Genomic DNA, 276,787 nt, shown 5'->3' with positions numbered 1-276,787 from the left:
CAGTGACTACCTGGGAAGGCATTAGGATGCACTCATAACTTCTGAAAGCCTGAGGATCCTGTAAGTACATTGTAAAACTTTAAGACCCAGTGAAAATATGTTTAAAAACCTGTTACCACTGAGTAGCTAAGGAATCCCATGAGCTCTACTGGAAACCTGTAAAAAGAAATTTAGGCCACAGTGAGAACCAGTCCAAGGCCTAAGGTGTCAATGAATCTTTGGATAAGTCACTAGATACAAATGAGAACCTGCAAATGATCTTTAGTCCAATTGAGAACCTATAGAAGTTATTGGGCTTCAGTTAGAACCTGAAGAACTCCTTAGACTCTGGTAAGAATCTGGATAAGGTTTTAAGACCCAGTAAGAACATGGGGGAGGTCTTGGACCCCCTTCACTAATTGGGAAGGTTTTAGGCCTAGTGAGGACATAACTAAAGACATAAGACACAAACAAACATCTGGGTAGGTCTTAAGATTGAATGATGTTAGAAGGCCTTATGCCCCAGTGACAATCATGAAAGACCTTAGATAGTTTTAGTGAGAACCTGGGGAAGACCTTAAGTCTCATTGTGTCAGTCTTTGATTAAGGTATTAGATCTCCATTAGACACTGGGGGAAGGCTTAAAAGCCCAAGTGAAAACCTATAGAAGTTTTTAGGTTCCAGAGGGAAACTTAGGAAACACTAAGGCTTCTATGAGACTTTGGAGAAGGCCTGAGAATAGACCTTTAGCCTGAGTGAGTACCAGTAGAATGTTTTAGACAACAGTGAGAGCACACATAAGGCCTACAAACCCAGGGAAGAACTGTCACAGGCATTATAGACCCAGTGAGAACTTGGGAAATTTTTCATTCTCCAGTGAGACCTTGGATAATGCCTCGGGCTTCACTGAGAACCTCAGCAAGGATTTAAGGCTCATTGAGAATATAGATAAGTCCTTAGTCCAAAATTTCAACATGGGAGGCCCTTAGGTCCAAGTGAGTATGTCTAGAAAGGTTTAGGCTCCAGTGAGACTGTGGGAAATTCCCAAGGCCGCACTGACTATGGAGTAATGCTTAGATCTCACTGAGAAAATTGAGAGGGCCTTAATCCCCAATGAGAGTGTGGCAAAAGTTTTAGGCCGGAGTGAGAACACAGACTCAGAGAAAAAAGTCCTCATATATCTTATAGAACCTATATGAACTTAGGAAGATTTAAACACCCTGAAACTCTGGGTAATGAATTAGGCTCCAGTGAGAACCCGGGCAAGAATTTAACACCAGGGAGAACGTGAGAAATGCATTAGACCCCAGTGACAGCTTTGGAATTCCTTAGGTCCCAATGAGTGATATAGAAAATTTTAGATCCCTCTAAGAATCTGGGAAGGTCTTAATCCCCCATGGCAACCTGGGGGGGGGGGGTCTTAATCCCCAGTTATTACCTTGGAAAGGCCTTAGGTCCCAGTAAGAATGTGCAGAATGCTTCAATCCACAATGAGAATTTGGGGAATGCCTTAGATTGTAGTTACAACCTGCAGGAGACCTAAACTCCAGGGACAACATGTAGGAGGTTTTGAACCACGGTGAGAACATGAGGGCTCTGTTTCACACACACTGTAAACATGCTCAAGGCATAACATAGCCTGTAAAAACTTGTGGACAAATTTAGGTAGCTTGAGACACTGAGTAATTCCTTAGACTTCAGTGAGAACCTAGTCAGGGTTTTAAGACCCCCTGAGAACATGGGGAATGTCTTAGACACCAGGGCCAACCTGGAAAGACCAGGCCCCAGAGATAGCTGGAACAATGCCTTGGGACACATTGGGGAAGACCTTAGATTGCAGTGAGTTCCTTTAAGCAAGAGTGGTAACTTGGAGAATATTTTAGGCTTTAGTAAGAAACTGGGGTCTCAAGCCTCAGTTAGACATTGGAGATGCGCTTAAACTCCAGTGAGAACCAATAGATTTGAGGCCACAGTGAGACCTTTGGACACAGTCATAAACTGATGAAGGCTTTATAGAACCTGTAAGAACATGGGAAATTTGTGAAGACCATAGACAACCTGGCTAATTCTTAGGCTCCACGGAGAACCTGGTCAATGCCTTAAAACCAGGTGAGAACATGGAGAATGTTGTAGACCACAGTGACAAAGTGAGAAAGCCTAAGGCCCCAGTAAAAACCGGAGGAAGGCATAGATACCAGGAAGAGTTTGGGAAGGCTTTAGGCCTCAATGAAAACTTGGGAAGTCCTTAAACCTCAGTAATTATATACTAGTAATTACCACATTTCCCAGCAAAAACCTTAGGGAGGTCTTAGGCTTCTGAGAGAACCTGTAGGTTTCAGGTTTCAGTGAAAACCTGGGGAAGGCATAAGGGCTCAATGAGATTTTCAAAATTACTTAGATCTGAGTCAGAATCTAGAGAAGTCCTTTAGGCCCACTGAGAACCTGTGAAAGGTTTTAGGATACAGTGAAAATATGCCAAAGGCTTCAGGTTCTGGGGAGAACCTATGGAAGGATTAATGCTTCCATGACACATTTTGGAGGCTTTAAATCACAATGAGAACCTGGAAAAGGCTCTAAGGCACAGTTAAAACAAGGTGAAGGCCTCATACATCAGTGACAACTGGGAAAGCCTTAGACCACAGTAAAAACCTACAAAAGGACTTCAACAAGTGTGAGACTCTAGAAAGGTCTTAGGTCCCAGTAACAACCTATAAAGGCCTCAGTACCCAGTAATAGCCTCACAAAGTCCTTAAGTCACAGCGAGAAGCAGGAACAGATTTAAGACCCAGTGAAAACATGGGAATTACCTTTTGGCTTATTTAGATCCTAAGAATGCCATAAACTTCACTGAGAATCTATAGGTTTTAGATCATTGTGAGAACTTAATGAAGGCCCCAGATCTCAATGAGAAATTCAGGGAAGGCCTTATTTCACAGTGAAGAACTGGAGAACTTAAGCCCCAATGAAAACCTGTGGAAGATATAGAACTGCAGTGAGATCCTAGGAAAGCCCTAAGGCCTTAATGAAACTGGAGAAGGGCTTCCATCCCAGTGAGATTTTAGACATTGTCTTTAGCCCCGGTGAGAAACTGTAAAAACTGATAGGCCACAATGAGTATAAGGAAAAAGCCTTCAGACAGAGTGAAACCTGTTGAAAGCCTTAAGACACTGAGAACTTCAGAAAAGTTTAGTCCTTGGTTAGATCAAGGATTATGCATTAGGCTCCAGTGAGAACCTGAGAAAGGCTTTAAGACCCAGTGAAAACATGTCAATAAAATTAGACACCCAGGAGAACATGAGAAGTTCTTAGGCCCCAGTGAGAACCTGTAGAAGGTTTTGACCCCAAAGAGAATCTGTAAAATGCTTTAGGCCTCAAAGAATCTTTAGGGAAGATCTTAGATCCCCTGAGAGCCTGGAGAAGGCCCTAAGTCCCACTGAGAAACCATCTACAGAGAAGGTTTTAGGCCACAGTGAGAACATGTGAAAGACCTTCAAAAGTAGTGAAAACATATTCAGAGCCTTAGATTAGAGAATATATGAAAACTTGGGGAAAATGGTAGGCTCTGGCCTTAGCCTACAGTGAGAACCTGGGCAAGACTTAAAGAAACAGTGAGGACAGTACAGCCTTAGACACACACACACACACACACACACACACACACACACACACACACACACACAAAACCCCATTTATAACCTGAGAAGCCCTAGGCCCTACTGAGAACCTGGAGAAAATTGTAGGTTCAAGTGAGTGCCTGAAGAAACAATTAAATGGCATTGAGAGTTTAGGGAAGGCTTTAGAACACAATGAGAACATAGGAAGGCCTTAAGCCCCAGTCAGAATGTACAAAATGTTTAATGCTCCAGAGAACCATAAGAAGGCTAAGGCTTCAATGAGAGTTTGGAGAAGCTTTAAATTCCAAGGAGGACCTGAAGAAGGCCCTAAGCTCCAATGAGAACTTGTAGACTGTTTTAGGCAATAGTGAGAACATGGAGAAAAGCCTTTAGACCCAGTGAAAACATGTTGAAGACCTTAGAGAACCTGTGAGAACTTAGGAACATCTTCTAGGCCCAGTAATATCCTGAGAATCCTTAGGCTGCAGTTAGAACTTGAATAAGGCCATAAAACCCAGTGAGAATTTGGTAAGGCCTTAGACCCCAGTTACAACCTGGGAAGTTTTTAGGTCCTATTGAGAACATATAGAATCTTTTAGGCAGCAGGGAGAACATGGGAGAGGCCATCAAATACACTGGAACCTCTAAAAGGTTTTAAAGAATCTTTGAGCACTTTGGAAAACTTTGAGGCCCCAGTGAAACCCTGGATAATGCCTTACATTCCAGTGAGAACCTTGAGAAGACTTTAAGACCACTGAGAATATAAGAAAGACTTTAGATCCCAGTAGCAACACAGGACGTTCATAGGCATCAGTATGTACATGTAAAAGGTTTTAGGCCCAAGTGAGAACCTGAAGAAGGACTTCAGACCCAGTGAAGAACTGTCAAAGGCCTTGGAAATCTTGTTGGAAACTGGAAAAATCTAGGCATCAGTTAAGCCATATGGAAAGAAAAGCCTAAGACTCCAGGGAAATCCTAGTCAAGTCTTTACTACCCAGTGAGAATATGGGGAAAGCCTTAGACCACAGTGACAATGTGGGCAAGAATTAAAAACCTTGGAAGGAGTTATGCCCTACTGATAATCAGCAGAAGTTTTTAGTCCCCAGAAAGCATCCAGAGAAGCTTTAAGAACCATAAAGAACATGGGAAAGAAATTAGGCTTCATTGAGTCCACGAGGTTTTAGGCCTCAATACTTAATGCTTAAAGCTCCAGTGAGAACATGTAGAAGATTTTAGGATATGGTGAGAAGCTGGGATGCTTAAGACCTAAGTGATACTTTGGAGAAGCCTTTGGATCCCAAGTATATCTTAGAGATGGCCACTAGGCCAAGTGAGAAAGTGCAGAATGTTGTAGGCCACAGTGAGAACATGGGAAAAGCCTTCAGACCCAGTGAAAGCCTTTCAAGGGCCTTTTGGTGCTGTGGGAACTTGGGAAAAGTTTTAGGCCCAAGAGATATTCTGGGTAATGTCTTAGGCTCCAGTGAGAATCTGGGCAAGGCTTTAAACAGACTGAGTACATGGGAAAGGCTTTAGAGCCCAGTAACAATGTAGAAAGTCCTTAGAACCCAGGGAGAACCTGTAGAAGGTTTCAGGACCAGTGAGAATGTGGAAAGGCCTTAGGGCTCAATGAGACTATGAAGAAAGCTTAGATTTCAGTGATTATCTGGAGAAAGCTTTAAGCCACATTGAGAACCTAATGAAGGCTTTTTTTGCTCTTGTGAGAACATGGTAATACCCTGTACCCCACTGAGAACCCTGGGATGATATTAGGTCACAGGCAGTTTGGGTAAAGGCCTCAGATCACAGTGAGTAATGGGAGAAGGCTTTAAGCCCCAATGAGATAACCTAGAGAAACTTTCAGGTTCTAGTGGATAAGGCCTTAAATTACACTGAGAACTTCAAAAAGCCCTTACACCCCTGTGAGATCCTATAGAAAGTTTAAAACCACATTGAAAATATGGAGAAGGCCTTCAGACCCAAACTTGTTGAAGAACTTCCAGAACCTGTGAGAACATGGGCCCAAGCAAAACCCTGATTGATTCTTTAGGTTCTAGTGAGAATCTTGGCAAGTGAGAACATGAAAAAGGCCTTGAACCTCAGTAAGAACCTGTGGAAGGTTTAGGGCCAAGTAAGAACATGGAGGAGACCTTAATACCCAGGTAAAAGGACTGTGTAGGTCCTTATAGGACATACAAGGACTTAGGAAAATCCATAGAGATCCTGGATAAGGTCTTAGAGTACAATGAGGACCTGGGCATGCTTTACACTTCAGTGAGAACTGAGAGAAGACCCTAAAACCCAGATAAAATCTATGAAGGCCTTAGGCCCCAGTGATAACCTGGGTTAAGGCCTTGGGTTCCAGTGATAGCCTGGAGAAGGCATTAGGTCCCAGTTATAACCTAGGAAGTCTTAATTAAGTCTCCAGTGAAATCCTGTAGTAGATTTTCTGTTCCAGTGAGAACATGTGGAGCCATAAGGCCTTCTTGAGACATTGGATAAGGCTTTTGATCAAAAACTGAAGAAGGCCTTAAGCTCTGGTGAGAGCATATAGGCAGTTTTAGGCCCTAGTGAGAATTTATAGAAGGCCTTGGCGGGGAAAATAGACTTCAGGGAAGTGCTCTAAGATCACAGTAAAAACCAAACAAGACCTTAAGTCCCAATGAGAATCAGTGGATAGTGTTAGGCTCCAGTGAGAACCTGTGGAAGGTCCAAGGCCTCAGTGAGACTTGGAGCAGTCCTTAGATCCAATGAGAACTTGGACGAGGTATTAGATCCCAATGAAAACGTTTAGAATGTTTTAGGTACAAGTGAGACCTAGGCATTACCTTAGGCCCCAGCAAGAAGTTGGGCAAAGCTATAAGTCCCATTGAGAACATGAGAAAGGACTTAGACCCCAGTGACAACCTGGGAAGCTTAGGCATAGTGAGAACCAATAGGTTTTAGGGCTCTGTGAGACAGAATCTGTGAGAGAGCCTTAACCTTCAGTGAGACTTTGAGGAAGGCATTAGAATGCAAAGAGAACATGAGAAAGGGCTTAAGTCCCAGTAAGAACCTGTAGAAAGTTTTGGCCACAGCGAGGGCATAGGGTAGGCCTTCAGACATAGTGTTGAAGGCCTTATGGAACCAGTGAGCACTTGAGAAATAATTTAGAGCCCAGAGAGACCCTTGGTAATAACTTATGCCTCTGTGAGAGCCTGGGAAAGGCCTTGAGACACACTGAGAATATGAGGAGTGACTTAGACCAAGTGACAACCTGGGAAGGCCTTGGGCCCCATTGAGAACCTGTGGCCTTTGAAACAACTGAGAATTTGGGAAAGCCTTAGACCCAGTGATAATCTGGGAAAGGTCTTAAAACCTAGTGAGAACCTGGGAAATATCTGAGACCCACTGAGAACATGCCTAAGGCCTTAGGCCCCACTGGGACCCTGAGGAATGCTTTAGGCTCCCTTGAGAATCTGGGCAAAGATTAAAGACCCAGTGAGAAAATGGGAAAGACCTTATATTACAGGCTATAACCTTGGAAAACCTTAAACCCCTGTAGACCCTGTAGGAGGTTTTAGGCATCAATACCTGAGTGAGAACTAAGGCCTCAATGATACTTTAGAGAAGACCTTAAATCCTGTGAGAACCTGGAGAAGGCCTTAAACACCAGTAGAACCTGTAGAATTTATGCCACAGTAGAAAATCATAGGGGAGATTTTCAGACCCAGTGATAACCTTTCAAAAGCTTTAAAGATCCCAGAAGACCTAATGAAAACCTTTAGTCCCCAGTGAGACAGTTGGCAATGCCTTCATCTCCAGTGAGAATGTTGGAAAACCAATAGTGAGGCTCATGTGACAACCTGTGAAGGCCATGGACCTCAGTGAGAACCCACAAAAGGCCTTTAGACACGAGAGAGACCCTGGGTAATACACTAGACTCCTGTGAAAATGTGAGCAAAGCCTTAGGCCCCAGTGAGAATCTGGGTAGGCCTTAGGTGCCAATGATAAGCTGTAGAAAGCTTTAAACACTGGCGAGAATCTTAGAAAGAACTTTGTTGAGGTTTGGTCTTTTGCTGTATATTTTAATGCTAAGTATAGGCCCCCAAGACTTGGTTGCTCCCGGGTTATTTTTGATTGCTAAATAAAAATGCTGAGAGCCAATAGCTGGGCAGGAGAGACATAGGCAGGGTTTATTTTTCCCAGGCTTGGGTTTGGAGAACCATAATGGGGTGAAGGAATAGGAGGAAAAAAGTTGCCAAGTGTAAGGAGTCAAGAACACGTGATCCTGAGGCCTGCCTAATTGGAGTTAAGAGCAACCCAGATGAAACATAGTAAGTTATATCTCGGGGTTATCAATAGGAAATAGATTTTAATACCATAGAGGGTAGATGTCTGCCCAGCTCTTGTGCTGATCAAGGCTTGTTGTAAGTATAAAGATTGTGCATGTCTTTTATTCTGGAACTAAATGGTTAATGGCAGGGTAGAAACCCCGGGTTGTAAAATTCTCTGCAAAAGACTTTAGCCCTCTTGCATTCCTGAAGAATGCTTTAGGCCTCAATGAGAGCCTTGGCAACAAAGCTTTAAGACTCAGTAAGAACACAGGGAAGGCCTTAGACCCTAGTGAGAGCCTGTGATTTGTTTAGGGTGAGAACCTAGGAAAGGCCGTAAGTCACAGTCAGAGCCCACAGAAGGTTTTATGATCCAGTGACAATGTAGGGCAGGTTTTAGGCCTCAGTGATACTTAGAGTAAGCTTTAGATCAAGCGAGAATCTAGAGAAGGCCGCAAACCCCAGTGACAATCTGTAGACTGTTTTAGGCCACAGGGAGAACTTGTGGAAAGGTCTTTAGACCCACTAAAAACCTGTCAAGGCCTTATAGGTCTTCTGAGAACTTAGAAAATATTTTGGATCCAATGAGACCCTGGGTAGTGCCTTAGGCTCCAATTAGAATCTAAGCAAGGCCTTAGGACATATTGAGAAAATGGAGAAGGTTTTAAAGCCCAGTGACAGCCTTGGAAGTCCTTAGGCCCTAGTGAGAATCTTGGAAGCCCATAGGCCCCAGTGAGAACATGTTGAAAGTTTTAGACCCCAGTGAGACCCTGTAGGAGGACTTAGAATTCAGTGACACTTTGGGGGAGTCCTTGGGTCCCACTGGGAACCTGGAGAAGCTTTTAAGTACCAGTGAGAACCTGGTTATAGAGTGAGAGCATTTAAGAGGCCTAGGGACCCAGTGAAAATGGTCAAAAGCCTGTGAAAATTTGGGAAAATTTTTAGACATCAGTGAGACCCTGGTTATATTTTAGGCCTATTGAGATCTTATGTAATGCCTTAGGCTTCAGTGAGAACCTGGGCAAGGCTTTAAGACCCAGTGAGAACATGGGGAAGACCTTATACCCCAGTGACAACCTGGGAAGACCTTAGGTCCCAGTGTGAACCTATAGAAGGTTTTAGGCCTCAGTAAGTACCAGAAAAAGACTGTATGCCTCATTTAGACCCGGATGAGTACTTAAAACCCAGTGAGAACCTGGGAAAGGCCTTAGATCCTAGTAATAACAAAAGTCCTTAAACCCTGGAGAAAGCTCTAGACCCCAGAAAGTACCAGGAGAAGGCCTTCATTTTCAGTGATATTATGGAGAAGAACTTAGGTCCAGAGAGAAGTCTTATGACTCAGTGAAGACCTGGTGAAAGTGTTAGGCCCCAGTGGGGATGTAGTATAGCCATTAGGCCATAGTGAAAACCTGGGGATAGCCCTAGACCACAGTAAGTACCAGCAGAAAGTCCTGGGTCCCAGTCAAAAACTGACAAGACCTTAGGACCCACTGAGAATATGTGAAAGACCATAAGTGCAATGATTCCTGGAATAAGATCTTAGTCTTCTGTGATACCTTGGATAACTCCTCAGTATCTATGAGATCCTGGAGAAATTTGCAGCCTCCATTGTATACTTGAAGGGTCGGAGGCCCCTGTTAGACACTAAGGAAGGCCTGGGTCCCAAGGAGACTCTAGAAAGACCTTGAGCCACAAAAAGACCCTGAGGAAAACCTTGACCTCAGTGAGACCCTGGTAAAGTACTTGCACCTTAGAGAGATTCTGGAGATGTCTTATAAACAAGACAAACCCTGTAAAAGGCTTTATGTTCCAGAAAGACCCCAGTAAATGCCTTAGGTTCCCAGAGAGACCATAGAAAGATCTTGATTCTAGTGAGACCCTGGGAGATTCTTATTCTTGACTGAAACCCTGGGAAGCTCCTAAGCTCAAATCAAACCTCAAGTAAGACCTTAGGTCTGAATAATATAGGGAAGGCATGAGGCAAGTTTAGACCCTGGAGACAGCTTTAAAACCCACTGTGACTCCAGGGAAGACCTGGGGTCCCAGTGACACTTTGAGGAAGACCTCAGGCCCTAGTTAGTCCCAGAAGAAAGCCACAAGGCCCAGTGATAAATAGGGAAGGCCTTTGCAAACTCAGTCATAAACCAATGAAAGCCTTACAACCCAGTGAGAACCTGGGGAAAGCCTTAATAAGACCCAGTGAGAATCTGGGAAGGCATTAAGACTCAGTGAGGTCATTACTCACTCTGAATAGGCTTCAGACCAGAGAACCTACAAAGGCCCTAGTGAAAACTTGAAAAGGCCTCAGGCCCTAGTACAAATCTGGAAAGGCCTTAGGCCCAGTAAGGACATGGGGAAGGCTTTAGACCCAATTAGAACTTGGTAAAAGCACTAAGCCCCAGTGAGAACCTAGGGAAAACCTGCTACCCCAGTAAATAACCAGGATAAGGCCTTAGGCCCCAGTCAGAACCTGAGAACATCTTGGATAGCCTGAGAGAATATGAGAAAAGCCTTAGATGGAATGATGCCTAGTGTAAGGCCCTAGCCCTCAGTGATAGTTTAGATAAGTCCAAGGTCTCGCAAAAATTCTCAGCCTTCATGACTCCTATAGGTCCTGGGAGAACTTAGGTAAGGCCTGTGCCCCAGTAAGACCCTGGGAAGACCTTTTGCCATAGAGACCTTAAAGAAACCTTTGGACTTAATGAGACCCTGCTAAGAACCCATTTAGACCTTGATGATAACTATTGGCCACAGTAAGACCCTGAGGAAAGCCCTTGGCTACAGTGAGGCTTTAAGAAAAGCCATTGGCTTCAATAAGTTCCTGGGGGAAATCTTAGGCCCCATGAAACCTTGCTAAGGCCTGGGTCCAGTGAGTTTCTGTGGAAGGTGTTAGGTTGAGACTGTGAAGATGTCCTTAGGCTCCCATTCAGTCATTGGAAAGAACTCAGGGCCTGGTAAGTCCATCTGTAGGTTTTAGGGCTATGTGAAATCCTTAAGAAAGTTTTAGGCCCTAAGAAGTACTTACATCTGGGTGTAACAAGATGTCTCTGCTTGTAATGGTGTAATGGTGTCTGCTACTAAGCCTGATGACTTAATGGGCCTGCCTCTAGGACTCATTTTGTGGAAAGAGGGATTCATGCCCTGTGGATTGTCATTTGACTTCCACATTTGGAAGGAAACAAACTAATCAGTTAATTAAAATATAGATATAAAAGAAGAAAAGCCGAGACTTCATACAAGTCTATGAGCTTTCCTTAGGCCATGGGGACCTTCGGCTATAACGTCTAGTGAGATGATAGTGGAGGCTTCTGGCCCAGGGATACTCTAGAGAAATCCTCCTTCCCAATGGGACACATGTATAGTGTTTGTGTATTGCTGCGATCCTGGGAAGTTCTCATGCCTCACTGAGGCCTTAGAACAGGTTGTGAAGCTACTAAAGAACCTGAGATGGGTGGAAGCATCCTAAGGACAGTGTAGAAGGACCTTAGGCCTCAGAAACTCTTAGCAAATCCTTGATCCCCACCATGACCTGGAGGAGAGCCCGAACCATTTTAAAACTTGAGCAAGGTCTTCAACCCCATGTGACCCTGAGGGAGACTGGCCTTTTCTGAGACCCAAGGGAAGTCCTTAACACCACTGAAATGTCAAGGCTTTAGGTGCTTAGGGCTCTGGGGAAGTCCATGAATCATGAGATACTAGTGAGAGCCATGAACCTTGCTGAGTGCCCAGAGAAGGTATGGACATCATTAAGAATCTGGGACCATGGGACAGAGAATAAGATCCTCTAAAAACCCAGAGAACACAGGGGACTGTGCTGAGACCCTTCTCAAAGCAGTACACCACACTGAGATCTCTGGTTCTCTGTTCCTTTGAGACTTTGGGAGATAGTGTGGACCCCACAGCAACCATGGGAGAGGTCTTAGGGTTAACTGAGCCCCTGGTGTGATGGCTTGAGTGTGAGACTTCCCCAATAGACTTGTATGTTTGAACACTTGGTCTCTAACATGTGGTGCTGTTCTGGGAGATTGTGAAACCTTTTATACATGGGGCCTAGCTGATTGATACATAAAGGGCCATAAGAGTGAGGGTTAGGGTTATAGGCCAGCCAGCCCTGTTTCCGGTCTGACTCTGATTCCTGGCCAGCATCTCTGCAAGCTTCTGCTTCCACAGACAGACCAACTTCAGCCACCATGACTTCTGTTCCATGATGGACCATGAGCTGAAATAAAACCTCTCCTTCCCAAAGTTGCTTCTTTGGGGAGATTCGTTCACAGGGATTTGAAAGGCACTAAGTAAGACAGAAAGAGTTAAGTCCTTTTAAGATCTTGGGAAATCAGTGAGGCCCATTGAGGTCCTATAGAGGGTCCTAAGATCCCTTGAGATCCACAGGAATGCCATGACTTTGGATGAGAGCCAGGGAGGCAGTGTGAACCCTGCTGAGTTCCCAAGCAGACTGGGTTTCACTAACATCTGGAGAAAACCTAAGTCCCTTTAGTACCCTGGGGAAACTGTAAGAGTTTGAAAGAGTGGTGATATGGCAGGACCATGATGAGACTCTGAGGAAGATTGTAAGCTCCAAAAGTGCCTAGAGAAGGTCTTAACCCCACTGAGAAACTGAAGCTGTCTCTGGGAGCCCTTGCCTTCAAGGGTACCCTAAAACCTCAAAGAGACTCTGGGAAAGGCATCTGTTCAGCTGAGACTCTAGGGAGAGCCCAGAGCCACAGTGAAACTCTCATGGGGGAGAGAAATGGGGAGGTGGCGTTGCTGCTGAGCCACGTGAAGCCTTAAGCCGCAGGGAGACCCTGAAAATAGACTGTAAGCAACCTTGGGGTGGGGTAAGCCTGTTGCAGCGTTAGTGTATCCATGAACTCCTTTAAGATACAAGCTATGTGTCATTCCTCATGGAGACGCCGGAGAGTCTTGAGCTTACATGATGGTCCTGCGGAGGCCTTAAAGTCCTGTGGGGATGCTCAGGGTTGTCCCTGTGTGTCACTGAGACCTCCGAAAGAATTTAAATATCACAGAAAAAAAAAACATAAAGAAGACCTTAAGCCTTTTTAAGTTCCCAAGGAGAGCCAGAAGTGGTGGTATATAGCTCAACTTGGGAGACTGAGGCAAAAAGACTGACTGAGTTTAAGACCAGCCTAGCTACACCACAAAGCTCCTTTCTCAAAAGAAAAAGCTCCCAAGGAGGTTGGATCCCCAGTGAGACCCTCAGCAAGGCCCTCTGGCCTCACTATGGTCCTGAGGACACCCCTCCACACTGCCCTGATCTTCTTACCCCATCCTGCCTGAGCTCTTCACCTGCTCTCCTCTTGCATTCAAATATCTTCTGCTACAGTAGGTCCACTGGAGTCTCCCAGGTACCCAGAGTGTGAATGTCTGCAGCACTTTCTGGGGGACAAGGAGCAGAGAGCAAGGGACCCACAATTCGGGTCTAGTGTCTGTAAAGCCTTGCGGAGGGTAGAGTTCTAGTTCACACAAGGCACCAAGTGTTTTTGCTGGTTGCCTAGGAAACAGGACAGTGCCAAATCAGGAACAGAAAGAGTCAAGGAACCCCCAACCACTCCAAGCGGAGGCTGAGAAAGGTTTTGTAGCTGGAATAGAGCATGCACTAACAGATGGAGACAGCTGGCTTTGAGCTCTGAAGCAAGTATTACATATGGAGACTTGCTGGCCTTCAGGTGCTTATCTTGTTATTGGATACTGCAGGAGGATGTACCACAGGGCTTCAGCTCAGCTGACCCCCAAGTGGGATATGGAAAGAGAGATAGAGGAGGAGGGACCATTAAGTGCCTTGCTGCCTGAATTCTGCTTTCCTTCTACCTCTGAGAGAGAGCTGGGGACTCGGCTGAGTTAAGAACCCAGCTATCAATTGGAACTGTGAAACAGTCCAAGGGACAAAGATACTAGGTCCCCAACTGCAACTTCCTGGGGAATGATGTGGAAAAATGCTCAGCCAAGGACAAAGAAAGCATCACCCACTCTGGAACAATGTCCCCTGCTGTGAACTGGTTCATCAGGCCATCAGGGCCCCTTGTTAAGACTCTAATTACCCTAGGACTAAGTAGAGGTGTTGACGTCCAATGAGCGCTTTCTGCAGACCTAGCACCAGGGAAGTGTTTGGAAACTGCAGCTTCAGCCCCTCTGGCCATCTGCTGACCTACCCCACCTGGAGCCCTTAATGGGTCAAACAGCAAAGTCCAGGGGGCAGAGAGGAGGTGCTTTGGTCTATAAAGGTAGTGGGGACCCAGTAACCACCAGCCCTAAGTGATCCGCTACAATCAAAAACCATCAGCAAGCAGGAAGGTACTCTTCTCAGTGGGCCTGGCTCCCCAGCTAAGACCTCAGGGACTTGAGGTAGGATATAGCCTCCTCTCTTACGTGAAACTTTTGCTATCCTCAACCCAGCCTATCTTCCAGGTTATTGTTTCAACATGGCCCTGTGGATGCGCTTCCTGCCCCTGCTGGCCCTGCTCTTCCTCTGGGAGTCCCACCCCACCCAGGCTTTTGTCAAGCAGCACCTTTGTGGTTCCCACCTGGTGGAGGCTCTCTACCTGGTGTGTGGGGAGCGTGGCTTCTTCTACACACCCATGTCCCGCCGTGAAGTGGAGGACCCACAAGGTGAGTTCTGCCACTGAATTCTGTCCCCAGTGCTAACTACCCTGGTTTTCTTCACACTTGGGACATTGTAAATTGTGTCCTAGGTGTGGAGGGTCTCGGGATAACCAGGGAGTGGGGACACGTTTCTGGGGGAAGCTAGACATATGTAAACATGGCAGCTGCCAGGAATGAGTAAGAATCCTGCCTTAAGGGGTCCTTGGTGGTAGTAACTTGGGACATGTGACTAGATCCCAGGATAGGTACCTATTTAGGGCCCTCATAGAGCACTGCACTGACTGAAGATGAGTAGGCTTTAGAGGCCCATGTGTCCATCCATGACCAGTGACTTGTCCCACAGGCATGCAACCCCTGCCACCTGCAGGGGTTAAGGGGCGAGAAAACCTGGGGTAGTAGGAGGTTGCTCAGCTACTCCTGACTGGATTTTCCTATGTGTCTTTGCTTCTGTGCTGCTGATGCCCTGGCCTGCTCTGACACAACCTCCCTGGCAGTGGCACAACTGGAGCTGGGTGGAGGCCCGGGAGCAGGTGACCTTCAGACCTTGGCACTGGAGGTGGCCCAGCAGAAGCGTGGCATTGTAGATCAGTGCTGCACCAGCATCTGCTCCCTCTACCAGCTGGAGAACTACTGCAACTAGACCCACCACTACCCAGCCTACCCCTCTGCAATGAATAAAACCTTTGAATGAGCACAAGTTGTGTGTGTATGTGCATGTGCATATGTGGGACCAGGAGACATGAGTGGGGCTGGTAGGGTAGCCACAGCTTAATCTATCTATCTGCCTAGCCACAATAGCCCCTAAAAGATCTACCCAAGACTTCTTTGGTTCCCTCTGCATCCCCAGTTTTCTCCTGGCTCCCTGGGCACCTCCCACAGGTACCTGTTAGACCAAACCTGGAACATAGACAGTTCCTTTCCCCAAGATAACCAATACCGTCAGGTAGCCCATAACCCCCACCCTGAGTTGTCCGGGAGGATCATGACCCCCACCCCTGATGCTTCTAGCTGGATAGAGAAGAGCTAGAGGTCTTTGGAAGGCATGGGTGATGGCAGCTAGGAGCTGATAATTTATTGCTCTATAGCCTTGGATCCTCAAGGGCCCCAGAGAACTTTTATAAGAAAGAGGACCAAAATATTCCAACAACAGTTCCCATCTAGCCTTCCTGAGTTCTTTTTCCATAGCTATTTTAGAAGGACTCCCTGAATGGGTAGAAAGAGAGGCTTGGGACCTTGAGCTGGAAGGCCATGGAAGGCATTTTCAAAGAGATTATCCCAGCTCTGGGAGGACAGAGAATAGCCCCAGCTGCTCTCAGACTATCCAAGTGACTCTTAGTGCTCAGAAGAAGACAGGCATCCCACATGGGTAGGATGACGTACTGAAGGGATCCCATAAGCCCTGGGCATGAGCCAGAACTCCACTTCTCAAAAATGACCAGTTGTGAGTTCTAAGCAAGGTGGCCATGAGGAAGACCTAGGGTTGGGGCCTCCTACCACTTCTCAGCCCCTCCTTCCAGCTAGATAGGTTCCTTGAACCTAACTGCTTGGTAGTCCCCTAGAAATATTCTCAGTTCTAAAGAAAAGCCACAAAACAGCTAGATCTTTGGGAAATCTCAACAGAGTGCCTCTCTTTCACACTCTGAGCCCAGTTGGGTGCCACCTGTCCGGCAGATGAGAGCTTAGGGGCCTAGGGTGATCCTGGTTGCCACAAGGGCTGGCCAACCTGCCTGCCACCCAAGCCAAACCCATCTGTTCCTCAAAGCTCCACCCAGAACCAGGGTGGCAAGTCTCTGAACTAGACATAGGCCTCCTTGCTGGTACTTGTTGGCTGGGAAGCCTCCTCCAGCAGTGCTAAGAACCCTTCCTGGTCACCCCCTCTCTGTGACAATACCACAGCCCCACCTAGAGAAATGTCACAAGGCCATAGCCAGCCATCCCCCTGAAAAAGGAAGGCCAGAAATGAACATAATGGATGAGTGGATGGATAGACACTGGACCCAAAAGAAGAAAGAAGGAGGAGCCTGGGGTCATTCTATGGAACTCCCCAGGGTCTTGGGTAGGGTAGCAGATAGGGTACCCTACTGTTCAAGTGCCACAAACTTTCTGGAGGGCATATGAGTCACGGGTAAAGGGAACAAAAATCTTTGGGTCCTTGGGCCTTGTGGGGCGAGTCAAGCTTTTCAGGAAATGTGGTGGACTAGTGCTATGGGGTTCTAGAAACAGAAATATGGTCCAGATATCCAGATTCCTATCTATGGCTTCACTCCTGCAGCCTTTGACTCCGACCTCAAGGGAGAGGCAGGTTGCCCCAGAACCAACCTGTGCAGGCTGAGGCACATGCCCCATGCCTTCCTGAGGCATTCTGAAACTCTAGTTTAGAGCTCTACTTCCTACTGGCCTTGAGGAGAGGAAGCAGAATACTAGAGATGGACATGTGCTGTCTCTCAATCCCTCCAAGAGTGGACAAGAAGAAGCCACTCAAACTGAACCAGTGCCCAGGGAGCAGAGGTCAAACCGGATTCAGTCTTTGATCAGCATCACCCTGGGTGCTAACCCCAGACATCCCAGCAGAGGACTTCAGATGTTCCTTTAAGCCCTAGGTCACCCCATGTAGGTCAGTCCTTGACCTGGCTCAGGCACTCCTGCTGACCTTGCTGAGGCCCTTCAGCGCAGCCCTGCAGCACAGGAGCTCCCCTTGTCCATGGGGTCTGCAGTGATAACCATGTTTACCCAGCTAGCTGTGTTGTTGCTTTGGTATTTGAGATTTAGCTGTGTCTTATGGGGACCTCATTGCCTCTGCCTACCATCTGGAAGGCCAGGGTATTACTAAGGATAGCCAATATACCTCTTGCCTGGATTGATGAAGCAGTTCAGCTCCATATATATGGGATGGAGAGACTCATACTAATACTACACATGGGGAGATTGAGGCCTGGAGCCAGGGAAGCCACTCTTCTGCTATGCTCAGTGCTATGCTACTCACAGTATAGATTACCCAACACCTAATATGGTCTTCCAATGTAGCTGCCTAGAGGTTGGCTCCCCTAGATTACATTGTCTCCGGGTCCAAATGAGCTGACACCTCAGCCTAGCCCCAGGGACCTTATTTGCTTTCTTACATTATCAATAAATATTTACTGTACTCATGTTCTCTCAGGCTGAACAGGCCCTGAGTGATATGAGAGGTAGGGTCAGGGATGCTGAGGTCCATTTTTTACCCTTTGAGATCCTTATACCCAGCAAGGTTCTGAACCAAGGAGTAGGAACCAGATAGCTCTTAAGTCAACCCACCCAGAAAAGTTGTCACTAGGCAGCCTCAAGCACTAGTTGGTGGCTTTCTAGCCTAGATGTGAATGATGGAGACCCCTGAGGAGCCTTCCCACAAACTCAGATTGGGTGTCCCTCCGTGCAGATAACTACTGTTTTGGAGTAGACATTTGAAATCTAGATACCATAGCCAGAAATGGTTAGTCATGGAAGCGTCCAGCAGAGGTCACCAAAACCTTGCTTTTGAAGTACTACAACAAGTCTGAAGGGCTGGCTTATCATAGTAGATCCTTCTAGAGGCTGCATAGTGTCTCCCTTTGCTCCTCTGCAGTCACAGGAACAAAGAAGCTTCCCAAGACGCTGACTGCTCTAAATTGTGGAGAGTATGAGGTTTGGGAAGGAAAGACTGGATGTGCACCTTTGGGGTTTAGGTTTCCTAGATTCCCATGGAGGAGGAACAAATAAATATCCAGGTGTCTGCACCATTCCTAGAATGTCTCAGGTTAGAGTCATCTTCTACCTGTCTAGAATTACAGCTGCCTAGAGGAGAGTGTAGGAGGTAATCCATGCAACACCTCACACGATGGCTAAGCAAACAGGCCAGGGGAGCAGACTGTCTATTTCCAGCTGGGACCTTTGTGGTTCCCAGAGCCCTAGTGGACACAGAGACTGGGAGCCAGAAGATCCAGTAATCCCTTCCTTTGCTTGGAGTGTTCTTAGGCACACAGGCTGGAAGACAAAACTCTAGTTTTCACATGAAGTAGGGGCTACAGGGACCCCAGGGTGCAGGATGCTTCACGCAGAGTCCATCTGGGACAAGGTCAGCTCTTTCCCATGTCTACCTTCCGCTCAGCGCTGAGAAGGGAAGGTCATTTTTGAAAAGAATGTTGGGGGTGGTGTGGCCAGGGGTAGTCGAGCTGAAGAACAGTCTGGATGCCGTGTCTCTTTTCTCTTCCCCCCTCCAACTATTGTTTCTGGCTGGGCCACAGAACAGCAAGGCGGATTCCTTCGAAAGTGAAGCTGTGGAGGTGGCCCTGTGTGGTCCAGCCGTGCTGTGCTGGCGCCAAGTTACCCAGTGGCTTTGAGCCAGCCCCCTTGGAGTCACTGGCTCACTGCCTGGCTCCCAGGTATCCTGTCTCCCACCACCACCTTGGTACAAACACCTCACCTATAACACCCTTCTGCTGCAGGTAGTCAGAATCCCGTGCCTGATCTGCAGACCCCTGCGTCAGACCCTTGAATCTGGGCCTAGGCTGGGCCTAGGATTGCCAGCATGCCTCTCTCTCCAAGAAGGGCCTAGGCCTGGGATCCTCAGACTGAAAGTTGTCATGGTGATGCATCACCCACTCAGTGCTTCATCCATATGCTCAAAGTGAGTAGATCCAGTTATCTGACCTCTGGGCTAAGGTCACCGACTCTGGTTGGCTGTGCCAGCCAAGTCCCAAAGGCCATGTATGGCTCTCACCTGTAGACTAATGATGGATTCTTTACCAATTTGCCAACAACAGACGTATGTCTTAAAGCTGCCCAACCTAGAGGTCCACAGACTCTCATGTTTCCATGAGGCCTCATCCCTTGCAGTCCTGCGAAGCCTTTAGAATCCTGCTGCTAGTGATGAGCCACATTCCACCAGGACCTCCCTCTGGCTTTCCCAGTCCATCTGTGTTTGTGGACAACAGAGCAGAGTCCCTCAGCCCTGCCAGCTTGCGGCTGTTCATGCTGAGGCCCTGGCACTCCCCCTCTGCTCTTCAAAGGCTACCCTGGCTTAGAACTGAGTCCTGCTCCAGCTGGGTCTCCTCTCTCCTGTCCAATCCCTAAGACCCATGGTGACCTCGACTATGGATGACCTGGAAGACTCCTCCTAATTTCTATAGGCCCAGATCCTGAGCATGGGTCAGCAACACCTGGTGACCCAGCAGCAGACAGAATGAGCTGATGACCAGAGGTAAAATGAGGCACCCACATCTGTGCCCTGGCAAATGCTACCTGAGGATGAAGAACAGTATCAGTTGGCAGGACTAGGGAACTAGTAAAAGGTGAAGTGCTCCAACCTGGACCCAAATATTGAAAAGGAGATGGGAAGGGCTGGCTGAGTGGGAGAAAAGCTGACAGAGAACTAGTAAAGGAAGGATCCCCATATCCCAGCTCTAGCTACACAGTCAGACCTTAAAAGTGAGGAAGAAATGAGTGGAGTAGCTTCCTGAAGCAGTGTCTGTATTCTATAGTTTGTAGCCTGAGGCAAGTCCATATGGCTTCCTCATATGGCCAGGCACTGCTATGAGCCTTGATTGGACTAATACTGAGTACTTCGGGGCTGGTGAGATAGCTCAGTGGGTAAGAACACCCGACTGTTCTTCTGAAGGTCCAGAGTTCAAATCCCAGCAACCACATGGTGGCTCACAACCATCTGTAACAAGATCTGATGCCCTCTTCTGGAGTGTGTGAAGACAGCTACAGTGTACTTACATATAATAAATAAATAAATCTTTAAAAAAAATAAATAAATAAATTGCCAAAAGCCAGGTCAAAAAAAAAAAAAATACTGAGTACTTCTCTAAGGCCTGGCATGTGAACTGGCCATGGCATAAGCAAGGGGTAGCTATAGCTACAAATTGTACAAATAGTGTGTATTGAGGGTATAAGAAGTACCCTCAGCCTCCTTCAGTCAGTGGACCTAAAGAATGAAAGCTAGTGGATCAAGTAGGTGGAGACTAATGTCTTGGATCTGAGAGTCTCTGGCTTTCATCTTCTGGAGATAGCCATTGCTCTCATGTGGGTATCATGGAGAAGAGGAAATGGGCACACTTCCTGTATATACTCCTAATATAGCCATGGGTATATGAAAGACACCATATCTTAAGGGACAGGATCCCCTAGAGATGGAGGATTGAGGCATCCACTCATCTTGAAGTGAATTGGGGAGAAACAATTTAGTCAAGAGTAAGCTCTTGGGAGAGACCAGCTGCACCATGTTGCAGACAAGGAATCCTCTGATCCTGAGGTTCACTGTGTATGTTGGGCCAAGAAGGTCTTTGCAGTTCTTTAAAGTCCTAGATCAGTACTCAAGGCATACCTAACCAGAGTTCCACCCCAAATCCCAGAGTCCCCTCTGGAGTAAAGTTTTGTTTGAACAGGTAGAAGTGCCTTTATGGACAGGTGCCTCACAACTATAGGTTCTGGACTGTTCCAAATTCATTTCTATGTGGTTCCAGAAATAATCTGTGGAGTCAGAAGGGAAAATGGAGGTCTGGGGTAGACTGATTGCCCAATGTAATGAGCAGAATAGGTATTTGAACCTAGGCAGTCATTGGCCCCTCCCTGTACACACTCTCTTCCAATGTGATGCCCAGTGGGTAGAAATATATAGAATGGACCTCTTATCTCCAAACAGGAGGTTTCCTGGGTTTTCAGATGTGGAGTTGTAGCTTTTGAGAAGGTTGACTCAGCCTTGCCAGTCAGCCAAGGGGAAGAAATCAGTGTGCATGGGTTAGGGACAAATGTGAGGTAGGATAAGAAGATTTGTTGTTGTTGTTGTTGTTGTTGTTGTTGTTGTTGTTGTTGTTGTTGTTGTTTTCCTGTGCTATGGATTGAGCACATGCTTGCAAGATTCTCTACCACTGAACTACGTCTCCAGCCCTAACACCTTCCTTCCTCTTCTTTCCATTCTCAAGGCTTGGTAAAGCACCTTATAGTTAGGATTGTTGGGAAAGAGGCATGTTCTGAAGAGTCAGTGCAATCTCTTAAATGACCACCAGATGTCAAGCTCGAGCCGGATTTGCAAATTCCCTTTTCAGGTGCAGAATGGTGGAGAAGCCAATGAGGATTAAGAACAGTGTTTAATCCACCCTTGTACATCCCACCGATATGCAAAGGAAAGAATGCCTGATAGGACAAGGGAGGGGGATCCTCAGTCCCAAGTACAAGGCTACAGAAATCACTTATACCATGATGCTATAGAAGGCCTTCTCTCTGTAGGGGAGAGAATTACAGCTTTGCCTCTTACCACTTCCCTTCCCTGAGTACCCCCAGATCCCTGCAGTGATAACTTTAGATTGTGGATTGTAATTAAAGATATATCTATCAGATTCAGCATGAGGTCACTTTAGCAGTCCAGGAAGAAAAACTGGGTGCTGTGGATTTCTAGAGGTACTTCAGCTTTGTTTTCCATAAATGAGAGTCCAGGCAGATCCCCTGAATTAGATGACTCTCCACCCAAGCCTCAAGAGAGTAGTTTCATTTTATTGTTTTTTCTGTGCTGTGTCTTCATAGTTACACCTCAATATTTGTTCTTTTCTTTAATGGTCCCTTCCTCCTGTGTCCCCTAGACTGTGTCCATGGAACATGAAATAAAATTTTGAAGGGCTATGCCCTTCAAACTCTAACTCACTGATACTTTGTGCCCCATTCTTGCCTCAGTGGCACTATGGTTTAGTTACTCCTCCATGGGCACTTGTTGCCTGCATTCTTCCCTTCCTTAAACAATCAGTGTTTAAAATAAAATACAATAAAATAAAATAAAATAAATAGCTCTGGGCCTATTATGAGGGGAATTCAAGGGAATAGAGCTTGGATACATTTAAGAAAAATAAAGTTTTTCTTCTCTGGCTGTGACCTCTAGGATATAGCCATTATTTCTTTATAGCCCCTTATCCTTCTACCAGCTCAGAGGAAGCGCCTCTCTTGGAGCTTTCATGGAATCTCTTCACAGGTTTGGAGAAATCCTTCACTTTCTTCATGTCAACCTCTGGCTTAGTAAATCACAGCCAAACATTCTCAGAGAGCCTTAGTGGTAGCAGTTTGCAATGTCAAGCATGTTGCTGTGGACAATAGAGGGCAGCACTTGTCACATACTTCTAGTCTCAGGGCCTAGAGTAGGTCTAGAATCTTCACAAGAAAAAGACTGCCTCACTCTGATAAGCATGAAATGCCCTCTGTTATAAATCTCATATATGATTTGGGGTCATCCACAAGCATAGTGAGAAATCCCACTTGCCCTTCTCCCATGGAATAGGATATCTGTATCATACCTCCATCAAGTATAGATTACCATAAAGTTTATCTTCCCCTACAGAAAGTCTCATTCTCCCTAAACATGCCTATCTCAACCACTAAGTAAGTGACTTCAGGTGGAACTTGGACAACAAATGGAGAGGGAATAATTAAGTCTTAGCTTGGGCTTATAAGCTGAGTAAAATAAAAAAGATTAGCTGGAATGCAAAAGTGCAAAGGGTAGAGACTAGTGGGTTTTTGTGGAGTGCTTTTTTTTTTCTTTCTTTCTTTCTTTCTTTCTTTCTTTTTTTTTTTTTTTTTTTTTTTTTTTTTTTTTTTTCTTGTCTTTACTCTCTGTTTTCCCTCAAAGCCAGGAACAAAGGTCTCAGAGTTTAAATGTGACTTCAGGCAATACTTGTTATCTGAGCCCCATCTCAGCAGCTGTCCTTTAAGAAGGACATTTGAGTCCGTTCCTTAAACAGCGTTTGAGTACGTGCCTTAAACAGCACTGCAACTCGGCTAAAAAGGGGTGAGAACCCACCCAAATAACATCCCCAAAAGGGTGAACAAGTGTCACTATACATGCCATCTGCACCAGTATGCTTAGTGTTTGGCACCACTCATAAAGGGCAGGGGGCCAGGTCAGATGACTGATGACAGAGAAGAATTCTAAATTGAGTGTCCATGAAACATGAGGCGACAAGATGGCGCTGTGCCACAAGGATACACCACACCCGGAAGACCTTAGAAAGTAATTTTAATATTTATTTTAAATCCGGACCCTAATTTGCATAAGCCACGCCCCTTTTTACCTGTGCCACGCCCACAGACATTCCAGGGTGTCAGGTGACTGCCAGGTGTCAATCCAGTGAAGCCCCACCCACTCTCCACCCCTGCACATAGTCCCTACCCCCTAGCTAACAGGAAGTGCTTCTAGCTTAATTCAAACCTGCATAGACGCCTTCCTGTCTGTCAGGCAGGGGCCAAAGCCCCACCCTCTAATGCCCCCATACCCTAGTGTGGGAAAGCGCCATAGCCAGCTGCCCCATAAGTCTTTGCAGTACTTTACTGGCATATCATTTCCCAAATTTGGAGGGGGCTGGAAGTGGGCGTGGAGGGGACGAGGTGAGGGATAAAAGCGTGGTGTCATTCGAGCAGGTGCCTTACTCAGTGGTGGAGAGCAGAAGCCACTTCTAGGGGCTCTGTTATCATGCACGCTCTAAAACTCCCTCTCACCGTCTCTTCAGACTCAGACTCAGCCCCTTCCAGCCCCGCCGCAACATCGTCGCCCCGGCTGGAGGGCCCGGGCACCACAACCAGAGCACCCCCTGCTTTGGAGGGGGCTGCTAATATTGACCCAGCCAGCGGATCATCGTCCGGGCAATTTCGGAAGAGAATCTTGGGCACCAGTGACTCCCCGGTCCTCTTTATCCACCGTCCGGGAACTTCAGGAACTACGAAGCGACTAGAGTACAGGTAACTAATTGATTTCCCCTTGTTCATGCCTTTTGTGTATGAGTGAAGGTGCAGTTTAAATATTCTGGTGTGGGTAGGTGGCTGGGGACTTGGGAGAGTTAGGGTCCTTCAGTTAGTCTCTGAAGAGGGGGAAGGTTGCCGCTAAACCGGACGGTCTTAAGAGTGACTTCAACTTCTGAGGGGACAAAAGGACAACTGGGACTGGGACTTAAAGGGCTGCACAAAGCTACAAGGAAAGTATGGTTTCGTTCTCTAATCTACCATGCAAAGGGGAGAGGCAGCGCTCTTTCTCTTCCCAGCAGGAGTACACAGCTGTTTTTGCAAATGTGAAATTTTTCTGTGTGAACATTTTCCCCCTGGTGTATGCTCCCCCCGCTCCTCCCCCCCACCCCCACCCCACTCCCGGCTAAACTGTGCAGAGGGGCCAGAGATTCTAGAGCAGTGTGGGGGTGTGTATTATTATTATACATATATATTATGTAGATGTATGTATATATATATATATATATATATAAAATTTTAAAAGCAAAGTTTCCCTGTTTTTATATCCTGTACCTCCTAACTACCACCAGGATACTGGAGGGTAGATAGATAGGATGATGTGCCTTGCTATTCCCTAGCAGGGTTTAAGTACAAAAACTGCTTTTCTCCTGGCTGTGTCTGTCTTTAACTCCCCCTCCCCCCCCCCCCTCCGTGTTCCCTGTGCACAGGCAGGAATTTGGAGCAGCAGCCACAGCACTCCCAGTTGCACATTCATTTGTGCACAAAGCTTTTTTTCCCTGCAACTGGGATCCCAGACTCCTTAATCCACCGGTATAATGTTTATGGGGAGAAGCCCTGCCACCCCTTCCAGAAGTTGCCTTCCTAAGGCAGATCCATGTGCCCTTTGTTTTTTGTTCCCATCCAAGGTAGAAGTGTGAGGAGAGGAATGGGAGACATTCACATTTTTAGCTGTGACCCCTCAAAGAAAGCCTTTTGTGTGCAGCAGCAGTTTTACACCACCACCACCCCCGCCCCCAGCCAGGCAGGAGCCAGATTGTCCTTCCCAAAGGAGGGTCTCCTGCCTCTCCCTGAACAGTTGTCAAACTTGGCAAAGTGACTTCTCACCAACTGCTTCCTCCCTTCTACTGAGAAGGGGGTGGGGAGAGTAGGCAGCTGAAGGGACAGGGTAGGGGGGAGTGCTCCAACCATGACAAGGTGACCCTTGGGCTTCCCCATCCAGCAGCAAGGTGGGGGGAGGGGGCCAGACTCAGCTGGAGAAGATTTGTTTTTGAGATAATCTCAAGGATTTTTGCTTCTCCTCCTCAGGGGACGAGTAATTAAAACAGAGCTCACTGTGCAAGAGGAGGAGGAGGAAGAGGAGAACGACTACGACGACTGCAGGCCCCTAACCCAGGGTTCTGAGTCTCCTAAGGCTAAACTTCTCGTCCAGCCAGAGCTGCAGAAGCCTAAGTCCAGGCCTGTGCCACCAAGGCCTGAGCCGAGGCCTGAGCCACCTAAGCCTGAGCCCAGGCCTGAGCCACCTAAGCCTGAGCCGAGGCCTGAGCCACCAAAGCCTGAGCCGAGGCCTGAGCCACCAAAGCCTGAGCCGAGGCCTGAGCCACCAAAGCCTGAGCCGAGGCCTGTGCCACCTAGGCCTGAGCCAAGGCCTGTACCACCTAGGCCTGAGCCGAGGCCTGTACCACCTAGGCCTGAGCCGAGGCCTCTGCCACCGAGGCCTGAGCTGAGACCTCTGCTACTGAGGTCTGAGCCGAGGCCCGTGCCACCAAGGCCTGAGCTGAGACCTCTGCTACTGAGGCCTGAGCCGAGGCCCGTGCCACCGAGGCCCGAGCTGAGGCCTCTGCCACCAAGGCCCGAGCTGAGGCCTCTGCCACCAAGGCCCGAGTCGAGGCCTCTGCCACCAAGGCCCGAGCCGAGGCCTCTGCCACCGAGGCCTGAGCTGAAGCCTGAGCCTGAGCCTGAGCCCGAGCTGAAGCCTGAGCCGGAACCTGAGAAGAAACAGGCTAGAGCATCCCGAGACTCCAGCCCCGTGCCCAAGTGCTGTGGCCTGTGGCCCAGGAGATCCCCACGCTCCCAGAACTGAATGAAACCTCAGAAACCTCCCACCAGCCCCAGTCTTTCCTCAGAGGTGAGTGTCCTTCAGGTATACAGCAGAACAGAGGTATCTCTAGCACAGGAGCATCAGAGCTCCTGCAAATGCAAGACTCAGCCAAGGAACCAGCCAAGGCTAGGAAGTCTAGTCAGTCACAGTATCTGGGATTCAGGTGCGCTCCAGGTGTCACTTCTTGGGAACAAGGGGTGTAAGCCAAGCAGACACGAGGCAGCAGTCTCTGTAATGCTTCCAGGAGTCCAGGGGCAAAGGTAGCAAATGCTGGGGAAGGGGGGAGGTCAGACAGCTCCAGAGGGAAAGGCAGGGTTCCAGATGAGGAAAGAATCTAAGGAAAGAAAAAAGAAAAACAAACTGTTAGCTAAAAAGAATCTGGAGGCCAAGGAAAGCTGTGTGTGAGGGTTCCTGTTCCCCCTTCCCCTGACTATGCATTTACAGCTGTGGTGCTCCTGCACCAGTGGCTTGACCTCTCTGTGTCTATCCCCATTTGTCAAAGTGTGTGACAGTCTCAGGCTTCCTGGCTGAACTGTGAACAGCAAATGACATAACAACCAAAGAGACATTCTGAGAGCTGTGAAGGGCCTTAGGAGAGTGTGTGTCCTAATTCTATTGTGTTCTGAAGGCCATGGGTTTCCTGTGTGTGAATGGGGTGGGAAGCAGCTAGAGAGGGCACGGGGCCAGAAGCACTGTGGACTCTGCCGAGGAAGCTCTGCTGTTTGGTGGCCCTGCAGTTCACTGGTCAGGTACTGGGTAGGGACCAGGGAGGTAGAGGCTGTGTCTGGTGGAATACTGGAGACTGGGGGGCAGCATGTAGGTCTGTGTCCTTGTGCCTAAGCCTCAAATGGCACAGGCTTCCCAGCAGGTGAATTCCACCCCTCTTCCAGGATATCATGCTCATGCCAGAAAGAAGCCAAGAATCTTCTTTCAAATGTTGGTTCAGACACTAAAACAATTACATAGTGGTATGGCTTCAGTCTATCCAGACCCAGGACACTGGCCTTCCCTGCTGACCCCTCTCCAGTGCCCCCACAGCAACCCTTACTTACTTTTGGTGTGGGTTGTGTTGATCAGTTTGGTGCAATCCTCATGTTGGTGGTTCAGGTAGTGACTTCTTCCCAGGCTTGCAGATTGGCATAGAGCATTGCTTGGGTCTTCCTGGTGTGGAGTCCCTATGTGGTGTCCAAGACCGCAGCCCAGTTGAGTGTGTCCTCTGTGGCAGGCATCCAGCACAGGCATGAGGAAGAGCATGCTGGGGACCCTCGGAGAGAAGTAGGGTGTGTAAAAGTCTTGGCTTATTCCTGAGCAGTTAGCCCGGAGACTACAACAAGCTAGGAAAAGTCACACGGGGGGATAAGGAAGCCCCACTGCCTGGAGGGAGAGAGGGGAGACAAGCAGAGGCCCTGGCTGAGGGTGCCAGCCAGGCTTAGTGGGTAAGTCTGAATCTTAAAGGATATTTAGTTTCTTCAGAATTTGAGCTTTTAAGCCCAGAAAGGAGACCTAGGCTGCCTCGGTGGTGGGGCAGAGCAGGGGAGGGCAAGGATTGGGATCAGCACAGGGCTAAAGTCTAGTGGGCCAGGCCCTATCTAGAAGAAACAATAGACCCCATGCATGCAAGGTAGGCCCCTTTCTACCTTGTAGGGGGGAGAGGGTAGGCAAAAATAAGGAAAAGGAGAGGGCCTTAGAGAAAGAATCTGTCGCTGATCCTAGCTGGGGGTAGGCTGTGTGCTTTTGAGCCCTAGGTTGACCCGGAACTGTACCAGGCTCTTCCCTGCCCCTTGAGCCACACTTTGACTAAATAAGGTCAGGTGAAGGCTCTGTGGGCAGCCACATAGAGGAAGAAGAACACATGCATACCCTGGCCCCCACCCTATCCCGCCTGCATGCCCTGGTGGCTCTTCAATGGACACCTTAAGGTGACCTCAGCGTTTTCCTACCTGGCAAAGTCCAGGAGTTCATCTCCGGGGTGTGAGTCAGCGGCTTCTCCAGAGACCTCTGGAGGGCAGAAAGCAGAGATTAGGCTCTGAAACAGGCCACAGGTTGTGATTGCTGCCCTCTCAGATGCCCCTTAGGAAAAGGAAGGCAGGACTCCAGAATCGGGACTCTGTTCCCAGAACCTTGCTCATCTCTGGCCTGTGCCCCTTCTTGGGGAAAGGTAGAGAACCCCTCTGCCGGCCCTTGCCATTTTTTTTTTCTCTAAAGGAGACCCTTAGCAGAGGGCTTGCAGCCTAATCTGGCCTCACAAGGACTAGAGGTGTTCTCAAACACCTTTTTAATGCTCCTTACTCCCAACAAATTTACAAGTCTCCCTGGAATGAGGAACATCACCATACCGGTCTTCCTAGCTGGAAGCTTCCTCAAATCTATAGGCACAAACTCGGAGAGGCCAGAAAAGCCAGGGATAGAGGCTGGTGGATGGGGGGAGGGGGGCAGCATGGGTGTGGGTGGGGGGAGACAGGCCAGATGTTCTTGGAATGGGACACGGGGGTGATTGATGCAGACTGGAATTTGAAAGGGGAACATTCCCCACGTGCTTCATGCTCCGGGTGGAAAATGGGTGGGGTGGGGGCTCTCTCAGTCCTGCCAAGATAATATGGAGATGCCTCGCCCTGTCTAGGTCCCCACACCTGTCCACTGACTTTAACTCCTGCCTCCCCAGAGCGTTAGGCTTTGAGAGTCCTCCCTGCATACCATCCTCTACGGGTGGTTATAGAGGCAAGCCATGCTTACAGTCATGGCCCCAGGGTTTTCCTCATTCTCCTGCTCTCCAGCTGCTCCCCTATCTAACACCCCACCCCCACCCCCCAGGTCCTGCTAGAATCATGGCCCTTCACCTCCAGCATTGCTCAACTTTGAGGGGGTGGCCTTGTTCCCAGCAACAGTACGGTGAGCCTGTGTATGGTGTGTGGGTTTAATATTTGCCTTTAAGGAGCTGGACTTTCCCCAGCTAGGATTGGGAGGCTAGTGGCAGAAATTTTCTGAGAAAACGAAATGAGGGTTCTAGCATCCGGCAACGGTCACCACTGTATCATTCTGCTATGCTCTTTCCCCCCACTTTCTCCTCTGCTCCCCCATTTTTTACCCACTTTCCACAGTGCCCAAACAAAACTATTTCCTACATTGTTCATCGTTAGGGAGCGGACACGGCCGGATAGGCGTGTGTTAGCACAGGGGCGGTCAAGGGTAGCCACTGGGGGTGCCCCGGGCCCCAAAACTGAGCTAGGGACGAGTCTGCCCCCGGCGGCTGCCTGGCCCCGACTTCGCCTAGGCTCGCGGCGTCTGAGCGCGTGGGGCGCAGGGGCGGCGGGGAGCCGAGCGGGGCGCCGGAACCTAAGGAGCCTCGGGGAGCAGCGCGCTGCTCCCCGACGTTCCGCCTCCCTCTCCGACGCCCGTCCCGCTCGGCCTCTGCTACCCAAACCCTCTCGTTGGCTAGAAGGCGAAAGAACGAAAAATGAAGCTGGCTCGGGCGCGCGCTCTGTGGCGTCCGTGCTCCCAATCTGCGTCGCCTGTGCCCCTTTCCCGCGTCTGGGTTCCCCCGTGAGGGCGCCCCTGCTCCGTGTGAGTTCCTTGGCACCGCGGATCCTGGCGCCCTGTCCTTCCCGGCCCGGGAGCTCACTTTCTCAAATTCAGCTCTAGTTCTCTGTGGTCCCCCTACAACCCGAGGAACTTACCGGCTTCTCTGAACCTCAGGACTTAGTTTGACTGAGATCCTTGAAATTTAAGCATTGCTTTGGGGGGTGGGGGTGGGGGCTCCAAAATCGGTCAGCATTTGTTCTGTTCACAGGGAAAAGGTTTTGTTGTTGTTGTTGTTTGGTTTTTATTTTGTTTTGTTTTGTTTTGTTTTTGATACTTGCTTTCCAAATATTTTAAAGGGTGGGAATTCTGCCTCTGCTGACTCCTCACAATTAGAATATTTTGGCTTGGGCCCCCAAGTTTGCTTCTGGCTCCTAACCATTTTAAATGCAAGCTCCTATATATAGATATAAAACCACCATTCTCAGTTCCCTAAAATTTAAAGTAAGCCTGGGTCCTTAGTCCTTTTGACAAAATTTCCTTACTTGGGAGAGCGGACATTTTGACAGCATTTAGGCACTGTCTCCAGGGGATGAGGTAGCGGGGTGTTTTCCCCATGTTCCTATCATTTTATATCTGCAGTAATGTTCCTGCTGACTCTCTTCCCCCGCCACCCGTCCTCTGGTTTTATTAACGTGGAACACTAGATTCTGTAGTCTATTGCCCTAACTCCAAATTTTACAAGTTGAATCCCACCCAGACAGCTTTAACAATTTTCCTGGCACCTTCAAAGTCCCAACCTTTTTTTCTATGTCCTCCCCTAAATGTAGACACCTCAAATAGCCCTCACTCTCATTTCTCGGATTCCAGAAAATGGAAAGAGTACATTCACCAATCACATCTAAAATTCACTTAACAAGACCCCCCCCCAAAAAATTCCACGAATACACACTGGTCACAAGGCTTTGGGGCTCCCTAGAGCTCCTGCAAGCATTCTGGCCATGGTTAGGGTTCTTTAAAATATAAAATATAAACTCTCTCACTAAAGCCCCCAAAGCAGGCTGAGCAATGATGTAAGGCATGAACTTCTATGTGGCAGAGGGCTTTCCATGCTATCCCAAGTCTTATATGACTGTTCCATGTCTTTCTGGGTCACAGATGGCACAAAATTAACTCTTGGCCAAGTCCTTTTTCTTTATATTAGAATGTTGAATGTCTCCAATCCTTGAACACTGATCATTTTTTTCTGCATCAAATCTGGGTCCCTTTAACTTAACAATTTGGAAAAAAAAATTTTTTTTAACTCAGACACCAATTGCAAAATCCAGTACCATCCTGTATCCTTTTCATCCCCCGTGTTGGCTCATGCCTGGTGTCCTCAAACATTAGGCAATATTTTCCAGGCCCCCCAAAACACACTTAGTGTTAGCCTTGGGTCACAAAAAGGTTCTGATTTCTCCCACTGCAATACCAGCTATACACCCACTCAGCCCCCCTACATTTCAAACACACCCCCCCCACACACACACACACACTATCTTGCACAATCTCTGCAGATTGCAAATTTGGGGGATTGGTTCTCAGGCCCCATAATTTAGGAACCCATAATCTCTATTCCTTGTAATGTAGAGACTGGCCCTGAAGGACCAGGAAACTTTAGATTCAGAAATTATCTTCCTGGGCCCCCCCAAATTCAGGTACTCCAAAACAAATTGAGATTTTTTTCTTCCAAAGAGTTCGGTTTTTATTAAACTTTAATGAACTTTGTTGAATTTATGACTTCTACTGGAGTCTCCCTATATTTGGATAATGTTTTATGGTCCCCAAAGCACACTGAAAAAAAAAGTCCCAGATCCCCCAATTCCTAGGTTTTAAAGGTCTGTGTCTTACAAATTTCCTAGCTACTAATTCTATTCCCTGCAATTTAGATTTCATCATCCATTGGGTAATTTTTATTGATCCACAAAACAGGGAGTATGTTTCTCCAAGAACAAACATTGTCCAAGAAAACATACAAACTCCCCCTTGTTCAACAAAAAGATCAATAGGAATCTGTTTAGGAAATTAAAATATTAAAAGACATTGATTTTTTCTGGCTTTCTCAAATGGACTTCTTGCATTTCTAATTCCACCACATTTAGACAGCATTTCCTCATTCTCTAGAGGACTTCTCTGAAGCCACAGAAATTAGAGGTGATTTTTCCCGGGTGTTGTAGGGCCCACTGGCTTCAGGGTGAACCCTAGTCTCCACTCCCACCCCTCAAAAGAACTGACCTGAATTCCCTAAAATCCATCTGTTGTTTTTCATCTCCCATTTTTAAGCAATTAAAATTAAGCTCCCCTAAATTTCATGTTGGGAATTTTCTTAAACCCAACAGCAACAACAAACCACCTAACTTCTACAAATTAGTCTAGGATTTTGTGGGTTCCCCAAGCTTTCTAACCAAGATATTGGGTTCCCCTCGTTAGGCCTGGATCAAGATGCCCCCCATTTTTGCATAGAATAATTTTCCTCATTCCCCAACTTGGATTCTAATTTTTCTGGAATCTCAAATTTAGTCATTCGCCACAGTTTTCCCATTTATGGAGTCGCCTTCGAGTCCCCCTACTTTGGGCCGCTCATTCCCAGGACCGCAAATCAGACAAGGGTCTGACTTGGGATCCCCGAAATTTGATCATTGTTTCCGCTGGCCACTTTCGGCAGCTTCCCGTCCTGCGCATAACAGTGGTATCGGCCTCGTCACTTCTCCTACGGTGTCCCAGCGGCAGCACAGATTTTGGAAAAGTGTGTGTGCCCCAAACACGCACTGGACACTGCGCGGCGGCCAGGACGTGGGCAGTGTTGCTCCCGTGTCCAGGAAAACGACTGGGCATTGCCCCCAGTTTCCCCCAAATTTGGGCATTGTCCCCGGGTCTTCCAACGGACTGGGCGTTGCCCCGGTTCACTGGGGACTGCCCTTGGGGTCTCGCTCACCTTCAGCAGCGTCCACTTCAGCAGCTCCCACTTCATCCGCTCTCCCGCCCTTCTCCTCCGATCCTCCTGCGCCAGCGGACCCGACCTTCGGCCTTGTGGTGAGCTCCCCGTGGCGCGCTCCCTCGTGCCCCAGCTCTTCCACTGCGGGGCACCGGCTACCTCGCAGTTTGTCCTCAGGGCTGCTGCGGAGTAGCGCGGGAGCGGGCTGCTGGCTTCTCCCTCGGCGGCAGCGCTCCTTTGGGCTGGGCGCTCCGAAACGCGCGCCACTTTGTGTGCACTCTGCAAACAACGCGGTGGTAGGGAAAGCGCCTGGGCGGCCAGGAAGCGGGAAGGGCAGAGCGCTCGGGCGGCTTGGAGCCTCCAACCCTACAGGTCGAGGGCTTGGGGAAGCGAGTGTAGAGCGCGGGCGCGGTGATTGATGGTCGGGCCGGGAGGTTAGCCCCGGGTGCACTGGTTTCCGCCAGTAGTGGCCCTTTAGAGGCCTAGAGGTGCGGAGGTCGGGAGAGGGAAACAAGGTGCACCGGTTTAGAAGTGATTTTGACTTGGTAAAAATCACAATGGCTTCTTATATCTGAAACCACCCGGGGAGAGTTTCTTAATAGCCCGGAATTATCGCATTGGCCCCTGGGGCCGAACCTGCAACTAAGCAAATTCAAAGTGCTGAGGACAGGGAACTGTTATCTGCTCATACTGGGTGGGGTCCCAAAGGCGCGCCGCTTAGAAGCACTTCAGTGAGCTCTGGTTTACAGGTCTGGTTTGAGCTACGTTTCCCGCCCTGCTTCTTTTTCTGCTGAAGGGCGCAGACATTGTGCGGGGGCTCCACGCGGGGCCCAGATTTGGCGTGGCCAAGCCAGCCTTCCCTTCATGGTGCACCTGGTGGCCCCCCAAAGGCTGCTAGGAGATCCCAGGCAAAGCAGAGGTTAGGGGCGCTTAGTAAGATCTATCTGGCTGCTATTCGAGGTGCCTCACAGCCCGCCCTGCCTGCTCAGGCAGGTGGAGGCTGCGCGCTCCCCCCCCCCCCCCCAGCCGATCCAGGGGACTGTCCCCTGCTTAGCAAGTAGGTCCCTGTGAGAACCCTCTACCCAGCTACCTGCGCCTTAACTCAGTCGGCCGGGATGCGCCTACCTTGTAACCCTCTAACTGAGCACAGGTCCTGCCACTACCACTGAGGCCTAGGGTGCCACGCACGTTGGTTCGCACCACGCGCCCATGTTGCACAAGCACAGGGCACCCCGGAAACATGACATGGGACCTCGATTTTTAGGGATAGACACCCAGGATTTAGTGGGCCTGTTGGGGCGCACAGCCCCCCCCCATCTTTGCCACCAGGCACTCCACTCCCCCCCCCCACCGGCAACCCCCGTGCCCAGGGCCCCCGACCCGCATTCCCCGCGTGGCTCGAGTTGCGGGGGCGGTCCCGGGGCGGGGCGAGGGCCCTGCGGACGCCCATTGGCGCGGGCGTAAGGCCAGCGGGGCCCGAGCGGGCGCCGAGCCGCGGGGTGGCGCGGCTATAAGAACCGGGCGTTGGCGCCCGGAGTTCGCCTGCTCTCCGGCGGAGCTGCGTGAGGCCAGGCCGGCCCCCGGCCCCCCCTTCCGGCCGCCCCCGCCTCCTGGCCCACGCCCGCCCGCGCTCGGCCCGCCAGCGCCTCCATCCGGGCTGGCGGCCCCGCGTCGACGCCGTCCGCCACCTCGCTGCTGCTAACTCCTGTGCAGGGCGCCGTCGGCGGGGCCGCGCTCCGTCGGGCCTGCGGATCTCCCCACCGCCTCCTCCTCTATCTACCTCAACACCCCATTCCTGCTTCGCCAGAGGAGGCGGTCCCCACCGCAGGCAGTCCGGCTTGCAGGTCGCCGGCGTTGTCATCCCCCGCGCTTCCCCTCCCAGCCCTCCCCGGTGCGCAGCCCGGCTGCTCCCCTCTTTTCGCTGCAGTCCCGAGCAGCTGAGGCGCCGCCACGCCTGTCCCCCCCACAAGAAGCCCGGGCTTACGACGGCTGAGGGCTCCGTCGACCCTAACCGAGCTGGGTGCCCGTGGCCGGGGTGACGCCTCCATTCCTCCCCCCTCAACACCGTCCTCGGTCCTTCGAAGTTGCATCCTCTCCTCTGCTTAGGGTGCGCCCCCCCTCGCGCACCCGCTTACCCGCCACCTTTCCTAAGCTCCCCTCCTGCCCCCTCCCCGTTCCTCCTCGCCTCAGACTCCCTCCCCCTCACGTCCGCCCTCTGCCTTCGCCTACCCAAGTGGATTAATTATACGCTTTCTGTTTCTCTCCGTGCTGTCCTCTCCCGCTGTGAGCCTACCCGCCTCTCGCTGTCCTCTCTCCCTCTCTCCCTCTCTGTGGTCCCCCCCTTTCACGTTCACTCTGTCTCTCTCACTATCTCTGCCCCCCAACTATCCTTGATACAACAGCTGACCTCATTTCCCGATACCTTTTCCCCCCCGAAAGTACAATATCTGGCCCGCCCCAGCCCTAAGATACCCTAAAGAAGCAGAAGAGACGCCCCCCTCCCCACCAAAAAAGCCATCTCCCCGTTCTGTCCCGTCGCACATTCGGCCTCTGCGACTCGGGCAGAGCGGCGCTGGCAGAGGAGTGCCCGGCAGAAGGGCCTTCGCCCGCTGTTCGGTTTGCATACCCGCAGCAGGGAGATGGGCGGCAGCGTCGCCGGCTTCCAGGTAAGGGCTCTCAGGGGCCCTGGGAGTGGGGGGTGCGCAGAGCCCGGCTTGGGCATGGCGGGACTGGTGCGGTGGGTGGGGGGCTGGGGGCTCGTTCCCTAAGCAAACTTTTGTTCCCCCTTGCGCCATGGAGTGGGGGAAGGGGCGGGGGTATGGGGGCTGTTGGGGAGGGGGTGTGTAAGTTGAACTCACAGGAGACTTCCTGGTGCTTTACTGTGTGTTGGGGAAGGGGGGGATGGATGAGCTGCATAAAATGTACGATTCGTGCTGTGCAGGCCCTGTACACCCCCCCCCAAGGGTGCTGAGTGATGAGGAGGGGGGCAGAGTCTCCGAAGCCCACCCTGGTATGTTGACTTTGTGCCAATGAGACAGGAAGGAAAAGTGGGTGGGCGGGGCCAAGAGCCCCCCAAAATTGGTAAAAGAGTCAAGCCAGACCCCACAGTTAGCTTTTCCCCCCACCCACACACCCCAACTCTGTCCCCAACATTCCCAACCTGGAATGTTGGGGGGAGAGGGGACGGTTTCGGGCTCAGAAGGGCAGAAATGTTACAGTTCAAAGAGAAATAACTGCCCCTGCCTTTTACTGGGTGTAACTTTCCATAGGAGGATGTGGGAAGGAGCCCCCTCCCTCCCCCCATTGGTCTGTGCAGAAAGGGCTGGGGGCGCACGATGAGGCCCCCCTCCCACTGGTGGTGCTTTGCTAAGGAATGGTCCAAGGCTAGCTCTTGGGGGTGCAGGAGAAAAGGGACTGGCTGGAAGGAGGGAGGGGGCGGGTGCAAAGGGGGCGGGGGGAGTGGTCAGCAGGGAGGGGGTGGGGGGTAGGGTGGAGCCGGGACTGGGAGGAGCCACTCAGACATAAAAAGCGGAGGCACTGACCAGTTCGCAAACTGGACATTAGCTTCTCCTGTGAGAACCTTCCAGCCTTTTCCTGTCTTCATCCTCTTCCAGCCCCAGCGGCCTCCTTACCCAACTTCAGGTAACCAGGGCTGTGGAGCCAGGACCCTGCTGCCATCCCCACTCCGGCTTGCCCAGTGGGGTGGTCAGGGCACCGGGTAGCCTGAGGCCTCTGCCCTTGCAGCCGGGCCTGCTACCTCTCCCAAGCCTTCGTTCTCCCTCAGCCTCTGTCCTATGCCCCCCACTAGATCCAGGCTTCCTTACCTGCCCAGTCCTCTACTTTTCCTTCCTCTCTGCCTCCCCACTCCAACAAATTCGGGCCTTCCCTGGGCCCTCACCTGTCCCTTGCCTCCTGGTCAATCTCCTGCTTGCTTCTCCTGGACACCTGGGCTGAACCAGCCAGTGTGGTCTTGGCTTTGGGAAGGGACTTCGAGGTCAGCTCCGTCTGCCTGCCCCCCGCCCCCAGAACTAACTGCTGTAGCTATAGCCTGCTGATCGCAAGTGGTTGGTGGCACAGAGGGTATTGGGAGGATCGGTCTGGGTCTTGATGAAGTGGGCAAAGATGACTTTTAGTTACCCAAGGGAGCTCGAACAAATTTGTTTCTTGATTATTCCGCACTGGTCTCTCACATGTTTCTTTGCAGCAAGAAATCCCCTGGGCCTATGGAGCAGAGATTGAGGCTGCGGCCTGGAGGGCTCTACTTAACTGAAGGGTCAAGGGTGGCTTACTGTGGGTCATCGTGGCCTCCCACCACTAAAAAAGCTAGCTAACCATTGTCCCCGCCTGTAGCCACATAGCCTGTGGAGGGGGTGTGTCCCTCCAAAATGGGGTGTTTAGCCTCCCAAGGACCCAAACTGCTGCCCTGGGTAAATTTAGCTCTTATCAGAAAGATGATTCTATGGGCCATAAAGGGACCCTCTAGGGTCCCTGACCATGGATGGCAAGCTCTGAGGTGCCCAGGAAAGTCTATACTTGGAGGACTGGGTGACCCTGGAGAGCAAGGCTCACAGGAGTGCTGGCTATCCCATTGCGCTAACCATTGGATTCTGACATGGGCCCTGCTCACCATGGCCTGGGAGGTGGGGTGGATGGGTGGGGCTGGCTCTGCTGCTTAGGGAGGGGTGGCCAGCTGGGGGGCGGGTAGGTTGGGAATGGTCCCTTTGGATGCACATGCTCCATGGTGGGTGGGGTGGAGCTATCTGCCATCTTGGCCAATGCTTGGAGGCCAGAGTAGGAGTGGCAGTAGTGATGTGCCCTTGGGCTGGCCCCACCCCCATGATGTCATAGCATGGAAACCAGGTCCAGTGTCCAGCACTGGCCCCTGCTGCTGTGGGTGTGGTTAAGCTGCAATTGCGCCCATGGATGGGTGGTCCTCAAGGGTTTCTTACAGTTCAAAGCCACCACGGGGTGCCTTCCTGGGGTCCATTGAATTTCTCCACACTCAAAGTAGTTTTTGACCTCAGCAATTCAAGTCCCCCTGTTTTCACAGGTTAAATAAATAGTGACATGGCTGTCTTTCAGATTCCAATTGCATTTTTAATTAAGAGATGATAGGTGTCTTTGGTGGGGCCTGGGTGGGGGTGAGCCATTCTCCTGGGATTAGGGGTGTGGCTTGGGGGCCTCTAGCTCAAAGCCTGCGTTTCTTTCTCCAGGTACCAATGGGGATCCCAGTGGGGAAGTCGATGTTGGTGCTTCTCATCTCTTTGGCCTTCGCCTTGTGCTGCATCGCTGCTTACGGCCCCGGAGAGACTCTGTGCGGAGGGGAGCTTGTTGACACGCTTCAGTTTGTCTGTTCGGACCGCGGCTTCTACTTCAGTATGTAACTCCAGAGAGGTGGGGGCGGGGGAAGCAAGCCTCCCTGGATGGGGTGACAATTAGTACACTGGTCTGGCCTTGCTCTTAAGCTACCCCTTCCCCCCCCCCCCCGGGCAAGGTCGTAATCTCAAAGTCACAAGTCTGATAGTTTTAAAAGTTTTTAAAGTTGATAAAAGCAAAACCAAATGTGGATGTCAAGTCTCAGCCAGGTTGAGAGTGCACGTGTAGTTTGGGGGTACAAGGGGAGAGCTGGACCTTGGCCATCCAACTTGAGGGGTTCCCAGGACTACAACATGGGGTGCTTGCCTGCTTTCAATGTTCATGCTTCTCTTGATTTCCCAGTTGGGGAAGGGGCTGGGCATGGGCTCACTGCTCACAGAAGGCAGTGATGGGGACACATGGGTGGGGCATGCCTGGGAGGGGCAGGGGCACCAGAATGGATGACTATCCTTGCTGGCATGGGCCACTCTATCTTCCTCGCCTGGTCCTGGACACGCAGCCTCTTCTTCTTCACTTCTGCCTACCTGCCTGTGAACTGCTCTGGAAACAACTACTGCTCATGGGTACTGCAGGACCAGTCCTTGGTCGAGAGCCACTCCTGCACGGAGGGGCTTCACAGATAGGAGGGCCCCAAGCCCAACCTCGGACCGTGGGGGAGAGGGGGAAGACGGGAGAAGAGAAGGGAGTGGTTTTTGGGTGCCTCACTCCTCCCCTCCCGTCTTGTTCTCTCCTGCCCTATCTTCCCTTCCTGTCACAGTTCAGCGATGGGGGTTGGGGGTGGGCCCCTCAGGACGGGCCCCAAGTACAGGGACCACACCTGTGTCCACCATGGCCCCCTCGAGGGGCTCACCCCCTCCTCCTCCCTGTTTTCCAAACCACTCCAGTGTGGCCTCTGGTCTCCATGGAGTCTGTGGGACAGTGAAGCTGTGCTGTGTTAGTTACCAGACAGGAGGCACCAGATGCCAGGGGCTGGTCCTGCAGCATGCACCTTTATTTTTCCTTTCTGGGCATCTTGGCCTGTCTGGCTCACACTTCTACCACATCCCTGCAGGGTGACCTAGTATCCGGCCAGGGTCTAGTGGAAGGGCAGGGGTAGTTCCTTCTTCAGCCTTCCCCTCCTGGGGGGCGGGGCTGGGGTGGCCACCCCAATGGGTGCTGACCCCAGTAGACACTAACTGAAGTTGTCTGTCCTGTGGAACTTCCAGGCAGGCCTTCAAGCCGTGCCAACCGTCGCAGCCGTGGCATCGTGGAAGAGTGCTGCTTCCGCAGCTGCGACCTGGCCCTCCTGGAGACATACTGTGCCACCCCCGCCAAGTCCGAGAGGGACGTGTCTACCTCTCAGGCCGTACTTCCGGTAGGTAGCGAGGTGGGGTTGAAGGAATTATGGGGTGAGACAAAGAGACCACTCACTTCTTGATTTGGGGTACCACGAAGCCCCCCTCACACATTTTACTGTCAGCCTCTGCTCATTAACATAGATATTTCAGGGAAGTTGCCCTGAGGTGGGGTGACTCTAGTGGGGCTGGGGATATGCGACACCTAGATGGGAGCTCAGGCTAACATGATACCCTGAAACCTGCTGACTAGCACCTCCTCTCCAGGACGACTTCCCCAGATACCCCGTGGGCAAGTTCTTCCAATATGACACCTGGAGACAGTCCGCGGGACGCCTGCGCAGAGGCCTGCCTGCCCTCCTGCGTGCCCGCCGGGGTCGCATGCTTGCCAAAGAGCTCAAAGAGTTCAGAGAGGCCAAACGTCATCGTCCCCTGATCGTGTTACCACCCAAAGACCCCGCCCACGGGGGAGCCTCTTCGGAGATGTCCAGCAACCATCAGTGAATCAAATTATGTGGTAATTCTGCAATGTAGTACCATCAATCTGTGACCTCCTCTTGAGCAGGGACAGTTCCATCACGTCCCACACTAAGATCTCTCTGCTCCACTCCCTCCCCAGGTTTCTCCTTACCCACCCCCATGCCCCGCCTCCCCACATCAGGCTGTTCCCCTTGCCCCACACCATCGGGCAAGGGGATCTCAGCAGTTCTAAAAAACCAAATTTGATTGGCTCTAAACAACCCAATTGACACCCCCCAAATTATATATTCACATTAAAAAAAACTTTAAAAACTACAGTCCCTTTAAAAACAAATTGGCTTTTAAGAAATTCCATAACTGATAATCTAAAAATTAAATAACTAAAGAAATTAATTGGCTAAAAACATACTAAAAATTAATTGGCTTAAAAACAATTGGCAAAATCAAATAATTCGGCGCCCCCCCCCCTTCATCTTCTTTCCATTTGGATCTTTAGTCAAATTGGCTAAGACTTGGATCCCAGAACCCAAGAAGAAAGGAAGGGGACCCAAAATTTTGCAGGTGGCATGTCATTGCTTCAGTGCCCTCTCCTTATCCCAAGCACCTTTAGTGTAAAGCTGGCTGAGAACAACAATAGCCGCCCAAACTCTTTCTTCACTGGTCATTCCATCACAAATGTCCCCCATGTCACCAAGGGGGCTGGGTGAAAGAACCCAAGGAGAAGAACAGAACATGAAAACTGGAAATAGAACTTAATTGGCACAAGCCCCCAGTCCCAAAATCTCACTTTTCCCTACCTACCCTAAAAAGCACATGATTATACTCACACCCACAGGCATTAACACACACATACACATAACACATATGCACACACACACACACACACACACACACACACACACAGAGGTATGCACACCCACATAATTGGATGAAAACATTGAAATGGCTGAACAACTTCGATTTGAACCACATTCCCCAAAACAAGGCCCATCCCAAATTTCCTGAGCAGTTTGCATGGTTTGAGCTCTCCTCCCAATCCATCTAGTTTCTGCTGCTGCTTATTGGCTCTATGTGTGACCAGGCTGCTAGTTCTGTCTTTCTCAGTGAGGGAGGTGTTCTAGCAAGGCTCAATTCCATCTAAGCACCTGTCCACATGGTGAGCCCGGTGCTCCCCAACCACCCCCGCCATGAGGACCAATGACTAGCCAGTGTAGAATAAGTTTGGCCAGATAAGGAGATGGCACTGCCAAGTGATACATGCTGCCCAAGTAACCTGACCCCTAGTTGTGCTCCTGGGAGGAAAGATCTGGGGGACAACCCCTACCCTGAGCACACCTATGGGCCATCTTTGTCAGTCTCCTGGGGAGCCCCCGCTTTTTAGGGGCTCCCCAGGAGACTCACACTGATGTGGGGAGTGTGGGAAGTCTGGCGGTTGGAGGGGTGGGTGGGGGGCAGTGGGGGCTGGGTGGGGGGAGCTATGGGTAGGAAGTGGTCCCAGAGAGGTTTTAGGTGGAAGAATCAGGAGGAGTCACAGGTCAACTTGCAGAATTACTGAAGAATTAGGACCCCAAATTTTATGCCAATTGATCTATTCCCCTCTTTTTATTTCTGGGGCCGGTTTTTTCCTTTTTTTTTTAATCCCTCCTTAGCTTTTTATGCGCTCATAATCAATTGTACCCATTCCCTACATAACGGGAGCAGTGATCAGGTAATGAATGCATCGAGCCATCAACACCAGCTAGAGCCATCAACACCGGCTACCACAATGTCCTGCTCTCCACAACCTTGATTTTTTTTTTTATCTCTCTCTATCGCTTGGCCTGAGTTGGGAGTGGAGTCTCTGTGGGGTGCTGGCCACGCACCCACAGAGAAATAAAAGGAATTGAGAAGGTCGCTACCTGGCCTGACTTCTGGGGACAGTGGCTGGTCCCCAGAAGTTCTGAGGAGTGGAGGGGGCGTGGGGCAGTGTCCCCTCAGGTGTTAGGAAGGTGCTCGGAGGCCACAAAAGATGGGGCTCCCAGCTGGCCACTGCCAGTTGGGGGGGAAGGGGATAGAGATGTGAGAGTAGACAGGTTACATCAGGCGGGAGCAAGTGGCTGCCTTCTGAGCATTTGGGGGAGAACCTCTCCCGTCCCTCAGTGTCATCTTGCCCACTCCTCAGCACCCCACCTTGCCCCCAGGAGGTCTGGAGCTCTACAGACCTCCTGGGGGCAAGGTGGGGTGAGGCCCGGAGTTGGGGAAGCTAGGAGGCTTAAAGCCTACAGAGCCAGGAGAACTGTATACACGGGGTCATCTGGGCCCTGGGGCCTGAGGGTCTGGCGAGCCGTAGCAGCCACTCCACGGTGCCTAGGACTGCGGCGGGGAACAGGGCGGCTGGAGGTTTACCTCACCCCCACTTCTGCTTCCAGTGCAGTCCCCCTGCCCAACAGTCCAACTAGCAATCTAGAGGCCTGAGGCTTCTGGGCCCAGGTGACAGGACTGGCACCACCCTGGGGGCGGTGTGTGTCAGCCAAGCATGGCACAGAGGGTCCCTCAGCAAGTGCCTAAAGAATGGGCCATTTGGAACATTGGACAGAAACTCAAAGAGTAAATTGTTATAATTGGAGACTATGAATTGGCCTGGTATCCAAAACATCTCGAGGCACCCTAAATTACCTGCCCATTTGGCTGGACACCCACCCAGTGTTAATATGCCTCGTGGGATGGGTGCTTTCAGGGGCATTTGCTGACCACCCTCTGTGTCCCCACATTTGCAGTTCTCCCCATCATAGGTCACCTTGATGCAGGCACCTCCCTGGCCTCCTATGCCTAGTGTGGCCCTCCATCTTGTCTCTTCCCTACTGTCTTCAGTGGGATCCCCTCTTGGGTCCCTCCCTTTGTCATCATGTGAAGACTTCCCACGCGTCGAACGCCATATGTCACCTGTGCCACTGTCCATGTCATCCAGCAGTGGCCCCAGGTGTTTGCCTCAACTCAGTCCCTCTAACATGCATTTTCTGGCAAAATCCAAAGCTTGGGTTTTGTTTTTAACCTGTTAACGCTCGCAAACCTAATAAAGCATTTAAAATACTATTTATTGAGTTCTTTGCTCTTTTATTTGGGGGAGGGGGCAAAGGGAGGGAGGGGAGGAGTAAAGGGTACCTGATGCGTGGGGGAGGGGGACATGGGGGGCAGCAGATGAAGAGGAAAAGCCTTTGAAGTATGAGAAGAAGTAGGGCTCAATAAGCCACTCTGAGGAACCCAGAGGGTAGAGGACATTTGCCCTAAGTCCTCAAAGATGGGGTGCTGTGGTGCTAAAGGGGTCCCATGATGTTTTCGGATGAGCCATGAATACCTACCCCAGGGAACATTGCCCTTAGCCTTGGGAGTTGGGGAGCAAGATGGGTGAGGACTTGTGGTTGGTGATGGACATGGGGACTCAGGGTGAAAACACCTAAGATGGTTTCCCTGCACATGCAGTCATCCCTACTGTTCCCTCTATAAAGGCTATGCTAGAGTCTGTCCCCAGTAGTTATTAGACCCACCTGCCCAATGGTAGTGGTCTTTGGCATCCCTGACACTGGGAGTAAAGTGAGGCCAACCCCTAGATGCTTGAAACCTGGCCTGGGTATCTTCTTTCTGCACCTTTACAAGTCCTTAGTCCCCCACTTTTCCTAGTGCAAGTGGGCACATGCCCTTCCCCTGTGGGAGGAGCCCAGGCTGGGGCAGCGCTGAGATCTTGTGCCTGGCACCCTGCTCCTTTTCCCCAGTTATTGCTACACACTAGCATTTCTTTTTACTGTGTTTGGCTAGTTTTTTGATAAAGAGTCTCACACTCTACCCCAGGCAAGCTTGGAACTGCACATGGATGGATGTCCATGCTGGCCTGGAACTCATGGCAGTCTCAATCCTGCCCCAGATACCTGGGTGCTGAAAATACAGGTGCAAGCCACTGGTTAGCATTAGCTTTTAGTTTTGTTTGCACTCTAGAGTCTCTGCTGGTCTGCTAAAGGGGGACTTCAGGACAGCCTACAAATCCAAGGGCTGCTTTTAAACTCAGGGTACACCCATCCATTGCCCTACCCACCCTATGTCCTACATCCACCCACCTATCCTTGCCCATTTACCCATTCGCCACCCATGCACCCACTCACCCTCTCATCTATCCCCCATCCACTAATGCACACATTCATCTACCTATCAATCTATCTACCTACCCATCCATAGCATCTATATGTCTGCTATATAACCATCCATCAAGCCACTTACCTATCTGCCAATTTGTCCTCAACCCACCTCCCATCTATCCACCAACTCCTCTACCTGTCCATTCAGCCACACATCCCATATCAACCTATTCATCCACCTAACCTCTCATCTACCTAGCCATATGTTTACCCACCTACCCATCATTCTACCCACCCATACTCTAATTCACTCACCAACCCATTCATCCACCTATTCACTCATTCATCTACCTACCAATCTACCAATTCATCTACACCCATTCATTTATTCATCCACCCACCCATCTATCCATCTACCCACCACTCAACCATCTATTCATCCACCCATCCACCATGACTTGTTCATTTATCTACCCACTGACTCATTAAGTCACCTATTTGTCCATCTGCCTACCTGCTCACCCATCCACCCACCCACCCACCATCTGTCTATCTATCCATTACCCACCCACTATCCATTCACCTATCACTTCCCCATTCACACATGTGGGTGGGCATCTATAATGTTCAGGATGCCTCATCAGGGGCTGGGTGAGTGTGATGGAAGTGCTGAATGGGCCTCACCAAGAAGATGACACACAGACTGTAGAAAGTATAGAGAAGAACATGTAAGGGGTGGGATACACATGCCTAGACCTAGAGCATTAGAGCATCATCACTTGGAATGGGGTAGGGTTTCAGCAGCAGGAGGGACAAATGTAAGTGATGATGTCAGAGCTGGAACAAGGTCAGGACACATGGGCCATCTAAAACCATTGCTATCCACTCAGCAAACACTTATAGACATCTCTTCACTGGGTTGAATGATGTCCTCCAGAAATACATATTTATCTCTGGACACTGGGACCTATGAATGTGACCTTATTTAAAGAAAAGAAGGGCCTTCAAAATTAAAGAAGGACTTTGCAATGACATTATTTTGAATTTAGGGTAGGCCTAACTCAAATGAAAGTTGTCCTCAAGAGACCTGAGAAGGTTACATATGGAATAAATTTATAGACAAAGACAGAAGCAGGGACTGGAGTTATGAAGTCACAAGCCAGAGGATGCCTGGTGGTCCTTGGAAGCTGGAAGAGTTAGGAAGGACCACAATCTGGAGTCTTGGAAAGGAGCATGGCCTTGGCACACCTTGATATTAGGCTCCCGGTCTTTAATGAAATGTGTTACGATTGTAGAAGCTCCCAGTTTGTGGTTGTTTAGGAAAGGGATTACACTAGAGTGCCCTCATTCTGTTATAGTACAGCACAGGTCTGGGTATGGAAGGTCCCACAGCAAGAGCTTCTAGTTAGTGGTCTAACCCTGCCAGGCCACATCTCCATTGCCCTACCTGTTCCACTTACCTTCCTGCAGCAGCTCCCAAGTGGTGGTACGTGAAACACCAGACACCATCCCACTTCTGCTTGGAACATGCTAGATGCTTCTTGATAAGCCAACCAACTCGTGGTGACCAGAAGCCACCCTGATATACCCAGCCAACCACTACTATCCCTAACAATTGTCCCAGTCACAAACGCCTGATATCTGGGGACCTTTGACCCCCTGCAAGGGCTGCACTGTCTGGACCACTTCCCGTGAGAGACCTGCTCCGAGCACCCTTCCTTCACAAAGTCTATCCTGAGTACCCTGTACACAATGGCATTTCACATGTATGGATTCCACAAAGCCTCTAGGAATAAAGAGAATAGGCTTCAATTGGCACCACTCATGCCCATTTGTTCTCCCAGGACATCCTAAAAACCTTTCCACCCCTTATCTCCATGCCCACAACCTATAAGACAGACTCTACCACACACACCCCCAGTCATATTCTTCATGAGAGCAGAGTGATGAGTCCAGATCTTGTCTTTCTCCACTTAGAATCTGTGGCTCACATGGACTGTTGGGTGAAACTCAGAGACTGGCTATGCTTTGGGTTCTTCAGCATATAACATTGGCCCATATCTCAGTTGTCACATACCAATTCTTTCATCTCTTAGGTTCCCTCACTCAGTGTCCCCACACCCAGTCCTGAAAGGTGGCTGTCCTCTCTCCCAGACCCTTTGGTATCTGGCATCACCCTGATTGCCTTGGCATGCCTTCTGCTATCCTGGGCAGTTCTTTACTGAACCCCCAAATGTCTGATCTTCTTTAGATAGCAGTTGGGGCCCTTTCCCTGTTCCCTAGAGATGCAGAGATATGCAAGACGTCTGCTTTCAGGTTCTCCCAGAATTTGCCTGGATTTCTCTGTAGCTTTCACTTGCAGAGCTGGCCACAGAAATGGTCCTTCTGGGCACCCCAGGACAACCTCTTGGGAGACCCAGGCTTATCCATGTCCATCTTCTTCAGGGGTGGGTACTAGTCTTCCCTGGCCTCTTACTCTTGGACTAAGTCCCTGGAGTAGGATCAGACTCATCTTTAAACACTTGTTTCCACCTGCCTTGGTGTACTGACACCCAGGGTCCTCAGGTCTCCCCAGTCCCTGAGGCCTGGCTCCCAGGAGCTCTTGCCTAGGCATAGACAGGTTGGGGTTAGAGGCAGTGCCATGCTGACAGTATCCTCCAAGCCTGGTCTCTCTACCTGCTCTGCTGAGCCCTGCCCCTGCCCAGCCCCCTTCTGGCTGCTGGGCCGAGGCCTGAGGCCTCATTAGCGCAGCCTGCAGCCTCTCCCGCTCCCAGCCCCAGCCAACCCAGGCCTCTGCCGGCCAGAAACCAAAGAGAAAATGCCTGTTTATGCCAGTTATGCCGAAAGCAAAACAGTTTGTGGTTTGTGACCCAAATTTTTTGCCTTTTTTTTTTCAGAACATAACAAAGCCCAAGACAACTCCCTCCCTGCCCCCACCCTCCCCCCAGGCAGACAGAACTGATCTGTTTACACTGGCTGCTATGCACCCCCACTGGCCTAGGCTCTGGCCTTGCCCTCATCCTGAGTACTGGGCGCCCCCAGAAAGGAGTTTGTAGGCCTGGTGAAGTGGCAAGGAAAGTGAAGGAGGCAGAGGAGGCTCTGTCTCCCCTGGGGCAATGGAAGGATACATCTGGAGTCTAGAGTACAGGGCTCAGTCAGACTGGATCCATCCTGGACAGAGGAAGAAGGTAGGGAAAGCATGGTGCAGTTGATCCCCAGGTCTGCCCTGAGGTGCCAAAGCTTACCTCCATTTCATGAGACTGGTGCCTAGGCCAATAGGCCCTCAGACCACCTGTCCACTAGCCTCCTTCCTGCATCTCCTCATCCCTCAAGGTCCATGGTGCCCTGAAGCCTACAGAACAGGAATGTCTTCTGTCACCATGTCCTCGGTCAGGGGGTCAACAGATGAACAGCCAGGTATTTTCTGGTGGCCATTGTGAAAGTATGAACTACCCCTGAGGAGCTGGCTGGGATTGGTTGCTTGAACTGTGGAAGTCCTGTGGTCAGGGCTCTGGCCATAAAGAAAGAAGGACAGGGTTCCCACTTGCTCTTGCTTTCTTGGGAGACAGGAAGCCTAGGCAAGCCTTTTCGTTGAACCGTATCACAGCCCCAAAGCAGACACTCTCTCACTCCTCCTAGGAAATTCTAGTCTACACTCGTTTTCATTCTCCTGTGTCTGTACCAGTCTGGGTCATAGAAGGGGCTCCTCTGAGTCAAGGGGGCCCTAAGATAAGTTCCAACAGAGGAGACAGAAGGATGGCATCTGGGCCTGAAAAAGACCTCCCTCTACCATGAGAAATTTTCTGCCCTTGCATCTGAAGAGGGTGGAGCAGGAGGACCTGTATATGGAAGTCTGGAAGAGTGTCTTTTTGAAAGGACAATCAGGAAGACAAAGGGCCCCAGGGTTGAGTCCTGGCTCTGAACCTTAGTTCAACCTGCCAAGGCTCTGGGTGGCAACAGGTAGTTTTTAGGGAGAGACCAAGGCACCCAGATAAAGTTTAGGAAAGATGGTGTACATAAAGGATGCATTGGAGCTGGGGAAGGTTTGTGGGGTAATGATAGTTGGAGCAGAAGGGGCAGGATTGGGTGGGGAGCAGGGGCGGTGCTCCAGTTGGGAGGAGCACAATATGAGGAGCACCAACACCATTGCACTAACTAGGGTGGGGTGTTCTTCCCACCCTTCCCAGCCTCATAAAGAGCAGGCCTGGGCTCATCTGCTGGTGGGGTTGAAGGGTAAGCAAAGAGTACTGCCTCCTGCCCTGTAGGCCATTGGGGGCTGCCCTTGGCCTGCCTGGCAGGCTCCTCTTGCTGGCCTAGAGGATTGCTTTTGGGAAAGTCTGAGCAGTACCTCTACTTCCCCCCCTCCCTTGCCTGCCATCCCTGGCCTCCCCTCGATCAGGACCAGATGTGCCTTGGAGCAGGAATTCTAGTTATTTTGTTAGCCAGCCGCTTGCTGGACTTTCTGATAAGGCAAATTGGTTCTCTACAGAGTTGGGCGTGGAAGAGTAGGAGAAGGAGGAGAGAGAACAATATGCCCACCCTCTCATCTTCCTGTGCCAGTGACGCCCCAGAGAGGTTCCTGGCCCAACTCCAGAAGCTTCTTTCTGACACATACTAGGGTGATAAAAGGTATGCTAGTGCCCAGGAGATGAAAGTGGGCTAAACTCGTGGAGCCTCCCTACAAAGCCTGGTAAGAGGCAAAGAAATGCAGAGCAGAGTCCCTGCAGTGGTGCTGTTGGTAGCTGATGCCATGGTTGAACTAGTCCTTTAATGGTTTTGCAACCCCAGATCTAACAAAGAACAGTCAGGCTCCCCGGTACATCTGGGATCTCATTGCTTCCCATTTGTGAGAACCACCTACCTTCCTCCTTTTCCTTTCCTTTCCTTTCCTTTCCTTTCCTTTCCTTTCCTTTCCTTTCCTTTCCTTTCCTTTCCTTTCCTTTCCTTTCCTTTTTTCCTTTCCTTTTTTCCTTTCCTTTTTCCTTTCCCTTTCTCCTTTCCTTTTTTCCTTTCCTCTTTTTCCTTTCCTTTTTTCCTTTCCTTTCCATTTTTTCCTTTCCTTTTCCCCTTCCTTTCCTTTTTCCCTTTCTTTTCCCCTTCCTTTTCCTTTCATTTTCCCTCCCCTCCCCTCCCCTCCCCTTTCCTTGTTAGTTAAAATTCCTATCAGAACTCAGAAGAGCACCCTAGAACCATGAGGATGGATAGAATTCCATTCTTGTCAGAATTTCATTCTGGTCCTCAAGATGATCATAGGAAACAGAACACAATACATCTTTATAAACCTGATGGACAGCCAGGCTGAGAAGATAGCCAGGCTCACACTTTACAAAGCCTTGTCCTGTCCTCTCCCAAGGTCCTCTTTGGACCTTTCCCAGGTTCAAAGAGGACCTATGGCCCTCCTGTTGGATCTGGAGGGCCACTCATTCTGGAATTGGGCCCTCAGATCTGCACTTTGGGTCCCTGCATTCCACAAAAGCATATTGTTTCTATTCTGTCAATGACATTATCTTGCTAGGGCAGTTTTGAATCTCAAATTGATCTTCCAGCCCTTGGCTTATATCTTCCAGAACTGATCTTTCAATGTCTAGACTGGTACATGCTGAAGAGCATGAACTCAATGTGGGTTGCATAAATGGGGTGGGGTGGGATATAGGGATGTATGAATGTATGGATGAATAGATACAAGAATGTGTGGGTGGTGAGTAAATAGAAGGATAGATGGGTGGACACAGGCATGATCATGCAGATAGATTGATGGATGAAAAGATGCAAGGATGGAGTGAATAGAGTTGGGTGAGTGGATATATGTATAGGTGAGTAGATGGATTAACTGATGGATAGGCTTATAAATAGATGAAAGGATAGATAAATGGATGGATGGATATATGCATCAATATATGGGTGACTGGCAGATGGATAGATGCATGAATGTGTGACTAGACTGATGGTTTGATGGGTGAGTGGGTGAATAGATAGACACATACATGATGTGTAAGTGGTTAGATGGATGGATAGAAGATAGGTTGAAGATGGATAGATATGCGAATTGTGAAAGGTTGGATGGATGGTAGATAAACTCATGAATGTGTGAATGTTTTGACAGGTTTAGAAAGGCAAATGGATAGATGTGTGAGTATATGAGCGTATGAAAGGATAGCTGGAGAGAAAAATGACTGGGAAGGTTCATGGGTGTGTCAGCTGTACACCCATAAGCATCTACCTGAGTTCTCATCTGAGATGGTCTTGGTGTAGAATGAATGACAAGAGTAAAGACACTGTAATTTATGGAAGTACCCGTTTCCATAGTGTGTGTGCTCATTCTGGTTGTACTATATCCTCCTTCTATAGTCTGTCCAAGAGTAGGAGTTGTGATATGTTTATTACTTATGTCTTATTATTTTTTATTTATTATAATACTGTATACTATATATTATATGATGTATGTCACATATAATATATAATGCATGATATATAATAGATCATATATCTTAGAATAATATAATATACAATAATATAACATACATAATCATTATATAACATATTAATCATAAATACAATATATAATATAATAATTTATTATTGTTTATACCTTGTTATTTGTTTATTATATCTTATATCTAATTATTAATTAAAACATAAGGTTAGTATCTAGCTTTTTCTGGAGGGCCTAGAAAAATCTAAAAATGTCAACAACTAGACTTCTACCTGAAAGTTATAAACTCTCTCAGAGAAAGTGTCATAGTTTTATGGGCAGGTTTCTAAACTCTAAAATTATCACTATGACTTATAAAGCACAGAAGATGTTTATCATAAAACCCTGACACCAAACCCAATCATGGTAGCACAAAAAAGGAAAACCCACAGTTTCAAGTCACATGTGAAGAAAGATACAAAAGTTACCCATCAAGGAATTAGCAAACTGAGTCTGGCAGTAGGTTGAGTTAAAGTAATAACATGATATGGCCAAGGATCATCAGCTTCCAGGAAGGCAAGGGTGACTCATTAGTGAAAAATCCACTTAATATCATCATGTAAATAGGCCAAGGGAAGACAAAATGTATAAAATAGAGATGTCCCAGAAATATATTTAATAAAATCCAAAATGTATTTCCAGTATTCCCAGTTAATAATACATGCATAAATGGCTAGGGCTCACCTCACTCTGGTGGTACACAACTTCAGTTCCAGCACTCAGGAAGCAGAGGCAGGAAGATCTCTGAGTTCTAGGCCAGCTTTGTCTACAGAGTGAGTTCCAGGCAAGCCAGGACCACACAGAGAAACCCTTTCTCAAAAAACATCAACAACAAGCAAACCCAAAAGAGGCTAGGGCTCAAAATAACTTCCCTGAATCTAAGAGAAGATCTTTGTTCCTGAGTCTCCTGGCAGCCCATCACCCACCACCCGTGTCTCTGTCACTCTTCTGTCACTGTGATAAAACACCATGATCAAAAGCAACTGACAGAAGAAAGTTTATTTTGGCTTATGGCTCCAGAGGGTACGAGTCCATCACAGAGTAGAGGCATGGCAGCAACCAGCAGACATGATGACCACAGAGGGAAAGCTGAGAGCTCACATCCTCAGCCATGAGCATGAAGCACAGACAGCAGACTGGAAGTAGTACCAGGCTTTTGTCTCAATTTTTCATCAGTAAGACTATCCCGCCTAAACCTCCTCAAACAGTGCCACCGGCTGTGGACTAAGTATTCAAATGCCTATGGGGCAAATGACTATGGAGGACAGTTCTCACTTGAACCATTACAACCTGACTTTGTCGTATTCCATTCACACCATCATCCATGTCTCCTTACTTTACATCACATCGTCACATGAGCTACCTGGTCTCCCATCTCACCCCCTACCATGCTCGTCAAGGTCACTCTCAAACGTCTTTTTTAAATGAATTTTAATAATTTATGTGTCTGAGTGTTGGCCTGCATGTATGTCTGCATAACACCCGCGTGCCTGGTGCCCAGGGAGGCCAGAATAGGGCATCAAATCCCCTGTAACTGGAGTTACAGACAGCTATGAGCTGTCATGGGGGTTATGGGAATCAAATCAGAGCCCTCTAAAAAAGCAGCAGTGTTCTTAAGCTCTGAGCCACCTATCCACCCAGATCCCCAAATTTCTCACAGCTAAATGTAATGGTTGTTTCTGTACCAGACTTAGCAGCTCAGTTGCACCATGGCTGCTAAAGTCCCATTTGATTCTGAAGTTAGCAGGGTTCTACATCCAGCATTAACTATCAAAGTCCTAACAGCAGCACTCTTGTAGAGAGAAACTATTAATCCTGAGCTGCAGAAAACAAACAAACAAACAAAGACCTGGGTTCTCCAGATGATGAGCCAAAACAGGTGGATTCTGAAAGAAGAGTTAAGGTGCAAAATGGTTGTTAAATTTGGAATAGCAAGTCAGCCGTGTTTCTAATTGGAGAACACTCCTACCGTGATAAAAATTCATTAAAGAGTGAGAAAAGAATCCTAAAAAGTGGTCAAATAAAATATACTAGTTACTTTTGATGTTGCTGTCACCAAATGCTTGACAAGAAGCAACTTGGGGAAGGGAAGCTTGTTTGGGCTTAGATTTAAGGGAGTGTAGTCAGTCACAGTGGGGCAACCATGGTAGCAAGAGCAGTTTACAGCGGCCTCCATGGAAGCTTTCTCACATCTGGATGGGTCAAGAATCAGAGAGATCAGAAGCGGTGCTGGGGGATGCCTGGATACTTGTTGTTGGATATGCATCACCCTATCTAGCAAGCACCTCTGAATTCAAGAACAGGCAGGAGGTACTGCCTGGGGCTTGGAAGACCTAGCAAAGAGGGGAGAAGGCTATCTAGGAGGAAAGGGCCCAGAGACCTGTGTTCTTCTACATTATAAGAAAGGCAAGGGACCACTGAGGAGCCTGTGGCCTAAGCAGGATGGAAGAAAGAGTGACCCTCGGGCCTTACACATGCCGAAGCTCTCCTTTTTGCAGCGTGTGACCTCCCACCATGGACCCTTCTGTATGCACCATTCAAATCAGACCTGAGTACAGGAGAGGCACCAGAGGGAGAGCGACTACAGTTCCATAGCTTCCATAACATGGAGTCAGGCCTTTTGGGTTTTATTCCAGGTAAGAGATGAATGGGAATACTGGCTGCTCTAGAGCAAGGTGCCTCTGGCACAGATAAAGAGGAAGGAAGGGGCAGATGGGTTGAGCATGGCCCAGGAGCAAGTGACCACTCCTACCCTTCCACCCTGTGGAAAACAGGAGCCAACCAGGAAGCCCAAGAGGGTGTAAGCGACTTACTCCTGATACATCTTGCTCATGGATGTTCCGCAGGAACTCCTCAGAGCCACTGTGGGGTTTGACATCTAAGTCATGTAATGTCCCGTGGCATACTTGAGAAGAATCATGAGGCAGGCCTGTCACAATGAAGCGCCATGTGTTTGCTTTTGCCATACTCTGCTTGTCATTAGCAGAGGGCTAGGTTTTGCTTATTAATAGGAGTTGAAAGAAGTCCAAGACAACTAGTGTCCATTGCTGCTGGATATGACCAATAGGCCTCATGACCAGCTATAAGTGTTCTGGGTAAACTGAAAATAATACTTCTAGCTTGGAAGAGGAGGACATGAAATTCTTTAGAGGAGATGGGATAAAGTGTCCAGGGGAATCTCTACAGCAGAAACATTCATCCCTTAATAGGAGAGAGCTGGAGAACACGTTAGATAGCAGAAAGTGGGCCAAGGGATTGCTAGGACCAATGTGGCGAGCAGGACAGGCCCGTGGTGGTGGGTGGTGGTGAGGCTGAGACACACTCCCACCAAGGCCCTCCCGCAAGGGCAGTGTGGCTGGAGGTGAAGCAAGGAAGCTAGCCTGGAGACCTCTGAGAATTGGCAATATAGGTCCACTTTGAGAAGTAAACTCCAGGCACTGGTGAGCTGACAGCTAGATGAGGAATGTCTTTGATGGACATGAGATCTCAATCCTAGAGGATGTCCTTTTAATATTCAATAGGTACAGCTTTATCTCAACAAAAGATCTTTTGGGGCTCCTACATAATTTCTAGGAATGTAAAGTTCTGAGGCCAGAATGTTTGAGAAATAAGGTCAAAGGGCATAGGTCTCACGAGTTACCAGATCTGTCTATCATTTGTTTAAAGGAGAGTGTTTTCTACATCTTGATGTGTTGTCTAGCTGCTATATGCCTCAGTTTCCCCTTGTGTCAAAAAGAGACTCCATGAGGGTGAGCCTCATACAGGATGAGCCATGTAAATAGCCAAATATTTGTCTTTTCCTCATGAAGGGAAGCTGGTGGCTTCAGAATCAAATATAGAGACAATTATTTAACAAGATAAGGACTCATTAGGCCTAGGCTAGAAGGATATCCCAGTGGTTAAGAGCACCAAGTGCTCTTACAGAGAACTTGAGTTTTGTGTCCAGAATGTATATGGCAGCTCACATACAACTCCAGTTCCAGGGGATCCAATGTCCTCTTCTGTGGGCACCAGGCATACATACATACAGGCAAAAATGCATGCATAAAAACAAATATTAAAAATATTAAAAATAAATATTAAAAATATTTAAAACCCTCATTGGGCCTAAAGAATTGTGCAGAAGGCTGGAGCTATGGTTCAATTGTAGTGGACTCACCCAGCATGCTGGAAGCCCTAGGTTCAATGCTTTCTACAGTATAAACAGTGTGGCAGTGTCCACCTGCTATCTCAATACTCATAGTATGGAGGTGGGAACATGAGAAGTTCAAGTTCAATGTCAAGGTCTGCTGGGTATCAAGTTCAAGATTAACATGGAAACAAGAAGAATCCAACTTCCCCTGTCATTAATAGCTTCCACTGGTATGGGACTCTGGTTTCAACTGGTCAGTCGGTTTCAATACACACTTTTAACTAAAGTACATGCTTACATGGGGTCACTTTCGGACTCATACATTTTCATAGATGATACAAATGTGTAATGTCACATGTACACCTTTACAGTGTCAAATGTACACCATCTTGAACATCCCCTGGGTTCCACCCATCCTCATCCCTGCCCTGGGTCCTGACAGCCACTGACTTTTTTTTGACGGTAGGGTATTACACATTCTATAGAATGTTTAATATAGTATATTCTATAGAATGTTGCAGCATGGTTGGAGTCTTTCCAGCCTGGATTCTTGTTCCCATGTGTCTTAGATCCATGATTAACAACTAACTTTTTTTTTTTTTTTTTAGCAAGAAGCAGCAGTCCTTGGTGTGGACCAACTCAGGTTGTTTACTCCTTACCACTGAGGGGCATCTAGGAAATTATGAACAAAGCTCCTATTAAAGTTTGGACACAGGTTCTGTGGTAGTGAGCCATCTCAAGATGATTTGAAAGGTCATTTTTCTTAACTCCTGGGAAGAAATTTTTTTGAGGTGGGGGACCATGCACATGTATGCATTTTGCCCACACAGACAGAGGCCAAGGGTCAATGTCTAGTGTCTTCTTCAGATTAACTTTTGAGGCAGAGTCTCTGGGATTGCATGGCAAGGGATGCTTATCCGTTTATGTAGGGACAGGCCCCAGGGCCCAGGCTCAGTGCATCCCTCTTTAGAGATGGGATCACCTCCTGGGACTGCATTCGACTTCCCTTCAAACCAGAGCTGGTTGAGACCTCTCTGCTAGTCTGGGTACCCATTTCTGCTCCTCCAAGTTTCCTTCAGAGCCTCTTTGCCTCCCTTGGCCCATCCCCAGGGTTCAACATCAGCACTGCTTCAGGACCAGGTTCACTGAGACAACCCTCTCCACCAGAGGCTAAGCGGAGTAGATAGACATTTTCCCCTGCTCTCAAATCAAGTCAATAGTGGGGCTAAGTATGGGCAAAAGGGGAAACTACTGGAGAGAAGCAGGCCCCAGAACCTAGGCTCAATACCATCCCCCACTCCTCTACTGTGAGGGCTTAAACTTTTATCTACTGGTCTTTCTGTGCACCCCTTCATGGCCCCATTAGAGAGCTACTGGTGGTAGTCCACTCAGACAGAACAACTGATCCCAAAGTGTGTGTGTGTGCGCGTACATGCTTTGGTCAGCTACTCTTCCCGGCCTCACCTGGCCAGTCAGGAAGCTCTGGGATCCCCAGGGTCCTGTCTGGACATGTGTGGAACATGTCCCTCAGCAGTCTGAGTGCTTGGCACAGCACCACCATCCAGTGGGTGTCCTGGAGACCCCAGCCATCCCCTCACATTTAGAGAAAAACAGCTGCTTCCTGTTTGTATCCAGATTTCAGTTGTTTTCCTGCTCTGAGGGTCTAAGCAACTGTGAGTTGGTTGTCCCGACTCTGCGTGGCCTGCTGCTCTGAGGAGAAACTTAATCACTTTGTTTTCTTGGTTTAGGTTTTGCTTTTTAATAAAAAAAAATGACCCTGCTCTGCTCCAGCCCTGAGGCCTGCAACGTTCCTTGCATAATAAGCGTCAATTTAAATGCTCTGCCCCAGCTGGCAAAGCTGGGCCATGGGCTCCCAGGGGAGGGTGGTGGGCCTCCGGGACTGGACTTGCCCAGACTAGAGCATTTGGGAGGCAAGGAACAGACCAGAAGGAGCTCCTCGTCTCTGTCCTTGGCAGCAGAGCCCTAGCATAGCCCTGACCTCTCCCAGCCATGGGTCAGTGCTGAGGAAAAGGACTCTCCAGTGTCCTGTCAGGTCTGGGCCCCACAGGGAAGAAGGTCAGGGAAAGATGGTAGATGACCTCCGGGGCCCCTGACTTCCAACTAACCCTGCAGGAGTCTCCTCCTACCATCTCCTTCTCCGTCTCTCTTTTCCTCTCTCTCACTCTCTCAGGGAAGATAGGGTAGAGATAGCCCATACTGTCTCTAATTCTCTTTTCTCAGAGGTATAGTAAGGGCTGGGTCCAATGGTACTGGCTCTCTGTACAGGGCTCCAAAGTATGCTCCAGGCTCTATTATGTACCCCACAAAGCACTCCAGTTTCCCTTTCCTTGAGGTTGATGTATCTGCCACGTTGTAGGGCCAAGAGCAAGGGACAGTAATGAGTACCCCTCCTGCATGGCAGCATTTGGGGGGCGGTCAGGGCTCAGAAGCTCGCTCTCAGGGTACACACATCCTGTTCTTAACACTGGTACTCAGGATCAAGGAGCAAGGGCTAGGGAGATGAGAGGCAGGAAGTGAAGGTAATGGTGGGGTGGGGAACTGGGCAGTAGAGAGATGTGTGGGGTGGTACACCCTAAGAAGGCAGGAGGGGCAGGAGGGACCCAGGCCCTGAGCAATGATGGGCTTGAGGAGGGGCTGGTGGATGGGAGGGAAAGTGAGAACTCTTGGAGAGGGGAAGGAAAGGGCTTGCAGGTTAGCAAGGGTTTTGGCATGAGAGGAGGATGACAGAAGCCATCTCCATCTGCTTCTCTCTTTCTAAGCTAAGTTGTGGGAGGGGCCTCTGATCATGGGAGTCACATTCCAAGATGGCACCAGGGAGCTTGACCTCTGGCTTTCTGCCCCTCTCTGCTATCCTGATGCTAGAACCAGGGACCCTGGCACTTTAAAAGGGAGATGGGGTCTCCAAACAACTGTGCAAAATAGATATGGTCCCTCCTGTCTATCTTGTTTCATTATGTGTCTGGGCTCACAGGACCTGTGCTGAGGTCTTCATGAAAGGAACAGGTCTCCCGCTCATAGCCTGACACCTTTGTGAGACATGGTTTCATTTCAGCAGAGCTTTTCTGGCTCAGGGTGGACCGCAAACTTCCCAGAGTGCAGATTTCTGAGAAGGAAACCTAGTTCAAGTATGGTGGCTCAAGCCCAGGCTCTCCCCATACCTCTATCTCTGATTGTTCCCCATAAGGCTCAGGCCTGCCTAGGAGGGAGCCTCCAGCCAGGTTTCTATAGCACCAGTGACTGGGACACTCCAGGCTCTGGAAAGTTGGTGGGCTAATCTGGGCACTAATCCTAGCAACGGAGTGGCCCTGCAGCTGTAAGAGAGACAGAGGGGACACCGACATGAGAGACTCCTGTCCATGGCTGGCTTCTCACTGGGTTAAATTGACCCCAGAAGCAAGACTTGCCTTTGACCTTTCCTGGGCCGCTTATGAGCTACTGAGGACCTCATGATGGCTCTCACCTAGAGGTTGCCAGGGATCAAAGAAGATTAGCAGGTGAGAGAGGCTGTGTGCAGTATGACTCCCTGTTGTGAGATGGCAGGAGCCTGGTGACCTTTGAGGCAGGCGCGGGGACCCTGGCACATTCACTAGGGGGTTCCAAACTAGGGCAGGGCAGCAGAAGAGGGTTTTTTCTGGGCTGCTGGGGCCATGAAGAAGGACAGAACTTGGACTCTTAGACCAAGGTGGTCTTTATGATCTGTATGTGTGTGTGTGTGTGTGTGTGTGTGTGTGTGTGTTTGTGTGTGTAGAATCCAAAACAGGGTGAGTCTTTAAACCTTCATCTCTCAGGCACCTTCTGGTCTTCCTGTGTGCATGCTTCTGTGGAATTCTCTTCATCTAACAATAGTCAAGGTGCTGGCTCTGCCTGATGGGGTTTAGGCTGTGGCACTGGCTTCAGCTTTGTCCACCTGACAACAGCAGGTTGAAGGGATGCAAGGCCAGTTCTGTGCAGCTTCCCATGTGCGTCTTCAGAATCCTACAGGCAGGAGGGCAACAGTGTAGAATGGCCAGGTTCTATTACTAAGGGCTGGAGCTGCTGGCTCTCTCTCAGCCTAGGGAGACTGAGAAAAGCAGTTCTATGGAAGAGCTTCCGTTCCCTGCTTGTGACATGATGGCACACAGTTTCAACTGTCTCATGCTATGGTGAGATAGTGAGAATCACTACCATGCCTGGCCATGGAGGAGGCATGAGGAAGGAATGCCACCGAGGTAGCAAGACATAAGCCACTGCCTTCAAACAGCCAGAGGCAAGCTGGGCAAAAGCAGGAAGGTCACAGAGCCTTCTTGGATTCCTTTACACTGGTTCTCTCGTGTTCTTCTCCAAGGAGGTCCCTGTCCCACCTTGCCCACATCATTCCTCCCCTGTGGTCTGTATATAAAGGTGTATCGAATGTCCTGGGAGCTCCTGGAGTCATCTCTGAGTTCCCAGAAGCCACCAAGAGACAGAATCTCTGGTTCTGGGAGTAACACAGTTTCCCTCCAAAGACCTAGCTATCTTGGTTTCCTCATTGTTGCCCCCAGGGGTGGCACACCTTGGGGCAGAAGCTGGAACCCAGCCCTGACTTGAGTTTCAACAGGAGGTCAAGAGCTGAGACACTGGCAGCCGGAAGGACTGGATCAAGAGCTTCTGTCTTCCTTTCCAGGACCAACTGGGTACAGTGACATGGGAGGCAGAGGACAGGTTGAGGAGGGGGACAAGGGAAGGGAAGGGAGGAGCTGAGGCAGGATGACTGTAAGGAAGAGGATGAGAGGCCTCCAGTTAGGAACTTGATGGAAAGGCAAACTAAGGAACCAGAGTTCCTTCTTGATGAGGGGGTGGGGAAGGCAGACCATCACCTTGCATTCGCCTTTCTACCCAGAAGGCAACCTGAAGCAGGTGGCCCCAGCAGTCCCAACCCCAGGGGAGGCATCTTCTCACCTGTGTCAGAGGCCTTGGTCCTTCCTGACTTCCTGCTCCCACCCCCAGCTCCCTGCACCCCATTCTTAGGGCCTCAGAACCTCAGCAGATGAGGAGGGAGCTTGGGTGGAGCAGGGTGGAGGTGCGGCAAGACCAAGCCAGGCCGATTGTTTAGAAAAGGAGGAACTGACTTCAGCTCCGGGAGCCGAGCCTCCCACCCCTCCCAGGCTTCCTGCACCCTGGCTGGCCAGAGTGGGCTTTGTCCACCTTATTTGGGGATTAAGAAGCCACACTACTATGTAGCCTGGGAGTCAAGGCATGAAACTACAGACCCAAAGTATGTGTAAAGAAGTATCTTTATAATCATTCTCTGTGCTCAGAGCTTAGCTAAAGAAAGTACTATTAGAGGAGCCATTTAACATTCTATCTAGATGTCCACAGCTCTCTGCATGTCCCCCACTCACCCATCCAACCTTTCTCTTCCACTCGCTTACATCTTCAATTGTATCTAAACACCTATACCCAACACCAGTCCATTCATCCATCTCACCTACATCCCTCATTATCTAATAATTTACACATCTACTCATTTACCCACCCATATATCCAGCCAGCCACCATTCATCTACTTCTATCTCTCCATCTACCCACTCATTCATATATCTACCCACCCACCTATTATCTGTTCATCTATATATCAACCCATCCATCCACCCATCTATCTATCCACCATCCATCCCTCTATCCATCCATTTATCCCTCTACACATCAGTCCATCCATCTGTCCACATCCATATGCTCACTACCTATCATATCCATTCACAAGTTCATGTTTGTCCATTCATCTGCCTATAATTTATCATCCATTTATCCCCCCAATACTCTATCCATCCATCTCCATATCAGTTATATGCCTTTGTAGTGGTTTTAATAGTGGTCCTCATTGGCTCGTGTCTTTGAATGCTTGATGTCTAGTTGATAGAGAATTGTCTAACTGAGTGAAGGGTTGTGAGGTATGGTTTTTGTTGGAGGAAGTATGTCAACTGGGAATGGACTTTGAGACTTCAAAAGCCCATGCCAGTCCCAGTTTCTACCCCCGCCTGCCAACACCTCATCTATGCCTCTCTCTGTCTCTGTCTCTCTCTCTCCCTTTGCTCACTTGCTCTCTCTGACTTGGGTCTGTGGATCAGATACAAGTCCTCGGCAACAGCTCCAACATCATGTCTGCTGCCACACTCCCCACCATGATGGACTCACCTTCTGAAACTGTAAGCAAGCCCCCAATTAAATGCTTTCTTTCATAAGCTGCCTTGATCATGGTGTCTCTTCACAGAATAGAGCAGTAACTAAGACAACCTCTCAAGACCACTTCGGTTTCTGTGGCATCTTGATTTAACATGGTAACTGGAAGTCCATTGCTAAGAACCTTTCTTCAGTAAATGCTTTTTGGTTGGTTTGGTTTGGTTTTCACCTTTTCAATGTTGTGTTGTCTCCTTTTGTGCTTCATGCTGATGACTTGTAGCTTTAAGCCTCTGCGAGTGATGCCTGGCACCATGTCCGGGATATGAGACTGTCTCATTATATAAATGGAGATGGTGTCACACAGGAGATCCTAAGCAGGCTGGAGTTCCCAAGGCTGCCAGCGTGGGCAAGGGTCACTCTGAGCTCTGTTAGACTGTCTTTATCCTCTGGTCTGGCCCTCTCTGTAAAGGGGGTACACAGATTTCATTGCTGTGAGGGTTGGTAGGAGGAAAGTCTGCTAGACACCTTCAGAACGTTGCCCGGAGGTGAAAGCCACTGCTCTCTCTGAGCCTTCTCTAAAGTCCCTTGGGGCTGAGACTAAACTTTCAGCCCCAAACAGAATCCCTGAAATGATTTAGTGAATTTGTCATGGGGAAGACTCAAGTGAGGAAAAATGGTGCATCCAGTTGCCTTGCTAAGATGTCTGGGCCTGAGGCTACTTCTCTGGTGCCATGCGTGGAAGGCCTCGTGACTTTTCAGTTTTAATACATAGTGCTTTCAAGCATGGAATCTTGGGTGTGGCTTGGGCTGATCTTTAGGACCCCAGCCCCTCTGCCTTTCAGGTCATCCTGATCCTCCCTCCCAACACTCTTGAGTCTTCAAGGCTGGCTCTCTCTATCTTTTCCTCCCTTCTAGTTTCCGTCTACCTAAATGGGGACAGCCTGTATGCTGAGGCAGTCTCTTTGTAGGCTCTTAAGTGGCTCCCCATTTTCTCGACAGTGACCAACGTGTATCCAGATGTAAAGGAACCTGTGAAATGATTCACTGACCTCTGTCCTAAGGCCATCTGTCCTCCAAATTGAGGCTAAGGGAGATTAGGAAACTAGAAGGGACAAGTAAGATGTGTGTCCACCAGGTCTTGAACTTGAAGAGGAATGCAGGGTTGTGAGGAGTGGAAAAGAGGCCTATGCTGGCCTGCGAGGACCAGGATGGGAGCAGAGGGCCCCAGTATATTGGACTCAGGGGGAACCTCTTTCTGTGCTGAACAGGTTTCCTGTCTGGCCCTGGGAAATGGACCTCACACACACACACCTACATACTCCCCACTACAAATGATGTCAGTGTCTGAAATAACAAGGCGCTGTCCTGGTATACCCCCCCCCATCCCCACCCTTGGCATAGTCTCACTGTAATCTGGGATGTCTGGGACAAAGAGGCCACCTCAGTTGGGGAAAAGCCACCATTGAGATGGACTTCTTGTTGGGTCACTGTGACAGATCTTCAGTTCCCACCTGGGGAGGACTGGGTACCACTCTGCCCTTGTTACCTTTGCTATATGTTAGATCCTAGCTGTCTTCTGTTGGAGGCACATGGGACCTGAAGCCCAGCTAGATAAGCAATGGATGTTCAATTAATATATGGATAAATAAGTGTGGTCTTAAGGTACTTGGCAAAAGGGATGAGTCAGGGCCATATCTGGGCCTGTTTGGGGACATTCTGCCCTGGGTAACCTTGTAGGTCTGCTTTTTCATGCCTGAGCACCACAGTGGACACACCGGGGCTAAAACACTACTGATTTGGATCTGTGGTGCTATTGGAAGGCCTGACCATAGGCCACCCCTCCCTGTAGCCCACTTGTGCTACCCAACGAAAGCATAGCTCCAACCACCTCCAGACAGACTGAGTGTGGCGTGGATCTCCTCTTCTCATCGAACTGTGGCAAATGGTGTTGCCAGCAAATGAATGGGCAGAACAGTATCCCGGGGGCACGCAGGCTCAGTTTCCTGGCACTAGCCAGTCTCTTTGGCATCCAAAAGCCACACCTCACTGAGATGCCCTGTGCCAGCTGGCAGGGCCTACCTGGGGATGTTTAATTGTGTTTTGCAATAAAAAGCCATGGGCAGAGAAGCTATTCCTAGAATGCTAGGGCTTAGATCGGACCACATGCGCCAGACTGGTGAGACCAGCGATTGCTGAGGACCCAAGTGACCCCGGGTGGGAGGGGCCAGAGCGAGAGTCTCGATCAGAAAGTGCTTACACAGATAGTGACAGAAGCCAAGTGGGGCTCTAGCAGATAGACTGCAGAAGATAGAGGGCTGGACCAGTTTGCAGGACACAGAGCTTACCAGGATAGGTAAAAACAGTGGGGTGGAGGCAGCTATATACCACCTCAGCTTCTCGGGGTCACTGGGGGAGGTGGAAAGGAACGCCTGAAGTTGGATGCCCATGCAATGAGAGATGACTGGGAAAGGTATTGAGCAGGCACTGGGAGCTGGGTGGAAGAGGCTATGGCATGGCTCTTGGCAGAAAATGGTAATGCTGGCTGTGAGGTGGGGACTGGCTAGAAGGGTTGGGGAGTATCCGCTGCAAATCAGAGCTTGATGTAGGCAGAATTAGTGATGTGGCTGAAGAGAATGCTGGTCAAAGTGAGATAGAGGCCTGGCTGGATTAGGAGATGACAAACAGTGGTCGCTCTATAGAGATAAGGACCCAAGTGTTCACCTGAGATTGTGTGGGAGATGGGACACAGGCTGGGCTATGTTTTCTAGGATAATGATTTTCTCACTTGGAAACGACTCTCCAAGGATCCCAATGTTTCACGGACTCTCTAGGCTTGCCTGGGCCTATTCTGGGCTCGTAAGCAGGCTGAGGCAGCCAACAGGGTCATGGCTTGGGGCCGGGAACTTGGCATATATTTGATATCCTGGGTGCTTTTTTAAATGTGCTGGCAGAGTGAGACATAGGAAGGGTGTATCAGGCAGGCGCTTATGTGTGCCTGGCTGTCGCTGGCAGCTTGGGACCTCAGCCTATACCTGCCCCAATGTGCTAGCTCTCTTGGTTCAGCTCTGCTTGCTGTTTGGCAGGCAGCTTGGTAGTCCTTATTCAAGGGTGAAGGCAGGGACTGAACACAGATGATGTAGCCCTATTAATGGCCCAGCCACACCTGCCTGTTGAGCAGAGTTAGTGCTGCTCTGTCCCAGCCATTTTTCCAGTTCCTTAACCAATTACCTCCAGCCCCAGCATCAACGAAAAGAAAAAAACAGCCCCACATTCCCAAAGCCAACACAGAATTGGCAGTACCTCTGCACCCTGGCCTGGTTACGTGGGAGTATACAAGAGGCAGGCAGGACAGGGCTCAGCAGACATGCAGGGCTGGCATGAACTGGTCCCATGGAAGAAGAGAGCCTAATTTCAAACACCAAGCTAGGCTGGAGCTTGATATAGAGACTGTCCATGAGGGACACAGGAGATCTCTTGCTGGGTCTCCCACCCAAAGCATAGTGACCCAGCTGATGGCATGGGGCCCTGCTAAGGGACTTCAGAGAATGTTGATAATCTGTCCTGTTCCAGGTATCCTGAGAGTATTGCTGGTAGCTCTGGTTCTGCACTGTTCCTGGTCTGGCGGGACATGGACCCCATAACTGCTTCCTCTTAGTCAAAATGTCTCTTACAACCAGTTCTCCTTTCCATTGCTTCTTGAAATGACTATGGCAGGCAGGTGGCCATAGGGAAAGCCAACTAGATGGTCTTTTACATCTACTATAACCACCAGGGACCTCCCTGCTCTCATATTGCTTTGAGAACAACTTAAAGCTATATCCCTCCTTAAAGCTATATATAGGTTCCATGCTCCCACTCCTACATATTGTTTGGGAACCATGTAGCTTCCTGGACCATGGAACAAAGTATTCAGGACAGCAATGCTCACAGAGCCTGGAGAAGCTGGGCAGGCTATGGGTATCCTAGGCATCCATTGCCTTATGAATGCATATAGGTCTTTGAGCCTAGAACAGAGTCCTGCAGGTCAGATACTGTGACAGTGGTATGCACCAAGTAGAGGCTCAAAAATTCCATGGATCCTGAAACAGAGACCTTGACTTTGTAAGAGAGTTAGAGGTGGCTTGGACATCAGGGCGGATGAGGCAAAAGGATGGTGGCTCGGTCTGAAAGTCCTGGGAGGCTGAAGTGATTGGCTGGAGGGTGAGGGATCAGGTCCCTTCCTCTGAAGTGCCCTGTGGTGCATAACTAAGCAGGGAACATGGTTTTGCTAGCCAGTGGAGAGTTAGCTTTACCTAGGTGGATGGAGCATGACACGGCAGGTTCTTGGCTTCCAGAACTTGGTGAGACAATTGTCCCTCACTCCCCTCTTTCATACAGGTGCCCATTTTAGAGCTGTTGTGGGCATGTGAAGTGTGAGTTCTATGGGCACTGGGTTCAGCCTGGTTCAGAATTGACCAGGACATCATACCAGGAGGTTGACCTCCAGATGCCCTGGTCTAATACAGCCCAGGTTTCTGAAAATCCCAATGACTAGGGATGCCAGGCTTCCCCCATCTCACCAGACAGCCTCATGTCCTCACAGAGCCAGTATAGGTCTCTGTCCTCCTGGTCCTGGTAATGCACAGTGCTGAGGACTGAGGGTGAGGTTTGCTGGGTTCAGTCACCTCAGTAGGGTAAGACCCAATCATAAAAGCCTTACGGGTGTCAATGGCAGTCCAGAACATTGTGGGTGGTAGCCTGTGCCACGGTGGGGAGGGTCAGGCCAGAGAGAAACCTATATGACTCATCTTGACCTACCTTCACTTGTGGTGGGGAGCCTCAGGTTAGCCTACATTTGCCTTGAGTGATGGCATGTGTTTATTCTCACTATTGGAACCTGTTCATGGTGAGTTAATTTTCTGGTATAGTAACCATTTGCAAGGCCAAGAGTTTATATGCCAGCAAAGTACCACAGACCCAAATCATCTTTTGTAAATGCCTGGGGGAAGTGAAATTCCACGGGCTCTGAGGGTCCACTTGTACCCTAAAGTCTCCCCTGCATGGGAACCAGCTCGGGGGGGGGTTCCCCTTGGGCTCCATGTTTGCCTCTTGGGTGGGCAGAGCATCTCTTCATGAGGCCAGGCTGTTGGCTTGTAGCTATGCCATCAGATTGATCTAGGTCTTGGGCCTGTGCAGCAGCCATATGCTGGGCTTTGGGGCAAAGCATCCTTGGCTCTTGAGGTAGGGAGCTCCATCTTGATTACTTAAAGTTCCCTGGCCGAGGAAGGCCATAACTCTAGGTGAACCCCTTAGGCATCAAAACTGGTCTCTGCCAGAATCAACTGGCCAGGCAGCTTCTGCAGAAAAGAGAAATTCTGGAAGGGTCCAGAAAGCTTCCAGAAAGGTGCCAAAGTTCCTTGGAGGTAGCCTAGAGAGTGAAACTTGGAGGCCTTTCTCAGTGTTATTTCTAATCTCCAATGACCATTCTAGGTCTTTCAGTCCCAACTGCCTCTGGGAAGTTGTACTCAGTGTTCTAAGAGTAGAGGCTTGATCAGGGCAGGATTTCAAAAACCAAATGCCCATTCATTTTCCCTGTAGTAGCCCCACAGTTCCCAGCTGCAAGGATCTCCTGGGGGGTGGTATACAGGATTGTATCTCCCACCACTTGGCTGTGCTGGCTGACACACAGAGCTTACCAATCCATCCCATTGGATTCACTAAAGGAATATGGGAGGTACAGGGAAAGGATGAAGAATCAGGCAAAGAGAGACCAAGTGACTGTTGGGATACCCATTTGTTAACCCAATAGCCTGTCTTCAACCCTCTACTTCTTCACTAGGATTAGGAACAGCTGGTATATGTATGTGTACACCCATATGTGTGTACACATGCATATGTTATACCTGTGCACACACACACCTGTATATAGAGCACATACAAGTGTTTGCTGATATGTATGGCATGCATATCTCTGCAGAAGTGCATGTGTGCCATGGTCACAGAAATGTTCTCTGCCCCTCACCCGGCTACATCTACATCGCCGTGTATCTTCTTACTTGCGTTTGACATTTTTGAAGCTGAGTTGGGGGGTCTGCGGTTGCAGGGGCAGGCTGGGTAGTGGGGGAGGGGCTGTTTATGCCAGACATCTACCCAGGCTACACATTCTTGTGGTCATCTCTTTAACTTGGTAAAAATTTGGGAAATTTCTAAATAAAACAAAGCAAACATTTTCAAAGGGATTTCAAAATCGATGCTGCTGCGTCTCCCAGGAATTGAATCACATGAGAAGGGGGGGGCGAAGGGAGCACGGCAGTACTTCCTGCCATCTAGTACCTTCCAGAGTGCTGAGCTGTAAGGCTCCTTCTTATCAGGAAAGCATCTGAACTTGACAAATGCTGGTTAATGGGCTCTGAGACTCATCGCTCTCCCCCTCTGTGACAGGCATCCAGGGTCAGGATCTGAAGGAGTTTCAAAGTCTTTGGGTTCTGAATACCAGGTAGGAGGAGATTCCCTACCCTCTCAGAGATTGCATGAAGCAGTTAAGTGGGAAAGAGGGGCCAGTAGGGAATTTGGTTACAGACTGGGATTCAGGCAGCTGAGAGGGAAGCCTCCAGGTAAGAGAGAAAGGAGAAAAAAAAAAAAAAAACAGTGGTGGGTGGGTGGGGCCAAGGGGCAGATGTGTGTTCAATGGCACAGGTCCAGGGTAAATTCAATACCTGGGGAAGTCTGGCCTAGACAACATGAGTGTCATGGTCTGGTCCTTTGTGGTCCAGGGGGCCAACGTGGCTTCATGGCCCTCTGTGGTACAGGGCGATGTGGAGCCATGGTCGGGGCCAGGGCCAGGGCCAGGGCCAGGGCCAGGGCCAGGGCCAGAGCCAGAGCCAGAGCCAGAGCGAGGGCATAGGAGTGCAGGCCCTGGGAAGATGTGCCTTCCGCAAGCCACTCTGGCTCAGTACCCTGTTTGCCAGCACACAATGTCATGTATGGTGGCTTCTAGCAACAAGTGATTGTTTAGTGAGGTGCTTCATAGGGTCTGAAAGATGGGGTGAGCCTTCCTGGTATGAGCAAACCAGGAATATATTACTTCTCATTGCTATAACCAAAGACCTGACAAAAGCAACTTAAAGGAGGAAGGATTTTTTTTCCTTCCACGGGCTAGGGGACATAGGGCATCTTGGTGGGAAGGCATGGCTGTAGGCAGCTCCATGACAGGGTGTGAACCTGAACTGCCTGTCTTCACTTCAGCAGACTAGGGAGCCGAGTGGGGAATGCTAGTGTTTAGCTTGTTCCTCTCCTTTCCTCTTCTTCCATCAGGGACTGCAGCCCATGGATGGTGCCATGAATACCCAAGCCTTTCCACCTCACCAGTTAATTGTCCCTGAAAATTCTTGCACAGACAGCTCATTAACGTCCTAGGTATCTCAATCCAATCAGGCTGATAGTCAAAATTAAAGAGCTACCAGAAAAGTGGGGACAGCTATGAGTGGAATCCTAGAGCTTTTGAGTTGCTCTCCATAGACCATGATCCCCCCATCTCCAAAGATGGCAGGAATACCCAAGTTGTGGCATCTCTGTAGCAATCTTACTGACAGCAGCCTCAGGGAATCCACTCCGGGAGCCACGAGCTATCAAATCCACTGCTCTTATTCTGTCTCTAGCCAGATCGTTAGTATACCTGGTTCACAGAGATGCACACAGGACACCAATGTATCTCTGTGTTTATACTCGGGGCACAGGGCACAGTTGGGAGGGCTCTCCACTACCAATGGTTGTGAGTCACAGAACTGAACCCAGGTCCTCTGCAAAAGCAACAACACTCTTAGTCACTGAGCCATCTCTCCAGTCCCTGGTGAATTGTTTATGGGAGCAGGGGTTGAAGTCATCATACCTCAGAGGCTGTCAGAAGGAGAACACAGGGCAAAGCCTTGGGGTCCCTGAGCTGTGCTTTTAGCAACTGACCTTCTGGTCAGTCCTGGTTGACCTACTATTACAAAATACCAGTTGCCCTACTATTATAAAATACAAGTCAGGAGAGGAGCCCTACTTCGAGTCTCAAGAAAAGAGCAGGTGGCAGAAGAACGGATTTAAAGTCTCCACAACCTCCTTGAAAGAAGAAAAGGAAAGCTTTAGGACCTGTGGTGTGAGCTCTTCGAGAATTCTCAGCTTGAGGTATGATGTGGGAGAAGGCCAGTGACTTCTTCTTTGAGTTTTCAAACTGTTCTGGTTGTAATTAAACACAAGGCATCCCACAGTCTCTCTGAAGTCCGGTGTGTCTGCTTTGGAATAAGACAAGAGTAGGATGGGAAGCCATGGAGATGTTACAGCTGGTGTAACATACACAAAGGTCCTCTCATTCCAGTATACATCTGCTCCAATTTGATATTCCTATGGAACCTTTGGGGATATTTGCCCCATTCAAAGGCCTTCCCTAGGTCTGAGAAGCTCAAGATCAGGTTATGGGGTAATGGCTCAGTGTCAGGGCATGTCTCCCATGGTGGCTTTGGTTGGGAACTCAGGTGGAAGGTGTTTGTAGAGAAAGTTTTGGTTTCCCAAGATCCTGAGATGACTAGGTGATGAAGGCATAGAGGTGGCTGTGGGGTTGAGAAGGGCAGGGAGAGGCATTCCTGCAATGCCATGGAGTACCTCCTGAACTTCCCAGGATGCCTTCAAAGGAGGAATGGTTATAGTAATGAACATCTGTATCAGTCCCACAGAGATCACAGCTATCCACAACATCCTGACTTCCTCCTCACAGCTCAGACAATTATCCTTGCCTGCATGCCCGTGCCCATCTGGGCTACTTTCTGGTTTGTGGGGGCCACTTATTTCTCTCCAGGTCCTCCACATTCTCCATGATGATGCCTAGAATACACAGGGGTATCTGGATCTCTTGGCTGAGTCCCAAGCTCTGTCTTTCCCATCACAGATCATTCCCAACATTCAGTAATGGTTAAACAGGATATTGCAGGATTGTCTGGCTCCAGAAGAACAAGGGGAGACCAAGAGAGATCTGTAGAAAGGACCAGGGATGAGCCAGCTACACAGAAAAAATCATGCTGGTCTCACCTGGTTTCCTGTCAGGCCCATCCCTCACCTCTGCCTCACAGTACCAACTCTGAAGATTTGACAAGTCTAGTAATTTAACAAACTGGGCCTTAGAGAGCACATGGCTAGGCTGGGAACTAAGGATTACCCTAGCTGGGAGTTGGAGGCTGCACAGAGGAGCTCACTGTTTAGCCAGGCTAGCTAATTGGAATGCTCCAAGTTCTAACATCCCTGTCTCAAAAATTAATTAATTAATTAATTAATTAGGCAAAGAACAATAATGGAAGACATCTGATGTTGACCTCTGACCTCCACATGCGTGTACACACATATGCATCTGCATGCACATATACATACATACATACATACCCATGAGCATATACTACACTCCCCAGCCCATTCCCTGCAAAAACCCAAAACACAAAGGAGAAGATGTGCACAAATGATCTCAGGTCGAAGGGTCCTCACTTTCCCCAGAGCCTCACATTCCCACTTGGCCACTGCCTCTGTGTGCCCACCTCCCCGCCCAAGTCAGCAAACAAAATTCACTGAAAAGTAAGCAGGCTTGCATCATTGGGAGTTATATATGGGGACCCAAGTCTATCTGAAGGCTTTCTCTTTGGAAGAGAAAATTAGGTGTCCTTGAAAGAGAACAAGGAATTCTAAGGCCCAATGAAGAGCCTCTTGGGCAGGAGTCAACCTACAAATGCCATCTAAACATATCTAGTGTTTGCTCGAGGTAACTTTATGGGGAGCAAGAGTGGGTAGGGTTGGCATCCCAAAATAGCATATGGGTCGACTTCATGACACCGGGTGTCTAACACAAGTAGAGGGTCAAGGACAGTCCTAGCTCCAGTTCCATCGGCAGTGGCTGCTCTGGTCCCCACCATTCCCTGAGTTCCTTCCTTCATAGCCTGCCTTGTTCCACCTATCCTAACCTTAGGGAACTTGCTACCTTTGCTTCTAGAACATTCCTGAGAACACTGGGTAGGCCCATGAAGCCACTGATGATAGACACACTCATGGGGACAAAATGTGACTTACCATCATCTGTCCATCTGAGGGGCTAAGGGTAGTGAGCCCTTCAGTTGTGCATGAATTGTGAAGACCAGAGAACTGGCTCCATACCACTTGCCTAATTCTGCCTGCTCCGGGGAATGCCAGGTCCCCAAGACCACGTCTGGGGTTGCTAGGTCTAGCGGCTGCCCCTGAGGTGCTGCAGAGGACTCTAAGCTCTAGAACAAGTATCTGGTGACTGACTTTGGTGGCCAGTTCTAAAGTTGGTAAGAGTAGTTTCTCCAGTTGGACCTGGTCCAGTAATAGGACTCAGTTCCTCAGCTGGGTGTGGCCTGCATCCCAGCCTTTAGCAGGAGAGTCCTTCCTATGGGCACCTGCACTACCTCACCAGTACAAACTCGTGGTGGATGGACAGCCTAGACATAAAGCAGAGACAGATGGGAGGTGCAGGTGCTGGGCCCCCAAGAGGCTGTCTAGCTACCCTACTTTCCTCTGTGGAGGCTGGCTGGCAGCCATTGTCAATGCAACTGCTCCCAAAACACACACACAAAAACACAAATGCACAAGGCACGTTCCAGAACCACTTTAGGACAATATTTGCTCTGAACCAGAACTCTGTGGCCACAGCTGGCTTCATCTCCTGCCACCATGCATGCGTGGGCGGTAGGACATTCTTAGAGGACTGTCTTCCTGCTCTGCACACATAGTCCTACTTCTGGCCCAGTGGCACAGACACCTCAGTGGACAGGACTCGGTACTCCAAACCTCTGGATGTGTGGCCCTGCAGGACCCTGGTTGGGACCCTAAGACCTGGGATCATTTGTTACTTAGATACAGACTAGCTTCCGATGGCCCTGACCTGGTTTCAGTGTTGCTGTCCCTGGGAGGTCTCACGTGAAAGAAGGCTGTTATGGTACAACAGTGTCCCTATGTGCTCCTAGTGTATCCATGTCACGCTGGGTGTCAGGAGGATGGAGTCTCACATCCAGTTCTGAGACTAAGCCAAATTCTTGAGCTCTCAAGGAGCCCCCACCCCTTCAGTTTCCCCATCTGTGAACAGAAACATTGTAATCACCTGCCACCTAGTATCACAAAGAGAAGAGACAGGTGAATGTGGTGGGCTATGGAAGTGTGTGTGTGTGTGTGTGTGTGTGTGTGTGTGTGTGTGTACTTGTTTTGTACCTGTGTTTGGCTAATGATGTGTCTGTGTGTATGTCAGAGTGTAGATATGACTGGATGTAAGTGTCTGTAACTCTGTGTGCCTGGGAGGTGTGTTTGTGTACTCTGGTGTGACTCCATCTTGTACTTATGTGTTTCAGTGAATGTTTTTGTGTTCGGGTGTGCTATATTAGTGTGTGAGCATATGAGTGTGGGTCAGTATGTATGAAGGGTTGTAGGGCACAGGCCTGCTCAACTTCAGGGACCCTCTTCTAAGTGGTCCCATGGGCCCTTCCCAGCCGTGTGGCTTGTGCCCTCTGAATGGGCTCCTATCCTGCTTCCAGCTCTGTGGTGCACCATGTCCCAGGCCTCCTCTCCTTAGCCCCCTGACCCCTTTCAGCCTCCCTCGGCAAGGCTATATTCTAATAGAGCCACCGTCTACAACCTCCTTGGTGTACTCCTCCCTCTTACCTGGGATATAATGGGGTGACTGGGTGTTGGCATGCCCTTATTACAGGTCTCAATATAAAAAGGATGCCAGTGGGAGCTCACAGGACAATCAGAAAGGAAAACTTGAACGACAAGATTGCTTCTCAGGTGAACTGTCATTTTAGAAAAGAACAGATTCATAGGGAATGAGGGACTCCGCACCTCAGATGCTAAAATTCATTATTTGGAGCCAAAGATCAATAAGCGGGAAGAGGCAAGAGAATTGGCTCCACAGCACGGATCAGCAGTGGGGGCAGCGGGGCCTGAAGCTTTGGCTCCATTATCACAAGTGGCATGTAACCAGCCTCATAGCCGCCTCCATCTCTCCTGAGGGCCAGACCCTTGGAAAGTGAGTGCTAAGCCAGAGATTTGTAACTTTCTACTTTCCGTTCTATTTTGCCCAAGAAAACTTTACATGACCTCCAGCATATAGGAATATAAGATGGAGTGTAAAGCAAGCAGGGACTCATCATCAATCATAAAGAAATTTATTTCAAAACAATTCCTTGATGTATGTATCATTTTACCATTCATTAACAATGAAAGAGATCTGTCCGCTAATGACATGGATATATTTATTCTTTAACATAAAGAATTATATGTTGGCTGAGCAATTGATACCACAGGCTGACATCTTCAATATTTTTCACAGTTGTCCAATATTTTGATCTTCTGGCTGTTAGTGTTGGGAATGCTGATTTGAATAAAGACATAGTACGGAGTATCAGGAGAAAGTTCAAATCCATTTCAGAAGTTGTTAGAAATTCTGTCCCAATCCTAAACTTGCCACTGCCTTTCTTGGCATGATGTACAGAGGATAAAGCAAGTATAAGAAAGTATAAGGATAGATATTGGTGAGAATGGAGGACAGAGAGGGGAATTTGATTAATTGGAGTGGAGAGGCATGGAGATTTGGTTATGTAGAACAAAGAATGGAGTGTAGAATGGGCAGGATAAAGGAGAGGTGATTGTGTATAGGACCTGATGTACAGAGAGTGAAATGTATACAGAAGTATGTGAGCAGAATATGCAGTCAGAGATTGGAGACGGGGCACAGAGAAAGTGATGGCTGGAAAGAATAGCGTACATACGATGGCCTATGGCACAGGAGACCAGCTACAGAGTGAAGAAAATAGACAGGAGATGTAAAAACTTGGTTAATAAAGGCTGAGCTACAGAGATGAGATTACCCAGAACAAAGTATGTCATTTGGAAAGAGGAGGATGGAGAGAAAACATGGCTAGTGGTGTATGATGCATAGACGTGTGTATGGTGATGTGTAAGTATAGCAACAGAGATGAAAAGTAGGAGGAGAACGTGACACATGAAGTGTTAGGGATAAAGTACAGAGTATGCAGAAGGGAGCTTGGGAACCACATGGATGGGATGCAGAGGTGATAACATGGTGTATGCAACAGGACACATGGAGAATAGTGTAAAGAGTGAACTGTGGTCTCTGGGAGAAGAGTACACACAGTGGAAAACAGAAGGGAGAAAGGATGAGTGGAGAATAAAATACAAAGGAACATCATGCCAATGAGGCATAGAGGTGGGTACAGAATAGGATAAAGAGTACACAAGGGGGTGAGTGACCTGGTGAATATAGTCTGTGGTATGAAGAACAGACTATGTAAAATGAGGTACTGCACATGGGACCAGCATGGAGAGAGGAGAGTGGATGGATATGGTACATTCTGTGAAATGAGCAACAGGTACAGAGAATAGAATGTTGGGAAAGAATTATGCAATGTATGACTAGTGTACTACTGTGTGGGAAGAGTAAGAGAATGCGGTGACCAGAGTGTGAGTTATTTAGAAAAGACTATGCACAGTGAGGTGTGGGGGGGGGGGATAGCAAATAGACAGGCAAAAACACTGACTAGAGCATGAGGCGATCAGTGTAGAGCACACAGTATCAAATGTAGAGTATGGAACAAACTGAGAGATCTAAGGGGGGATGCAGCAAGCGGAGTGTGGGGTGTGTATGATTATAGTGTACAGGACGAAGTACAGAGCATGAGAAAAGCAAGGGGAATGGGAAGCCGAGGGAAGAACACTGGGAATGGACTATGGGGTAAGGAAGATAAAATATGGAGACATAGCTATGGAATATGGCAACAGTGGAGTGTAAGGAAAGGGGATGTGGTGAATGGGGCGTGGTGTACAGAAGTCAGGTAGAAAAGCCATGTGAGCAAACTTGAGTGAGGAGAACGGACAAGAGAGAAGTTGGCCAGTGGCATGTGAGGGATGTCATGAGACTCCACAGAAAGAAGTGTGGAGGGTGGGCTGAGAAGAATAGAGGAGGTACCACGGTGGGCAGCCATGAGCTACAGAGAGTAAATAAGTAGAGAGAAGTTTGGGGGCACAATATGGAGTGAGGTGGATAGAGAATGGTGGTGAGAACCTGGTGAGTGGCATGAGAGGCGACAAGAACAAACTCTGTACAATGGAAGTACGATGAATCTATGTAGAATGAAGTGTGTAGCATAGAGACAGACATAGAGATAGACATAGCGTAAAGAGAATGTAAAATGGAGTGGGGAGTGCTCGGAGGTACATGATGTATGGAGGAGAGCAACAAAGTATAACACGAGGAAACTAAAGATGGGGGAGAGAACAGGGTAAAAGGAGAACTGTGTACACACTGTAGGTAAGCAAGGGACTAAAGCACGGTGTGAAGAGAACAAAAGCCTGGGGTCGTGACTGGTATATATAGAAAGAGAGGGAGGGAGAGAGAAAAAGAGAGAGAGAGAGAGAGACAGAGACAGAGACATAGAGATAGCTGTGCAGCATGAGACATGGAGAACAGAATGCAGAATAGACTTTGGAGGGAGGCGCACAGGCAATGGAAGGACAAACATGGTGAATGGAGTATGAGGTGTGGAGGGAACACTAGGTAAATGAGACGTCGATTGTGGGGAGCAGAATGTGGAGCCCTCAAATGGTGAAGTAGGGAGACCATGGTCAATGGAGCACAAGGCCTGTGGTAGAGTGAGTGAAGAATTAGGTGTGGGGAGAAAGGCGGAGCAAGAAGACTGGAGAGCCGTTTAATAACATAGTGAGTAGAGGATGCAGTATAGAGAACAGACTATGGAGAACAAAGCCTGACAGACATATGAGGCAGAGTGAGAAGAGAGGAGCGTGCAGAGCGTAGGGAAGAACTCGGGGAATGGCACATAGGGTATGAAAGATGCTGTGTAGAATGTAGCATATGGAATGAGAGCAGTGTGCTACATGAAGAATGCCAGGGGCCCGGGAAACACAGTGTGAGGTGCCATGAAGACACTATGCACAATGACATAGAATCAAGTGTGACACAGAATCAGAGAGTACTGACGAGGACATGAGAATGTAGGGAAGAAGATGGTAAATGGGATGCAGGGTGTGTAGCCTAGCCTAGAATGCAGTATGAAATCTGGGATAGAACAGATTATAGAATGAAGTGGATAGGAAATGAAGAGGGGATGTGGCAAATGGAGACTGAGGTATGGAGAACAGCGCTGGCCATACCACACAACCCCAGAGTGAGGAAAACAGAAGGGAGAACATGAAGAATTGGTGCTGTTGTGGTGTAATGTATGCTACATTGTTTAAATGGTCTTGCTCTTGGAGAAGCCGACTCTGTAAGTGGGGTTGCCCCCCATCCAAGAGTGTTTATGTCAAGTATCTTCCAAACATTGTCCTGCCTCCAGCAGCTCCCTTGCTCTGTAACAGTGAGAGCAGAACTCAGCAACAGCTAATGGCAATACAATCATTGTGCCTTTGAGAAAGGCTAGGAAGTAAACTATTCTGACAGAAGTTGTGATTATTTAATCCCATGACATTAAAAATGCCTGTGGTGGAAAGAGAAGCTGGAAGCTCATCTTTGGAGAGAACACTTTGCTCCAACAAAACTCTCGTCCAGAACTCCAGCATGCTTGCTTCAGCCTGGCTGCCTCTGGAAGTTCCTGCTGCATGTTGTGAGCGTGCCTATCTGGTGTTATTTGTCCTTTGACTTGAAAGCCTTGCCTTAGGGGATACTCTGCCGGGGCCCAGGATTCTCCTCTTTGGGAACCCCATCTGGCTGCCTCAGTGGGGTCCCCCTCCCAATTGGTTTCTGCTGGGTGTTTGTAAGTCCCCAATTTGATGATGTTGCTTTTGTTTGCTCTCTCAAGCTGACTACTCCGATTGTCTCTGCTAGACTTTGCAAGGGTCTGATTTGACATTTTACTATTTTTCTGATGCATCTCCCTCTCTCTTTTATTTGCCATCTATTTCCTTATTATTTGTTTGCTATCTACTTAATAAGCTCACTCATTAAAAACTGAAAATACAGTTGGGGTGGTGGCATACTCCTTTAATCCCAGCTCTCAAGAGGCAGAAGCAGGTAGATCTCTGAGTTCAATCTACAGAGCACCCAGGGCTACACAGAGAAACTCTATCTCAAAAATTTGAAAATATGTCCATTTTACCTATAACTTATAGAACATGTGACATAGACATAGAAAATGTAGAATGAAGTGTGGAGTACAAGGGCAATATATAGAGTAAACAGGATGGAGAACAAGGGGAAGGATATAATGAATTGAGCCTGAGGTTAGGAGACTGGAGTACTTTTTGTGAAAGACTGGAAACAGAATGTGAAATGAGGAGAATGCAGAATGGAGGGAAGAACACAATGGATGAATCATGAAGTCTAGAGAAGAGAATGCAGTTTAAGAAGTATGAAGTATTGAGTGGTGAGATATAAGGATGGATGGGAGAATATTATGGATGGAACATGAGGCTTAGAGCACTGATTGCTCTTCCAGAGGTCCTGAGTTCAATTTCCAGCATGGGAACAATGTGGGAACCTGACAGAATGGGAATGTGGGATGGAACATGCCAAATGGAGGATGTTGCAGAGACTAGGGTCCAGGAAATGAAGCATGAAGTTTGGGCATAGCACATTGGGTTGAGAAAACAGAGGATGTACGGGAGGATGCTATGACTGTACACAAGGTATGAAGGAGGGGTGGAAGAAGATGTAGTGTGGCATATGGAGTTATGATACAGAGAATGTTGAATTGTTTCAAGCAGAGAATGAATTAAGGAGAAAGAGACTGGAGAGAAGATGATAGCATACAGAAAGGAGTGTGGGAGATGAAGTGTGAGTTCTGGAGAATGAAGAGTGCAGCCTATGAAACATAGCTTCAGAAATAAAAAGTGACACGTGGAATGTGATCGTGAAAGATGGAGGATGTAACAGGAGTTCTATGCAGTATGAGGAATGTAAGAATATAGTAAAATACAGCAGATCTGGAGAGCGGAATGCAGAGGGTGTGGTGTTCAGAGAACGGAGTGCAGAATGGCGCGGTGTGCTCCTATGTGGAAAACAAACATCAGGCATGGAGAATGGCAAGACGTACATCAGGCGTGAAGAATGGCAAGGTGCACATCGGAGTGGAGAGGGCATCGTGTACACTGGGAGTGAAGATGTGCATAGTGAGCACTGGGTGTGGGAAATGGAACAGTGTAAGTGGGGTGAGGAGAACAGCATGATGTTCAGTAGGTGTGGAGGATGGCATTAGGAACATGGAATAGAGAGAATAATGGTGAAGCGTATGGAGTATGGTATATGGGGAATAGATGATGAGCATATTGGTAATTGGCAATGCAGAACAAAGTAAAAAGTATGAACATTGAGAACGGAATGTTTGTGTGGAGAGCACAACATGTAGAACAAATAGATTGTGATGAATATATTATGGTGTCCAGGGAATAGAAAAACTGTGTAGAACGGTGTGTGGAGTATAGAGCTGAGAGCAGACTGTGGAAGCAGAGAACGGAGCTTTGTGTGTAAAGAGAGACTCGAGGGTAGAAGGTAGAATATCTCATATTCCATATGGGGTGTAAAGAACACAATATGGTCCACAGCAAATGAAGCTAGAGCATGTGCAATGGTGAATGGAGAAACTAGGAAACATTACAGAATACTAAGTAAGAATTCCACAAAGTTTCCCTCTGGCCTTCACACATGTGCTATGATATGCATATCCAGGCACATAGGCACAGACTCACAATAAACAAAAATAAATACAACTTAAAAACACAAATAAATGGAGGTAGAAAATAGTGTATGGGTAACGAGGAAGGAAATGCAGAGTTTATAAAACATATACAAAACATGCAAACATGTAGTATAAAATACAGTATAGGAAATGGCATGAAGAGGAGAAGGGCTGGGAGATAGATTACAGAATGGAGAAGTGAGAGGAAGCAATGAGGTATACAATATGAAGGTGGGAAGGGAAATGTGATATGTAAGAAGAATACAGTATGGAGTACAGGGAATGTCTAATGATGTGTCGAAGCCTGCAAAAGCATGGAGGATAGAGAACGGACTGTAGAGCAGAGTGTCGAGTAGGAGGTGTTGGTACCGTGATGAAATAAAGAAGATGGGCCATGCATGGTGCATGGTGGATGGAAGTGAAGGAGGCATGGGGAAGGAAAAATGAGAAGTGGAGGTTGAAGAGATGAAAAAGAATATGGAGAGCTGATGTGAAGAGTGCAGGAGGAATGGTGGAGAAGATGGAGAGCAAACAATGGAGTATGGAGGATGCAGATGAATAAAAGATGGGATTTAGAGTGGAGAGAGAGGAGAGTAAAAGATGGAGGATGGAGAGCATGGGGTGGATAGTGAATGCTGCAAAGTGGAAAATGGAGTGTGAAGGGTTCAAATGGAAAATGTTGGATTCCAGGTGGAGGATACCATGTTGTGGTGTGGTTTGAATGAAAATGGCCCCCACTGACTCATAGGGAGTGGCAGTACTAGGAGGCATGGCCTTGGAGGACATGTGTCATTGGGGGTGGGCTTTGAGGTTTCAGAAGCTCAAGCCAGGCCCAGTGGCTTCCTCCTCTCTTTTCCTGCCGATCAGGGGGGCGGGGTGTGGAACTCCTAGAGCCTTCTCTAGCAATGACCCTAACCACATTACCTTAATTTCTGTGGGTTCTCATGAACTAGACTCCAGCTCTCCATTATGGGACGTGATCTGAGGACACACAGCATATAGGGGTCATTAGCTGTGAGGACAAGTGCTTACTGCATGGTGCCCTAGGGAACTCACCAATCCTTCCAGGCTCTGGTCAAGGCAGCTTGCTGGGTGTGTCCCTTGAGTTCATTCATGCTGTTCCTGTTGCAACTGATTGCCATAGCATGCCAGACATGATTCCTGTGGATGGTAAGCAAAGAAGGCTTCAATTTCCTTGATGTTTCTAGAAAGATAGCCATGTCACCTCTCATGAATGTCGAGTATCTCAGGAGGGCCCCGATGAGAGGGTTGTGAAAGTCTGGAGACACCAAGGAGACAGCAGATTTTGGGAGGCTGGAGATGGAGACAGGAAGCCCCCAGGTGTAACTGACAGGCTCTTTGCCTAGCACATCACTCTGAAGTCCTAGACTTAAAATGCAGGGGCAGGAAGTTTCAGGGTTGTGCTTCTGCACGGCAGGGCTCCTAGGGAGGCCTGAAGATAAGGTGCTACCTTGATGGTACCCCTTGGATACCCCAGTGGCCTAGTACCCCGTGCCTCACTTATTCCACAATGGCCTCAGGGACTTGAGTTGTGGGTTTAAGAGCCTTTGTCCCTGATGCAGCCACCTTCATGGTTCACCTCCCCCACCTGGGGTCTCCTCCTTCCCAGGCCTCTCCCTCATCCGTGCCTCCTCATTTCTAGCTCCAAGTGCCTCTGGGTGTTTCTACGAGCGAAATCCTGTCAGAGAGGACAAAGATTTGTCCATTTAATGAAGTTTAAGAAGTGTCTGAAGTGGTTCAGTTAGCAAATAGCTAACAGGACAGAACCAGCTCCTCCCCCAACTCACAGACCTTCCCCACACCTCCTAACACAGCCTACCAACACATGGCCAGCCTCAGTCCCAGCCTCAAGGAGTTAAACAGACAAAAAGACCCTTGGAGGACTTGTTCACACCCACCCTAGTGCACTGCCTGCTGGGACCAGGCAGTAGGCTGGGCGGGGGATTAAGTGATGGACATAGGCAGGTGGCTGCACTCCATGGTCCTACCCTCACACAGTTCCAGTGAGGGGCTACAAGCCCGCCCCCCCCCACACACACACACAACTGCCCTTGCTGGATTTAGCTAGTATAGAGGTTCCTGGGAACACTGGCTCCCAGGCAAAGATGAAGGCCCTTTCATATTGGGAAGCAAAGGCTAAAGAACAAACTGGATAAAGCCACATTTTGGCTACTTTCATCAGACATGAAGACCCTCTTTTTTTTTTTTTTTTTTTTTTTTTTTTTTTTTTTTTTTTTTTTGGTTTTTCGAGACAGGGTTTCTCTGTGTAGTCCTGGCTGTCCTGGAACTCACTCTGTAGACCAGGCTGGCCTCGAACTCAGAAATCCGCCTGCCTCTGCCTCCCAAGTGCTGGGATTAAAGGCGTGCGCCACCACACGCCTCTTCTTATCCACAGAGCCCATAGCTAGCAGGGAATCCCACCAAGCCTACTGGCCAGTCTATCCGTGGGACCTTTCTGTCCCCAGTATGCTCCATATGGGGCTTGGTCCCCTGGTCTTGGGCCTTTCCTTCTCCTCTAGTTCCCAGGGGCTCTGCCACACCCAAGTTCCACCAACCCTCCTCTAGACAGGAGGGATGAAAGAAAGAATTGGAAACAAAAGGAAAGATAGAGACCTGGGTTATGCTGGAGCCAGACCTGAGCCACTAATCTCAAAGAAGATCCAAGTGTGAGCCCAGAGGAACCCACGTATCTAGATGTACCCCTTTCCTGGTCTCTGCCTCTGCCCCTTGTCTCCCAGAGATGCTGTCTCAGTTCTAAGCTGTGCTGAGACTATAGGACCCTACCTCCTGCTCAGCTTGCCTGGAGCTAAGCACTCAAGGGGAAACTGAGGTTGGAGAGGGGAGGACAGATTTAGAAGAGGGTATGCTACTTTTCCCTGGAGACCTGACCTGAAAGCAATAAGAGAGCAGAATGTAGCATGTGGCCCAGCAGTGGCCACTAGGGTCCTTCAGCCTCAGTTTCTCCCTGGCACAATCACCTACAAAGGTATACTATTACACAAGACAAGCGTGGGCTTTCCCAGAGGAGCTGAACCTACCTGGTTCCTACCAAGTTCTCCACCGGGCCTCCCTGCTTCCATGCTTGCTCCTGACCTGACTGTGAAGACTTTCACGGCTCCTCAGGTTTGGACAAATGACCAACCTCAGTAACCCCACGAGGAGCTTTCTGCTGGCCACTCCACTTAGCCTTGTGGGCCGCTGAATTCACTGTCCACCCTGTATTCCTCATTCTTCGGGACTGTCCCCCACGAGTGCCTCCACTGAGATTCTAAGCTGGGAAAAAAAAGAAGAAATCGGCTGGCTGTCCTCCAATCAAGTGTGCTTACAGCATCCTGGGAGTCCTGGGAACTGCCACCTCAAGCCTAGAGTGCAGCCAGTGCTGAGAGGAAGAGGCATCCGCCTGGGGACACGTGGAAGGACATAGAAAGGTGAGGGACAAATTCAGCAAGGGTAGTGATCTGTCCTGGAAAGGACATGCTAGGGAGTTTGCTTTAGAACTTTCCTTGGAGGAACAAGGCCCAGGAGCAACGTCTAACTTCCCAAGTACTTCCTGTCTCCATCAACTCTCACTTAAAATTTTTCTATGACTCTCCAGTCTCTGTTCCTTTTTCTACCGGCCCACACCAGCGAGGAGCTCCCTAACAGACCCTGGACAATCTCCCTCAGCCTCTCTCAAGACCCCCACTCCCCAACAAAGCCAGTGCCCGGTTGACCTGGGAGTGGCACCCTCCCCTCATCCCCACCCCCCCACCCCACACACACACTGCTCCTGCCTAAAGCTGGGCCTCCCTTCCCCCACCATCCCCTGAAACAGCCCTCCCTGGAACCCTGCCAGCCTTCCTGTCCCCACCCCATTCGTCCCTCCCTCTGCTATCAGGTATCTTACCACCCAGCTCTCTGTCCAGGGCCCCTATCCAGGGCTTTGTCTCAGCGCTATCTCCTCCCAGCCTGTCTCAGGCCACGCCCCCTCCCAGGCTGTCCCTGAGCTACTGCTTCCCTTTGCTGTCCCACACCTAAGGTCATTAGAATTCCAGCTACCACTCCTCCCTCACAGCTCCTGATGGGAGCCCTCCAGCTCTGTAACAGCAAAGAAAGGCTGGGCCTGCCTGTCTGTAGGGTGGGAGTGGGGGTTGGTCCCTGCCTAGCCTAGGGCATACAGAAAAGTATCCTCTTCCACTGCCTGGCCCCTGAGAAGCAGGAAGGGGAAGGGGGGGGTGGGGGTGGTCGATGGGGGTGGAGAGGAGGTGGGAGAGAGCCCTGAGGAAGACAAGAGGAAGGGAAGGAGAAGGGGAGTGGGCAGAAAGACGTTAGAGGCCAGAGAACCGGCAGGGGTAGGATGCCTATCAGGAAGCTACCCAGGAGTGGGGTCTCCAGCAGAGCTGGGGGAACCCTGTTAGGCAGACTCCGCTCTGGAGGTTCTGGCCATAGGCAAACTGCACCTCCAAACTAAAATTTTATTGTCTCTTGCGCCCCCGTGAGGTCAGCGGTTAGCATAACAACCATTTGGCGACTGAGGTGGGGTTCCTGGGGGGGATGCAGGTGGAAAATGCCCCCAGCCCATGCTTGCTGCCTTCAGACTTGGGGTTCTTGCTTCTTCTCGGGTCCTCTAGGGGTCCTGAAGACGTCAGGCGTTCCCACATCATTCTGCTTCTCAGGGTCTCTTCAGAGGAGGTGTGGATTGCCACTCCTGTCTCCTTTTGTTCTGTCTTACATAGGACCCTCATCTTAGCTGGTCACACCCTTCAAGTCCTGGGCCCATTCGTCCCATGGAGCCCCAGTCTAGCCTCCCGGTGACCTTCCAGCTGCTTCAGAGTCCCTGGATTTTACCAATTCTACTCTCAGAAGTCGCATTTGTTAAAAGGTTTTGGGGTTACAGGGTGCTACACCAAGCATAGCTAAAGACACAGCCCCTACAGTTAAGGCCCTAGTAGAAGGCTGGGCTGGGCCTCTCAGGAAATGACATCCCCTCGGGCTGCTGCAGCCCCCAGCACAGCTATAAATCCACCTCTGACAATAAGCTGCTAAAAAATATAAAAGGAACCCCAACCTTCCTAACAGCCTGCTGGTTCAGAGTCTCCTCTCTTCTCCTGGACTTTAGGGTCTTTCACCCATTGAGGAAGACATAACCTCCAGATTCCAAGAGCTTGGGACATGGCTCTATACTTAGGTAGACACTGCAAGATGGCAGCTCATGTGATGAGACAGTGGAGGACACCTGTCTGGATGGACACTGGACACTCATGCTAGTGGTGTGCACATCACAGATCCTGTGATACCACAGAGCTCTCCAAACCAGGATTCCTGGTGGATGTGGAAGGGTCCCTGGAGGTATAGGAAGCACATATGTCCAGGTTGGGGATGTCCCTGTCCCCGTCTGGAGAGGAGGATTCCATCACTCTCCAAGGAGAAAGCTAACTGGTTCCCCCATCAGGATCAAAACATTCAATAGTGAAGACTATGGATTCAAGTGAGCAAGCCTGGGGTAGACTGAGAAGGGCTGGGATCACACTCTGGAGCCCTCACTATCCTAGATGTCCTCAATGAAGAGCTGGAGTCACATCTCCTTATCAGGAGAAGATCTCTGTCCTTCCATGTCCCTCGTGTCCCTTTTCTCTAGGCCAGAGTACTGATGGCTCCCATGAAAGGATGTCCGTATTCTCAGATCTGACGGGGCCAGAGCCAGGACAGAGGAAGAGGGCTGTACAGCCAGCCCAGCTGGGACAGCAAACAAACCTCTGGGGTCTCTCCTTTCCCTTGCCTGCCCACCACAGGGGTCTGGCTGGGGCCAGAGCTGGGGGAGACTTCCTCGATTTATCTCTGCAGCCGGTGGCCAGCCCTAAGCCTGGAATCCCGGGTCAAGCTAAGGTTTGCCTGCCCTGCTGTGAGCAGCTTGGAGCTGGTCAGAAGGCCCAGGCTGAGCAGGGGGCTGGGATTGAAAGAATTCTGGGAAAAATTGCTTGGGGCCTGTGTTTGGGGACCCAACAAAGGCAATGAAGGCAATGGTTACATCGTTTTTTTGTTTTGTTTTTTTTTTGTTTTGTTTTTTTTTTTGTAGTCAGGGTCTATTGAGCGAGGGCTGGTGCTGCTCAATGTTGACATGGCCTAGTCTGCAGTAAAGGTAAGCAGGTCAGGGGCGTGATTACTTTGGCTATAGTCCCATGTAGAGTTAGCAAGAAGGGACATGGTTGTGCCCACAGCAAAAGAGAAGCCAGAGGGCTTCCAGAACCTTCTAGATGGGCAAAAGGAAGGGACCTAGATACCTAATAGATTTTGTTCTACCCTCAGTTCTAGGCAAGACTATCTCAGAAACAAGACTTTAATCACATACTTCCCTAGGAAGAGACATACGTGCTAACGTGGAGGTCATGTAGCCACTGGGGCTCAGAAGTCATCCTTTCCCTACCACCCTAACTAAGAGACTAAGAGTCCCTCAACATTCCCCATCACTACTGATCTTTGGTGACCCTGGGTCCTTGCACAGGCTGCCATGGCTGAGCAACTGATTGGTCAGCTGAGCTCACCAAAGTCCTGTCACAAAGAGCGAGAGGAAACAAGGACTCACCAGTGAGGGCTATACATGAGTCCCTGACCCTAGACTCAACTTTTTCAAGGAGGTCATATCTGTGGATTTCAGAGGGTTCAGCAGTTCAAAGGCTCAGGGAGATAGCAAGCCCTAGAGCATCCCAGAGAGATGAACCCTGGGCCACCATCTGGATCAGCATCTAGACCACCATCTCTCGATGTGCTCGTGATGCCAAGTTCTTCCTGCCCTATTAGCCACTGCCCCCTAAAGACCCACTCCATACCACTTCCGTGGCCCCATGCATATCTCTAACCACATATCACTTTTCTTTCATGGCCCCTAGGCTTCTGCAGAATCAGAGGACCAGCCTCAGCAAGGAAAGGGGTGACAGACCCACCTGAGAAAACCTCTCTAGAACTAGATTCAGGATGCCTATCTCCAAGAAGGCAGACTTCCATGTGGCCCCAGATGCCAAAACTCTTCATGAGCTATGATGGCTCATGTCACATCCAACGTCATATAATCCAGCTGCAGTGCCTTCTGAGGCCAGTGGATTCCATCTGCCTGGGCCCCTCCTTGCCCTGGACTCCAATACAACTGCAAACACACAAGGTCTTGAGAACTAGTCTTCCTTGGAGGACATGTCTCACTTGGGTATGACATGTCCAAACGTATACTCATCTCAGGGAGTGAAGTGCATCTCCCTAGGTGGCACCTGCCTACCACGCCCGAAGCTCTGGCTCATCCCCCAGCACCCCCCGAAACAGGCAAAGAAAAACATGACCTTGATGGAGCCTGCTCCTGCCTGAGCATCAGATGCTCTCTAAGGGTCAACTCTGAGTCATTGGGCAGACATTCATCACAGGGAAACCCAATAGGAATCATCAGCACCCAGGGGTTAAGAAGTAACCAGGGCCAGGTGGTGGTGGTGCAGGCCTTTACTCCCAGCACTTGGGGGGCAGAGGCAGGCGGATTACTGAGTTTGAGGCCAGCCTGGTCTACAGAGTGAGTTCCAGGACAGCCAGGGCTACACAGAGAAACCCTGTCTCAAAAGACCAAAAAAAAAAAAAAAAAAAAAAAAAAGTAACCAGGATACAGGATATGTCTTTCCACCAGTCTGTCAAGTTCTGCAAATACCTGGCCTGAGTACCTCTCCACACAGCCACAGTCTTACCTGGATCCGGTGTCCTCAGGGCCACTTCTAACCTTACCTCTAGATCCAGCCACTCAGGATTTGTTTTCCTTCCAAGGATGCCAGTAATATAGGTCCAAGCTGTATAGCACTGACCCCTCCCTCACCGTGTAGTTGTCCTCTGCCTTCTGGACTTTGGGAGAGGGAATCCTGGAGGCCAAAAGCCAGTGCTGCCTCTCCAGTTCTAAGCTTGTATCTGGTCAGAAAGGGCCCTGGCCTGCCCTGGGTATCCCAAAGTCCCTCCATCATCTGCAGAATGATTTCCTTGGGGATCCTAGAGTGCTGAGTAGCTTAGTCACTCTCTGACCACTCCCACAATCAAGGAGCCTTCACCTCTCCCTATCAAAGACTTTCTCTGTCATAAGAAACCTGGCGGTGGATTTTAGGTGTTATCTTTAGGAGAAATGGAGAGTCCGGGTGGTGGTAGCAGGTCTCTCTCATCTACCCTGTGGAAGACCCTAACCCAGGTCCTGGGTAAAAGTCATGAGTGCCTAGACTGCTATCCCCTCTGGTGACCTTGAAGGCATGTGGCATCCCTCAGGCTGAGAGACTAAGTGGTCTCAGGCCCCAGAGTCTCAGGTACGACTTAGGTTAGAGTCCCAGGTAGGAAGCCAGAAGTCCTTAGGCCACACTACCCACCCCTCTGGTCACCCCTAGGGTTTCTGTGGCCAGAACAACATTTCCCACATTCCTGAGGAGCAGAGGCAATCAGGGTGGCCAGTGTCGGGACTCAAAGCAGCATGACCTCTCCTCTCCACCCACCTTGGCCCATTCCTCACTCCTGCAGGACTTCCCTTCACCTCTCTTCCCTTCACCTGCACTCTCAGGAGGCTCTCTCCACTCATTGGTCATGATAGACATTTGTGTCACCTCTCTAAGTATTCACAATGCCAGGTTCCTTGTGCTGTTATCAGCTTCCTCCTCCCAGAGACCCTGGTGACCCCTGGGATGTGGGTCTGCTCCACAGTACTCCTACAGGGCCCTGATCAGGAACTACCCTTCCTCCAAGGCCCCTGGAGAAGCTCCTATAGTATATAGGACCAAAGAGAAAAAGGATATTGGGCTCTGAGACCATACTGCACTGGCAAAACAGAAGTGACCCGATGCAAGGTAGGGACACCCAGAAGCAACACTTACTGTGGTTGCAGGTGGTGTTGGGACTTGACCCTGGGTATCCTGCTACGGAGACGCAAGGTCAAGACCAAAGCGGGGCTTTGGAGAGCGTGGGTCATGATTGCAGGGCAGAGGGACAGGATGGGCACTCCCAACAATATGCACAGCAGATGCAAGAACCAAGTTCTGTGGAGTGAGCTGATCCTGGGACCCTTCCTATGCGGAACTGGTGAGGCCATGGGGAGGAAGCTCATGAGGTCCCAAGGCAGGAAGTGCTATCCCAGTGTAGGGGCACAGCTGCCTTTTGCCCTGTTCCTGTGCACAGCTTATAGAACTGCAAGCTTCCTGCTGCCATCACTGGCCTCACGCTCGATGCCTTGTTCCTAAGGAAATGCTGCTGTTCTCCCTTCTTTATCATTGTGAATAGGTGACTATCTCCCAGCCTACAGCAGCTGACTCCTTTCTTATTCTAGGGGCCAGCATAGCCCCAGCAGGCCTTGGCCTAGGCCTCAGTATTTCTGCATCCTATCTCCAGTCACTCACTGTCAGAAGAGCTGGGTCTCCATTCTGCAAAAGCCCTTGGGTGGAGAGGCCAGAACTCCTATGAGTGGCCCTTAAAGATGGGTGTAGTTGGTAGCCTGGAGGGGAAGTCTGCCCTGCCTCTCAGTTCACCTTCCCACCCACCTACACACACACACACACACACACACACACACACACACACACACACAAGTCTTAAGTGGCCCTAGGCCAGGGGTACAGGATATATAAACTACAAAGGAGGTGTGAGCAAGGTTGCCTCTTGGTCTCCTGGGGCTCCTTGAAAGCCCAGGCCTGGCCCCTCCAGCCTGCTTAGGCCTCAGAGCACTGTCCTGCCCTCCCTGAGGTCATACGAAGACTGCCAGACAAGCTCCAGGGCTCCATGCCGACACCAGGCTGCTACTGGGGCAGCTCTGCTTTGCCCAACTCAGGCTTTCCACTGGCCCTACAGGCCAGCGAGGCTCTGGTGGGTAAACACGTGTGTGTGGGCATCATGGACATGTGGCGGTTCTGTCTCCTGCCCGCCCACCCGTCACTTTTTCCTCTTCCCTTAATACCAGCCAGGCTGCCCAAGCCCTGTGGCCCACCCAGACTGGGCGGGTCCTGCAAGTGAGGGAGAAAAAGAAGCCACTGCAGAGGAGGAGTTTGGGGTATCAGGGGCCAAGAGATGGAATTTGGGGTCCAGAAAAACACATTTCTGGAGGAGATGGCTTCTGAACCCCGTGCCAAGCTCAAGGCAACTCTGCATTCCCCAAACCCAACCTGTTCACACACCAGCGGCCTGGAAGAGGCCCCTGGCCCACTCTTCCTAGGTCTTGCCTTCCTGTGAAAAGACTTTGAGGGATTTCTTAGAAAGAGTAATTAGAGAGCCGCAGGCCCTGTGAGGTCCAAGAGGCTCCATGGCAGGCCCAACCCGCTTCCTCCCTGGCCCAGGAGTGCAAAGGGTCCCACGGAGCCAAAGACACAGGCGGCCAGCCTACCCAAACCACTGTGGCCGCCCAATACCAGGCCTCCTTCCTCTCCATTTTCCAAGGGTTCTGTGTGGAGTGCAAACCAAAGCCCATGGGAGAACCACAGGCAGGGAGAGCCTTGATGAAAAGGGGGCATCACAACTCACCCCGCCAGCCACCAGGAGTCCACCGTCCAAGTGTCCAGGTTTCCTTGTGCCCATGAAGCCCAGGGCTTTGACACGTAGTGCTGGTGGGGAGAGAAAGGCTATATGGACCCTCTACTGCAGCACTGAAAAGGAGGCCATAGGACCCCTAGAACTCTTTGTATTTCTGAGCCATGATGAGTTGCTTCCTCTAGTGGCAGAGACCCACATGATGTATCCCAGAGCCAGAAGGACTGAGAGGAATCCTGGAAGAGAGATGGTGGGAATATCTCACCTTCAACATGCTTAGGAAAAACATAATCTCTCCCCTGGCTTCCCCTGGGCATGGAGTGAAAAGCCACATAGAGCACTGAGCCACGAGGACCAGGGATTTGGTGAGCGCTAAGGGTTAAAGTTAGGAGTGGGGTTAGGCACCTTTGGTGGTTAGGACCCCTAACAGCCTACTAAAGATACCTCCTAGGTTCCGTGGCTTTAAGGACTCAAGAGATAGGACCAGAAAGAGATCTCTGTACAACACTGCCAATCAAGAAGAAGGAACCCACTGTTCCTCATTCTGCAGGCAGGACCCTTGTCCCCACATGGTTGGAGGAAGCAATATCCCTAGCAGATCTCTGCTTATTGGTTAACTAGCCTCAATATAGGATAATACTGTGTGCTTGGAGCTTAGATCCCCAAGTCTATAGGACCCCAGGCTCCCAGTCTGAAGCTCCCCCACCCCCACCCCAAGTGCTGGACTTCCTACCTTGGGCTGGCAGGACCCCCTGGAAGCCTCTTGTGCCCCCATGCCAGTTCTGCACATACAAACCCACTACTAGCAACACTCCCCAAATAATCACCCTATCGTACAAAGCTGCCCTGTTGCAAGGGCCCCCATTGGGCCTCAATAAGACTGAATTCCAAGACCTAAGACCCTGGCAGAGCTGCTCGACTCAGGGAAGCCATTTATCACTATTAGCTCTGGCTCACCCATCTGCTCTGCCACCCTGGCCAGGATCCCACAGCCCCACTATCAACCCACCCAGACTCCCCTTGGCCAGAGCTCCTTCACCATCATCTGCCATGATTTGTTGTCTGTCTGGACTTCCAAGACCATCTATCCCAACCCAAACTCTCTCTATCCACTGTGCTCTTCTCTCAGTTGCTCACAAAACTCCATGGCAAGGCAAAGGGAATGGCTTCTCCATGCACAGCAGTCAGAGCATGGGCCATTTTGTAGGGTTTGCAAGGCTCCAATGAGGTCTTACTAACTCGGTTTTGCGGACACAAATCTGGGGCAGACACCAGTCCAGTGTGCCTCGTTCTGGACACATGGCTGACACACTGGGCTGTTTCAGCAGCCGCCAGGACAGGCACTTTAGCCTGGGCTTCTTTGGCAGAGAACTCACTTCCTGGCATGGGCCAGTGGGCAGCAGGCATCTCTGGGTCCCTGGAGCCCACAGGAGCTCAGGCAACCATGTGGCTTTGCCTAAGACTACAGCCCCAGCTAGGGTGCTAGGCCCCTGGTCCCTCTTTTACCTGTTTCCACCTGTCTGGAACTCACCTGCACCAGGCAGGTCTTCAGCTGGGAGAAAGGATCTTCAACTTCTAGTATTTGCCCATGATTTTGCATTGTGAGCTTAGTGCAATGGTTTGGGACACCTTTACACACTACTGAGTCTGACATAAAATGGAAAGGGCAGGAAGGGATCATTAGGGACTGATGGAATCCCTGGATGGCTTTGGAAGGTGGGGGAAGTGGAAACTTGAATAAGGTCCCTCTCCCCTAGGAGATGGTAGGGGGTAGGAGCTCCCAAAAGCCCCAAGATGCCCCAGCCACTGGGCACATACTCCATGGGGAAATGGTCAACTCTGACTATTTGTGGACAGACCCTGTCCCTGCACAGGGCCTGGACTGGTGTCAGTGGTACCAAGGATTGAGTCTGGAGTTCAGACATGGTGGTCAAGGGTCTGGAGCCTGAATACCCAAGACCTCATACCACTTTTCTGGCTTTGTAGAGAGAAATGTAAGATGTATCCAAAGCTCCCTTCTAGACTGAGCACTGGATCCCAAGTTTGAGCCCCTCCTGAAAAATAGTCCATTTTATAGCCCCAGGAATCTTGTTCTTTCCAGAGCCTGGTGTCTGTGACATATCGTCCAGGCCCAGATATTCCCCCTAAGAATTTCTCTCTGTTTTCTGTCCTCAGCATCCTCCATCCAACTTCCCAGGCCCCTTAACTGCAGCTTAGGATTGACGAAGGACTATACTATCCCCAGGTCTAAGAATGAGGTAGCACAGAAACTGCAGAACCCCAAGACCTAGCGATCTTTAGCTTAATTAGACCAGCTGGCCCCCACAGCCACAACCACTTCAGGGGGAACATTAATTCAGGTAGACAATGGGTATAGCCAGTTGTGGGCTCCTGGATTCCCGTGCTGGAACAGCCTTGACTGAGTCAGCCTGTTGTGAAGGTGTTTGTGGTAGGGCCCAGATAACTAGTCTTGAGAGTTCCCAGGATTCCTTCTGCTTGGTATCTCAGTGCCCTGGGTTCTAATGATCTTGCCATCTCTGAGTGTCAGTGTCACCTGTTCCCCAGAAAAAGCACACTCCATCTGAACATCTCTAGTCATGGGAAATACTAGCCAGGGTGTCTCCTTGGGGGGACATAGCCTTCCCGTGAGACCAGGCATTTCTAGATGCTTGGGAGCAGATATAGTGGTACTAGTTGGTTTCACATGCTTCCACTTGCTCACCTTCATACTCATTCTTGCCCACCTCTCTTGGGTGAAGTGGGGAGAGCCTGGTTTATTACCTGCCCTTCTCATCCTGCTACTGTGGAAAAGAACCCATGAAGTAGGGCTGGCTTCTCTGGCTGTGCAGGCTTAGTGAAAGCAGAGACATCCAGTTGCAAAGGAAACAGTTTATTGTACCCCCCACCCCAGGAGTACCACAAAGCACTTGATGGCACAGTCTCTTAGTGCTTGTGACTGTAGATGCCCATCCTCACAGTCCTGGAGCAGCTTATCCCTAAAAACATTCTAAACCTGTGTCAGATCTGCCATTCACTAGTTGACAAGTCATAAGAAACTTCATTTGTCATTTGAGACCTGCTGAGCCTGGTCCCACCATGATGAAAGCCCCAAAGCCAGGTGGACCAGAGAATAACAATAGCTGCCAGAAGAACCTGAATACTAAGGGTTATCCATAGCTGGGGCCCTTTGCTTCCCAGGGGCAGAGAGGTATACGATGGTATGAAAATCAAGGGCAATCAAGCCCACCCTAGCAACTTGGAGGAGAGGTGGGCTTCCTGAAGGCTGTAACCAAACCTGGGGTGAGGGGCTCTGAAACTGCTGGAGTAGCTCAGGAGCAGAAAAGAATACCAGATAAGCCCGAGATGATCTCTGCTCCCTTCTTTGTCCTTTTTGGGGGTCTTGGAGTGCCTGGCTGGAACCTATTGGGTAGTGTCTATATTCTCTCCCTCTTTAGAATCAAACAGGAACATTCACACCAGGGCTGGGAATAGCTACTCTTCCATGGCCAGCATGACTGTGCTGATTGGTCTGCTCCCAGTGGCACATGTGACCCTGAAACAAACAGGCCCAAACAAGGACAACAGCCTCCCCAAGTGGAAGGGTGGGGGCCTGAGAGTTGAGAACAAGGTTGGCAGTGGTACCTGCCAACGGGTCCAGGCCAAGCAGCCATAGCAGCTGAGGCTGCCATTTTCCACCTGTCAGGACCAATGGAGATGGAAGAAGACAGCTGAGCAGGAAAGGGCAATGGGAGCATCCTTCTGTCCATGGAGGCGGGACTTAGGGTGGGGAAGAGGGCACAGAGAGTGAGAAAGGAGAGGTTGCCAAGCCCATGTTGACCAGAACCCATCTTGCCTGCCATCTCCCTCCATCCTGGAGCCCCCACACAGGTTCAGTGGTCTCCTTAGTAGTTAACTATTATGTCTCCAGAGAGGGTCCCCAAATTCTGGCTCTAGGTGTAATCATGGAACCCAGTGCCAGAGCTGACAGCTCCTTCCCTTCACAGTCCCATAAACGGATCTGGGGACAAGGGCAGCTGAGGGGGCCACCAGCAAAGAAAGAAGAGAGCTGATCTGAGAAACCTGAGAAGGCCAGCTGCTCTGCCATTTTTATTTCCTGTCAGCTCAGCAGCTCATGCCCTTTTTGGGGTCTCTCAGAGCCTGGCCATCCCAGCTGTCTCTCATGCCCACATTCCCTACCTCTTGAGGAAGAGTGCTGATCTCTCAAGCTGGAAATAGCTGTGCCTTGTGTCCTGAGGAGGCCCCTAAGGACATAGGGGCAGCAATCCCTCCCTAGAGGGGCAGCTGGGAGGGGTACCTCAGAAAGAGCCTAAGTAGTCACTCACACTGCCCCAACTAGCTCTGGCCTGCCTGCATCTGGCCTTCTCCCTTTGTCAGGGGGTCCTTGGTCCTGGACTTGTGGGGAGCAAAGCGGGTGGGCTAAAGGAGAGGGCCCAAGGCAGGAGCCTGGAGCAGCTGTTGGGACAGAAAGAACGTGCACTGCGGGCGGCCCAGCAGGGGCAGCGGCCCTGTGCCATGTTTTGCGCGTGATGTTTCTTTCCTGGAGGCCCTGGCCTCAAGCACCCTCACTTGCTGAAGTTTCTTTCTTTCAACTGCATCCCGCTGCCCGTGTTTGCTTTCCTTGGTCTGGGATGGGCAGCCGGGGAGCCGGCTCTGTGCGACTTGGCTTCTTCTGAAGACCGCTTCCTGGAACACTTGGCAGGGCTCGTCCTGGGAACCAAACCGTCCTCTCCCTCCTCCCAGCCTCATTCTCCACTCCCAGACAAGACACCCAGGACCCAGCTGAGGGTTCTGAACTGTGCAAGTAAAGTCGGGGTGGGACCGAGGTCTAGACTTAGCATTGTTCCAGTGCCCGGAGCCCCGACTTGGGGAGTCCAGGTAGAAATAAAATTGTACTCTGGCAAAATGTCCTCAGAGTCAAAACTGAGCTCCTCAACTCCATGCACTGTGCTCTCAGCTTCTCCGTGTGTTAAAGAAGAAGGCAGAGCAGCCCCACCCAGCCATAGCCAGTCCTGGGGCTCCTATGAACCAGATCCTCACTCTTCTCTAAGAACCCTACTCTCTGCCCTTTCTCTCAGGGCCTCAGCTTAGCTAAGGGCCTACCTAGCTCTGTATCCGTCCCTACTGTCCTGTCCTAATTTGGTTTTCTTAGTCCAAACCCATGTGTCAGACCAGAGCTCAATCTCCCTTTCTGGACTTTCCTCTGGCAGCATGTGGTGGATGGACATGGATCAAGGACCTGTGTGAGAGTCAGGGTTAACCTGGCCTTTGGCTAGTCCTTTAAACAAAGAGATAGTGACATCCATGGGTGGGTACAGTTTTTTTCTACTAGGAGCCTTCCTGAGGCCACATGCCAGCTAGGCTCTGGACCAGCATGAAGGGCCCTTACAACATCTTCCCAACATCCTGTGGGAGAGGCCAAAGCCCTATACAACACATCCTTCCTCTTTAGCATCCACTTGGGTTGGTGGAAGAGAACCAGAACCTTCTAGGAACATGAAAACTATGTGCTGGAGTCAGAAGTGAAGAGGGGCCATGGGGGGGTCTCCTTGGGGTTTCTCATAGGCTCCCCCATAGTGATATGGCCACTCACATCCATTTACTGGCAAAAAGTGGGCAAGGTATGTAGACAGACACCCACAATGACCTATTCCTAGTTCTTGGCAGTTGTCTATGTGGAAACTTTCTGTTCCCATGGTCTTTCTGAGTCTCCACTCGGTGGAGGAGCCTCCTTAAAGTGACAGGGTTTCCTATCTATAGCTCAGAGCAAGAGGCTCTCTGGGGTATGCAAGGCTGCTGCGTAGTATCTGCAAGCCAGGCAGGCCCATGTCCTCATCGCATGAAAATTGACAGGGTACTCCAAGGCCTGGACCCTAACCATTTATAGGTCAGTCTCAACAGGCACCCCTGCCACCTCAAGACAGGGAGGCTGAAGACTTGAACAAAGGGAGCTGCTGGCACCTCTGGGTGCTCATGGTGGTAGTGGGTCTGGCCATAGCTAAGACTTCCAACGCCTGCTTCAGGGCTGTTGATTGCAACTTGCTCAGTTATATATATGGGGAAGTCATTTTTCTGTGTGGAACAGACATGTAGACTCTAGGATCTCAATTCCGAGTAAAGTATCTTGTAGCACACTACACTCCTACTAGGTATGCCAGGGCATGCCTCTTCTATAGCGTCTCAGTCCCTCTCCAGAAGATTGCCAGCACTCTCCCCTGCCCCTGCCTCATTTGTCACCTCTGTAGGAGCCTTGGCACAGAAGGTGAAGTCCACATAGTCTTATGAACACCCCTTTCCATGAGAGTAGTTCTGGTATGCCTCTGTAACACCCAGCCCCAAGGAACCCTGTAAGACAAGGGGCAACACCCACATATGTGCCAGGAACCGCCTGCTCCATGGCTCTGGTGGTCCACACTGGCTCTGGGAGGGGGTCCCTGTCTGGAATGCACATGTGGAAAGATGGTGCCTGGAATTTTTTCCTTTGGAAAAAAAAAAAAAAGGAAAGAAAAAATGTTTTAAAAGGGGAAAGATTGATGTTCACTTTGCTTTCCCACACTTGGTTTGGAGCCAACGAGGTGGTTTGAGAAGAAATTCTCCTGTCCGCTATTAAATGTAACCGAACACGCTCTCCATGTACAAAATCACAGAGGGCCTCAGACACGAAGTTCAGGAATCTTCTTCTCCCCTCCCCCACCCCCTACACACACACACACACACACACACACACACACACACACACACACCCCGCTGCAGGCAAGACATGATGGCTATTCAGGGGCTGGGGGCAGCAGGACTGAAAGATGGTCAGAAATGAAGGTGGGATGGCCAGCCTGTAGCCAGGAGCTGCTCATAGCTGACCAGTCAGGTCAAGGCCCCAAAGCCGCCCAGGCTGGTGGGGTCAGCTAGCCTTGGCTGAGAGATCCTCGGGGCTCAAACTGCTTGATGAATTCCCCAGGACAAAGATGGGGGTGCTTGAGGCTGTCACAGAGTCCCTTTATGTCCCAGGCCAAGTGCCCCACGTTGTCTTGGCTGCAGGTGAGTTTCCCAGCCACTGATACCTGAGGGTAGCCTGCTACTGCACTCTGTCTCCAACAGAGGAGAGGACTGGGACCAGCCTTGCCCCCCAAATGGAGCACAGGTCTGTGTTGAGCCCAGATCAAACTCTGTGGATCTGTTTTCCCCTAGCTGGGAAGAGGAGCAGGTGGGAAGAGATAGCACAGGGTGGTGTCTGCTGAGTGCTAGCCTTGCCTCCAGGGCTGTCTGGCCCTGTTCCTCTTTCTCTTCTGAAAACACACCTGTGCACACAAGTGCACAAAGGCCACAGCCTTCCAAGCCTAGTCTTCAGAGATACTCAGCCTTGTTTCCAATAGAAATGAACAAATGTTTGGGGTTCACCACCTTCTTGAAACCCTTTCTCCTCATAGCTCTACACACTCTCTAGAGCTGCTCAGACAGACAGGGTAGGAGGGGTCTCTTCCTTGGTGCTCCCAGCTGGAATGAGGGTTGAGTGTCATGAACACAGGCTTTTGGGGACCCAGAGAATCAGTGAGGGGCATAGGACAAGACCAGAAACTGGTTCCTCTTTAAATACCTGCTGGAGTTGATACCTAAGGGTCCTATAACCTGTCAGCCTAGCTGAGCAAGGGCAATAATAATCACAAAACATCAAGGGTCTTGGTTTCCTAAAAAAGGCCTTCCATGTGGCATGGATGCTCCGTCAGGTTCTCCCCAACATTGATGGCTGTTAAAAGAAGGCAGGGCTGAGATGGGATTCTCCTGTTGCAACCTCACTACTCAAGCTTGCTCAGAGTAGGCACACAGCTTCTGAATGTCTGCAATATCATGCTGGCTCCAGGACAGCCAGAGGACGCAAGTCTGCTGCTACCCACGGGCTCAGCCAAGACTTCATTTGCCTTTAAAACACCAGAGGGTCCACCTGGTGGGTAGGTTTCCACCAACTGTACAGACTCCCCACTATACAGCTGGTCTTAACAGTGGCTATCCTATAGGGTAGTGGATCAAATGCACCCAGCATGGCAAAAAATAAAAATACTGCTAAAATAAAAGATGCCTGGAAAATATACATTCAGATCAAGAATGTGTGCTATTTAAAGCAAGGGTGTCTAACCTCTGTGCCGCATTGGTTGAAATAGAACTGCTTTGGGCTACAGATAGTACAAATGTGTGCCCAGTACAGACTCAGCCATTGTGAGATATAGCTCATACTGAAACCTTCTGGTTGATCTGTGATCCAAGTCTAGCTAGCATGTTGCACTTTATCCAGTGACCCTAGACCACAGGGTAGAATGAGTGCTCACTGGAGCAAGACAGGTCCTCTAACCATTCCTACAATGACACCTCTGCTCTGTCATCCAAGACCATAATTGCCCACAACCAAATTAGAGTTAAATTAGCCATACATCAGGGGCTCTGTAGCTGGGCTCCTGGCTGGCTAGTGATGGTCTGGAATGTTCCTGTCACTGGAGGCTTCTATCTTGGTTGCTTTAATAGAAGCATCCAGATGTCACCGTAGGTAGCCCTGGGTGGCCAGGAATTCCAATTATCATAAATCGGGCTTTTGGCCAGGATTTCCTCATGTATGCTCTGCTCTTAACCATGTACCGTATCTGGTCCCTTACCAATGAACTGACTCTCTCAGTTCTGTTATGCCTGGACTCTAGAGGAGCAGAGTGAAGTTCAAAGTCATTCTTGGCTATGTAGTGAAGTTCAAGGCCAGCCTGGGCTACATAGCACCCTGTCTTAAAAAACAAACAAACAAAAACAGGGAGTTCAAATTGAAGATGCTGATACAGTGGCTGAAGTTAGCAGAGACCCCTAGGCCTGCCAGTCACTGTCTAAAAGTGTCTCCTGTGATTTTTCCCTTAAACACGAAGGTTGGGGAGATAGGCCATCTTCCTGAGCAGTAGCTTGGAACTTTCACTAGGTCACTGTAAACAGACAACAGCAGAGTGTGCAGCCCTGGGATCCCAACTATTCCAACTCAAGGACTGGGGCTCTCAGTGTGCAGAAGGGGCCTACTGAGTACTAGGCCCAGCATGAGCCAAGGCCAGGCAGGCAGGGCTACCACAATAGCCCAGGTGTAAGATAATGAAAACCGGGTGTGGGGGCAGCAGGGAGGGGAGGAGGGGGCTTCAGCCAAGCTGGGAAGGCTGCCAGCATGGGTGTCAGGCCTGCCCCTTTTTCCCAGCATCCCAGCTCAGAGATTTCCCTTGCAGAGAGGGCCCTGCATCCCTTCTCTCTGGATACCTCTGTCCTACCAGGGCATGCAAACATTCATTAGCATGTATCTTTGTGCTAGGCACTGGGCAGATTAACAAAGGCCTGTAGTACTCCCAAAGCAGTCCGGACCCCACCCATCTAGAAGCCCATTCAGTGTCTGTGCCTGCTTGAAGGTTTGAAACCACTGGTGGGATGAATGGTGGACTTCAGCCCCAGCTCCCTCACTACCCCTTTGTCATCTGTCGAGGGACATAGATTTGACAACAGTTAGATCGGGAAAGAGCACCACATGGTACTTTCTTGGCCTTGGGAAAAGGAGGGTATGGGCTACCTGGAAGGAGCTTACTCAAGACAGGGGCCAAGGTGGAAGGACAAGGGAGAAGGAAGATGGACTTGCCCTCAAGGTGGTCCCACGGTGAACGTTCTGCACCTGGCTCACTCCATGGGTTCTGTGGTAGCACAAGCTTCCATGACAGTTCTTGCCTACCCTGAGTTTACCTAGGCTGCAGCAACATAAAAGGTGGCCGTGATGGAATCTTTACACCATGGTAACTAGTGGACAAACTTTCTTTTTCCCAAGAGCTCTTTGTTTTAGCATCTCCATTCTTTAGGATGGCTGGGGCCAGGTCCTTCTACAAAAGACGATCATTAGCAATGTTTCCCAAGAACTTGCTAAGAGGAAACTATTCTATCTAAACAAGGGCAGATCTGACACACTAGAGTCCTTTCACCCTGCCATGGATGCTTGGGGACACAGAATACTCCCTAAAAGTTCCTCATGAGGCTTACTGCCTCAGGCAGGTCCCTTCTACCTGTCTCTCTCACCGTGAAGGGCCGGCGCCTGCTGGCTTGGCTGGGTGGGATTAGCTCACATACATTCCATTCAGCATTCTCCAAACAGAAGAATCTTAATAGGAACTTAACCTTAAAAGGTGAGGGGGTCCTCCCTGGGCCACCTTCTGCAAGAAGTAGCTTGTTGGGGAGGAGGGAAAACAGGAGTTAATCCCCAGAGCCTTCCTGGGAGCTTGGCTGATGAGACTGTCACAGTTCATGATCCAGCCTGGGCCTCCCACCTCCCATGCTGTCCGTGGCCTGGGGGCTTGACTCCCATTGGCATGGCAGTGGGGGGTGGGGAGCACAGGACCTGTGTCACCTGTGCCTGAGGGGCTCCCTGAGAAAGGGGTATGAGCTAGAACTCCAGGCTTCCTTGAGGATAAGAGAGTCAGCTGGGAAACCGAGTCTCTGGGTTCAAGGGCTCAACAGAAAAGGGCACAGACCACAGTGCATCTCGCTTTCCCTCAGGTGGCCGGCCCCATTTCAAAGTCAGCTCTCCAGGGAAGAAGCATGTCCTTTGTGGTGAAGACCTGAAGGGTGACTTTACATATGGGGTTCTTTCTTGTCCAGCCCCCATTAGTCCTACAAAGAGAGGGGTGTCGTGGGGGTGCACCTGAGCCCAGCACTCTGCCCCTGGGTGGGCCAGATGCTATAGAGTCCAAAGCAGGTTCCCCTCCTCCTTGAGCATGCCTGGCCAAGGAGCGCTGCTGCAGATGTCATTATTACCAGGACCCATTTACAGGGTGCACTTTGTACACGCACGGGTTTTACAATCCCTTTTATTAGTCATAAAAAGGGACAGGAGGAGAAACGGCAGCATGTTGGAGCTGGAGCCCAGCTGCTGCCCTGGCTGGAGAAAAAGGCCCAAGGCTGTGTAGATAAGTCTTCAAAATCAGTCCCAGTCAGAACTTCTCCTGGAATCTAGGGCCAGGGCATGGATGGACTTCAAGTCAGGGAAGGGTCTCTTGGACCCTCATGAGTCATGGCTAGAGGGCAACCAGGAGTTCCAGAGAGCCCAACACTTGGGGCTTCGTAGAACAGAGAGAAGGGTAATATGGAGGGTGGGGATTCATGGGTCTACACTGCTGTCCTGAGGGCGTCCCTATGTCTGAGCTTTCTTTGAAGCACATAGGATGGTTGGGCTGCACAGACCTTCCATTTCTTGGATGTCAGCCTCATATGTCACTATGTCACCTCTCCTTTGCCTCTCCATGAACTTTAGGGTGTTCCATGACCTCTAGCTATACCCCAAATAATAAGAAGCCTTCAAGCTTATCTCTCCAATGCTACCTCTAGATTGCCAGAGCCCCAGGTATCTGACTCAAGGAATCAGAGCTATAGAGGGTACTTGCCCAAGTCCTGGGTTAAGACATAAGCATTCCAGTGACAGACTGAAAGCAAGACAAAATACTAGGAAGGACATCTAGGACAGCTACCACCTCAGGGCCTGTAACAGGGGACCTGTGTGTGTAGCCTTAACCTCTGCCTACCCTGTACTCAGTTACTCCATCCCTCAACTTTCTACATAGACTCCAACTTTCTTGCTGCCTAGAACCCTAGGTCTGATGTGCTCAAGATGCCTGGGAATACCTCCTAGAATGCAAGAAGGCATCTATCTAGGTAAAGCCTTGGGCTAGGGGTCCCACTCAGCTCATTTCTGAGCTCCATGATCAAGGTCATCCCTGGGAATTAGTATGGTTGGCAAGCAGGTGGTGCTGCCACCCCTAATCCCACTGCCCTTCCACTGGGGAAGAACTGTTCCGCATGCTGAAGAGCAAGTGGCTTTGCAAGGGCGAAGAGGCAACTCCTATCTGGTAAGGTCCCCCTCTAACTGGCTCCCTTTCTTTCTCAGCACAGAACTTTGGCCCTATCTAGGAGGGGAGATGGGAGAATTCGAATCCCACAAGGGTTGTGGGTAGAGCTGGTGGCCACATTCAAGGGATGATGCTGCAATCAAGGTCTTTAAGAATAGCCAATACCAGAGGCAAGAGGACTTCTCTGCCTCAGTATTATCTGGGGAGGCCGGCTGGTGCTACTGGGCTCATTGAAGACGTGGTGTGAAGTCCTCAAAGTGCTGCTGTTCTGGGCCAAGTATCTCCTATCCCTGGTAACAAGCCTGGAGCTAACCCAGGGTTCTGGGTAGACTCTCAGGGTTTTTACAGCCCCCTTTCCCAATTTGTCTCTTGAAGGCTGTAAGGCATAATCAGAAAGTGGGTTCTGGACCCACCCAGGTCCAAAGCCTAACCATTATGTTGCTAGCATGCCCAAGGCCAGTATTAAAGGCTTGGTGACTACTCAAGTCTCTGTTCAACTTTCTAGAATGGGGTTGCCCCTCCCACAATGGACGTTTTCCCCAGAGTAGGGGCTGCTTCTTCCCATGGCCACTGAGCAGAAGGGACCTCCCTCAGGGCAGGAGAAGAAAGACCTGAGTCTTTGGGGTCTGCCTAGAGGTGCCCTGCAGGCGGCTGCTCCCCTCCCAGGCCAGAGTTTCCTGGAGGCCCAGGCATAGCCTCCCCCACCACCATGGAAAGCTGACCCTAATCAATAGGACCACACACTAAATAAATCACTCAGAGGCTTCGTGCTTGTTCCTGCAGCGGCTGTAATAATAGTATTAACAACAATGTTCCTCAGAAACCTGGCAGAGGCTCCACTTGCGGGTAGAGATGAGGCGGGGGCAGGGAGCTAACTGGCGTCCAGGGTTGGGGCCCTGCCTCTAGCCTCTGCCCACCCACTGGCCCCTCAGCAGCCCAGAGCCACGGTCCAACCCTGATACTCTCTTTCTCTGTTCAGTCTGCAAAGCTCAGACTCAGGCCCACCCACATAGGACTGAAACCCAGTGTGATCTGGCCCCAGCCCAGGACATACCTTAGGACACATACAATCATGTTCAGGGTGGTTTCTGGTCGTTCCTGAATAGGACTACAGGAAAATGATGGAGAAAGAGACTGAGAGACCTCAGGAAGGACTGAAAAGGAAATGGTGAAAGCAGTAAAGAGAACACATTGAGTTGGGTACAGGTTCACCCCCTTATTACTCAAGGTCCTGGTCTTCCTTAGTTTCATCTCTAAACTACCTCCAAAGAGTCAGAAGGGATCTGGGGCTACTTAGCTTGGCAGAGAAGTAGTCTGGCCTCCAGGCCTAGCACCCCTCAACACGTACACACACTTTTATCTCCCTACAAGGGACTGGTTAGTTGGACATGGGGAGCAAGCTGTAGAAGGTATGGGGCCTCTGTTTCTCTGTCCCTTTGTAGGGTGCCTAGTGAGTGAATGATATCCCATAATGTCAGTGTTGCAAGAAGTGACTGCTAAATGAGCAGAGAGGTTTATCTGTTCCACTGAGTGCCTTGTCTGTAAAGAAGCATGCCCCAGCAATCAAGAGCAGACCTAACTCAGGGTCCAGGAGGTGCCCAAGCAGCAGCAGAGTCAGCAGGGGACCCAAGGCCAGGCCTACAGAGGCATCAGGTGATGATCTGCCTCATCCCAAACACCTACCACCCAGAGGTGGCTGGAGTCCCGGCTGGAGCATGGAGAGAGGTAAATGGGAGCCTCTCTAGGTGTCTGACAGAAGTGGAGGATGTTCACTGAGAGGTGCAAACCGCCGTGGGTCCAGAGAGCCTATCAGCTCTCTCTCAGTGGGGGAACCTTGTAGCCTCTGGTATGCAAGGCCCACAGATGACCCAGGATCAGGGAGGAAGCCCTGGCTCTGGAGAAGGACCTGAAGGGCACAAGGGAGCCTGGCACCCCATCTGCACTTTGCCTATCTCTCTAATGAGGACTGGTAGGAACACTTGGGAAGGGTCCTTAACTTCATGTGGGTTCCCGAGGGATTATTTAGGAGGGACCACTCTCCCAAGCCTGATCCTACCCCATGGTTTGGGGGAAAACCTCTGAGAATGTTGAGACATTAAAGACCATTGAGTTCAAAGATACCAGAGGGCAAAGGTCACGGGTTCCAGTTACTCCTGGTTTCACTTCAGCCCCTCATAAGAAGGCTAGTAAGAGGAAGGAACATAAGGGCTCTTCACTAGGCTTTTTCTTCCATGCCTTAAACAGGGTTGGGAGCAGAAGAGAGTCCTAGAGCAACTTGCACACAGCCAGAGCCAGCTGCTTTTTTTTTTCAAAAGCAATAGAAAACAAATACTCTACTTCTTACAAGTCCCCACATCCCCCCTAAAATAAACCCAAGGACTCAGCAGCATCCAGTATAGCAGAAAAGCCAGTATGTTCTTTGTAGCACCAAGAAGATGAGGAATTGGTGGGGCGGATTTTCTTTTGTTTTCTCCCCTAAGGCCCTTGAGCCTGAGCAGTATTTTTCCTGCTCCAGTCTTGCCCCCATGCCACCTTGGGCCTAGAGTAGCAACAAGATGGAAGAGTCCAGGAAGAGGAAGAAGGAGGGGAGGGGAGGGAGGCCACAGGAGGTGAAATTCAAACTGTTTGTTGGCCCAACTACCAACTTAAAACAATGAAGTCAGAGGAAGTCCCATAGGAAAGAGAAACAGGCAAGGGGCCAGGTGGTCAGGGGAGCAGCTCCAAGGGGCCAGGGTCAGCCTCAGAGACCCAACTCTCTGCACAGAGCTAAGTGAGGAGCTGGAGTCTTCTGGATAGGCCAAGTCAGTTCAACACTGGCTCTGAAGTGGGGCACCAAGTAGACCAGTGAAACAGCCCCTGGTTGTTACTCCAAAGAATCCAGGCATTGGCTGCGTTTGTCAAGGGCCTCGTGCCTGAGGATTTAGTAAAACTGTAACGGAAGCTTGATAGGTAATGTGGCAGTAACCCCTAAAGAGGCAATGGCTCCTCATGGCCTTCACATTGTTTGATGGCACTTGATTGCCAGGAATTCTCCAAAGGGACAGGGAAATGGAGGCCCCACACCTAGCACAGCTCCCTCACCACTCGAAGATGGTGTCTAAGGAGGTGCTAGGCCAGGAGGTCAGACCATTCTCCTGCCTAGAGACCCCACGTTTACTGTACCAGGAGACCCTGGTAACTTAGTTCACAGCAATCCATGCCAAGCCAGCGTCCATTTCCCAGGTATCCCCATGGCATTTCTAAATCTGAAGCCCCTTTTGCTCTATGTCAAGTGTGTGCCCCTGGATATTCATGTGGGAACTGAGACCACATGAAGGTACTTCTTCCAGGGTAGGCTCCAATTGGACTAGTACCCAGTTCTCAGTCAGCCAAAGGGAGCTGGGCACCTGAGCTGCTTTGCCTAGGGTCTCAGCCAGAGTCAGGCTTTGGGCTCTTCACCCAATTTGTCCCATCTTTTCTTCTCTAATATATCCGAGAATAGAGAAGTCCTTCCTGACCGTGTTCCACAGAGGCCTGAGGCCTGCCCAGAAACAAGCTCTAACCTGACCTGCTTTCCTCAGGTTCTAGGAGGTCTGGAGGAGAGCTGAGAGGTATGTGTGTATGGCCTACCTGTGTGGAGACCCCACTGTGTTTTCACTGACACTAAATTGTGACCTTGGGTCTTTTTACTCTGGCCATGGAGTTACAATGTGCAGACCCAGCTGGCTTCTCACAGGACTCCATATCCTAGTAACGGCACCAATCTTGTTCAACTATAGCCAAGGCAGAAACATTAGGAGAAGGCTGGGGCAGGATACCCACAGACACCTTGGAAGCAAGGAGCAGAGAAGGGCAGCAGATCTGTGTCACGGGGGTCACTTGCCACAGAGGAAGAAACCAGACTGGAGCCGAGTTAAGCTAGGCCATGAGAGGTGCAGGCAATGGAAGTGTCCTCCTCTCCAGGGCCCCAAGGGTGAGGCCCAGGGCAGGGGGGGGGGGGAGGGCCTGGTGGGAAGACAGGCAGTCAGTCATCTCAGCCAGGGGAAGGAGGGAGCTGAATGTGGGCTGAGTACTTGGACGCCACAGTGTGGGAAACAGCCTCGCCAGAGCAGGATGTGAGAGGGACCCAGGAGAGGGGTGGGAGGCCATCGAACTGGTTGCACGTGCAGAGACATGGCCCCTCTGCCCGGATCCTGCTGGTCTCCTGAGGGGGAACCAGACCCCTGACTCACAGTCACACCACCAGCCAGGTGGAGACCCGCCCAGGAAGGGACTGGAGCCACCAGCTGCCTCCAAGGTCTGAGGGGCTCCCAGGCATCATGGGCTCCCTTCCTCCCCTCCCAGTCCCCACATGAGGCTGAGGGAAGTGACTGAACGCATAAGTTCCTTCCAACTAGCTCATCAGCAGAGCCCAGATGGAAAAATCCGCCTCCATGGAGCCTTTGAAATTGGAAATGATTTCTTTGGAAATATGTAGCATAAGGGGTGAGATAAAGGACATGCCTGTGTGTTCCCTAAGACAGACACTGTCAGCCCCACGCATCAAGAAACCCCTTCCCAGGGCCCCTACCACCATTTTCCTTCATTCTCTTCTTGTCCCCAACTCCTGGTGACACGGGAGGGTCCAGGTCAGTTGGGATCAAGATGCAAGGTTCAAAGTAGGAATGGAGATTGTGAGCTTGCTTTCCTCCAGATCATCAAGGCCATGAAGATGGTGGCCTTCCAACTGAGTCCCCTGCCCCACCTCCAACCTTGCCCAAGCCTTGCCTGTTCACACCAACAAGGATTCCCCAGTTATTATTTAAAGACACCTCAGTGCTCACATGCCATAGATGACCCTTGCTTATGGTTTACACTTCCCTGTTTGTAGAGCAGCCCACCACCCCTCTGTCCTCTTGGGCTCCCTATTCCCCGATGAGACAGTGGGATTTAGCACCATGAACACATGTCTCTGTAGGCCATCACTAAAGAGTATTAAGTGTGTAAAGAAATCCCGGGCTCCTGCCATCTTGTGGCTCTGCACCTCTAGGACCCTTGGACAATATGCCCTTCCTTCTAGGGGCAGAGGAGAGAAAGGGGGAGATCCTTCTGGAAACCTTTATGAGCCAGATTAGAAGTGACTGTGTTGCCACTTGTGAGGCCAGGGAACATAACCACAGAGTGGGTGCTTCCTAGCCGTCTCTCCCCACCATGGCCTGGCCTTCCACTTCTAAGTCTTTTCTCTCTTCTATCCTAAGGTCTCTTCTGTTATGCTCACAATGATGGCCTCGTAGGCTTTGCAGATGGGGCTGACCTGCTCAGGATAGTATGTACCCTTGCCCTATAGCAGCAGGACTCTGTAGCTGGGCCACTGTGCTTCTGTTGAGAGGAGACAGTCTGGGCTTTCAACTAGATGATTCAAGTATAGCCCAGACCCATGTAAAGGAATGGGAAAGAAGGGCTCTACCTACAAAGGAGCGTGTGGGCATGGGTGCAGCTAGCCGAAGTAGACGCCAGTGTACAGTGGATGGTCACAGAAAATAAGGACCAAATGGGCCCCTAAACATGGACTTTGGGAAAAGAAACAAGGGAAATGTCCCACTTCCTGGTGAGTCCCCAAGCCCTGAGGAGAGTGTGGGAAAGTGGAAGAGCCAGGGAACAGCAAGGGCCCCAGGGTGACAGTGGACCTTCCTCTAGCTTTTCTAACAGCAGCCCCCAGTGCACAGCCTCAGCCTTCAGGAATGTCCTGTCGATGGCCAGAGCTGCCAAAGAGAATGGACAGGACCCAGGAGTGAGGCCCAGGCAGGTGGCCGGCAGCTCTGACACTTTCCTGGCCGCAGTCTGTGTCCCCTATGGACACTGCTGAGGTTTGGGGGGCTTAAGCATCTGGGTGTAGGGGAGAGTTTCCAGACCTTTTGGCCCATCTGCTCAGCTCTCACTTGGAGGGCTTGTGTTGTTGAGATGTCTGAAATATTTGTTTTCCAAAGGATTAACTTCCAGATGATTCCAGAAGGGCCAGGAACAATCCACAAGGCTGGAGGAAGGAGGCCCTTGTTCCCTTTTGAATGCAAACAGTATCCTCCACCTAGACAGACCAGGGTGACCTATTTTTCTTCCTCTAGGCACCATTTGATTACTCTACTGGGTCAATCACTGGTCCCTTCAGTAAATGCATCCTAAAGCTGTGGCTGGGGCATCCATGGTGGGGAGAGGCAGCCAGCAAGCACCTGCTCTGTGAGTGGTAACCTTGGTCAGCACCACTTTTTGCTAAGTAGTTAGTGAGGTGGTAGCCTTCAAGAGGTCACTGTCACAAGACTGGATTTGGCCTGGCCTCCCTTCACAGCCTGATCTGCCAGCTTCTCCCCTTATGCACCGGGGCCACTTCTCTTGTTATTGTCCGTACATAGATATAGGTCAGCACCCACTCTGCCCCTAGAAATCAAGTTGATGAGTTACTACCTGCCCTAAGAACCTTCTTCACCTTCCTGGGTTTCACCCACCTCACATGATAGCTCAAGGGATAGTGGTGGTCCTATGATGCAAGGGAACATGGATGGTGGCCTGGCCCACCTGGTAAGACCAGCCTGCAGGAGTGAGGGAGGACTCCTGAAAACACAGTTTGTCTTCGAGGTCAGGGTCTGTGTATGTTTGCTCAGTCCCCGAATAAGAACTCAGATCAAAGATGATGCTCATATGCCTTTTGCAGCCAGAGCAGAAACAGTGATGAGGCTGTTAGGGTGCACTGTAATAGATGCAGAAGGATGAGGAAGAAAACAGATGGGTTTGCCAAGGCAAGCTGGCACCTTTCATGAGGAAGCTGTAAAGCATCCATCTCAGTACTCATACCAGCTGCGGGTCAAGCCTGAGATGGTGGGCTAGCTAGAGCAGCAGAGGGCTAACACACACCTGGGCTGCAGCAGCAAGCAGAACTCTTGGGAAGGCTACAGGGCAGAGGCAGAAAGCAGCCAGGATTGCTGAAACAGTGGAGACACCATGTATAGATGGCCTCAAAGTGGTGACTGAAAAACCAGACTCAGCACTCGACAGTCCCTCAGACACGCTTGGCTCCCTCTTTTCTCTCTATGCCCATCTCCAGAATCCTCTTTTGGGACTAAGCTGTCATGCTTTGTGTCTACCTAGTATATTGTAGGAGACCCAGTATGCCTGCCAGGGCTCATCAATGGATACCCATGATGCCTGCAGACCAAAGCACAGTGCTCATGGGTCAAACCAGAAATAAGCAAGCCACGGTGTTCCATTGCAGACTGCTGCTCAGGTTCTGAGACCAAGTCAGAAAAAAGATGTGCAAGATGCAGGACAAGTCCCAGGCCATGTGGACATTACATGGGCATGTGGGAACCCAAGTGGACAGTCAAACTTATGTCTGTCCCTTGCCACTTTGGATTGCATCAAAATGTCCCCCCCAGTTCAGGCCTGTCCTCACCTGAACATTGGGTTGATGCAGATGACTCAATGATCCTTCCTCATCTACTCAGGATAAGGGTGCCCTGGAATTGATGGTGGTGTCTGCATCCATTAGAAGAGAACATTTAGACTCAGACATAAACACACAGGGGAAGCTTCTGTAAACAAGAAGCCCGGGTTTGGGGAATGTAGTCACAAGTTAAGGACCCCTAGGATCTCCTGAGCTTGGGAGAAGCAGGTAGGACCCCTCCTGGAGCCTTCTAAGAAACACTTGATCTTGGATTTATGGTCTTCAGAGCTGTGCTAGAATAAATTCCTGCTTTTGGAAGCAACCCCCAAATACCCACACATACTCCCAAACAACAGTAAGGGGTTGCCAAGGCAAGCTGGCACCTTTCAAGAGGAAGCTGCAAAGCATTCAGCTCAGTACTCATACCAGCTGAGGGTCAAGCCTGAGATGGTGGGCTAGCTAGAGCAACAAAGGGCTAACACCACAAACCTGGGCTGCAGCAGAAAGCATTTGGAACCCACCTCTGACACACAGTTTCTGTTGCTTTCTGTTTTAGTCAGTGTTCTATTGCTGTGGAGAGACATCATGATTGTGGCAACTCTTATTTTTTTTTAAAAAAAAAGCATTTATTTTGGGTTTGCTTACCGCTTTAGAGGTTTAGTCTGCTACATCCAGATCCATAGGCAGCAGGAAGAGAAAGCCATTGGGCCTGGTTTGGGCCCTTGAAACCTCCAAAGCCCAGTGGCACACTTCCTCTGAACAAGGCCATGCCTCCTTATTGTTTCAAATAGTGCCACTCCTGGTGACCAAGTAGTCAAATCTATGAACCTATGGGTGCCATCAAGCTACTACACTCTTCTTCCCTCCAGGTTAATCTTATTTAGGCTAGTTGACCAAGGGCTGTAAGAAACATTAAGAAGTGAGTGTTCAGAAAAGCAGAATCATAAATTAGACATGGTGGTGCACTTATCATCCAACACTCAGGGGATGAAGGCAGGAAGATCAGAGATTAAAGGTCATCTTTATTACATAGCTAGTCTGAGGTCAGCATGGGCTACAAGAAACCATCTTCCTACACAAAAATCAGTTTTCTTGTACCCCACAATTTCAAGGCCAAAGTCAAGGTGCCCATGCCTGTAGAGCTGATTTCTCCTTAGGTTGTATATGGTTTATAGATGGCATCTCCAATCTTCTTTGAATGACACATTATGTCCTGTCCCTATCCAAGTCATACCCTGGTATTCATGTCCCCATCCTTGGATAGGAATGTGTCTATATCTACATGCTGATGATACCATTGTGCCCATGTTTCACATAGGTGACACCTCTGTGCCCATGTCCTATCCAGGTGACACCTTTGTGGCATTATCCCCTCCATATGACACCTACGCCCATGTCCCATCTAGGAGGCAGCTATGTTTGTGTCCTATCTTGGTAACACCTTTATGCTTAGGTCCTATCCAGGTGTTATCTCTATTCTTGCATTCTATCCAGGAGACACCCCTGTGCCCTTATCCATTCAAGATGACAACTCTGTTTTGTTGTCCTGTGGAATCCATGTGCCTATGTTTCATTCAGGAAACACCTCTGTGTACGTCCATTGGGACTCCTATGCCCATGCCCCATACAAATGACACCTTTGTACCCATGTCCCGTCCAAAAGATTCCTCTGTGTCTGTGTTCCATCTATGTGTCTATATGTCCCATCTATGTGTCCTATCTATGTGTCCCATCTATGTGTCTAGAAGGTCTAGAAGGTATCTCTTCTGTATATAGAAAGATCTCTATACCCATGTCCTTCCTGGGTAATACCTCTGAGCCTGCATCTTATTGAAGTGATATTCTGTGTCCATGTCCTATATAAGTAACACTCTTATACCTATGTTCTCTCCAGATTACAGACACCACTGGGCCCATGTTATATCCAGGTGGCACATCAGTGCCCATGTCCTGTTCAGGTAATACTCCTGTGTCCATATCCCATCTGTGTGACACTCCTGTGTCCATGCCCCACCTGTGTGACACTCCTGTGTCCATATCCCCTATGTGTGACACTCCTGTGTCCATGTCCCATCTATGTGACACTTCTGGGTGCATATCCCATCTATGTGACACTCCCATGTCCATGTCCCAGCTATGTCACTCTTTTGTGGTGTTGTTTTGTTTTGTTTTTTGAGACAGGGTTTCTCTGTGTAGCCTTGGCTGTCCTGGAACTCACTTTATAGACCAGGCTGGCCTCGAACTCAGAAATCTGCCTGCCTCTGCCTCCCAAGTGCTGGGACCAGCTATGTCACTCTTATGTACCAACTTATCTAAGTCAATATCATATTGTCATGTTAGCATCATCTACAAGCTTTTGTCCAGATACTAGGTGGCACCACCATGCTCACAGTGGTATAAAAGACACATTGTGTGGTTAGTTCTATATGGGGATGGTGTCCAGAAGGGGACAACGGGAGCTGGTTCCCAACTGAGAGGGCCATAGTGTGAGTTTAGGACATAAGTCTTGGCCATGAACTCAGAAGAGACTGAGGCTCCCCTGGATGTTTCACTTCCACTCTCTCTATGCTCATTCTTTAGGAACGTTACTAAGAAGGAATCTGAGAAAGCAGAGCTCTTTCTCCACCACTTGTCTAAGTTCCACAGCCAACAACAGGGCTCAGACTAGGCTCTCACTGGATACTAGCCCCCATTAGAGTACCATGCTTCAGTTAGGTTCTGTTTGCCCACCAGCTGCTAGCCATCACCTAGTCCTCAATGTCACGTACTATTACAATGGCCAAAACAGACTAGACTTGACCCCAAGAGCCCCCCTCCCCGCCAAAGCTTACTGCCCTCATTGTACTTTCTGCCCTGGCAGTCCCCAGATTGACAAAGGCATGCCTAACTTGTTTCTGGAAGAAGAGATCTAGCTCTATCCCATCGAAATGCAAATGAACCACTAGGAGTTTAGCCTGACCAAGGAAGCTTTCCTGCTCACTGTCCATTCAATGCAGTCAAAAGTGCTGTGACTATACAGGAGGAACATAGCAGTGCTGTGACCATACAGGAGGAACATAGCAGAGGCTAAAGGGCCATGGTGCCATGTAAGTGTGTTCTGTGCAGCAACTGATGACCAGACAGTACTGAGTCTGCCTGGAGCCTGAGTTAAAACCGAGAAAATAGCCATTGCCTACAGTTCCCGAATCACCACAAGGAAAGAAAAAGGTTGGTGAGAAAATAGAGATTCTATTTTCATGTCCGGGGGATGAGCGTGCAGGGCACTTACACCCAGGACTCAAAGGAACATGCTACATTCACACGAGCATCCAGGAGGCATAAGAATTCTGCAAGGAGACCATGCCCTATTCTTGGACGTCTGCTGAATCAGTTGTGGGGTTTATACGCGGGAGTTGCCGCGTGGTGGCAGCAAAATCGATTGCGCCAAACCTAAAGAGCCCCCCCACCCCTGGTATTGGAATTCACAAATGGCAATGCTGTGGGTCACCCAAGTTCAGTACCTCAGGGGGGTCACAAATGCCACTAGGGGGGCAGGACACATGCATTTTCTAGGCTGGTACCTCGTGGACTCGGACTCCCAAATCAACAAGGTCGGCTTACTCTCTGCAAAGAATCCTTTGTGTGTAAAGACCAGGGTTGCCGCACGGCGGCAGTGAAGTCTCGTACATCGCAGTCCTAAAACGGATTGCAACTGATTGAGTTTTCTCCCCTATCACCATCTATGATCCCATAGTCATGGGCTTCATGAGGCCAGGGGTTCATGCTAGTCCTTGATAAAACGTTCTCAAGAGCTATCTCAGGTATCTGACTTATAGGGTTCTGGGGCCATCAGCGCTATTGTGTGAAAATTGAAGTATAGCTACTATGTGTGGTGATCATGGAATGTATTGCAGTACCATAATGCAGACCCCACTAAGCATGGTCCTCAAATTCTGCACATCTATGAGGACACCTGACCTCCCTACCCAAAGAATCACTTAAGGAACCGCCAACAAGAAAGTCTGGTGATTTGCGCTTTCGTATTCTAATTGGGGCGTTCAGATGCTAATGATCTCCGGCTCAGGGCTGCAAACAATTCTGAAACTGCATTCTCTCTCAATGGGGCTCAGCTGCCAGCTTGGCAGCTGAGGAATCCTACATCAAGCCTTGGGTGTCAGCCCAAAATCAATTGAAGAGGTGGTAGGACCCCTGGCTGGTTTGTGGCAGATAATCGTACTTATGGCAAAGTTGGGGTTCACCTGTTTTGCACTGTCCCGGAGAGCCTTGTTAAAAGCAGAAGGCAGGACACCTATGCCCTTCCGGAATGGTCTCCTTTGGTCTCAGACCCCATAAACCAGTGCATGTGGTTCGATGCCAGAAAGCACAAAAGCCGTTGTGAGTGGAAAGACCAAATTGCTGCGCTGGTGACTGTCATCTTAAACATTATGTTCCAGAGACAGCCAAAGTTAAGGTTTGCCCATGACAATGTCCAAGGGCCAAAGTTCGGGTTCGCCCACAGCAATGTCCGAAGCCGCTATGCCTCAGTGGTCGATATGGTTTATAAGAGGTTGGAACACTTGTGTTTCTGGAGGGGGTCCCTTTGGTCACTGAACCCCAAAACCAGCCAGTGTGGCTCACTATAGGAAGGCATAGAAGCTGTTATGTGCAACAAGGGAACGGATGCTACCGCGCGGTGGCAGCATACTCCTATATATCGTGGCCCAAATGCTGCCAACTTGGGGGGAGCGATTCATTCCCAGCAATATCCCAGGGTCACCCAAATAGGGATTCATAGGGGTGGTAAGATGTGTGCACCTCTGGAATGGTTCCCTTACACACTGAACCAGAGAACTTGACTCATTCCCTACACAGCCCGAGATCGTCAGTGGCTGGTAAGACCGAAGTTGCCGAGCAGCGACCAGTGCAGTCCCACATACTTTATCATAGAGGTGACCAAAATTGCGGTTCACCTATGGCAAACTCATGGGTCACTCAGGCATAGCATTCAATGATTCATAAGGGTCATGGGGTGGTACAACACACATTTCTTGGGTAGCTCCTTCAGTCTTGCGCCCTTCACGATCGATCGGTTCACTCTCCACGCTGTGCAGATTTGGCTATAGCTAAATGGACAGACGATGCCGCGTGGTGGCAGTACAATACTACATATTGCTCGGCAGACGCGGCATAGGTTGGGGTCCGCTGTGACAAAGCTTTGAGTACCCCAGGTTCAACAAAGGGATCAGGCATTTGTGCACTTACGGAATGGTCCCCTTCTGCCTTGGGACTCCTCAAGCTAGCCAGATCTGTTCAATCCAAACTCAATACAGAATCGGTTATAGGCGGGAGACATAGAAACTGCCGCGTGCGTGCGTCCACCGAAACCCCATAGCCATAAAAGCAGAGGCTGGGGTTCAACCATTGCAATGTCCCAGGTAACCTAGGAACTGTAGCAAGAAGTTGCAAAGCTGAGATTAGAGACTAGGAGAAGTCAGGGATCCGCTTAGTTTGAAGTGAAGCAGGAGGGTGGGTAGCAAGAGGGAGCATAGCGGGTGTGGCATGGTGGGGTTGTATAGCGTGGGTTATAGCGAGGGGGTATAATGGGGAGGTATAGTGGAAGTATAGTGGGAGGTATAGTAGGGGTATAGCGGGGGATATAGAGGGAGTTATAGTGGGGGTATAGCGGGGGCATAGCGGGGGCATAATGGGGGACATAGTGGGGGGCATGGCAGGAGGGGCATAGTGGGGGTATAATGGGGGTGTAGTGGGGCGGTATAGTGTGGGTATAGTGGGGGACATAGCGGGGGTATAGTGGGGGTATAGCAGGGAGGGTATAGTGGGGGTATAGCAGAGAGTATGGGGGCCATAGGGGAAGTATGGTGGGGGGTATGGCAAGGGGTATGGTGGGGAGGATGACAGGGGGGATATAGCAGGGGTGTAGTGGGGAGGATATAGTGGGAAGTATAGGGGAGTATAGCAAGGGTGATGTGGGGGGTGATGGGAGACAGAGACCAACTGCCACCACACCAGTGAATAGCTTACATGTGATGGCCAACCCTCGGCCTTTAGTCTGCTGATGCTGCCAGGGTTCTTGAGGCTCATTAGAAGATGGGGTCATTCTTTTCCATCTTATATACCGATCTCTGAAAAGGATCATTTGTTTAAGAGCGCAGAGATAGCCACAACCACCACAAGGTGACAGCACAGACACACATTACAGCGCCAAGATAATAGAGGCTGGGGTCTATTTATGACCAAATTGGAGGTGTCCGTCAGTATCATAACTTAGGGTCCACCCACAGCAATGACCAGGGCTTTTCACAGAGTAAAAATGAAGGATCACTAGGAGCCAGAAATGAGTACTCAGCTGACATGCAGCCACTAGGCTGAGGATCTGCCAAGGTGCTATTGCACCTCACATAGGTGAGAACCACTGCTGAGTGGTCATGACTGGTCAGCCCTTGAGTCCTCCTCCCATCTGGAGCTCCGGTCACTTCCATCTAGAGCTGCTCTACTCTCTGGTGCCCTGATTTGTGGATGCTGACTCTGTGGATTTCAGCTGCATAACTTTCAACAGAAGCTAAGAGCAATGGTATACGCACGCACGTGGCTGGAGGGACAGGGCATCTCTCCTGTCCCCATTCTATCACTGATAGTAGTACTTCAGTAGGATAGGGAGACCATACTGTGCCTCCGGTTGACTGGGGTGACCAAGACCAGACTGTAAGATAACTAATAAAACTCATCGCAAGAGAGTCCTGACAAACGTGACGACTCACCCAGAAAAGGGACGGTGAGGAGTGCCCAAATTAGCTACTACCTTGTTGAAACCACTGCGGCCAGATAAGGTCAGTCAAGCAGACTAGGACAAAGGCTGGGGGTTAGCCACTCGTAGGCTGTTCATACTCCGTGGGATAGTATGAGACCCATGCCCTCAAATTCCCATTGTGGTCATTATACAAACTGAGTAAAGGGCAGCTTCAGTGTGGCAGGGTGCCTGGGGCACCACCGTTCTATGAAGGGCTTCAGCAGGCTACGGGGCTATATGTTCTCGACATCAAGGGAGATATCTGGGGACAATGCCAGGCCCTGTCTAAGGGATTCCAAAGTGGGAGTTGTGGTGAGGCTGTCTTTGGAGAATTTCAGGACGGGTGCGGGTGTGGGGTGAGGCGAACGTGCGCTGGAACGATACAGGGTGGAGGTGGGCCCTGCGGGGGCCCCGGCGGGGCCATGTACTGATTGGTTGACAGAGTAGGGGCGGGAATTCTGGGCGGAGCCACTCCAGTTAGAAAAAGCCCGGGCTAGAGGGCCCGAAGCACCGGGTGTGGGAGGGGGGTGGGGGGTGGGGGTGGGGGGTATCGGGGAAACTGGGGAAGATGGGAGAGCTGGAGGAGAGTCGTGGGGTCCGAGGAGCACCTCGGCATCTGGAGTCTGGCAGGAATGTTGAAGGACTGAGGGGCTAGCTCAGGCAGAGCAAAGGCATCGCAAAGGCTGGAAAACATCGGAGTGAAGCTGAAGGGCCTGAGCTAGGGTTGGAGAGGAATGGGGAGCCAGACATTCATCCCGGTTACTTTTGGTTACAGGACGTGGCGGCTGGTCGGATAAAGGGGAGCTGCTGGGAAGGGTTCGACCCCAGACCTGGGCAGTGAAGGTATAGCTGGCAGCAGTGGGCAGGTGAGGACCGCCGTCTGCTGGGCAGGTGAGTCTCCTTCTTCTCTCTTGGCCTCGCTCCACTGACCTTCTAAACGAAGGTTTAGAGAGGGGGCCTGGTGAGAAGAAGCGGCTGGCCTCGCAGCAGAATGGCACATAGAAAGGCAGGATAGTTAGCAAAGGAGACATCGTCTCGGGGGGAGCCGAGACAGAAGGAGGCTGGGGGACCATTGGCGACCCCAGGTGGAAAGAGCTCTTAGAGAGAAGAAAGAAGAGGTGCAGGGTTGCCAGTAAAGACTGAGGCCGCTGCCTCCAGGGAGGTGATAGGAGTCCTTGGAGACAGTGGCAGAGACCATGGGATCCAGCAAGAACAGAAGCATTCTAGGCTGGGGTCAAACAGGGCAAGATGGGGTCACAAGACACAGATGGGTCCCCAGCCGCCACAACATCCCACCCACCGTAATTCACTTAGAAGAAGGTTCAAGAGTGGCTCTGGCAAAGTCCCAAGTTTGCCAGAGCCTCAATAACTGGAGAATGGAAAAGAAGGGCAGTGCAGGGTGTCACCAGAAGGGGAGTGGGGGCTGCAGGTATCGGACTCCAGAGGGATTTTACAGCAAGGAGGCTGCAGTGGGTCCAGCCTGCAGACACACCATTCCCATGAGGCACTGCGGCCCAGGGACTGGTGCGGAAAGGGCCCACAGTGGACTTGGTACACTGTATGCCCTAACCGCTCAGTCCCTGGGTCTGGCATGACAGACAGAACATTTCCAGGGGAGTCAAGGGCACAGGATGAAGCCAGACGAGGCGAGGCAGGCGGGGCAGAATGAATGAGTTTCTAGGGAGGGAGGTTGGGTGCAGGTAGAGCGAGTAGCTGGGGTGGTGAGCCAGGGAGGCACTGGCCTCCAGAGTCCGTGGCCAAGGAGGGCCTTGCGGGCGGCGACGGAGCAGTGATCGGTGTCTCGAAGAGCTCGGACTGGAGACTAGGGTAAGTGTCTGTCCCGCTCGTGGTCACCCAGTCTCCTCCCACGCAAGTTCAATTAACTCATGTCTTCATTTCTCCCTATAGCCAGGTCTCCAGCAGAGGTGGATGTGCCTGCCAGTCACTGAAGGCGAGGATGACAGGTGTGGTCAATGTGACAGAAAGACATGACATGGTCCGGTGTGATGGAGAGGACAGAAGGGCAGTCATCCAGCCTTCTTGGTGAGCATACTCCCTGCCACAGGGCTAGTCCGCTCAACCACCTAATTGTCCACCCACTCACTCAGGATTCTGTCCTTTGCAGAACACCATGGGCTGGCGCCTTGTCGTAGAAGCCGTCTGTTCTTTCACTTTTCCCAAAGAGCTAACACTTCTCTGCTGCTCTCTGGATCCTCCTCCCCCTACCTTGAACCCTCAAGATGAAAGGTGAGTTCTCTTCTGCCCCATGTGGGTGGGAGAGGGTGGGATGCCAAGGACAGGGGTCTCATTCTCTCCCACCCATAGAAATGGTGCTACCCAGCTCATGTCTGGGCCTTTGAATCCGGGGACTTCTTTAAGTCCGTCTCGTTCTGAATCAAGAAGATGCTGCAATCAGAACCACTACACTACCTGCCTCAGGAATCTGCTCCAAGGTGAGCTGGGGCACCCTTTGGAAGCTTGCCAAGCCCACTCCCCACCCCACCCCCCGCCCCACCTCATTTGTCTTTATTCTCTTTGCAGGTGAAGCTGAAAGAACAGATGGTGTCAACATTTTGAAAGAGCAGACTCATAGCACCCACCCACCCCTGAGAATCCATCTTCATGGCCAACTCTGCCTGACCCGGGAGACCACCACCCACATCATCCTGGAGCCAAGCCTCTACCCCGGGATGACTTCATCATCTCCCTCCTGTCTTTTTCTTCTTCCTCCTTTCCTGTAATTCTGTTTCTTTCCTTTTGTTCCTTCCTTGCTTGAGAGACTCAAAGCACCCGTGACTCTGTTTCCCCATTTACCCCCTTTTGAATTTGCACTAAGTCGATTGCACTGGTTTGGAGTCCCGGAGATAGCTTTGAGTCTCTCCGTATGAATGTATACAGCGAGTGTGTAAACCTCTTTGGCAATGCTGCCCCAGTACCCACCTGTCGTCCATCTCCGTCTGAGGGCAACTGGGTGTGGCCGTGTGCTTGAGGCCTCGCCTTCCCCTCGCCTAGTCTGGAAGCAGTTCCATCATAAAGTGTTCAACATGCCCTACTTCATCCTTTGCCCCTCCTCACCAGGGCCTCACCAGAGGTCCTGGGTCCATCAATAAATACAGTTACAGTCATTGGTCTCGTGGACTTCAATATAATGCGACTCATGGGGGGAGGTTGGGGGGGCAGGGGAAAGAAATGAGGGAAGGGGAATAAAAGGGATAGGGTACACCATCCATGATGAAGGGGATAATGAAATGGGGAGGGCCTCTAGGATGGAATGGGGAATAGGAGATGGCTTATGAAAAGGTGGGTGGCACTGGGATAGGAGGCTCATGGGATGGCACACAGCGAAAGGCCTCATGGGATGCCAAGAAGCTATGGTATGGAAGGGGCCTATGAATATGAAATGGTGCCTGAAGAACGGGCAAAGCAGTCGACATCACAATTAAAAAATGCCAGAGTGCCATACGGAGACAGAGGCAGGGCTGTGAGCAGGGTCCCTCAAGACAGAGAGGCTGGGGAGGTGAAGGACATCCTTAGCAATGAGAGATGGTGGGCCCAGCCAGAAACCTGGATTCTACACTGCTCCCAAGGTCCTGCCTGGATGACTCTGAGTCCTCACACTAATCCCAACTCCCGAGGCATAATGTAGACTGCACAGTAAATCTGACTCCTTGCAGTAAGGCTCGTAATGGGTAGGCAGCTACACATGAGGCTGCGTAGACCACAGCCACATAAAGAGGCCCATGGTGGCCTCTGGGCTTCCCTCTCCTGCTCCAAGCATGCTAAGCTCTGGACTGGAGCCCACGTCGATGCCTGCAGTGGTACCCTCCCCTTGCTGTCTGCTGTGGATAGGAGCTGAAGGGCCACAGCAGAGAGATAGGGACATGCACAAGTCTGAATATAACTCAGAACACAGGGCACGGTGAATATCCAGGGAGGACAGGGAGGTCAGCATGAATGACAGGTACATGAAGGACTGTCACTGAGGTCTTGCTTCCTAGGGTGGAAGCGTAGTACCCCATAGGTTTGCTATTAGTGTCCTCATAGAGACAGCAACTGGTTGAGCTGACCCCCACGTCTCTGAGCATCCTACCAGCCTCCTAGCTCCTAGACTCTTAGCTGTACAGATACTGGGAAGGGACTTGAAGAGCAGATTAAAAAAAAAAAAAAGAGGCTGGGGTCCTTGGCTCTCATCCCCAGCCCCAAGCCCCAGTGCTTATAGCAGTCAAGAAAATCTCCTCCAGCTGACAAAGACCAGACAGGACTGACTGTCAGGAACACCCACCCTCTCCACCCCATACCCTCTCTGGGCAGTGGGCCAGCTTCTCCCCACCCCCACCACATGCCTGGTCTCTCTTCTGGACCCTCCACAACCCTTTCTCTCGCCATCATTTTGCCCTCTAATTTTCTGGGAGGGAGACCTCTGTGGTCTTCCTGGACAGGGTGGTTAGGCACCCACTGGGCATGTGGGTGTTTCTCTGATCACCTCCATAGAGGTTTTCAAAAGCTTCCAGTCAGAACATGCCCATCTTCCTGACCCTACTAGAGGTTACTTGCCCCAGTGACAAAGCAGCTTGTCGTGGGGTGGGGGTGGGGTGTCTACAAACAGCCTTTATTCCAAACATCTGACCACCCAACCCTGCAAAAGCCAGGCTCAGAAGACAAAAGCTGCTGCCTTACAAGACACGTTGGCAGGGACAGCTAGTAGGCACTGGAGGTAGTCACAGGGGATGGATGTTGGAGATTGGGGTAAGGGTACCCAAAAAGGCCCTCTATCTAAGAGACACAGAAATAGAGTCACAGAGTGGAAAGGGGGTTCAGGGGTGACATGAGCTACCTCCTTTGGGCCCTGCTTTCCTGGTCCTAGCATGCTAAATGTGAGTTTTACACAGGCTTTGAGGTGTAGGGGGCTGGAGTCACACATTCTTACCCTGGGGTTCTACCCAGAAGACGCTAAGACAAATCTGGGGAGATGAGGGTGCCAGTGTGGAAAGGGAGAAATTGCTCCTTCCCGTCCTCTCCCACCGGCTCATGGTGGATGCCTCCTCAAGCCACTCCTGTGAATGTCACAGATAGTGAGGGTGTCACAGGACAAGGCCTACCTTGAGTTTATCCACACCTCCTTTATTTAAGGCAGAAAGTTCTGAGCTCTCCCAGAAAAACTGGATGGATGTGTGGGGCAGGACCTCAAGGTGCAGGCTGGTGGGGGCTAGATGCCCCCAAATCACCAAAGCTCTGCAAACAGGTGTGCCTGTGGGTCTTGGGCCTCAAGAGCCTCGCCCACGGGTAGGGGCTGGGAAAACAGAGGTGGCCCAGCCCCCCACCCTCCAGCCAGCACAGCCCCTCCATCAGCCCAGTTTGGAATGTGTTTACCTTTAGCCCAACCCGATTTCCTGCTTTTTAGAAAAGGGGCTTAGAGAGGGCTGCTAGACAGGCTCCAAGCCTGCCACCCAAAGGCACTTTCAACCTCCCCCCTCCTTGTGCGGAGAAGCTAACAGGGGCTTGAATTTCATCCCCAAACCCCAGCCAGGGTGGGTTGTGGGGAGGGTGGGGAGGGGCTGGCTGCTCCACGCTGCACAGCCTGGGAGATGTTTCAAATCTTCATGGGGCCCAGGGTCCCCAGCACAACCCCCACCCTGCAGGCACAGAACTACGGGGGTCCTCACACACCCAAACCCCTCCCCAGCTATGTTTCAGTGACAAGTTAAGGTTGGACAAAGACTGGAGTAGCCCATTAGAGAGCCCTTATCACACGTGGTGGTGTGGCCACAGTAATAACTCAGGGCTTGTCCCTGAGGACGCATATGCTGTGGGCGAGTATGTCTGTGTGTGTGAGGGCCACATGGCCTCACCTATATACCCTGGTCTATCTGTGGTAGGATCTGTGTGCTGACCAGTTGGCCAGTGGCTGGTGCTGAGGCTGAAGCTGAGGCTGAGGCAGGGGTCTGTCCTTTTTCAGGATTTTTCTGCGGGGGTGTATGTGGTCATGGCCTCCAGGAAAGTGTACCCTTGAGCTGACTGCGTTGGGCGTCTGTGGTTTCATGTCTCAGGTTGAACTGAGTAACCCAAGAGCACGTTTTAGGCAGGAATCGTGGACATGGGGGAGGGACAGCAGTCAAGATATTTGCTATCCCACTGAGTAGAGAACATTCCAATACTGTGCAGGGAAGGAGGCCTCTGAGGCCCCGGGGGCTGCAGGCTTGACTGTAGTACACCCTGCAGAATCTCAAACAACGTAGCATGAGACTGCAGAGGTTGGCCTCCCACTATCTACACTGCAAGAGGAGGGTCTCCTTTCCAAAGGAACTAGAAAGCTGGGAGTGTTGTCCTCTTCAGCTGTGCACACCAGCATCTGACCAGAACCAGAGACTGGGCTCAAAGACTGTCTGTCCCCTTCCAGCATGATCCCAGCCTCTCCACGGAATACTTATTGTTTGCATGGGTGCACAAGTGTGTGTATGTGCACATGTGTATGCATGCACATGCATGTGTGTGCATGTTTGTGCGTGTGTGCGTGTGTGTGCGCACACACACATGAGTGCATGAGTATGTGTCCCATGAGGAACTAGGGCCTTCTCTAAGAATGTGTGAATCTCCAGAAAGGGGAAGAGAAGGTTCTGGAAGGAGTTGTGGTCAGCTCTGGCCTTCCCTCATGCTGTTGTAGCCATGCTGGCTCAGCAGAGCTACCCACCCTCTTTCCTTTCCTTTCCATCCCTCACCTCTCCTCTCCTCTCTTTTCTCCTCCTCCCCCCTCTCCTGGTGACATTGTTGGCCCCTTTCCAGGGCTGAGGGGAGCCGGCGGGGGCCCTTCCTGGAAGCCCACCTGCAAAGGCTTGCTGGGAAGGGGCCTGCTCTCCCTCAGGCTCCCACCCGCCCGCAGCCGTTTCCTGGAAGCAGTCACTGGGTATTCTGTTCCTTGTCAACGCGAGCCTGCAAATAAAGCAGACACTGTGCTCCTTGTCCTCAGGGAGCCCAGCTCCATCACCCCACACCTGGCAAGACAGCAGGTGGGTAGCCGGGCCATGGGGAGCAGTGCGAGGCGAGGCGAGGCAGGGGCTGGACCCATAAACAAGCCCAGGCGCCAAGTACAGGAGGCTCTACCCCCACCCTCCGTGTGACACCTCTGAGATGAACCCATGCCAAACCCCAAAAACAGCTATAGGTGCAAAAGGGAAGTCCCCAAGGAAAAGACACCCTGCAGACCCCAGGGAAAGGCTGGGAACAGGTCCATGAAGAGGTCACCCCTGGGACCCTGGCTCTGCAGAAAATTTTTTACCTGAATGGGAAGGCCCAGGGATCTCACATGAGAGAGGCATCACGGTAAGGGAGAGAAAGGGATTGGTAAAACCCTTCACTTTGAGTTAGGGAAAGAGGCAGAGCTATCATAGAGTCGGGGTCTTGTGGGCACCCCATCTAGGAGAAGGGATTAAATGATGAAACCTGGACTCTAGTCTTTCTGAGGGGAGAAATGAAACAAAGGATGGTGAGCGGCCTAAGAGCAGGGGAACCTCCCTGGGCATGCTCAGAGCACTTGACGGAGTGTGGAGCTAGCTCTGAGGGTAGACCAGGACCGGGTGACAGATGAAAGAAGATTCCTGGAGGGACCATGGCATATAGTGCCACAGAGGACTAGAGAGTGACTAGTAGGCTTAGAGTGCCTGGTGTTAGACTCTAGAGTCCATGCATCTGAGGAAAAACAGACTTAAAACATCAATCCGAGCCTGACCTCTCAGGGTAGTGCTGTGAGGGACGGGGCCTGGGGGAACAGTGGGGCCCCATGAAAGGCTGGGAAAGACTGGTTTATTCAGGTGGCATTCAGGTTGTGCGCATGCGTGCCAGAGCCCATGGGACTAAGGGAGGTGTACACAAAGCCCTCAATAAGTTCCCCATTGGCTACTGGTGACTTCACTCCTGTGTCAACACCACCATGTCTGCAGCTTCCTGGCTGGCCAGGGTTTATGGAGCGGGACCGCGACCCCGCCTGGGCCCCCACCTCACTCGTTCCACACACTGGCCCACTGTTAGGGTCTTGGGGGTGGTGGCTGTATCATTACATCCTGGTGCCTCCTGCTCTTTCACCCACCTCAGAGGTCCTGGGACAGTTCTTTCCCTCCAGGCATCCCTGGCCAGAGGGTATGCAGGCCCTACCTCCCTCTCCCTCTGGAAAGGAGCTTGAGGCCCTGGGGTCACAGAGGCCTGCAGTCTGTGCATGTGGTTATGGAGCCAAAAGTACAGCACAGAACAGAGGCTGGGCGAGAACCCTAAAGGGACTCTGGGGTCTCTCTCACAGGGGCCAGCCATGTAGACTTGCCTTCTCTGACCCTAAGTTCTTGTAGAGGGGCCACTTGTCAGAAAAATCATCCCAAGAGCCATTGTGACAACCATCCCTGCCCACCTGGCCTTGTCATTCCCCTCAGAGTAGGGCATGCTCTTTGGGAAAGGGTTATGGTGCCTGGTGTCAGACTCTGGAGTCCATGTATGACCAGAACCCTGCTTATCCCTCCTACAGATTAATAGGCCCACCGAACCCCAGCTACAGAGAGGAGTTGAAGTTTTCGATTCCCAGTGTCCACTTGGATAATGGTGACGGGGGAGGGGGGGCTCTCCTCCTCTAGAGAGCTACAGTTCCCAAAGTGGTGGCTAACACCAGGAGTAGGTACGTTTTCTGCAGAGCCAGCAGCCCAGGACAGCTGATCAGGCTAGCTTCGCCTTTGTTAGCTATGCCACTCCCACTGCCACCACCATTGTGGGAGCTCCCCGTTGGGGTTCTGCTTTGCTGCTCCTTTCCCAGGAATCTTCTGGGACCAGAATGGGATGAGTCCACTTGGGCCAAGAATCCTGGCTTACCTGAAGCTAGGATACTTTCATAAGGAGGTAAATATAGACTGGGCTTCCCTGAAGCAGTGGGATCTTTAGGCCAGAACAGCCCTACTGGCTAAGGGGTAAGAGAGATGGGAAGGAGAAGATCCAGGTATCCTCTGTCCTGCCTCCTCCATAGTCCCATGTCCAGTGGACTTCATCACCAGTGAGCCAATACCCACGAGCCCTTAAAGGGTCACAGCACATCTGAGTGAGAGCAGAAAGGCAAAATGGAGGGGAGCAATGAGGCCCAAAGGCACAGAGGGAGACTGAGCTGACAAACTGGGAGGGAGAGCCCTCTGGGGCTAGTAGGAAGGAACCTACCAATGGTCACTAAATCCCAACTCCCATTGGCTGCCTTTCTGTTCCAACAGCCCTTCCCCAGGAGCGGGCCTTGGATACAACTGTCCTTTCACTCCCCCTCCCTTTCCCCGCCCTGTGGAGTGGTCTCTGTTTGTGAGAGCTGTTAACCTGGCTCTGCCCTGCATGAACCCCTCCCCTCACCAGAGTCAGCAGTGTCCCCTGCTAGAGGGTGAATGGCCTCCCTCTCCCTCGGGTCGTGGGGCAGAGTACATGTGTGCCAAGAGGGGGCCCCATGGGCCACGTGGCTGTTTGCAGTTCATGAGAAGCAGCTGAGATAAAAAGCTGTTTTCCCAGTGGGCAAGGGGCCAGAGGGGGCTGAGGGGGGCGTGGGAGTCAAGGCCAGGCTGTAGGGCTTTGTGCAACCCTGGCCTCCCCCTCCTACGTGTTTGTACCTGCAGGAGCGGGGGGTTGTGCAGCTACAGAGCAGTCCCCACACGAGGCTGTCAGCTCTCCTAGCTTTCTATATTTTCCCTTGATGCCTGAAAGTCCCAAGTATCGTCCTTCACCATTATGAGGTGCCATCATCCAACTGCCTAACTATGACAGAATGTGGTCTGAGATTTGGGTAGGCAAAGCCCTAGCCAAGGGACTGCCAACCTATACAAGATCAGGGCAGGGGGGCAGTGCTAGAGATATGTGGGCCAAAACTTGACAGGCATAGAAAGAGCCAAGATAATTAGATTAAGCGTTTACATGATGCTCAAGTCAAGGGTACATGCTCATGAAGGGGTCCGGGGAACTGGTGAACTCTCCTGGAAAAGGGACTTCAGACCTTATGCCCCCCACCTACCTAGATATGGCCTCAGGGTACCTTTGTTGTGTAACCAAAAGGGTGTGGGGCTGGAAGAAGACCCCCCCATCTCTATCCACCTGACCTCACTAGGCATGGAAGGGTAGTCCTCCAAGAGAGAAGTCCTCCAAGATCTCTTACCCAGCTGGTAGTGCTCCCAACTCATCTCACTGAGGCTCCTTGTGGAAGCCTAGGTGGGCCCTAGAAAGAGACTAGCAAGCAGGGATTTAGGTACCCCTATGAAACAGGGAGTCTGTGTGCCCCTTTCATACAGGCCTGTGAGTCCCATAACACATGCCTTATCTATATCTGATGCCTCAACTCTATGGCCAGTGACTTTCTGGTGTCTTAAGAAGGGTGCATGTGTGCATGTTCACATGTGCCTGATGGGATCTGTGACAGCTTCCAAACCCTAATCTGGGTACACCAATGAATAGCTCAGAAATGGACTGCCTTGAATATGCAGCATGCTGGTGGCTCGTGTTGTTAACAAGTAGGTGTTCCTTATGATGAAACTTGAGGTCCCCACTTCCAGAGAGAAAAAACCATCCTCCTTTTACTAGGGTGGCACTTTCAAAATGGCAGCAGAGTCTACAGAACCCAGACTCCCATAGCACTCAGTGGGTGCAGGCAAGGCTCTTATTCATGGAGGTGGGAATGGGTGTGAGGACTCTTAGCCTCCCCTGGAGCCAGGGAAGGAGGCTAAACAGTGGCAGGAGGTCACCATTGTTCTTTAAGGGCAGTGTCCCCATTCCATGCAGGAAAGTTGCAGAAAATAGGAAAGGGGTAAACAGGGTGCCTCTGGGAAAAGTTCCAGAAAAAGAGACTGTGTCAGAAAGGTCGCATGCTTCCCACCAGCCCTAACCTTCAGTTGATGAGCCCTGACAGTCACCAGTCCATAGAACATGAGCCATGTTTCCTGGTTTTATTTTTCTTTAGCTCCAGAAGCCCTCACCTTCCTACTCCACTAGCACAGATGTGTTCTTATTTGCTTATTTTGATTTTGTGAGACAATCTCATGTAGCCTTCAAAACTCACTAGGTAGCTGAAGATAACCTTGAACTCCTATTCGTCCTGCTTCTACCTCCCAAGTGCTAGGCATGTCCTCCATATCTTGTTTGCGTAGAACCAAGGATTGAATTCAAGACTTGGTGCCTGCTAGGCAAGCATTCTATCAACTGAGTCATATCCTGATCCTATTTTTAAACTTTAAAACTTAGTGTCCAGGCAAGATCAGGCAGCTCCCATAGTACAACATGACCTAGTTAACAACTGTTGTTACGTATGTAGCCCATGCAGGCAAAGCCACTTGGTGTGGCCTGGCTGCTCTGTACCTCTTGGCTTTGAGACTTCCATTCCAGATGGGGCATCTCCATTCACAAAGATTTCCATAAGTTTACCTGGGGTGCCATGGGAGAGTGCACTAGCTAGGGACACCACAGAAACTCTGTAGATGAGAACTTAGGGTATGGCAGCCTTCTGTGCCAGTAAGAGGGTGTTCTGGATGTTGGATTCCCACCACCAGAACATAGAGGCAAGGCAAATTGGAATACTGGACACAGTGGATAGGCCTCTAATAAAAGGGACTTAAGAGATAAGTCTGGCATACCAGCTCCACCATGTACCTCACTGAGTTTTCCCTCTCCTCTACAGAAGAGGAAACTGTCTATAGGTCCAACCATCCTCTGACATCTGACACTGGTACAGGTAACCAGTGGTCCCTAAGCTTCATAGGGCAACCAAAAGATAGTTCCTAGGACCAGCTATGGAGCATTAGAAAAAAAGAGGAGGAACTTTCTAGAAGGTAAAATGGTCCCACTGCTCGGATCAGCAGAAACCCAGCCCACAGTCCCTCCCTAGTCAGGAAATGTAAACAGGAATGTAAAGGGTAAAGTTCTAGGGCACTGACCGCAGAACTCAAACAGGACAAAGACCCGACCCCTGGACAAACAGTGGGTCACGGTGCAAACTTAGGCAGGGCAGGAGTGCCCCTCAGCATCGTGAGTGTAGCCCTACATTGCTGTCCTTGACTCCGTGGCCTCTGTGGGAGAGGCGACCGGGAGCTTCTGAGACCAGGGAGAACATGCCAAGTCTACTAACCTTACTGTGGAGAGGAGTCCCGCTTTCCCTAGTACATGAAACCTTCCTGGGGAACCATGGTTTCAAGGTGCTCTCTTCCAGCCAGCTTCTCACGTTCTAACGCCAAGCCCCCAATTCCAGACCTCTCTTTCCAGCTTCAGGAAACACGCATGGTCCTACTTCTACTTCTGGGGCCCTGTGATAATGAGGGGACAGTAGAAAAGAGAGTTTCCTCCATTCCTGTCCTGTTGAACCCAGGACAGGAACAGGCAAAGGAACTGTTCCATTACTACACTCTGCTGTCAGTCAAGGAAGTCCCCAGAAAGGAGATACAGATTTGCCTCAGAGACACTGAAACTGGAGAAGACAAGGGAATATAGAGCGGCGGGTGTAATGCTAGTCCGGCTTCCAGATCTTTCTAACAACTACCTTCAAAGCTCCCAGGCCTCAGGCCTCAGGGGCACTCTCCTCGAATATACTTCCAAACTCTTGTTCACACACTTTCACAAGTACCTCTGGCACATTCTGGGTGCTCTATACTGGGAAGAGAAAAAACCCAACCAAACAAACAAACAAACAAAAAACCAGCCGTGTTGTAAGATGGCTGTGACCATCATGGTCCAGACCCACAATGGGATGAGAAGGATGGGCTAGCTTCTGCTTAAGAGAAGACAATCACAGTGCCCTGGAAGAAAACTCAGATGGCTGGAAGGACCCATAGTCTAGGTATTGCCATACCTAGAAAGCCTCAGGGTTCAGGTAGGCCTTAAATGGGGGTTGTAAAGCTCTGCACACTCAAGTTCAGAAGAAAAGGGATATTTGCAGGTCTCAGAGCCTCAGCGATGCAGGAAGGGACTGCCGTATCCAGGAGTGAGTAGGGAGGGGGTTTGGGCTCCTTTGTCACTCCGAGAAACTCTACACAGTGCTTCTTTTGGAATCAAGACCCTCTGGACCTTGAGCTGTCTCTATGAATGACTTAGGAGCAAAAGTCCACCTCCAGGAACCCTGGCCAGGCAAAAGCAGGCCTTTCTTCTGGTGACAAATGGGGCAGGAGGGGGATGCCGAGCTGCCAGAGCCATCTGGTTGAGGAAGACACTAGCCTAGAGGGTGTGGTATGGCCTGCTCAGGAAGGTCAGAGGTCACGATGGCCCGGAAGAGCCTCCAGCCACCTGGGCAATTGCAGTTCGGCTGGTCCCCACCCGCCCCTCTCCACAGGATCAGAGGAAATCACAGCAGTGCAGGCAAAGTGTTTATTTTCAAATGACATTTCTAAGAAAAATGGCCTCCCCCAAACGCTTGACCCTATGCCTGGAATGTGGGGAGACAAACAGCTGTCTCGACTCCCAGGCCCCGTGAAGACCCTGGTTGGGGGCAGGGGCTATGGGATACCTCCTGGGGATACACCAGCCCCATGGTCAGGGCATAGGATCCTGGCTCTGGGCTCCATTCCCAGCCTTGCTGTGTCCCCAGCAGGAAGCCCACACCCCCATGGCCCTGGGGTCACATGCATGCAGGGACAGCTTGTCTTGACCAGCAGGGCCCAACACCCCTAGTGTGGACTTCACAACATTGGCCTCCTAGCACACGCGCCATACCACAGGCTGCCTTGGCGCCGCTGCTCCTGCTGGGCTCCTGGCCACCCAGGCTTGCCCCAGCCCTCTTCTGAGCTCCCCACCCCAGGAAGCACACAAGGTAGCTAGGCTCAGTCTACAGAAGGATCCCAAGTCCTCTGGCCTTAGTTCCCACAGGCAGAGACTGGGCTCTAGGAGGTGAGGCCCCTGTTTCATGATTCCCTCCTTAGATGATTTTTCTAGTGCCTGGCCATCAGTGACCCATTGCCTGATCCCCACCCACTGCCTAGGGCTGGGGAGAGATTCTGTTGGGTGTTTGGGGAGTCAGAAAGGCACCCTAGAACTGTCCCTGCTGACTGAGCTCTGACCCAATTCCAGTAGCCATTTTTTTCTCTTTCCTGCCTCCATGTTACCCATCTCTAGTCTTAGGGTACCGTGGGAGTTCCTGGAAGCCACCTTTGTGTACCCATTGTGAGTACCCTGCTCCCCGGCAGCTCTCAGCACTGCTGAGGTACAGAGGGAGCGCCTCTGTTTCTTTCTCAGGGAACCTGGGCCTCTCTAACTCACTGGTGAGAGCTTATGAAACCCCTTCTCCAGGAGTAGGGGGTGTGTCCCAGAGCTCTGATAGCCTGTACTTAGACAGGAGTGGGCAACAGAAGAATGGAGAGGCTGCTTCTCTGCCCCCAAGCCCCCCAGCTTCCTGCCTCACAGCCCACAAAGCACTAAAGGCCACAGGTCCTGGCGACATCAAAGGCCCAGGAAGCTCCTTGTACTGAATTAAGTGTAAATGGGTCCAAGGCATGTGGCTTACATCTCCCACAATTACTCCTGCTTGCTGCAGGATGAGATGAGGAAGGGGTGGGAGGGAGACCCTCTGAAAGGCCAAGTTTGGGGCAAAGAAGCATGCAAGGACACCCCTTTATGCTCCACAAATAAGAATTGGCAGAATCATACCGGGCAGTAGACCTGACACAGCTTTTCTTCGTTGACTACTACTGTGGGGCCCAACTATCGGCTTGCCCATGCTGAAGCTCTTTATGGGAGTATCTAGCACAATCCATTGATAGAATGGGACCATTGGGGGCCTTCACTCACATCTGAGGATCCTTACCCTATGCCTAGACACAAAGGAAACAGATAGGTGTGGTCTCCTGTAGAACCCACCAGTGGAAAAGTCTCCTGGGGCTAGAGGACCCAAGCTCAAGAAAGAGGTGGTGGTGGAAAGAGGCGCTGTGGGTGTCCCAGTGAACCCCAAAGACCATGAAAAAGACCCTGATTCTCCTCTGGCCTCAGGGAAAAGTCCACACCTACATGGTAGGCAATCACGAGCATTTCTCAGAGTTCTGAGAATGTTCCAGAAAAGTGAGACAACTGTTGGTGGGGGCAGGGGGTTGAGGGGTGGGCAGAGACCTGAGTCCAGTGAGGGTCACAGAACAGACGTCAATGACCAGGAATCCTTATCACCTGAGCCTCTCTTTACATACAGTGTCCCCTCTGCAAACTTAAACTGAGCAGAGGCCAGGCCAAGGGTCAGGGGCCAGCCATGCCTCCTCTGCCGGTCTCTATCAAGCTCTGCTGCCCTCCTGGCCAAAAGCCAGCTCAGCATCTGCCATTTGGTCCCAACTGAAACAGGCCCGTCTCCCCAGGGACACTTGCAGAGTCCTTCATCCTGGGGCACTTGGAGCCTCTGTGCATGATCAGCCTGTCTGGCCCCGGCAGCGTGATTTGTGATTTTCCGCCTCCACACTGCTGCTAATTGCCCTGGACCTGGGAAGGATGGATGGGGGAGGGGGCTCTGTAATCCCATCATCCCCAAGCAGAAGAATCAGGCTGCCAGGAGATGACTCCATTTACCCAACTAACGTCAGCAGAGCCCCAGGCCTAGCCTATGCTTGAGGGGGGAGGAGGTGTGGGAAGAAGTACCAAGGGGGCAAAGATGCAGACAATGGGGGATGAAGGGTAGCTTATGGAATGGGGAAGGTGTCCCAGTCCCTGTGGCCCCTCAGCCCCTTAGAGCAGCTGCTAGGCTCCTTGGAGCCCTGCTCCTTGGTGTGGATAACCACTGTAATCTACCATGGAGGGCTTAGCCCAGTGGGGGCCAGAGTAGACCTGTCAGCCGATTCCAAGAGGCAAAGACACCTGCTGTTCCCCAAGATTCCCAAGGTTCAGACCCAATGTCACCTACTCTTGTTCCCAAACCATTCCCTTGTAAAAGTCAAGTTAAACTCAGAGACACGCAAGCCCTGCAAAAAGTAGGTGTCAGAGAGGATGGAGCTGGTACCAAAGGTGACAGAGGGAATCCTTGGGGAGCTATTGGTCTCTGAGAGCTTGCCTTGCAAATAGGAATGAGAAAACCTAGCAAGGAACCTTGTCTCAGGTCACCTGCAAGGTGCAGCAGACTATGGGACTGGAATCTGGCTCAGCGGGGGAGTTGACGATCTTTGATTAGTTGCTGGAAGTCTGAAGGATGAGGACAGCTGCTGGCCTTCAAAGAGGCCCCCTTCTCTTTCTGGACATTCAGACCCCCACCAGCCATAGCCTACCCTGGGCAATGCTACCCCCCACTCCTAATCCTCCTGTCTGCTTCTTCCCAAGAGCCCAGGCAATTGGACACATTTTCCAAATTCCCAGGCTGCTGCTATTTCCTCCTCAAATTCCTCCTTGCCCCAGCTACCCCAAATCCCAGGCATGGGAAAAAAGACACCATGGCATCCACACAGACACCATCTCCAGGCGGGGCTTCATCAAACACAGGGTGGATGAAACAGCAGCTGGCTGTGCCCGGGCAACTGTGAGGTGTGGGGGTGCCAGGGAGAAGAGCCCCGATTACCAGGCCATCGTGGGAAAGCTGTAAAGGAAAGCTACCCAGAGGCCCTTTTTGCTGGTGGCCCCATTCCACTCTGCCTGGATTTCTAGCCTCCAAGTGCCCTAGGGAGAGGCAGATGGAAGTCCCAGCTGGGGACACTTGTGTCCTGCTGGTTACAGGCTATGCCAAAAATGTCCATCTGCCTATGCAGGAGTTACCTGGCTCTAAGTGTGGGTACCAGTGCATCAGCTCAGGCTTTGTTCAATACATCATTAGGACAGGGCCAGTCCACTCCCAGGAGTCTCTGGACAGCCCAGTCACCACACAAGTACCCCGTATGTTCTCTAGAAAGAGCTTAGCACAAGAAAAATGCCTTCTTGGGCCTGGGCACTAGCTGGCTGCCAGGCCATAGCCCTGAAGCAAAAGAGGCTGGTGGGCAGCCCTAGCCAGGTGAGCATGAAGATTTGTGGAGTTGTATGATTCCCAACCCCCATGCCCACTTGTCCAGGACCTTGGGGAGGACACATTCTGGGCTCTGTGAGAAGTGGCCAAGGGGCCACGTGGCGACTGCCTGGAGAGACAAGAAAGGTTTACTGAAGATAACGGGAGGAGGGCGTGGTAGGCATAACTAGACCCTGGACCCCAACCTCTCCTGGACTCTCTTGGGCGGGCTGGCATCTCTGGGGTCGCTCCCAGTCAGCCTGTAACTGTGTAACCAGTGCCTTATCACTAGATGTAGAAATGCTTACAGCCTGGTGGGCTGTGGGGGCCGGGCTGCCCTCCTGCCTGCCTGCCCGCCCCACATGTCATTATCGGCAAGCATTCTAGCGGTCTCAGCCTTTGTTCTTCCCACCACCGGCCCAGCCTTGATCCCTAGCTGCCCCCCACGCCTGCTGCCTGCCCTTTGCCCCCACCACCCCCTCTGTCACTGCAGCCAGATCGAACCCCCACCCGGCCCTTCCTGCCCGAGGCTCTGACATTCCGCCAAAGGCGCCCATCTTTGCTTTCCTCTTTCTCCACTCCATTTCATGATAGAAAGCAGAAAGTTTCCTCTGCATGCCACAGTGAGACCCCCAAGCAATGTGAACAAAAGGTCTTCTTGAGCTGGGACCACTGGGCCACCAGATTACACACTGACCCACCCTCTCCCCTTGGGTCCTCTCCCTGTGGTTCTGCATTGCCCCTGCCCTGCCTGGACTTTCCCATAGGAAGAACTAGCGCTCACACACACACACACACACACACACACACACAGAGGCAGAACTAGCACACACAAACACACACACACATACACATACACACATGCACATACACACCACACACCCACACACACATACACACACACACATACACATACACACACACACAGAGGCAGAACTAGCACACACACACACACACACACACACACACACACATACACACATGCACATACACACCACACACCCACACACACATACACACACACACATACACACACACCCACATACAACACACACACACACACACACACAAAGAAAGGATCTTTAAACAAACAGGGCCAAACATACTGGAGACATTGGGTCTGTGTGCTCAAGAGGCAGGTAGCCTTTATACATCACACACTTCCATATCTTGCCAAGATGTCCACTGCTGGCCTACTTAGGGCTGGATAGCTTCCTTTACCCAGGAAACTAGAGGCTAGTGCCTAGAGGGACCAAAGGGGAGAGGGGAGGGATCATGTCTCCTGGAGGGCGGTAAAGGGATCACAGGAAGACCTAGAGGCCATGATTCTCCCCAGAGATGACCAGAGAGATACCACTCTACATAGAAGAGCAGAAAGCAGGACTCTGATCCTCTGTGAATTCACTCCTTCATATTGTTACGTAGGCCTTTTACTTTATTGTGTTGTGATATGTAACAAACTAAACCACACAAGCACATAGCTGAGTGGTAATAGGTGTGAGCCCAGTGCTGGGCAGTGTCTAAGAGTTTTATCTTCCTCTCTGGCTGCAGCTCCAAGGCCTCCCAACTTGCTTGCTCTTCTCTCTCAGGGCAGAGTGGATGCAGAGGTGGTCCTGTGTGGTGAAGGGACTGGAGTCTGTCATCTCACCTCTTAGGCAGATGGATTGAGAGCCAGGAGAGGCAGGCAAAGAACCAGGCCCTGCAGAACCTAGGGCTGTGTCCTGGAGATTGCACAGCAGAGTAGGCCCTGCAACCTGACCCATCCCTTCCCTGGGTCCCACCTGCCGGCCAGGGTCCCAGCAAAACCCTGACAGCTGAGGAGTCACACCTTCCCAACTCTGGTTGTCATTAGCTGCTCCTGGCGGGAGGTGGAGGGGTGGAGGATTGGCTCCCGCAGCCAGCAAGGATCGAGGCTCACGTGAGGCCACCTGGACCTCATTATTCTTAAGTGGTCCAGTCTGAGTTTGGGGAAAAAGGAGAGAAAGCTGCCCCACCCCCACACTTCAGCCAGCACACTGGGGCCTTCTACCATGATGGAGCACTGAACCCAAAAAAAGAAAAAAAAAATCTATGGAGGACTTGCCCCCAGAAAAAAATGGACTAAAGTACTTTTTCTGGACCAGAGGCTAAGCAAGTCAAAAGGAGTTAGGGCTGAGATGGGACTGGAAGTCAGGCTCTGTTCCTTCCTCATCACTTTCCAAAGGTGATCTGGTGAACAAGGTCACCGTCATCACCCTGTTACTGACAAGAAGGGTTTAGAGCATTTTCCCCCACAAAAGAACCTACGAAAGACCCCCTTCCCTGATGAACCCCCATCCACAAGTGGAAGGATGACTCCCAGGGGGGCTCTAACCAATGATAGAGCCCAGAGAGTGCTAAGGGTACCAGTAAAATGGCGGTACGACATGGAACCCAAGATCCTAGCTCTTCCAGCTGTTCTCTGGCTCAAGGGACTTCCCAAGATACCCCATCAGCATCCATGGACAACCTTGGTCTACAAGAGAGCGACTTGGTTTGGCTTTCAAGACCAGTTCTCAGAGCTTCCATTTTGATCAAGCAGTGTGTTCCCTGAGAGTCAGGAAGGGGACGTTTTTCAGTGTTCAGAATCTGGGGTAGATGGTGAAGCAGAGTCCTTGGGTCTTGACTCAATCCTGCTATTCTTTTGAGACTATCTTAGGCATCAATATTGAGAGTCCCTGTATACCTCTAGATGTGCACAGGAGCGAGGACCAGGCTCTCCGTCCCCTTCTGTGCAGCCACAGGAATCTGCAAGGTGGCTGCCTGAGGGAAGGCAGGCAATGGGTAGGGCAGGGTGGGGCAGGGCGGAGCTGGGCATCTGTGGGAAGCTGACCTGAGCAAGGAGACATTAGCAGACCGCTGGCATCATCACCTTCATGCTTTCACCCACTGGGTGAATATACACTAAATGAAGCACAAATTAGCACAGCCAAGGGAGAGTCAATTGTGTCCCTTCTTCTTAATCCCTTTGGCTTTGGGTTTCCCCAGCCTGGACAGACTGTCCGAGGGGAAGGCTGCCCAAGGGCACCCGGGCATCCGTCCGGGGACATTCAGGCAGTGACCAATCCCAGGCTGCCCCGTTGTGTGCCCTGAACTGTGGACCTTTTCCCAGCCAGCCCCTGTGGGGGAGCAGCCACTGTGGGTCCCCAGGTCTTAGAGAGATGTTCAAGGATGGGACAGGGATGGAGATGAGCATGAAAGCCAAGCAGAAGGATATCTCTCAGAACTAGCCCTCTTCTCTCAACTCCTACCACCAAAGCAGAAGACCACTACAGTCCAGAACCCAGCACGGCCACCATCATAGCTTGGCTGACCAGCTCAGGACAGGTCAGTATCAAGATATTCAGGTCGGAGCTCTGGGAGCTGAAGACAGTGAGCCCTCAATGAATCTTGGGGTTTAGCCCCAGTTCTGTAGGGCCTGTTGGGGTCTCTGAGGACTTGAGGATTCTCCTATGGGCCAATCAAGGCTGAGCATCCAGAGGGAGGCAATGCCTTTATATGATGGTCACACGGGAGGGAGTTACCAGTATCTAGCTCGGTGGGCTTCAGGTACCAGTAACCTCTGCTGCAGGGGGAAGTACCCTCCCCACCAGCCCCCAGCATATCTGGGCCTGGGGGGGTCTTGTTATGGCCCCAGGGGTTCCTCCCACATCAGGAGGTATTCCCCAGCCCCATCAAATTCCATCTCTTCCCCTCCTCCTGCCTTGCCAGGAGATATGGAACAGAGGGGCCGCTCTTGGTCCCCAGTCTCAGAAGGGTGCCCCTCTGAGCAGATAAGCCTGCCTGTACCCGGAACAAGTTAGCCGCCCCCACTGTTCTGCTCTGGAGGCCATTTGGCCTTGGGATAAACAGATCTCATCCGGGAAAGAGCCTTGTGCCCCTCACCCTAATCCCCCGGCCCCTGGCCCCTGGCCCCTCTGGGAGCTTTGACCTAAGCAAATAATTAGTCCAGAGACTGGAAGGCTCAAGGGGATCGAAGTCAGGAATCTGATCTTTGTTCCCTTCCTTTATCCTCCCCTTCCCCCTTTAGGTCTTGAGATAACCAATAAGCCTTTGTGTTTTTAGGTTTTGTGTGTGTGTGTGTGTGTGTGTGTGTGTGTGTGTGTGTGTGTGTGTATGCAAGCACACGCGTACTTTCTTCAGACATTCCCCAGCTCAATACAGCAGATATGGGTAGGCTGACACCCCAATCTGTACCAGAACCGATGTCAAGAGAGCAGAAAGAGCTTGGGACTAACCACTGGGGACAAAATGGGGCCTCATCACCTGAGGGAGTGCTGAGACTACCTTCTGTGAGAGGAGTCTTCCAGAACATGGCAGGGAAGAGGGACCAGCCTAGGTTCCTAGACCCTCTTCATGCCTCTTCTTGACCAGGTCCATTGAGATAAGGCCTCCTTCATCTAAGCAGGCCTCCTACCAGGTCTCATTCATCCATTTACAGACCCAGTCCCTAGAGCCCTGCCTTTTCAACCATAATCTCAAAACAAACTCACAAAGTCTACTGCCTCAGGATTAGAATTAGCTTTTCCCCTCTCATCTCCCTAAGCCTCTTGAGTGAGACTACCAGGAGGGGAAAGTATGTCCCAGGGGCCCCCAGATCAGTTCCATCCATCCTACTTTAACCCAGACCAGCACATGGAATACCTTCTACCATCCCCAAGACACAGAAATACCTTTTCTTCCTGAACTTGTTAGCCCTGTGTCTTGTGTCTGGTACAGGGCACTCCGGCTACCAACTGCTCAGGATTCCAGGTCCCAGGATGGCTGAAGGTTTTCCCTTACCTTCAGTCCTGAAGAACATGTAGTCATAAAAAATAAAATAAAATAAAATAAAATAAAAAGGTGCCCATCTTGATGGCTGGCTCTGCCAGGGGCAAAAAACACTCTCCTCTGGACAAATGTAGGTTTTCTTCTCTCCATCTTGATTATCTTTTCTGTCCTTCCTTCTATCAGAATGTCACCCTCCCCTAAAGCTACCGCTGGGGTCCAGGGGTGGCACCACACTCTTCAATCTACTTCTTTCCCCTTAGTGTGTTTCTATCTTCTTTACTCTCTCCAAAATGTGTTCACTTGTTTCCTGTAAAGGCCATCCACCTTCCCCAAGCCGTCTCACCTACTGGGCCAGCCCTGGCCCCATCAAGCTAACAGTCCCTCTTTCCCTTCTTCCTGGAATTTTCCACTTTCTCTTGGTCCCTCCTCACATGGTATCAGGAGAGTCAGAAAGGAGATGGTGGCTCAGGAGACTCTGGGCCAGGATATAATGGTTTGAGGACTTCCCTGAGGGGTTAGACACAGAGGAAGGGAAACAGGCTGCTTTGCCACATGAGCAGTTGAAGAAGGAGCTTCATCTGGGGCTACAAGAGCTTGGGAGGAGCTGGGAGAGGTCTTGCCTCAGAACTGGGCAGTGCTAGTATGTGGGTTTCCTGGTGCCGGGCTTACTGTGAGCAGAGAGAGAGCCATGCATCACCTTTTTGCTGATCACTGGGAACGCATGGGTATTGCTTCATCTTGAAGGCCACCTTGTTGCAGTCAGGCAACTAACACTGCTGCTCTTGTTACAGTACAGCCACAGAGCCCCATTGTACCTCAAGACCCACAATAGGACTGGACTCTAGACTTGTAGCTGGCAATGGACATTCTTTGATACAGCAAGGGAGATGGATTCCAGGTCTAGAATTAACCCAACCACCACACCAGGACTATCAAGGTCTTACTTGAACAAGAGACTCCCGGCCCAAGAGGTGCCACGGCCAGGCTCCAGATCCCCAACCCTCTTAGGACTGGGGCTACCACCGGGGTGTTGGCCATGTCTAGGGAGCCCTTCTCCTTGGGCTTGCCTGCCCCTGCTGGAAGAGAGAGGAAACAACCTGCTCCTGGATAGACGGGGTGCTCCAGCCATCTTGCCCTTCACTGGCCTTCAGGAGGGTTGTATGGGTGAAAAGGTCAAAGAGAGGCAGAAGAGAAGGTGAAGGAATCTCAGAGCATGGAGGGGAGGCTGGATGCTGCAAATGGTGAGAAGGAAGCAGTGACAAGTATGGCTGGGTCTAGCACACAGCGCCCTGGATAGCCCAACTCTGCCTTGGCCAACTCTGCCTCTGAAGGAGTGCTGTGCCTCACTGGCTAACCTCTGACTGCTACTTGTGAGGTTTGTGGATAGTGCTGACCAGCTAAGCCCCATGGGCCAAACCAGACCAGGTTCCAAGGGACAGGAAGGAACTCATTGCTCAGTGCCTGGCCTCAGGCACTGCTGAGCCATCTCCCATTTCCAGGGCACCCGGGGACGGGCAAGGCCTGGATGCTCAGCCGGGCTATTGGCTGTTATTGGGGGAGGAGGTTAAACCTCTATGCTCCTCTCCAATGCCTCTACTCTGATCATTTAACTACTTTCCCACTTCAGCCTCCCAGGTCCTGAAGAATACACCTCTTTGAAACTGAAGGGAAGGATCCTCTACATTACACTCCTATCCCTGCACCACCCCCAGAATGCTCTTCAGTTCTCAGTCACAGAAGAAAGCTAGATTTCAGGGCCAACTAGCTCCTTCCAGGACAAGAAGGGTGGGTCTAGGTAGTCCCACTCACCCAAGTCCTGGCAGGAAGGGGGCTATGGAATTGCGGAAGCACTGAGAACTAGTGGGACAAAAGTCATGCTTGTACCCTTGGCTGCTCTCTCTGGCCACGTACATCATCCTCAGTGGCTCGTAAGTATGGGTGGGCATTGACTGGGAGTCATGAGTTAGGGGACAGCCAGGTTGGGCATGAATGTCTTTTGGAGACTTTGAGAGAAGGGGAGTCACTGGGAGAGGAGAGGGGCCAGAGGCAATCCCGGTTCTGCTAGTTTACATTTGTCTCTTCCCTAAGACTGCACATCTCTCTTGGGGGGAGGGGAGGTGCTGTTAGTGGGGGGAGCTTGGCACTGAGCCCAGTAATCACCCAAGGAAATTATAATGTGGAGCAGAAAGGGATCCTTCAGCTGCTCATCAAAATGATGGAAACACCAGAAAAGCTGAACAAGGAACTGGGCAGCTTGAAGTGTTGTTCACTTAGCTGGGCAGGCAAATTCCTGCAGTCCCATGTAGGGGCTGCAAAGGGGGTCCACAAGGGCTTTGAGGGTCTGGGAAGGTGACAAGGTGCTTGTGGGAGGGCTAGGGACCAGTGGACTAGGATGAAGGCAGCTATTTATCCAACAGCAGTGGAGAAGGAGGTAAAGACACTTGTGAAAGACTGGACAAGGGACAAAGTCCATTCAAGGAAGCCAGAACAAGGAGCAGACGCCTGATGCCCAAGGGCAAAGCTGGCAAGGCACACACAGCCTGGACTTGTGGTACCAAGGCTGATATTCCTGAAATGATGAAGACTGGAAAGGCAGCTTTGCTTAGAATTGGGATGAGCTGGGCCTAGTGCCCTGCTCCCACACCTCAGTCGTCTGCCTGCCTGCCTGCCTGCCTGCCCTCCCACTGGTGTGGGCCTTCTGGATTCCATCAGGTACCACAGCAATCTGGCTGTGACATAATGAGGCAGGCTGGGGTCAGCGGGGTGACCTTTCATGGCCCCAATGTTTGGAAATCCCCAAATCAAAATGACCCAACAGACAAGCTTGAGAGTAGATTTCCCAAGTGGCCCCTTCAATTACCAAGAGAGGAAAACAGCAGGCCCCAGCCATTACCAGTCTCCACAGACGGGACAACTCAGGCCCAGAGAGGTCCCAAGCAGGCCTGCTTAGCTTTAAGCAAAGGTAAGCCAGGCAGCCTGGAGAGAACACACACCAGGCAAAGGCCAACGGAGAAGTCCATGATTGAGGGGTTCAGGCCCCACGATTCTGTAAGCTATGGTACCAATCTGAAAGCCATAGCAGATCTGGGCTTGGGGCAGAAGGGAGGCCATGAGAGGGTTAACTTATAATAGCTCAACCGGGGCTGGAGAACAGCATGCACTAAGGGCTGAATGAGGCAGGGTTGCAGGACAGCCACCCCCAGCCCAGAGTTTTGTAAGCCAACATTCTTCTTTTGTGTCCTTCCTCTCCAGGTGTTATTTGGAAAAAAAAAAAAAAAAGAAAAAAGAGAAAAAAAAAAGCCACTTCAAACTTCATACAAAAAAGCTTCACGCTGAAAATTTAATGTAGAAACCCTGTAATCGCTTTTCCAGAGATAAGACACGGCCAGGAGGGGAACACGATCCCTATAGCATAGAAAGCAGCCGGGGAGGCAGGGCCTGAGGCTGTGAGGCACAGGCTGTGGGGCTGGGGGTGGGGGTGGGGGTGGGAGGTGGAGGAAGAGGCAAGAGCAAGAAGGCCACCTTGGGGGCACAACCATCATGGAGACACTTGAGCCTTCTAAAAGGCTATTGGCCTTCTGTGTACATAGGCGCTCCTTCTTTGGGCAGGACCCTTCGGCCCCAGGAAGCTCGAGTTTCACAGTGACGCCATGGCCTCTTGACCAGCAGCCTCGGAGACTAATTTGGGGTCCTGGAAGGCTCAGGTTGGGAACAGCTAAGCTTCAAAGGGCAGTTAGGCCAGCAGGGTATCTGACCTCTCCTGGAGGGAGATGTCCTGTTGCCTCCTGGTCAGCAGCGCCACCATTGCCCAATACTTGGGGACACCATGCTCCCACTGCCCCCTACCACCACACGGCCCTGGGTACACACAGCCCTCAAACCCACTAAGGCTTGGTTGTAGATGGTGAGACCAAGAACTCCCCTCGTCCCTAGGCATAAGCTTCCCAAGACAAAGAACTGAAAACGCCTGGCTCTTGCCTCAGCCCCCTATCTCCTGTGAGCAGACCCAACTCGTTTAGGCTGTTCCCCACCCAGAAAAATATCAGAAAACAGGCTAGGAGAACACAGAGCCTGGGACCTCCCTGACAGGAAGGTATGGGGTGGGGGTGGGCTGCTCTGGCGGGGGCCCTGGGTGTGTTTGCGCCAGACCTGCAGTTCTGCAGCAACATTCCATGGGTGGGGGTGGAGGAAGGCGCCATGTGGAACCAACTGGCCTGGCTTGGGGGCAGGAGGCCCCCCAAGCAGTGAGCCCAGCTGGGCATGCTTGCTCCTCTACTGCCCCCTTTAGGTAGCCCAAGGCTCAGAACCAGCTCCCCCAGAGACCATGCTGAGCACTTAGCCACCCAAAAAGTGGGATCCTGTGTCCAACAGAAGAAACTAAGACACAGAGACCTCTAAAGGGGAAGGGGGAATGCTGTCCTCTGAATTAATAGTCCCAGACCCTCCTGAAGTCAGTGGGGAGGGACTGGGGATATAGCCTAGTGGGTAGAGCCTGGTATGTACGAAACCCTAGGTTTGATCTACACTACATAAGCTGGACATGGTGGCACATGCCTGTAGTCTCAGAACTGAAGAGGCGGCAGCAGGAGAATGGGACCTTCAAGGCCAACCTCGGCTATATAACAAATTCAAGGCCTGTCTCAAAAATGAAACAACAAAAATAAAAAACTTGCGGAGGGAAGAGATACCACATAGCTCTCTGCATGATCCCAAGATCTTGGGAGCTCTGATCTCTACCTTGGGACCAGCCCACACTCACCCAAGCCCCACATTGACTCCCCCATAGCTCTATATGGCATACTAACTTGGCAGGAATAAGCAGGGCACACATGGTCAGGCAGAACCCTCACAAAGTCAGTACTTGCTTCTCTCAAACATGGCTATGGTTTTCTTTGTTGTCCACCCCACCAAGAAGACATCATAGGCTAAGGATGCTGTTTGCCTGTCCTTCCTAGTGTTGCCAGGACAATGACACAGAGGTCCAAGAAAGAGTCATAGCTCAGAGGTAACTGAATAGTGCTAGGAGCGCCGTGCCAATGTCAGGTGCCCTGTACCCTCTCAGGACTCTCATACCCTGGCCCCAGCTCTTCCAGACTCATCAAGAATATTCCATGAGCTCCATAGGCAAGCACGTGGCTCAGTTTGCCAGACTATGTCCGTCAGACTGGCGCCAGCTCTTAAGCCCCATGTCCCCACTTGGTCACTCTGTCCCTCTTTAGAGCCTCTGGCCACTTAAGTCTTAGGTCCAGTCTCCCAAATGGGAGCACCCTGCCCTTTTCCACTACATCCCCCACAACTTTACAAAGATGAGTGTTTCTGGCACCCCTATCTGCAATGTTTTCCTGCATCCTGGGGTCCTCCCAGTCTTTGGTCCCCACAGTTGTTCATTGCAGGCAGTGGGTGGAGACCCTAGGGTGGGAGGAAGAGCTTGTGAGAGAGCAGAAACATGTAAGAAACATTGCCCTTCTCTCTATCTAGGTCATGAGTGAGACACCAGTCTTGGAGATTTAGATGTCTCTTCTCAGTCCCTTTCTGGGGCACCTGCATTTTTTTTTTTTTGTAGCATGGGGGACCCAAGAAATAGTCCCTGAAACCTTGCAAAGTCTAGCAACAATACGCACCATTCTGACCGGGGCCATATTGACAGACAGGAGCAACTGTGAATACTCTTAAGAGGCATTTCTATTTCGGCAGAGGGGCGGGCTTCCCGCCATCTCGAGGGCCATCCGATATTTTCGGATAAAGAACATTCCTGCCATCCTTCATCACCCTCCTTGGGCAGCTGTTGGCTCCTTTTATCCCAGCACAAGTGGCCATGTCCTCCTCAAACCCCAAAGGAGGCTCGGAACACATACTTTTCCCGTTATGTACCGGCCGAGGGGCCAAGGAGGATTTAGCTCGGGAGAGGCCCAGGGCCCAGCAGGCAGGGGATGTTCTGGGAGGTGAAGACAGGCCAAGATGAGGAGAACAGCTGCTCCTAACCCCAGAGGGCCTGCTGAACCTCGAGCCTGGGACTTATTTTTAGGAGGCCCCTTCCAGAATTTAGACTGCCTCATCGCAGGGACACAGGGAAAACTAAAAATGTTCACACACTAAGGTACCCCAGTCTCTGGAGGGCCCCTCAAATCCAACAGTTCCCAGTGGGTTGCGTGTTTCTGATATCTGGGGCAACTGGCCCCGTCCTTTGGGCATAGCTTCCTATGGCATATTCATTCATAACTGCATGTTAGCATGAGCACCAACGTCCCCTGGATCCCCAGCTCCAATGTGACCCGGACCCCAGGCCAACTGTTCCTTCCCCTGATTTTGGGAATAAGCTACTTATGTAAAAGCCACTCAGCTGAGTTGGAACCCAGGAAAAGTCAGTTGTGCAGCCAGGGTTAGGACCTCTGGAGGCTGGGGAAGGGGAGACCTAAGAGTAAGTCAAATGACACCAGTGTGGAAAACATCAGGATAATGCCTTAAAGCCAGACAAGAGACCTAGCAGGACCCCAAGACCTTCACAGCATCTCTGCCAGCTGCAAAACAGTGATACTGCAAGAACACAAGGCCTGTCTGGTTGCCCCCAGCCCAGTGAGGGATTGCATTTGGGGCTGGGCATAGCATTGCAGAGTGCCTTAGGACGTGGGATGCTTCTTCAGGGAATGGGATGTCCCAGTGGGCTGAGTAGGCCTAAAGGATTGGACTTTATAGCTCTTCCAAAGCCCTGACCATCCTGGAAATAGAATCACTCCAACTGGCATGTCAGTTGGCCTTGGTGACTGGGCAGGCTGGCCACGCCACCTCGTGGTTGGGGTCTGGGCCGGCACAAAGGGAGGCTCCCTTCGCATGCCAGCAGGGAGCAGTGCCAGCTTTGAAGAGCGATTTGTCCATGAGGTACCCATGCCTGGCCACATTCTGCCACACCGTGGCCGCTGGGAGGAAGGGACAGGGACCAGGCCAGGCAGGGAGGCATTAAGGCTTTGCCTAACTCCTGGATTCACTGGGACTGAGGACAGGAGCTAGGTGGATGAGAATCCTGGGAATAGATCAGTCTACTATTGTTCTTCTGCCAGCCAGGATCTCATGTAGCTGGTATTATACCACCACATGTTTTGTTTTTGGTTTGGTTTCATCAACACTGGGGATTGAACCTAGGGCCTGTTATATACCAGGCAAGTGCTCTACTAACTTGACCTACTTGCCTAGCCTATAACATGCTTTTTTTGTAGTTATTGTTTGTTGTTCTGTTTTGAGACAAGGTCATCTAAACTGTCTTTGAAATCACTATGAAGGTGAGGCTGGCCTCGAACTCTTGATCCTTGCACGCATCTTCCAGATGCTGATATTACAGGTCTACCTCACCATGTCTGGCCCTCATGACACATTTTATATAGAGAAGGCTGTAGCCAAGGACCTCACAAGGCCAGCATGGCCTTAGAGTAGGAACTGGATTCCAGACCCTCTTGACTTAAGCCATATTTCCCTTCAAGAAGCTCCCTTGTCTACTCTTGGTATCCAATTTTCCCTGAAGCAATGAGAGCTCCCTGCCTAGATTTTTGGCTGTTTTCTGTTTTGTTTTCTTTAGTTTTTTGAGACGGTAGTCTCACTATGTAGCCCAGGCTGGCCTTGATGTTTCTAAATATAGGGCTTATAAGTTGTGTCAAATGCTCTGTGGCTGCTGTCATACACTTGCACTAAATGCAAGGATAGGAGTGGGGGAGAGGAGGAGTGGTCATTCCTACACTTGTGGACACATGGGGTGTTCCATGAGCCTTCATAGGGGTCTTTAGGCCAGGGCCCAATGCTCTATCAGGCATCTTCAGAAACTGAGGGATGCCAGCGGAGGGGTGGCAAGATAGGAGCACAAAGGGCCACCCTGAACTGCTCAAGGCCCCAGGAGGTAATCTGTGGCCCTAAGGAATGGTCCAGTAGGAAGGTGGGGGAGGGGTTGGACTTTCTCATCCAGCAAAGGCCAAGCACAGAAACAGCAGACCCTGTCTGCCTGCGCCTGGCCGGCTTTCCTAATGAGCTGTTTCCAAGCCCTTTGATCTGGGGTTTTAACGACACCCCCTACCCAGGAGCCTCGCATCCTGCCTGCAGCCTGCACAAGGCTTATTATCCAGACCTGATGACCTGACCGGCCTGGGACCAGCCTGGCTACCACCTGGGGTGGACGCTAAGGGCTCTTGTTCCCTTGTTGGGGAGAATGTTCCCTTGGGGTCCTGAGGTCTGTGAAGCTGGGTTGTTCCCAGAGTCACCTGGGCATCTCTAGGCTTGAGGCTGGATTCTCTAACCAATGTCCCCTTTACCTTGCATCATTTGGGGCCTGCTGGGAACTTTCACAGATAACCAGTGATGTAGCCCAGATCTAAGGGATCTTCACTCACTTGAGCAGGGCACTCCTTTGGAGCTTGGGAACCAGAGGCCCAATCGCCAGTATTCTGCAAGTCAGCCCCTTGTTCCCTCTTGGGGTTTATTCAGAGTAACTGCTGGGTCAGCAGCATCTCATCCACTTCCCAAGATTGTCCATCCATCTGGCAGAAGCTGCCCCCTTCATCATGCCTCTTCCTAGGCAGACTGTTTCTCTGGCTAGCCCCCTTGATCTTTGCAGCCATCTTGACCTCTGGCCACAGCTGTTCCTCATGAAGCAGTGAGCCACCCCAGGTTGGTCGAAGTAAGCCTTGGGGACTCATGGGGCCTGAGTAGGACCAGCTGTCCCTGATGGGGGTGGTAAACATGGAGACCTGAGCTGAAGGGTCTCCCTGCTTGGAGTGACTCCCCTTTTCCCCCAGGCATCCCTCAGTCACTTGTGAACACACTTACACACACACTGGTGGGAAATGAGGCCTCTATGTGCTGGTCTCAGCCCTCCCCCACTCTGGCAGCAGGCTTGGAGTTTTATGAGTGCTACAAATCAGGTATCACACAGTTTGGGGCTGACATGGTCTTTATAAGAATTATTTAAGGCCCTAGACTCTGCTGAGGTCCCAGGGAGAACTGGGGTAGGGAGCGTCCAGCTGTTTGGCCCATGGAATCCCAAACACTTCATAAAGTGAAGGTAGGAAAGGAAAGGGGGGTGGGGACACCGTGTTTTGCTGAGCTTCCTCCTGCCCCAATCTAGAGGTTGTTGGGAACTCCTAGACTGAAGTGAAAGGGGCGGGGGGGGGGGGGGTGGGGGTGGGGGTGGAGTGTTCCACAACGGCAAGGGCCAAGTTCTCACTCTCACTCCTAGGAGCCAGCCTGGGAGGCCCTGGTTCTGGGCTATAGTAGGAAAGTAAGAGACACAGAGTTTGAGAATTTGCCCCACTAACCCCCAACAATACCCCAAAGTGCCCCACCCCCAGGACATTCTTTTGAATTCTGTGGACAGGAGTCAGACCCTCCTAGTGATTTTTTGAATTTTCACTGTCCAACCTCCTAGGTTCAATGGGTAAACTCCTATAGGTCTGGTCCGTGCTGGAGACCCAATGGTGCACCCTAATTTTTTCGGGCTTGACCCACTAAATCAGCAGTTTTCAACCTGTGGGTAGCAATCATCAAAATGCTCATTGTTTCCAATGGGTCTTAGGAACTGAGACACACTTATAGTTATGATGTAGCAATAAAAATATTATGGTGGGGGGTCTCAAAAACATAAGGAACTTTATTAAAATGTCATAGCATAAGGAATGTTGAGAACTACTGCACTAAGTATTATACAATGTTTGACTGATAACTGAAACTAGTCAAGAGCAGCCCTGAAAGGCTAGCTAAAGGTCCAGTGGCTAGCAGAGGGATGGGAAGGTAACTCAGTCCAGGTATTCACACACACCCTGAGAGAGTTATTGTATTTGCACGTGGAAGCACGAGCAGAGGCAAATGGATGCACAGAACCCCGTGCACCCATCACACAGCAGTCTCTGGTCTAGTATCCAAACTGCACCCCCCCCTCCCCCGCGCACTCCCCATCCCCCACCATATACACAGAGCAAGGTGTCCCAGTGGTTGGGCACACTGCATTGCTCCATGCACAGCTGCTGCTGGTACCCACAAAGACTAAGAGAAAACACTGTTCCTCGGGGCCCTGGGGACACTCCCCCATGGCAGGGCAGAAGACGGTGGTCTCAAAGATAGTAGAATACCAGGGCTGGAGGCTCTCCCATGAGAAGGTAGACTGTCCTCTGCCTTAAATACAGCCAAAGAAAGAAGGAACCCAGTCCTGCCTAGCAGAGGCCCTGAATCTGGCCAGGCCTCAGGAGAGCTAGTGGGTTCCTGGCACCTCTGTGGTCCAGCTGGCGGCCCAGAGAAAGCATTACAGCTAGCTATAGCAGGTTCACTACCCTCCCAGCCTCTGCCCCAGAACCTTCATCCTTGTAGAAGTATCTGCTGTGGCCAGCAGTGAGCACACACACACAAGCACACACACACAACCCCAGTACAGGCAGGCAGTGGCCCCACCTCAGCTCACACCATGACATGCGTGTAGAAGCTATAGACATTTCCAACATCTTATTCCTGTCTGAAAGGGAAGGTGGTGTGGTGGCAATAGATCTAAGGATAGGGACACTTCTAAAGGCATGACAGGGTGGGGAAGAGTACAGTGTAGATCAAGGTGAACCTTCAGGGCCCCAACCATACAAAGGCAGAATCCTACTTCAGCATGTGGCCCACCATGCCAAGCCATCTGATGAAATACGGAGTTGCAGATGTATGGTAAAAACTCGGGGCAGGGACTGACTGGTCTGGAGCGGGGAGGAGTGAGGCACCAGGGCAGCTTCCTTCATCGGCCATAACAGCAGAACCCTCAGAGGCTGGAGCCAATCAAAGCCAGATGTGGCAGCAACAGAAAAACCTTATTTACCAAGAAATAATGAAGCCATTTGGGAGATTGGTGCTGCTGGGTGAGCTCAGATGAGGTGATCGAGGCAGACACTAAGCAGGTTCCTCGTGGGAAGGGCTGGAGGTGGTGTTCCTCCGAGGCTGGGTAAAATGAGGGTCTATAGGTCCCTTAGCAGCCTTACTTGTGCAGAGCTGAGCTAGTGGGAAACGAGTAAGGTCCCTGTGGAGGCCTTTCTCCCTTTGTCTCTGGAAACTATATAACTGAAGGAGGAATGGGGGCAAAAGTGTCGAAGGGGAAATGGTACTCCCCACCCACCATCAAAGAAAGGCTATGTCAAGAGTCCTGAACACTGGGATGTGTAGGGGCAGTAGAGTTTTTCTTTGTGTGAGTCCCTTGTCTGTACATGTGTGTGGAGGGCAGAGGTCAACCCCAAGCGTCATTCCTCAGGAGAGAGACGTCCAGCATTTTTGTGTGTGTGTTTCACTGGGACCTAGGGGCTCTCTTACTAATTTAACTGGCCAGGCCAGCAGGGCCCCAGGGATCCTACTTCCTCGGCACCACGAATATGAGCATGTTCTACCATGCCTGCCTTTCTACAGGGATTCTAGGGAGCCTTTCTACAGGGATTCTAGGGAGCTAATTCTAGGGAGGTGTTTGCATAGCAAGTACCTCATACCCACTGAGCCATTTCTCTAGGCCCAGAGTCATTCTTCACAGCTGGTTGCAGAGTGGAGATACGGACCCATGTACCCATCTGCTGCCTCTGCAATCTTACAGGAATCCTGCCGCCTCCTGAGGCTTGAGCTGAGAGTGAAGCTGGAGGAGGCCACGATTGGAGCAACATCTGGGAAAATGGGCACAAACCTGGAGACAAAGGGTTCAAGGACAGCCAGCGTCCTTGACCATGGCACATTGGTCCATAGGGGCCAAGAATGCACAGTCCCCTCAGGAGAAACAAAAACATATATCCACATAACCAATCTGAAAAACAGCATCAGTCCCGAGAGCCAGATGGTAGCTATAATTCCCAAGCCCCCTGACATATGAATAAAACAGCCCACCTATGCCACAGAATATTACTCAGTTCTGAAAAGGAAGAAAATTCTGCCCTCTGCCTTGGATGGATCTTGAGGGTACTGTTTGAAGATAGGAAAGACAGATCTTCTGTAATATCACTCATGTGATGTCCCTAGAGTTACCACATCCGTAAGGACAGAAGAAGGTAAGATGTGGGTGCCTGTGACTGAGAAGGGTAAGGAGTGGGGGAGGTGCACAGTCAAGAGTGAGAGAGTTTGTAAAAATGCACACAACTCTGGCAACACCCTGGAAGCCACTGATTCACACACTGAAGAACAGTCTGCACAGGGTAGAACCCGTCCCTCTGTAAAGCTGTTTAAAGGTCAGACATGATGGGGTTGGGGGAGAACGTTCAGCAGGTAAAGCCACCGTATCTGATGATGAGCTCAGTTTGATGCCCTGGAAGTAGAAAATGGAGCCCTGAAACTTGTCCTCTGATTTCCACACCCCTTCACACGTAATAAATATGTCAATGCAATTTTACTTTATTTTAAAGACTTTGAATTAGATGTCTGTGTGCATCTGGGGTGGGGTGGGGGTGGGGATGGGGGTAGGTACACACAAGTGAATCCTTACATTGCTCGGAAGCCTTGGATCACCCTGGAGCTATATGCTATTGTGAGCCGTCCGATGTGGGTACTGGGAACCAAGCCCGGTGTGTGCTCTTAACCACTGAGCCATTTCTCTAGCCCAATCAGTGTAATTTAAAATAAAAGGCAGACACTAATGTCCCAAGACCAGCTCTCTCCTACCCAGGGTAACAAAATGAAGGGATGGTCCTCTCACCAACCTTTAGAGCCCCAGTCTCCTATGCTCATCCTCTGTACTAACCTGCTGGTAGACAGTCCACATTCTAAGGTTCTTAGTTGTCTCTGTGGTCCCCTGCCCTCACATTCAGCTGACGTAACTTAGAATCACAGGGTGGGGGTGTGTGTGCCCTTCTTTTGAGGGTAATTTAAAAGAAAGGGACACTGAGTCACAGAGAAGCCAGCTCTTATGCTTCAGATGGGGAAGGTCTGTGAGGTGGAGGGGATACCCAGCCTGCTCCCCCGAGAAAACAGTATGTGTCTGGGGCTATAGGCAACCTCAGACAGGCCCCATGTCCTGACTTCTAGCGCACCCTATCCCACGCCATAACCTACGGACTTCTCCTCAGTCCACAGCTGTGGTGTAGTGAGCAAGACTGGGCTTTTCTGCCAGTTTTGACCATCCAAGCAAGAAGCACTTCTTGAAGATAAGTCTCACCAGCCCAGAGGGGCCAACAAGGCACATAAAAACCTGAGAAAGATATGGAAATCTCAGGACCCCTTGAGTCACAGGGGCAGGCAATCTCAAGTTCTACCAGCCAGACTGGGATCAAAAGTGGATTATGGTTCATGAGGGTGTGTGTGTGTGTGTGTGTGTGTGTGTGTGTGTGTACTTGCACATGAGACAATTTAGTAGCCTACCCCTGCCCTCTATTGCCCTATTGTGAATACACTCTTTGGGGCTAAGTACAGAAGGTCCCCCCTTGAGGCTTTGCCCTAATGCATGCAGCTCCTCTGGAGTTGGTGGGCTTATATACACAAAGGGGTCTGGTAACAAGGAGGCAACTGACCCTGTTTCCATGTCTATGGTCATCTGCCCGCCTAGGCTGCCTTATTGTAGGTGACTTGGTTCTACACTGAAGTGACTACTGCACCCGGGATCCTCCTAGCTTCCCTATCCAGGTAGCCTCCTGGGTATCAGGAAGCAGTCACCAGCAGCTAGAGGCCCCTTCCTCCTCCCCTGGCTAAAAGAGCGGGATGTAGCCTGGGCCTGTGAGGGCCCTGGTGGGGTATGTGTGTGTGTGTCTGTGTGTGTGTCTGTATGTGTGACAAGGCCAAAGCTGGGGGGGGACTGTGGAAGCCAGCAGGACATGATGAAGGGTGACCTTGGCCCCCAAGTCTGCCTGTGCCCCTGTGGAGGTTGCAAAGAGTTCCTTGTGCAGGCAGCGTGAAAGATGGGATTCCTCCTCCCCCAACAGTGAGGGTCGTCCATGCCCGGGGGGCCCCATGAATTATTTCTCTAAGGAAAATACAGTTCTCCTGCCCACTTCCTGACCTTCCCATCCTCTAAATCAACACTTGAAGGGTGCTTTTGCTGGCCTTCAGCCTCAGCCAGCATACCCCCCTTCTCCCGCCCACCGGCCTGCTCGCCCGCCCGCCCGTGCACTCCAGTGGGGGTGGGGCTGAGAGCACTGACTCCATCTCAGGGGGCCCCAGGCCCTGCTCAGAACCCACAGCCCACAGCAGAGCTATGTCGCAGAGCAAGAATTCCAAATCCAGGCAGTCAGGCACGCAGAGACAGGGGCAAGATGCCACGTAGGCACGAGTGGGAGGGCTGGGCTAGTCCACAGCACTCTGATGATACCATTACTGCTCCCCAAATCTCTAAGCAAATTTCCTCCTTAGAATCAAATTTCACACTGAGACACACTCATAATCAGAAACACTGGGACAGCCATAATCACAACCACACACTTAAAAGACACACACTGAGGCACAATCACACACAGAGACAATCACACACACACACACTGACACACAGAGACAGTTATAGATATACTCAGACACACAGTGACACAAGTTTGACACACAGCTATAGACATACAGATTAACACACAAAAACACATACTCAAGACGATCACAGACATACATATATACACAGTCACATACTCAGACACACAAACTAAAAGAGTCACAGACACACTGAGACATGCAAAGACACACACATTTACAGTTTGACATAGTTTTAGACTCACACACACAGTCAAAGTCACATATCATAGACACACACACATACACAACTGGCACAGTCTCATACTCACGCACACTGACACAGTCAGATACACACACACACACACACCAACACACAGACACATACACACCAAGACACACAATGACACAGTCATATACTCAGACACACAAACTGAAGCAGCTACACTCAGACACATACATTGTCACAATCTACATATTGTGGCAGTTAGGCAACACACACTCAGACACACACTGAGACAGATGCATTAAAACATAGTCACAATCTCAGCTGGGTGTGGTACACACCTTTGATCCTAGCACTCTAGAGGCAGAGTCTGATCTCTGTGAGTTTGAGGCCAGCCTGGACTACAGAGCGAGTTTGAGGACAACCAGGACTACAAAGAGAAACTAAAAACCAACAAAACAAAACATACACATTACAAAAACAAACAAAATCAGTCACAGAATCATACATACAACTCTGAGACACAGTCATACTCCCAGGCATAGTGACCCACTAACAAGGAACACAGGCAGAGATACTTCATTGACGGACCCAGTCAGTCAGTAAAATGGCAGACACACCAACGCCTTGTCACAGTCACAAACACAGAACTCAGGCCAAGAATAGTGACACACACCTTTCTTTAATCTTAGCACTTGGGGCAGAGACAGGCAGATCTCTGAGCATGAGGCCAAAATGGTCTACAAAGCGAGTTCCATGTCAGCCAGGGCTCCACAGAGAAACCGTGTCTCAAAAAACCAAATCTAAACCAACACCACCACCGCACACAGACTCAGACATCAATGCTGAAAAGCGATAGACACATGCCTTCATGATTCTAGTCAGCGCAGCTAAAGGCACATGACTTGGCGCCTTTAAACTCTTAAAAATGATCTGCATATGCGTGGTGGCCATGCTATTGGTATGTGTGCTGTGAATGTGTGTGGAAATCAGAGGACAGTTTTGTGAAGTTTGCTCTGTCCATCCACTTTACGTGACTTCTGGGGATTAAACTCTGGGCCCTGGGCTCAAAGGGAAGTGCCTTTATCTAGCCATCAATCCTGCTGGCCTTTTGCTCCTTGTTATCTCTTGAGAACCTCCGTCCTGAGAGTCATACTGTCTCCAAGGGGCTCTTTCATGTCTCATCACCCATAGCCTCTGGTCGCGGTGGCCTGGCTATCTCCCTGCAATGTCAGAGTCCCTGGAGCCTGCAGATCTGTCTCTGATCTCCCTCCTGCCCTTCCACGTCCTTCCTGCCATTGTATCACACACACTAAAACCTGTCTGGACAGGCAATTCCCTCCCAGCCTGTCCCCCAACCCTGAATGAGGACTGCAATCTGCAACTGTTTCCTGGGGCTCACATGTTTGCCTAGCAGTGGGCCTCTGCTCCCATGGAGCCACCCTGAGCTGTCAAGTATAGATGTTCACACTGCTGTCTCTGCACCCCAGAATACTGAACCACCTCAAGTTCTACCCACTGTCAGGGCTACTGAACTACATGTGTCGGGAACCCAGATGTATAATCCACTACAAAAGGCAAAGTGTCCACCAGCTCTTTCTCCACAAAGAATTTTTATTTGGGCTTGTCAGAACCACTGTGCTCACTAGGGTCTGTGGTCCAAATCCTGCTGTCATAGGTCATAGGCCAAACCAGGAAGGGATACCAGGGCACCTCAGGTCGCTGCTTTGCCTCTGCTGGGGTAGCTCCTCTTCCAGAGGTTCTGGAGAACGGGGGTCCTTCTCTGGAAAAAGATCTGGGAAAGTGAAGGTCTGCCCATGGGCCTGGGGAAAGAAACAGGGGCTTAATTGAGAGTCACAGGCTAGCCTTCCTATCACACCCAGGGACTCATGGCTGGACTGCTAATGATCCTGGACTCTGGAAGACAGACAACAGGATGATGAGCCGCCAGTGTCTCTAGGCAGGGTTCCTGCTGGGAAAACAAACACCTTGCAGGCCAGCCCTCCAACCTTTATCTATCAGCAGCAGGCTATTACTAGGACAATGGACCTTTTCATGGACATTATCTCTTTACAGGGGTCTGCACCAACCCAGGGCTCATTAAAAGCAGTCCAGCAAAGGCCCATTCACCAGGCGGCTGCCGGTGGAACTGGGGGCAGGAACTAGGAGCAGAAAAACAGGACACAAATGACGTCTGGTGCCATGCTAAAACTTTTTCCATCCAAAATATCTAAAGGCCTTCAGCCACATTAAAGGCCGCCCTCCTCCAGGCTCCAAACTTGGCAAATAAAATGCACACAACGTACACAGAAACCTACATACGCAGCAGTCTATAAATCAAGCCCGGCTTTGCAAATTAACTGCTTTTACGTCTTTCACTACAAGTTCAGTGTGTCAGCATGGCTGAGTCCCAGCCTGGAGCCCCAAGCACATGGGCCAGAACCAGTGAAGGCCCTAGAAGGGAGAAAGAAGCCATCTCTGCAAAGCTCTCAGGGCTAGGAAGCTCACTTGCAGCCCCTACTAACGTCTCCAAGATAAGAGGTGTAAGATGGAAGGGGCACAAAAGAGCCAACCTGGAGACAGAGACCCCTTCCTGCCATTCCTCCTTGTCTGGGAGGTGGACAAATAGGGAGTTCTGAATCTGGGAACTTAGTAAGTTCTGTCAGAGGTGGACACTCTGGGGCTGGGCTTAGTTGGTAGAGTTCTTGCCTAGCACCCACAAGGCCCTGTGTTTGATCTCCAGTACCACATAAGACTTTGGTGTTGTTCATGCCTGTAATCCTAGCATAGAGAAGGGAGGAGGAGGCACAAGGATCAAAAACTGAAAGTCATCCTTGGCTACACAAGGAGTTCAAAGACAGCCAGTGCTACTGGAGACCATGTTACAAAAGTAAAATGGGGGAGGCAGCAGCCTATAAGCAGAGCTGGCTGCCCATCCAGAATTGACTGCTGGCTTTGATGGCAGATGAAGTCCTAAACAGCTTAAGGTCCAGAGATAAAGACAGCCTATGCAAGGGGCTAGCGGGGGATTTTGAAAGAGCAGATGTGAGGGACCCGCATCACCATCTATGGGTACCAGTATGAAGACTATCTCTAAGAGATAATTGCTTCATACTTTAGAAAAAAATGTAGCCACCCACCCTCTAAGGAGGGAGAGCCGGTTTTGAGGGGCCCAAGGCAGGAAAGGAAAAAAAGGCCAGGGGAAAAAGTGGAGAAGCCAGTCCTGACTCCAGTAATCCTAGGGCCCCTACGGGCCATTGTTGGGCTGGACTGTGCCTGCCCGCAGCATTTACTCTGGAGCCTAGAGCTCATGGCCTGTGTGCAGCACTCAGTCAAACACTGTTCTGTGTAAACATGGTCAATGCTCTTTTTGTTGTGTGGGGACTGAGAGCTTGCTAAGGCTCCCTCCCCACCAGACCAAAAAGATGTTTATCAGGTTCTCAGAAGAAAAATGTGGTCGCCCACCACGTGGGACCTGCCTTTCCCCTGCCACACTCACGATGAGCTTTCTCTCCCCCCTCCCCTAGTTGCCCCTTCCTGAGCCTCACAGTGCCGTTACCAGAAGCCAGAAGCCCCCCCACCCGTAAAAGACACACTAAGAAGACAAAGACTAAGACAAAGACAAAGACTAAGAAGACAAAGACAGCCTTTGCAGATACAACCAGAAGTCCCAAACACGAACCATTTCTAGGCTGGAGCCGGGAAGGGGGTGTGTTACAAATTTTAACTCTGGTTGAGAAGTCTCGCCTAGTGGGGGCACAACAGGCCCCTCCATTTATCACAATTTCACAGAGGAAGGTGGACATGGCTGGTGGCAGCTGCAGCTGCCAGATGTAAGAACTACTGAGTCCAGCTTTCATGAGTGTGGTGGGGAAGAGGAGGGGAATGTAGGGGCTCAGATGTCTCAAAAGCCACTTGTAACCATAGCTGTCTCTGAAGTGACTTGTGGCAAATGCCAGCATATGGATGTGGCCCCCCAGGCCGTGACAGAGACAGATGGGTGGATTCAACACCTAGCTCACAAACACACACACAAGCCTTCAGAGGGCCCAGGCCTTCCTTTCCCACCTGCATGGGCTGATTTTATGTACAGCAAATATTAGGCCCTGTTTAGAACAACTGTAGCTCTTTTTCCAGCAAAGCTGCCTCCCTCCCTTACAGGGTCTTTGAACAAACAGCCATGCAGCACGGGAGGGTGGGAGGGGCCCATTCTCAATAGCACGAGACTGCCATCTAGCGGCCTGCTGTGGAGGCTGGGGCTCCCTGGAGAGCTGTTTACACTGAAACTGGAGAAATTGGAGGAAGCCCCCCTGTGGGGTTCAAACAGTGGGGGGCCAGTTAATGGACCCTGCCGAGTAGAGTCTTCCTTGAGAGATTCCCGGAGGTCAAAAGGGATTCTGTCCAGAGACTGAGACCAAAGGGTACTTGTAGGTTAAGATTTGGTCTCAAAGGCAGTGGGTCGAGGACAGAGGCTCTAAAAGAGAGCAAGCTTGAAAATGTGGCTCTTTCCAGGCAAGTCTGGTCTTGTGAGTAAAGGCCCAGACTAGGAGTCTGCTCCCAGGACCCCAGGCAAGGATGAGGTGAAGGGGCTTTGGTACCCACACTCACAGAATCACTGTCATGGCTGACTAACAGAAGAATGTGTAGGGTCCGTATACCCCAGATGTCTCAACCTTTTCACAGCACTGGGCTTCTAGGGGAACATAAACTCTGCACCAGGCAAGGTATCCTCACAGAGCGGTGGCTTTTCACATTCACCCTCTGATTTCTGTTTCCTCCAAACACATGTAACTAAGGCATGGGCTTGTAGCACAAAATAAGGAATGGATTTACTGAGGACTACAGAGATGATCTGCGGAGGTGCACTAGGACCTGGGCTCCTCCTGCCCCGATCTCCAGGTCTGGGCTCTGCTAAGGTAGAGGGAATTGCACAAACAGCCCCAGGACACAGATGAGACAGTGAGCAGAAACAGAGGCGGCAGGTCAGCCGGTCTCACTCACCAGCTGCACGTAGGCCACTTTGTAGTCTGGTTTCTTGATCCTCACATTCTTGTGATCCCTCCTCCTGTTGGAGCCTGTGAGGGGACAGCAGACCAGACCCTGCCTTAACTTCTGGCCCCTTGATGAGCCCCACAATCTAGAAACCATTTTCTAGTAAGGCACAGGATATCATCTGGAGGTGGAGTGGGGAGGGGGGTTTCAAAAGGCAGGCTGAACACCAGAGGGGGGGTCTCAGACAAACATCCCAGTTTCTCTGTTTAAGTAAAAATAGTCTTTGAGCTGGCTGGTGGTGGCTCACACCTTTAATCCCAGCACTCAGGTGGCAGAGGCAGGCAGATCTCTGAGTTAAAGGCCAGCCTGGTCAATGACAAAAAAATAAATAAATAATGTTTTTGAGAATAGAAATGACAACAGAAGAGTTTAAAAGAACAAAAGGAATTTTTTTTTTTTTTTTTTTGGTTTTTCGAGACAGGGTTTCTCTGTATAGCCCTGGCTGTCCTGGAACTCACTTTGTAGACCAGGCTGGCCTCGAACTCAGAAATCTGCCTGCCTCTGCCTCCCGAGTGCTGGGATTAAAGACGTGCTCCACCACGACTGGCTACAAAAGGAATTTCTTTGCTCTCTGGTGAAATGGAGATTCTCTAGGAAGGGCATTTCTTTTTGTTGTTGTTGTTTTGTTTGTTTGTTTTTTTGTTTGTTTTTGTTTTTCGAGACAGGGTTTCTCTGTGTAGCCCTGGATGTCCTGGAACTCACTCTGTAGACCAGGCTGGACTCGAACTCAGAAATTCGCCTGCCTCTGCCTCCCAAGTGCTGGGATTAAAGGTGTGCTCTACCACGCCCGGTAGGAAGGGCATTTCTAAGAGGGTAGCACTACTAGCCAGCCTTGGGCACTAATCAATCTGCCACTGATGGGCTACTTTAGGATCTACTACAGGAGGAGACTGTGGAGGCCTACTAGAGACCAGCCCAGGCTAAGGAAGTGGTTCTAAGGAACAGAGGACATTTCAGGGTCACAGCTAGAAGTGTTGGGGACCTTCAATGAGCTACATAGAAAGAGGCTGGGCACCCTCTGGCAAGACAAGGCACCCAAGCCCCTCAAGGCCTTTGCTTCCCCTCTGGAGTCTGAAGACAACAAGAAGTAGACAAGGGGCTATGTCCTGGTGGCAAGCCACCAACACAGGTACCCACCATGCTGCACCCGTGTGCGCACGGCAGCCACGGGAACATTGTAAATCTGCTCAAGGTAATTCCGAAGGTCCACCCTGGTCATCCTGGATGAGACAGAAAGCAAACAAGTTTGAGCTAAGCCTAGATAAAGAGATATCCTACCCAGGGATAAGGGTGAAAGTCCAAGGAGCAGCTGTGGCCAGGTGAGGCTGGCTCCAGTGTTGTCCCCTCCAGACAAAAGGATGAGCTAAGAGTTAATGAGGGTGGGATTTCATCAGAGTTGTTTACTTGGTCCTCTCCACCTGGATCCTTGACCATTACCTGGAGCCAGGTGGGCTCACCCTGATCAAATGTAAGATATCAGGCCTGTCGCCAGGCTGGGCTCCTATCTGTAACTAAAGACTCGCCCCTAGGGTCTATGAGACATGTGCTGCCAGAGGGGCCTCTCTAGGACTTGGGGGACAAAGCCCATGGTGGCTTTCAGTACAACCCTGGCTACCATAAGCTCCTGTGTATGTCTGGAAAGCCAAAGAGACCCTAACCCAGCTCCTCCAGGGATCTGCTCCTGCCCCCTGCCCCTGCTGAGCTGGTCCCTGTGGATTTTAGGACTCAGAGCAGTACAAGCAGTTGGGTTGCACTGAACCTTCCTTAAAAGGGGGCACATGGAACTGCGAAGAATGAGGTAAGGGACTCAGAGCTCACATCCTAGAAGCCCTGCAAATCTCAGCATGCTCCAACCCAGCCTCCGGGGACTCCTTTCCTGGGAAAAGGATGGAGGCAAGAATTCAACAAATCTCAGGCTTTCTGTTAAGCTTTCCCCAGGTGGAGGGCGAGCCAGGAAGCCAGCCAAGAGCATGCTTACTCTTTGGCTGCCTGAAGCTCTGCAAACACCAGGCCCCTCCACCATCCGCTGAGCAAGCAAAGTGGCCCCAGGTCTTTCCACCACAGGAAAAGCCTGGCCCTGGGGAGCTAAGCTAAAAAACAGGACAGGACCCACATCCTGGAGGCCACTCCCCAGCCCCTGAACTCCTTTGGGCCTCACTTACTCCATGGGGATCCGGAACTGCACGGTATCTTCAGGCTGTGCAGTACCAGGCCGCACCAGCTGAATGAAGAAGTTAGTTCGAAATACACGGAGCTGGGGGCCACCCAGTTGGTAAAGGGGGTACCTGCTCAGGAGAAATCAGGGGATTGAGGTTATACACACAGTACTGCAGGCTCATGTGTCCACTCACATCAGCAGAATCGAGGCAGGGTGGGACAGTTACACATAGGACCTGTCCCTACTATATGGTTTCATTAGTAGGGGGGACAAGCAGCTTCCCAGCCTAGTCCTTGGCCTCCCTACTGGGTTCCAGGGCTACTGACACTACAGCCTTCCTATAGAAAGGTCAAAAGGACAGCTAAAAGAGAGAAAGAAAGAAACAAAAACAGGAACTAAGGCTCATAGCTGTGGTATGGGAGCAGAATAATGGTCCCAGCTTGTAAAATTGTAAGAACAAGGAAGGAAGGACCTCATAAACAGGGCAGTGGTGGTACTCAGCTTGCAGATACCACCTCTTCCAAAGGCCTGCTGCTAACTCCTGCTTCTGGGGAGTGGCCAGCCCGGAAATATCACCCCCACCCCCACCCCCAGGGCCCACAGAAGTTCCTTGAGAGGGAGGAAAACAGGCTGGGGGCTAGAGAAGACAGTGTTTCCAACATGGCTCCGAGCTAGCAACACCTCACTGGACACCTAAAACTATCTAAACAAGCAGGACTTGGTGGGATAGCCAGTTTCCACCATTATCAGGCCTGTAGAGAAAGCAGGATCTCTGCCTGGTGGTCCTGCTCGCCTCCATGCCCACCTGAGCAGACATGGAGAAGGACAGGAGAAACTCAAGGACTGGGATTACTAGAGACTCATAGTTCATGGTCCCCAGGTGGAGGGTGGGTACACAGGACCACCCTAGGGTCACACTGATAACCGAGGTGTGGCATGTGGGCCAGACCTCTAAGTCTTGGGAGCACCACACTGGAAGCACCAAGCTGAGGGCACCAGAGAAGTTTCAGGGCTGAGAAGCAGGTACCAGAGTTTCAGATGACTCCCAAGGTAGCATGGTGGGAGCCTCAGAAGCAGGCCCCATCGCTAAATGTTTGCCAAACTCAATGACTCAAGAGCCTACCTAATGGTCAAATTAGAGGTCTGGCCTTTTAGGGCTCTCTTAACTTCTTTTCTACTATTATTATTTTTTTTTTTATGAGCAGCCCCAAACAGCATATCTCAAATGGAACTCTTGGCTCTCTCTTCTCGCTGGGAGCCTGGTTCCCAACTGGTAGGCTGTTAACCTAGTCCTCCTCAAAGCTCAGGTCTCATCCCTGGTCTCACTCTGCCCCCACCCACCTGTCACTCATTCACGCATGGGTCCAACCAGCTCCCTGCAAAGCCAGGGGGTGAGCCCAAAAGCTGAACTAGACTGGCCCTGCCTCACACTGGCCTGGTTCAGAGGTCCCTGGTCTCCCAGCCAGTCTGCGGAAAGAAATCACAAGGTTGCCCACCAGGGAACCAGCCCTCACCCCTTCTTATTGCAGGGTCCCCCCAATTCTGCTTCCACGAGAACTCTCAAAACCGCATTAATGCTCAACCTAGGGCCACCCAACCAGTGGGTCACGTGTTTACTGAACACATGTTTCCGGCTCAGACTGTGGGAGGCTAGCACTGCTGGCCACGTGGAGACCGGTGAATGTAGCAACTTTGGGGGACTTGGGCCAGGGGTCCTGCAGGCAACGGCCAATCCTGGCTCAGCCCTGGCTGTCTGCCAAAGCAGGCTGTAGCCGCTGGCTGTGATTGACAGCCAGGACACTAAGCCGAGGTGGCCCTGCCGCGTGGACCCTGGCGGGTTTCCCGCCGCGTGCGGGCGCCTCCGGCTTCCGGCCCGGGCCCCGCACCCACCCGACCTGGGCTGCTTAGCCCGTTCCGCGGGTCACGACTTTACTCACAACACATTCCGCGCCATGGCAGCCGCACCTCCTGGTCAGGAAGGAGCGACACCCGCCCCGCACAGCGCCCGCGCTGGCACAGCGCCCCCTCGCTTCCGGAGGCCGCGCTACCCTCTCCCTGCACCGCAGGGCCCCGCACTTTCGGTGTCCCGCAAACCCCACCCCACCCCCAACCCCGCACCCGAAAAGCCCCTCCCCCACCCGTGCACCGTAAGCTGCTTGCGCACCGCCCCCGGCACAGCGCACCCCGCCTCTCAGCCATAAAAACAGTGAACAGCCCCGCCCCTCACCCGGCCCCGCAAAAAGCCGGCATACACTCTGTACCCATTTGCCCCATCCCAGCACCACACAGAATCCTGCATACCTCTCGGTGTATAGTGTACCTCCCTGTTCTTCAACCTGTAAGCACCCTACAGTACATGCTTTCCCACCCACAAGGGCACCACACTTTGCCATGAGCAGTCCCGCATCTCTGCACTGCTGGCTGGTGGATTCTACAAAGGGCAACTACTATCCTGTTTCCCCACCCCAACATTGCATGGCCCCACCAAGCACAGTCATACACCTTGTACCCCCCCCCCCAAATCTGCTCTGTGAATCTACTCTGTTCCCTTGCTGTAGGTGGTCCAGCAGTACCTTTGTCCCCACTCCCCTTTTTCTGGACTGGACGAAACCACCCCATAAGGCTCACCAAGGCCTGGCCACATAGCCCCCACCCTGTGTTCCACAGCCTAGTCTTTCTCTAGGCTCTGCCAGCTCTTTGTCCCCTTTCCCACATAAGCACATCAGAGGCTACACCCATGCCCTATCCCACATAGGACCCTAGCCCCCCTCAACAATTAAGTCACAGCCTCGCCAACAATCCCTTGGGCAGCAGAGATGGGGAAGGGTGGGGTGGACTGGATCTCTTGTATGAAGTCTACGGCCCCTCTCCCAATCCAGACTGGGTTGTTTTCCCTTCCAGGCAAGACTCCCAGGACCCCCTCCTTTCTCCTTCCCTCCCTTTCTTGGCTGCCCAGCCACATTTGCAGCCCAGCAGCACTGCATACTCCCTGTCCCAGGAGCCCCTGGCCACACCTCCTTCAAGAGGCCACTAGCCTCCCAAGGCCTTGCTGTTCACAAGTCCTCAGCCCTGCAGGTCAGAGACCCTCCAGCTTCGTCCTAACTAAGGGATCCCTGCCCATAGCTCTTGTCCCGACTTGGTGGTCTTGCTGCTCTCTCCTGCTTCCTGGCCCATCTCTCCCCATAGGTTCTCTCTGCTGCTTTCCAGCTCCCTCGGTCCTTGTTAAGTTTCTGTCTGTACCCCACGGCAACATAGTTGTGTTTGGGGGCTCAGGAAAGGAGACATGGGTGGAGATATCAGGCACATTATAAGAGGCCATCATGGTGGCTCTGGGAGAAGCATCTAGGTCACCCATTTAATGATCAAAATGACCACTGGGGTCCCCTAGGATGAAGGATTAGAGGTGAGTTGTGAGCACAGATCCCTGCCCATATCCACTCCTGTGTAGTGTTACAAAATGAATGTGGCTATGACCCAGCAGCAGATGATATTAGCCTAGCCTGAGTTCTGAGCCCCATCTCTCTTCCTCTCCAGATCAGACTTCTGGGGTTTTCTCCCACTTCTTCTGTCACCCATTGCTCGGCCTGACTGGACTGCCGTAGCCCGCTACAGTACCATTCCACACCTCCTCCAAGAGGCCGAAGGCTAAAAAAAAAGGAACACAAGGACCAGAAAAGTACAAGGTTGTCCTTTCCTTAGTAAAGACTGTTGTTAGCCATATTTAAGATGGGCTCAGGGTTGTAACAAAAAATTAGTTCCCTAGCTGGCCACTGCTTGGGAAGAGACTTGGTAGACCATGTAGGACTGGGAGATTGAATTTAGATTCATGAGTCTTGCACCTTTACCCAAACTGAGCTATCTTGCTGGCCAGCTCTAAAATTAGGTGGTTCTGAGACTCCCCCTGGGAAGAAAGCATTTAAGTGTGAGGTGACCTTATATGTGACATATGGTGTACGTAACTCTGGGAGAAAAAGACTCCCTAGTCAAAGAAGGTGCTGAGCAGGGAGAAGCCAAGTGGCCCTGTGGGAGCTGGGGTCCTCACAGCTTGGAAGACAAAGGGTGAAGGAAAGGGTCCCTTGTGGGTGATGAGCAGCTGATCTTAGGACACATTGTAAAAGGGACTAGTGTTGCCACTTCAGCTACCTACCTCAAGCCTGTCCCACCAGAGTCCCTCAGTTCCCTTCTGGATGAAAGTTTCTGGTTGAATGTTAGGCAACTTTGGAACTGCAAAATGGTTGGTGTAGGGGAGGATTTCAGGCTAAGGATACACCTGGTCCTCCCAACACCAACACAGGAGTCCCATTCTGGCCCAGATGTGGCCCATCTGAGCAAGCCACATCTCCACCCCTTGATAAACCAAGAGTTACGGAGTACACCTGTAATCCCAGCACTTGGGAGACCAGGCTGGCCTTGAATTCAGAGATCTGCCTGCTTCTGCCTCCTGAGTGCTGGGGTTAAAGGTATGAGCCACCACAGGCAGTTTACTTTCTAATCTTGGATCAGACCTAACAAATCTCATGCCATGCAGAAATTCTCTTTCTTGGTTCCCAGCTTGTCTTCTCAGCCTCCCTGAAGTTATTATTTGAAGAACCAAATTAATAATAATAATGATGATGATAGTAATAAATTCCAGTTTGTCAATTTGTTCTAGAGAATATGCTTTTGGTGTTGTGACTAATAAACCTCTTATATTCTGTATTGCTGTTATTTGTTTTACATAGATTTTACATGCTGTATAGGGTATGAGTTCTGTTCGTTCTTTCTCTCTCTTTCTTTCTTTCCTTCTTTCTTTCTTTCTTTCTTGCTTTCTTGCTTTCTTGCTTTCTTGCTTTCTTGCTTTCTTGCTTTCTTTCTTTCTTTCTTTCTTTCTTTCTTTCTTTCTTTCTTTCTTTCTTCCTTGTATTTAGGTGTTCAATTGTCCTAGCCAAGTTTCTCTAAGAGGCTGTTTTACACTCAGTTGCCTTTGTACCTTGTGTCAAAATTGGTGACAGCTCAGTGGGTAGAGGCGCTTGCTATGAGAACTGACTCCCTGAATTGGATTCCCAGAACCCACATGGAGAGAGCCAACTCCCAAGGGTTGGCCTCTGACCTCCACATAAGCACTGTGGAGTGCATACTCTCCATACAAAATAAATAAGTACATGCAATAAAAATGGTTTTTTGTTTTTCCAGAAGTCCTGCGGTGCTCATCTCCGGAGCATCTTGTCCCTTGGTCTATTTCAGTGTTTTATACCAGTGCCACCCTGTTTAGAGTTTCAGTTCTCACAATGTGGGCACTTGGATTTTATTGTTCTTGTTCAAGGATGTTTGGGCTATTTGGGGCCATTTGCGAGATTCCGTCCACAAAACCATCACCAGTGATGATTTTTACAGGGGACTTGATCTGCAGAACATTGTACGGAAACCCTGGTGCCACTGTAAAGTATTCACGCATTCAAAGATTGGGTCAACGGGAAGTTTTTTAAGAGCAGAAAAGGGGAGCCATTTACGTAAGCTCCAGGGGAACAAAGTTCACCTGTCAATCTTGAAGGGCCAGGGGCGGCTTTGGCGCCAGCTCCTTGGTGGAGGTACCCGCAGGGTTGTGTTCTGTCCAGAGTACATTGTAGGCATTGCTACAGGCTTAAAGAATGTTAAAGATAAACTTTGTTGGAGAAATCTGTGCATACGTGCAGAGCTGGTGGGGGTGTGGAAGGAGTAGGAATCTCTGGTGGGCCTTCAGAATGTGCCTGAGAAAGTAGTTATCTCCGCCAGTCAGGCAGGAGGTCTTTATTGCTTCCCGGCTCTCAAGTTGTTTGGGCCTGACAAGAACAATTTTATCTCAGTCTCAGCAGGTTTCACCATCAGTTTAAATTTTACAATCTCCAGTTAATTTTTACAAATTCAGGGAGAAATGGACTGCTTATCACCGTGAGCCCTCAGCAGCCCCGTTTACCCAAGAATATCCTTCAGTCCTGTTTTTTGCTTTTCCAGATATTGGTATCTCACCCTGTCATAACTATCACTAACTATGGTGTATTTATATATTACTGGAAAATGGCATCTTGAAAATGTCAATGCCAGACCATTCCATGGAGATAAATTTGATCCTGTGTATATCCATCTTGTCTCTTGCAACCTTACCAGACCCCTATTTTCAAAATTTTCTGAAGATTTTATCAGATAAGATGCCTGTGTTATCTATAAACAAAACCGCTTGCAACTTTTTTCCCAGGCAGGCAGCTGCTTCTCCCAGCCAGATTGCCCTTTGGAGAAAGCAAGGGGACACGGCAGGGGTCTGGGGACAGCTATCCCAAGGAGTTCTCCACAGCACTGCTGAGAGTTGCTGTTCTCCCTCTTAAGTAAGTCAGGAATGGATGTTTGCTAACGCCATTCCTGAACCTTAAAGAGATGATCATGTCAGCTGGCTCAGGTGGGTGGTTTGTAATCCCAACACTCCAGAGGTATGGAGTCAGGAGGACCAGGCATTTGAGGGTAACCTAGGCTGCATGGTTGGTGCAGGCTGGCCTGAGCTACGAAAGATCCTCCCTCAGACAACAAAAAAAGATCAGTTTGTGTTTCTCCCTGTGGAGTTCCTCATACAACGTGTCACTTTGGTTTTCTAACGTTACAGTAACTGTTCATTAGTTCCACAGTTGATCGCCATGCATTGGCCTTTTCATGGAGAGCTGGGTTCTGCTGGCTAAAATTTTAGTTTTATTTGAGGCTGGGGAGAGGTGGTGCACACTCTTGGTTTCTTATGACATTGATTTTGTATGGGACAGTCTGAACTCATGAAGTTGGAAAGTACTCTCTCCTCTATTCTTTTAAGAAATGTATATAACGACTATTATCTCTTCTTTAAATATTTGGTAGTATCTTCTAGAGAAGCCACGTGGCCTGATGGTTTTAGGCTTGAGCTCTTTTCTGTCAGCCAGGATTTCTCTCTCCCTCCCAAGCCCACCCCAATCACATTGGCCAGAGGTTGATCGGTTGTACTGATCCTCTAAGAACCAGGTTTGGGGTTTCTCGATTTTTCCCACCCCCAGCTTCCACGTCCCTGCTGGATCATTTCCCTCCTCCAGCTTCCTTTGGACTGTTTTTCTTTTTCTGCATTCTGAGATGTGAGAGCTGAGATCCTTGGGTCAAGCCCTTTCTCAGTTTCCCACACAGGCCTTCAGCAACAAGCGTTTCCCCCGAGTGCCTGCTGAGTGAGTGGCATTTCTTAGCCCTCAGCGCTGGGGTTCATTTTCCTCCTGTTCAGAGCACTCCCCAATTTCCTTGTTGAGTTTTTTTTTTCTTGTTTAAAAGTATGTTATTGAGTTTCCAAATACTTGGGGATTTTCCAAGGATCTTTCTGTTATTGATTTATAATTTAATTCCATTATGGTCAAAGCGCATACTTTATAGGGCTTGAATCCTTCTCAACCTATTAAGGCTGATGTAAAGGCCCAGAACTCCGCCCGGCCGGTGTGGGTATTTCCTACACACTGGGACGAGCATGCCTGAAAGGGGTGGGTGACCTGTCGGTGTCAAGCAAACTGAGGTGGCTGTGTAGACAGGTCCACCTTAGGTGTGCTGACTCCCTGCTCACGTGTGCTGTTGATTACTGGGAGACAGTCACTACAGGGTTAGACAGCCAGTCCTTGTGTCTCACCCGTCCCTCTCTGAAACAAAGCCTTTCTATGTAATCCAAGTTGGCCTCACACTCTCAATCCTCCTGCCTCAGCCTCTCCAGTGCTGATAGTCGTGGCACCCTGGGCACATTGCAGCCTGACACAGCTGGACATTCCTTTCTTCTCCCTTTCAGGTCTCTGAAAATTTGTTATTTCTTTGGAACCATTTGTGTCTACATTTAAAACATGGAGGGGACAGGGGTCTTTTGTTTGTTTGTTTTTTCTTATTCAACTTAACAAGTTCAATTCCCCCCCCCCACTATTTCCTTGCCAGTATGAAACAGATTCAGATCTATTAAAATTCGTTTTTGTTTTCTTCTAAATTTATTTCTTTTTATTGCATTTGTGTGAGCGTGTGTCTGTCTTTATGTCTTCTCACCCAGTGACTACAATGTCCCTAGAAGCCAGAAGAAGGCATTCTCCTGGGACTGGAATTACAGATGATTGTGAGATGCTAGGTGGCTTCTGAGGATCAAATGGAGGTCCTCTGAAAAAGCAGCAAGTGCTTTTAACCGCAGAGTCAGTCTCTAAAAAGGCATTTTTAATAATGACTTTAAGCATAGGGTTAGGTAAAGAAAAAAGAAGAGCGGAAGACACAGCCAGGAGCATGAGCATGGACCGTCCTAAGACACAGTAACTGCTTTATCTGTCACATGTAGTCCAAGGTTCAGAGCAGAGCACCACAATACAACAAATACAGCACCCCAATATGCGGTACTGGGATTGACCCCAGGACTTCATGCACACTAGACAAGTACTGAATGGTTGAAGCCATATTCCCCAGCTCCAGTTTGCAGCCTACAGCTTACCTGGGATGTTTAGACGAATCCCATAGTTTTGTTTTGCTAGAGATGGAAGTCAGGACCCCATGCATGCTAAGCACATGTTCTGTCTGAGTGACCCTGCCTCCTGTGTGGTCAGGACCGTGTTCAGCCCACACACTTTATAGCTGCTTGTTTTGTCCCATGGTCCCCCTACCCAACTGGCTGCCCCACTCCCTGCTCCACAGCACGTTGATTTGAACTTTTGTGTTCATCTCTTTGTGACATTTTTTTTTCCCTCCATGGCCTTACAGCTGTGCCTCCTGCAGTCTGTCTCAGTGAGTATCTTGGGGTTTCATTCAGCTTCCTCCCATTTGCTTTGGCCTGGTGACCCCCACCCCGTGTGCTACCTTTCTTGCTTTGTTTCTGCTTGATGGGTTTTATGGGACCCCGGACATCCTGAGTTTTGCCTCAGCAAGTGCCCAATATCTTCACATTTCTATAAATATTTTTGAGCTTTGTAGTTGATAGACTGCATGCCCAACACACACGAAGCCTGGGTTTGATCTCTAGCAGTGTAGAAACTGAGTAGGCAGGCTGTAACCCTATCTCAAAACACACACACACAGAGGCAGGGAGGAGGGGGGCGCAGAGCGGGGGAGTTGGATCTTTCAGGTCTTGTTTTTATGATTTCTCACAGGCAGGTCTAGAAGAATGTTCAGCTCAAGGCCAAAGGTCCTCAAGACTTGGGCAAGGTTTCCCAGACCCAAGACCTGTGAGCCTGCAGCCCTCTGCCCTGGCTGGTGGGAACAGCCACCATTCCTGGGCATGGGAATCTGCAGCACACAGAGGTCTGTTTCCCAGGCTTGTGTTGGCCCCAACCATGCTTGCTGGGCCCCAGGTTCTCCCACTGTGCAGCACTGCCCTGCCCCCTCGGAGTCTGTTTCTTGAACTACAGTTACCTCAGTTCCTCAGACCCTCAGCTCAGCTCTTTCACTCGAGTATCTTGGGGCTCCACCTTGTTCCCTTCCTGCCTGAGGCCTGGGAATTCTCTCAGGGAAGAGAGCTGGGCAGTGAGAGGCCCCCTAGACGTTTCCGTTGCGCAGGGGTCATTGTCTTTGCCAGCTGATGTGCGGCGCCCTAGACACCGTTGTTCCATGGCTTTGTGTCTGTTTTGTTTTGTTCTGTTCTGTTGTTGGCTGCTGCAGGCAGGCGGGTAAATCCGGTCTCTATTACTCCATTTTAGCCAGGAGTGGAAATATGCCTTTTCATTTTGGTAGACAATGTTTTGATATACAGAAAATGTAAAGTTTCCCAGCATGTGGGCAGTGGAGGCAGGAGATTAGAAGTTCAGAATCATGTTGAGCAACACAGTGAGTTTAAGGCCAGCCTGGGCTACACAGTGAGTTCAAGGCCAGCCTGGAATACATGAGACCCTATTTCAAAAACATAAATTAACTTTCAAGAGGAGGAATCTACTAACCTATTTATCTTCCACAATTCTGTTTGCCGGTGTTGTTTTGTTCTGTTTTTTTAAGCTGGAAAAATGTTTCTCAGCATGAAAACAGATAAAAACAGATTTTTTTCCCCTGTACTTCCGAATTATCAATTTAATTTTAAATGCTATTTTATTTATTCTTTGAACATTTCATATGTGCATCCAATGTCTCTCGACCACACCCACCCTGATTTTATTCTTAACAATTTTCTTCTGCTGAACTTTCTAACTCCCTCCCTGCCCTAGGAATGGAATGGGAACAAAAATCCCAGTCTCCCTTTTTCCTTCCCAGTTCATATTTTATTTTCTCATCCTTTTCTGTTAAACATACCCCCTTCTCCACGGGGCTGTGCACCCCTGCAAATTCTCTTGTGTTCACTGTTTAATGCTGATAAACACTGTGCGAAAGGGATGAATGCTACAGTCAGGAGAGCAGAGGGCACAGAAGGCATGGCCAGCGTGTCCCTGCTGAGCTTGTCACTTGGTAGCCGGGTGGTCTGGGGGCTCTGTGGAGACTGGCTTGAACATCTTTGTGCTGTTCTTGGGCCCCAAATGATGGTAGGGTCCACTTCCTTGGCTACGAGGGTCACAGGAGACAAAAACCAAGGATGCTTTGTGCAGTCTCAGTAGGTAGGGAACATACCTTATGAAACTGGACTCTGCTTCCTTCGCTACAGCTTCCTGTTTTTGTCGGTATTGAATTTTAGAATTGTCACTCCACCGAAGGCTGTCTTACCCCTGGCTTTTATCCTCAAGAACCAACCCCCTATTACAATGTTGGTTGATTCTAAACACTGGAGCCCCAACCTGTCATCCCAGCAGGTTAGTTCTGGCTAAATAATGAGTCCAAGGCCAGCTAAGACTGCAGGAGACCCTGTCCCAACAAAGAGGCAATCAAATAGAAAATATTTTTGTTTAAAAAACTCTGGTAAACTATACAGTATGCACTAATTTGGGCGGTGGGGGGGGGGGGAGGTTTCTTAAGAGTCAAGCTTTGTGTGCAAAAAGCATAATCTCTTTTTCTGTTTTTATCTTTTCAAGTTTCATTTTAACATGTTTTAGTTGTTTGAAATTTTCTTTCTGGAGACCAGGACAGTTCTCAAGAGGATCATGTCTAAAGACTTTTATGTCTTTGATTGCGGCTGTTGTTTTTATGATATTTTTTTAATGGAATTTTTTTCACTTTTCTGTATCTCCTGGCTGGTTGCTGGTGGAAAATAATAAAATATATTGATTTACAATACACATTTTGCATCTGACTGCTCCCTGAACCTCTCATTCATCCTGAGAACTCTTCCGCTGGCTCTCTGGGGGCCGCAAGAATGTGGTATTTTGGTCTCCTCCTTTCCAGAAGTTATACATCTTATTTCCGTTGAACATCTTTTCGCATTGTCTTGGGTTTTCAGACCCCGGTAAAGCAGTAATGGCAAAAGCAGGCATCCGTGCGTGGTTCCTGCCTGAGCTGGGGGCTCGGGGCTTCGCTGGCTGGACAGACAAAGATAGGGCTTATTTATAGCTTTCCCTGGTTACTGCAGTGTTTGTTCTGTTTTGCTTGTGAATGTAAAGATAGGCTTTTTGCGATGTCCTTCCCTCCATAGAAATTAGAGTTTTTGCGATGTCCTTCCCTCCATAAAAATTAGAATTTTTATGATGTCCTTCCCTCCATAAAAATTAGAGTTTTTATGATGTCCTTCCCTCTATAGAAAGTTAGCTATTGAACTGTTTAATTGTTGAGATGTACAGAAGGCATAATTAAAGCAGGAAAAACCTCCACCCGCCTGTCCAGTGCTGGCGCAAGGCAAGGAACGTGAGGAATGCACCCTTAGGCTCTGTGTGGCCCCTTGGCCCTCACGTCCCCTCCTCTGCCGGGCTCCAGGGACCCTTCATCTGAATTCCACCGTGTTCTGCAAGTCTCAGCACATAGGATAAGTTTTTTAGTTTAGTTTAGGTTTGGGCTTCTCTTTCTTTCTTTCTTTCTTTCTTTTTCTTTCTTTCTTTTTTTTTTTTTTTTCTTTTAGCTTCTGGGGCTCAACCCCAGGCCTTGAGCATATGAAGCAAGCTCTTTACCACTGACACACATGCAGCCCAACCTATCCCTTAAATATAAAATAGTTTTAACTTGTATGGAGGTGCCTTGCTGCTCTTCTTTTGCATGCTGCCCTCCTGCATCCAGTATGTACCTCCTGGCTTGGCCTTCGTGTCTGAGAGCTGGGGTGCAGACGCTTTAGCGGAATGGAGTTCTTCATGACGAACACCACACTTGATCTGATCTTTGGCCCTTGGTGGGTGGGTGCTCAAATTCTTCTTTTTTTTTTTTTATGCCTCTAACTTTTGGTTTTCTGAGACAGGGTCTTACTGTGTAGACCAGGCTAGCTAGCTCAGAATGGTATCAAACCAGGAATGCTCTGGACTCTCTCTCCCCCCAATGGTACCGCACTCAGACTTCGGATTTGGTACATTTGCCACTTTTTTTTCCCCTTACACTATCTTGGGTTTTCTGTGAATGATAAACAACTTATTTTGGCAAGATTCTCTGTCCTGCCACGCTTCAGCCAGGCCCCTGCACTTCCCTCTGAGCCCATCCCTAGGCATTAACAAAGAATCCTGTTAGTCAAGTCCGAAAGCTCCCCATCCTGACACCTGAGCACCCCCTGGCGTCTGGTCAGGGTGCTCCTCATCCCAGGCACCTTCCTTTGTCTTTTCTGTCAGGATTCACCTTGCTCCAAGGCTTTGAGTCCCCAGCCCACACCCCATGGGTCTAACTAAGCCTGTCTCTACCCACTGTGTGGATCCCAAAGAGTCCCTGCGGCTACCACTTTGGTAATTTCTCTTTACCTACAGACTGGAACACAGGGCCAGTAACTAGCCCTAAGTCCCTTGAATGTCTTTCGATGGGGGCTTTATTTTTATATTTGCTCCAGAGCTGCCCTGTGTGCCCTTTGTTGGATTCACTCTTGTCATCTTTTTGAAGCATTCTCAATTTGGAGGCTGACAAGATGGCTCAGTGGACAAAAATGCTTGCCATGCAAACCAAACAACCCAAGATTTCCAAATCTCATGGAAGAAGAAAACCAATTCCCAAAAGGTGTTCCCTGGCCTCTCCATGCATAGTGTGACAGGCTCACATGTACACACCACATGCACAAATAATAATCACTTAATTTTTAAGAAATAAAAATTTCCAATTTTTTCCGGGGAGGGGGGTATTTTTCTTTGGGGAGGAAAAGAGATAAAGTCTCACTGTGCAGTCCAATCTGACCCCATGATCCTCCTGCCTCAGCCTCCTTAGTTGCCGGGATTCTCAGACCACCACAGCTGTTTCTGGACAGCATCTTTAAGCCATCCGGTCTCAGCTCTGCCCTAATCCTAAGGAGACCTCACTGCTCCATCTTGCTCACTTCTGACAGTTCAGAACCCTTGCTTCAGCTGTTCAGAATGATAACAGAGGTTTTTTTTTTTTTTTTTCTTTGCCTGCAAATCCCTCTTCAAAACATTCCTTTATCTTTTCTCAAGCTGAGGAGGACATCTGGTCTGTTTGAAGTACAAGATGACGTTCGTGCTCTTTTGCCTTAATATTTTTATTGTTTGCCTGTTTTTTTGAGACAAAGTCTCACGTAGTCCAGGCTGATCTCATACTGATTAGCTGAAGATAACCTTAGAGTTCTGATCCTCCTGCCTCTACCCCTCAAGTGGTGGGAACGGAACCCCGGGCTTGTATGTGCTGGCCAAGCATTCTACCGACTTAGCCACAGACCAGCTTTGCTTTATAGGTTTTAGTCTTTGAGACAGACTCTTACTCTGTAGCCCAAGCTGGACCGGAACTCACTATGTGTGTAGCCTAGACTTGTCTTGAACTCACAAAACCTTCCTGTTTCAGCCTCCTAAGGGTGGGACAGCGAATGCTTAGCTTTTACCTTTTTTTTTGTTTGCTTGCTTTGGTATTTTTGAGACGTGGTCTCTCTCTAGAGCCCAGATGGGCTGCAAATTCTCAGCAATCCTACCTCAGTCTCCCAAACCCTGGGATTAAAGCTAAGTATCACCATGCTGGGCTCTTGCTTGGTTCTTCATCTTAAAAGAAACACTGCAGCCATCCACTTCCCAGGGTTAAGCTTCTCTATAGGTTTGAAGAAGGTGGTCTCTCCTTGACATTCCTACTGGAATCATTATGTGTTTGTTATTTTTGGTGTTGTTGTTGTGAGACAGGGTTTCATCGTATAGCCCTGACTAGCCTGGAACTGTATATGTACACCAGGCTGGCTTCAGAGATTGAACTGCCTCTGCCTCCCAAGTTCTGGGATTAAAGGCAAGCATCACTATGCTCAGCTTCCAGAATCATCATTGTGTTCTGTGCTACTTTTAAAAAACTCTTGACCTTTGCAGCTCTGGGGGTCTCATGCATGCTGAATATACGCTCTACCACTGAGCTGTGTGCCAATCTTCAAAGTGTCCTTGTGGAATTTTCACCGTTTTTATGTCTTGTGAGCTCAAATCCCACCATTCTGGTTTCTGATGTGAAGCCATCATTGCTATGGGCACGATGCTGTTTTTTAAAAATGCAGAGCTGGGTTGGCGGGAGCGATTTAGCCATGGTGTCAGCACTTTTCAAGAGAGTTGGTTTATTCAAGGTTGACTCTTCACCTGGGCCCTGTTTTGCAAGGCACATTTCCCCTGGGGACTGGGCTGTTTTTTTCCAGTTTCCAGGTAGAAAGATTGCTGCAATCTGTTTGTGACATTCTTGTGGGGCAATTAAGTCTGGACCATCTCTGCAGTTATAGCCCTCTTTCCGGGTTCTCATTATCTGTATCTGTCCCCTCCAGCCACTGAACTTTCCATCAGATGTCTGACAGGTGACTCAGCTCACCTGTCTCTCAGACCAGGCTTTTGTCTCTCTGACCTTCCCCATACAGAGTCCCTACCTCTTAACTTCTGTTTTGCATGGTCTCGACTCTCCATTTCTCGCTAGTTCTTGAATGTTCTGTGGATTTCTCAAGTCGTGTGTGTGTGTGTGTGTGTGTGTGTGTATGTGTGTGTGTGTGTGTGTGTGTGTGTGTGTGTGTGTGTGTAACTCGTGCACCTAACTGACATGGCGACTGTGCTTCCTCTTCTAATGTAAACAGAGGGGCCCATGGTTTGCTCTGCGTCCCTCCTGTTCCCCGGCACCATGATCCATTACCCTTCAACCCTAAGTGTTTCCTGCTGCCCTCTAAGACTTCCTCTTGGATTCAGAACTATTCAACTCTTTCCTAAGACACGATGTAAAAGATGTAAAAGTCCCCTCCTTGCTGGGTCGGGGCGTCTCTGTTCTGCCTCTGTTGGAGTGTGCTTTGGGTCCTAGGCTGAGGTCAGCCTTTGGGAGTTTCATGTGCATTCCTGGCCTGTGGGAACAGCTCAACAGCCTCTTGTTTCCAATCTCACACACCTCCCAACCTTTTTTTTTTTTTTTTGATCCTTAATCCTCCATTACTGTGAGTGGCATGCTTAGAACCAGGGCTTACTGGGGTTTCCAGGTCCCCACTCAGTTCTGAACCATAGCCAGCTGCTGGTACATGGAACCCTCCTGCTCAGGGTAGCGGCCTATTCTGTCCCCAGCTTAGCCATTCTGTTCCCAGCTTAGCCATTCTGTTCCCAGCTTAGCCATTCTGTTCCCAGCTTAGCCATTCTGTTCCCAGCTTAGCCATTCTGTTCAGGCACTTCTGGGCTGTTCAGCTGCCTTTCAGAACAAGGCAAGGACATGAGATTGGTTTCTGGATCCATGAGACTAAGCACTCTTTGTAGTAATTTTTCCTACTATACATTTCTGGAAAAAAAATCTAAAAAAGTAAAAAGTGCCCAGTCACACTGGGTGTAATGCATACAGGCGAGTGGTGTGCTCTCCCTCTCTCTCTCTCTCTCTCTCTCTCTCTCTCTCTCTCTCTCTCTCTGTCTCTCTCTCTCTGTGTGTGTGTAGCCTGTGTATGGGTATGAGAGTAAGTATGTTGTATGTCGATTATAACTGGATGAAGACCTCTGGGCTAGGGTGTTTGTTGAGGTGTATTCACACATGTGAGAGACTGTATTTGTGAGGGCCATTAGTATGTGCATACATAAAGTTTTGAGCTATGTTGGTGTATGTGTATTACTGGGTGTGGACAAAAGTACTCTGCTTGGTCACACTTTACCCAATCTCCTTTGTCCCCTGCCTGCTGTCCTGTCCCTGAGCTTCCTTGTACAAAAGAAGGAACATTGGGGCTGGAGAGATATCCCAGTGGTTAAGAGCACTAACTACTGTTCCAGAGGTCCTGAGTTCAAGTCCCAGCAACTACATGGTGGCTCACAACCATCTGTAATGGGATCTGATGCCCTCTTCTGGTGTGTCTGAAGATAGTGACAGTGTACTCACACATATAAAATAAACAAGTAAAAATTTTTAAAAAACAAAAATAAAGAAGTGTCACTACTAAGTCAGGTCAGCAAGTCCCTCTCCTGACACCTGAGTACCCTCATGTGTTTTTAGAGTGCTTCCTACTGGTTGAGATCAGATTTGTGTCCTGCCATATGTTACTCTGTATTATGCACATTTAAAATAGGTTTTAATTTTTATTTATTTATTTATTTATTTATTTTATGTGAGTATATTGTAGCTGTCTTCAGACACACCAGAAGAGGGTATCAGATCCCATTACGGATAGTTGTGGGCCACCATGTGGTTGCTGGGATTTGAACTCAGGACCTTCGGAAGAGCAGTCAGTGCTCTTAACCACCTAGCCATCTCTCCAACCCTCTGTGGTTTTTTTCTCAAGACAGGATCTCTATGTAGCCCTGGCTATCCTGGAACTCACTTTTACAGAGATTAGCCTGCCTCTGCCTCTAAAGTGCTGGGATCAAAGGCATGTGCCACCACGCCCAGCTTGGTTTTGTTTTTCTAAAGAGATTAGGCTGTGTGTTGCCCTGAGAGATTGCATTTTATATGTAGTTTTGGACTCCATTTAGAAGATGAGGGTGGCTGAGTGCCTTGGTGGATACAGGAATGATACCATCTGCCTGGCACAACACAGGACACACAGATGGATAAATAACACTTGAGAATAGGAAGGGTGTCACCCTAAAAATGTATTGGACTGAATTGAAACGGTAGGGGCACACAGCCATATTAAATTTATACCAGAGAAGCCAGACCCAAGAATTCACAGACCAAGAAAAAGGTGGACATCCCTCACCCAAACTTCCTAAAGAGGTAGAGACCTAGAACAGGGATGGATGGAAATGTCATCCAACCACCTACCCAGTGTGCGCGTGGTGTGTGTGTGTGTGTGTGTGTGTGTGTGTGTGTGTGTGTGTGTTTGTGTGTGTGTGTAGAACTGACAGGGAGAGGAGCTTCTGCTCAGTTTGGTGCCCACTGTAGATAGCTTATTCAATTGCTACCCCCCCCCCCCGTTCCTTTGTCTGGACCTGCTATCCATCATCTATCTACCCATTGGCTCATCTAGACCCAGCCCTGCCCTTCACTTCACCTCACTCCTACTGCTCAGCTCTGACCCTACTGCAGGCCCGATGCTACAGAAACCACTCCAGCCTCTCCAGCCTCTGCTTTAGCTCCATCCTGCTCGTTATCTTATCAATATGGAGACTCTTATAGCCCTAGCAACTTCCCAGTTTTGGCTTCTCAGGACTCTTTGAAACTTCCTGCCTCTTTAAACCTTTGTAGCCATTATGTAACATACATATATAGATAGAGCTATAGATAGATATATTTACTGTGTGGTGTGTGATCTGAGAGTCAATATTAGTAATTAAGATTGGAATGAGAGAACCTGTGTTTGCCTCGGCCAGGCTATCAAAGAAAGCAGGATTATCTGGCAAATGCTGCCATTGAAATGGTCTTACCTTGTGAACATACTGCTATTAATCAATACATTCTGACATTGTGGAAAGACACAAACATGCTTGTCTATGTTTCTCACTTAGCATATTGAGACTATCACCCAAGCCATGTCTAATCCCCTAGCCTTCCTTCAGCAGCATCATGTGAGGTCTACTTAGCCAGAGACCTCTACCCTGGTGTCTCAATCACTGTCCATTCTTGCCCTTTGGTTCTATGTTCCCTGCCCATGACAGATTGGCTGAACCCATCTCCACTGCAAGGTGTGCTGCTGGCCCTAAAGTTGGTTTGATGTTCATAGAATCTTCCCCATTGGGCTACAACCAGGGTCAGTAAACAATTTTTTTCTTTAATGGTGTGCACATGCTGGATGCATAACCATACAGTATATTTACAGCCCCGTGCGTGGTGTGCGCGTGCGCATGTGTGTGTTTCCCACGGGAACTAGAGCAATGTGTATTGGGGTGCACACCCAGATGGGGTTTACACCACCCTATGTTGGGGTACACATTCAGATGGAGTCTGTACTACTGTATGTGTTGGGGTACATGCACAGATAGGGCCACACTGCTGTCTCATGGGGTACATGTACAGATGAGTTACATGTGCTCTCTGGAGGTTGTATGCTGCCCTCAGGGGCCTGGTGAGGGCTGACTACACTCCCTGTCTTTCATTCAGGGCACTGGCTGCGGCTGCCCTGCCTCCCCAGTCTTCCTGGAGGTGTCTGTGCACAAGCCCCTTCCTCTATGAATACCTCGCTGTGCAGGGCTCCGCGTCTTGATCCAATTTCTGTGATTTATATTTTCCATAATTCTATTTGGTCAGGACTTTCAAATTTATTGTACAGTTGTGTTCTGTGTTCCCTGTAATATAGGAGAACGCTGTTTGCCGAGCTTGCTCCCTCGTGGGAAACGTGCTTTCCTGCATTCCTCTCCCCCCTTGATGTGCTCGCCGGAGCCCCCCTCGCCTCCCCCCTTTCGGGGTGTCTGCAACGTCTCCAGGCAGCCAGCCTTCCTCCCTAGCCCTCCCGAGGCTGGGCTGTTTCTTCTTTAAACAGTGGTTGGGGGGGGGGGCTGTCCAGGCAGCTTTCTAACACGGAGGGCTCTCCCTCTGGTTCTGGGGACAAAGAGAATCTAGGAATAAAAAAACCTCTGATAAGAACAGCTACAGACCAAGTCCTGGAGGTACATTGGGGTGCAGTACCGTGTGCAGTTGAGCCCTAGTTGCTAACAGCAGTAAGATACCCTGAGTTTTCCAGGGCTGTTCTGAAGTATGCTCCCATGATGCTCCCTGTCCTGCAACACTTCCAGCTTCCCTAGGTCCTTTATGCATGATAACACAACACATAAACAGTAGAGGGGAGTCTGATAACTTTATTCCTAGACCCCAGAAGGTGAGGGCATTGCAGCAGGGTGGGTCCTGAGTTCCCAAAGATGCCTGGGCGTGAAGGCTGGAGAGTGCAGAGCTGGAATAAGGGGCCCTGGCAGGAGTCAGGGTTGATGGTCTCTGCTGCAGTGCACCTCTCTGCTCTTTTACTTCCAGCGCCCACCGACTTTGCCCTTGGCTGTGGCACCGGCCTTCTTGCTGCTGCAAATGGAAAGCAAAATGTACTGAAGGCTCAGAGGGTCCAGCCAGCTACAGGAGACCGTTAGCTCCTGACTCCCCAGGCTGTCGCCCCCACTTCGAGTGCACACACCTTGTTCCAGCCTGAGCTGACTCACCTGCAGGAGGCCTGACAAGGCCTGGGCACTAGTGTGGTTAGGAGAGTGTTAGCTGGTTACCTAGGCTCACCTTCTGTTCCCCTGCTTTGGCCAGGGGGACTATTGCAGGCAGACCCATGCCATATGCTAGCTTTGAAAAATAGTGTTTTTGAAAAGCCTGTGATTTTCAGGATGGCAGCTAAGGATAGCCAGTTCCAGGACTTAGGGACCTCATTCTCTGAGGCTCTCTGTACCCTAGCAAGCTGGAAGCAGGATAAGTGCTGTTCAAGGCTCTGGGCTGGCAGGAGGATGAAAGTACATGAGCTCTGGAGCTACCCCAGTGGGATCTTGGGCTGGTGATGTAGCCTCACAGGCCTTCCTGAGCACCCTGACACATGCATACACCCATGGACACATGGCATTTCATCAAACCAGCCCATCATGAGATGTGAGCCCATAGCCCCTTCCTGTAGTATGTAAGGACAGAGAAAAACCCCAAGAAATGGGAAGTCTAAGCAGCTCCACTTGATTTTGTTCTTGAAATGTGACAACCCCATGTCCATGGTTAGCATCAGACGCCTAGCATTTTACCAAACTAAGAACCCGGCAAGGGGGTCACTGTTGCAACAGGTCCTGGAGTCCTGTGGATCTGATTCCTTGTGTGGAGCGGTTACCCTCCTGAGGCATCAGTTCATTTATTCATTCATCCATTCTCCACAAGCCTCCTTTTCTCCTCCCATCATCTCTGTCCCAAACTGGCCTTGAAATTTACTCCACATTCTATCTTGAACTTCTGATCTTCCTGCCTCTGCCTCCTCACAAAGTTCTGGGTTTATGGCTGTGCCCCAGCTAAGGTATGGAGATCCAACTAAGGACCTGTGCCTGCTGGACAAGCATTCTACCTACTGAGCTATACCCTCACACCACCTCTTGTTGTTGTTAATTGAGATAGGGCTTCATGTAGCCCAGGCTGGCCTTAATCCTGCTTCCAACTCTGGAGAGGCATTGAGATTGCAGATATTCATTACCACCCCCTGTTACAGGCTCACTGCTGGTTAGCACATCATAGAGGGAGAATGTATTACCTCCCCACCTGGCACCTCCTACATGCAGGAGAGAAAGGAGCCAGGGGGTTCCAGGGCTCAGTTAGTCTTGTTATTGCTCTGCTTAGGGTCAGCTACCAGGAACCCTCGTTCAGGAACTGGCTAACATGCCTAGGTCCTACGTAGGGTTGCAGGTGGCTAGCCCTGGGGACTCTAGGCCCAGCATAGAGCAAGAATGGGCTGGGCTACTTACTGCTTCTGGGCTTGGTCAATGCGGCTCCTGAGGGTGGTGATCTGTAACAACACATGTGACTTACTGTGACAGAGATCTGGGAAGCCCAGCCGGGCACTGGCCAGGGGACACATGTCTTCACCACAGGGCAGGCCAACTGTGGCATCTCCACTGTATCCTCACTTGCAGGGACACAGCCTCCTGTACCATTTTCCTTACTGTCTTCTGGCTCCTTTGTGGGAGGACACTGTTCTTTGTCCTTGGGCTGTGTCTTGACTTCCTCCCTCTAACTACCACACACAGCAGCTCCCAGCTGTCCACTTACCTTGTGGCTACGGCAGGATGCAGGCAGGCACAAGGGACAGGGTGGAAGTAAGGCCTTTAGACCTCTCTAAGTTCCACCACTGACTCCTGATCCTGACCTTCCTTGGTCCATAGAGCCCACTCCTGACTTGGTGGTCCAGAGGCTCTGGGAAGGCAAGGGCCTTCATTTCTCATCTGCCAACAAGGGCATCAGGACAGCCTCATAACCACCAGCAGAAGTCAGGAGGGAGGAGCTGGGGCAGGAGGGAAAGGCCCTTTGCCACCAGTGTCCTCAATAACCCAAGTCTTTGCCATGCGAGACACTAGCTGAGCATTGCACACCCACAAGCCTGGCCTATAGCAGGCTCTGCCTACTCACAACTTGGCCAGCATCTCCACTCTGGCCCGGACAGTCATGATCTAGAAAAATCAACATGGTTACCAGGTTGGGTGGGCAGCTGAAGCTTCAAGGCCCTGATGTGTATTGTACCAGTCTTCTGATGAACAGGCAGACTCTTTGAACCCAGGAGACCAGATATGGGCAGAGTGTATCTGGAAGTTATAGGTTCCTGACCCAACTCCTGTTGCTAGAAAGAGTAGCCTGGCATCTGTTTGGTGGAGCCTTCTTTGAACTAGCTTCTGGTGTAGCCTTGAGGCTGATGGATGAATCTCTTTCTAGGGATGGCCAGTGATGGAGGTGTGGAAACCAAGGCTCTTCAAAGTTGAGCAACTAAGATCTATGTCATCTACCCAGAGGTTGCAAGAAGGTTTTAGCTCATCTTCCCAGAGGTTGGAAGAAGGAGCCAACCTCTTGTCTATCTTGATGGCTGTGGAAGATGCTCATGCATGAGCTCCTACCTCTCCCCTCAGTGGGCATTGGAGGGACAGGAGGGAAGGACAGCACTGATTTGCCAGTGAACCCAAGGTATTTGCATTTGCCCTAAGCACATTAGGCACCAGGACAGGTGCCCTTCCCCGCATCCATGGTGTGTAAGAACAAGCTTGCTTCTACCTCATCCCTCAAGGAAAGGCCTGCCCCATTTCTGCAGCCCCTTACCTTGCCCTCAATACCTATGAAGGTTGCAACCTCATTCCGTATGCCCTGACCTTCCTCCCAGCCCCCAAGAGACACAGTATTGAACTCTCTTCTTCACTTTCAGAATATGCCTGAGTCACCCTGGATATATGCTTGCCTTCCCTGAAGAGGACCTCAGCAGTTGGAGGACACATAACAGTTCCAGCTACAGCACTGGCCAATCCAGATGCAGGGCCCTGGCTGATGGATCAAGTACCCGCCCTGAAGGACAGTCTCCAGTAGTGGCCCCAGATGGGCTTAGTGAAGCCAGGTCTCAAGGCAAAGGCATGACCAGAGTATGACTGGGGAGAGAGTTGAACGCCCCCTCCCTACTTCCCCAGAGAGTAAGACTCCACAGGCCCAAAAGCCAGAGATGCCTGGACTCACATCATATTTCTGACGTTTCAGCTTCTCCCCAAACTCGAATTTGTCAGTCTCCAGTTGGTACAAGGTATCCCAGAGTTCCTTGGCCTTGTCCCTGGAAGATGGAAAAGAGGGGGTTTGATGGGGTGAAGCTAAAAAGGCAGAGCCCAGAACCTTGCTTCCTCCTCCAGCAACTACAGAGAGCTGTGACTCAGTTCTCTCAGGGGGAGGGGAGAGGGAGGGAAGGCCCTGCATGATCTGGGAGCCCCCTCCCCCCTCACCTCAGCTTGTCATCGCTAAGATGGTCAATGTTCAGAGGCTTGCGCCTTTCGGCAAGAATCTTCTTTTTCATTTCCCGGGCTGTCTGTTTCTTGCCTCTCTTCTGGTCAGCCTGGGGAAGGGAGAGGGGATGAAGGGCCCGGTCTCAGAAAGGTACATGGGACAAACACCCGCCTCACTTGAAGGCCATCCTTCAGGGTTCTGAGTATGTCCCTTACCTTGGCCAGGTAGCTGCTGTAGTTGGCACCCATGGAGGACAGAGCCTTTTTCTTCTTCATGTCATCTTCAGCTCTCCTCTTGGCATCCTCCTCCTCTCTTCTGGCCTTCTCCTCCTGTGGAGACCCCACGCCCCACCCCAAGATCCTTAGGGGCTGTCCTTTGAGCAGGCTTCAAAGACTAGCTCTGGCCTTAGAACCTCCTGGAAGGAAGCTGCTCTTTTCCAGGGTTTCTGTAGAGCAAGAAGTATTATCCCGGTAGCTCTGATTGTTGGCCCTAACAGAGGGCCCCAGTATAAGGAATCTAAGACCTAAGCACATTAGGCACCAGGACAGGTGCCCTTCCCCGCATCCATGGTGTGTAAGAACAAGCTTGCTTCTATCTCATCCCTCAAGGAAAGGCCTGCCCCATTTCTGCAGCCCCTTACCTTGCCCTCAATACCTATGAAGGTTGCAACCTCATTCCGTATGCCCTGACCTTCCTCCCAGCCCCCAAGAGACATAGTATTGAACTCTCTTCTTCACTTTCAGAATATGCCTGAGTCACCCTGGATATATGTGCTTTTCTGGCTACATAGGCTTGGAGACAACAGGAAGGCACAGTCCTTACCGCCAATCTGTTCTGGCGTTCCCGCTCCTTCTCAGCGCGAATTCTTTGCTGCTCAGCCCTCTCTGCACGGCGCTTCTCCTGCAGCCAAGAGGGCAAACTGGTCAGCCCCTCCCTGTCTTGCCCAGTCCCTGCGGAGTACCCAGCAACCTCCCAGGGCAGCAGTGCTCACAATTCTTTCTTTAAGTGCGATTAGCTCCTCTTCTTCTTTCTTTCTAGCTTCAAAGTGGCTGTCAATGAGGGCTTGGAGCTCCATGAGGTCCTTGTTTTGACGCTTCTTCTGGATGTCCTGGGGGTTGGGGGTGGCGAGAGAAAAGTTCCTACCCCTTCTCGCCAGCCTGGAACCCACCTCCAGCTAGGGACACCCTCTGCCAGGTCTCTACAGCTGCTGCCTTCCTGAGGCTCAGTGTGGCCTTGGGTATAGGGTCACGGAGGAACCTAGGCCCTGGCTGATCATGAAGCCAGTACCATTCTTGAGGTGACCTGGCTCAGACTTGGCACTGTCATCCTCAGATAGCCTCTTGGGTCTGGCAGAGAGGAAACCGTGAGATTAATTTGCTGCATACGTGGATGAGTGCTTGAACATATAAGTGGACAGATGAATGAGACAGTTGAGAGACGGGCTGGGCAGATGAGTGGATGAGTTTGTGGGTACAAGAATGTATGGAGGGAATAAGAAGGGATGTTGACTTCCTGGGGTCTAGGAGCGAATTAGTGGAGTGTGGCCTAGAGTTGGCCTGCCTTGGGTCTGGCTGCTTGAGAAGACATGACCTGAAGCCTATGAAGTTCAAAGGCTAGAGTTTGGGATGAGGGTGTTCTGGGCCCCATAAACTTACATCAAAGTCTACTTTCTCCCCTTCCGGGATCTTAGGAGCAGTAAGTCTGGGGAAGAGACACAGAAGTTGTTTCATAAGCAGGGACAACTGGGACCATCCCACAGCGGAGCCCAGCCAGCCTCAAATCTAGGCTGGCCCTCCTTCTCTTTCTTGCACCCTGGCACCCAACAGAGCATGTATGTCTCAACTAAAGCAGCTTTGCCTGGCTCTTTGTTCTTGGGTTTCTAACCCATGCCCCTGGGAGAAGTTTGTTCCTTCCTAGAAGGTATCACCCTGCTTGTGCTCATCTCTGTTTTACTCGCTGCTTCATGCCACCTTTCTCAGACACATAAACAAATGGAGCCAGGTCCTAGCCCAAGGCAGGGTGGCTGGCTACCACAGGAGCTCCAGGGGCAGTGAGTGACTGACATCAGCTTCTGGAGTGAGACCTGTCCTGTGGCTCTGGACACTTTTAATCTTTCGTTCTGAGCGCCCAAATGAACGAGAGCCTGTAAGGGGAAAAGGAGCCCCCAGCCCGCTGGCCGAGCGACCCCCTCCTCCTGCCAACACATTCCAGATGGAGCAGGGAGCCCAGACAACCGCGGCTTTTAGAAGCAGGCCACAGAAGAAAGGGGAGCTGAATAGCGATCAAAACCTGGAGAGGGAAGGGATTTTTCTAAGCTCTGAAGCCCCAAAGTTCCCTCCAAGGGAAAGCTGTGCAGATGATGTTGTGCAAATGAAAAACTTATGTATGTGGGGGGAAAAAAGAGCAAAAATTGAAACGCAGAGGGGGGAAAAAACCAGACCAAAAAAAAAAAAAAAAAAAAAAAAAAACCTTTTCAGCAAATACAGAGAAGATTTATATCCCTGAGTAAACGGACGATTAAGCAAACACGGAGACGTGTCAGCTATGAGATAAACGAGCAAGGGGCACAAGCCGCCACTGACTTCCAAAGAAAGATGACCAGTTAACAAACATGGACGATTAGTGGTGGTGCCATCAGAGGAATGCTAAGACAAACAACCATGAGATGCGGTTGGCTGTTCATCAACGGGTGAGGGGCAGACGCCTGTTCCCGCCTTTGGGCGCGGAGGGTGTGGGACACAAGCCTGCTCCCAGCCCACGTAGGAGACTGCCTTGGCTGGGCCCTGGTGGAAAGCAGCTTGGCAGTCAATGTCAAAGTCTTCAGAGCATTGGTCTTCTTTGACCCAGTAATTCCAGTTCTGGGAATGTGGCCTAGGCAAATAGCCCTCAAGATGGAAAATGATTTCTGCCCAGCGTTATTTATGATTGTAAAATATTGGGGAAGCCTGTGATCGGGGAATGGTTAGGAAAATTATGGTTTGTCCAATTGATGGAATATTATGTGGCCATTCAAAATATTTAAGAAGACTATATAAAAACATGGAAAAATACTTATGAATAGTGCTAAATTTTTTTAAAAGCAGAATTCAAGGCTATATAGACAGTCCCGTGCTTGAAAAAACATAGTCAGGATCTTTATTTTCCAAGAACTTCATGTAGAAAAAGAACAGGAAGAAATAAAGATCTTTTTTCCCCTCCCTGGTCCTTTCCACAGTCTGGCTGGTGGGTGAGTGGGAGAATTATGGATGGATTTTTTCCCCCTTCATTTGACTTTTATGTATTTTCCAAATTTTCTTAATGAGGTGTTTTATTTTCATATTGAGAACATAAATAATTTTTCTAAGATGAGAAACTATCTCAGAATCCTGCATTACTTTATGTGAACTTGATTTAAAACAGCATTCAAGGGAGGATGTGGGCCAGCCACACTCTTCACCTAGCTCCATTCTTCTCCGGAGGATGGGGAGGGAATGAGGGGCAAATGCCAAAAGTTCAACCTCATTCAGAGTGGGGGAACTGATAGAGAGGTTCAAAGGGACCAGAAGGAGTGGTGCATAGAAGGTTGTGGATTTATCTACCTCCTGGTGCACTCACAAGTAAGTGAGTCCAGGGTAAGCCTTCTGCAGAGTGGCTCACAGGGGGTTCAGCCCCTGAACAGTCTGCTCTTTTGGACTAGGTGGGGTCTCATCTCAAGTGGGAAATCCTCCTCTCAAGACCATTTAAAAAAATCTATCTGGAGACCTGGGCAGTCTCCCAACATGCAAAGGCATGGCAGACATGTGATATCTTCAGTCTCAATTCTGAGCTTCAGTCTGTGGCCAGTGGCCTCCTCCTTGACCGCTCTGGATGATGGGAAAGAAGCACAACCTACTATCTTTCTATTCATTCTACTGGCAACTATGGTCCCTAGTATCCTCTGCTGTTTGAGTGTTTCTTCTAAAACAGGCTTGGGCTTCCCAACCCACCCTGTTCTGGGATTCCCCAGGAGCTCTGCCTGGATCCCACACTTACTTGGGTCTTGGTTTCTCCTCTGGTCATGACAGCCAGGATAGGAAAAGGAAGAAGAAGAGATCAGGTCAGAGAGGATGGAGCTTCCTGCTGCAGGCTGGGGGTTTCTACTCAGCCCACCCAGGCCACCCTCCTTCTCAGAAGCCTGGTGCTTATGAAATTCCCTAGGGGCTCTAAGAAGGACTTAGGGTGAAGGCAAGAAAGGGACAAACAACAGAAAAACATACATGTCTCTAGAGGGCTGGGAGGGAGGGGAAGTAAGAAGACAAGAGGCCTGGAAAGTCTCGGTAACATCTGGGATGCTGGCTTGTCTCTACTGATCAACCACCTGCCTCTAAGTGGCAGAAGCCTGGCCCTAGCACCCTAACTCCATGGCAGATGCAAATAAAGCCTTAGCATCTTGTCACTGAGGAACCATGCCAGGGAGAAAGAAAGACAGACAGACATGGACGGATAGAGTGGAAGGGTTGGAGAGTCCACAACAAAGACACACTGGACTGTTGGTTCTTCTTGCCAGAGGCCTGTGCAGGTGGAGCAGGGGGCTGCGACAGCGGCTGGCAGGCCTTACCTTCCTCGTCCTCCTCCCGCTCCTCCTCGGCGACAGCATCTTCATGGTGTGGGCACAAGCGCACATGCAAGAAAAAAGCCACGCAGCTGCAGAAGTGCAGAGGCCACACAGCAGCAGTGGCCACATGGAACAGCAGAGGCAGGCACGCACAGAGCCCCCTGCCTGAGGGTGGCAGGGCAGCTCCTACACCTTCCCATAGGTCTCCTCCCCTTCATGGATACTTGCTGTCCAGGCTGGCCTCTAACTCTCAATGTAGCTAAGGATGGCTTTGAACTCCTTATCCTCCTGCCTCCACCTCCCAAGTGATAAGTATGTTTTGCTACACTTGGTTTATGCAGTACTGGTAATTGAACCCAGGGCTTCATGCTGGGCAAGAAAGCTTGGCTGTGAGGAGGGAGGATGGGGACTGGAGCCAGGTTTCCCACTGGGAAGATCCCGAAGCCGGTCTCTACCTTCCAGCTGTCATGGAACCTTCCATTGCCTTCTACCACCTAGTCTCATACCTGGGAACATACTATGGTTTTTACAGTCTCTTTATTGCAAACTCTTTGTAAAAGTCTTTGTTCATAGAACCTGCCTGGGATCCAAAAATATTTTTTGGCTCATGCATATCTGTGAGCTTTGACAGGTTCAGCCCTAGGACAGGGCCCCCTGATCCTGGGAACCTGCCCTCTGACCCCTGAGAGGCTTTTCCCATGCGTCTTGGTGGGGCCTCTCTTCTTCCCTTCCTTTAGAGCCTTGCTAGGCCAGTTGTCCTGAGGAAAGACTGCTTCCTCTGAGTGTGACCCACTCCGGCAGAGGTTGGGACTGGTATTGACCGCAGCTGCTCACCATCACCCTTCCTTGCCCTGCCCTTTAGCCCTGCTCTGGCTTTAGCAGAAGCAAGTCGGTTGACATGCGTGCATTTGGTCTGCCTGGAACACAGTGACACCTGACAGGGAAGCATCTGGGACTCCTAGGACATTTGCACTTGGCCAGGAGCCAACAAGCCTCATCCAAGGTGTGGGTGGGGGTCTTGCTGCCTGCTCTGACCAGGGCCCTTCTGGAATACCTAGTTCTCACCCCTCTGAAAGACATGGTTACTTAGCAACCAAAGCGTGTGGCAGCACTGCCTGAATAGGCAGCTTAGATCTACAGGAGAGCCTAGTGCCACTCTTGCCTAACATCTTAGGAGTGGCTGTCCAGGGAGCCATGGAGAGCTGCAGAACCTTTGCTCGCACGAGGTCCAGGGGAGTGGCCTAGGGAGGAAGTGAAGGGGCTGATGGGCTCACCCTACCCTTATGACATTCTGGGGACAGAGAAGGATGGGGTGCTGCCAAGAGTTGTATGAGAGGCAGCTGCATAGTGGCAAGGTAAGGCTTCCCCCTGTCTGTCTCCCCATCCTTCTCTCTGTCCATTTGTCTGTCAGAAAAATCTCAGTTCTGGTCCCAGGGAGGCCTGGCAACCTAAGATGTGTGACCTGAGAACGTCCCTGGGTCCCTCTTCTAGCATGTCCTTATCCAGGTGCTTCCTTTCAGGCCCAGCCACCAGGAGCCTGCCAGCATGTAAATGGAGGGGCTGAAATGGATTCCCCAAGTCTAGCCCCTCCTCCCTTCCCCAGTGTAACCAGCCCTGCTGCTAGGCTGACAGCCCCCCTCCCCCAACCCTGTCAATTCTGCTTGATGGGTGTGTCTGGCGCAGGCCCAGGCTCTGGATGGGATGCCTGGATCTGACTGATTGCCTGTTCACATGCATGGCCCCTGGCTGTTCCAGGTCTCTGACATCCCCACCTTGGGCCTCAGCCTGACTTTCTGCTTCACCCCATTTGCCCCTCCACCCTCCCTTCAGACTCACCCTCCTTACTGTCCTCCCTCTGGCTTGATAGCTGGGGTAGGTGGGAGGCTACCTATCCAGACTCTTTGCTTTGCTCTACACATCCTGATGAGGCTACAGAGGGTCCCAGTGGATCTCCAGCACCATCTTCCTAAGACTGGCTCTGGAGACCCAGGGTAGCCCATATGTCCCATTCAGTCTTCCTGATAGAGTCGCAAGAAGAGCTTGTTGTTTTTTGCCCTTCACCACTGTGACTGGGGACTGCCACTGTCAGCCATCTAGCTCAGGAGATCAGGCTAGCTTCCCTATTCTGTACTGTCCTCAGCCCAGAGGCCAGCAGGGCTTAGTTGGTAGTAGGTACATTGGAAAGGGTGTGAGAGGCAGTTAATCAGAGAGGGGTAAAGGAGGAGGGGGAGGCCGTGGCTGTAAGGAGGACCTGCACCTACCTTCTTGGACTTCCTCTGTGGAGCAGCACCAGGTGGGGGAGGGGGGAGAGAGGGAGGGAGGAGAGAGAATGAATGAGTGGAAGGCAGTGTGGGAGAGGGGGACAGGGACAAACAGGTGTGTAGTAGAGATTGGTAAGTTGCACGGCACCCTCTTGTTCCTTTTTGGCTGGCTCCTGCACACACCCCCACATGGCTACATATGTCATGTGGCATTGAAGTCACGTCACCTACCTGGTTCGGGGGCTAAGGAGGGCCACGGAACAAGAGGCAAAACCACAGGTCAGAGGTCAGAGGAAAGGATCCAGGTTAAAAGGAAACAGCCGGTCATCGAGGGGTGGGATACGTGCAGGAAGCGAGCAAGATACTGTTAGAGTTAGCTGGGGTCACGACACCCTCAATCCCAACAGCCCAGATTCTGACACCGCCCCCCCCCGCCCCCGGCTCAGAATTTGGGAATGGGGGAGGTTTGAAGAGAACAAAACTCACCCCCAACCTGTTCTGCCTCACAAGTAGGGAAACTGAGCTGAGTGTTGGGACTCTGGCTCTCGCTTTTGTGGCTGAGTGACATTTGGTTCCGTCCCTCATCTGTCCATCTCCTGTTTGCCCTCATCTGGGTCCCAGTCTAGAGCTAAAGCCTACTTGGAGGCTCTGATACCCCAGGGAAGCAGAGTCTATTCCAAATACTTCTTCTCTTGCCATCCAGAGCAAGGCACAAAAGCCCTTTCCTTGGAACTCTACATGATCTAACCCCTAAAGAGGGTTGAGATGGGGCCTGTGATTGGGTTGATGGGGAACACAATTGGATAGGAAAATTGACTTGGTCTGTCCTCACATCAGGCCCTGAAGCAGGGCCTCTGGCTAGTCCTGCATCTCTCTCTCTCTCTAATGACCTGAGCTCTTTGGACATTTATTTGGTTTGGTGGTTCTGACCTACCAAAGGTCCCAGTCATCACCATGGGCTTCCACTGACTTCTCTGGGGAAGGGGACTCAAGCCATACCTGGCTCTATAGTCTCCCCCACCACTCCTGCATTAGGCTGCTCCCTCTCTGACAAAATTTGGGGCAGCTGTGCAGTTTCTGAGGATTCTTGGAGTTCTCATTCTCTTTGGACAAGCTTTGGCCATGATTAGTGGGTTATGTGGGGCCACATGGGGGGCCCCTTGGTTGGCTGGCGCCTCCTTGCTTTCCCACCCTCTTCCCCACACCACATGGCTCCAGCCAGACCCTGGGCTCCACATGGGGACCAGAAGTCCTGTATCCTCATACCTTCCTCCTGGACTTCTGCGGCCGAGGAATGCCAGGGAGTGCAGAGTGGCAAGGAGGAGAGAGGATAGGATTAGAAAGGAGCACACAGCAGGCCCTTAGAGACAGAGGCTGAGGTCACAGCCCTATGAGAGGGAAGGCTACATCAAATTCACCATTAGAGGGCAAGGGCAAGTGGGGGTCAAGTCCTAAGCCAACTCACCTTCCTCTTGGGCCTCCTCTGAGAATAAGCAAAGGTGACAGAGAGATGGCATGTAGGGGAGAGAATGAACAAGGACAGACATTAGAAACAGGATTTCTTGGGTTCTCTTGGGTCAAGCATGATGAGCACGTCAAATTCCCATGCTTGGCCCACAGCAGCTAGCCACAGTGAACAGGGACCCTCAAGCTTCAACCACCAATGTTCCTGCTGGGGTACTGAGTTTGTACCTTCCTCAGGCCTGGCCCTCTATACCCTACATCCCATGACTGGGTGTTTGTAATTCTGATCTATAGGGTTTGGAAATGAGGATCAGGGGTGAGCTCATGTGTTTAACCATTTCTGACCTAGAAGTTCTCATCTAGCTGCCTGGAATGAAGGTAGGTCAAGAGGCTTTGAGAAAACAAGACCCTTATGGCCAACCCTAGGGAAGGGCAGCCCCCAGGGCCACATTTCACTCAGAAACCAGCCTTTCCATCTTCTGACAGCAAGATGTTTGCTCAGGTTGTTAAGGTAGCAGGTATTTTCAAAATATTTTGAAAACACAGCACCCAGGAGCCTTTGCAGGATGGCCTGTCTGGTGAGTTGCGTGAAGTCTCCCTGAGCTGAGCAGGTGCCAGGAGCAGACAGCTTGTCAGGCCTGGGAACCAATGTGCTGGGCTGCTCCCAGGTGCACCAAGACTCAACGTTTTGCCCGCCCACACCTGCCCAGGCACGACAGAGCCAGGGAGGGGTCTCCAGCAGCCCAAAGGTACAGTGAAGGAGAGAAGAGAGAGAGAAAAGGTAAGAACAGAAACAGAGAAATAGAGAAAGATGACAGAGACAAAGAGAGACAGAGATAAAGAGACAGGGATAGAGAAAGGCAGAGATAAAGACAGACACAGAGACAAAGAGAGACAGAGAAAGCTGGAGACAGATAAGGAGACTAAAAGAGAAGGTACAGTGACTCTGAGGGGTTACAATGTGTGAGGTCAAGACCCTTGTTATTAATGAATGAGTTTTAATGGCCAGAAACACACCCCACTTCACACACCATGGACACAGTGACCACCGGGCATGTGTGAGTGTTTAATGAGTGTCTACTAACCCATCGAAGAGATAGAGGATTAATAGCTTAATTAATGATCAAACCATTGACCATTAATTAAATCATGGCATTATTAATCATTAACAGTTAATTAATGATGAGTGATGATGGTTAATAGTGCATTCATGAGGAAGGGAGTAGACAGTTAATTGTCAGCTCAGGGAGGATTCCCCCAAGGCCTTCCCAAGGATGGGCATTGAGAGGCCTCTGGCTTCCTGAGTTACCTTCCTCTTCGTATTGTTCTGCATTAGAATAGAACAAAAAAAAAAAAAAAAAAAAAAAGGGAGCCAAATTAGCAGAGATAGAACAGGGGGTGATGGTGGTGAGGCATTTGAAGGACAACTTGCTCTGTCCCTAGACAGCCTGGTTCTTTCACTGGCTAGACATCAGTCTGGGATCTTCAGTTCAGAGATGCTTTGTGGTAGCATGGGGAGATGGTCAGGCAGCAAAGTGCTTGCCATATAAGTCAGATCCCAGGATTCAAATAAAAGGCCAAGTGTGTTTGCACACTCTCATAACCCCAGGGCTGCGGAGGCAGAGACAGGAGGACCCCAAGGAACTTGCTGGCCAGCCAGCTTAGGTTAATCATCAAACTTCAGGTTCAGTGAGTCCCTCCCTGTCTCAAAAGGCAAGCTCCTAAAAATGACATCCAAGGTTGACCTCTGGTCCACACATATGAACACATCCGAAAACACACACACACATACATACACACACACACATGAACACAGAGGCTTTGTGGCCTTAGAGGGGAAAATATCTCAACCACAAGGTAGATATTGGATGTCTCTAGATTGCATGCCCTACTGTGGCCATGTGAGTGACCAAAGGTAACAAGGACAGGGAAGCTGCCCACTCAGACTCGAGTTCTCAGGGATTCACAGATATGCAAGTATACAGGATTGGGGCAGGTCAAGGTGTGAGCATCACAGGGAAAAAAACAAGCCACAGATTCAAGATAATTTGGGAGAGGGGTGTCTTTGAAACTCAATGACTGATCTAGCCGGTCAGGGACTCTTGGGCAATGGGTCCCCAAGGAATGAATGCTATCCATAGTCAAAGCTCTCCTCCCCACACCAAGAGCAACTCTACTATCTAGAGATGGAAGCATATAGAGGGAAAATAGAGAAGATACTTACCCTCAACTTGTTCACTGTCATAGTGGGTGAGTAGCAGTGGGGTGGGCCGGGGGGGGAGGGGGGGGAGAGAGAGAGAGAGAGAGAGAGAGAGAGAGAGAGGTGAGCTTGAGCTGCTGACTTGAGGCAGATGTCTGTAGGTGCCAGGAGTTCCATCCCACCAGCAAGAGAGGTGACCATACAGTACTCACGTTTCCTCGTCAGACATAGTGGCGGTGGGTTGTATCTGGAGAGGGAACATCAACAGAAGGGACAGTGAGGAATTACCTTAGGTTAGAAGCGTCACAAGAGTGGGCTCTCAGAGACTGAGGCCTAGAGGGGATGTGTGTAGACTGCAATTGAGGGCTACCTTTTGATTCCCCTGATTGGCCTTTCTCCCCATGACTTTGATGCCCCTTCTTCTTTTCCTGGCTCCGCCCTGGAACTTAGACTCCATAGCTGATTGGCTATTGAAAGGTTGTCATATGCATTCCACCCTGGACAGATGTCCCCTCTCCAGCATTTTCATGGAATGCCATCCAAACATGCACAGGTTGTGGGATGCACAGCTTTGGGATCCTCTGGATCTGGGGATATCCTTGCTTGTCTCAACTGATGGCCTCTGGCTAGGGAATCACCCTAGAATGGCTGAGCCTCACTTTAAGGGACAGATAGCCTCAGTCTGCCAGCTCTTCTTCCCTGGGTGAGCTCAAACTTTCTACTGTGCCTCACGTTTTCTTTGGGAGTCCAAGCTACATTTGGGGGTACCCCAGGTCCTCTTTTGTGTTCTCTGAAATCCTCTGATTTCAAATTAGAGAACCTATGAACGTTCAGTCTCCTTGTCTCCATTCCTGTGAAATACATGGAGACTGAACTCACAGGGGTGGGTCTGAGAAACTTCTCTGTGGGAAACCCGAGTTTCACACCCATGTGCTGAATGGATTGAGCTAACAGAGCCTAAGATCTCCTAGCACTACATCTGGGACTGGATACACAGGCTCGGGCATGGCGGCTACAGGGAGAGAGAACTTGGTTCCTGTGAACTGGTCACTGTACATGCCTACAGTGTTTGGGGGCCTGGGAACCTTCAAAGAACTGTATCAGAATGTTGACTCAGGGTTTGACAAACAAAGGTCATAAAAACACAACACAGCTGACTTAAAGACAATAGCTCTGGTGTCCCCAGGGAGCACATATAAGAAAACTGTTGTTCAGGGGCTAAAAATGCACCAGCAGCTTGGTGCTAAGATGGGGGCTGTTTCTAGACCCTGTTGATAACATTAGCTTTCCCAGAACAACTGAAACTTCCTGCAGAATTAACCCACAGATACCTGGGAGGCCCGTGGCCAAGCACCAGGCTCAGCCCTGCCTCATCCCAGAGCCTCTGTGTAGACTTCACCAACCACAAGTAAGCCATCTGGCCAGAGCTACCCATCATCTTGCTCTGCTCTGATCCCTACCAGTATTAACTGCCTTCTTTACTGTCTTCTGCACTGCCCCCTCCAACAGGGACACTCTGTGGGGTGGAAGGCCAGTGGGGTGGATCAGTTGAGCAGAGGCCCCATCTGCTTTGCTACCTCTGGTTTCTACTGGACCCACACACCTGTCAGCAGTGGAGGGAGGGGTAGTGTGTTTGCATGGGGTGTCATGCGTTTATAAGGAGCCAGTGGCAGCTGAAGTGTCCAAAAATAGGCATCAAAATTAGCAAGACTCCTCTGCCCTGAAACCCAAGATGGCAGGGGGGCAGGGTACTGAGAACAACCTAGCCATCTTGGCTCCCCTCCTGGCTCCTAAAGGCATCCATCCAGCAAGGGCAGCCTTGTACCCTTCCAAAGTGAGGTAGCAATGCCCTTGTTTGAGGTTGAGAAACTGAGGTTCCTGGTCTTCTAAAGAGGTCCAGAAGGCCCACTTGAGCATATCTGTGCATCTCCACCCCCATTTCAACATTTCTATAAATTGGGGAGAGGCAGAGGTGGGGTGTCAGGGATGGGACAGAGATGACCAATAAACAACAGAGAGTGAAAACAGTTGTTCTGTAGAGGGTTCTGGGCTTAGAAGAAGGTTCACAAAAATAGCCTGTGAGGTCAGTTTCCTTGGGGATCCATGCCAAACTCCTTTCCTTCAAAGGTGACAAAGGCCAAAAAGGGGCAGGGGGCCCTGCCACTCACTTGCTATGGGTCCCTTATCACTTCCTGCTTTGGGCCTAGTCTGCTCTGAACAACCTTGCTAGGTCCGGTTTCCTCCAAGGATTCCCAAGGACATCTAGAAAGTTCAACTCAGGAAGTTAGGAATCCCAGCCCGGCAACTTAACAAAGGCGGGAGCCTGGAGGGCTAGGGGCCACCTGGTCTCCCAGCCACAAGATCAGATATGAGCTTCCTGCTCAGGCCCAGGCTCCTTTCATTCCCTCTGTCCTGGTTCAGCTTGGCTCCTGTTTGTCTTCACCTGAACCTTAGGAATCTGCCCCAGGGGTTCACAGATATCTCTCCCCTGAGCTTCTTCCCAGGGTGATCTGAGATAAGCCCAGATCTGCAAAAGGGCAGACCCATGGGCTCCAAGGATGAGTTGAAATCACATTCTTTCTCTAAGGTCATTCTTTCAGAGTCTCAGAGGGGCTCCAGCCAGCTGCCAGGCAGGCAGCTGCAGGCGCCCTTAGAGCTCTGAATGATGTCCTCTGACTCACTCGATCCTTATCTCACCCTCTGCCCTTCTTCCTAGATCCTACCTTAGGAGGTCTCCTTTGTCCTGAGTCACACAGGAGCCCCACTCCTTCTCACTTCCTGTGCTTTTCTATTCTGGTTTAGAACCAGATCTTTTATGTCATCCCAAGGTTCAAGCACCATGCTTCTAGTTACCAAAATACAACACAGCAAGAGGCACAGGACCCATTGAACTCCCCTTAGATGCTAGGCAGCCAAGCCCAGACACAGTTGCCCACTCCTACGCGGGCTGTTCACATCCATACACACCTGTAGTTGAGTCTGAGAAAGGCTGGGGGCTCCTTGTGGACAGGACCAGCAGCAGGCACTGTCCAACAGCCTCACCCCTTCATGTTATAGTGACATCTGATCTTCTCTGGCAGCCCATTGGCCAGCAGATGGGTGGCTGGGGCATGGGAAGGGGGAGGGTGTGCCCAAGCAGGCCCCTGACCAAGTATAGGAATGCCCCAGAGGAGGCCCAAGGAGGCAAGGATGGAGGAGACATGCCTGGAGGAGGAGGCAAGGTCCCTAACTGTTCCAGAAAGGTGTCAGCTGCTATTTTTACCTACCCTCCCCCCTCAGCAATGGGCACATGCTTGATGGGCTGAGGGAGAGAGGAGGAAAGGATTGGGTCTAGACCAAGGCTGTTCTTGAGTCAGGCTGTTGGGGGAAGGGTCATCAGAGCCTGGGTTTTGGGTTCTTTGGTCCCCTGTTCCTCTGCCCGAGGTGGCTTGTAGGAGCAGGTACTTTGTTCAAGATCGGTGTCTAACTCTATATGGCACCTCCTGCAACTCTGCCCTGCTTCTCCAGCATAGAGACAGCTCAAGATACCCACCAAATGAAGAGCCCTGGGTCCCTAGCCCATGTCACACACAGCCCCTTCTTCGAGGCCAGGCCTATTTTTCAAGTGGACATCACTGGAACACGTCTCATGAAATGATCACCTAATAGGAGAAATGATCACCTAAACCTTGCCTCTGGTTGTCCATCTTCCTCAGTAACTGGGGAGGGCTGAGCAATGCTTGGGCCTGTTATTGGTCTGGGGGCTCCATACTAAGTAGTGGACCTGGAGGTCATATCTCTGTCCAGGGATGTGGGCCCTGCTGAGCAGACCTGGCCATGAGCAGACCTCGCCATGTGCCTGGCCTTTTTTTCCTCAAGACTCCAGGGGGCACCATCCAACCATGGACACTCTTCTGGGCCTTATGTGCCTGGTCAGCCTCTAGGGAAACTGAAGCACCAAGTAGCAAGAGACCAACCTGGCATTTGCCATTCACTCTCTTAACCCTCCCAGACCCCATGGCTTGTCGTGTGTGGCTGGTGGGGTCTGTGGATCTGTTCAGTTCAGGGAAAAAGCCAATGTGGAGTGTAAAGTAATGGTAGGTGAGCCCTAGGGGACACAGACAGGGCTCTGGTCCTTTTGCATCCTGAGATTAGAGACATCAGGATGACCAGTAGGAGGCCCACAGTATGCCAATCTCCACCAAATCTTAAGAGTTTCTGGAAGGTTTGGATTGACCCACCATCCACCTCCTATGTGTTAGAGATGGGGCCATAGAATGCCAGAGACACAAGATCCAGCTTGTGATCAGAAGGAGAGTGGAGCCAGTCTTCTAGCCTGCTGGCTCATAGAACAGAGCTTCTCTCCTGCTCTCCTCTGCTCCAAGCACCTGCCCCTTAGAGGCCCCTGGAGTTGTTGGGCCAGCTCAACCTTCCTGGACAGAACCTATGTGTCCCTCTATACCTCCATCTATACCATTAGATAGATAGGGTTCAGTGAGCTCTAAATATTGTGGATGCCCAGCTCAATCTGGCCTTGAGGGTCATGTAGAGTTTATGAAGTCCCACACTAGTGCCAAAGGGACTCTAATTCTCTTCTGTGGTGAGGTCAGCCTCCCTTCTCATCTGGCTCTACTGAGACCAACCAAGCACACCACTCAGCTGAAGAACACGGAGAGCAGACATGGGGGATTTTATCCAGTCTATTGTTGTTGAACCCCTGAATCCAGAAGCTCTTGCCTGAGAGCAATGAGGGTCCTTAGAGGTCTATAGATGGCTATGCTACCATCTCTGTAGTGGCTCCTCATGGCCAGCAGGGGAGGGTGGCTACCCACTTCAGAAGCCTTTGGCATACGCTTTCAGTGAGGTCAGAGAGACCAGGCAGGTCTTATTTTGAGTAACAGTCACCTCCTCCTCAGGGGATCAGGCCCAAGGTACAGCGGGACAGCATAGAGTGGGCACTGCTGGACCAGGTGCTGCCGTCCACCAAAGACTCGAGCAGGTAACACGTGCAAGGTAATACACAAAAGGTCCTACTTGGCCTGGCTGGGGCTTGGTGGGGAAAAGACAGGAGAAAAGGCTCCCTGGGAATCTGAGAGAGAACTGGAGCCCCTGGTGGTGGTGGTGGTGGGGCAACGAATTCCGTTGGATGGGACTTGGAGACTGTCCCTGTTCTATCCAAGAGACTGAGAGGCAGTGGCTTCCCTGAATAGTTGTGAGAGATCCCTCAAAGTCGGTGAACATCCATCTGACTTTGACTGGGCTTGGAGGACAGAGGAGGCTGAGAAGAGCCTGCCCTTCAAGTGTCTTTACTTCTATGGCCTATACAGGTGACTCCCAGAATAGTGGGGTTTTCAGAGGCTACTCAATCTGGGTGCTGAGCAGACAGGGAATGGAAGAGCCCCTGGACCCTGAGCCTCACCCAGCGCCCCTACTTGACCCACTGTGGCTGGCTCTGCCAAGCCCAGGATAGGATTGGCTGACATGGCACTTGGGACTCAGCCACTGTGATCTGGGCAGCAGCTGTCCCCATGCATGACAGTGCCTCCTGGTTCGAAAAACACTCTGATTGGCTGTAAAGGTATTAGAGCAATTCCCGAATCCTGAAGTGAAGTGGGTCTTTAAGTAGGGCTTGGAGGAAGCAGCAGCAGCTATTGGGCCTTTCAGGAGGCTGGCAGGAAGATGGAAGGGCAGTATCCTGGTGTCCCTGGCAGGGTAGGCAGTGTTACAGCAGAAGGTAGACTCCACATCTGAGGCCCAAGTAAGATTTAGTGAGTTGTACTCTGAAGGCACACCTTGCACTCTCCTCTTGAGGCCAAAGAGAGAGGCTGGGCAAGTCACAGGAGCAATAATACTCTGCTCTGTCACTTGGGATGCCCATTTTGGTCTATGCTAGAGTCTAGTTCCTCATCCTGTGATGGACCTTGAAGCAGCTTCTATCTGCTGCTCTTGGTCACCACCTCATTTGAGTAGGAAGGGCAGGGAGTGTCCTTTGTCCAGAGAGAAGCTCCTGGTTGAACAGAGTATGGTTCTATCATGGTGACCAGGAGGGATAAGGCCATCTACCCATCTGCATCAGCAACTGTATCTGCTGAGCTATGTGTTCCTACCAGTGGGGTTTGAAGCTTCTAAAAAGTCAAGATTCTGAGTGTCTAGGTGTATGTCACAGCCAAGGTTAGACCACTGAAGCTGTCAAGAAGCTCCAGATTCTAGAGATACCAGGTTTTAGAGTCAAGCCTAAGGGTAGGCCTGGCAAAGGGAGGGTGCCCCTGAGAAGGACATCCCACTGCCCGCTGCCATTCATCCACTTGTTCAGCCCTTATATGCTTGCTCATCCTCACACATGAGCTCTCACATCCACTATTCTCCTTCCATTCTTCTCTCATTTTACCATCCATCTACTCATATACTCATCTATTGGTCCATCCATCTATCCACCCATCTTTCCCATCACCCTATCCACTTACCCATCATCTATTCACCTATCCACCTGCCACTGTTTACCACCCATTATCAATTCACTTCTCCATCTATCCATCCATCCATCTCCCCATCCACCCATCCAGCTACTCCTCTGTCAACCCATCAATTATCTGCCCTTCCATCTACATGCTCACCCACTCATCAATATATCTATCCATTTATTCATCTCTCCATCAATTCATTTCCCCACCCATGAACCCACCCATTCATCCATCTGTGTATCCTAACACCCACCTGTCTATCCATCTGTCATCCATCACTCATGCATCTACCCACCCATCCACCTAATAACTCATCAATCATTCATCTTTCCACTTTTCCATCTGTTCTCACCTATCTACTTACCTACCTGCTCATCCATCCATCCACCCATCTATCCATCCATTAGCTACAATCCACCTAATTGCCTATTCATCCAACAATCCTTCCATCCATCTATTCATCATCACACTTCCAGAGAATAGTCTCTGGGTACGAAGATAGGAAATACCTGGTGGCAGCACTTGTCCTTAGTGAACACTACCAGGAACAGACTAAAGTGCCCTTGTTCAGGTTTATTTTGGTCCAAGTAAGGAAGGGTCATCAAAGTGTCATGTTCTGGAAGAGGAGTAGGCCACATCCATTATTAATACCCCAGCTTGGGTCACCTCATACCTCAGATCCTGGAACATAACACACTGCAAGGCCAAAAGACAAGACAGAGTGGTTGCCCACAGAGCTGATCAAGTCTCAAGTGGCCAACAGATATGGCCCTTTCTGTTTTGATCACCGTGTTCCCTGTTAGTGAGCACAGGAGATCCAAATGCATAGGGGACACTCAATGCACTTTATTACACAAAATGAGGGATCCGTAAACAGGGCAGGACCCAAGAGTCCTGAGCATTCAGCATGGGGACAGTGTCCCCTTGGATCTGGTTGGGATGCTTGCCTTCTCTCCTTCATCCTTCCTTGGGAGCTCTTGGCTCCCCTAGGGACTGGTCCCTTTAGCTGATGGTGAGAAGCAGAGTTGGAGGGTTGGTCAAAGGATGAGAGGGAAGAGAAGATGGAGGGTCCAGGAGCAAAAGGAGAGGCTATCGGCAGCTTGGTTGTTGGAGGCAGGAGAGCAGGCCAGACTGGCAACAGGAAGCAATTTCTTGGTCAGGGCTGGGAGTGGCATCCGGCCGGAGTCTATCCTGGGAACATAGGCAAGGGTATGGGGTCCATTAGGCTAGAATTGAGGGAGAGGCATGGTCTGCCCCCTCCACAACCCTACCTTCCTAGTGGCCACCAGACCCTACTATACCCCTTATTATTATCAGGGGAAAGCTCCTGCTTACAGCGGTCAGTCACCTGGAAGACCTGCTGCCAGAGTGAACTCAGTATTCTTGGCCTGGGCTGGCTTAGGAGAGAATACTGACTACCGACTGGGGCAGACTTGTGGAATAGAACCCATGGTTGCCCCAATTCCCAAGTACCAGTTCCCTAGAGGTAGCCCAGAAGCTGGGAGCAAGTGGGAAGACTCCTGCAGCCCCCTTCCAGGGTTTGCTCCTGCTTCAGCAGGGCCAGCCCCTACTGTAACAGCCACAGGCCTCCCTCCTTCTACCCCAAACCAGATGGCCTCCAGCTTGGCCCAGATGCCATTTGTCAATGTCCTTGCAAACACGTGGCGCCCAGAAACCAAGATAGGCAGCGTGGCCAAGACCACCCTCAGCAGGAGGGCTGTGGGGATATCCCATTTAGTATAGCTCAGCGAAAACTGCTCCCGTCTTCCGGCCAATCTACCTCTAAGAATACAACCTCAGCTTGCCTGAGCCTTTTGGCTGCCACCCCTCACCACTGTCTCAAAGCACACGGACCCGCCTGTGGTCAGGCTGGCAACAGCATGGAGCCCCTCATGTGTCTGCAGACAGCCTGCTCTCCACCACTGTCCGGTAGTTGGCCAGGCAGAGGCAGTTTGCTTGAAGTTCATCAGCGGGTCTCTGTTCCCGTCCTGCGTTACTCTGAGTCTGGGGCCAAGCAGGCACTCGAAGGTGACTGCTTTGTGCTAGGCCATCTTAGAAGACAGAGCTTTGAGGGCAGATAGTAGCCATTGTCACTCACAAGTGACCTGGAACCACTGTAGGTTCACCTCCACACCAAGGTATGGTGAAGCCACCCACAGTGACTAAGTGGGGCTTCTAGTAGCTGGGTCTACACATTCCCCCACCTCCTCATACAGTAGGAAAATGTCCAGCCTCTCCTGTGGGCAGGGGAGGGAGGGTAGTCTAACCACTGTTTCTCCCCTCTACCCCAGGCCAGGGATGCTTATTTCGGTTGTGTCGATACCCCCGGCAGCAGGTGGCCCAAGACCTGAGCCCTCCCCTGGGCCCCCACCACCCTTGCTGCCCAAACCAGGAAAGGACAACCAGAAACTTCAGAAGCTACTGAGAAAGGCTGCTCGGAAGAAGATGTCGGGGGTGACCGCCACCCCACCTGGGGCCTTCCGTACCTCCCTGTCCCCTGTGAGTGAGGCCAGTCATGACCTGGAGACCACAGTCCTGTGTCCTGCTCAAGCCCCTCACACAGTGGCCCCTTTACCCCACTCCCCACACACTCCCATTATTCACCATGTGGCATCACCCCTGCAGAAATCCACTTTCTCTTTCAGCCTTCCCCAGCAAAGGTCTCTGGCTACTCATTTCAAGGCACCTTCTAGTCTTGACGCTCCAGCCCCAGAAACTGCCTGCCCCCACAGTGGCTTTGCCCATGTATCTGCTCCTACAGCGGGTGGTACCCACATCACTCAAGTACATATCCGGCTGTCACCATCCTCACATATTGGGACTTCTGAGTCCCCCAGAATGGCCCTGGATGGAGATAAAAGCCTGTGTACTTCTAGCACCCAGCCTCTCATCCCAGTGGCTCATATTCGGCCACTGCCTGCTGGGGTACAGACAGTTAGTCCTAGGCCCGAGGAGCCCTCTATAACAAGGCCACCACCTAGCTTTCAGGCCTCAGTGAACAGAGAAAGTGGCGCTAGGGTGGTGGTGCCCATAGCCCCTACATACCGCTCACCTGGACCCTCACCTTATAGTCCACCTCCTGCAGCTCCTGAAGCAAAACATGTAGAGGAGCCGCCCACAGCCAGGCCTGCCATGGAGCCCAGGAATGTCTCTAGCCTCCCCGGAGCCTCAGGCCCCTCAGACCTCCACCCATACCCTGTTCCCAAAGTTGCACCTAAGCCCTCCCGTAGTGGCTGGACACGGCTAAAGAAGCAGCTGATGGAGGAGGCAAAGGAGCCTGCGTTTCCAGAACTGAAGCCGAACCTGGAGCCAATGCAACCAGAGGTGCCAGCCCCTGTGGTGGGCCTGCAGCCCCCTGCCTCCCGAGCATCCAGGATGTGGGATGCAGTGCTGTACCGCATGTCACTGGCTGAGTCCCATAGAGACCACCCTGTGGGGCCTGGAGATAGGGGCCATCCTCTGGCCTGCCTCAACCGCCTGCCATTTCTGTGCCGACCTCGTTTCAATGCCCGGAAGCTACAGGAGGTGGTCCGGCCCCCTCCTACCTTCCACCCCATTCTGGAGCTGCATTCTCGGCCCAAGAATTTCAACCGGACAGCAGAAGGTTGGAGGCTTCAGTAACAAAACCAGAGTGGCCTCTGGGACTCTGGACTCTGGTGGACAGAGACTGGCTGTGGCTGAGCATACAGAGCAGAGAGACTTAGCCCTCACAAGTGAACAAGATGGGTCAGCAGGGTGTATGACCTTGGTAGCTGAGTGCTAGCTGCTAAGAAGAGCCTATCGGACAGACACAGATCAGTTGGTGGGAAGAGATATGGCAAAGTGAGAGAAGTGAATGAAGCTGGGAGCATGTGGCTGGAGGTGGTTTGGGGTTGTGGAGAGTGTGCACTGGAGAATGTTCATGGATGGTGGGAACCTGGCTTCAGGTCTAGAGACTGTGGGGGGCTCTAGTTCCAGAGAAAGAAGGCTTGGATGAGGAGTATTCAGAGGTACATAGGACTGGGCAATTGAGAAAGAATTTTCTGTGGTCCTGTAGATATCCCTTCTGGTTTCCTGACAGCAAGGGCTTACTGATTAAGACTGCACCAAATGCATGGTGTAGTGAAAAAAATCACAGCCAAGTTTCAACAGTTGGGTAAGGGTAGGTCGAGCTAGAGGGCTACAGAGAGGCAGGATCCAGGATTAGAGAAATTCCTAAGATCTGCCAGACTCTCATCAGCTGTGAGAGGAGTGATCCAGAAGAGCCAGGTGTAACAAGACTCAGCAAGGATTGAGCTGGTAGCCCCACCTGGGATGTAATGGGTATTACAGTTGTAGATGGAGCCATGCAATAAATGTATGTATACGACATAGATATCACTTTGTCTTCTTAAGTGGGATGGGGAAAACACGCAGAGTTCTCAGGGGCCTTCAGTTGGGTAGAGGGGCCAAGGCAAGGTCTCAGCTCCTTTACTGGATGTATGAGAACCCACACTCTTAGAGGCTGTGCCACACCCACCCTCTCCAGTGCTGGTTCACACGATGATGACTGAATAGAGTAGAAGTTCTTAAATGGAGTTTTGAGTCTCTTATGGACAGTACTGGGTGAACAAGACCCTGCTTATAGGGACCAAGTTCTAGGCTTCAGGGAGCCAAAGATAACTGGTAGCCAGACAGAAGATATGGCAACTCTAAGGCCAGGTCTTCAGTCTTCAAGACCTGAGATAGGGTCCACCCATGTCCTCAGGAAGACCCATGTCATTCTCTGGTTCTTGGACTCACCAGGATGCAAACATGGTCTATGGTGCTGAGCCCTCATCCACAAGTACTTTCTCGTACTTCCCATGTCCAGTGGCCACGAACTTGTACCGCTTTCCAGATGGGGTGCTCTGTTAGGTGAGACTAAGTGTCAGGGAGAAGCTATGGAAGGAAAGACTGACTCTGGGAAGACTTTGGAGATGGCAGCAGCAATCATCCTTAATTACTATCAATCAGTCTGTGCCTATCACATAGAGCCCTACCTACCTTGATGGTGGATGAGATCTTGGAGCCTCCTTTCTGCTCCCACAGACTTTTCTTGCTCATGTCTCCAGCTACTATATCCTGGGGGCAGACACAGGGTCTATCACAGGACAGATACTCATCATGGGACCTTTTCTTCTGCCTGGTGTTTCCTGGCTGAAAGGTGGAGGATCTACCAGGCTCACTTTTGGCAGGGAGGAAAGGAGAGTCATACTGCATTCAGGACAGCATGAATTTTTCCTTGAGCCCTGAAGCCTGTCCATCCACACTCCACTTTGGCTATCTCAGGTTTGCTTTTCCAAAGGACAACACCCCCCCACACACACACACACCATGGCCAACTTCCCATTCTCAGCCTTCCCAGTTTGGCTATCCTGGGAAGAACTCCTACCTGGCAGGAGGGTGTCTTAGAAGCAGACTGACTCTGCACTTCTCCTGTTTCCCAAAGAGTCTTGGTACTGGCTACGGCCATGCTGGGCAGCTCTATGGAGGGCTGGCGGGACAGCTTAGGAGTTCGGCCAGAAGACTGTACAGAAAGAGCATACAGAAGAATACAGAAAGAGCATACAGAAGAATGTTGGTCCAGTGGTTGAGTGGAGGAGTGCTGGTTGAGTATAGAGACACTGATTGGATGGAGGTGTGCTAGTTAGATAAAGGGATACTGGTTAGACAGAGGATGTTGGTTACGTAGACGGGTATAAAATGAAGAACAGTGCTGATGGAGGAGTGTAGGTTAGATGGAGGGATGTTGTTTACGTAAGTGGGCTTTGTTAGACAGAGGAAGGGTATGCTGTATAGTGGGAGGGGGCATTGGCTGAATAGGGTGTATGACAGGACAGAGGCATGCCTGCTGTGATGTAAGAGACCTAGGGTTTACGGAAGAGGCAGTGTGAGTTGGATAGAAGGACATTGGTTGGATAGAGAGGGGGGATATGATGGGATGGAGAGAGTTGCTTAGGTGGATGTGTGATGTCATATTAAAGAGAAGGTTTGGTGTCAGAGATCTGAATATACTTCACCTCAGTGGCCTGGGTATACTGCTGCAGGCGTTCATCAATTGTGGAAATGGGCAAGGTTGGTTGAGACTTCTTCACACTGTTGCTAGGGATAGAAGAAAGGATAAGCCTTATGTTACCTTCCAAAATCCTCCCAGCCCACCCAAAGCCCCTCCCACAGCACTAAATCCCCTGACATCTACCTACAGACACTCTCCCACCCTGTCTTTGAGAAGGCCAGAGAACAAGTAGACACACCTCTTTTTAATGGAGCGGTTCAGGGACTCGGTCCTATCAGCCAGCTGTGGAGTATGCACAGAGTTGTGGGTCATGGAGAGCAACAGCAGGTCCATGTTCTATCTCCCAGTGAGTCTACCCACTACCCAAACCCACTCTCATATCCCAGAGGTTTATCAGTATAGCAGGAGGTTCAGAGAACATGAGAAGCAGACATAAATAGCAACAAAGTGGGTGCTCAGACATCACCTACTTTGGTGGTAGGGCTCAGGGGAGGTGAACTCAGCTCAACGGTGTCTTCTAAGGCCAAAGGGCTGGGGGTCCTGACCTGATGACGTATCAGATGCTAAGAATAAGAAACACAGGCAGCTTAGATGACCCCTCCCTGCACCCTCCTGCCCCACCCAGGGCCTGTCAGAGCAGCGGTCTTCCCCTTCAGGGGCCTCAGGCCTGGTCTGGCCCTGACATGCTATAACTCTGGAATCCCTGACTGCAGGGAAGAGTCTCTTGGTCATGGAGGAGGAACTTGCCCAGAGGGTCACCAGCCTCACCACCCTCCAAAAATATGTCTTGGAAGGACTCAAGTATAGGGTTGGGGGTGATGTCTCTTCTAGGCCAGTTTATGAGAGCATAGCAACCACAGAGTATCACAGACCGAGCCCCTGAGGAGGCTCTCACCTCTTCCGCCTCCCCAGAACCCCCAACAGCATCCTCTGGATCGGGCTCCCTGTAGCTCAGGTTTGACTCCTCCAAGTGGACTTTGGCTTGGTGAGAACTATGGGAGAAAAAGAAGACAAAGACAAATGTGGAGGATCATTTTTTGCTTGGTTCTAGGCTATTTACAGTTCTAAGCCTCTGGTGTGTCATCTGTAAAATGGGGGAAGTCCAATGAGTCAATATGCAGAGCTCTTAAGACCGCAGTGATTAAAAAAAATGGTCACTCTCTCTCCCTCCCTCTCTCTCTCTCCGTCTCCGTCTCCCTCTCTCTCTCATGTCAAAAGACAACTCAGGGAGTCAGTGCTCTCCTTCCACCATGTGGGTCCTGGGCATCAAACTCAGGGTGTTAGGCTGAGCAAGCACCTTTACCCATTAAGCATCTTACAGGTCCAGCCACAGAACTTTTGTAAAAGGATGTATAGGGCTTTGTTCAAAGCCAGCACTGTCTGCTACGACCTCTGTGCAGAGAGGTCCTACAAGGCCCTTTTGAAGACGCTAGCTCCTCACTGTATAGGGCCACCCAAGTACTGAAGCTGAATGCCTCCTATAGCTATCTGAGCAAGGCCAGCTTCTGGGGGCTTTTGCTTTGTCCATATATGGGCAAAATGGGTCAGTAGAACATAACATTGAGGAGAGGCCATTAGGGGCCCAGGCCCAGAGTGTATGGGGGTGCTGGGTCAGCAGAACACTCCAGGGAAGGGACTGCCTTACTGAGGCGAGGGGCCTTGGGGAGGGGCAGCTAGCCAATGGGCAGCCGGGCGTGACTCTGCATTTGAGCGGCTCTGAACCTGGAGGAGAAGATAGTAAATTCTTGTATTTTCCATGATGTCAGGCCCCTTGGTGAATGTGCCAGCCAAAACCCAAACCCACCGCCCAAGGTGGGCTGGGGTCTGAGCCAGCAGCAGCCACACAGAGGGGCCATTCAAGAGCTGGCAGGACAGGCAGCCAGGCGGGTTTGAGGGTAGGGCGGAGGCTCGAGCGCTAGAGTTCTGCTGGAAGATCTAAAGTGCCCCCTGCTGTTAAGCAGGAGAAAGGAATGAGCTAAGGGCAGGGCTGCAGCTGCCTGCCTAGAAACCCAGAATATGCAGAAAGCACACAGGCAGATAAGGGGAAATCAAGGCTGGTGATGGGCAGACTCAGGATAGCTGGCAGTGGGCAGGCTCAGAACCAGGGCCTCAGGAAAAGACAGAGATTTTGGAGTGTAAAGGATGATTGTGAGTTGAAACTGAAGTTCGTTAAATGAGAAAGAGTTCAGCAGTTGCTCCTGCTGGCCCAGGGGCCTCCGAGGGGCTAGGAGTGGGGTAATTGCTGAGGGAAGACAGCTCAGTCCTTGGCTCTGGCTCACTCAAGGCAATAGGGCTCTGGCCTCCAATTCTGGGGCTCCCTAGCAGGGCCAGAGACCCTAGGCCTGATGGAAAAAGCAGATTTATCCCCACACCTGGCCCTGAACAGTGTGGGAAGGCAAGGTGAGACTTCAGCAGCAGCCCCTCATCTCCAGACCCAAGGGGGCTTTGGGCCTCCGTTCATCCTGATTTAGACAGGCACACACGTCCACACATCTGGAAAACGTGTCCCCTGGGCCGCCTCACAGGCTCACATCTGGAAGTACCTGCTCCCCTTCGTGGGAATGGAGTTCAGCCAGCCTGGGGAGGGCTGGCGGGCGTGGGCTGTACATTACGTAAGTGGGCTGCAGCTGTGTGCTGATGTGGCAGCCCCCCCAGTTGGCCGCAGCTAGTCAGGATGAGGCCCCCCAGCTCTGGGGAACCCAGGAATGCAATATCTCCATTACTCTCTCCCTGTAGCCCCCCTCGCTGGCCATACTGCCCTCTATCTCCCTTTCTTCCCTCCTCCCTATCCTCTTCATACTCTTTGAACAATTTGGGTTTTCTTTTTTAGGGGAAGGGTAGGCAGAAAGAATTGTCCAGACTCAGGCTGGGGTCAAAGAGATCCAGTGCCTTGGTTCACACTTGCCTCTCCTCTGTTTGTTTCTCCTCTGGTCTCTCGCTTTGAGAGGGTTCAGTCCCTTCTGCAGTCCCCTCATTCCCCCAGAATTGCTGCCGTGGCTCCGGCTTTTGGGACCAGTCACCAAAACCCTCATCTTCATCCAGTTCAGAGGACTTCAGGCTGATGCTGCAAGGGCAGTGAAAGAGAGGGTTAGGGATGGTCTTCATTCTTCCCTTGTCTTTCCCCTTCAACCCTGACTTCCAGTGTGAGAGTGACCATCTGCTTCAGAGGTGGCTCTCCATGACTAAATTTGTCTCCTTGTGGTCTGAAATCACCCAGGGTAGAGCTGCGCGTTCCCTAACAGCCTATAGCTTCCTGAGAACAGCATTGTGTTCGTTTTCCTTATTCATCTAGGGCTCCCTGAGGACAGGACTATGGCTCTACCATCAGTCTAGAGTTCCACGAGGGCAGGGCTGTGGCTCCACCATCAGTCTAGGGCTTCTAGAGGATACAGCTATGGCTCCAGCACCAGTCTAGGGCTCCCCAAGAATAAGTCTATGGCTCTACCATCAGTCTAGGGTTCCATGAGGGCAGGGCTGTGGTTCCACCATCAGTCTAGTGCTCCCCAAGGACTCAGTTATGGCTCCACCATCAGTCTAGGGCTCCCTGAGGACAGAGCTACAGCTCTACCATCAGTATAGGACTCCCTGAGGGCAGGACTATGGCCCCACCATCAATCTAAGGCTCTCTGAGGGCCAGGCTATGCCTCCTTTATTAGTCTATGACTCCTTGAGAGTACAGCTATGTCTTTTCCTTCCTTCCATGGAAGGCTCTCTGAAAGTAGGACTATGCCTTCCCCATCAATCTAGGGCTCCATGAGCACAAGGCTATGCATCCTCCATCAGTCTAGGGCTCCCTGAGGGCAGAGATATTTCTCCCCTGTCAGTCTAGGTCTCTCCAAGAGCATAGCTTTATCTCTTCTTCCACACTAGGACTCCCTGAGTACAAGGCTATGCCTCTCCCATCAGTCTAGGGTTCCCTGAGCTCAAGGCTATGCCTCCTCCATCAGTCTAGGGTTCCCTGAGCTCAAGGCTATGCCTCCTCCATCAGTCTAGGGCTCCCTGAGGGTAAGGGCTGTGCTTCCCTCATCAATCCTCAGTTCCCCCAAAGCAGGGATCTGCTTCTTCCTTCAGTCTAGGGCTCCACAAGAGAGGGCTGTGTTTTCCTCCATCCATCTAGGGTTCCCTGAGGCTCCTGTGGCCCTCAAGCTGGTCCTTACAGCCTTTCTCAAGCTACAGGGTGAGCTACTGGGTAAGAAGGAGTTGGGGGCTAGCAAGGACCCAGTAACTGAAGACCTGGCTGAGAGGCCATGACCCCAGCAGCACCCCACCCCGCCCAAAGCTGCTGACTCCGAGAAAATGGAACAAAACAGGGCCAGGAGGAAGGGGAGAGTTATTGGAAAAACAGCCCAGCCCAGCCGCGGAGGCCTCCTGGGCCTGAGGAGGAAACGAGCCGGCCCGTGGCCGCCAACTTGGACGTGGCCTCCGTGAGTCACCGGCAGCCAGGAGTTTGGGCGGGGGGCTTGGGAGCTGGGGCCTCATGGCTGGGGTCAGCACTAGTCCAAGCCAGGGCTGGGGCCATTCAGGGTGTCTAGAGCCTGAGTCAGGGCCCCTGGAGGTTGGGAGGGGGAGGTCTCACATAACTTGTGGACCCTTTCCTTTGGCTAGTCAGCATCCCACAGATGGTGTTTACTGGAGACTATAATGATGCTTGCCCCACGAGTCAGTCCCTTCCTCTAATTCCTACATTGTGGCTCTAAGGCCAAGACACACACCCCTACCCCCAGTATGTGTTTCTGCCCTGGTCCTGTGTGGTAGTAGATAGGGGTCCAGGACCCAGCAGCTTACAGTGTCTGCTGTCCTGGCTGTTCCAGGGAATGGCCACCATCATCTTCTTTATCTTTGTCCTGGTCCTGTAGCTGCCTCTCTCGCTCCCGTTGACGCTGCTCACGGGCAGCCTCTTCCTCGTCTTCTTCTCTCCACTGAGTTGTGAGCCTGGAGGCACCATCACAGAGACAGTCATTCTATGTGACTGAGATAGTCATACTATGAGCCCTTTTGCCAGCTGGTGAGGGTAAGCCCCTGGACCAGTCTGCAGGCCTCAGTTTGGTCCAAGATAAAGGCTATGCAAAGGCAGTTGTAAAAGCACCTGTGGCCAGGGGAGTAATCTCAGGGCTCTACATACAGGTGACCCTCTGGAAGAAACATCAGTGTTCACATAGGCTTCAGGCAAACCAATGTTGGGGCTGATGGTCAACTGTCCTGCTGGCTGTCTCCTAAGTTAGAGCAGAGTTCCATGTAGGGGACCAAGGAGGACTTTGGAAAAGGTGATGGAGAGAGAGGGAGGAAGAGAGGGAGGGAGGGAGAGAGAGAGATCAGATAGCTACCTCTAAGGTCCCCATCTGGAACCTTCTTTTCTTCCCCCCAAGAATGCCATGTTGGTAGCTACCACACAGCCTCCTCTAAGTGTGAGACTGCATCTAGTAGCCACCAGGTCAGATTTTCTTTGTCTTTCTATAGCCTCTTCCTCTCTCTACCTTGAACTTAGGGACATTAGAGTACCTCACCCTCACCCCAGAGTTCTCTGTGGAGTCTCTCTGGGTTATTTTGAAGGAGGGGAAACTGAGGCAAGCAATATCTACAGTCCTTAGAGCAAGCTGACACCCAGGCTCCTTAGAGTCCCTTTCCCCTAAGCCAGGGGATGGTCAGAGGAATCAGGCTGGCTGGGCTCAGAGGATCTGGAGACCCTACAAAACAAACCTGTGTTTCTGGTGTCTAGTAGATACCTTAGGCCTTCACCACTGTCCCCTATCCTGACCCCACCCCCCAAACAACCCAGCTAGAGCTGACAGGGTCTGGGTCCTTTGTTTCTACAGTTCTTGCTGCCCCAAGGCCAAGGTGCACAAACTGCTAAGAGTTGTCTCTCTGCTGGGGTCTCTGTGCTCCCCGGGCAGTGTCCGCCGAATGACCCCACATCCCTCTCCCCTCTGGGCCTCAGTCCCCTGGCCAGGAAGCCCTGCCAGTACATGATCTAATCTCTCCAGGTCTCCCCTAAGCCTCTCAGACGAAAGCCAGGCCTCTCCGCAGGCTTCAGGATGAGGTTCACTCCTCCCTCATCCCCCACCTCCCGCCCCACCAGCCACATGGGACCGCAGCCACGCAAGCTGTCTGCCCGCTCCTACCTCGCACCCCCAAGCCGAGCTGCCTGCCTCAGCCTCACAAGGGCCTTCAGCTTCCAGCCTGAGAAAGCCCCTTAATTCCCAACACCTGGCTCCCATCACAGGCAGATGCAGAGGGCCTCCTGGCTCCCTCCATGGCCTCAATCAATGTGGGGGCTGCTTTTGGCCCCTCTCCACCTAGTGAATTATAGCTCTGTGTGTCGCTCCTTGCATACACGTTTACCAGCAGCCCCCCAAAGATATCAGGGCAGAGTGGGTGGGGGGAAGAGAGCTCCCCATTCTGCCTGCTTCAGAGGCAGACCATAAAGAGATACCCCCTGGGGTCAGTTTGTTCTTGCTATCTGAATCTATGCATGTGCAGGGTAAGTGTACATGTATTTGAGCCTATGTGTAAAGTTCTTGTATGTGTGTGCAAGCACTTTAAGACTGGAGATTGGAGCACAGGACTGAGCTCATCTCTGGAGTATGGGGTGTGTGTGTGTGTGTGTGTGTGTGTCTCACTTTGAATGGGATCAGAGCTTCACCTGTTCTAACAAGGGCAACCTTCCTGCAAGCATTTTTATTTGCAGGAACCCTTGGGGTACTTCACTCTTGGAGCAGAAAGTCCAAGCTACCACAGCCTGTCACCAGCACGAAAAGCCTGGGAAGAGGGGCTGGGAGCTGGGTTTGCAATGAGTATAGGAATGAGTACAGGGACCCAAACACAGATCTCTCTCCTGACCTGGGTACAGGATACACACACATCTGGTGTGGCCACGTAGGCACTCACACACAGGCCCTCATACACACGTGCTCACACGTGAGTACACAGGGTCACTCTCAAACCTGTGCAGGCAAGGGTTGGGAACAGGGGATCACAAACAGCAGGTCCCATCCCCTTCCAAGCTCCCTCAGGGGGCTGCCCCTGCCTCACTATTTACTGTTTTGCTAACCATCACCCCGACAACGTGGTGCCGGCCTGAGCCTGGGACTGGCAGGAGGCCAAAGTGTATTTTCTGAGAACATCCTTTGTGGGACCCACACCCCTCCAAAGTTACCCCAATTTAGCCCTTCCTGGACAAAGTCTTGGGGACACAGTGGGGGTACAGGGTAGGGGTCTACTAGCATCACCCCTCCTGTTTCTTGCTGGGAAGAAGCTTGTCCCAGCTCCTGACCCTGCTCTGAGGCTGAGGAGGCCTGGGGCCCCTTTCCCCTGCCTTTTCCCTCCCGCCTGCCTCAAGCAATGAGTAATGCGCCCCCTCCCCATGACCTCACCCCGTCACTATTCCACAGCTGGGCTCCGTTCTGGGAACTGGAAGGGGGTGGCTCTCCTGGGGTGGGGTGGGGTGGGGGCCTCTGGCCTGGGAAAGGCGCCCCCCGCCAGCGGCCCAGACCCCTTGGCACGTTCTTCGGAGCTGTCAAGACGCTGGCGATGGCCGCCCCGCCCGTGGCCCTGGCCCCGCGCAGCTGCAAGGGATTTGGCGTTCCCGTACAAACGCAATCAGACCATTTCCTGAGTCTGTTCTGGCTCGGGGGGCCCAGGGCTCAGCCTGGGGGCTGAGGAATGGGGCCCTGTCCCCCCACATCCTGCCCACGCAGTCACAGGGCTTACCACAGGCTGGGGCTGGGGTTGGAGCTGGGCCTGGGGCTGGGGCCCCACCCAGGTGCTCCAGGGTGTATAGACCCCCACCAGCTCCCGCTCTGAGTGGAGCTCTTTAACTCAAGGCAGTTACCCCTGCCTTCTGCACCCCTGCTCAATGTCTTGTCCCTCTTCACCCTCCGCACCCCTTCTCCTCCCACCCCCCTCCCGCGCTCCCTAGATCCTGCTGAGAGCCAGGAGCGCCCATCCTGGGTCCAGTTTTCCCAGTTACCCACCCTCTTTGTTCTCCCAAGAATAATTCCAGGTCGGCAGGCTTCAGTCCCTGTTGCAATTCTGCCCCCTGCAGGCTGCCCATGTGACTGCCCCCTCCAGCTAATTTGAACCCAAAGGTCAGTACTGTTTCTACACTCCCCAGGGAAACAGTAGAGAGGACTGGGGACTGGGATCCTTCAGGCCTCCTCCAGGGACCCCTCCTATCACCATCTCCTGAGTAGCAGGGGACTGGAAGTAGTGAGGAGCCTGGAGGCAGCCACCAGGAGTAGTTGAATTGACTCTCTGGGACCACCAGGGTCTCTTACCCTCTGGGGAGTATCTTTCCCAAGGTCACAGCCCTGCTCATCAGGGGTGCACTTGATGTGCAAGTGGTAGAGCCTTTGGGAGAAGGGGCAGAGCAAGGAAAAAAAACCTCCTGGTACAGGCTCCCAGAGATAGGGGCAGACCTCTGAAGGGGGGTTCAGGGTAAGTCTTGAGTGGTTGCTGTAGGTCCCCACCCATGTCTCACACTTCTAAGCACCAGTCCCTGTAGCTGTTAGCTGCAGGACCCATTGATTGTTGGATATAGGGGGTCCCACTCCCTGTGGACAATCTACAGAGGGGTTCGGGTGTACAAATGCTTAATTGCCACCCAACTCCGGAAAGAGGCGTGGAGGTGGGTATGTGGGGTGAGCTCAGGGTGCAGAGCCTGGTTAGTAGGAGAGTGGTTATGTAAGGCAGGCAGGAGAGTACAAGTTCCCTCCCTGAGGCTCAGATGAGGAGAAAGGAACCTGGCCCCCATCTGGTTCTGGTTCAGTGTGCTCTCCATCATCTTTCTAGCACAGCATGGACATGGTGGGATCACTCTTTTCTTATTGTCAGGGTCAGTGTATTGAATTGGGCAAGACCCTGTCTCCACTGCCCAGAAAAGCACTGCAGGAAGTTGTTTGAAGGGGTGGGGCACGATCTTGATCACAATTATGAAGGATGAATGGGACCTTTAGGCCAAAGAGAAGGAGAGTGACATGAAGTCAACTGTTCAAGAAGTATGTAGACCTCGGAGGGACTCCATGGGCCAGCAGGGTGGCCCTTCCAGGCATGAGTAGATCCCACATGTGGGAAGCCCTGGTTCTGTTCAGGATCAGACATGGAAGGATGGAGGAGTGAGATGTAGGCCAGAAGTAAGTGGGAGAAAGAGAAGCCAACTCTGTTCTAAGCTGGGCATGGGGGACAGGGAAGTGGCCTTCAGAATGGTCCAGTGTCCATGACATGTGCAGCAAGACCTGGGTCTGGGCTGGGAGAGACACTGAATGAAGCCTGGATCTGCAGCACGGGATGTGAGTGCCCCTGGAGATAGACAATACTAGGTCATGGCTGCCAGAGCCCCATCCTGAGGGCAGAGACCTTTAAGGGGTCCTGCAGCAGTAGCCTGAGTAGCTCAGAGGTAGCCAAGTGGAGCCGGGGTAGATGGCACAGGGAAGGCTGGATTATTTGGCCGCCTGGTACCCAGGTCTTCCCACCCCAGGGTACTGCTCAAGGCACTGTGGAGAGGAGGCATCCAGGAGAGGAGGAAAAAACACCCAAGTTGATACCTGGGGCTCAGCCTCAGTGGCTCAGATTCTTAGGCTACTGCCCGTGGTCACAGATATGGACAACCAAGCACACCTATGGGATCTGGGCTTCCCACTTTTAAGAATTGAGCCCTCTATTGTGTTCTGAGTGCTTCTCTGCCCTGTCCTCGGGACACAAGCAGTCCACATTCTTGGGACTTGGTTAGTGTTTATCTGTACAAGGGATAGATAGCTCTGAAGGGTTATGGTAGCCAAGCCTAAGGGGTGGGCCTTGGGAAGATTAAAAAGTTAAGATTGGTTGGCTGGGGCTATGGGAGTCATAGAAGGTCCTGGTCAGGAAGAAAAGATTCTCAGAGCCAGGAAGCTCTGGCTGCCTCAAGGGTAGAAGGCAGATGAGGGGTGAGCACAGTCAGTAAGGAGTTAATTGCTGTCATGGGAGCAGCCCAGCACAAGGGCCCTGGGATGGGGACACAACATGGAGGAAGCTGCAGAATCAGGATGAACATACCTGTTTCCTGCCCTGGGGAAAAGAAGAATGGGCTAGCAGGTGGGAAGGCAGTGGGGAGAGCCTATGGGTGCATGTCCCTGGGAGAGCAAGGATAAGGGTTAGGTGGGATCGCAGCTCTGCAAGGGAATGAGGAATGAAGGAACTCTCCTACACATGCATGTGCCCATACACACACACACACACACACACACACACACACACACACACACACACACACACGTCCTATACACATCCAGGCCCAGCCTGGGGTTCTAGGAGTTAGACCTCCTACAGAGGGCCTCAGAAGAGGCTGTGAATTCCAGCTCTCTCCTTCCCACCAGACGGAGGTACTGTTCATTGTAGGTGGGCCAGATGACCGCCACTCTTAGTACCCTTTGAATGCAAAGGCTCCTGGGGACTGTCTTCATGAACAGCTAAGGCAATGTGCCTCCATCATAACCTGTGCTGTCCCCACAGGCCATACCCTGCCCACAATTCTGCCTTTTCTTATGGGGCAGCACACTGTGTTGGAAGACATCTAGTTGTCTCTACCCAGGACCCCCAATCCTGTAGTCTTCCCAGCCGATCTCTGCCTGGCGTTCAGTGCCAGGGACTCTTAGAGAAGGCTGTCTGTCTGTCAAGCCTGTCAAACCACAGTGTCAGGCTGTGCTTCTGGCTCTCTCCTCTGCCTTTGTCCCACCTGACCTCTCTTGACCCCTGGATACAAACCCCACCCAGCCAGCATCCCTTCAGTTCTCTCTGTGGAACAGAGCAGGACTGCCCCTCTATTTTCTTGCAGTTGAGGAGTAGGGAAGCAGAGGCTGTACCTGGGCTTACCACCCGCAAGGGGAGTCAGAGAGACCAAGGCTTCTTTCTGACACCATCCCTGGCTCTGAAGGCTTGGGAACCTGCTTCTGCTCAATGACACCCCAATATCTACTACATGCTCTACTGCCCCCACACCAGCTGCAGTTGCCTTCCTAGGACCATGGTACCCTCCCTTTCTTTCTTAAGCATTCCCCTGACAACTGGTGCCAACTATGGTAAGCGTTCCACTACCCAGTGCATCTTAGTAGTACGGAGAGGCCAGCCCCGACCCTTGGTGTAGATCAAGGGCCACCTAAGCAGCCACAGGTTCTCTCAGTCACACAGGGCAGCAGGTGGAGACATGCAACCGACACAGGATACTTAAGGCAAAGTATCATTACCCATGCTTGCCCTGGTGGCGTGGGGGTGGGAGGGGCTGCTACAGAGTAATCAGGGCATCAAAAACATAGGCATCTGGGAGACATCTCCAGGAGAGACCATGGTGTGAGGGATCTGGGGAGAGGAAGGTGTCCAGCGCCAAAGCTGGTTTTCCCCAAGAGTGTTCTCCTATTCCCATCTTTAACAGAGCCACACCCTTTTGTCCCTATGTCTTTGGTCTAGGCCCACAACCATCTTATTGTGGCTCCCTGGCCTCTGGGGGCCTTACATGGGAAGGGAATCTTGTATCTGCCTCCCATCTATCCTTACCTCACAATCTAGGGCTACCCACTTAGTATCTTGCCACCTGTGTACTCTTTCCTGGGGTCATGCACACTCAGGTGAGGCAGGCACCATCTCTCCTCTGGGGTGAAGAAGGGATGTACCTTGGAGTCACACTTCAGAGAGAGGGTATATCAGTCCACCTAGGGACCACAAAACCCTTTGAAAGAACCTGGCTGAGTCAGGGGTAGTCCACACCAATCCATTACAGCACTCAAACTGCCCAAGCAAGCACCCCCACCCCCACGCCCCCACAAGTCTGCATTTGGAAAAGGTGTCAGACAGTCAGAGCCTCAACTCAAGGTGTGGCTGTTTCAAAGGAGTCTATAGCTGGGTTCTGCCAAGGCTTTCTTTATGATCTTGAGGCTGAGAAAATAAGAATGGTGCAGGCCCCTCTATCCCACACCTCATCCAGAGGCTGGACCAAGATTCTGCCATCAGTGTAGGGTCTAGAACCAAGCTGGTTGTCCCACAAAGAAGCCCATCCCCTCCCCTGGGTTTGGGAACCCTACCTCTTTATGATGTGTTTCCTGGTCAGTCCACTGCTGGCAGCTTCCTCATTCAGAACTTCTAACTCAAATCATCTCTGGACCAATCTGACCAGTCCCAGGTCACCCTCAGGTCTAGGGGTGGACACCAGGGTCTAGACCTCCCATCTGTCACATCCTGTCATGACGGCGGCTTGTGCTGGCCTGAGCTTGCTTTCTCCCTTCACTGGATCTGCACACCGTGTCCTCCGTGTCACTGACCAGACTTGTCACAGGCGGAGGCCAACTGCACAGCAGGCATGAGACTTCCCTGGTGCCTGAGCTCTGCTGTTCAGAACTGCCTTCAGCATCCTCATCACCAAGCTTCCGGTGGGGACTGGGCTCAGAGAGACCGTGGCTCACAGCAGCAGACAGCCCTGGCAGAATGTTCACAGCGCTCACGAGGCAAGGCTCTGGCATACTCCCTGACACGCGACGGTGGCTGGCACTGGCTTGAGACTGCCATTCCCTCCTCTTTCCTCCCTTGCTGGCTGTACCCAGATCTACCTCACCCCAAAGGCCTGGCTATAGCTCTCTTAATGGACGCTGCTCAAATGGCTCATCCTTCATCTGGTCACAGGTTTACACATTGTCTCACTTGGCTGCCCACCTGGACAGATGTGTGGCAGGTCACCGTGTGTAGTCAAGTCACTCTCCCAGCCCATCATCCTATGCCTGGCCCTGAGTCCCTGTGTGCCTCAATTTTCCTGCCTCTCTGAGGAGCCAGACAAGTAGCTGGGCACCTACTGGTTGTTTTCAACACGCATCTGTTCCCGGATCAAGGGACACCCTGCCTGGCCCTGTGGCCACATCTGTGCCCTGAGTGCTACTAAACCCCTCAGGGACTGTTCATTCCTGGGGTGCGAAGGGAGAAAGAGGTCTATCCCAGGTCGCCTATTTCAACTTTCAGCCAGAGATGATCGAACAGTCCTTAAAGCTGAACCCAGTTACTGCATGAAGCAGGAAAGGGCAAGCCTCCCATGGGCTGTGATAGACTCACACATCCCTATGGATGTCACATCAGCTGAGGCCAGTGGGACCTGAGCTGGTCCCCTGGGCCCATTCCCTGGCCAATGCCTAGAGATAAACTGAACAGCCATATTTGAGAGAAAGAACAAGCATGATGGTTCTCACAATGTCCCCACCACTTAGGCTGAGGCTCAGAAGGGCAGCGTCCTAGACCTGGGAGACCTGTGCATGACAGGGTGAGCCCCTTGCTCTCTTTAAAATACATGCTAGGAGACAAGGCAGCAATAGGAGTCGAGAAGCAGGACCTAGTGTGTGTGTGGGGTGTCCTGGTTCAGGGGGATACCAGCTTCTCCCTCTCTTCCCACAGCTCTTTGTCCTTTACCCATCGCTTGCTGGCTCCCAAGCCTCTTCCTGCCACCGCCACCTTTATCAGTCCCCTTTTAATACCAAGGGCTCCCTGCCCAGTTCAGCTAGGCAGGGACAGCACAGAAGGTACCCTCCCTCCGTTGCTGGCTAGGAACCCCCTCCCCCCACCAAGCCCCTTTGTGTGTCTTACTCTTTTCCGCCTTCTCAGTTCTTCCTCGTCTTCTTTCCTACCTGATAAGGCACGTTTTCTCAGGGGACCTTCAAAGCCTCCAGGAGCACCCAATGTGTTACTCCCTTGGCACCAGCATCTCCAGGGCAGGCCCTCTGTCTCCCCTGAGTACCATCGGCTAGTAGCAGACCCTCAGAGTCACATTCCTTATCCTTGGGAGATCAACCTGCACAGCCGGATCTTAGGCTGAGGGCCAGATCTGGTCTCACTTGGTAACAGAGACTGAGAACCTTTCTCTGCCCACAGAAACATCTGAGGGGTTTAACCCCAGATACCATCTAAAACCCCTATGCCCACTTTTAGCCACTTTCCCACTTCAACCCCTATGCCCACCTGAATCCCTCTGCCCTCCTGCCATCCATGTGCCCACCTGTCCTCTGTAGACCTTGGTGGTCCATCCTGGCATTGTTCTCTGGAGAGATGCTCTGGGCCTGTAGCAGTGTCTCTGGGGGCTATGCCTCTGCTGCTATCCCAAGGGTCCCAAGAGCCCCTGGGTGTCCCCTCCTGACTCCAGCAGAAACATGGAGTGGGTGAGTTTCTGGGTGCTTTGGCGCCCTGGTTGTTGCTTGCTGCCTGATCTACCCAGCTCTGACGCACCGGCTGGGACTGGAACCGGAACCTCAGTCCTCTGGGCTCTGGCCCTGACACCCTGCCCAGGGGGCTGGGCCACTTGGTCCCTGTACCCCCTGCTGCTAGCTCGGCCAGGCTCCAGGCAGGACAGGCTCTGGCAGACAGACCACCCGGACCGTGGGGGTGCCGCCCACCGGCCACCCGGCCTGCCAGGGTGGGGCTACCCCACCCTCGGGATCTCGGCCTCCAATGGGCCCGTGGAGCCACGCCTCCCTGGACACTGTGGTTGGAGGCCTGGCTTCCCCTCCCCCCACTGGGCCACCCAGCAGACTGCCAGCCCCATCTGCTACCCTCTGCCACACTGGGATCCCCAAGGACCCAGTGGGCCACATGTTGGGGTGGGAGCCCGCCTGAAGAGTCTTACACCCCTGGGGAGCCATAGACAGATGCCATGCTATCTGCTAGCTGATGGGTGCTGGAACCGATGAGACAGAGGCTCCTACTACTCAAGGGAGCTTTGGTTGGTGATGCTAGCCAAGGGACTCCCGGCTCAGACTCTTAGGCCAGAATCAACACAAGGTGCTCCTGACCAGTCTAGCTGCTCTTAAATCTAGGCCCAGAGGACTGCAGAACCAGGTAGCTGGCTGAGAGCCCAGGTAATCATCCTTAACCCTGGTCTGACCTATGGTGGACCTGGAAGGACCCTGACTCTCCTGGGACAGGAAGTGGCTACTTAAATCCCTAGGACAAGGGAGTAGGAGTAAGCCTGGGGTTTGGTCAGCAACATGTTAAGACCCCAATTCACACACAGACTCAAAGTAGTAGACTTGGGGGATTTACTATCTATTTTCTCATTAGTCCATAAAATTGTATTTTTAAATTTAAACTGGATTCACTTTGCACCTTGGCCTCTACTGACCACACAGCAACCCCTCCAGAGCTTATCACAGAGGGGACTGTCGGGCCTCTGCTACCAGGTGTGGTGAGAGAGCCTTGGGTTCCTGGGGAAGGATCTAGACAAAGGCAATGGATGAGAGGAGGTAGGTTCACCATTGCCTGCTGGGTGACCTTGAGCAAGTCACTCGACCTCTCTGAGCCTACTTTCTTTGTCTGCCTAACAGAGACAAAGTAGAGAGCTGTCCTCGAGGGGTGGGTGAAGTGGACAGTGTTGGATGCCACAGACATGTGGACAAGGAACATGAAGGGGTCAGGGGTGGAGGGTCTTAATGGTACAAGATGGTAGCATAATATGTCTGCACATATGTGTGTATCAGTACACATGAGGGTATGTGACCCCAGTTCAATCGCAGGACCAGGCTCCCAAAGATGCACAGCTTAGCATATATCTACCCCAGACACCACCCCATTTCATCTATTTTAGACCCACTGTACATGTGGACACGTATTTCTCTATCATCCCTCACAAGGGATAAACCCCTGGATCCATTCTCCCTCTATCCTCTACACCATTAGAGTTCCCTAAGACCTCCCAGGGACCTGCCCCCCCTGTCATGCCCACTGCTTAACCATTGCAAGGCCTTGGTCTCTGGATTTCCTTCCACATTTCTTCAGCTCAAGACTTTGAGTGGTGCCAAGCCTAACCCCTGCTCAAGGTCTTGCCTTGTCTAGAGCTTTAATGGCCCCATCGCCCTGCTTCTGGGTTACCAGGACATCAGCTTGGTGGTAGGACTTGAGGCTCTGCCACCCTAAAGCCACCAGGGTACTGGGACCAGTTTCCTGATTGTTATATGGTACTAGTGAGTTAGGAAGATCGATCAAAGCTGCCCCTAAATTTTCAGGACACGGAATACCATAAGGGATTGTGACAATGGAGGGTACATCCCAGTCTGGACCGGAGAGACATATAGCCTGTGTGAGGTGGCCATGCATAAGGACTCTGAGCAGGTTGGGCGAGGCCTGAAAGACTGGCATGAAGCACGGACATAGTATTTGGCTGGGGGTTAGCTGGAAGGCCAGCTTAGACCCACTGCTGGTTCTGACCTTGGTTGCCAGCTCGAACCATGCTAGAGCTAGAATGTAGAGGTAGCCATCTGCCCACCACCCCATCTGTGCCCTGTCTCACCACCGAGAGCCAGGACCAAAACACAAAGAAATATGAAACAATGCCAGGTGTACCCTTCAGGAGCATGGGGTTTAAGCAGCCATGGAAGTGGGCCAGGGAATAGGCCACCAGATGAGCAGAAGAGCCAAGCCTTCCTGGCTAGGAAGACCATGGCAGACTTCTTGGAGGAGGTGGTACTGCAGCAGAGCCTTAAGGCTAGAAGAGGGAAGAAAAGAAAGGCACAGCAGGTGGCTCAGAGAGCAGCAATGAGCCCTTAATTATTGGCAGTACCTGAGAGTTGCAGGTTCTGGGCCTACCATTGTCTGCTTTCTCTCACACACTTTACATAGGAGAAAACAGACTCAGAGGAAAGACTCAAAGACCTAAAGCCCAGTGGCCAGAGAGTCAGGGTACCGAAAGGTTTCAGTGCCTCCCACTCCCAGGACTGTCAGCTCAGTGGTTTTTGAGATCTATGGCTGCAAGTCCAATCTCATTTGTAAAGTGGGGGTGACTGGTTAGGAAAAAGACATGGGAGGGAGGCTTGTGGCAGCTACTCTGAGGATAAATTCTCTGTGGGTCCTGGGGACACACAGGGGGTGATGGGAGGAAGAAGTGCAGCTGACTGGCTGGCCAAGACGATGGTTTCGTGCTAGGCTTCACTATCTTCCTGTACACGTGCATAGGCAGCCGGGCACAGCCTGTGGGCCACATATCTTGCCAGTCTGGGCACAGGGGTTACCACTGTCGGCAAGGGCACCGCGGGCACCGTGCCTGGGCTGGGAGGGACCTACCTCAGCAGCTTCTCCAGGCCCCGTTTGCTAGCATTTCTCCTCAGGAGTGCGGGGCCATTCATGCTGCAGGCCTGCCCGACGACGCTGATGACCTGGCCTGACCCCTGGCCCTGGGGACACAGCCTGCAGCTTCAAAGGCTCCTGGTGCTCTGGCCCAGCACCTCTGTTCTCCTCTGCCTTCTTCCCTTTCTCCTCTTTCCCCTTCCCTTTTTTCTTTTCCTTTCTTCTTCCCTGCCCTGCCCTGTCCCTTCTCCTTGTCCCTCTCTTTGTGTCCTTGTCCCTACCCTCCTCCCCCTGTCAGTCTGTCTGGTCTCTCAGGCTCTGACAGCCCTTCCCTGTCTCCTCCATCTGTCTGTCTGAAGGATATCTGTCTGTCTCAGCCCCTCCAGCCCGTGGGGGCGGGGGTCTGGGGCTGGCTCCCAGATGGCAGCCCCAGGCCCTTCCACTGTCCCTGGACCCTGTTTCTGTGGGTCTCTCTCCCCTCTCCTTTCTCAGGATGCTTAGCAGCTGCTTTCCTTTTGTCCCCCAGCCCCCTTCTCCGCCCCCTTGGTCTCCTCCACCTCCACCACCTCCTCCTCCTTCCGAGACTAGTAAAAATGTCAGAGAGAAACCCTCCCAGCCCCGCAGTGTGGGGGCCTGGCTGGACCTCCACGCCCGCTTGTGGGCAGCATGGTGGTCTGCCCCCCTCAGACCATCTTGGCAGCTTCTGTCATTTCCCACCTCTCTGCCTACCACTTCACTCTGGGTGCCTGGCCATAGGTCACCTCACCATCATCAGAGCCTCTTGCCCACCTCTGCCTGCCTTCTGGTCCCTGCTTTGAGTCCTGCTCTCCCTGACCCCTGGTCCTCTCCTCCCAGGTCTGGGCCTCAGCTGCCCCTGACCTGGCTGACTGCCCCTCCTTGCCCTTTTCTCCACTGGCGGTTTCATCCCTATCTCAGTATTCCTCCTACCTTCCCTCCCCCATTCCTTTCCCTCCCTTCTTCCTCTCCCTCCTCCCCCTCCCTCCTCCCTCCCTCCCTCCCTCTGGGTCTTCACTTTCCCTCTGTTTATTCCCAGATCCCTGCTCTTGTATAACCTCCAGGGGAGGCTGGGCACCCCAGGAATCTTCCCAGGTCTTTTAGTTGGGAGGCTACTGCCCTCCCCAGAATCTCAGGCTACATTCGAAGCAGGGAGTAAATGTCACAGAGAGCATCTTCCTTGGTGTAGGGAGCCAAAGTCCCCAGAGTGTAGGAGGGTACCCGGTGCCCTCACCAGCCAGCCCCCCTACCCTATCCTCTGGCTCGGAACCAGGGACAAAGCAGCCCAGCCCATTGTTTTGCTGGTTGGGCTTAGTCACTGTGACTCACTGGAGAACACTGGAGGCTAGTGGCTGGGCTTGGGGGGGGAAGATGCCATAGGCCAGTTTTGGGCTAGTAGGCTTACATCTGGTGGCTTCCGGGATCACCCACACTCATAGCTGTGGATAAGCAGTACTGCTAGACCCATGAGCTGGATGGGAAAACCAAGGCTGGCCAACAGCACTTGTGACTCAGGTCATAGAGCCAGAGTCTGGCAGAGCCAACACCATAGTTGAGTCTTTGACTGCCAGCAACTGCCCACTGTGTCTCTCTCTACATGCTGGCCTCTAGTTGTCCTCTATCTCCACACTTGGAAAATAGGCACAGACAAGTTACTGCGACCTCTAGGTGGGCCAGGAAGTCAGATCCCAGGAGACCTGGGGACTCCTGAGGACGGAGGTAGGTGTTGGGGGGTCACATGAACAGCTCACTGGTGGCAAGGAGAAACGCCTTAAAGTGGCAACACAGATGCGGTCGCCCATGGATCCCCAGCTCAGATCTACAGTGACCAAAAAGCTGACTACCCGCCTTTTCTGCCACACTTGCTACAGGATGAGATCCGGCTGTTCTGAGCATAGCAATTACAGCATCTCCCTCCCCCAGAATCTCCCAGGAAGAGATAGAGCCAGGGGGGTGTAGAAAAGAGACAGCAGAGTCCACTGTGTTTCCTTAGTAGCACAAAGACATAAGAAACAACACACTCTGAAACTCCCTCTGGTGAGCCCTCTGGTGACTTAAAGAGGTCACCTAGTGGAACCAGATTGCCCAGGAAACCAGCTTGTTCTGTGCCTGCATCATAACTTACCACACCACTTCCTGGCCCCTGTTCCTATTCCAGCTAGACAGCCAGGAATGACATGTGGTTGGGGCAATTTGGGTTCAAAAGAAGGAAGAATGTTTCCAGACAGGGGAGGGCTGCCTTAATCGGTGGTAGTTTTCCTGAAGAGATGTGGGATGATTTAAGGTTTTGAAGCCATGACATATATAGACAAGGGGAAAGAATGAAACTGGCCTTACTGTCTATTATTTTTCTACCTACCCACCCACTTATCCATTTATCCATGTATACCGGATATGTACACCCACTCATACACTCATATACCTACATACTCATTCATTTATCTACCTACCTATCCATCCATCCATCCATCCATCCATTTATCGTTCTTCTGTACTTTCACCTATCCATGTATCCACTTATTATTAAGGGAGACTGGGTATATCACAGTGAGCATGCAGGGGTTAGAAGATCTTTGTGGATCTGGTTCCCTCCTTCCTTCTTTATACAGATTTTGGAGATCTAACTCAGGATACCAAGCTTTTATGGCAATTACCATTTTACCACACTGAGTTATTTCATTAGTACACTCAGAAGAAATGTTTAGCAAGCTGCTTGGAGCACAATAACCTCCTGTTACATACTAACTAATACTATCTGCATATTCATCCTTCAATTTGTATGTGCATTTGTCTAACCAGGAACATTTCTTCAATCCATACTTTCATCTCCAAATCAGCCTTCTGCTCTTATTTTCATTCATCTGCACAGATATCTATGTTTTATTTATACATTTTCCATATTCATTCATAAATCTGTCTAAGACATCTTCTAGGAAGCTGCACACACAGCTGCACACATCTTTGTGTGTTGCACTGTATGCATGGTCATCCAAGCAAGTCAATAACACTATAGGAAATCAGCCTCCAGCCCAGTTATTATCTACGCTTCCCCTGCCCCAGCCATTCCTCTACTCACATATCCATGTAATTATCCACACGTTTATCCATCAGTCTGTATGTTTATTCAAGAAGCACGAACTGAATTCCAGTAACTTTTAATGTTCTGGGAATTCAGCACCACTCTCCAAGGCTCACTGACATTTTAATGGGAACAAATAAGTAAATATGTATCAACACATTGCAGATGATGGTTAATGCTGCTAAAAGCATGAGTCAGGGTAAGGAAATAGAGGGGACCAAGGGACTGAGATGCTTTGTATGATATTAAGGAAGAAGAATTTAGTGGGGAGGAATAAGTGTTTCCTGGTTTAGAAATGATGGAGAGAGACTTTCTCACAATGGGAGAAAGCAGAAAGATAGTATAAAATTTATGATGGAAAGGTGTCTTTTTATAGATCTGTATCTTCAATAGTTCACCTCATACCAATTTATCCATCTCTTGATTTGTCATTTGTTTATCTTGCCACCCACAAATCTATTGTTATATCTATTTATCCATTATTTATTTACAGTCACAATCTGCCTGTCTTGATATCTGTCTAGTCATTTATCTATGTCCTACCTATCTCCTCATTCATCTACCTATTCTTTCATCCCATGTGCCCATCCTCCAACACATCCATTTATGTATTCCCTGCATCCATTTATCCACCTATACATCTATCCATCCACATATCCATCCACCTCATGCACTTATCTATCCAACCTCCATCCATCCATATATCTATCCATTCATCTATTTGCCCACCTGCTCACTCATCAACCCATTTATCCAACTACCCACTTACCCATCTACCCACTTATAAATCTACTCATCCACCAACCAGCTCATCCACTCATCAACACAACTATCCATTCAGATCCATCCAACCACCCATATATTATCCACCCATTTACCCATCCATCCACTCATCCATCCATCCACTCATCCATCCACTCATCCATCCATCCATCCATCCATCCATCCATCCACCATCCACTTACCCATATATCCATCCATCCACCTATCTATTCATCAATTCATCCTTCCATCCAGCTACCCCCATCCATCTATCCACCCATCTATCCACCCAGTCAGTCATCCATTTATGACTGCACTCATTCACTCACTCAATCATCCATCCACCATCCATTCAACCACCCATCCACCACTCACTGTACACACACCTGTTCATCCATTTTCCTACATACCCATCTACTTACCTATATATCCTTCCATTCATCAATCCATCCATACAACCCCCATCTACCTATCCATCCATCCATCCATCCATCCATATATCCAAACAACATTCAGTCATCTATTCACCCTCCTATTCAACTACACACCCATTTATCTATCCAACTATCCACTCATCCGTATATTCATCTATCCATACATCCAGTCACCCATATACTCACCCATTTATCCATCTATCAACCCATCCATCTACCCTTATATATTCGTATCATCCACTTGACCATATATCAGTTCATTCAGTCATCCATTCACCCCTTTATTCATCCACATACCCAGTCATCCGTCTATCCACCCCTCATCCACCCACACCTCATCCTTCCATCCACCCATCTGCATATCCACTCATCCATCCAACAACACATTCACATATATACCCCTTCATCCATTCATCCATCCATCATTTCTTACTTATCCACATACCCACTCATCTATCTATCCACTCATGCATGCATTCATCTACCCATCTACTCACCCATCTTCCTACTCATATATTCAGTCATCTACTCACCCATTTATTCGTCCATCTACCCATTTATTCATCCATCTATCCACCCACCTACCTATTCATCCACCCACCCACCCATCCATCAATCCATCCAACCACCCACTCACCCACCCATTCACCCATATATCTACCCATTCACCAATTCACCCGCCCACTCATCAATACATCCATTCACTATACATCCATCCCTCTACACCTATACCACCTATATAACAGATGGATATATATCAACCATATATCCATCTGTTCATCCATTTTCTACCTCATTCATCCACTCATGTATATCCACCCATTTAGTCATTCATTCACTCACTTCATCCACCTATACATTCATCCAGTCACCCATCCAACTCACATATCTACTCATTTATTCACTCATTTATCAATCCTTATCTTTCCATCTATCCACTTACTCATTCATCCATCTACTCAGTCACTCATCCGCCCATCCATTCAGCCATCCATCCATCCATCAACTCAGTCATCTTCTCAAATATGCATCGACATTCAGTCATCCACTCATCTCCCATTCATCCATCCACCCATTTATTTATCAATCCATCCATTCATTCATCTAACTCCACTCACCCATTTGCCCACTTATCCACCTACCTACATATCCACCCATTCGGTCATTCATTCACCCCCATTTATCTAACCAGCATTCATCCATCCATTCATGCACCCTTCTACTCACTCATAAATCTACCCGTCCACCAACCAACTCACCCATTCACCAATTCACCTATTCATCCCACATTCACCTAACCAACCATATATCCGTCCTCACTTATATATCATCTGACTATCCACCCATCCATCCGTCTACTTCCTATTCATCCAGCTACCCATCCATCCATGCATGCTTCCTCCCACACACCCATATATCCACCTATCCACCTACTCATCAATCAGTTCATTGACCCCATCTGTCTATCTATCCTTTTATGTATCCATTCATCTGTCCATTTATTGATTTATCCATAGATCTATCCACATATTCATCTATCCACCCACCCTTCCATATATTCATTTATCTACCCACCTTGCTGTTTCCATACTTTCTTTTTTCATCCATCTTTCCCTATATTCATATATTTTCCACTACTGATTCTTTTTTTATTTTCTTATTTCCTTCCTTCCTCCTCCTCTTGTTCTTCTTCTTGTTCTTCTTCTTGTTCTCCTCCTCCTCCTCCTCCTCCTCCTCCTTCTTCTTCTTCTTCTTCTGACTAGACATGGCTCAAAAGCTCATGGCTTGAGAATAAAGCCTCAGGAGGTTAGGTCCCTCTTATAAAATAGACCCTAAACAGAACTTGGGAGGCATAGATCTTCTTCCTTGTCCAAATATCTTTATAACCCCCAGCAGACATATTCCAACAGACATGCTTACAGACCAATGTACTATATGGAGAAAGACACAATAAGCCTACTGGTGGCAGGGTCTGGGATAGTGGCTTTTAATAGTAATGTGGCTCTGATTTACATAATAGGAACTCTCCAAATGTTTCCCCACATTCATCAGCTCCATGTGTTCCCCTTTCCAAGCAAGGTCTGGTGGGCCAGAGCTAAGGGTGGGACCAGGGATCTGGGTGTGGTAAAGCCAACTGTGGTTGGAGCTGAGACTAGGAGAAAGGGTAACAGAGTCTTTCCAGATTTCTTTGGAATAAACTAGCTATATTCATCTGTCTTGAGTCCTATTGCTCTTTGAAGAGATGTTCCTGGGAGAGGAGGGAGAGGTAGAAGGTGGGGAGAAGAGGAGGAGGAGGGAAAGGAGAAGGGAAAATAAAAGGAGAGAAAGAGGAGAAAGAGAGAGAGGAGGGGAGAAGGAAGGGGGAAGGAGATAAAGAAGAGAGGAAAGGAGGAGAGAGGGGGAAGAGGAAAAAGAGAGGAGGGAAAGGAGAGGAAAGGAGAAGTAAAGAGAAGAGAGGAAAGGGAAGGGAAGAGAGGGGAGGGAAGGGAAGAAAAGGAAGGGAAAGAGAAGAGAAAGAAAGCCTTTCCTAAAGGCTGCTTTTAGGAAAGGAGGTACAGTCACCTTGTGGTGGGAGGGTGGTTCTCCTTCATGCAGACAGAAGGATGTGAACCTGAGAAGACCTATCTACTAGGGATGAAACCCCATCCTCATGTGCATATCCAAAGGGCAGGTGGTAAAACCAAGGCTCTGAAAGGAGAGTTGAGATAGGACCCATGCCACCCCTGACAGACAGGAGCTCCAAGACATTCTAGACAGCCTTCCCATAGCACCTGGTCACACTGGGCTAGGGTTTATACTGGCCCTATCTATACCACCCACAGCCTACTTTGTTCCACCTCTGAGGTGTCCTGATATGAAGAAGGGCTCAGAGGGAACAGATGCATCTTGAATTTGCAAATTAGTTTCTTCTGCCAACCGATGGGGGCAGTCTTTCTTCCATGCCAACTTACAACTTCCCAACTTGGAGGTGATCAGCAAACCGAGCCTGGTAATAGTGACCTGGCCACAAGAAAAAACAGGGGCTTTCCTGACTTACCCACTATCCACTCACAAACTCCTATACTCTAAACCCATAGCTCCTTGCTTTTCTGCTAGCTCCTTGGTGCTGGGTAGGAGTGGCTGGCTGGTGAAAACCTAATCCTGGGAATTGGATGGGCTGTCATCAGGTAGCCCCTTTATCCAAACCTGTCCTCTGCAAGAATTAAAGCACTGAAATCCAAAAGGAGGCCCTATGCCTCAAGGCCAATGGGAAATCACCCAAAAGTTACTGTGTGACAGGAAGACCGGGGCTCTGTAGAACCAGAAGAACTCCCCACAGCCTTATGGTCCAGTGCTACCGTAGCAGATGCAGAGATTCATGGCTATGCCAATCTGGACAGTGCCCCACAGAACACTTCTACTGCAGCCTGGGATGTCCCCACAGATCACTTGCCACTCAACCTGGGCTTTCCCCACAAAGTATCCCTCACCTTGACCCAGTCTATATCCAATAAAGACCACTGATTCCTTATCAACCTCCTTTGCATAATAGCATTGGGCACACTCTGGGGACTCTCACCAGAGTACCCTAAGAAGCAGCCTGGAACAGCCTAACCCCAGCTCTTTACCCTAAGCTCACAACGGGCATGTCTAGACACAGAAAGCCATCTCTAAAATGGCCATTCTTGCAGTGATGGTGTTACAAGATCTTTGCCTGCTAGAGTCTTTAAGAGCTTGGCAAAGACACTCAGTCCATGAATGCTAGAAACAAGCAGCTGCATTCTGAGTGTGAGGTTGGGGAAACTGAGTCACAAGAAGGTGACACTTTACCCTTCTTCCCCTCACCTTGAAATGGCATCTCAACCCCTATCCCAAAAGTCCGAGTTCCTAGAGGAAAAGGCCTGGTCCACTTCCCATGGGTCTCTTCCCCAGACAAGCCTTTACCTCCTCATGGCTCACTAAGCCTTCCCACATAAACCTCTTAGGGAAACTGAGGCAGTGGGAACCCCTAGTAGCAGTGTCACCCTAGTAAGGATATCCCGTCCTGGGCCCTCAGTCCCCAGCCTATTCCAGATCTGCCTACCTCAGTTGGGGGAAAGGTAGGCCTGTGATGTCCCAAATGTGCCAGGCATCTGGTTTCCCCTTTCCAACCCAACAGATCCCAAGATGGGGATCTGTTGAAGCTGGATGGAAGGTGGTAGAAAGCCTAGGACCTACCAGGAGGAAGATCACTGTTTGGCCTCCTTTCTGTCTTCAGGAAGCTCTGACTTGGCTCTGCCTGGCTCAGCTCTGCCATCTGGAGAGAGAGCTCCAGGACTCAGCTTCTAGGCTTTCAATCCTCAGAGCACACCTTGGGAGGGCAAGGTTGGGGTGGGGGTCCCTCCACTGGGCTCCTGCCTCTTAGAAGAAGACTCTCAATAGTGTTCAAAGTCTCTGACTAGAGATCAGGGGTCAGAGGCACACATGGTCCAGGAAGGAACCCTGCCTAGGTAACCCTTAGATTGTCCTGTTGGTCAGCAGGTCTAGACATAGGCCAGAAAGGTTTCCAGGATAGATAAAGTTCCAGAGCAGGACCCTCAGCAAAGCAACATCAGATGCTGAAAAAAAAATCAGAATGCAGACATCCCAGGAGCCAAATAAGCCATACAAATGAGAGGACAGATGGCCAGGTAGAATGGGTCAGGCAGGCCTGTGCAGAGACATCCCTCTACATGAGACTGCTCCCAGTGAGAGGAGGCATGGCTCCACACAGAGCTAGGGTTCCAGGACATGGATAGTGTTTGAATCTGAGGCCTGTGAGGGCATGCTGAGCCTCTCTGTGAGCTACATGACTGCCTTGTAGCTTCTAAGGCACCACACAGTAGAGATGTAAGGGTGTTCAAGTTTGGTCTTAGGGCAAGACATTCCCTAGGTGTCACCCAGCAGTATCAGCAAGTCACTTGCAGTCCTATGGAGATGCCACACACTGCTCCCAAGGGACAGGAATAAGCTACTGTTGGGTAGTCAGGCCGGGAGACAGCACCCTAGCAGAGGAAGAGCGGCAGGCTTGCATCAGTGGTGTGGGGAACTCGGGAGTGGTACACAGCAAGCAGCCTTCCTGCCTTCTGAGGCTCTGTGGGAGGGGTTTGACTGCCTTGGACTTGGCGTGCATGTGTCCTGCCATGCTTACCCTGGTATACCAGGGCAGGTATGAAGGAAGAGCCTGGCTTCTGCCTGATGCACCTGCTCTACTGTGGACAGCACAGCATGGGGATTCCCCCTGATCTGATCCAGCCCAAACTGACCCTGTTCAGCTCTGGGCTTCTGGGGCTTCCTGAATGGGAACTTCTTAGACCAAATAACCCCTTCTGGGCACTGGGGACTTTACCACTTCAAACAGGAGAATCCCTGGTCTGTGAGTCACCCTGTACAGCAGGCACAGTATCTCCTCCTCCAGGGTCTCAGTTTCATTTTGAAAGGTCGGTGGTGCACTTTGTTCTTTCTTCCTCCATTTTGGGGAGGAGGTCTTTAAGGGGCTCCCAGGCCCCTTTAAGGCTGTAGGATTGTGGAACAGGAGTTCCTGACTGACAGGCACAGGTGCAGCCCAGCTCCGGTCCTACAGCAAGATGACTAGGGATCGGCTGGGACCGCCAGAGCTGTGGGCACCCTTCACTGTGCTGCTTAGACCTCGGCATTTGAGACAGCTGAGAGAGGGGGCTGAGGAAGGGCCTAGGAGGAGGGTGGGGCTGGCTTGGCTGCTTGAAGCTGCCCTTCTATGGGCACAAGGTGGCAGGGGCACTGACGTGCAGTCATTTCTGAACAGGGTCACAGCTGTTGACTGATCACCCTGTTCCACACACCCCGCAGCTTGTGTCCTCATCCAGCCTGGGCAGAGTGTCCTTGGAGCCCTTCTTGGGATGTCACGATGCATGTCCCCCTTCCCAGGAGACAGACTTCATAGAGCCTTTCTGGGAACAACATGGCCCTGGAATCCCAAGGCTGGCACAAGGGTGCTGACCCAGACCAGGCCAGTCTCTGCTTAGCCTCAGACTCCTTTCCTAGCCTGAGGGTTCCTTGGACAACTTTCTAACCAGGGTCCAAATGCAAAGCAATAGTGTGGAGACCCCCCAACATGCACCCCTCAAAGTGAGGTTTCTTCCCATTATCATTGATAAGGATTGAGGAATTGCTGTTCCTGCCCAAGATCTGGCGTCCGGCTTGCGAACTGCAGAGACCCTGCAACCCCTGCTAAGGTGGGCCTTATCTCCTTGAGCCTGTGGCTGAACCCTAAGAGTCACACTCTCCCTGGCAGCCTGGCAGCTCCGGTAGCAATTTTATGTTTTACCTCTTTCTTCCCCTTCCTCTTACACACCTGGACCGCAGCCCCCACATCCTGCTCCCATGAGGCTGCTAGCCTCTGACCTGTCCCCAAGACCTGACACCCTCTTCTGAGACCTGTTCCTGGGACAGGGCAGGGCAGGCACCAATGGCCTGGCTTGGTCTCCATGTCTACCCACTAACAGCTTCCCTTCTCATTACCCCCACCCCCACCTTATGACCCAACACAGGAAAGACAGGGAACACCCTTCACATCCCTTTAAATTGCAGATGCCCTTAAGCAGCTGACAGCCTAAAGGCCTCTGCCCAGCCCTGTCTGTTGCAGGGCAGTGGCCCCCTTTACCTTTGCCAATGTTCATTCCCATACCCACTGTACTTAACAACAGTGCCTGGTCCATAAGACACCATTGACCTTCTCTATCCTCACATAGCAGCTTTGGGAACCCCTGAGGCCTGGTCACCTCTCAGTATCTTAAGGCAGGCCAGACCCCTCAGACAAGCCTATAGGTGCATGAGGTCAGGATTCCTAGGCCTAGTTTCTCCCAACACAGCTACTGCTCTCTCCTGCTGTTCAGGCCATATCCAGCCACTCCCAGTCCCTTCCACACCAAGCATCCATCTTCTCTATTCTGGCTATGAACCCTAGCCAGGAAGATAGCCTTTCCCAGTTAGGCCAAGCTGCAGAGGGAGATAGAGGAGATACACACCTCTCTGGTAAGAGAGGGTTTCTGAAGGCTATCTAAGTCCTATCTGAGATTCTGCCTACTCAGCACTTGGCACAAAGCAAACTGCCCATAGTGGAACTCACCCTTCGCTGTCTTCTGCATGGAGCTCTTCCTGTTCCTCGCATCTGGGATCGATGGCAGCCTCCGCCATGGGCCTGGTGTCTTCGGTGTGGGTGCACTTGTTATGGCTCCTGGTGTTTCTCTGTAGATGGGCGGTGGCCTAGAGCCTCAGCCCCCCACCCTTCCCGCCCCAGGTTTCACTTCCTCCTTCCTGTAGCAGGTTGAGGTTTGAAACCTATGGGGCTTGGGTTTTTTTTTTTTTTTTCCTATGTTGCTGCAACAGAAGAAGAGTTAAAACAAAACAAAACAAAACAAAAAAACAAAAAACCAAAAACCAACTAAACCCAAACCACTCATCAGGAAGTGTTGAGCAAGCAAGCTATAGCCTCCTGGAATGACAGAAAAGGGCTGAGGGTAGAGGTGAGTAAGGCTACTCCTTGCAACTCTGGTCCATAGACCTGAGAGTAGCTATGTCTCCCACAATGTCCAGAATTCATGGTCCCTTTAGTGTCCGTGGACTGCTTTCAATTGCTTTGCATGGAAATCTTCTGTGCTTCCAAGTGTGCTCAATGAACATGGTGGAACTAGTTCTTGATGCTTCAAGGTCATGGCCTTGGACACTCTTAGTTAGCCTTTGCTCCCCAGCCATGTCCAGGGTCCCACATGTGGTGCTCCCCTAGTCTGTGGTTCTAGAGCTTGTCTCTATCTGTCTCCATTCCTAGCTGCTGGACGCTCTTGTCTCCCTGCTCCATCAGCTCTCTCTAATCCTGCCTCTGTGCTCTGGGCATTTGGAACCAGTCGAAGAGTCGGTTGATGTTCCCAGCTATGCTGGGGTGGGTCATGGGTTCTCCTGAGAGGCAGCACCAGAGGAAGGACTGAGGCTTTTGGGAGGGAACCAAAGGGACTATAAAGGAATGATGGGGAATGTGATAGCCAGATCCCAAAGTCCCGGGACTTGGGCTAAAGTGTCACTGGGCCAAGTTGAGGCAGCCACAACATGGTAGAGACTCTCTCTTTGAAGCTTGCTGACCCAAGAGATAGAAAGAAAGGAGCCAGTGCCCTATTTCCCAGCACTGGGCAATGAGTGACCTCGGAAATCTCACTATGAGGTCTTACAGGAGAAGTGCAGAAAGGCAAGAGAGCCTTAGGGTGTTGGGAAACTTAGTAGAAGCTGTAGAGTATCATCTAGAGGTAGACCTGTGTTTGCAAGCCTGCCTGACTGCAGGGAGCCCTTTCTTATCCACATGGTCCAGTGGAGGCAAAGCCTTGCTTACTCTATCCCAGTCCTGAGGAGGGGGCAACAGGAAGAGTGAGTATTGTTCAGCAGACTGGGCAGGACACCTGCCTGCTTTTTCTTCAGCCTCCTCTCTCTCTCCTTTTGCACTTTGCTTCCTTGGGACCCTCCTAAGTGCTCTGTTGATAAGTGGCTGGGAATGCATTTGGCAGGTGACAGAGTTATGCCACTTCTGTCCTGACACCTCTTAAGAGGTTTTCACTGGTTCCTATGTCTGTCACAGGGCCTCGCCATCCAGGCACCTTATCGGTGCATTCCAGCCACTAATCTATGAACTTTCTGTGGCCTGTTTGTCCTTAGGGCTGGGGGATGGAGAGGTGGAGACCATTGGCTACCTACAGACTGGATTGGTTTCATAGTTTTCAGGACCTCAAATCCAGCAGCTAACATCTTTCAGATGGAAATTCAGACCCTAATAGCACAGACCCTTCAAGCCTGCAGAGCCAGCTCTGCCCAAGGGGAAAACCCCAGTCTGGTTCTCTCAAAGCTGAAGTGTTTATAAAGTCAGCCCCAAGAGTAGCAGTGTGGAAGGCAGGACTCCTGAGAGGAGATGGGTCTTACACCCAGGTCATATCACAGGAGTGACTTTCCTGTAAAAGTAAATCGTAGGGTGGCAAGATGGCTCAGGAGGCAAAGGTGTTTGAGACCAAGCTTGATGATCTGAGTTCAATCCATCGGACCCACACGGTGAAAGGAGAGAACCAATTCCTACAAGTTGTCCTCTGATCTCCATACACATGCCCTGGCACATACACAGCAGAATTATCTGGGAATTCCAGACACTGCTATATGACCTCCCTTTGGCCTGCTGGTTGGTTTTTATGGCTAAAGGACAGGCAGGCAGAGGCCATTGGCCACCTATAGGTTGGACTGACTTCCTAATTTTCAGGCCTCTGATCTAACAGCAGCTAACATTTTCCAAACAGAAATTTCGACCCTACCAGCAGAGATGCGTGTGTGTGTGTGTGTGTGTGTGTGTGTGTGTGTGTGTGTGTGTGTGGTGTGTGTGGTGTGTGTGTGTGTGTGTGTGTGTGTGTGTGTGTGTGTGTGTGTTTATATGAGCCCTTCCTAATGGGTTGTTTTGCCACTTGGTGGGCATTAAGAAGGCCTCACCAGGAGTCACCCCATGTTCCTGTATGTCCAGCCTCCAGATATGTAAGCATGTCTTTGTTGTTTATAAGTCACTCTGCCTCAGGGATACTTTGTAGCAGCAGAAAGCACATTAAGATCCCTGGGACATGTGGGTGCTATGTGAGCTGCCTCATTCATTATTTTAGTCCCATTTGAAATGGGAGATTTTTACCTTTTCTGAGTTTCATGCAGACCCCAGCCATCAAAGAGGGTGCCCCTGCATTCCTGGCCTGTCTCCATCTTCCCAGACTGATGCAGAGGCTGAGCCCTCCCATTAAGGATTGGATTGCATATTCCAAGATGCATATGTTGAAGCCTTAAACCTCAGGACTTCAGAATGTGGCCTTATTTGGAAATTGCCTCTCGTTGCAGATGTAACCAGTTAGGATGAGGTCATTGAGGGGAAGGGCCTGCTCCAAGATGATTGGTGTCCTTACAAAAAGAGGAAATTTAGGCTCGCTCACACACACACACACACACACACACACACACACACACCCCACACCACACACACACACACCACTAGAGAGAGAGAGAGAGAGAGAGAGAGAGAGAGAGAGAGAGACCCCACTTAACCCCTTAGTGCCTAATCTATCTGTCTAGTCTTCTGTCTCCAGAATGAGAAAAATATGTCCATTGTTCATAAGGTTTAGATCTGAAGTGTTTCTCACAGGCTCATGTTTTGAATGATAAGTCCCTAGCTTGTGACATTGTGTGTGTGTGTGTGTGTGTGTATGTGTGTGTGTGTGTGTGTGTGTGTGTGTATTGCTGGAATAAAACCCAGAGCCTTGCACAAGCCAGGAAAGCGATCTATCTCTCAGCTGTATCCCCAGCCTGTCGTGGTGCTAATTTTAAAGACTATTTGTGCAGGCTGCACACACTCACTTTGAAGCTTTTGGGAGGAGGGGCAGGCTCTGGCAGAAGTAGGTCAGCAAGGACAGAACTTCCCGGGGTCCCCCTGCTTTTGTTTCTGGGTTGTTTTCTTTACTTTCTAGTGAGACTCTGCTGAGGTCAGGCTGTGCCCTACTCTAAGGGACTCCATATAGTATAAAACAGTATAAAACAGTGTTTTTTGAGGCTGTGACATTGCTTTGGGAGACACCATTTCACAAACAGCTTTGCTTTGACTCCATTTTGATGGAGAAGAAAGACTGCAACCCCTGGTGGGACTCAGAACTGCACCATCTGTCAGGCACTCCCTAGCCAGTACAGACTGATAAATAAATATTTCCTGGGAACAGAAAGGGAGTCACACCATAAGTGTGTGTGTGTGTGTGTGTGTGTGTGTGTGTGTGTGTGTGAATTGAAACTGTATGGGCATGTGAGTGTATTAAAAATCATAGAAACCAGACCCAAGAACTTATCAGATACCAGACACCAAAGGAAGGGTGTCACTTTCTTACTTGCCCCCCACAAACTGATGGTCACCTACCACTGTGATGGCATGGGCCACACCAACATATCATCTGATACCTGGTGTCAAGGACTGACAGGCAGAGCAATCCCCGGCATGCCTCAGGAGCATCATCTGAGCTCGGTCCCCTCTGTTGATATGTCCTCCTTGACTGCCTGCCAGTCTACTTTCATCCCCCGGGACCTGAACCCTAGTTCCCTTTGGATCTTTCACCTGGCACCCAGACTCAACAGCTTCACTCTCACACATTGATTGTAGCAGCTGCTCACCCAGCACTGGTTTGGTTTGTTATCTTATCAATACAGACCCTCTCTCTCAGCCTGCTTGTGGAACCTCTTGAACTCTGCAGGAGCCTGGGACTTGCATTCCTTCTGCAAACTGCATACGGCACTATGGATACAGATTCATTTATTGTGTGCTCTGTGGGATCAGAGGGTTAATATTAGCAATTAAGATTGGAAAGCAAGAACCTGCATTTGTTTCAGCCAGGCTACAAGGGGGCAAGTTGCGGTCATTGAAACCACTAAACCTGTATTGTTAATTAATACATTCTAACATTGTTTAAAAACACAAACTCTTTGTTTCTGATATAGTGTGCTCAGGGCAGCCTCCATGTGAGGAATGTCTACCACGTGTTCTCACTGTCCAGGAAGGAGCCTCTCTACCCTGTCCTTCCTGCTGTGATGAACTGAAATGTTCCTCCAACCAAGCGCCAACATAAATTGTTCATTCCTTAAATTATGTCTGTCAGGTATTGGGCCACGGCTGTATATAATGGTTTAGTCACCATCTACAGAACACTCAGTGCTGACATCCTGTGTGTCTGTCAGACAGGCCCAGACCCTCAAAGGCCTACAGGACAGGAAGCTTCCCTATCTTCCCACAGGTTACACGATGATGCTCTGGAACCTAAAGGGCCCTATAGGGCGCCTTAGAGTCTTGCACACTCACTCTTTCCTCCCCTCACTCCCCTCCCCATTCTCAATAGACTACTTGTCTGTCCCTCCTGCTTCTCAGAGGACATAGAAACCTGGGTTCTAGGTGTCCTCATGAAGGTCTCTTCCAAATAGGAGAGCAGAGAGGCTCTCATTGGCTGCAGCACTCCTGAGCCCTGGTTTCTAACCCTCCCACATTTCAGGGTCACCCCTTTATACAGTCCTCCCCACCTCTTTCAGCGCTCCATTCTCTACCATCACCTTTATTTCATCTGGACCAACAAGTATGCTGAGATAGGGTGCTCCTGGTAGCAAGTGCTGGCCATTTAGCTGGCTGTCTATGGTGTGTGTGTGTGTGTGTGTGTGTGTGTGTGTGTGTGTGTGTGTGTGTATGGTATGTGTGTGTGTGTGTGAACTCCCTGCTGACAAAAACCCTTGTCAGACACAGCCCTGACACACTCCTGAGCACACCCCAGTTCATGCATATCATTCATTCACTTGGAGTCATTGACTCCTCAAGCTCCAAGGGCAGTATAGGATCAGGACAAACCCTGTCTCTACACTTAAAATAGTGTTTAGGGTCAAAAGACTGAAAAAGCAAGGGAGGATTCAAGCTAATGCTGGGATGTACCCTGCTCTGCCTGGGAAGACAGGGTGAGCAGGCCTAGCTGAGGAAAATGCCTATGAACCAGACAGAGCAAGTCACCTGAAACCCTTAAAGCTAGAAACAATCTTCCAAAGGCAGGACCAAAACCTGGGCAAGTCCACTTCTGGTTTGTTCCCAGCAGTGGATAGAACTGCAGACAACTGAGGTGGCCCGTAGGAGGCCAGAGGTGTGGGCAGAGTGACAGGGTGGGGCATTATGGAGATTGGATGGCTTCACTTGAATAAGGGACTGCAGGGACAGTATAACACCCAGGTCCTGGATGGTGAGCCCGGGTGAAACTTTGACTAGCAGGCAAACAGAAAGAAAGGCAGACTTGGAGGGCTGAGGTTTGCCTGTAATTTGAGTGTAAGAGTTCTAAAGATCCCCGGGCTATAGCCTGGATTTCTTTTTGTGGGGTTTAAATGAAAGAGGGGGTGAGTACTGTTAGAAATACATTCGGGACCACAAAGAAAGAGACCATCATTCCAACTGAAATGTCCGGACAAGGCAAACTTTCCTCCTGATCAAGAGGCTGGGCTGTTCTGACTTAGGTAGTGACTGTCTTTTCTCCCATTCACAGGGGCCCTCAGTTCTGATTTAGTTGTGTAGTCTGAAAAGAATCAGCACACAGAGAATGAGGGAGGAAAGGAAAAGGGTCACTGCTCCAGGCCCTCAAATTCTTGGAATGCAGCAGGGAGCCTTTGTGTAAACAAAGGTTTTACTGAGTGGGGAAATTAAACAATTTGTGTAAGTCTTACAAGGTGGGGGAGATAAAAAATATTTGAATTCCTTGTTCTTAACACAAGTTTTATAGTCTTTGATAGAAAAGACTCATATTTGATATTGCTTATAAGTCCTTCCTTATTTTTAACCATTCTGTTCTGCCTTAAAGTAGCACACTGAAATGGGGAGGGAGTATCCATCTAGTAATAGTTGACTCAGTACGAGATAGTTAGGTCCTTACAAAGAATTAATTATTGCACCTATTTTACAAGTGTGGTTTAAGGTGAACCTACCTTCCTAGGGGTAGTCCCTTATTATTGCACCTATTTTACAAGTGTGGTTTAAGGTGAACCTACCTTCCTAGGGGTAGTCCCTTGACCAGAAGACTGGCCTGGCTCCATTGAAATGTTAAGTCTGCATCCAGACTAGAGATCCTATTGTTTTGATAAGGAAGGGTTTTCTCTTAACAGGCTGTTATTGCTACTTTATTATTCTGCCCCTCTAAAGACCCTAGAAGCACTTGAGAACAAGATCAGACATCCCAAAACACTTTTGGTATCTTTGGCCCCTGGCAAAAATGAAGCTGCCAAGAGACCTAATGACATTTCTAGCTTGTAGTCAAGAACAAAATTGGTTACTTTTCTTTGGGATCTTTTTACCCTAAACTGCCTAGTCAGTTTCTGCCTCCTGATCTTATCCTTCCTCCCTCTGAAGAGGTTAACCCTAACTGCCATTATAGCATTGGGTTCCTGACTGGTCTGGCAGCTTCCAACACGTCAGGTCCAACAGAAACTCTGATCCAGGGTTTCAGCACCAGATGTATAAAATGAGGCATGACTGCTCCAAGGTATGGCGGCGGAGGAGGAGGAGGAGGTGTTTATTGTAGATATAAAGAATAGTGCAGCCAGAGGCATCTGGAAGAGTCCAAAGCAGGGAGAGAAACTAGTAGACTAAACATGACCAGCAGACTGAACCAGGCCATGAGAGGAAAGAGAGATAGAGAGAAGGGAAGGGAAGGGAAGGGAAGGGAAGGGAAGGGAAGGGAAGGGAAGGGAAGGGAAGGGAAGGGAAGGGAAGGGAAGGGAAGGGGAGGGAGGGGAGGGGAGGGGAGGGGAGGGAAGGGGAGGGAAGGGGAGGGAAGGGAAGAAGAGAGGTTGAGAACAAAGAGGAGAGAAGGCGGGGGGGGGGGGGCTGCTGAAGAGAGGGAGCAAAAAGGATGCATAGCTCAAATAACAGGGTTATATAGGAATGAGAAGCCGGGGGAAGGGAAGCCAATGAACTGGAGAGGTTTAGGGTAGGGGGCAGGACAACAAGAGCCAAGAAGATCCAGGATGTCAGCATGGCCTCTGTAACAGGTACTTGCAATGCTGAGGGAACCTGGAGGCCAGAGTGTGCTTTGATAATAAGCATCACAGTTAGCCATTTGCCCTGGTTTCTTTTAGACTTGACATGGCTGAATTTGGGTTGTCAGGTATGGCAGTTTTGGGGTACCCCTCAAGAGGGTCTATCTAAAAGACCCCAACTGTTAGATATAGGAAAAGGGAAGTCCTTGACTGATGTCTAGAACAGATTTTAAAATGGCCAAATCAAAGCGCATTAGAATCTCTTAGGCTCACATGAGCTTTCACCTATTGGGCTCTTTGTTCTTCAGCCTCTAGATTGGTTTCCAGAGTGATGAATGCACAGTTTGTATTCATGCCCTTTGATGGCTGTTGGATCTGCTAAGTTAGCATGCTGTCCTTCCCATACAGCTTCTAGGTAGGAAAAGAAGAGATATTGGGCCATCATTTAAATTTTAGGTTAAAACAATAGCAGGCATGTCTTTCTTGGCTTCAAGCAAGTACTGGCAGTGAACCAAAGTCTGAAGTCTTATATCTGGGCAATCTTTTTATCAAGAAGAAAATATTAGTGAGATATAGCTGTCTAAATAACATCTTCTGTAGACTTATGTCTAATGTCTGGGGTGTGTGATCCATTGTACTATTGCCAATCCTCTTGGTCAACCATGCAGGTAGTCAAGATTAATTTCTGTCTCTGTACTGTCAAGGTCAGTTAAGGGTCTGGTCCTCAGGGGTTACTTGGGCTAGAGAGGAGCCTCTGACTTCCTGAGCTCTTCTTTTCCAGCTGTCTGTATCTGTGAGATAGTCAAAGGCCTTGTGTGGCCTGCCTTTGGCTTTCCTCGGAAGCACTGAGGAAATCTCCCCTCTGTATTGACCTCCTTTGTAGGATGGTTAGATGCTGGCTAGAACTCACTGAGTGGTCCTCCGTGGCCTCACTGAACAAGAGATAGGTGACTGTTGGTACTTGCAGAGCATTTTGAGATGGACCACAGTCCCCTGGGACTTCAGTGATCTTGGAAGGCAAGGAGGAAAATATTCTCCTGTTAATAACCCCTCTAACTGAATTAGTATAGTCTCCAAGGATGGTTATTGAACATCCAGAAGATCAGTTACACCAGTCTGGTCCTTTTAACTACTGTATAATATTTTAAAAACCGGATATTACTAAATAAATTTTGACAAGAAATCCATTTAGCTATCCTTAGAATTATTGATTTTTGAACTTAGAAAGCTGAAAGACACTAATCTATCTCTCCTTCTCCCCCTCTCTTCTCTCTCTCATACTCACAAACACACACACACACACACATACACACATGAATAAAGTTATGCTACTTGGGCTTCTACCATATACATCATCTCAAAGTCCCATCTATGTGTCTTAAATATCTTGCTCAGAACCTCATAATTTACATACGCTTTCTAGTCTTTTCCATTCTGGAAACATCTAACCATTTTAATCTTCATATACATAAATCCCTCTTTACTAAAACATTTGCCATGTTTGCCTCCCTTCTAACATTTTCTTTTCTTTTTTCTTTTTTACTTGTGTCTTTCTTAATACCCCGAGATACAATAACGTTAAACAAATGAATTTACTATCTGTTGTGACAATTTTCTTCCTGAGGTATTCTTAAACAATATATATCCCCTCTTCAAAAAGTTCCAAAAGATTCAATTTCATCGAAGTTCATCCTGGGGAATCAATGAATTTATTGAGCTTACTGACTGACTGACTGTGGGTGAGGAGTTCCCAGCTGGAGTGTGGACTCACTGGGAAGTCTACACTTGGTGTGTATAATGGCTTTCTGCTAGCTGCACCTCCTTCCCCCTTATCTTTCCTAGCATATATACTTTTAACTCTTCTCCCAAATCATGAGGAAATGTGTGATTAGGCAAGAATTGCATACAACTGTCCAGGAGAGAGGCTAGATACTCAAAATGAGGGCCCAGTGACCATCATTATCCACTTCCTTCTATAAAAGAATATTCACTGTCAACAAACGCAGCATCCGACATCTTTTGTGAGAAGATATAGATGACCTTATGAAGACAGTGATGGTGTGGCTTAGGATAGCTGAACAGTGCCACCTGAATAAAAGAAAGCCAAATAGAAATGACACACATGATAATCATGTATTAATTAACATTGCCTAGGTCCATACTGTTAATTGTGAGGCTTTCAGAGTTTCCAGGTAATCCTTATATAAAGACAAGACAGTCTTTATACACTGTATGAAGTCACTGGCACAACCACATTTTTGGTTTTGAGTGAGTGCATGTAGCAGGTACAAAGAAACAGTGGATGCATAGCAGAATATCATCACATTATGTTTACAGTATACAACAAAACTCAACTAAGAAATCTTTGTTGAAACTGTGATGCTGAAGTGATTATTGAGAGATCGTTAGTCAGAGAGTCCCTCTATCCTCTCCATAGATGTGCATCCCATTAGCTGTTTTTACCACAGACATTTTATCTTGTGAGATAAATACCATTGCACACATAAGGATATAGTTCCTTTATTAAACTGTACACACTGGTTTACATTGGACAAGGGCCGCACTGTTGACACCAGTGGCAACTAGTTGGGCCCAAAGCACCTGCATTCTTTATATTCTTAATAGATTTTTCCAGATGAGTGTCATCATCTGTTGAGTCATATATTGGGAAGAACGATTAAAAGAGACAGAATGTATATGAACATATATACTAATATAATATATATTAGAGTACTATACTAGATAGAAAACTTGAATCTGAATGGGTACCTTCTCAAGATTGAGTGGTGTCAGCATCCATGACTGAGGAAGATCAAGCAGATAGAAGTGTCTGGGACCATCCCTAGATAGACTTGATTGACCAATACTGAAAGTTCAGACACATCTGTAAACAGAGGCAGACAACCTGAAAAAGCAAGTATCCTCCTCCCTATAAAGAAAATACATTGTTAGACAATACAACACCCTTATTTTTCTATAAAGGCCACCTTTTCTCCTCTAGCTCATATTCAGATGAGGCCTGTGTGTAGAAAAATATTAGACATTTATTTCTTAAGGCCTATGGATGTAAACAACTCCAATGGATAGAGAGATACAGTGAGGGGGAGTCTTTACCGACAGCTATGTGAGACAAGAAGACATTTTGGAATGTGTTCCAGATCTTTTTTGTCTCCTTCTGAAGAGTTCCTAGCTCTTATTCCTTTCCTCATGAGTAATCACAAAGAAAGGAGATATCTATCACATTAGTAGCTTTATTGATATGGACCTGGTACCTATATACTTCCTGTCCTAATTAGCCACCATGAAGAAGAGTCTCTCCAGATTATTCATGCCTACAAATGTGACTCTAATAACCTGTGACCTTACTGAATTCTCTCTGTATTTTTTCTGGCTGATTTTAATCTGTTTATGCTAGATTCCCATCCAGTAAAACTCCTGGGAAAAATATATCCTCATATGCCAAGGAAATCAATCAACTTCTAATGGTTGTATAAGTTAGGTTGGATTTTGGCTCCCTTGTGGATTAAACTTCCAATGTTTCCTTTAAACACTCCCTTTTGCCCTTCACATTTACAATCTGTCTGTTGCATTTATCAGTCTGAATAGGAGGCAAACATGAAAGCACTCAGGGCGATTTCCTCTTTTTAAAGATGGCTTTCTATCACTCGGGTGGCCTGGGTTAGAAAAGGTACAGTATAATTTACTACACACTGTCTTGGAATAAGTATCCATAATTTAGAGAATACAGTACACAGAAATCATTCACAATAACTCAGCACGAGACAACATCAAGATATTCTCTGCACTTTGCCTGTTTCTGTCAAATCAACCAGACAGTGGAATCATAAGCACAGGGTTCCAGGGCCTGATGGGGCAAAAACAAGTTGTCAGGAAGCATGGATCAGAGGAGACCTGAGCAGCTTAGAGACGAATAGTCTTGGAGATTCTGGGCACCAAAAGCAGACATTAAGACCCAGCATAGCCTGCGTCTCCAGCCTTGTGCCCAAGCAGATAGGTTCTTTCTTGCCTCCAGCTCTTGTAGCTGCCCACTGGCACAGCCTGTCTAGCACCTGGCCATGTATTCTTTTAGTTCCCTTGTGAGTGTCCTAGTTAGGGTTACCATAGCTATGATGAAACACGTGACCATAAACAAGTTTGTGAGGAAAGCTGTTGATTTGGCTTACACTTCCACATTGTCGTTTCATCACAGAAGGAAGTCAGGGCAGGAACTCAAGCAGAGCAGGAATCTGAAGGTAGGAGCTGATGCACAGGCCGTAGGGGAGTGCTGCTTACGGGCTTGCTTCTCCTGGCTTGCTCAGCCTGCTTTCTTATAGAACCCAAGACCTCCAAATCAGAGGTGCTACCACCCACAATGGTCTGAGCCCTCACCTATCAATCACTAATTAAGAAAATGCCCTACAGCTGGATCTTATAGAGGCATTTTTTTCAATTGAGGTTCCCTCCTCCCAGATGAATATAGCTTGTGTCAAGTTGACATAAAGCTAGTCAACACATCTTGAGAGCTGTGCTTTCAAAACTCCACTGTGGGCCGATGCGAAATCTCATGAGCACTGTTTTAAGTCCAACCACTTCAAAGTGTCAGCTTCTTTTGATACCTGGCTAGTGTCAGAGGCACATGGCTGAGAAAACTCCTTTTTTGTTGTTGTTTGTTTGATTTTTGTTTGTTTGTTTGTTTGTTTTTGAGACAGGGTTTCTCTGTGTAGTCCTGGCTGGCCTTGAACTCAGAAATCTGCCTGCCTGCCTCTACCTCCCAAGTGCTGGAATTAAAGGTGTGCGCCACCACTGCCCAGGAAAACTCTTACATCCCTTCTATAAACCAATAAATAGATCATGGAAAGCAATGAGTCAAAATTACAGCAAAGCAAAACAACAACAACAACAACAAAACAAACAAACAAACAACAACAACAAAACCACCCTAGAACAAACAACCAAGATGGAGATCTGGTGTTGCTTCCTTAGTATATTATAAAAGGGGACTGTCCCCTGAGGGCTCAGCAGCATCAGAAAATGTATAGGTTTCTCTACTTTGATTATCACATGGCATTCACTGTATTTATGATGTCATTAACCAAGATGGTGGCAAAACACATGGTTCCTTTCTGGTCATGAGCCCAGCCCCATGATAAAGTGAGCTCATCCTCTATCAGGGCACAACTCCCTGTGGAACCCACACATAACACAGATTAAATGTGGATAGTTTCACCAATTTATTTAAAAAGACACCTTTGTTAGGTTAGCACTGTTATATGGCCTAGCTGGGAGGCCCCAACTAGAAAAAAATAAACAAACAATCAGAAGGAGGAATTCCATGGTCTCAACCAAGAAAGTTGAGTCCATATATCTTCCCAGGAAAATTGTAACTGTGGACACCAAGTGTTGTCATCTGGGTCTTGTTTTAACTTCCACTCAGCCCCTAGACAAAAGGATTTTGCCTGGCACCGTTTTTTTCCCACTCAAGCCTGTTGGGGACTAAGATCAGATAGTTCTGTGACTCTCCATCTTGGCTAGAATTTAAGACCTTTGGAAACCAACTAGTTAAAATAGTTAATCCTAATTTAAAACTTTAGTAGCCTTGAGTGGCACTTTTACCCAGTTAGAAAAATCAGCTGTTGGATGGCATCGTCTAAGGAGGTCAGATTTAACCACACCAAGAGACTGCTTTTACTTCTAACACCAGGCCTGATGTAAAGTTTCCCAAGTTCTTTGAGGGAACTGGGTAGAGAGAGAAAGAAGAAGAAAAAATCCAGTGCTCAGAGATATATATAGAGATTCTTTTATAAGATAGGGAGTCAGGTTGGGTCTGGGGCTCAAGCCTACCTGGGAGGTTTGAGGCAGGAGGATCCAAGTTCAAGGCCAGCCTAGGCAATTTAGTGAGACCCTGGCTTAAATAATCACAAAGAGCTTAATGGTAGAACACTTACATAGCTTAATGATAGATCACTTGCTCAGTGTGAATGAGACCCTAGATTCATTCCCAAGCGCTTAACATGTAAGAAAGATGAAGATCCAGGCCTTTGCTAGAAACTCAGGTTTACATGGTCTGTGGGACATGGACGGTTGGCTCCATAAAAGGGGGTTCTAGGAAAAGACTAGGTGAGGAGCACAGGCTTGGTGACAGATGGGAGATGGTTCATGAGTTAATCATGATATTAAGGATTCAAACAGACCAAGACAGGAGAGCAAAAGGCAAGTCTGCTTTGGTGATTGCTTCTTTAGTAGCTTTGGTAGAAAGCACAGGCAGAGTCGGAGCATCGAGATTGCTATCTGGGTCTGTGTAAAGTCCCAATCAGCAGCAAAGTGGCAAGGTCTCCTGTGCCAAGTCATTGGTACGGCTTGTCTTTCCAGGAGCATGACAGGCTGAAGAGTGGGGGACCCCATCTGAAGATGGGGGGGGGGACAAACAATGGATCATGCACATGGCAGAGCAGAGCCCTGATGGCAAATTGGTCATTGCATGGATGTCATTGAAGACAGGAGTTAGACAGCGAAGCAGAAAGACAAAGGGAAAGGTTGGAAGCCAGGCAGGAAGCTGAGGTTCTGAAGTGGTGCCCAGGGTTCAGGGCCCTGCCCACCTTTGTCTGGCTATGCTTGCAAGCCCACACATACTCCCTATTCTTACCACCCGCCCTCCTAAGCCCTACTTCCTTGGTCTTCAGCAGCCATTTTTTAAAAGCAAGACCTCACACTCAAAGTTTTAAAAGCAAAACCTCAGCAGGTATCATGTGGCATATCAGGGGTTCCTCAACTTTTGACTGCACTGTGTTCCTGTAGACACTTCCTCACCTCTTATCTTTCCTGCCTCTTCCTCTCTTGCTGCTGGTCCTAGGCCCTTCTCATGTCCTAAGAGACCCTGATTAGCATCTCAGCCAAGATCCTACTTCTAGTCCCTACCCGAAGAATCCTTCCAGACACCCAGACAGCCATGCCCATACCCTGCTCCATTCAGCCTTGCTGCTTGGCCAGCTGAGGTAAGACAGGGTCATTATGTGGGGGTCACAGACAGCATTAGGCACAGGGGCAGGGCTCTGCACAAGGCCCTAGGGTCAGTCGGCTTGGTTTGATTTGTGGAGGTCTCTTGTATTTTATTCACTCACTGGAAAATGTAGCAAGTACCCATAAACCTGGCATCCAACGCAAGAATTCTATCTCCCACGATGTAAGCCTTGTGAAGGGCTCTTCTCTTTGCCCACTGTCCCCACCCACCCCAGGCAAACAATCTGGAGTTTTGTATTTGGCAACTTCTTGGCTTTTGTGTTTTGTTGTTTTTGTTTGTTTGTTTGTTTGTTTGTTTTGTTTTGTTAAGATAGTTTCATCCTAGAGTGGATAATATTGATTGTCAAGTTGACGGGATTTAGAGTCATCTAGACGACACACCTATGAGCATTGGGTGGTTCACATGAGAAAGACTCCCCTTATTTGAACATTTGGCCTTTAGTTGGTGACCCTGTTTGGGGAGGTTTAGATGGTGTAGCCTTTCTGGAGGAAGTGTGTCACCAGAGATGAGCTTTGAAATCAAAGGCCTAGCACCACCTCCAGTTTGTTCCCTGTGCTTCATGCTTGTGATTGAGATGTCTCCCTGCTCTAACCACCATATCTACTGTTTGTTCTGTTTTCTCACCATGATACACTGTTACCCTCTGGAACCACAAGCCAAAATAAACTTTCTTCCATAAGTTGTTTTTGGTCAAGCTGTTTTATTGTAGCATCAGAAAAGTAACTGATACTTTGACACGCCAGAGGGGAAGTTTCTCATGGAGTCACAGAGGTGGGAAGACCATTGTACTACCCATCTTTTCCCTGTACAAACCTGATCTTGGAACACCTGTGTCCCTTAAACACGGGTTCCTGTGGGACCCATTTCCCTCTGACATCGCTATGCACAGCTTCCCATCAAAGTAATCCCTGGCCCCTAGGCACATGCCTAGGCATATTGCTCTGCATCCGAGCCCGTCTGGCTCTGACTTGCTTTGCCTAGCTCTGTGGTGAGGTAGAACTGTCCCTAAGGGTCTGGACATTGGGAGAAGGTCCAGGACTGAGGCTCTACCTTGGATGGGCTTTGGGAGCTGGTGAAAGGAGCGTGGTGGATCCAGGACTGCAAATGCTGAAGCGAGAGCCAAGGAACCATCCTCAATGAAATGTATTTTGAGGATTAGTGGGCATCTGCCATGGTTCCTCACGGCTCCAGAATGGGGGCAACTTCTTCTGGAATCCCCCCACCCCACTGGAGATCTAGGACCCTGATAGCATCTCACACAAAGCAAGGCTGTGTACACAGCCATTTGAAAATGACTCTTATCAGAGTTGGGGATATTGTTCTAGCTAGGCCAAGGCCTGGAATTTAGTCAAAAGAAGACAAGGTCCTTTCTGGGCCAAGGTAGGGCCTGCCACAGCTCTACTCAGGAAGAGGGACCCCGGTCTTACCAGCTGAGTACACGCCTCTGGAGGAAGTGGGGAGCTACTGACTCAGAATAGCCATATGCACTTCTGTAGGATGGTCTGGAGCCAGTGGCCCTGCTATGAAGTCAAGTGCTGAGCCATCCTAGGCCCTATGTTCCTCAGGGTGACTTTGTGAGGTGCAATGAAGATTCAGGCAAGCTGTGTAAGGCTCAGCCTTTCCTTCATCCCTCATGTACAGAGAGGGGAAGGCACTGGTGTAGGAGGAGGTGGGGTTGATGTAGGCTAAGTCTGGGGATGGATACAGAGGGTCAGACTTCCAGGATGGCGTCTGACTTCTGGCCTCAGATGGGACCCTGAGAAAGGGCAGTGCTGAAAGAATGGAGACTAGGCCTCCCTTGGGGTGTGCCTGCCAGAACCATTCTGAGTGAATGACTGCACCAAGGAACAAAGAAGCTGATCCCAGACTCCCACTCAGATATGTTGGAGTCCATGGTCATCTTTCTCCACGTTCTGTCATGTTAGACAGGTCCAGACATTGACCACACCCACCAGTTACAGGATACAGCCCAGGGTCTTTGAATTCTACCCAAGCAGTATGGCCTCTCTCCTGCCACACTGCTGGTCACTGATGATGGACTCCAGAGTGGGCAGAGACAGAACTAGACCACACTGTGAAAGAGATGTGAATCCTTTATTGGAGCGAGGCCAAGTACTCCCAGACTGGATGTTGGGTGCTTCCCCAATGCTAGGGTGGTACTGGGGAAGTGGGCAGTTAGGACTCAGACTCGAACATTTTCTTCCGGCCCTCCATGCCAGACTTCTCCTCAATATTCTTCCTCCAGTCACCCACGTCACGCAGGTCCCGTTCCTGAGGGTAGGACCAGAGAGGTCTCAGATCCACTCCAGTCTGCTCCAGACTACCCTTGGCCTTGCTTTACTATCTATGAAAGGGACTGTAAGTGGACTCTCCCTCTTGGCTCTCCCCTGGGCCCTGACCTACCTTCTCAGTGTCTTCCTTCTTGACCTGCTTCAGGTTGGCCCTCAGGTCCATGCACACCTTGTGCTTAGAGCCCAGCAGCGCCTTCAGCATGGCGTCGGCAGACATACGCACCCTCCGAAGTGGGGGCCTCTTGAACTTGCCCCTCAGGTCAAATAGCTTCTGGTTCATGTCTTCCAGCTGGGAGGAAGGAACAGGAGGTTTAGGAGCCTGACAGCCTCCATGTCCCTGATCTTGCCCTGTATCTTTGGCCTTACTTTCTCATCACCTGGCTTCATCCCATAGCAGCTGGTTCCACCTTCATATCGCCTGTGCTACCCTGCAAGCCACTGGCTCCACCCCATGCAATATGTCCCACCCCCTCACCATTGGCTCCTCCCCATGCCATATGCCCCACCCCCTCACCACGGGCTCCTCCCTCTCACCTCCTTGCTGCTCTTCTGCACCTTCACCTCCATGTCATATTTCTCCTCTTCAGCCACGTCGATCTTCGCATGCAGTTGTTTGCAGAGTTCCTGGGTGGGCAAGCAGTGGGTGGGTGGCCACCCTGATACCTGAGGATCATTGTTCCCTCCCAGTCCTGATCAGGAGGGTTGACCTGCTGAGGAGTTGGGATAGTAGGGTCTTGGGTGGTACGGGGCAGGAAGGAACTACCTGCACTTCAGACATGGAGCCTGGGATGTGCAGTGGCGGGCAGTGTTCTGACAGGTAGTTCTCCTTCTCAGATTCTCGGCGGCTTTCCTCTTTCTCCAGCTCTGTGGCCGCTATCTGGAGCATCACACTCTGAGAAACAGAATGGTGGGAGTGAGGGTCTGCAGTGAACTCCCACCCCTACCTCTATATCCACAGGCCTCTGCAGCAGCCCACCCTTACCTTCAGGTGCTGTCTCCGGGCCGTGATGGCCCTGTTGCGCTTCTGCAGGACAGGACAGAGGGGTCAGAGTCAGGCCTTAGCTGGAGCTCTGACCTGCTTAGAGTCATCTGACTTGGGGTTCCCAAGGAGATAACAAGGCCACTGCCCAGGGCCCTGGTGTTTTTCCCTAGTCCAGGGCCTGCTTCAGGGACACATGCCTGTGGTCCTGACTCTTTGCTTAGGTGGTACATAGGGCTGAAGGGGGTAATGGGGATAAGGAGGCAGGATATAGCCAGGCCTCAGGGACTGTGGGCAAGGGGAGGCCCGGAAGGTGAGTGGTGAACAGAAATTAGAAAGGAGAAGTGATTCCCTTGTGACTAGGCCCAAGTCTTACTTCCCTTGCCTCATAAAGCACCAGGCAGGCACTTCCTCTCTTTCTCTGGGGGTAGTTCAGGGGGTGGGGCACTTGGGGGCCTTGACAGGGGTGTCTTCTGTCCTAGCCTCAGGGGACTATTATAGCCTCTAGTGATACTCACCTCCTCACTGTCCCAGGAGGAAGAGGGAGGTGGGAGTGGGAGAAAAAAAGAGAAGTTAGACTGTGGCTCACAGGAGTAGCCATGAAACCTAGGGTTTGATGGGGTTGAAGGGTTGGGCGGCAGCCACAAAGGGCAGGGAGATAGGAGACCCAAGCCCTGGTGAGGGACTGCAGTACGGGTCACCCTGGGTATCACTTACTCTCCCATCCTGAGATCTCAAGCTCTGATCCTGTGGGGAGAGAGGTGATGGTGTCAGTGTCCGCCTTGCGTGAGGCTAGGCATGGAGACCTGGCCTTGCTAGGCTACTTCTGCTCTACCCGCAACTCAGACCTTCTCAGAGGACATCACCCCCCACCCCCACCCTGAAGATGAGAAGTAAGAGGAGAAAGTGTTCCCAAAATGTCCCGGGCGGGGCCTGAGGAGCTGCAGCTGTCCCCGAGGGAGGGATGGGGTGGGGCTGGCCAGCACAGGTGGCTGCCAGGGTGAGCCTGTTATTTTTAACTCTTGCTCCTTTGGCTTGAGAAGTGAATGCACGGAAGAAAGTGTTCTTCTGTGTGGCCTGGGGGCTCAGGTCCCTACTTGCTTGACCTGAACATTTTCCTGCTTGTGTGTCCCCAGAGACAGGGCCTGTTATCCGAGGCCCATTGTAGACCCCTGTCCTATCCTAGTAGCACATGTTGCTCTCAACCCTAGATCTGTGGGAGACCTCAGAGAGAGCTGTCGGCAGCAGACCCCCAAACCCCCAAGCCCCTGCCCGGGGAAGTCCTCCTATGAGCCAGCCTGAGTAGTGCTCTAGTCTCCCACCTCAAGAAGATGGGCTGGGCCTCACCTAGATGCTGTGCAGCAGTGCTGGGAGCGAGGTCAGGCCGGCAGCAGTGAGTTGGGCTGGTGGGCCAGGGGGAGGGGTATAAATTGCTTTCCCTGGGCCGGGCCCCTGCTCAGAAAGGGCATGGAGTCTCCTCAGACCAATGGGGGCACAGAGAGGAGGAGAGCCTCTCCACCTGCCCAGCCGCCTGGCCGGTCAGCCCAGGCGCTGGCCTGTCCAAGAAGTCTTGGGGTGGGGAGTTGGGGGTGGTTTGCTCTATTTATGTCTCAATGACGAGTTCAAGATGCCAGCCTTGTTCCTGCAAGAGCCCTCAGGACAGCAAGGGTAACCTTCCATGTGGGTCTCCAAGGTACCCAGCTCAAACATCCACTGAAGTCTTCCTCCAAAGGAAACCGGACTTCACCAAAAGTAGGCTGAACTGGAGTCATTGTCAAATGGTATGTGTGGTCTTGTAGTTTTGCACCCACTTGGCCGCTCATTGCCTGCTGGGTGTTCATGCCCTGCTTGGACCCCTGGGCTGACTGTTCACCTCACCAGTCTTCCTGCAAAATTGAGCGCACATGCGCGCGCGCACACACACACACACACACACACACACACACACACACACACACCAAACAAAAACAAAAGCATTCTCTTAGGCCCTGTGTGGAAGGCAGTCAGGGCTCAGGAGAGTGGTGCCCACCTCTTATAGTGAACTTGCCTTTCTGCCCAGGAAGAGAGAAGCAAAAGGGTCCCTGGACCAGCAGCCGGGCCTCTCTCCGCCTGCCACACACCCTGCCCATGGGTGCCTCTGCACAGGCAACTTGAAACATGTCCTTCAACCCCAGAGAGTGGTGCCACCGCCCTAGGAACCTTTCTCTGACCTGTGGGGGCTCAGGGCCCTTGGTTGCCTAGGCAGGCCCTGCATTGCCCGGCTCACTGGGGCCAGGCCCTTACTCCTTTCCCGCTTCTGAACCCCACCCAGAGACACCAGATCATGGCTTGGCCCCAACCCTGCTGCTCTGGGGCCCCTGGGGATCAGAGGAGGGTTGGAGCTGCTAAAGCCCGCCAGATGTGCTGGGATTAAGAGGTATATCACAAGCCAGGGCTGTGAGCCCCCAAAGGCTCCAGAGCAGCTTCCAAAGACATCTACTGCCCCCTGCTGATAGTGCATAAGACACTGTATCACAGTCCCTCATGGTCTTGAGGTCTTTTCCACAAGCTGTACCTACCCACAACTCCCCCTCAATTGCCCTCTTTGCCTTCACAGAGCCAGCTCTAGCCTCCTGCTCCTCTACCAGTCCTGGCTGGCAGAGAGGGTGGTGCCCGTTTTTCAGGGAAAGGCCTAGGAATCAGGCCTTGAGCAGAGAGAGGCCCAGGACTGGCAAATCTGTTCAGAGCACCCTACCCCAACCTTGAGAGGACAGTGGTGCCAAAGTGTAGCCTGCCTTGTATCTCAGATCCTCCTCACAGGGCTCCATCAGGACATGTGAGTGTGAAAGAGAATTTGTTTATTACAGAGAGATCTGAAGAGCCTGCACAAATATCCACAGCTCTCCATCTGGGAAAACTGAGACCCGCGGTGCTTTCAGGAGCGAGGCCTAAGCAGGGGAAGGCGAGGCTGCAGGGCCAGAACACGATCCACTTCCCTGGGGGACCGCAGGTGGTGCCACTGGGCGATGGGCCGCCGAGCATGGGCCAGCATGTCTGCCCAGTGCTGTAGGGGTTGGCCAGAAGCCCGGGAACCCAGCAGCACTTTGCCCACAGGCTCAGTCCGGAGCTGCAGACCACGGGCCCAGACAGCCAGCACCAGGTCCACACTCTGCAGACATGTAGAGGGGATGGTTGTCAGTTTGGCATGGCACAACGTCCCAGGCCACTCTGCCCTTCCTCCCAGCTCCCTACCTGGAGCTGGCTAACGGGAACCAGGAAGACGAAGGCCTCGTTGAAGTAGGGGGTAGTCGTGCCTTTCTTGGAGGATGTTTTGCTCTTCTTCCATTTTCTCTGGTTTAACATAAGCTGGATCTTCACGTAGGCCTCTGCACGAGTGAGAAAGTTCAAGAAGGGAGTCCCATACATGCACACGAGGGTCCAGCTCGCTGTCCACAAAAGTATAGCTCTCACCTGCAAGCCCCGGATTCAGACCCCGAGCCTCCAGTACAACCACAGTCAGGCTGCCTGAGCTGGGCACGTAGCGTAGTGAGAAGCACAGCTCCCCCATCTGCTCAGGCTATGGGCAACAAGACGGGGCTGCAACTGGGAGGGTCATCCTTACCCTTGGGGGTTTGAACTCAGCAGGTACAGCATTCAGACCTTGTCCTCCCCCCATGTTACAGGTAGATCCCGGGCCCCTACCAGCCAGGCTCACCTCAGTGGTCCCTGGAGGGCCTAGCTGGTACCAGCTCTCCAGGACATGTTGAAGGTCCACGGTGCCCAGGGGTAGTTGGAGCTCACCCAGTGGCTCGTGTTCTGAAAACCGCTTGAAGTCCCACAGCTGCACCTTCAGAGTGGCTTTGGGCAGCTCTGCTGGTGGGACCTGCAGACAGGGTAATGAGCTGGGTCCTGCTGCCCTGGCTCCAGCCCACTCTATCTACCCAGACTAGACTTACCAGAAAGCAGCATGTCTCTTCAAACATGGGAGAGAGCGTCCCTCGGTGCACCTTTGTCTCATGTCTTCTCCCAGACTGGGTGGACACACTGACCCAGGCGTAGGGGTCTGCTGTGCCCTCAGCCTTCAGGTTTCCAGCCTGCCTCAGGCCCACTCTAATCTGAGGGCCAGTGGGTTGGCTCAGCCTGGGGTCAAGAGGTTCTTTTCCCCTGCTCCCCTCTACCTGACTCTTCATTCATCACATTCTCCATCAACCACAGAGCCTCTGGACCTGCTGAGTGAGCCTTACCTCCTGGCTTCCAAAATCATACTCTAGTGACAGCAGGAGTCGACCCCACTGTTGGTCCCCTCCAGAGCAGGGTTCTAGGCAGTCCACATCTGGTTGAACCTGGGGTGGATGGTGGGAGATCAGGCAAGTATGATTGAGACCAATCTTTAACCAGAGATCTGGACTATTGTAACACAGATCAGCTCCCTGAGACCAGCCAATCTTCCTTCAATGTGACATATATGCTACTACTGCTACTACTGTAGCTTCCAATGGACCATGGACCAACATCTGCCTGCTTCCTGAATCACTCGTTCCCTATCACCTCTGCTCATCTCCTTCCTCTGAGAAGAAGGCCTGCCAGGGCCGCCTTGAGCTCCCCAGCTTGAACCTTGCACCCCCCCACCCCCTCCCCGGAGTGAACCAGTACAGGACTGGACACAGGTAGATTTGGGTTTCTGCTCCTCACCAGGTGAGTAGTGGTGCTATTACGGGCACTGCCCAGGCCCACAGTTTCTTTATCCTTGGGTTGCTTCCTGTGGCGATGGCGGTGGCAATAGCAACAGATGACACAGAGCAAACAGGAGACTAAGAGGACTCCAGCAGCAAGGATGGCGATAAAGAGGGTCCAGCGAGGCCCTAGGCCAGGGGCACAGGCTGCTGAAATGTCTCTCTAGACAATCTGGCTCCCCACTAGGCTGGTCCATGCCCACACTGCTTTTGGGGTTCCGACCACTCACAGGGGATCCTGGTGATGAGGTCTGGGATGAGACTGGGCCCAGCTGTGGCATCAAGTGGGGCAGAGGTGCTGAAGGGGTTTAAGGCGTGCCCCATCTTCATGCTCCTATCAGCTTTGAGGAGATAGTTGTGGAATCCAGGTCATTTGAGGGGTGGTCCTTTATGTACTGACTCTTCACCTGTCAGCAGCCAGTACTGAGTCCACCCTAAGCAAGAAAGTAGCCTAAGGTAGCCAGGGCAAGGACACTAGCCAGGAAGCCAGGCAGAAAGAGGCTCTGGGCCTTGGCCAAAGCACTGACTTAGCTGCTGCAAGCCCCAACTCTTGCCACTTTTCCCAGTTCCCAACCCCAGCCAAGTAGGCCAGGCCTGGCCTGGGGGCAGCCTGGTACCTGCTTTTGCTGGCCCTTGCTCACTGGGACCCTCCAAACCTACATATCTGGAAGATTTCTGTCCTTTTTTTTTTTTTTTTTTTTTTTTTCTAGAACTTAAAGGCCTTTTCTCATTTTTGGGGATGTCTTATCTCCTGCACAGAGGACCCATCATAGCTCTCTACATTCCAAAGACCTGCCATCTTCTACACGGTAGTCCAGTTGGTTCACTGTAGCCTCAGGTCCGAGAGTAGCTTGGGCTATGAGGTCATGTAGGAGGGAATTGGGGATGCAGGGCACAGGGCCACCAGCAGGTGGGCATGCGCTCCAGCAAGTCTAGGCTGAAGGAGCTTTGCTGGCATGGGCACCAGGCCAGTATTGCCTGAGGTTGAGGGCGAGGTAGGGGCAGGCAGGGGCAGGGCATAGCTGGGAGAGCCTGAGCATTCCTCCATGCTGAATCAATGCCCGCCCAGACTTGTCTACCTGCCTGCTTGGCCACCCTTGGCATGGGAGTGGAAAGGAGGAGGCCATGAAGCTGCTTTGGCCTCTGTATCCTACCTGCCTGGGGCCTGAAACACCTGGCAGGCTGGCTTCTCCCCCACCCCACCCCCACCCCGTGAGCAGAAAGGGTGGGGTTCTCAGCTGGGGACTGGGAGCCACTGACTCGCTGAACTCAGGACCTCCCCCCTCCCCCACAGCTTCCCTAGATGGCAACTGCTGGCCAGAACTCAGTTTCTTAAACTTGAGTCTAATGCCACTGTGCCACAAGAGCCTGCCAGCCCTCCTGCTGTATCTAAGCCCAGACTGCACACAAGTTACTAGACCAGCCCACTCCTCCAGGGGTGACTAATAGACCCTCTTGCTCTTGTGCCCTCAGCCTGGAGTCCCCAACATGATTCCAAAGGGTAGCTCCTCCTGCAATATCAGTGGTTCACTAACTGGCAGCCACAGCTCACAGAGCTCAGAACCTTGCATCTCTCAGTGATTCGGGGCAGCTGCAGATCAGGAAGGGACCAGTCTCTGCCTTCTCCGTCTCCCTTTAGAGGTCCTCCTGCACACATGGAACCATGATGTTTTCAAGGGTGGCCTGAGGCTGGTGCTCTGAAGTTGGCATGGCCCTGGAGCAGAGGTGCAGAGGGTTTTTAACAAGAAGCCATAATGACTATGGAGAGTGGTCTGGTGGGCACCTGGAAGGACCACAGTGCTAGGCTGAATATCCTCTTCACCTCTTGAAATTCCTCAGTTTTTAGCACAAGTACCATATTTTAAATCATCCCCAGGCCCTGTGTATTATACAGCTAGTCCCTAACTCGGTTTCAGACTCATCTGTAATTTGGTGATGAAGTAGGAGCTTGGTGAGTCCCCTGAGGATGGAGAGAGGTGATCTGCTGGCCTCAACAGCCTGCCTGTCCACTAATATCACTCTTGTCTGGCCTTCTGAAGGACTCTGCTAGGCAGGAGTCCATAGGTGGTGGTCAGAGCACCCCCAGTGGCTCTGAAGTTGGCATGGCTCTGGAGCTGAGGTGCAGAAGGTTTTTACAAGAGGCCACAATGCCTATAAAGAATCTGCTTGGAGCTGGAGCTGAGATGTTGTTCCTCAAGGGCCCCTAGCACAAGAGGGCTAAGGTCAGGCTCAAACAAATCCGGCCTCCACATGGGGCTCAAAATGTTTTACCATTTGGAAATGGTGGAGCTGGTATGAATGTTGGGATTAAAGTAACATTGATCTCTCTCTGACTCTGTCTCTGTCTCTGTCTCTGTCTCTGTCTCTCTGTCTCTCTGTCTCTCTGTCTCTCTCTCTCTCTCTCTCTGTGTGTGTGTGTGTGTGTGTGTGTGTGTGTGTGTGTGTTCTTCTTGTCTAAAGCCCTCCCTCCCTTATCCTAAGAACAAGTGGTAGGGAACAGAGGATCTAGAAGTTGTGACTTCTAACTGTATGTCACTCAGGAGGGCATCCTGAGTAGCATGGTGGTAACACATGCCTACAGGAGGCTTCAGGCTGTTTGGAAGCTGTCTCCGGAAGATTCTGAGGCCTCAGAAACACCAGCTCCTGGTACTAGGGAGAGTTTCAAGGCCTGGAGACATGGAGGCCCCTTAGGACTCCCAGGTTCCAATGGTGGTAAAGGTGCAAGTAAAAAGACAGCCACTAGGAGGAGCCGTTCTTCCCGCTGGTCCCCACCTACCAGTAGCACTCAGTTTGCTACTTTAGAGAAAGTGTGAGCAGCCTGAGCTAGACAGACAGAAAAGAGGAGTCATAATTCTCTAGTCCCACCTTATCTTCCTGCTCTTGCAGCCTGTCTTCTGTGACTGCTGCGGAAGACCCTCTCAAAGGACTAGCACTGTTTGACCTAGGAAAAGGAGGTGGGAGTCCCTGCTCCATCTCCAAGCTGTGAACACCCAGTTCTGTAATCCCTTCCAGGCAGGATGTCTGACTCACAGTTGGGTCTGAGGCCTGCACCCATGGCCCCAGCCTCTCTCAATCCACGCATTCTCCAAGGCTTGTGTGAGCCCTTACCTTCTCCAGGTATCTCTTTCGAGTCCCTCACAATGAACCAGACTTGTACTGGATGTCACCCAGTGATCCCTTTAAGATGTGAGCCACTCAGTACAATGCTAAGCCTCTCCTCCAAATTTTCTGTCAGCCCAGGGTCAGGTACTCATTTCTGGGTTAGACTTGCTGCCAACCTCACCTACCTACCCTCAGCCTAACCAGACCTTGTGCTATTTCAAAGGTAGCAGGTTTCTGAGTTCTTTCCCCCCCCCCCCCAGAAAAGCAAGACACCCGCCAAGACAAGCATAGAGGTGATCCCTTCCTCACCTGATACCTACTGCTTCCTGTGACGGGTGGACTCAGGCCTGCTTGCTCAGACCCTAGTCACTGGGAGGCTGGTTGTCCACTCTCAGGCAGCACCTGATGCCCACAGCAGAGCCCGTGGTGCCTGTTGCTAGTGATCAAATGAATCTTGTGGGGAAGAAGGGGTGTGGAGGCAGGGCTTTGGGGAGCCCCACCTAATGACCGGAACTGCTGGCCCTCATAAACCAGGAAACTCCCTTGAGAGCGAAGGTCTCCCCTCTCTGAGGTCCTGGAGCAGGTATCTGGACTCTATGCTATCTTGAGGTGTTCCTCAAGGCTGGAGGTTACTCCAAGCCACACCAAACTTTGCACAAAAGGGGGTGATAGGCCCGCTGGGCTGACCTCTGTGCAGGCTCACACACCCAGAAGTCCTGAGTCACAACCTGCTTAGTTGAAGAATGTGCCCCCTGGCAATGCAGGCCTAGGGAACTCAGCACAAAGAGGGTGGAACCCTGTAAGGGAGCTGCCTAGCACTGTGGCGGACTATCCTGGGGCCATGAGGGCCTGACTGACTTCGCTGCCACCCTCAGAGAATGTTCTGGAGCCCATCCGGACCTATTCCCTTGAGTTTTTAGCTTCCCAATGAGCAAGTCCTCTTCCTGGTGTCCGAGGTTAGATCATTGGCAATAATCTGTTCAGTTAGTTTGGCTCCAACCAGTGTTGTAGCCTGGGCTCCTCATTGTGCTCTGACCAGTTGGTCCGGTCTGACCACTCTTCAGCCCTTATCTGTGCCTGACAGTCAGACATTGGAATGTGTAATGGTTAACGTCTCTGGGCTGATGAGACAGACCTTGTTGAGGAAACTTCTGCTGTAGAATGCTCTGGGACTACCTCATGTGGGACATGGGCATCCATGCTTTTCATAAGTGTCTCTGGGCACGTGGGCAGAGACGTGAGATGGATCTATCCTCTGGTATGATTCAGGTTCTGTAACAGAGACTTAGAAATAAGATCAGAGGGGCCAGTGGTGTGCCTGTAGAGATATCAAGACACCCTGGTAGCAAGCACCTGTACTTTGGGACCCAGCAGACCCCTGTGCAGCAGAGCTTCAGGCCCCCCAAGTAGCTCCCACAACCTGGCTGTGTAGGGGCTTTGTGCCTCTCCAGAATGAGGGCGCCTCCGTGGCGAGACGGCGTCTGAGGTTCTGAGGCAGGAAGGGGAAAACCAAACAGAGCTGGCAGCCCACGGCCAGGCCCGCGGCCCCCAGACGGCGGCTTGGCAGCCAGAAGCCCCGTGGAGACCCTGGCGGGGCTCCTGGACCCGGATGCTTCCTTTGAGGATGCCTGGGGAATGTTTGAGGTCAGAACACACGGCAGACGCTGGCGAGAGAGCCCGGAGCCTCTGGCAGGGAAGCAAGAGACGTGCTGGGATGGGACACGTGTTCCCTGTCTGTACTGACCCTGCTGTGGGCCCTATCCTCCTAGGCAACCCCTTTTACCTGGGGTCTGGGACAGCAAAAGCTGGGTGCTCAACTTGTCCCAGACCTTTGTACATAGCTTGTGTGTCCGATCAGGTTATCTATGACTTTTGCACTGAGAGAGAATGCACCCCTAACATCCAAGCATCAGAACAAACCTGAACCCCATTATCTAGATACTTTGGGAAGCTGAACCCCAACTTCAAATATCTGGGGAGCCTGTACCTCATTACTTGAACATCTGGTAAGGCTGCATCCATTTACTCACACATTGGAGAATGCACACTGATCTACCACCACCTAGTAACCCAAAGAACACAATCCCCATCTCTTAACCACCCAGGAAGGCTACACCCCATTGTCCCAGAATCTAGAAAAATGACACCATTATCTAGGTCTCTAGGGGATGTGCCTCCTGCCTGTGCTTTGACATAGGACTACCACTGCAACATCAGGACCGTGCACCCCACTTGAACATGGTGCTATGCTGTGGCTTCCTTGGATAGGACACACTGAGTTTTGAGACTATATTGGAGACTCCAGGGATGTGAACCCTGATGCTTGCAGTGCCTGGGTGAGTCTTCCATCTCCTACATGTATGGCAACACATGCCCTATCATGATGGAACTCACTTACTGGGTGGCTGGATGCATCTCCCAAGGGCTTCAGAGACTTGGAGTCTAGGGCCCCATCTATCATATAGCTTTATGAAGGCCTCATACATCCTGATTTGGGAGGAAGGTCTCTGTTCATCTAGGGAAACCATAGAATGGTGTCTTTACATTTGTGACATTTGTGAATACCTGGGGTACATGCCTCATGTACCCAAATGTTTCTGCAGCTGAGTGACCTGTTCTCTGTTCATTTGGGAACAAGAGCTCCATTCTGTGGTCATCAGGGTCTTGGACAGCCTGTACCCCACTTGTTAGGCCTACTGAATTGCCTATTGACACAAGGTACATAGGCCCGCCTGCCAGGTTGGAGGCCCAGGGCCGGTGCTGCGTTCCTGTGGTTTTGGACACGCCGTTCCTGGGCATCACACTGCTGTGTGCGTCCTATTCACCCTTGTCTCAGCTCTCTGTGCGCCATTCATTGAGCTCTGGGCTGCCTGCCCACCCCTAGTCTCCCAGGTGTCTGTACTCTGTACCTGTGCCCCATGTACTGAGCCCGCTCAAGAGCTGATTGCTGAATTCTGATCTCTGTACTCCATGGGGCCGAATGTGTGGTACCTATGCCCCATGAGTTGAGCATGGAGTCCCCACAGTCCACTGTACTGTAAACCCGAGTTTCCCATTCACAATCTCTTTAGCATCTCCATCCTTACCACCCCATGTCCTTGAAGTGGGCTTTTGTGAACAGTTGGGTTTTACAGACTTTATCCAGTTTCCCTCCCTGAAAGGTTTAGTAGCAGCTTCTTTATGTTTTTGAGACAGGGTCTCATGTAGTCCAGGCTGGCCTGGAACTTACTACGTAGCTGAACAAGACCTGTAAGTTCTGATCCTTCGGACTATACTTCCTGAGTGCTGGGATTACAGGCTACCAAGCACAGTTTATACAGTACTGTGGATCAACTCAGGGTCTCATGGATACTAGACAAGCACTCTACACATTGAGTTTCATTTCCAGTCTTCTCTGCTAGATTCTGTGTCACCCTCTGTTGGATTTCTGATGTGGGTACTCTGCTCACTTGAGTACTAGGGTGACCAGACTATGGAGACCTGGTACCTCATTTGTCTGGGTATCTAGGTGCCTTTTACTCTCAACATCACAATAGCTAGGTTCCAAGAGCCCCACTTTATGAGGCTCACTGTCCTGTGTCCTATCTGAGGGTCTTCTTGCTCCACCCCAGTCCTCTCTGCACAGGAACAGATGGCATCCACCTTCAGATGTCTGTGTGCTGCGTATGGATTCTCAGAGAGGGGAGCAACTTTCATACATCTCCACAAGTATGCTTGGTTCATCAAAGGCTGCGTTCAGTCCTGTCTCTTTGCCTACAGAGCTGGAGATATGGTGACTGCGCCTTCCTTTGAGCTAAACAGAGTTCACACTCATGTTCCCGGCTAGCTGGGCCCTGCAACTTCTTCCTGGGAACCCTTGCTTTTCTGGGTGTCTGGCAGTCTGCCCCTCATTCCTCTAAACTGCTAGGTAGAAAAGACTTCAAGAATCACCCCACAACTCCCCCGCCCCATTTTCCAGGGGCTCAGCCAACCCTCCCCTTCACCCTGGAGTTGTGCGCCAACCCAAGAGTGCTGGCTGACGCTGACGTGCACCCCCACTCCAAGGCTCCAGTCTTCCTCTTCATCATCGCCTGAGGTTTGGACAGCTTGTCCTCCTTCACCAGGGTCTTTGGCAGCCTAACACCCCACTGCCTGTCTCTCACGTAGGCCCACATCCCAAGGCGAGGGCCCCCAGCAGCCGTTCCAAGATCCACTGCGTCTTTGGATGTACACTACCCATTCATCACAGCGGGCGTCACGGCCCATGTGAAGCCATATCCCTCCTGGTCCCGGTCTCTATTCATGCATGGCGCCAGGCTGGCTGCTTCACCTTCTGAGCACCAGAGTTCCTGCTGTGGCTCTGAGGACCCCTATAATCTAGCAGCATGTGACGATATGAACCCCACTGATGCAAGAAACTGAGCATCTTGCACCCCCATAATTGAATCCCACAGTGTGGTGCCTGACACATATAGGTGATGTGACCTTTTGACTGTGCCCAGAATTGGGGTTACTGTCCCTTGTATCCCCTTACTGCCCGAATTTAGTATAACTGTGGACCTTAGTACTGGGGGTGCACTCTCCCCTATCCCACCAGGGTTTTAGGGTGACATGTGTTTACCATTACCTCTTCCTAGACCTCACATAGTCCCACATTCCAGGTCGGAGCTCCAGGGTGGCCAGTTCTAAGCTCCAGTGCATCTTTGGATGTCCTAACCCATTCAGGGGTGTCTGGGCCCAGTGAACCCATTCCTCCCTGTCTCGGGGCCTCTGTGCTCTATTCATGCACAGCCCTGGGCGGCCTGCACCCTGTCCACCCCCATCTCACAGACAGTCCGTGCATTGTCGCCCCTCTTCCAGGAACAGCTGCCGGGCAGCCAGCAGGCACATTCCGGGGTTTGGCCTGAAGCCAATGCAAACCCTAGCTTTGCTGGCGCTAGCAGCAAGTGGGGCGCGGACTAACCAAGGGGAGGGGGCAGGCATGGAGGGAGGGAGAGTGGAGACCCTCAGTTTGGGAGCATGTGATCAAAGGCTTCCCTAGACACACACTGTCCTCCACCCAAGGGAACATTGGGAAGCCAAAGCCAGCCCGGGACAGAGGCCTGTCCTGAACTGGTTGCCAGCAGGAGCAGCTGTATGCACAGGGTGGGAGGAAGAGCCCTCCACCACAGCCGCTATTTCCTGACCAGGCTCCCTCAGCTGCCCACCCACAGACATCCCACTGGCAGACTCATCAGCGTCAATCTGGGCAAGGTCCCAGGCTCAGGGGGTGGGGAGGTAGGCAGAGGTGAGCATGGGGTCTCATCTCTGTTGCTGTAGACCCTAGCCCCTTACCAACCCTAATGGGGACTCTTAGTAAATGGAAGGACCTCTGGAAAGTGGATATCTGGCTTCTGGGCCCTCTCAGGCTATTTATAAGATGGCCACAGGCTCATCTTGTTTTCATCTTCCTTCTGGTGAAGGCCAGAGAAGGAAAAGTGATTTCTTGGGGTCCTATGGATGTTGCCTGGCAGTCCAGAAGCCCCTGTGAATGAAGACCTAGTCTACTTTCCAGGGTCCTTGGTAGACAAACTGGTCACAGCTCTCCAAGTCTGTGTGAGCCACCCATGTTCTCTGGGTGTTGCGGGTCATCTGTGCTCTCTGAGAGTGAGAAAATCTGGGTTTGCTGTATGTAGATGGCTATCCATGCTCTCTGAATGTGAGAGCACATGTCTGGCTATCTGGATAGCTATTTGGTTAGTGTGTCTGGGTCAGGGAGACTACAAGGGTCAGACCTTTGGGTCCCTTCTTACATGCCTCAGTCTTGCCTTCCAGCTTTGCCAAGCTGGCCTGACTTACTCTCTGTAGCTCTGGACAGCCTGTATTCTGGTCCTGGTGTAGGATACCCTCTTTCCCATCCTGCTGGTCATTCAGGATCTTAGCTCCCTGCTATCCCCTGCTGTCTCCTGCTATCCTCCTGTCCCAAGGTGCCCCTTAGTCCCAGAGATGGCTCCTGAGACTACCTGGATTTTTGTCAGGATAGACAAGAAGCCCCATCAAACAAGTCAGGTTCTTTTGATGATGGCTAAGGTTTTCCTAAACTTGTATCACCGGTGGGATTTTTATAGACAAGGTATTGTGAGGACTACTTCAGCTATGTGGTGCTGGGCGGGACCCTCTTCTTGGGGATCCTGCTATGTGGGGACCCTGCTGTACAGAGACTCTTCTATGTGGGCACTCTGCTCTTCAGGGACTCTGTTGGGGGAGAGGAGGCTGCTGTAAAGAGACCCTGCTCTAGGAGGACCCTGCTGTGTGGGAGAACCCTGTCTTCCGGGATCCTGATGTGTAGAGAGCCTGCTTTGGGGAGAATCTTGTGTCGGTCCCCACTCTGGTGAACTATGTTATGTAAGCACTCTGTTCTAGTGGGGACCCTGGTGTACAGAAAGCCTGTTGTGTGGGGACCCTGCTGTGTGGGGATCCTACTCTAGGGGATCCTTCTGTGGGGGGACTCTTCTCTAAGGGGATACTTGGTATGTGCAGACCCTGCTTTGCAGGGTACTGTAGTATAAAGACCCCAAAGAGAGAGTTGCAGAGATTCCCTAGCACCCAAGCAATAGCTTTCAGGATCAAAAAAGGGAAGGGACCCAGATAACTATGGCCCATAGTCTTTCTCTGAGGACACAGGTTTCCTCAAACTCCCAGGGAAGCCTGACTCACAGATGTTGGAGCCTGGAAGTGGTTAGAGGTGCTCCCTATAGGTGACTGAGTGCTTGTCTTAGGACTGATATGAGAATGATTTGACATCTGGCCTTTGGGGCTTGTCTCGTCCCTCTAGGGTCAACCCAAAGGCAGTTACTGGATCTAAGAGGAACCATGATCCAATATGCACCCAGAGGTTGGGCACAGCGGGTACCAGGCAGATTCAAGCACCAGGCAAGGCTGAACCAGCCAGACTCCCAGCTCCCCCTGCTGTCTGCAGGCTGCTTGGCCTGACCTCCCGCTCCTTCCCGACCCCTGCTCACTCCCAGGCCTCCTCTTTGGCTTTGCAGCCCAGACCAGAAGGCTGGCAGGCGTTTGGGCGCCCCCTTCTGTACACATGCCTCTTGCAGGGTCCCAAAAAGCGCTGCAACCTGACCCTCTTTCTCACAGAGGGGCTGTCCTCAGCCCCTGCATATTCAGATTTTCGGCTTTCTGAGCAAAAAATCTGTGAGAGGGGAAAGCTCATGCTATGCTGTCCCCCAGACTCTTCCAAACAAACTTCAAGTAAGCAGGAAAATCACTGGGACCCCAGGACATCAGCTCTCTTGGAAGAGACTTTAGCATTCCTATTGACTCTTCCGCAGTCTTCAACCCAGCGTCAGGCTAAGGCCGAGGAAGGCCTCAGTGTTGAGGTATCAGAGGCCGCTGCTGAGAAGGAGTGAGAAACACGTCAGAGTGTTAGCCTTTACATATTCCAGATCAGAAAAGCAGGTGCGCTGCAATCAGGAGAGGGGACCGCCTCATATAATGAAGAGGACGTCAACCCCTTAGTTGGAGGAAGAGAGACCCTCTGCATCAGGGAAAGCAGTGCACTGTGTTGTCAGTTGTTGGAGGGCTGGAGGGTCACACACCAGGTAGAGAAAGTTGGCAGAAACAGCCAGAAACAGGTGTGGTTCAGGGCACATAGAAAGCCAGGCAGATGCTGGCTGAGGCGAGGAGACTTCACTGACCTGCAGCAAGGAAGATGAAGAACACAGATATTAGGCCTCAAGGGAGCCAGACCAGCAAGAGGCCTTGACCACATGATGAGGCACCTGCCATCTAGCTGATGAACCCTCCAGGAAGTGCAGCCAGCTCCCTACCCTGTGTCTAGTATGCATGGGGTCACATTCAAGGACATGGGCACAGACAAAAACTGCAGATATGCAAATTTACAAGCACAGCCCTTCCTGAACACATACAGACTCTCAAGCTGAAAGGTAAGGGGCCACCTTGAACTCCAGATAATAAAGCAATAGTGTGGGGTTCCCCACCCCCCCCCCCAGCAGTGTCGAGTCAAGGCTATGAACCTGCCACAGCAAGAACATATCTTAGTTTTGCAGCTCACCAGCTCCCAGGTACCTTGCCCCACCTGGCAGGATTCTGGTAAAATTGTCATATTATTGGCATGCTAGAGACCCTGGCCCTGCAGGTAGACCCTGGCAGAGGAGGGTGCTCACAGGCACAGGCTGGGCTGCCAACCTCTTAAAGTAGTGCTTGACTAGAGCCCAGGCTTTCCCCAACCCTGCTTCACTCCTAACCACAGCCATAGCCTTTGCTCCATACAAGACACCTGGCATCTGAATGGCCAGAACCTGGTCCAAAATCAAACACAGCCTTGTGCAGCAGGGTGGGGAAGAGGCTCACTCTCCCCTAGCACGCTCTAGATATCCCTCTTCTGACTTTCTTGCCCTTGCTCATCACACTGTCCCCAAACTATGCGTGGAGAGTGCTTTTCTGTGCTCACCTCTTTTGGAGCCAAGGTACTCTATGCCTCTACCTCTGATACCCCTGCAGTACCAGGGTCTGCATGAATGGGGGAACAGAGAGCCTGAAGTCTGCTTCCTCTCCTGTTTATCCTGTCTGCTTGAGCTGGGCCTCCGTCAGCCTTCCCCTCCTCAGGAGCCTTCTCTGGAAGTCCTGTTGAGACTCCTAAGCTTTAGAAACAGCCTTAAGGGTCTGGCAGGCCTACCTGCTCTAGGTCATCTCAGGAGAGTGCTCAGGGATGTGTTATGGCAAGCAGTGGGGTCAGCCTTGGGCCTGTGCCTCCCAGCTAGGTAGGGTCTCAGACCCCTTATTTCTAGTCACTGAGTCAGTATCTTGGACACAGAAATATTTAGGCTTGTGGGTCCTGGGAATTTGGTACTAGGGGCCTCCTCTCCTTCGGTTTGCTTGCCAGCTTCTGAGGGCCTGTAGAAAACTGGTAGATTTCTTTGTACCTGTGGTGTGAATTTGAGTTTCTGGGTCATCCCGAGACCCATAGTATATTTGTGCACCCATGTGCATACATGTGTATGCCCAGATTCAAAGGAGGAACATGTATGAGTGTTCCAGTACCTATGTGTGTGTGTCTGCATGTGTGTATATGGGTCAGTGTGTGCAAGTACATGTATGTTTGCAAGTACCTGTGTATATATGGATGCATCTGTGTATAGTATGTATGTATATGCATTTGCATTGTGTGTGTAAGTACATGTGTAGGTGGAAGTATATGTGTACACTCAGTTGCACACAAATGAATAAATTTCTCTTTTTTTAAGAAAAAGAATCAAAGGGACAAACTGCTGTTGTCCCCGGAGCAAGGCTCAGGAGCCACAGGACACGTTTGCAGCCTGCTGACCAGAGCTGAGCTCCTGGCCACAGTCACCTGCAGAGGGCGAGGGTGGGCTGGAGGCTGCAAGCAGTTGATTCTTCCAGAATGTACGTCACACTGACATCCTGCTATGAGGGAGAAAGGGGTACTGGGGTCCAGCTCCAGTACAGGGTGAGAGGGCAGCTATGGCTGGATGAGCACGTCCAGCACTTGGTATGTGTACATTTCCTGCTTTGTCACAGCTCAGTGGAGTGGAAAAAAAAATCCCAGAAGCAGTGAAGAAGACCATAGCGAGTCGGGCGGTGGTACACGGGTATCTGCCACATGCCGAAAGGACTCCTGGAAAGCATCAAGGAATGGCATGTAACTGAATCAAAGAAGAGCAAGTGACCCAAGCAGGCACCTCCCAGCACAGTCATCCAAGCATTTGGCAGCGCTGGGTGGCATTTCTGGGGATGGAACCAAAGGACTCACATGTGCTCTAACACTGAGATCTCCGGGCCTCTTTTTACTTTTTATATTGAGACAGAGTCTCACCAAGTTGCCCAAGCTGGTCTTGAATATGAGATTCCTCTATCTCTGCCTTCCATGCAGCTGGGATAAAAGGCCTGAAGCGCCAGGCAGAGCTGAAATTATAACAAGCATTTGGCAAGGTGCTCATTTGAGACAAGGGAAGTTCAATTTACAGAAAGAATAAGCAAGCATTTGGTTGGTGGTAGTGACTCCAAAGCCCATCTTGCCAGGAATGGGAAGGCCCTGACCTGGTCGGAAGTAGCCCCCAAACCCAGCTCCCCAGGCATGGGAAGGCTGTGTTGCTGTGGAGTGTACTAACACTTAGGAGACTGTGTGCAAACTGTCATATGTGTCCTTTAAGTGTTTGTGTGGATGTGTGCTTTGCAGTAACTTAGTTTCAGTGCTGCAGTTGCTAACACCTTTTTACATTGTTCTGAATATCTCAATATAATAAATGAATGAATGAATAAAAGCGTGTTTATTTCCTTTGGAGGGGGTTGCTTGTTTACTTGTTCATTGAGTTTCTTTGTGTTTCAGCCCTGGCTGTTCTGGAACTCATTTTTCAGACCAAGCTGGTCTTGAACAAATTGAGATCTGCTTGCCTTTGCCCCAGAGTGCTAAGGTTAAAGACATATGCCACCTTGCTTGGCTGAACATATTTATTTCTTAAATTCTTTTTCTTTGACAGCCAATTTTTTAAACTATGGAATGCTTCATGAATTTGTGTTCTCATCCTCACACAGGGGCCATGTTGATCTTTTCTGTATAGTTTCAATTTTAGTATTCGTGCTACCACAATGAGCATGTTAAATTCTTAAGATGCTAAAGAAGTTCATTATTCCACCTGGGTTTGTGGAGCTGTGCACACAAAAAAGCATCCAGGGCCACGAACAAGAGAGCTTCTACGGTTTCCCCAGTCAAGTAACAGGTTAACACAAAGCCCAGGAGGACTAACATTAAATGCACTTGTGAACACATGTACATGTAGGCATTGCATATGCATAAGCTTATGCATGTGGTATATACGTATGTGAGTTCATGAGCTCATGTGTGTGTAGTATATATATGTGTTATGAGTACACATGCATATGAGCTGGTTTGTATGTGGTATATATGTCTGTGAGCACATGTGTGCATAAGCTCATGTATATGTGGTACTTATGTGTGTTTGAGTGCACATGTTTGCATGTATGAGTACATGTGTGTGGTGTATACGTGAGTGAGTACATGTGTGCATGTATTTATGTTTGTGAATTCATGTGTGTGTTCACACATCAGCATGAACCTTCATGTCACTCCTAACATCATGAAGTGTGGACTGTGGTCCTATGTAAATGTCCACTAGTCTTTACGGGAAACTTAACCTGTTCCCATCGATTCAACCCAACCTTTGTGGGTTCCCACAGACCCAGGGTGAGGCCCCAGTTCCACATTCTTCCCAGCTATTTCCTGTCAGTCATTCTGAGTGGCAGGAGGTGAGAACTAGCGGCTTCTATTTTAATTTCTACAGTTCTCAGTGTGTTGAGAGTCTGCTGCAATTTGGGTGGGAAATATCCTTTACATGCTCAGTTGTTTGAACACTTGGTCCCCAGGTGGTGGCATTGTCTGGGAGGCTAGGGAACTTCTAGGAGGTGGGACGTAATCTGAAGCTGATCATTAGGCTAAGAAACGGTTCTGTTACCTTTCCTGGGGAGTTAGGAGGAAATGTCTAATCATACCCAGTACATCACTGACAACAGACCAAAATCCATCCAGCTTAGTGAATCAGTAGATGGGGGTACAACTTACGGGAGATGAGTGAGGGTGTTTAAAGGAGCATGGATACCTTAAAGTCAACTGCAGCACTGGAAAGCCCATCCCAGCATCAGTGATGACTTGGTAAAGCTGCATTCCTGGAGCTCTCTGCACAACTGGTAGGCAGTTCCACTAAAGAGTCCTCTCCAGCAGTTGTTACTGTTTATATAAGCTGGGGAGGGGCCTTCCAAGTCTTACGTTTCATGGTCTTCTAGAACCTTGTAAGTTACCTTTACTTCTTGACCTTAAGGAGACTTTCAAGGAGGGAATGTTTCAATTAGGAAGAAATCGCATAAAAGGAGTCTTGAGGGTTAGAGCCAGCCTAGGATTGCCAAACAGCTTTGCTTTGCTTCTTGGTTGGCTAAGGTGCGAACAAGCTGCACACCCCCACTGTCCCCACCATGCCACCGTGTCACCTCATGTCACCCCATGTGGTTTCCCCACACTGACAGACTGAATCCTCTCAGTCTCTGAGCCAAAATGACCTGGATTTGTTGACGTTGCTCCCTCTTTGGTATTTGGTATAGCAACAAGAAAAGCAACTGATAAAGCATGTCTGCCTGTCCTGTTGTGTTGCCAAAGTGCCTCTGTGCTTATACTGTCTATGATGCTGGCAAACCTGCTTAAATTTCCTGTCTGATGTCTTGGGATCATTGGTTCCTTCTTAAAATTTGAGAGCCCACCATGACCTATCTTGTCACGAATCCTTCACTGGATAACTGACTTGCAAGTATTTCCTTTAACTAGTTGGATTATCTGTTGCTATAGATAGATAGATAGATAGATAGATAGATAGATAGATAGATAGATAGAGAGGTCTGAACTCCTGCTGTGGAGCACATGTGGAGGCCAGAGGACAGCTTGTAGGAGTTCTCTCCTTTCGCGTGTGAATGCAGATCATCAGGCTTAGTGGTCCGCACCTTTTCCTGCTGAGTCATCTCACTGGTGCCCAAGGATGTTTTGTCACTCACACAGAGGATGTAAAAGCAAACAGGAGGAATAATAAACCAAATATATCACATTTTAGAAGAAAATAGCTGCTTGCTCAAGACTTTGTTTTAAAGGGGGAAACTTAGAGGTTTAGTGGTATTTTAAACCAAAATAATTTCTATTAACATGTTGAAAGAAGAAGAATGTACTCCCTGGGTGAATCAATGTCATTAAGTGAGCCACCTGGGCCACACAGAGCATGCTGAGAAGCACTGATCTAAGCTGCTCCCAACAGCTCTTTAACACGTCGTCGTTGTATGCTCTAATTATATCTTCCTCCTCCTTTCTCCTCCTCCTTGCCCTCCACTTCCCCTTCCTCTTCCTCCTCCCCACTCTTCTTAGTCTTTCTTCTCTTGACAAACCCCTCTTGAAAGACAGACAGACAGACAGACAGACACACACACACACACACACACACACACACACAAGCTGGGATCAGCTGGACCATGCTCACTCTGATGGATCATCAACCTGGAAACTCATCAGGTTTATTTTATACATCAGGAAGATGAGAGATTATGTATTCTCATATGAGATCTCCGTAGGGGGAGCGGTCTCAGGTTGCAGTCATCCAGAAGGAAGAGGATGCATCAGTTGCTAGTTTTTGCATACACTGGTCAACCCTCTGAAAACATTGGTACTTGAACCAGAGGAAGGCTTTGCCGATTCTGAGCCTGGCCTCTATAGGAAAGACTTTGTAGACCTTGGAGCCTCAGCAGAAAGAAGGCATGAGTTTGAGGCCTTGGGGCCCTGGTCAATAATGCACAGTCACTCACAACTTCATCCACCATTACACACCCATTCAAAGCTGCCTCAGCTTCCAGTGCTAACACTACTGTCTCCTCCTCCCAGTCCTTCTCCTCCCACCCACTTCCTCCTCCTCTTCTTCCTCCTCCTCCTCCTCTTCCTCCTCCTCCTCTTCCTTTTTTTCCTCCTCTTCCTCCTTATCTTCCTGCTCCTCGTTTCCCCCTTCTCCTTCTCTCTTCAGGGTCAGGGATTGGAGACTAGGTCTATGATATGCTAGGCAAGTGCTCTCTTGAGCATCTTTTCACTTTCTTGTCAGGGCCTTTGGAAGAGCAAACATTTTCAAGGTCAAAGTTAAACACAACAACATTCTCATCTGCCACCTGTGTTTTTGATGCGGGGACCTATCTAACAATTAAAAGATTGCCTTGAGTCTCAAAAGAGACTGCACCTTTAAACTGTACTGAGACAGTAATGCCACATCTGTAGTCTGATATGAACTTCCCATTACATTTGACTGACCTTCACTGAGGGCACAGGAAGTTGAGTGCCACAGCTTCCTAGTTAATATACTTCACTTGAAAAGCAAGTGACAGGACCCCATTGATGTCCTTTTGGAACTTCTTGGCTCTTTTAGATTCCACACACGTTTTTGAATCCTGCTAGCATCTTGATGGGCTTGTATTAAATAAATCTCTAGAGGAATTCAGAGATAGTTGGTATTGGAACAGCTCTGAGTCTTCCAACTGCTGAGCACAGAGGTCAGGATATTCATTAAGCATCTCTGTTCTTTTCCTCCACTCTCCCTCTTCCCAGCTTGCTCCTTACCTTTCCCTGGAGCAGCAGGCATCCACGGGACCAAGGCACTGTTGCTCGGACCTAGAAGCTGAGTCTCACATCCCAGTGAAGAGGAACATAGCAGAGGGAGCTGTGTTGCCAGTGGGGTGGCATCCCCCAGCAAGCCCAGACTTAGGATACCTCAGCCCCACATGAAGCAGACCTCACTGTTCCCAGAACTGACTAAGGGCTGCATCTGCCCTCCTGGAAAGTCTACCTCTGCCCGCTCCCTGTTTTGCATTCTTTTAAAAAAATTGTCTTATTTCTGTGTTTTGTGTGTATCTATGTGTTGTGGTGTACCCACCAGAGAATACTTCTCAGATATGGGTTCAAACCAAAAGAGAATCTTTCTTAGCCAGTGACTACATTGGATGTTCAAGATCCAGGTGTAGCCATAAGCCTTTCTCAGGGTGAGCTTTTAAACCCTAAAGCCATGTCTAAGGTTGACATACTTCAGTTAACAAAACAGCTAGCTAGAAGCAGAACTGCAGAAGCTAAAAAGTAAGACTAGTACATTTAGAGTCTTCCAGAGCTATAAACTTTGATGGGTTGAGTATTCATTTTAGATTTGGCAGGTGCTGTCTATATGCTGAGTTTTATGGCCCGAATGGTATTTCCATCATGGAGTCAGTTGTGCTAAGGTCTGGGGGCCTGTTACATACATAAGTGTGTGCTTCATGTTTGCAAATGCCAGCAGAGGCCAGAAAAGAACATCAAATCTCCTGGAGCTAGAGTCATAGATGTTGGCATGCTGCTAGATATATATGGGTGCTGGGATCTGAACCCAGGTCCTCTGAAAGAGCAAAAAGTGCTCCTAACCACTGAGCCATCTCTTCAGCCTCCTTTTAAATTTTCATTACACACATGTGCAGAACCTGGTTCTTTCTTTTAGTGCATGGGTCTTGGGATTGAACTAAGGCTGTCAGGCTTGGCTGTTGGCTCCTTTACCAGCCGAGTCATTTCTCCTGACTGAGAACTTTCTCCCTGAGCCTGGTTGCTTCACCAACATTACAAGCAAGAAGCACGGGGGTGATGCATTCTGCTGAGAAGCCTGGTTTTGTAGAGCCTGGGAGCTCCTCAAAGGAACTGAAGACAAAAAAATAAAAAATAAATAAAAAACAGCCGGAAACCCTCAATCCAGGAGCTGAATTGGATCAGAGTGTGAGTTAGGAAAGAGAAAATGAAATTACATTAGGCAGCTTAAAAGATAAGCTTTAACAAGGCCTGTGCCACATGCTCTGGGCTGTAGGAGATAAGGATGTTGCATCATTCACAACAGAATTTCATCTTCTGTTTTTCAGTGGCAGCCAGAAGGTCATCGCAATCGTTCTGTACCTGGTTCTGTCCAGGCACCTTTGCCTTAAATGCCAGTGTGCCAAAGTGGAGCCAGGAAAGGGGGAGGCAGAGATGTCAGCCCTGTGCTGCACGGTCTGTTCCAGGAGATGATCAACTGTTCCTTCCTTCCTTCTTTCCTTCCTTCCTTCCTTCCTTCCTTCCTTCCTTCCTTCCTTCCTTCCTCCCTCCCTCCCTCCCTTCCTTCCTTCCTTTTGTTGTGATAGGGGCTTATGTAGCCTATGATGGATCAGAACTTGCAATGTAGCTAAGAGTGACTTTGAACTTCTGATCCTCTCGCCTCTACCTCTTGAGTGCTTAGGATCGCGTGTACTACCATGCTCAGTTATTTTTGTATTTTGGGGAGCACAAGGGTGGTTTGAGACACAGGGTCTCAAGTATCCCAGGGTGACCTTGAGTTATTTTTTAAACTTACATTATTATTATTATTATTATCTATGTGCCGCATTTGAATGTGTATGTAGGGGTCAGGGCACAGACCTGTGGAGTCAGTGTTCTCTTTCCACCTTGACACAGGTTCTAGGGATAGAACTCAGGATGCTGTGCATGGCAAGTATTCCCTGAACCCTGGCCTTGAACTCTTGACCCTTCTGCCTCTATCTCTTAAGTGCTGGGGTTTCAGGAAAGTTCCACCATGCCCTGCTTACAGGTTCCTAATCCTGCTTTCAGGATTCAGACCACATAGTTCAGGAAGCACAAAGCTTTTGAGTGTTTGATGTATCCACGCCTCTTCATCTGCTTTGTTGTCAGGCTGACATTGAGCAACGTGCTGCTAACTGGGAAAGAGTATGAGCAATCAGTTCTTCCGCGAAGGGATATCGAAGCTTCCGGAGGAAACACTGGGGCCTGGGGATTTCATATTTAGAGCTTAAAAAAAAGGTTTCTTTTATTATTTTTAATTTTGTGTATGTGTATGTAGGTCTGTGTGTGGGTATTTGCATTAGAGTGCAGGAGGCCACAGAGGCCAGAAGAGGGCGACAGAATCCCCCTAGGGCTAGAAGGACAGGTAACCGTGAGCCACCTGACAGTGCTAGAAACCGAACTTGAGCAATCTCTTCAGCCTCTTTAGTAACCTTTTGATGATAGTCAACTTCCTTAAGAGGCACAGGGACCTCTGGGGGAGCCTCTGCACGGTTCCACAGATTTGGGTTGTACTCTCCCCTCCTAAGCAAAGGTCCTCTGGGGCTCTGAGTGTGTGTGGTGCTGGGCCAGCTCCTCTCTGCCTGGGTGGGGTTCAGAACCAACGAGCTTCTTGACGTCAGAGGCTAGGGGTATCTGCTTAGCTGGATGTGTTGCTGCGGGCCTATGATTCCAGACCTCGGGAATCTGAGAAAGGAAGGTCAGGAATCTGATGCCAGCCTGTTACTCAAGTTCTAGTGACATAGGGAGACCCTGGCTCAATTGAGGTAAGGAATGAAGTGAGAGACAGCTAGAATTGAGGGACATTTGAAGGTTGGTATAGAAATCTAGTACAGAGGAAAATCCCTAAAATATACGAAGGCAATCCTAACGAAGTCTCATAATAATGGGGATGATGGAGTCCCAACTGGCCATCTCCTGTCATCAAACAGGTCTTTCAGTACCAGGACTGGGTTGCATTCAATTAAGTTGTTGGCTAAGGGGGTTCCATGGAAATCCCCAAACAACTCAGGCTGATATGAAGACAATAGATTGCTCTCTGTAAGCTTGTCCCATTGCCAAGGAAAACATCCACACAACTCATTGAACATAGAGATATCAAGTTGGGACCTGCATGGAGCCTTCACCCCTATGTTCTAGTACAGTAAGGTACTCTGCAGGCTACCAAAAGAGAAATGTAAACACCAAGTCAGCTACAAACCCTTTAATTTACAATATGCCCTGCCTTCAAGAGATGCTCAGGCAGTGATGATGTGGAACTTGTGGCAATAGCTAACCAATGTCTGATTTGACTTAAGACCCACTCCAAGAGACAGAACCCACACCTGACACCGTTTGGGTGGTCAAGAGCCAGAGGCTAGATAACTGAGAGACCTAGGGTAAAGCCAATTACTGCTGGCTTAAAAAAGATAAGTAAACAACAACAACAATAATAGTAAGAAGTGACAACAAAATTACTTCTAGTGATACTCTGCCATACTCAGATGAGTGCCTTATTCTGCCATCAGAGAGAGAGAGAGAGAGAGAGAGAGAGAGAGAGAGAGAGAGAGAGAGAGAGAGAGAAGAGAGCACTTGGAGCTCTAAAAGGGATGTGTGAATAAGCAGGTCTCTGATTCTTTTCCCTACTCTTTCTGTTTAGTTTTTTTTTTCTCATACAATATACCCTAACTACAGTTTGCCAGTCTTCCATTCATCTCAGTCCACCACCAACTTCCCTCTCCCCCGAATCCATTCTCCCTCCATATTCCCTTCAGAAAAGAGTAGGTCTTCCAGGGATATCAACCAAAATGGCATAGCAGGTTACAATAAGACTGGGAATACACCCTCCAATCAACACTGGACAAGGCAATCCAATAGGAGGAAAAGGGGCCCAAGAGCAGGTGAAAGAGTCAGACAAACTCTCACTTCCACTGTTAAGAGTCCTACAGAAACAGCAAGCAACAACAATAACATATATGCAGAGGACCTGGCACAGACCCATGCAGGCTCCACGATTGCTGCTTCAGCTCCTGAGCCCCTATGAGGTCTGCTTAGTCAATTCTGTGGAGTGTGTTTGCCTGGTGTTTCTTCCTCATCTTCTTCTGTGGGATTTTTCCAAGCTCTAAGGTGAGGAACCTGATGAAGATCTATAATTTGGACGCTCCCTCCCCCTCTCC

General features: G+C 50.5%; 7 protein-coding genes, 5 long non-coding RNA genes and 3 other non-coding genes across 109 annotated transcripts, besides 31 other annotated features; 7 read left to right on the top strand and 8 right to left on the bottom strand.

Annotated features, from left to right (window-relative positions):
* Positions 1-14,147: 14,147 nt before the first annotated feature.
* Positions 14,148-15,218, top strand: Ins2 (insulin II). Of its 3 annotated transcripts, none has more exons than NM_001185083.2 (3): positions 14,148-14,212; positions 14,327-14,527; positions 15,016-15,218. In NM_001185083.2, exons 2-3 carry the CDS (start codon positions 14,341-14,343, stop codon positions 15,159-15,161), a joined length of 333 nt encoding a protein of 110 aa, NP_001172012.1. In that variant the 5' UTR covers positions 14,148-14,212; positions 14,327-14,340; the 3' UTR covers positions 15,162-15,218. The 3 variants fall into 3 exon arrangements, with proteins under 3 accessions (NP_001172012.1, NP_032413.1, NP_001172013.1); NM_008387.5 differs by having other exon boundaries at positions 14,315-14,527; NM_001185084.2 differs by having other exon boundaries at positions 14,148-14,527.
* An 8,299-nt stretch (positions 15,219-23,517) lies between these two features.
* Igf2os (insulin-like growth factor 2, opposite strand) lies at positions 23,518-34,194 on the bottom strand. Its single transcript, NR_002855.3, has 4 exons — positions 32,845-34,194; positions 28,295-28,352; positions 27,407-27,618; positions 23,518-26,688 (listed from the first exon to the last, which is right to left on the bottom strand). It is a non-coding gene; the product is annotated as an insulin-like growth factor 2, opposite strand (long non-coding RNA).
* On the top strand, positions 27,058-43,106 carry Igf2 (insulin-like growth factor 2). Of its 7 annotated transcripts, NM_001315489.1 has the most exons (5): positions 36,378-36,486; positions 38,058-38,220; positions 39,426-39,574; positions 39,822-40,084; positions 42,250-43,106. In NM_001315489.1, the coding sequence occupies exons 2-4, from the start codon at positions 38,064-38,066 to the stop codon at positions 40,056-40,058; spliced, it is 543 nt and encodes a 180-aa protein (NP_001302418.1). In that variant the 5' UTR covers positions 36,378-36,486; positions 38,058-38,063; the 3' UTR covers positions 40,059-40,084; positions 42,250-43,106. The 7 variants fall into 7 exon arrangements, with proteins under 7 accessions (NP_001302417.1, XP_006508550.1, NP_001116208.1 ...); NM_001315488.1 differs by lacking the exon at positions 36,378-36,486 and adding an exon at positions 27,058-27,098 and having other exon boundaries at positions 39,822-43,106; XM_006508487.1 differs by lacking the exon at positions 36,378-36,486 and adding an exon at positions 31,604-32,063 and having other exon boundaries at positions 39,822-43,106.
* Positions 38,878-38,950, top strand: Mir483 (microRNA 483). The gene has a single exon (NR_030251.1). It is a non-coding gene; the product is annotated as a microRNA 483 (primary transcript).
* Positions 43,107-73,062: 29,956 nt separating the features above from the next.
* Positions 73,063-102,215, bottom strand: Gm33148. Of its 9 annotated transcripts, none has more exons than XR_003946903.1 (4): positions 102,093-102,215; positions 89,127-89,368; positions 81,680-81,914; positions 73,063-79,781 (listed from the first exon to the last, which is right to left on the bottom strand). It is a non-coding gene; the product is annotated as a predicted gene, 33148 (long non-coding RNA). The 9 variants fall into 9 exon arrangements; XR_003946902.1 differs by having other exon boundaries at positions 89,127-89,206; positions 102,093-102,203; XR_378630.2 differs by lacking the exons at positions 89,127-89,368; positions 102,093-102,215 and having other exon boundaries at positions 73,063-73,285; positions 79,545-79,601; positions 79,677-79,781; positions 81,680-82,368.
* Positions 105,208-105,401: an enhancer, noted in NCBI's record as "HUC1 PCR fragment used in reporter constructs". NCBI's record gives its function as "activates an SV40 promoter in transfected HeLa cells; also activates the H19 promoter together with the HUC2 enhancer in day 13.5 embyonic mesodermal tissues of transgenic mice" and the evidence as "EXISTENCE:reporter gene assay evidence [ECO:0000049][PMID:11874916]".
* Positions 106,765-107,064: an enhancer, noted in NCBI's record as "HUC2 PCR fragment used in reporter constructs". NCBI's record gives its function as "activates an SV40 promoter in transfected HeLa cells; also activates the H19 promoter together with the HUC1 enhancer in day 13.5 embyonic mesodermal tissues of transgenic mice" and the evidence as "EXISTENCE:reporter gene assay evidence [ECO:0000049][PMID:11874916]".
* Positions 111,041-112,298: an enhancer blocking element, noted in NCBI's record as "HS1 enhancer-blocking fragment". NCBI's record gives the evidence for it as "EXISTENCE:reporter gene assay evidence [ECO:0000049][PMID:10839546]".
* Positions 111,041-112,298: a DNAseI hypersensitive site, noted in NCBI's record as "HS1; the nucleotide coordinates are approximate for this feature". NCBI's record gives the evidence for it as "EXISTENCE:in vivo cleavage assay evidence [ECO:0001075][PMID:9811943]".
* Positions 111,041-113,626: an enhancer blocking element, noted in NCBI's record as "2.5 kb ICR fragment". NCBI's record gives its function as "enhancer-blocking activity when unmethylated on the maternal allele, but not when methylated on the paternal allele" and the evidence as "EXISTENCE:reporter gene assay evidence [ECO:0000049][PMID:10839546]".
* Positions 111,041-113,626: an imprinting control region, named in NCBI's record as "H19/Igf2 imprinting control region". NCBI's record gives its function as "controls imprinted expression of the H19 and IGF2 genes" and the evidence as "EXISTENCE:knockout evidence [ECO:0001091][PMID:9851976]".
* Positions 111,801-111,848: a protein binding site, noted in NCBI's record as "CTCF site m1 or MS1; binds the unmethylated maternal allele but not the methylated paternal allele". NCBI's record gives its function as "enhancer-blocking activity" and the evidence as "EXISTENCE:protein binding evidence [ECO:0000024][PMID:10839546, PMID:10839547]".
* Positions 111,984-113,626: an enhancer blocking element, noted in NCBI's record as "1.6 kb DMD fragment". NCBI's record gives its function as "enhancer-blocking activity when unmethylated on the maternal allele, but not when methylated on the paternal allele" and the evidence as "EXISTENCE:reporter gene assay evidence [ECO:0000049][PMID:10839546]".
* Positions 112,048-112,092: a protein binding site, noted in NCBI's record as "CTCF site m2 or MS2; binds the unmethylated maternal allele but not the methylated paternal allele". NCBI's record gives its function as "enhancer-blocking activity" and the evidence as "EXISTENCE:protein binding evidence [ECO:0000024][PMID:10839546, PMID:10839547]".
* Positions 112,446-112,460: a protein binding site, noted in NCBI's record as "Sox-OctA site". NCBI's record gives its function as "de novo methylation protection" and the evidence as "EXISTENCE:protein binding evidence [ECO:0000024][PMID:24324735]".
* Positions 112,466-112,480: a protein binding site, noted in NCBI's record as "Sox-OctB site". NCBI's record gives its function as "de novo methylation protection" and the evidence as "EXISTENCE:protein binding evidence [ECO:0000024][PMID:24324735]".
* Positions 112,502-112,507: a protein binding site, noted in NCBI's record as "SoxC site". NCBI's record gives its function as "de novo methylation protection" and the evidence as "EXISTENCE:protein binding evidence [ECO:0000024][PMID:24324735]".
* Positions 112,968-113,626: a DNAseI hypersensitive site, noted in NCBI's record as "HS2; the nucleotide coordinates are approximate for this feature". NCBI's record gives the evidence for it as "EXISTENCE:in vivo cleavage assay evidence [ECO:0001075][PMID:9811943]".
* Positions 112,968-113,626: an enhancer blocking element, noted in NCBI's record as "HS2 enhancer-blocking fragment". NCBI's record gives the evidence for it as "EXISTENCE:reporter gene assay evidence [ECO:0000049][PMID:10839546]".
* Positions 113,071-113,118: a protein binding site, noted in NCBI's record as "CTCF site m3 or MS3; binds the unmethylated maternal allele but not the methylated paternal allele". NCBI's record gives its function as "enhancer-blocking activity" and the evidence as "EXISTENCE:protein binding evidence [ECO:0000024][PMID:10839546, PMID:10839547]".
* Positions 113,527-113,573: a protein binding site, noted in NCBI's record as "CTCF site m4 or MS5; binds the unmethylated maternal allele but not the methylated paternal allele". NCBI's record gives its function as "enhancer-blocking activity" and the evidence as "EXISTENCE:protein binding evidence [ECO:0000024][PMID:10839546, PMID:10839547]".
* H19 (H19, imprinted maternally expressed transcript) lies at positions 115,728-118,344 on the top strand. Of its 2 annotated transcripts, none has more exons than NR_130974.1 (5): positions 115,728-117,045; positions 117,131-117,261; positions 117,344-117,465; positions 117,544-117,671; positions 117,760-118,344. It is a non-coding gene; the product is annotated as a H19, imprinted maternally expressed transcript (long non-coding RNA). The 2 variants fall into 2 exon arrangements; NR_130973.1 differs by having other exon boundaries at positions 117,127-117,261.
* Mir675 (microRNA 675) lies at positions 116,727-116,810 on the top strand. The gene has a single exon (NR_030416.1). It is a non-coding gene; the product is annotated as a microRNA 675 (primary transcript).
* Positions 119,962-124,962: an enhancer, noted in NCBI's record as "VISTA enhancer mm47". NCBI's record gives its function as "enhancer in: somite[8/12] | limb[9/12] | branchial arch[8/12] | liver[7/12]" and the evidence as "EXISTENCE:transgenic organism evidence [ECO:0001131][PMID:17130149]".
* Positions 119,962-145,958: a biological region, named in NCBI's record as "H19/Igf2 enhancer region". NCBI's record gives its function as "regulatory_interactions: H19 | H19-icr | Igf2".
* Positions 120,554-120,781: an enhancer, noted in NCBI's record as "conserved region; CS1". NCBI's record gives its function as "ectoderm enhancer" and the evidence as "EXISTENCE:reporter gene assay evidence [ECO:0000049][PMID:10810089]".
* Positions 121,815-122,286: a conserved region, noted in NCBI's record as "conserved region; CS2, conserved segment 2; no significant enhancer activity". NCBI's record gives the evidence for it as "EXISTENCE:sequence alignment evidence [ECO:0000200][PMID:10810089]".
* Positions 123,056-123,299: an enhancer, noted in NCBI's record as "conserved region; CS3 or E1". NCBI's record gives its function as "endoderm enhancer" and the evidence as "EXISTENCE:reporter gene assay evidence [ECO:0000049][PMID:10810089, PMID:2463463]".
* Positions 123,070-123,091: a protein binding site, noted in NCBI's record as "FoxA site 1 or E1D-a". NCBI's record gives the evidence for it as "EXISTENCE:protein binding evidence [ECO:0000024][PMID:15485926]".
* Positions 123,120-123,139: a protein binding site, noted in NCBI's record as "FoxA site 2 or E1D-f". NCBI's record gives the evidence for it as "EXISTENCE:protein binding evidence [ECO:0000024][PMID:15485926]".
* Positions 124,490-124,874: an enhancer, noted in NCBI's record as "conserved region; CS4 or E2". NCBI's record gives its function as "endoderm enhancer" and the evidence as "EXISTENCE:reporter gene assay evidence [ECO:0000049][PMID:10810089, PMID:2463463]".
* Positions 128,361-128,745: an enhancer, noted in NCBI's record as "conserved region; CS5". NCBI's record gives its function as "ectoderm enhancer" and the evidence as "EXISTENCE:reporter gene assay evidence [ECO:0000049][PMID:10810089]".
* Positions 131,352-131,711: an enhancer, noted in NCBI's record as "conserved region; CS6". NCBI's record gives its function as "mesoderm enhancer" and the evidence as "EXISTENCE:reporter gene assay evidence [ECO:0000049][PMID:10810089]".
* Positions 133,943-134,173: an enhancer, noted in NCBI's record as "conserved region; CS7". NCBI's record gives its function as "mesenchymal enhancer" and the evidence as "EXISTENCE:reporter gene assay evidence [ECO:0000049][PMID:10810089]".
* Positions 135,044-135,321: a conserved region, noted in NCBI's record as "conserved region; CS8, conserved segment 8; no significant enhancer activity". NCBI's record gives the evidence for it as "EXISTENCE:sequence alignment evidence [ECO:0000200][PMID:10810089]".
* Nctc1 (non-coding transcript 1) lies at positions 135,276-149,265 on the top strand. The gene is made up of 3 exons (NR_002452.2): positions 135,276-135,469; positions 137,704-138,840; positions 148,491-149,265. It is a non-coding gene; the product is annotated as a non-coding transcript 1 (long non-coding RNA).
* Positions 139,061-142,308: an enhancer, noted in NCBI's record as "VISTA enhancer mm50". NCBI's record gives its function as "enhancer in: somite[10/14] | limb[14/14] | nose[11/14] | heart[13/14] | other[8/14]" and the evidence as "EXISTENCE:transgenic organism evidence [ECO:0001131][PMID:17130149]".
* Positions 142,498-142,983: an enhancer, noted in NCBI's record as "conserved region; CS9 or CME". NCBI's record gives its function as "skeletal muscle enhancer" and the evidence as "EXISTENCE:reporter gene assay evidence [ECO:0000049][PMID:10810089, PMID:20937833]".
* Positions 145,673-145,958: a conserved region, noted in NCBI's record as "conserved region; CS10, conserved segment 10; no significant enhancer activity". NCBI's record gives the evidence for it as "EXISTENCE:sequence alignment evidence [ECO:0000200][PMID:10810089]".
* Positions 149,266-153,126: 3,861 nt separating the features above from the next.
* Positions 153,127-161,407, bottom strand: Mrpl23 (mitochondrial ribosomal protein L23). 5 transcript variants are annotated; one of them, XM_017322050.2, is made up of 5 exons: positions 161,044-161,407; positions 158,747-158,869; positions 157,722-157,804; positions 156,534-156,607; positions 153,127-153,355 (listed from the first exon to the last, which is right to left on the bottom strand). In XM_017322050.2, the coding sequence occupies exons 1-5, from the start codon at positions 161,133-161,135 to the stop codon at positions 153,212-153,214; spliced, it is 516 nt and encodes a 171-aa protein (XP_017177539.1). In that variant the 5' UTR covers positions 161,136-161,407; the 3' UTR covers positions 153,127-153,211. The 5 variants fall into 5 exon arrangements, with proteins under 5 accessions (XP_017177539.1, XP_006508579.1, XP_006508580.1 ...); XM_006508516.4 differs by lacking the exon at positions 161,044-161,407 and adding an exon at positions 160,084-160,208; XM_006508517.2 differs by lacking the exon at positions 161,044-161,407 and adding an exon at positions 159,215-159,871.
* Positions 161,408-177,660: 16,253 nt separating this feature from the next.
* Positions 177,661-195,103, bottom strand: Tnnt3 (troponin T3, skeletal, fast). Of its 50 annotated transcripts, none has more exons than NM_001163665.1 (18): positions 194,975-195,038; positions 192,220-192,254; positions 192,032-192,045; positions 191,117-191,134; positions 189,809-189,826; positions 189,610-189,624; positions 188,575-188,586; positions 188,344-188,358; positions 186,086-186,124; positions 185,521-185,539; positions 183,165-183,210; positions 182,501-182,617; positions 182,332-182,409; positions 181,725-181,838; positions 181,509-181,618; positions 181,252-181,342; positions 180,169-180,209; positions 177,865-178,098 (listed from the first exon to the last, which is right to left on the bottom strand). In NM_001163665.1, exons 2-18 carry the CDS (start codon positions 192,234-192,236, stop codon positions 178,044-178,046), a joined length of 819 nt encoding a protein of 272 aa, NP_001157137.1. In that variant the 5' UTR covers positions 192,237-192,254; positions 194,975-195,038; the 3' UTR covers positions 177,865-178,043. The 50 variants fall into 50 exon arrangements, with proteins under 50 accessions (XP_006508605.1, XP_006508610.1, XP_006508609.1 ...); NM_001163664.1 differs by lacking the exon at positions 180,169-180,209 and adding an exon at positions 179,508-179,548; XM_006508542.3 differs by lacking the exon at positions 180,169-180,209 and having other exon boundaries at positions 177,661-178,098; positions 194,975-195,103.
* Prr33 (proline rich 33) lies at positions 187,103-202,794 on the top strand. The gene is made up of 3 exons (NR_033261.1): positions 187,103-187,437; positions 200,739-200,946; positions 201,093-202,794. It is a non-coding gene; the product is annotated as a proline rich 33 (long non-coding RNA).
* On the bottom strand, positions 199,006-235,651 carry Lsp1 (lymphocyte specific 1). Of its 12 annotated transcripts, none has more exons than NM_001136071.2 (11): positions 232,908-233,062; positions 209,249-209,395; positions 207,369-207,527; positions 205,359-205,455; positions 204,934-205,026; positions 204,702-204,745; positions 204,468-204,549; positions 203,840-203,974; positions 203,452-203,529; positions 203,209-203,315; positions 199,006-199,638 (listed from the first exon to the last, which is right to left on the bottom strand). In NM_001136071.2, exons 1-10 carry the CDS (start codon positions 232,973-232,975, stop codon positions 203,226-203,228), a joined length of 993 nt encoding a protein of 330 aa, NP_001129543.1. In that variant the 5' UTR covers positions 232,976-233,062; the 3' UTR covers positions 199,006-199,638; positions 203,209-203,225. The 12 variants fall into 12 exon arrangements, with proteins under 12 accessions (NP_001129543.1, NP_001258439.1, NP_001258438.1 ...); NM_001271510.1 differs by having other exon boundaries at positions 199,006-199,633; NM_001271509.1 differs by having other exon boundaries at positions 204,934-205,008.
* Positions 235,652-249,463: 13,812 nt separating this feature from the next.
* On the bottom strand, positions 249,464-252,058 carry Tnni2 (troponin I, skeletal, fast 2). The gene is made up of 8 exons (NM_009405.3): positions 252,006-252,058; positions 251,376-251,405; positions 251,177-251,183; positions 250,662-250,703; positions 250,443-250,571; positions 250,214-250,303; positions 249,792-249,968; positions 249,464-249,659 (listed from the first exon to the last, which is right to left on the bottom strand). The coding sequence occupies exons 2-8, from the start codon at positions 251,381-251,383 to the stop codon at positions 249,564-249,566; spliced, it is 549 nt and encodes a 182-aa protein (NP_033431.1). The 5' UTR covers positions 251,384-251,405; positions 252,006-252,058; the 3' UTR covers positions 249,464-249,563.
* A 1,419-nt stretch (positions 252,059-253,477) lies between these two features.
* Syt8 (synaptotagmin VIII) lies at positions 253,478-259,024 on the bottom strand. 14 transcript variants are annotated; one of them, XM_006508633.4, is made up of 10 exons: positions 258,793-258,881; positions 256,935-257,084; positions 255,601-255,711; positions 255,330-255,520; positions 254,882-254,980; positions 254,594-254,752; positions 254,353-254,520; positions 254,109-254,214; positions 253,890-254,023; positions 253,479-253,806 (listed from the first exon to the last, which is right to left on the bottom strand). In XM_006508633.4, exons 2-10 carry the CDS (start codon positions 256,939-256,941, stop codon positions 253,573-253,575), a joined length of 1,209 nt encoding a protein of 402 aa, XP_006508696.1. In that variant the 5' UTR covers positions 256,942-257,084; positions 258,793-258,881; the 3' UTR covers positions 253,479-253,572. The 14 variants fall into 14 exon arrangements, 13 of the variants coding, with proteins under 13 accessions (NP_061272.2, NP_001272787.1, NP_001272786.1 ...); XM_011242015.3 differs by having other exon boundaries at positions 255,601-255,804; positions 258,782-258,872; XM_006508632.4 differs by having other exon boundaries at positions 258,782-258,872.
* A 9,947-nt stretch (positions 259,025-268,971) lies between these two features.
* Positions 268,972-269,079, bottom strand: Gm26143. Its single transcript, XR_003946924.1, has one exon. It is a non-coding gene; the product is annotated as a U6 spliceosomal RNA (small nuclear RNA).
* Positions 269,080-276,787: the final 7,708 nt, after the last annotated feature.

The sequence above is a fragment of the Mus musculus genome, chromosome 7, assembly GCF_000001635.26.
Source record: "Mus musculus strain C57BL/6J chromosome 7, GRCm38.p6 C57BL/6J".
Taxonomy (NCBI): Eukaryota; Metazoa; Chordata; class Mammalia; order Rodentia; family Muridae; genus Mus; species Mus musculus.
Note: the sequence above shows the minus strand (reverse complement) of the source record. Positions and strands in the feature narration are given on the sequence as shown.

Bases quoted from the DNA above. Each gene is read 5' to 3' on its own strand.
- Ins2 (NM_001185083.2), top strand. From the start codon at position 14,341: ATGGCCCTGTGGATGCGCTTCCTGCCCCTGCTGGCCCTGCTCTTCCTC. The intron at 14,528-15,015 runs GTGAGTTCTGCC...CCTCCCTGGCAG, and splicing joins TGAAGTGGAGGACCCACAAG to TGGCACAACTGGAGCTGGGT.
- Igf2 (NM_010514.3), top strand. From the start codon at position 35,484: ATGGGCGGCAGCGTCGCCGGCTTCCAG. The intron at 35,511-38,057 runs GTAAGGGCTCTC...TTCTTTCTCCAG, and splicing joins GCAGCGTCGCCGGCTTCCAG to GTACCAATGGGGATCCCAGT. The intron at 39,575-39,821 runs GTAGGTAGCGAG...CCTCCTCTCCAG, and splicing joins CCTCTCAGGCCGTACTTCCG to GACGACTTCCCCAGATACCC.
- Mrpl23 (XM_017322050.2), bottom strand. From the start codon at position 161,135: ATGGCAAAGTGTGGTGCCCTTGTGGGTGGGAAAGCATGTACTGTAGGG. The intron at 157,805-158,746 runs GTAAGTGAGGCC...TGTCTCATCCAG, and splicing joins CAGTTCCGGATCCCCATGGA to GATGACCAGGGTGGACCTTC. The intron at 153,356-156,533 runs GTGAGTGAGACC...TTCTTTCCCCAG, and splicing joins AAGTGGCCTACGTGCAGCTG to GCCCATGGGCAGACCTTCAC.
- Tnnt3 (XM_006508542.3), bottom strand. The intron at 182,410-182,500 runs GTGAGCACTGCT...TCTTGGCTGCAG, and splicing joins TCGCACTTAAAGAAAGAATT to GAGAAGCGCCGTGCAGAGAG. The intron at 181,839-182,331 runs GTAAGGACTGTG...GGGTCTCCACAG, and splicing joins AACGCCAGAACAGATTGGCG to GAGGAGAAGGCCAGAAGAGA.
- Lsp1 (XM_006508494.2), bottom strand. From the start codon at position 212,513: ATGGGCAGCCTGCAGGGGGCAGAATTGCAACAGGGACTGAAGCCTGCC. The intron at 209,396-212,433 runs GTGGGTAACTGG...TGGTGCCTCCAG, and splicing joins TTCTTGGGAGAACAAAGAGG to GCTCACAACTCAGTGGAGAG. The intron at 205,456-207,368 runs GCAAGTGTGAAC...TTTCTCCCATAG, and splicing joins GAGAAACAAACAGAGGAGAG to TTCTCACCAAGCCAAAGTCC.
- Tnni2 (NM_009405.3), bottom strand. The intron at 250,304-250,442 runs GTAGTTCCTTCC...TTGCCCACCCAG, and splicing joins GCTCCATGTCTGAAGTGCAG to GAACTCTGCAAACAACTGCA. The intron at 249,660-249,791 runs GTAGGTCAGGGC...TCCTACCCTCAG, and splicing joins AGAAGGAAGACACTGAGAAG to GAACGGGACCTGCGTGACGT.
- Syt8 (XM_006508633.4), bottom strand. The intron at 254,981-255,329 runs GTGAGGAGCAGA...CATCCACCCCAG, and splicing joins ATAGCACCACTACTCACCTG to GTTCAACCAGATGTGGACTG. The intron at 254,753-254,881 runs GTAAGGCTCACT...ACTGGCCCTCAG, and splicing joins ATGATTTTGGAAGCCAGGAG to ATTAGAGTGGGCCTGAGGCA.